At 41.4% G+C, this 288,358-nt stretch overlaps 6 protein-coding genes and 1 long non-coding RNA gene across 22 annotated transcripts; 4 read left to right on the plus strand and 3 right to left on the minus strand.

Annotated features, from left to right (window-relative positions):
* The first annotated feature begins 17,828 nt into the window (after nucleotides 1-17,828).
* Nucleotides 17,829-26,036, plus strand: NRSN1 (neurensin 1). The gene is made up of 3 exons (XM_064443706.1): nucleotides 17,829-18,096; nucleotides 23,266-23,463; nucleotides 24,482-26,036. Exons 2-3 carry the CDS (start codon nucleotides 23,275-23,277, stop codon nucleotides 24,878-24,880), a joined length of 588 nt encoding a protein of 195 aa, XP_064299776.1. The 5' UTR covers nucleotides 17,829-18,096; nucleotides 23,266-23,274; the 3' UTR covers nucleotides 24,881-26,036.
* Nucleotides 26,037-37,067: 11,031 nt separating this feature from the next.
* Nucleotides 37,068-110,675, minus strand: DCDC2 (doublecortin domain containing 2). The gene is made up of 11 exons (XM_064443708.1): nucleotides 109,543-110,675; nucleotides 104,788-104,839; nucleotides 84,862-84,938; nucleotides 84,611-84,742; nucleotides 80,406-80,552; nucleotides 79,216-79,270; nucleotides 76,595-76,796; nucleotides 54,072-54,172; nucleotides 41,469-41,786; nucleotides 40,477-40,509; nucleotides 37,068-40,199 (listed from the first exon to the last, which is right to left on the minus strand). The coding sequence occupies exons 1-11, from the start codon at nucleotides 109,833-109,835 to the stop codon at nucleotides 40,092-40,094; spliced, it is 1,518 nt and encodes a 505-aa protein (XP_064299778.1). The 5' UTR covers nucleotides 109,836-110,675; the 3' UTR covers nucleotides 37,068-40,091.
* A 50-nt stretch (nucleotides 110,676-110,725) lies between these two features.
* Nucleotides 110,726-115,843, plus strand: LOC135312010 (uncharacterized). Of its 2 annotated transcripts, none has more exons than XR_010371626.1 (3): nucleotides 110,726-111,122; nucleotides 111,675-111,786; nucleotides 115,587-115,843. It is a non-coding gene; the product is annotated as an uncharacterized LOC135312010 (long non-coding RNA). The 2 variants fall into 2 exon arrangements; XR_010371627.1 differs by lacking the exon at nucleotides 115,587-115,843 and adding an exon at nucleotides 112,705-113,131.
* A 2,479-nt stretch (nucleotides 115,844-118,322) lies between these two features.
* Nucleotides 118,323-131,147, plus strand: MRS2 (magnesium transporter MRS2). 2 transcript variants are annotated; one of them, XM_064443725.1, is made up of 11 exons: nucleotides 118,326-118,609; nucleotides 118,945-119,018; nucleotides 120,495-120,531; nucleotides 121,143-121,255; nucleotides 121,719-121,892; nucleotides 122,571-122,701; nucleotides 123,398-123,514; nucleotides 126,196-126,348; nucleotides 127,462-127,579; nucleotides 128,397-128,510; nucleotides 129,622-131,147. In XM_064443725.1, exons 1-11 carry the CDS (start codon nucleotides 118,384-118,386, stop codon nucleotides 129,730-129,732), a joined length of 1,368 nt encoding a protein of 455 aa, XP_064299795.1. In that variant the 5' UTR covers nucleotides 118,326-118,383; the 3' UTR covers nucleotides 129,733-131,147. The 2 variants fall into 2 exon arrangements, with proteins under 2 accessions (XP_064299796.1, XP_064299795.1); XM_064443726.1 differs by lacking the exon at nucleotides 123,398-123,514 and having other exon boundaries at nucleotides 118,323-118,609.
* On the minus strand, nucleotides 121,142-159,273 carry GPLD1 (glycosylphosphatidylinositol specific phospholipase D1). Of its 5 annotated transcripts, none has more exons than XM_009500798.2 (25): nucleotides 157,628-157,788; nucleotides 154,785-154,840; nucleotides 153,759-153,837; nucleotides 149,654-149,751; nucleotides 148,401-148,511; nucleotides 148,100-148,148; nucleotides 147,543-147,597; nucleotides 146,460-146,567; nucleotides 145,647-145,674; nucleotides 145,424-145,563; nucleotides 144,403-144,468; nucleotides 143,730-143,850; nucleotides 143,063-143,202; nucleotides 141,677-141,863; nucleotides 140,537-140,647; nucleotides 139,544-139,618; nucleotides 139,002-139,158; nucleotides 136,895-137,036; nucleotides 136,214-136,313; nucleotides 136,026-136,119; nucleotides 135,237-135,413; nucleotides 134,768-134,928; nucleotides 134,485-134,511; nucleotides 134,342-134,392; nucleotides 121,142-133,113 (listed from the first exon to the last, which is right to left on the minus strand). In XM_009500798.2, exons 1-25 carry the CDS (start codon nucleotides 157,722-157,724, stop codon nucleotides 133,036-133,038), a joined length of 2,508 nt encoding a protein of 835 aa, XP_009499093.2. In that variant the 5' UTR covers nucleotides 157,725-157,788; the 3' UTR covers nucleotides 121,142-133,035. The 5 variants fall into 5 exon arrangements, with proteins under 5 accessions (XP_009499093.2, XP_064299789.1, XP_064299791.1 ...); XM_064443719.1 differs by having other exon boundaries at nucleotides 143,730-143,853; nucleotides 157,628-157,787; XM_064443721.1 differs by lacking the exons at nucleotides 154,785-154,840; nucleotides 157,628-157,788 and adding an exon at nucleotides 158,931-159,273 and having other exon boundaries at nucleotides 143,730-143,853.
* A 77-nt stretch (nucleotides 159,274-159,350) lies between these two features.
* ALDH5A1 (aldehyde dehydrogenase 5 family member A1) lies at nucleotides 159,351-170,526 on the plus strand. Its single transcript, XM_064443724.1, has 10 exons — nucleotides 159,351-159,723; nucleotides 159,953-160,036; nucleotides 161,076-161,246; nucleotides 161,534-161,650; nucleotides 162,070-162,213; nucleotides 163,421-163,564; nucleotides 165,067-165,225; nucleotides 166,525-166,694; nucleotides 167,437-167,495; nucleotides 167,656-170,526. Exons 1-10 carry the CDS (start codon nucleotides 159,418-159,420, stop codon nucleotides 167,859-167,861), a joined length of 1,560 nt encoding a protein of 519 aa, XP_064299794.1. The 5' UTR covers nucleotides 159,351-159,417; the 3' UTR covers nucleotides 167,862-170,526.
* A 2,203-nt stretch (nucleotides 170,527-172,729) lies between these two features.
* Nucleotides 172,730-234,328, minus strand: KIAA0319 (KIAA0319 ortholog). 10 transcript variants are annotated; one of them, XM_064443711.1, is made up of 21 exons: nucleotides 234,148-234,328; nucleotides 219,427-219,589; nucleotides 209,349-210,121; nucleotides 200,809-200,992; nucleotides 198,481-198,579; nucleotides 197,750-197,847; nucleotides 197,280-197,367; nucleotides 196,601-196,693; nucleotides 195,862-195,994; nucleotides 193,754-193,982; nucleotides 191,791-191,914; nucleotides 190,270-190,402; nucleotides 189,231-189,379; nucleotides 187,523-187,674; nucleotides 186,192-186,330; nucleotides 184,758-184,917; nucleotides 183,315-183,457; nucleotides 181,839-181,961; nucleotides 180,331-180,421; nucleotides 178,178-178,266; nucleotides 172,730-177,369 (listed from the first exon to the last, which is right to left on the minus strand). In XM_064443711.1, exons 2-21 carry the CDS (start codon nucleotides 219,473-219,475, stop codon nucleotides 177,191-177,193), a joined length of 3,228 nt encoding a protein of 1,075 aa, XP_064299781.1. In that variant the 5' UTR covers nucleotides 219,476-219,589; nucleotides 234,148-234,328; the 3' UTR covers nucleotides 172,730-177,190. The 10 variants fall into 10 exon arrangements, with proteins under 10 accessions (XP_064299781.1, XP_064299779.1, XP_064299780.1 ...); XM_064443709.1 differs by having other exon boundaries at nucleotides 178,178-178,269; XM_064443710.1 differs by having other exon boundaries at nucleotides 178,178-178,269; nucleotides 234,134-234,328.
* Nucleotides 234,329-288,358: the final 54,030 nt, after the last annotated feature.

A 288,358-nucleotide genomic window follows, 5' to 3' on the forward strand; every position in this document is an offset into this window, starting at 1 on the left:
TGTTCTGTATCCACTTGCACTTACTAAAATTCCTGTCCTACCTCTATCATCTGTTTGAGGAGTGGGAAGCTAGTTGCTTATAGCATATAAAGCAGGCAAGCAAGCATGGCTTTTAAGGCGACTGGTGGAATACAGCATTCTGTCAGTGGATTTGTTCAAGGCTTGCTTCCAAATTTAATTTATGTTGTTCTAGACATCTTGCAGATAAGGACTGAAGTGAACTACAGATCCCTGCTTCAGAGGCTTAGTGTGGAAGAAGTCATGGAGTGCTCTCAGGACATCACCCATACTTCTTCAGGTCCAGTGAGCACCAAAAGCCTCATACATTATACAGTGAAGGCGTGTGAAACTTTATTTCTTACATTAGAGGTTTCTCAGCTGAAAATCAGAATCCTGCAGATTTTTAAGTTTCCTTCCTGCATCACAAAGCCTACCCAACCTCACTGGAAGGTCATGAACAAAGAAAGACATTGCGGGGAATGGGGAACAGAGACATTTGGAAGAAACCCTTCCCCCAAATAGAATATGCACTTGTAAGAAATCAGAGCAAGGAAGGAATCTAGTTCAACCTCTCTCACATGTGAAGATCTGAGAGGAAAAAAAAAAAAAAAAACAAAACCAAAAAAACCACAGAAACCTTCCTAGCTAGCTTCAAGCTCTTTCCCCACAGCAAGCAGTTTGCAGAACTGGAAACCATTCACTCTACTGGAAATAAGTAATCTTCTGATGCAGAGGGGCTGGGAGGATTGGCAAGCTTTACATAAAAGTGCTGAGCAGGTTGTATGCATGTACTGAAATGCAGAGGGTATGTGGTATTAGGAAGGCATTGGTGATCTTGGTTTTAGCTGTCAATGAGGCAATGGGAAAACAAGAGAAGCAAAGATCACAAGCTTTAAATATTAACATGTTTGAATAGCAGTCAGCTCAAGAAAATCTTTGCAGTGATCAGCTCTCATTGCAAGAGAGATGTTTCTAAAAGCTGACTAACCAGCAGAGCAGGATGATCATCTTACAGCAAATGGGATATTTTCAAAACCAGCCCAGTTTGAACAGGAGCTGTAGTGTCCTTGACATATCTTTTAACATCCACTGTGAGAAGCACATGCGAAAATATTTTCATAAGGCACCTATGAGGTGTAAGAATCAATGCATGTTAACTTTTATACATGCAGTGGTTCATATGTCAGTTTATGCTAGCACATGGGACTGAGAACCTCAGATCGGACATATTTAGGCACCTGTAGCACAAGAAGGGCAGTGTTGGAGGAGGCAGAGGTGGATCTCAAGGTGCTAGAGCAGTGTGTGGAGATATTCAGTACTTTATGAACTCGATTTTCAGAAAACATAGGAACTATTTATGCTCAAATTCAGGGTTCTAAAACCTTGGAAGGCCTCATACTCAGACTCTGTGGTATTTTAAAGTATTTAAACCCCATTATCATGTAGGGGCTTTCACAGATCAGCACCTTAGCATGTAATTCAGGGGATTTTCAAGCATGCCTTTCTCCCATTGGCTCCTGTGGGAGTTAGTCATAAAAAAAAAAGTAGGACAGGACTAATGATAGAATAAAATCTGACAGAGGTGGTCTATCTTGAGGAATTTCTTTGGAATAACAATTTTAAGACTATATTTAGCTGTATAGCTGAATTCAGAGTTAAAAAAATAGTCCCTATTATTCAAGACAAATTTTTGCGGTGCAGTATGTCTTATTCTCTGCAGTGTTAGTGGGAGCTGATTATCCCCATTTTTGAAGCAGTCTTGAAATCTTTTGACCCAACTTCTGTTACTTTTTTAAACAGAAAAAGAAATCCTGCATATTTCCTTTGAAAAGCATATTTCTGAAAGCTTTAGTTTTACTACTTCTGAATCTCCAACACATTCTTTCTGGACATTTCAGGACTAAACACAAGAATTTAGCAATGCCTCAACATTGCCAAGAGGAATGTTTCCTTGTACATAACTGTCCTGTTTAGAAGCTTTGGAATGGTGTCTCCTCCACACAAGAGCCCATATTGATGATTAGTATCTTTATAGTCTCTGTTAGTTCTTTTCCAGGTCCTCTATTTCTGTTTCCCCTTCAGCTTTTTTCAACCATTTTATAATTAGGCCTCGCACTTACCCTTTCCCCATACTTCAAGATAACACCCATCCTCTAATAGTCCTTATGACGTAGTTGCTAATGGTACCAGACCTGCTTTGGCTCAGTCTTTGACCACCCCCAGAATTAACAAATAACAGTTTGAAGGAACTAGACTTAGCCTTTTGAAAAACACCCTTATAAAAATCACTGCTTAGAAGAGAGTTATTCAACGGTAGGTACCCCACTACAATCCCAAGATGTGACTGCAGCTCATACAGATGTGCTCAAGCCAGACTTAACCCTGGTTATCTGGCTCAGTTACTATGTTCTTACCAAGCCACCATGTTGTTACCAAGGTTCATTGGCACCTACTCCATGGCTCTGAAACTGGGTCCTAAGTGACCATGGCTACACATTCTTCCTGTTGTACAAACACTACTATATCTAGCTCCCAGATTGTCCAGCAGGTATCTCCTGAGCCACTGGAAATTGGATCTTCCATGTTAGCCCAGGTGAGATCTGTAGTAATGTCTGAACACCACAAAGCATGAATAGGAGGGGCTCTAGTCCACAGTGTTTATATATTCTTCCTTCACATGCCTAGGGGAGAAAAAAGTTAACGCAACACAGTATGTGTGTTTTCAAAAGAACCCCACGTTTATCACATGTCATTATAAGATTTATAAATGGTTATGCCTGTAAATATATTTGCCCAGATCACTGAAAATTCAGTCATGCAGAATCTAAGGACAGAGACCAAAGACAGAGGAAAGCAATGAGAAATGCTGTGTTGTAACCCTATCACCTGAGGAAGGTGTTAAGTCTAATGGAAGACATCACTGTGGTAATCCAGTTAGCTCTTAAAATGCAATTATGACTTCGCAGCAGCCTGGACCAGATAATTTACAACCTCGATACTTCCAGGATTCAGGCAGAATCTTGGTGCAATTAAGCAATTTAATTCTCAGTTAGCAATGAATTCAACAACCACAGGTGACATGGGAGAAAATATGAAAGCATAGGCTTTTGACAAGTGAGTCAATTAAGGAGTTAATTATTTTATTAATTTCTGTAGTGAGTTTGCTCAACTCTACTGAGTCAGACCAGGAACCCTTGCAAGTATCTTAAGGAGGGAAAGGTGACCCCCTCTGTACAGCTGGTAAAGAAGTCGAACATGCAACAGCCTCAAGTGACAAATCAACCTCTGGCTATATATAGCCAACATTACATCAAACACAAAATGGGGTTGGAGCCCTTCAAGGCTTCTTCCAATACACCCTGACCACAAGGGCTATTTTCTCTACCCACAGCTGATTGATAAGTTGTTCTAGGCTCAGAGCTGTGAGAAAGTCAAGTTCCTTCCAATTCAGACAGAAGATCTGGATGTTAACATGGGACCAGCAGAAGAGGAACATCACTGAACAATTACTCTAGAGCACGAACCTGGAATTTCTTTACTGTCCCCCATGGCCACATCTATACTAGTGAACCAGCCAGGGTGCAGGTATGAGCACTCTCTCGTGACACTGCTTGTTGTCACACTGCCTCACCGCATTTTGGCCCATGTCACCCAGACAATGCAAGGACACGGTCACAGAGCGTGCTTCTGATACAAAGCATGGATGGTGGGGAAATGTGGGGACACACATGCATGTAGACCTACAGACAGAAGCCATGCCAGGCCAAGTTGCCCTCAAGACCACAGTAAAGAACACGGCCTGGTTTAGTTACCGATAGACATGTACCTTATAGAAGTACTGGGAATTGCAGAAACAACTGTTCTTGTATCTAAGAGTCGCCAAGTACTATAAAAATTATACCCACTTCCTTGGTCTAAAAAAAGCCTAACATTCTTTTTATTTTTGACACGGATGAGTCAGCAGATAGGAAAGGCATCTCCCAAATATAGCACCTTACGCCAGAGGACACAGCAAGAAGAAAATTTCATCAGGCCTCCTCCCTCGCACAGATCACAGCACTACACTGCTTGTGATGAGCCCCATTGGCCAAACAGCATTGCCCACGCCAGCCCTTCCTTAAAAGGTCCCTGAAGTATTCCAACAGTGAGCAAAAGAAAACAGTATTTTGCTTGATATGAGATGAGATGACAACTTCCATAACAGGCAGTTGGGAAACTTTCTAACACTCTTAAGACTACCTGGGATACCCATTTGGAACAAGAACAAACAGTGACCAAATAGGTAGCTATATGTATTGTCACACTCTACCTGATTTTAGGTAGGCCTCTTCCTAAAAGCATCTTCTAAAAGCATCTTACTAAAAGATCATTTTGATCTTTCCCTGGCAAAGGCTTCTTGGACAGGCACTCCAAGACACTCTCTCCCACAGCATTCTCCTGGAGAAGCTGGCTGCTCAAGGCTTGGGCAAGTGCACTCTGCGCTGGGTTAAAAACTGGCCGGATGGCCAAGCCCAGAGAGTGGTGGTGAATGGAGTCAAATGGAGTGAATGGAGTCAAATCCGCTTGGCGGCCAGTCACGAGTGGTGTTCCCCAGGGCTTAGTGTTGGGGCCGGTCCTGTTCAATATCTTCACTGATGATCTGGATGAAGGGACTGAGTGCACCCTCAGTAAGTTTGAAGATGACACCAACCTGGGTGGAGGTGTCGATCTGCTGGAGGGCAGGAAGGCCCTACAGAGGGATCTGGACAGGCTGGATCATTGGGCCGGAGCCAACAGTATGAGATTCAACAAGGCCAAGAGCCGGGTCCTGCACTTGTGTCACAACAACCCCATGCAATGCTAGAGGCTTGGGGAGGAGTGGCTGGAGAGCTGTCTGGAGGAAAAGGACCAGGGGGTGTTGGCTGACAGCCGGCTGAACATGAGCCGGCAGTGTGCCGAGGTGGCCAAGAAGGCCAACGGCACCCTGGCTTGTATCAGGAATAGTGTGGAGCAGGGAGATGATTGTGCCCTGTACTCGGCACTGGTGAGGCTGCACCTCGAGTCCTGTGTTCAGTTTTGGGCCCCTCACTACAACGAGGACATTGAGGTGCTGGAGCCTGTCCAAAGAAGGGCAACGATGTTGGTGAAGGGTCTAGAGAACAAGTCTTATGAGAAGCGGCTGAGGGAGCTGGGGTTGTTTAGTCTGGAGAAGAGGAGGCTGAGGGGAGACCTTATCACTCTCTACAACTACCTGAAAGGAGGTTGTAGCGAGGCAGGGGTTGGTCTCTTCTCCCTAGGAACAAGCAATAGGACGAGAGGAAATGGCCTCAAGCTGCACCAGGGGAAGTTTGGATTGGATATTGGGAAAAAATTCTTCACCGAAAGGGTTGTCAGGCATTGGAATGGGCTGCCCAGGGCGGTGGTTGAGTCTCCATCCCTGGAGGTATTTAAAAGAAGGGTAGATGTGGTGCTTGAGGATATGGTTTAGTGGTGGACTTGGCAGTGATAGATTAGTGGTTGGACTCTATTATCTTAAGGGTCTTTTCCAACCTTAACAATTCTATGATTCCAGACAAGATACTTATTATATACACTGCTAAGCATCACCATGTGCTGAAAACTTTGTTAAACTACAGGTCTGTTCTAACTGTTGGCTGCATTTCAGCGTTGTGAGACATAATCCCATAGCAGCCCAACAGCCAGTCCCTGGCTTACCACCTTTCTCTGAAGCAATATTCAGAAAATCCAGTCACCTAGGAATGTGAGCCTCTCTGCAAGATGAGGAATACTGCTATCTGATTCAGATTTCAGAGCATTTCTGAATTTATGGCCACAGGTCCCAGAAAAACAAAATACATCACAATTTTACCAACTTCAAGCAGAGCTATATCAATTAACTCCACAGAGGAATATGATTCAAACTAGTACTTTTGGAGTCCTCCCTGATGAAAGTCCATGAAAAAAAAGATGTTTGTAAGAGTTAGCTACAAAGATTCTGGAACAATATTTTTTTCTTTCATTTGCCCAGAAATAACATCTTATAAAGATAATGATGTCTCAAAAGCTCTGTAACTTGTTTGGTATTCTTACATATTACTCATGAAAAACACAAAGATCAAATTACCCTCACTAATATTTGAGAGCAATTTTTGTGTAAGGAGTTATACAACGTAGGCAGTTTGCTTTTGCAAGGTGTCTGCAAGACCAGGAATGGGAATATTCTTATGAATATGAAAATTCAACCACCACCTAAAACACATATTTAGAACTGCTTTTCGAACATAAATACTGGATAAATTGTGTAAGTCATGGTGTAAAGTGAACCGCATTTCTAAGTGCACCCCAAATACTCTGTAAACTGCTGTGTCTCTCTGGAATGCAGCCACAAGTTTGAATAGGAATGTGGTTACCAAAATTTGCTGTAACATTTAGTGTTGCTATGAAGCAGTAAAGAACTAGATTTTAGGAATAGAATTTAATAAGCCTACACAACACTGAACATAAATCATGCCAGCTACAATAACCACCACCTCAGATAACCTTGAGGAAGCTGTCAGCCATATTCCACTCCCTAACTCATTGCCTGGTCTAAGAACATAAAATTCTTGAAATGTTTCCATTAATTTCAAAAGGATTTGAGCCTTCAATATTGGCAATTGTTTCTTATACTTTCAGGATAAAGTTTATACCTTTCCGTGAAGCTGTACACTTGCTATTATGTAATGATAAATCACTATAGTATACAAAGGCAAACAACCAGATAATTTAGCAAATTATAGGTTGATTCAGGCCTCCATATCCATGGGTATCAAACCATTTAGCCCTATGCCTATCACTGCCTCTCTGTTCACTTCCAGTCTTATCTCACTAAAATATACCAGACACTGAGCATATTTATATGCCCAATGATTGTGCTGCACAAGGATGGAATTGGTTTTTGAGAGATGTGTGCTAAGACACCCAAAAAGCCTCATAGCTGCATCTTTTTCCAGTTTGCACTCCCAAGTCACTGTGAACATTATCTGTAGCTATTTGTTGAGCTAATTGTCTACTGTGAGGTATGAATGCATTGTTGGCAGGACATCTTCCTTCCTAGGAAGTACATTAATTACCTCAATGCCTCCCAGTGTTCAGGATGTTCTCAAGTGAAAAAATAGTGGGTATAAGAACATGCTACCTCAGAAACACGCCCTTTAATGAAGTGATCAAAACAGTCATCAGACCAAAAACACAACAACGAAAGGCTCTTTTTTCTCCCACAGCTACAGAGCACAGCACCCAATATCTCTCACAAAATGTATCTAAGAATTATTAAGTGAAAGATAAAAACCAGCCGGTAACATGTTCTAGAGACAGAAGACACCAGAAGTCTATAAAATATCTAGTCCAATTAAACAATAACTAATGGCAAAATCCAACTTGTCTTGGTACTAGTGGATTTCATTACAGTTTTTTCCTAATTTACCTCACAGTTTCCAAGATCAGGATCACAGCGAAACACACTGCCATTGTTTAATCCCAGCTGGCAACTAAGCACCACAGAGCTGCTCGTTCACCCACCCCATGGTGGGCCAGGGGAGAGAATCAGGGAAAAAAATGTAAGATCCATGGATAAAGATAAAGACAGTTTAATAGGACAACACCAGAAGATAAAATAATTAATAATATTATAATAATAATAATAAACAAAACAAGTGATGCACAATGCATTTGCCCACCACCCACTAACCAATGCCCAGCCTGTCTCCAAGCAGCAATCATCGTCCCCCACCCAACTTGCTTGTTGTTGCAAAGATGCTAGCAAGACCCAGTTGTCTCTCCTAGCATTTCTGAGAAAATATTTATTCAGAGTTAAGCATACATACATAATGGTCAACTTACAACGCAAGCATTGTCTCTTGAGGGGTACCATTGTCAAGTGCACAAACTTGGTGTAGAAGTACCTGAAATTATAGCCAACCCATACAACTAGTGGATGAGCTTCCTTCCATCCAGCACTCTCATGGGCAAAGCTCGTGCTTGAAAGTAACTTTACATTTCTTTTGAAACTTGCAATTTAAACCAAGGCTTGAAAAACTAATTAGTAGCCGTTACACACACCAAAGAATGGAAAAAGATGGTATCAACTGTTTCAGACTCACCACTTTGCAGGTCTACAGCCCTCCTATTGACTTTACCAGAGAAGAAGGTGAGGTTCCCACCCCCTTATAGCCCAGGCAACATGAGTGAGTGAACCTCATTATAATGCACTCCTGAAGATGGGTTTAAACAGGGTAATAGGTTAAATACCTATTAACTGGAAGTCAAAGGGTACAAGAGTGTTAATCATGCATTTAGAAGGCCCTTGAGCCATTGTAGCAGCAGATTTTAATTGGGTTTTCTGTTGAGGCAATTCCTCCTTTGTGATTTATCATGAAGAAACAAAATAGTGTTATTCTGAAATGCTAATTCATTATCTAGCATAAGGTTAATTAAAAAAAAAAAAAAAAAAAGCCCAGCACAACCACCAAAACCCTACCCTGGGTAAGACAAAAGGTCTGAAGAAACTACCTAACCTCTGGCAAAGTCTGGAAGACCTCCTCACACCACTTTATCTCTTTGTAGCAATTCTAAATGCTTTATGGTAACCTGCCTTGGCACACTAGGTGCTAGAGGCATTTGAAATTGTCCCTGGCCTAAGGCTTGAAGGGATCTGAGACTGAGGAGTGTTACAAGGCTATTCTTCCACATAACTGCATTGAAATTGCATTTGGATGCCATTGCTACAACAGTCAGGCAGGCAGGAAGTCAAACACCTTGGCAAAACACTTCTATCACCCCAACCCATACTATTAAGGTTCAGACAAAGGGAGCCTCAGGTTTTATTCCACAGAGCCACCTAAACTGAGGAAGCACTTACTGCTGAGTTAGTGGTGAAATGTGAACTCTATTGACATTATGGGGAATTTTTGCCGTTGACTTCAATGGAGCTACCCTATTGCCCAGTAGATAATAAGAGGTGTTAATTTCTTTTAAGATAATACTGAAAAGCACAAAAGTGTCTTGTCATCTTCTCCGTAATTCCGTCTATACAATTTCAGACAACTTCTGAATGAAGCCTGTTATTTCCTGTGGACTAAGTCATCTTCCAAAAAGACTGCCAATCTTGACAGAAAAATAGAATGGAGAAGAATCCAGCAAACTCCTAGTCAAATTGTTAAAACAATTAGTTAGCCTTACAGTTAGAATAATGTTCCTCATTTCTAGCCTGCATTAGCACTGCATTAGTTATGAATGCCTTTATCACAATACCTTATTTTCTCTTAGATTACAGTCATTAACTACCAGAAATTGTCTCTACTACAATAGCCACAGTGTTGATTACAGCAATGAAAATGCTATAAATCAACTAAAAAGCCTTCCCTATAAAAGCCATAGTCTAGTTCAATGTCATTAAACAGATTATGACCAAGATGCAGCTTTACAACAGCAAGACCACCACTGGAACAAGTAACCAAGAAAGTCATTATCCCCACTATAGCTGAAGAAACAAAGGGCTGGTTTGTTTGGCTGCAAAACACATTTATTTTGGACTGACACAAAATGAGAGGTTTTGTTTCCTTTTGGGACTCCTCCATTTCTTTGTTTTACCTTTTCTCTCTCTGTCTCAGACCATTTATTAAACAAAGCCAAACCACTATTTTAAATTGAAGTGTCAAAAGATTAAGTTTCAAACTAGAAATATTTTGACATTCCAGACGTCACTTGAAATATTTCCTTTTGAATAGTGCTTTATCAAAATGATTTTTTCAGAATCTTTCCTTTCTTCCTCCAGTTTTTGTTTTCTCCACTGAACCAAACAAAAAATGTTTCCTTTTCCCAACCCTCCTGAAACTTTTCCAGTGAATTTACAATCTGTCAAAACAAAATTATGCGCACATTTATGTAATAGGTAAAAATAATTCCAAAAGTTGGAGAACAGAGTTATTGCCCTTGGTTATAAGAGATGTTGAATAGAAAAGTATAATGGTGTATAATGGTATCTTTCAGCCTTGAAATTGATAACATAACAAAAAGAAATAGAGATTTTTCTTTGAATGCCAGGTATACCAGTCATGAATGGAAGATGCTAGTTTTTCCGCTTCTAACTGTAGAGCATTTGGATTGCATTCAAAACCCCCGAAGCTAGCTAACTAAAAAGGTGACCCAGTGAAAATTCCAAGCTATGTCAGAACCCACCAAACCATGTACAGTGACATCATGATCACCTTATCACCAAGCAAAAAATGATTGAGACATTAATGCACTGTAGAGTGTGCATTACACGTATTAAAATACACCTTTAAAAAAATACACGTATTAATTTCCTCAGATAAGAAAAAAAAAAAAAGGGCACTCAAATGTATTATTTAGGCAACTACATCTCATTGGTTTCAAAGGGCTTAGTTCTCTTCAATGAGATATGATTGCCTGAATAAGCAGATCCCAAAGCACCTTTGAAGATCTGGGCCTTAGTCTTCAATCTTTTCTGCACAAAACACCTGGAGCGACCAGCTGTCCTGAGCATGCTATTAAACAAGGACATAGAATAAAAAAGTGACTTACTTCTCAGTCAAAAATTCATTCTGCAAAGACCTCTAGAACGTGGTTCCCTTTCACAATGAATTAAGACCACAACCCACTGCAGCAGTTGCCAAAAGCAAAAGTGGATTCAAAAAAGCAGTGAGACTCCTAAATTTACAAGGGAAGGTTGATTAACGGCTATTAAACACAAAGAGGTAGCTACGACTTCCTCTAGTCCATAAGTCGCTGGACTGCGTGCTGAGAGCTTACAGAACCTGATGTTATTGCTTTGTTTTTATAATCTTTCCACATGCAACTGCAACCGGCCACCACCTGGCTAGAGGGACACAAGACTGCCCAGTGCTCTTAACTGATCCCTGACTTCAAAGGAATTACTCCTCTTTCAACACTTAGGCAGCTAGCATACAATAGCATATAACACCAAGCAAGCACACAGCAGGAAGGAGACAGTGAAATAGATTTTGTTAGGGACCACATGTGCTATTTCCTCATGAAGTCTGCACACAACTGTTATTTTACTCTGTTCAAATAAAGGACTGATTATTACACTCTCTTTGTAAGCGAAACAATATTAGTCAAGATAAGTGCAGGTAATTCATCCTTGGGGAGCAAGAAAAACCAGTGAAATTCTTTTGGTGGCAATGCAAATGACAACTTTAGAAAAGGTCCTCTGGTGAATTCTCTACCAAGTGCAGAGCAGCACACTCCTAGTGAAATATGGTTATAGAAACTAAAAGGGTTTCAAAACTCTGTAGGCACAAGCAAAAGATTTACATCAACCAATTTGTCCTTCTCACATCTTCACAAAGGCAGCAATGTTTTAAATGTTCCATATGCAAGTCTGAAGATAACATCAAAAGTACAATATTTGCACCGGAACCTTGCTGGTTTACACATCAAAGAGCACACCGTTACTCTTCTCACTCTCAGGTGTCCAGGAGAGTGGAATTGGGCTGCCTATGATTGCTGCCTATTTACATTTGAACTTCATTAATTAATTAAGGTGGACAATGTCACCACAGAATTTCAACTATTTTTTAATTCAGAAATAATAGATTGTGTTCTGCTCTCTCGAAGGTACCTGTCTGTAATCCCACCAGTTCCATGCCCTCCAAAAGTGCACCAGGGTCAAAGGCGGAACAGAAATTTACTGGCTAAAAAGAAGATAACGTTTCCCTCATGACTCTATTCAATCACCTTGGACAGACTTGACCATTTATTTTGTTATAATATCTATAAATCATGTGAGCAATCAGTGCATGCTCTCCTCAGTTTGGAGTTTTACCTTCTAAATAGACGTTAAAAGTTCCAGAGGGCCTCATAGCAACGCAGGCACTGTCTCTGGGTTGCAGCTGAACACAGGTTCTCTTGAAAGTAAATATAGGGTTGGTTGCAAAAGCTGAGATGGTGTTCACCTAATCCTTCTCACCACTCTCAGAGAAATAATTGTTTGGAGAGAGATTTTCATTGCTAAAATCCAGCAGTGTTTTGTGAACAAGAAATATAGATTAACAGACAATCAATGACACCCTGGCAATTGGCACTTGATATAGTGGCTAATTACATTAAAAATACAGTGTGATTACACTGTTTTAGACAACAAAAACAAAGAACTCCTTGAACCAGAAAATGCCTTTGCACAGCATCGTCCAGACAATGCAGTTCCTGCCTGGTAACAGCCACTTGCAGACACTGCCCGTATACATGGGCCATAACAACATCACAGTGTTATCTTTCCCATCTTTGGCCTTATAATCAAAATATGCCTTTTAAAACTCTGTTAACATTAATTACGCTGTATTTGTGTACTACCTTCCCTCTGCCATGTTGTTAACATTCTGATTATACATAAAGGTATATGAGAGACCAACCACAGAGTAATTGCATTATGAACTGACAATGGCTGCTTTATAAAAGCCATACAGTTTATCATAAGCTGATAGGAAGCAGTATAATGACTTTTGGGATAGTGATCAGCCAAACAAAAGACTCCAGGGCATTTTGAGAGCAGTTATTAATGTTACCCTCACTACCCTCAGCATTGGTCAGGCATTAGAGCAGGCTGCCCAGAGAGGTGGTGGAGTCGCCATCCCTGGAGGTATTTAAAAAGACATGTAGACATGGCACTTCAGGGCATGGTGGTGTTGGGTTGACAGTTGGATCTGATGATCCTAGTGGTCTTTTCCAACCTTAATGATTCTATGATTCACAGTAGAGGTCAAGTTTTCAGATGCTCCCATTTTCATGTGGGCACCAAACACAGAAGAACTTGGCAGGTGGCATGTTGAGCATCTTTAGCAACCTCACCTATGGGAACAGAAAGCATAGGCAGGCAAGGGTTACCAAAAGATGCTTTGGTTCACACATTTTTCCTCACAGGCGCAGGAGGCAGGAATACAGCAGAGAGAGAAACTCATCTGACGTGGCCTAACCCACTCAAGGACAGTAACTCATGCACATGGCAGGCAGAGCTCAGCACACCTGGAAACTCGGCCCATGGCTGGCTGTCCCACTGGGAGCTGAGCACTCTTGAAAGTCTGCTTTTGACAGGGGTGCTCAGCACTCAAATGTACCTTACAGCACGTCTCCTCTCGAGAAAACTGAATTTCTTAGACTGATTCTGAAGAGTTTCTCCCCACCTGCCCTTGACTTTGAATTATGCTTCCCTTGAGAAACCAAATTTTATAAATTAACCCAAGCTCCTAGGCATTGATCTTCATAGGCAGTGTATTTTAAAACAACACAGCCGTCTAGCGGTAGCAGTAGCTGCTGCAAATAAAATACCCACTATTGCACACATTTGCTGTCCAACACTTGACACTTCTAGGAGATGGTGGTTTTGACATTTTGCCATTTCATTTGGATCTAAATGAAGGCTTTTTGCCTCTACACCCTGCAGACACACTGCATCTGCAAAGCTTATTTGGAAACAACCAGGCGTAAGAGCCAGCAAGTTTCTTACTGAACTCTGGAAACGCAAACATGACGAATGGAGGCAGTCTCTGAGTAAAGACGGGTCACTGGAGTACTTCTAACTCCTCCTGGCTATCCCTTTTTGCCCAGTATCCCCACACAGGCAAATGTTCGCTCCCTCATATGACCTCCCTGTTGTTGCCACGTCTTCAATCACTTATCTCTATGTGTTTTGGATTAGACAGCTCCTAAATATTCCCTGGTATCGTAATATTCAAATTCACCAGCACAAACAAGAATAAAAAAGAATTAACAATTCCTAACCCATATATTTTCAGGGTAAGATAGAAAAAAGCACCTAGATTTATTATTTCAACTGTCAAGAAAGCATCTTTTGTATTTCTGGCTCAGGGGACAAGGACAAATCTATATAAAGATGGTGATGGCAGAATATGACAAATTATCTGAATTAATCATTTTTGCCAGCTAGAACATTCTGAAGAAAGCATTGGGAAACACAGCAATATTTGAAAAACAAGTAGCCAAGCACAGATTCCTAGACAATATCAACAGGCAAATCACCTCAGATAAAACAGGAATGGAACAGCTGGCAGTATCTGTCTAGAGTCTGAAAAAAACACCCTTCCATTCATAAACCTCCATCTGCATAAGAAGTTTTGAAAAATAAAATATTCTTTATAACATATCCTCTCTGGCTACTTGACTCACATTAGTATGCGGAGCGAATGGCAATGGCTGCCTCCCCCAGAACCAGACTGTCTCACCAGATACCTCCCCAAAAGCAGCTGGGAGCGGACACCAATCTCATTTCAGGCAGGAGAAAGGCAGGCAAGAACCCAACATGTTTGCAGATGTATTAATGGCTTTTAAGCTGGCATGTTGAATCCGCACTTGTGACAGCTATGGATTTGTCCTCCAGGTTCTGCTGTCAGAAAACAGCGTGGATACCCGCCATCCTAAGAGGAGCAGCTGCTCTGAATGTCACATGGGAGGGGATGAGAAACTGCCACCTTTCCCCTCACAGCCTCCTCTAGTCATTTTGAACTGCCACAGTGGCAGCAGAAAGAGCACCAGAAAAGCACTGCAGACCTGAACTGATCTCTGCCTTTTTGCCCCATTCCTCCCCGGTATTTCCGCCCACTTAGAGGCACCACCTGAACGGCAGCAACACTTCCCGGAGGAGACTCGAAGCCAGAAGCAGGGCAGATGACAACTATTAGCTCCTGCTCATTACGGCCCCCTTCAGCTGCTTCTGCAGTGGAAGGAGCTCTCCCAGCTCTCTCCTGCTGCAGTATAAAGTGTGAAAGATGGGTGGGATCACCTTTAGATGTCCGAGCTGCTCCTTGTGGTTCTGTGCCAACTGATGGTTTTTCCAGGAGGTGGGAGCATTATGGGCCTTGCTCTCCAGGTAAAGGTGAGCCAGGCACTAGGAAGGGAAGGAGAGGCAACGGTGTCAATAACGACACTACAGCATAAGTATTCAGGCTGTGGTTTTCTGCAACACGTGAAACAGGAGAAGAGCCTCTGGAGGCTTGCCATTGCCGATAAGCAAATAGGGACAGACGTCTGCAGCTCAGTGGACACAAGTCTCATACCAATTGCCGCATTTTGCTACAAGAGAACCGTGTTCCCCAGAAGCTGTAATTTCTTCTATTCAGCACAGGCTCCCAGAAGCTAACTAAGCTGACTGATAGAATCACTTCACCTCTCAGTAGGAGAGAAGCCTGTAAACTCTATGGCAACCAACACCACCATCTACAGAAGTTCCTGACAATACAGGATTTTTTTCCTCGGCATGCTCACTTCTGTCCATCACAAACCTTTAGCACAGCAGGTGGAAGATAAGGCAAGCACTAGGCTTGGGTTCCCTTCCCACAAGGGGGAAAAAAAAATCAAGTTAACAACACCTGCGGCTTGAGGTAGAATATTAAAACTTGCTCTCCATGCCACTCTGAGCAGAAGCCTTCAGGATAAACACAGTCTAAATTTTGTAAAAGCTGAGAACTGAGGAAAAACTCAAATTTGGAAATTCCTTCATATAACAGCAGCTCACATCATCCTGAGTCACACCATGACCTGGTATTCTAAAACACCTTTGCCTTGATGTTACAGATATCAAGGCTAACAGGACATTTACACTCTTCTTGAGCTAGACACCTCTCATAACCAAGCTCAGCTAAACTTCCAAGAACAGCTCTGATCTCAGTCTGAGTCTGCAGTTCTCCTAATGCAGTAGGGGTGCACTAAAAGCAACTTCCAAGATTATCAATGGTTAACCTTCAAGGCTGTAAATTTGCAGTTCACAGATAATTTTTACCATTACCGCAAACATCCCCATCGCTACAGGACTAATTTGCCTTTGTTCACTGAGCATATCACGTCTGTGTCAGGAAAAAAAATTGTACTGGGCCAACACAGGTATTTCATATTCCCTGTATTTATTCCCTTTGTCAGTAGGTAAGTAATCAAAAGAAACCAGCTCTGTGAACAGAGAGAGGACAGTTCATGTGGATTAATTGTTTTTTCTACAGAAGACATTTTCTTGTTCTGGGATAAAGCAGCATTCAGTCCTATGATACTACATGTAAATCTGGTGTTAGTCTTACAGGACAATCAATCAGGAAATCTCTTTTAAAACTGATGCCCCAACCTGCTTTTCACACATTTAACACTTCACTATATTTTCCTGGTTTTTCACAAATAATTGTCTGTTTATTGCCATGTTAATTGCCTTGGGCTGGGGTATGCCAAGGCTACTCCCTGAATAGCATACAGCTGTGGAAGTAGCTCTGCTAGGGTCACGGGGAACCACTTTTGGCGTTACTCATTACTTGAAACAAGAAAGGCATAACAGATTCGGAAGGACAGGATGAAATCCAGAAACCAGCATTTCTTCCTCCAGATTAGTTCTGATAGAGCTAGAACTGTTATGACTAAAACTTGTTGCTTTGGGGGAGTCAGGAAGGCTTCTAGACAAGAAGCGCCTAAACAAATTTACAATGATGACATTTGACCTTAGAAGAAGCAGATGTATAGAACCATGAAGGTAAGGAACTGCAGAGCAAACACTAAACCAGAACAGACTGTCCCTCAAGGACAGTATATACGTGATCTCAGAACTGAGTTTACGCGAAAGCAAAAGTTAACGGCTGGACACAGTGAGGAAGAGTATATCCTTCATGCAGAGACCCCTGACGACCACCCAGAGCCACCAACAGGCATGCGCAAAGGACATTTGCGTATGATAATAAGTTCTTGGAAAATAATGAATATGCATATATTTTATTGGAAAACAAATGAATATGTATGTAAAGCTTGCATAAATTATGCAACTAAACCCGTCCAGGCATGTATATTAGGAAGACTGGTCCTCTGTGCGTCCAGTGCTGTAATAAAGAATACCTGCTTAATAGTCATTCAGAATATTGAGTCCTGATTTCGGCTTTTCACGGCATCAGTCCTTTACTTGCTCTTTTTTAATAGCTGTTTTTATGATTCTGAGTTTGCAATTGCCCAAACTTACTGTTGTCATCAAATGCAGGGTTTTTTCAAAGGAGCTTGGGCATTGCTGTTGAAGAAACAACCATCAATCTCACGTTCTTCTTCATGCACTACAGTGATTTATTCAAGCACTTTTAAAAAAACTTGGTTTTTGTTTGGCTACTACTACCCCATTGTGCTCTAACACACTTGGTTTTTCTGCATGCAACGATACTCTCCTTTTGTGTGCATTTCAGTACAGAGCATTGAAATGACTCTTCAGCATTCTTGCCCTTTGCGTTCTCATTACTTTTTCAGAGGAATTACGTATTGCCTCTTTGTGGGACACACTTGAGCATCTCCAGCTCTTAATGCCTCGCCATGCTCTCCAACTCTTCCCTCACTAGCTTCCCAAATTCCCCAAACTTGCTTACTTGAAATCTTGTCCCACTGAACAACCAACCTGTTGTTACCAGGCAGGCCCAAGGAACTATGTTTGGCCCTCAGCCTCGCTCAGTTTCCCTCAGGAGTCCAGCTGGGTCTCCTGCCGACCGACTGATTTCCCCAACCCCCAGATCTCAGCTGATCTTTGTAGCTCATATACCACTTTTCGTGATGTTTATCCGCTCGGCGGGACAAATTGCACTGGGACTCGGCATTTTTCGACGCTGGCTATGCGGGGGGAGGGCGGGGGCGGCTATAGGAGACCTGGCCCCAAGGGCCCTCCAGCCCGGAGGGGGGGGGGGGGGAGACGACGACGGGACACACCCCGCTGACCTTGGGGGGCACCTGGCCCGGGGAGGGCCCCGCCGGAGGGACCTTCCTCCCCGCAGCCGGCTGCGGGGGACACCCCGGCCCGGCGTGTTTGCGTGTGTGTGTGTCCCGTCCCCGCCACCGCCCCGGGGACCCGCGGTCCGGGCGGGCCCAGCGCGGCCCGGCGCCCCTCCGCGCCCGGCGGCGGCGGCGGCGGCGGCTCAGTGCGCAGGCACGGAGCGGGAGCGAGCGGCGCTCCGGGCCGTACATAATACGTGGTGCCTGGGGCCGGCGCGGCGCAGAGCGGAGATGGGACCGGGGCGGGAGGGCCGCAGCTAGCGCCGCCGCGCTCGCTCCGCCGGCCGAGGGGAGCGGCGGGAGGGACAGGTAACCCCGCGGCCGCCGCTCCCGGGGCCCCGGCAAACTTGGGCTCTGCAGTTTGGGGGGGTTCCTGTGGCCGTCGGTGCCCTCACGGCGGGGGGGGTGGGGTGGTGGTGCGGGGCTTTCCGCGGGGAGGCGGCGGTGGGCCACCAGCTGCCCGGGGCGGGGAGGGGGATACGGCGGGGCTTCGCCTCCCGGCCCGGGGAGAGGGCGGCCCTCCCGGGGGAGGCGGGGGTCGCGCTGCCCCGCCGCCGGCCGCCGCGCCCTGGGGGGGGAGGCGGGCCGGGCTGGGCTCCCCGCTCCCCTGGTGCCCCGGTACGCGGGGGCGACCGGGCCGGGAGGGGTGAGGGCCGCCAGTCGGTCGCAGGGGCCGAGGTCGCCGCCGGGGTGCGGGAGCTGCGGAGTTCTTCCGCTTCGCCTGGGAAACGGGCGATGGAGAGCGCGTCCTGCCCGGCCGGCGGGGCATCCCCTGCGGGGCCCTTGGTGGGGGGCAGCGACCCGGCGGCTGGGAAGCGGGGGGGGGTAACGGTCTGTGCACCACACACACCCCCCCCCCCCCCCCCCAGCACCGGAGACAGCCCTGCTCGGTCCCCCGTGCTCGGCGGGGGCGCGGGGGGCGCGGGGGTCGCCCCGGGAAGCAGCCCAGGGTACCCCAGGGTTTCCGGGGAGGGGGGGAGCAGCTGCCCGTCCCGCTCCCCAGGCCCCGCCGGGCGGAGCCGCGGCTCCGTGGGGGCTCCCCGAGGGCTCCCCTCGGCTGCGGCGGCCGGGGTCAGCCGAGCGCGGCTTGGTCCGGCCTCTGGCCCGGGAAGGCGCTGGGCACCGGCATGAGGAGGAGCCGAGGCGTCAGAAGGGCCGGCTCGGAGACTGCCGTCCAGGACGGGTTGTTTATTCCAGTGCTTGCTCTTCATAAGGCGTCTTGCTTTGCGTAGGTAAACACGGCCCTCTGAACAGAAGGGTCAAACTGTGTAAATCTGGGGAAGGAAGAGGGGACCTCACCCATGCGAGCCCATCAGCGTTTGTGGCTTATAGTTGGTGGCTGTGTGGTGTCACGGAGCCATGGTGCATCCTTTTTTGCTTTGTCCTGCCTTTCCAAAGCCAATTCCTTACATATTTTTTTTTTTTTTCAATGGGTCAAACCCTTCAATAAAAAAGCGAAGTAGTTGGAAATCTTGTTGGGTGATTTTTTCTTGGAGACTGCTCACCTTTTTCACCTGCCTTTTCACCAGTCCAGTCACATCTCCCCAGATCAGTGGAGAATAGTAAAGCTCAAAGTAAACAGGACCGCTTTTGCCATGGAAACAAAAGTTGCTAGGGGATGGATTACCACCACGCAGTGGTGTGCTCTGAAGCTGTGAGCATACATCCCGTGTGTTCCTAGGCACCTCGGGTTTAGGTGCTGAAAAACTTTTAATGATTAAACCATTTCTTGCGGCCTGGATGCATGTTCTAAGCTTGTGCATAACACAGATTTGGGTAACAGTGACTCTCTCCTTTTACGAAAAAGTTTCCCAACGCTTCAGCATTTTGTTTCTCAGCCATGAAGGTGAGACATGCAAATGAGACATGCAAATGCACATCAACGCTCCAGAGATTATAGCTACTGCGGTATTTATTAATCCAATGTAAATTGATGCTGTGACACGCGTTTCCTACTTATTTATGGAGAACTGTTTTCGCCCACCATACTCTGACTGTTTTAGTTCCTCTGCCCCATCTGTAAGTAGCAAGAACAACAACGATATGTTTACATTGCAGCTGAGAAAAGAGACCATCTTAGGACAAATTACCAGGCTGCTTCAATGAGTCATATAGGGCCAGGAAGCCTTCTTCTCTTCTTCTCTCTCTAAGAGACAAGATATTTTGCAAAAGATAGGAGATTACTTATAAGTGGAAGAGTCTGAGCATAAAGAAAATGTTCTGTAGGACTAATATTATGCAGTGCTTGGAAAGAATTAATGATGCTGGCAGTCTTTTTTTTGTTCCATTTTTAAAAGGTCATACTATTTGATGATATCACAACTCTTTCTAGCAGAAGATCATTCTTTTGTTTTCTATTCCACCTCCCAGCTTATTTATCATTTTGGTCATATGCCTGACCAAACCCACCTATTGGCATTTTAGATTGCCAAAGAAAAAGAATCTATGTGTAATATAAGTGATACCAGGCTGTGTGGTTCTTGTAGGTAATTCTTCATCAAGCTGTTAGAAACGCTACACCTTCCTTGCTCTCTCTTGACTAAACCTACAGACAGTGCAGCAAGCGCAAGACAGTGTTCATACAGCTTTCTGTCACATTGCATTGAGGTTTTTTTTATTTTAATTAATTGTAGTAACTACAGCTGCTGGTTCAGACTCAGCAATGTACTTCACCTGCTTTCTGAATTCCAGAGAAACCAACAATGCTCTAGAATTGTCTCCTGGTGGCAGCCAGAGTAATACAAGTGAGCTTTGGCAGGCTACATTTTCTGCTCCTGTTAGGTCTGGTCCTTCCCTGTGTTGCCCTTACGGAGTCACTTACACCTGGGGGGGGAAATACCTCCCTTTCTGCTCATTACCTAATGCTCAGTATGCTTACCTGAATGACTTAAGTTGAAAAGGAGTTAAGCATGATGGATTTAAGGAGGTAGGGTTGATGTGAGAATAAAGATCTAAGTAAGGACCCAAGAGAATGAGTCTGCAGAGCTTTGGTCGGCCTCTTTATTTTCTTCTCTTCCTGACATGGGAGATGGAGTGCTTGCTTACTCGTAACCAAAAGACATGTTGATGGATATGGACATAAACAGTTCTTATCTTTGAGGTATAGGCTGTGTGACCCTGTGTGTGAGAGCTGGGGCAGCTGTGGTAAACTACACCATTGCTTCACCCTCTGCTTTCACCCTAAGGTATTTTTGAGGTGAGCAGAACTCTGGTTTTATGAGAAATCTTCAGTGTTTGCCCTCTGGAAGATGGCAGGTAACTGTTGAAGAAACGGTGGCAGTGAGAAAGAGGACTTCTTTTCCTCTCTCTTCGGGTAGGGAATAAACAACAGAAGGAGGGATTCCCAAGGGAAACAAAAAGAGCTCTTCTGCAAAAGAACAAACAGGCTCCAAAAGTAGAATAACTTTCGGCATTTCCCCACAAGAGTTCAGATTATATACTTATATCCATGCCACTATTTTTATTTCTGTACCTCAAAAAGTAATAAGGCTGAAAAGCTCATAGCATTGTAAAAGAGCACCACAGACTAATTTTTTTTTCAACATATTAACTGCAGTGGGAAACATCAGTATTGGTGACATACAACTTGGCACGGGTTGGCTGAGGTGCCAGGCTCTCCCTGCTCACGTGGTGAGCAGCTGTTTCTGCCCAGGAGTTTCCTGCTGTCTCAAGGTCTCTGTCCACCCTGCCTCTTTCTCTACCTTGCCTGGGAAGGCCAAGGCCTCAAGCACCTTGAGAACACTCTGGAGGGCACTGCTTGTACCACCAGCAGAGAGCAAGAGTCAGAGAGCACTTCTTTGATTTCCTAACACTGTATGGTGGCTGAAGTGGAAAAGGGAAACCTGCAGGAGATGCAAAGGTAGCTCTGGGTTCAGAGAAGGTACTCCTGCCAGAAGCTGTGCCTGGCGCTACCCCTGCTGCTCTGCAAAGCTCAGCCACCACCACTATCCCCCCCTCTCCTGGAGGGAGCTCTGGCCCTTGCTAGGGCCCCCAGCAGCCTCCTCCACTCAGTCATGACTTCTGTGAGAGCCTTGAAACCTCATCATGAGTTGCAAGAGAGATATTTGCAATTATAAGGTGTTGAACTAATAAAATCCCAAACTAAATACGTATTAGATATACAAAATAAGTAAAAAACCCCAAGATTACTGTTTTTACAAAGAGGAAAAAGTAAACCCCTCTTTATCCATGAGCCAAGAACACAACCAGATTCCAAAAGGCTGGAAGATCAGCAGTGATTTCAGAGCCAGCCAAGAGCTTCATTCAGGCTGTTGCCATTCCCCATCGATACTTTCTGGCTTCTACTTAATTAAATGCAGCAGCGTTTGTTTTTCTTGCACGCTAGGGTTTTTCATACCCAGCAAGATCTCCCATTCCTGAGGGGCAATGGGTTGTAGGGCTGCAAAATTGGAGGTCCGAGCTGCTATGAGCATGTCAAACCTTCCTTCCTTACCTCTAAGTAAAATTGCTATGGCAATCGGGTAAACTGCTTGAAGCTGATATAAATTCAGCTGTGACATGCAGATGCAAGTACTGATTAACAGTTCCCTTTGGACTAAGACTTTCTGAATTTTTTAAAAAAGAAATCAGTCAGCTTAAGTAACATCGACCTGTTGTTCAAGTTTTTTAGGGGCTATTATTACTTCAATGAATTCACTAGTGTTGCCCCTATGCAAGAAAGTTCAGGCCTGGGACCTGCATAGTTAAGTACAAATTTTGTGTGTAGGAGAACTTCCATGAAGTGGAAAGAGTAGGGAACATTGTTGGTAGTTTTCATAGCAGGCAAAATTCTGATTTTTACTGAAGTCAGCAGGAGTGGTTTGCCACAAGTTTAGTATTTTTATTTCACTCTCTTAAGTGACCAGATTGGTGCTGTTATGGCATTCTGTCTTTTTCATTTTTAGTTATCCATATTTAAGGGCAGGATAAATACAGTTTCAATCTGTCTAGGACTTATTTTACCTCTGTTTCTCATGGTTATGAATGTTATATCAATGCGTAGTCCTGTACTTCCAAAGCCCAGGCAAAAGCATTTAAAAAAAGCTTAACCAGCAGTTTGGAAAGTTCCTAAGGTTGCAAACTCTAGCTAATGTATAGAAGCAGTCTGGATGAGAGGGAACATGAGTCCTTGAGGGATGCTAGCTTTTGTTACCTGACATATTCTGCTTTTTTTCAATCTCCACAGAAATGCAGTAGCATGCTAGCGCGAAAGATAGGGAGCGGGCACCCTGCATATCGCAGGGAATGTTTCCTGCAGAGCCTTTAGGCTGTGCTGCGCCAAGACGCTGAGTGCCTTGGGTTTGCTTGAGCTGAGTCACTGCATGCAGCTCTACCAGGCTCATTTTTTGGTCTGGAAAAAAGTGAAGGAAAGGTCTCTCCTGGGCTGCTTTTGTTCATGTCATCTGGAGAGTTTGTAGCCAACTTTCCTCTCCTGCCACATTGATAACGATCTGCTTTGCATGAAACCTCTCATTGCAGGTAGGAAGGATGAGCTCCTATGCTGACATCTGCGGGTCCAAGCATGCGCAGGGCAGCACTGAGGGAGGGTACCAACGGTACGGAGTTCGGTCCTACCTGCATCAGTTTTATGAGGACTGCACAGCATCAATTTGGGAGTATGATGATGATTTTCAGATCCAGAGATCGCCTAGCAGGTGGAGCTCTACGTTCTGGAAGGTACTGCCCGTTGGTGTTTACTGGAGAGAGAAACTCCCATTTCAGGACTTTCCCATGTAACTAGTGGTTTTAGGTATTCATCCAGAAAGGTCTTCTGTTGCTCAGTTTTCCCTGACAAGGCTGAATAACCATCTGTCTGAAAGCAGGGTGCTCTTACCAAGATACGTCAGCTTCCAAGGGAATTCTAGGGTCTTTGGATCCTCTAGTTTCTCTGTCACAAGGAGCCATGTCACTGAAACATCAGTCTAGCTTGGGAAACCCCACCTGTAGCTTGAAAGCATAGTTTACTTCTGCTCTGCACCCACAGTAGCCCTGCCAGATTGTTGGGAAAAGGACTGGTAGGTTAAAAGCAGTAACTCTGGGACCGTGTGACCTTGGGATCAAGAAAACTGCAAGATCTCCTCCATTAAGGTCAGGGAACTTGACAGAAATGGAGAATGCCAGGGGTTGAAGGGGCCTGTGAGGCCATCGAATCCAACCCCTCTGCTTTGGTGGTAGGGCCATTCTGTGTGAACCAAATTTTGCATTTACACTTGAAATGTGCTAGAAACATTCTGTGATCTGTTCATGGCAATAGCAACTTCCTTCTAATCCCTGCAAAGGAATGACATTTCATAGAGTAAAAGCAGACTATCAACAGGGACTGAACTGTTGGTGCTAACCACCACCTAAAGCTAATGAAATAATCAGTCACACAGCACTGGGGTTAAATCATGATCCTCTCTGTGATGGGGCCTTTGGACGTGAAATGCCATTTAGATGTATAGGTGCATATTCCATTGTTCCCAGAAATAATACTCAATTATATAAATAGGAGTTGTAAAAAGACAGTTTCTCCATATATTCTAGTTCTAGTAGGGCCACATATGACCTAAAAGAAAAATATCAGCCATCTCCTAGAAGAGACAACTGTATTTGCAGGACACCATGAAAGCTAAATGCCTCCTAGGACCACTTACCAAGTGAAAACTGGAAAGGTATATTAATTGAGTTTCTTGTTTCTTTGTTTGTTTTCCAGGTCGGACTCATCTCTGGGACGGCTTTTATGCTGATAGGTTTAACGGTTCTTGTAGTAGGTTTTCTTGTACCACCAAAAATCGAAGCTCTTGGGAAGGATGATTTTGTTGTGGTGGATACTCGTGCCATTCAGTTTAATGGGTCCCTTGATATATGCAAGCTGGCAGGAGCAATCTTGTTTTGCGTTGGAGGGTCTGCTGTGGCAGCATGTCTGCTGATGTCTGCTTTTGCTAAAAGTTACTCCAAAGAAGAGAAGTACCTCCAGCAAAGATTTAAAGAGAGAATAGCTGATACAAAAGCCCATGCAAACCCAGTCACAAAAGCGCCAGCACCAGGAGAATCAAAGATACCTGTCACTTTGTCCAAAGTTCAAAATGTCCAACCTTTATCTGAAACCTGACCCTTTCCTTAGGTTTTTGTTTCTCACTTGTAGATCACTTTAACTGGAAAATATCAGCTGTTGTTGGCATATGTGCTAGTCAATTACATCGAGTGCTCTGCTATACAAACACACAGCTGATGGGGAAGCTGCTCCAATACAAATTTAGGATCGGGAAAAGGGAAATTATGTGATTAGACCTGTGACCAATATATTCAGTGTATTTGAACATTTTGATCTGTGTTGAACCAGTAAGTCCTTGCAACAACGATTAGGTGTTTAGCTTACCAGATTGCATCCCTGGAAAACGAAGGGTGCGTTTATGACAGCTGTACCAGGAACACCCTACATCCCACTGTTCAGATGAGTTGGCTTTTTGTTCCATTTTCTTCTTGCCTTTGAAATATTGTTTAGTCTTAACACCTGGTTCTACTGTCTGGGAAGCCAAGATTCTGCCCTTGTAATTTGCACTTGTCCTCCTGTCCCATGCTACAGTCTGCGTCAAAGTAATACTGCACAGGTAAAATGTACAGGACAGTGAGTGCCTTTAATTTCATCCTGGCACACACTGCTTCCCAGCAATGTTAACTTCCTGGGAAAGGCAAGTTATTCTTGACCCCAAGTTACAACTAACCTGTGCAAAACTGCCACTTTTGTCTTAGCTGTTGCCATGTTAACAAAAAATACAAAATAAAGAATTCATATGGGAGGAGGAACATCATACTTGTGATTTTTGGTTTGATATGGTTTTTCATTATATTGTATTACGTTTGAAACTTATACAAAATGTTTTGGTTTGGCTGGGTATGGATTACTAAAGGTGGTTTGATGTGCCCGGGCCCCATATTCTGTCAGTACATTAACGCCATGTTAGATGACCTTGATCTATTTAAAGACATTTTGAAATGCTGTTTATATTTTTATAGAGGATAGAAAAAGTTATGCTTAACCAGATACATTTGTGTAAATGCTTACCTGAAGACTTGTCCTTTCATGGAAGACCCCTAATTATTTTCCCACCCAGGGCAATTATTTCACTGTCTTAATCTATGGATTTAAATTAAACGGTATAAAGAAAGATGTGACATTTGTACTCTCTGACAATATGTGCCACCTTATAGTTCTGTCTATTTTTTGAATGGTTTGAATAAAATTCTAGGCGTGAGCCAACCATGGATTTAATGAAAAGTCTCTTTCTAGTCCAGCATGTTTCTCTATAGATCTAGTATTTCATTTTGAAAGGAGAAATCAGCAGTTGAAATTCACCAGGCTCTTAATGCAGTCTGGGTTTTCAGCTTTCACAGGTGAGGAAGTCACTTTGGTGCTGAATAAAAAAAGATTCCAGCACACTAACAGGTACGTGGTGACAGCTGTGCTCTTGTCCTTGCTGATAAAACATTTTGTGGTCTGTGACCATTTGTACTTCCACAGCTTAAATAACCAGAACATACGTGTTCAGAAGTTTCAGCTGAATCTGCAATAATTATCGTGGCTGACAACAGCGCTGGAAGGAAACCTTTTTTTTCTGAAAAGAAAGTGCTTGTTTTAGCAATGCAATTGCAGTGTCCAAACACTAGCCCTGGAAAGATGGACGATCAAGAGCTCATCACATGCAGTTACAGAGAATGTAACAAAGTCGGTTTTGGTGCACGTGACAACTCACTGGCAGCCATATGTGCAAAAGCACATTGCACCCAATGCTTAAAAATAAGATTGTAATCTTGGGGGAGAAGCAGATGAAGCAGTGCTAAAGAGGAAAAGATGGGAAGACTGGTGAGGTGAGGAGCTGTGTATTATTTATAAAGAAAGCCAGCAAGAAGAGGGGCGATGGCTAGCAATTCCTCACAAGGCATGTGGTAGGACTGGGACATGGGGACAGGCCGTCACTGCTGCCGTTCGTTAGTTATTCCAGGTGGAGGGGGTCCTCAGCATTTTCTTCGCAGGTTGGAAGGAATTTTGTTTACTGCTATTAGCTTTCACTGCTGTCAGGCTGTTGGTGCATGGACAGCAGAGAGTCAAGCTGTCCTGACCTTTTCAGTGGACAGTTTTTAATTAAAAATTGTGCACAGAGGAAATGTGACATTTTCAGTTTTACAGTGAAGTTCACTGAAGGAGATGAAAGTGAGGGCTCCTGTAGCTATTACTGAGTCTCTTCTCCTGACCTACCTTTTCTTAATATTATACTGCAAGTTTGGCTGAAAATCCAGCTGGAAATGAAAGCACAGGTTAGGCTTGTTTACCCAAAGTGTCTATATGGGCATACAGTTCTCTTTAACACAGCCCACGTGTGCAAGGGTTGCTAAATTTTTGTCCAGAGGACAGCTGACCTGCCAGGTAATGAACAGAGCCGATACAAGCACCAGGCGTTCGGTCACATTGTGCGTCGCTGCTGCAAAACTGAACATGCTTTGACAGTATGAGAGGATGAGTCATGCATGGCGTTACCCAGGTGTTAGGGGAAAAAAAAAAAAAAACTCCTGAGGATCTTCCTGAAGCTTGCTGGGGTAGGAAATGCGTTTGGGATTTATCAGCAGCAGTAACGCTGTCATGGCTAATGTTGCCACACACATTTCACCTCATTAAACCCTTAATTCAGCTGCTTAGAGCTTTTCCAGAATTGAGACGCCTGGAAGCTGCAATCCTTCACAGCAGAGATTCAGTGCCACGTAGGGCTTTTGTAGAAATACTGAGCAGAAAATTACTCTGCTACTATTAAGAAGCTACATACTGGAAAGTTTAAGACATGTGAGAAACATTTTCAAGATCCATTTCCTTGTAGTGTTTTAACACCTTCATCCTTTGGTGCAGGAACTGAAGCATCAGCAAAGGAACAGTGGAGATGTGATTTTTGCTGTTCTCATAGAAAATGCCTACAATACGGCCTCCAGCTGGGGAGCAGTGAGGGGCAGCCCAGCCCTCTGGGAACTTGCCAGTGAGGCTGAGGGCAATCTGTCCCTGCACCTATCATTTCCCTACCATACAGCTTTTTCCCTTTTCTCACCCCCACCAAATTGCAGCACATGCTCTGCTCCAGGACTGCCAGGGGCTTCCCCTCCCAGCACTGGCTGCCATCACCTTTCCAAAGAGCACATTAATGGACTCTCTGGTGCAAATAAAATATGGCTTGAGCGGCTAAGCTCTTTTTTCCAACCCTCTGACCTCCCCACTCAAGTGGTTTCTTTCAGTTTCTCCATGCTCACCTGATTTCTTGCCTTTCTCCTAGCCTCATTTGGCTTAAAAATTACAATGCAACCATAGCCCGATGCCATTTTCTCTGCAATTGTGGTGAAAGAAATAAGATTTTTTTTTCAGTTTGTGCAGTAATCACTGACTTCCTTTTTGTTAATACATGCTTTCCTGAAGGTTAGGTCTGCTTCCCCTACCACGTTGTGCAGGAAAGGCTTCTCTTTAGCATCTGTTTTATCCTCCCCCCTCCAGGCTGTCTTGACATCTTCCATTTGTTCAGAGTGCACAGTGAATCACAGGCAAAGGCAGACACACAGAAACGTCCCCTCCTCCCAAGCTGACTGTAAGCAAATTTAATTCCCGGTTTCTGCTACAGCTTCAGCCTGCCATGTCCAAGTATGCGATTTTTAATCACATGGAAATGCAAGCAAACAGCTCTTCACGGAAGCAGCAGCAGCAGAGCTGGGAGGCTGCAGCATCCTGACCAGCGGCCAGTAGAGCGGTTTGGCAGGGGGAGGGCAGCAGCAGAACCTGCACAACAGGGAAGCTGTTCAGCCCCCAAGAATGTGAAATCCAAGTGCGACAGCAAAAGACTGCAAGTTGGATGCACTTTGCCAGCAGCTTTCTATCAAAGGGCTAATGGCAGAGCAACAATTTGATAAAATAAAGGAATTAGCACTTGAGCTCCTTCAGCACTGACTGGTCATCCTGCCATTACACAGCAGGCTGCCCTGTCAGCTCACTGCACATCGGGTAGTGAGACAGTATGATGCCCCCTGAGCAGGCTCTGGAGGCACAGCCTCACCCCCTCCTCATCCCACCACTTACGCTGCCGAGAGAAGCATCATCTCTACGGAGCATTACCTTGTGCTGGCTGTTTGGGGTTAATGCCCACGCACCACTTACAGAGGCAATGTTTGGTTTTTGCCAGGTATTCCCCATGGCACAGTTTGTCCCCAAGGAATATAATTGTAAATGGGGAGACCCACATAGCCTCCTCCTATTTCTGGTATTTAGAGACCGCACATGCTCCTTCTGGAGCCTTCTGATCTCTGGGCAAAAAATCCACCCACACCCTGATTTTCTTCACCTCTTATCTGGATGCATGACAGACCACACAGTGCGTTTCCTGCATTAGTTCACTGGATATACATTAAAGAGGGCAAAGCTCAGTTTTGCTATCAGACAATTTATAGAGGGGCTGTTACGAAAATAACCTCTGCGTATTAACAGTAAGTCAGGCCAGTACTTCTAACAGCCCCACAAACAGAAGAGACAGCATGCAAGTAACTGGTTTCACTGTTTTGATTAATCATTTGCAGCTGTTTTTTTACAGGCTCACTTTTTCCATAATTTACCATTCATGGGTTTTTGTGAGTAAAGATGGTAGATCGTTTTTAAACACTGCTAATAAGCTAGTCAATTTGAACAACATACAAGATATGCTGCTCCAGCAATTTCAGTCTCAAGCTCACAGCTTCAAGCCGTTGCCTAGCTAAAGGCACCCCCCAGTCTGAGGCTGGGAGGATGCTTGTGTGGCTCACAAGAGGCCTTTCTGGAATGTCATTATTTCCCTGCATCTACTCACCTGATGACTTCAGCATCTGCTGCCCTTTCTCTCCCTGCCGCCTTCACGAGCCTCACGCCCTGATATTTCCTTCCTCAGCCTCCGCATCTATTTTCAACACAGCAGCAGGGGTGAGGCAAGAGGGACCCCTTGCCCCACGCATGTCTTGTAGGGGCTGCAAAACAAGCCTGCCTGAAACAGCGGCATGGGGGAGGCAGGTCTGCAGCACAGGCAGGAGGGAGATAAGGGGGAGAGAGGTGAGCGGGAAGGAGTCCCTGGGGGAGATCTGGCAAAATGCAGTATTTCAAGCATCAGTATTGGTCATCTGTCATTGAAGATCAGAGAAAATAATCAGTGATTACTGAAAGCACAGAAAAACTTGCTGCAGGTCTAAAACCTGTGACCAGAACAACATAAATATAGTGACTAAAATCTTCATGCAAGTAGACATTTAATAAAAACTTCAAACATCAATATTCTGTTCACCACAGATGGCTAGATGAGCAATAGGGCCTTATTCTTGGACAAGTGTGAGAACACATTTTTCCCTTTAATATACTACAATAAAGAAATCTCTTCTGATAGATCTTTCTCAGACTGGGTTCAGCTCTCACCTGACCCCTTGCAAAGGGATTTCTCTTGAAACTGGAGCAAGTTTGTGCTAAGAAATAAACACTTAATTCAAAGACTGCTGAACACTTTGTCACTACATCTGAGAAACACAGGTTGTCAGAGTTCCCCAGTATCCATCACACAGACACTCGTTGGCTCCCTGGCTCACTGCTTCGTAAGGCCACAACCAAGTGTGCTCATCTGCATCTCCACCTGCACCTCTCCTTGCAAAGCAGAGGTGACTGAGCTGGCCCAGAGCAAGGCGCTCCATCAATGCAAAGCAGAGCAGAGGCAGTTGCTGAGACCCTGTACAGTCACACAGGCCAGTGCCAGCTCCTTGCAGCTCTGGGGGTAGGTGCAGCTCCAGCATTTTTCCAAAACCACCACAGGAGCCACATGAACTTCCATATGCCATGAGAGCCAAGGTCTCAGATTTCCCCAGGCTAAGACATCACCATGTTTTGGCATCCTTATGACATGGGCTGTGGTAGGAGCTGGTGGAGGGAACAGCCATTAAACTGAGATGATAGCAGTACATGCAACCAGCCCTGTGTAGCTCAAAATCACAAAAGAATGGACTGCAAGTAGCTTGCGCTGACCTTCAGGTGATCATGTAACTTTGGAAAGCGGTAAGTTAATTGATTTAAATGTGTCTTGTGTTTAACCATACAGCTACATTAGCTGCCATCAAATCTCTGCCCTGACATGGAGCATTCTCTGGGTCCTCTGCCCTACCACTGTCCATCCAGCAGTGGGGAATTCCCTCTGAGGAATGCCCCAGCATTGCCCTCTGAACCAAACTACTCTTTCTTCAGACACCACATATGCTCAGCCTAAGGTGTGACAGGAAAGCATCCTCCAGATCACACAGAAGTTCACCTGCCTGAACCAATGGCATAAACCTCAGCTCAAAAGTAGCTCCAGATCCGATAGCCAAATCATTTTCTCTCTGCAGGTGCACACGTGCATCCATGTTGAGAGAGCTCTGGTCCCTGTCTGGTATGCTGCCAAGTCTATTCATACAGGCTGTCTGCAGGCAACCCAGCAGGCAGGCACACAGAAGGCAGTTCCTAAACCACTCTCCAAGAGCAGTGTAGACCAGGCCGCTGAGCCTTCACCTTCAAAACACTCAGCTGTGGATCACACAGATGTTGGTTTAGAAAAGCCCCAAAGCATTTCCTTATGGAAGCAAGAGAATTCCAGAGAAGTAGGCATTTGCCTGAAAGCAGTGGCAAATGTTACTAGGTCAGTCAGCTCGCCACAATCTTCTTCCCTTGCCCACCAGCTGGGCGCCTGCCTACCCACCCCCGCCGCAGGCAAGGTCAGGGGCCCTTCGCAGCACGGTGGCTCTCCCTGCTGCGCAGCTGCAGCACTGTGTCTGAGTGTCGATAGGTGTTAGTGAGTAAAAAAAGCCTAACACTGTAAGAGAACAACCCCACCACCGCCTCCAACATGGAAAGAAGTTTAGTTAGCGTGAATCTAGACTCCTTTCTTTTTGATCAAGCATTGTTTCATGTTTTAATATTTAACCTAAGCTTAGGGGCAGGACGGCTTGTCCATCAGCTTGCTCATTTAATCAAGTACAAACATTCCTTTTAGAAGAAAAATTAAGGGGAGCTGGCAAGAGAAAATAGCTTTAAGTTGTCCCTGCTTAACATGTAACCATATATGGTTAACAAGGATTAGGGTTGTTCATCTGTAAAGAGCACCAAAGACCCCCGAAGAGAGGAAGGCACGCGTGGAAGAATCTGAAGCGGAGCCAAGAAGAATGACTTAATGCCATTATGTATTAGATAGGCAGAATATAGGCTTATTGTATAAATATAATGAGGTAGCTGGCTTCGCTGTGCTTGATTTGTGGAAAACCACAGAGCACCCAGGCTTGTGCAACCCTGAAATAAATTAGCACGTCTCTCCTGAGTGTGTGATTATTGGCTCATTGCACACCAGGCGAGGAATCTGCTTTTTGGACAAAAGCACTAAGCTTCAGACCTTTGAGATTATCCACCCCTCCCCCCAAAAAACCCGCCCTTTTTATGCAAAAGCCCCTCTGCTTCAGTTTGCCCACAAAAACTCTCAGCTGAGAAGGCTCTGCCAGGGAAAGGCTCTAATCCCCATGAGTGGGCGTGATGCTACCACAGCAGACAGCTGTCTCTCTTTGCAAGCATCAGATGTGCTTGAGGGCACGGTCCCCACTTGGAAGCACCCAAGAGGTTTAGCTACCCTACTTTCCTTGTCCTGGGATAAGCCACCTACAACGACATGGTCAGGATGTTTTGAATGACCTCTTTGGTCATCTTGAGCTAGGCCTTGTGTTGCCCAAAAAAAGAGAAATAGCCTTTATCCACTTATCTTTCTCTGCAGCAAGAGACTACTTTTGACTAGTTTTGACAGTGGATGCAAATTCTAGCTCTTGGCTTACCAAGTTAATTCCTGTTTGGCTCCTAACCATGGAGCAGTGACAGCATTAAAAGAATGGCAGGGGAAGGTGTAAAGCTGAGGCTTCTCTGAGGACGCCAGCTTTGCACCAACAAACTTTGACCAAGAAATAACATGGAGCACAGGCGTTATTTTTAGAAACATAATTTCTCACAACCAAGCTGGGAGAAGCAAATTGCAGCAAAGAAACAGAAGGATGCAGAGACAGTGTGCAGTAATGAAACCACGGCCTGTGGCAGTAGAGGAAACAAGGGCAACTTCTACATGAGGATACCGAGCTGGGTATCCAAAGTGCAGCAGCAGCATGACGCTGATCTCTGTATGATATGATCTCTGACACCACCACTTCATCACTGAAGCAGAGGAGTTTAAATCAGTCAAATCTCTAGTCAAATCAAAATTACTTCCCAACTAAAACAAGCAGATCACTGAGATCTGAAGATATTGTCTTCCCTCAAGAGCAAGAAAAATCCACTCACCTATGTGAGCACAAAGACAAAGGGGTGGTACCCATTCCCTAAGTACTCACAAATAAAGCTGCTATTCCATCCTACCTCAAGCATTGACTTTGTGGTCTAATTCCCAGCTCCCTGATTCTGCAACGCTCAACTGGTTCTTCCACAAAACTGCTTCAGCTGAAGGCTGGGGTACTTATCCCTCCCCTGGCAGGGCTGACTGTTCCCAGCCTCTCAAGCAGGAGTCCCAGAGACTCCCAACCAGCTTATCTCCTCCCAGGCAGCCGTGGTTCGCAGGCTGCAGCTGTGAGAAACAGGGTGTCTGAGCCTTGCTCACACAATTCACCTGTGCTGGGAAAGCGAGCCAAGGCCAGGAGAAAGGGACACAGCCAGCCAGCACAGCTCCCCAAGAGGTACACCCAAGGCTATGGCTATGTTGAATCCTGCAGGGTGGAGGCCGCTTCTTCCCAGGAGGGGAGAGGGGACAAGCAGGGCAGACAATAGCCAGCGGTACTGGCCACGCTGCCAGAGCCAATCCTGACCACGAGAGCCAGAGTCGCCATGTCGCAAGTTTCACCTGGGAAGCAGCTGGATCAGCCACTGGCATGCAACAAGCACACGCACAGTGTTGGCAAGTCTTGTTCAGCTACAGGAGAAAAGGGGGGGCTGGGAGCAGTTTTCTTAATGACTAATTTCAGTAAGGTTACCTTTTTTTAAAAAGTCTTGCTTAAAAATAAATGAGGTAATCTTAATGTTTTTCAGCATCTTCACAGGATCTATCCTACCAGATAACGCATTGGATTTGGAGTATGAGCTTCTAGCAGTGCTGTTTCATTCTGTGGAAGAAACTCAAATGTTTTCATATTTGAAAGCTGACAAATATTTTTTTTGTTGTCGTTGTTTCTGATATAGATAGTATGAGAAAGAAGAAAGAATGAAAGGCCCTAAAAAGACTTGAAAGCAATGCAGTGAGTCTCAAGAAATGTAGTTTCCCTTTGACTCCTCTTATAAAACCTTCTGTTCAATGTCTCAACACAGTCTCCCACTATGGGGAAAATGTGATTTTGCTCCAAATGGTTTAGACTTGGGCAAAAGCCACTCTCATTGTCAGTTTACAGCGATTTGATCTGTAACACCCACGTTGACTCTGCCTCCCTTCCTGCATGCAGCCTGCCAGAGGGTGCTCCTCGCACCTCTGCAGCCCTGACACCCAAAGGCCAATCCACTGAATGTAGAAAAGTTTGGGTTGGTGGTGCTAGGGCTCTCCTCTGTGTTTTGGCTCCTTCCCCTTTATTTGAGCTGACCCAATCCAATTACCTCCCAGTCCCTTTCTAACTTCTCCCCACACCCCTCAGGGGGCCTCACAAGTCCAATGTTCCTCAGGAAACAGGCTGAAGGAGAAGAAAACCCTAAAGCACAAGTAGCACAGTAAAAAGACCACACAACTCTCTCTATAGATATGTGCTTTTTGTTAACAAAGCCATCCTGCCACTTCACAGTAAAGGTTTTGATATATGTACCACCTCTGCAGCTATACTTTTTTTCACGTTTGTTTAAAAAAAAAATGCCTAATTTTGTAGCAAGGGCAGCTACAGAGTAGCTCTCCGTGTTCCTTTTCTTCCTCTCTGAACAGACAGGAGGAAACCAGACCGTGCTGAAGAGGGAAGGAGAGAAGGACATTTTGGACACAGCCCACCGTTCATCCAACACCACTGGAAGGTGTTACAGGGTCAACAGTGCTTTGGTATTACATTATTTATGCTTTATTGCATGCCATTATTGCCTTTTGCAAGTGCCAGCCAAAGTTTCTCCTTCCTGTGAAGGTCAGCTTCTTCAAAGTAGGTGAGGAAGGGGAAGGATTTTGAAGTGGATCCCAAGTGGACATTATCCTTCCACATACCCAATTTTAGGCTCCTTCTTAAACTGCCTCTTTCATTAAGGGTGACTGAGTCCAGAACTCAGATATTTTATATTGTCCTCTGGAGGGCAATTTTCCTCCGGTCACAAACTGGAGAGCCTAGAGGACTGAAGCCAGTATAACCACCGAGGCCAAATGTGCTAAGTGCGGTGTTTGAAGACCTGGCTGGTGCTTTTTTGCATACCTGGAAGCCTGGAACAGGCCAGGACCTGACATTGGTTTTTACACTGAAATGCATGGACGCTAATCAGACTGTTCACAGTATAAATAGTATGCATAAATCCTCTGCCTTTGAAAGTCTGTTAATTACAATCACGGATCTACATGTTCTCAATATACAGAACTGTGAATCATTTTATAGAGAATTAGATTCCTTCTAGTTTATATCAAATGAGATTTTCGAAACCTTTTAGGATCAGAGAGTAGAAGCTCTCAACTAATAAAACCTGTATTTTGCATTAAATTTCCGTCCCACTGAGGACAAGGGAAAAGTATAACTGAAATAGGGACTCATTTATAAAATTGCAAATATTAGAGCCAAGTATCATCACAGCTGTAGGTGACTGCAAGAAAAATATGAACATTTAAAGGCATTCCTAGTAACCGCATAGGTTGTTGGAAGTCTGCCTACTGTTTCAAAATACCGTTTTGCTTAAATCAGATGTTTCCTGCACTGTAGCTAGTACTAAAGACCTTTGAAAGTTCAGGTATCACATGTTGTAGTCAAGACTTGTACTTAACTTTCTTGAATTTTCCAAATCCTGTCCACTTCCATATGACCCACGTAGCCCTCAGTCTGTTTTAGGCTGCTATTTCCGTTTTACTTCAGGGCTTCAAGCATTCTGAGCTTGGCTCAGCAAAGCACAAAAGTACACACATAACTTAAAAAGATGTGGTTTTATGAGGTTAGTTATTACTAGATTTAGCTATATTTTCTTGTATAATTATAGTAAATTTCAGCTACAATCAATAGTATTTTTTCCTATCACTAACACAATACAATGAGATTAGATTATTATATATGCCCATTATTTACGTGTGCAGTATGTGTGAACACACAGAAAATGCATGCAGTTACAGTGTTCACACACATGCCTGTAAGTTAAGGCATACAAATATGCACATGCACAATAAACTAAGGATAGCAGACGGCTATACTGTCTATTGCCATGTCTAAGGCACTTCTTTTGATTAAAATTTAGATTGAAGACTATCAGCCACCCAAAGCAACACATTTTTGAGCTGCACCCCATTAAATCATTCTGATTGATACTACTTAATAATTATACCCTTCCTCGAGATACTTCATTTTGTACTTACATTTATTATCTAATGGCTATTTTAATGTGCCTTTGGGACAGTCCATCAAAATATCCAAGCAACAATCCTTTCCCCATATTTTCAAGTAATCAGAGTACACACACTTACTCTTTTTTCCTTCTGCATGCAGGTTTATTTCGCTTTACTTTAGACGAGGCTGAGCAGGGATTATATTTTCCCTATTTTCACCCATTTCTCTCTGGAAACTAACTTTATTTTGGCTCTGATATGTCAAAGCACCGAAGCATTAGATAAAATTTAATGAAAACTGCAGCCCTATGGGATTTAAGCATATGTTTTAATGCTTTCCTGAAATTAGGAATTTCAGCAGGGAGAGATCTAGAATTTTTGGTAGTTTTCTCAAGCATTGCCAGTGAACAGATAAAACTCGTATGTTATTTGCCGAGTACCAGCTGAACAGTATATACATACCGATAATCCTGTCCTAACCTGAATGATGACATTAAAAACTAGTGGCCAGTTTAACTGTGCTGTTATTCTTAGATTTATAACTACATAGCAGCTAAATTGACGGCATATTTTCTTTCACAGTTGCAATACCAAAACTATCAAATATCTTTTTTTTTCTTTAAGATCTAGATATGGAAGAATCCCATCAGCTGCAAAATCAACAGATTTATAAAAATCAGTCACCCAAAGATAGACTTAACATCCAACGGGCCTTGATACAAGACAAAACACAGTAACACCTGTATGCCAGTTCTCTTTAATAGCAAATTACATTTAAAAATAAAACCAAAATAAGAAAACAAGTCTTAAAAAAAAACACCTCAGAACTGTTGCATATAAGCTTAATAAAATAACATGATATAAGCTTAACAAAACAATGTATTTCTCATGTAAAACTGAGTTAGGCCATCACACACAGCAAATCCAGACACAAAAGCTATTAGCAAGACCACTTGAATGCTTCTGGCTTAATTTCTACTTTAACATCAGAATTATTTGTTATGCATAAACTAATTTCTCTATATAAAAGAACCTGATACAAAATTCATTATGTCAGTGGTGTAAGGTGAATGATAAAATAGTTATGCCTCTATTTCCAAAAAGTCCGATTTGCTATTCTGAAGAAATATATGCTGTCTTTCTTACAGGAAAGCAGAGGGGAAAACATTTTAAAGGCTGAATAACACTCATAGGGATTTAATGTTCCCACGAAAGAAAATGATCATATTACACTTCCCTAGAATTTAGTTTAAGCTTTTAAATGACTCTTATTGAGATCTGTAAGTCTTTTAAACATGGAGGACACCAAACATTTGGGGAGGAGGGAAAAAATGGCAGAAACTGCAGACAGAGCTATAAATAGAAACCAAAGGGAGAAAAAGTATGACCACAAAAATCCCTCAGTTTCTTCTAAATATTGTTTCTAGGTACAACATTTTGAGGCAAACATTCTCCAAGTTAAGTATCTCCATCAGATATCTTTGGGTGTCGATTTAAATTCAAACTTTTGAGGATGAAGAACATCTCAGAGGTTATTCTAGTCATAATCTGCAATAAGATGACAGCAAGTAGAGTCCTGTATTTGGTACACCATTAGCTTCTAGCAAAGGGCCCATTCATAGCAATGTCAATACAAGATCACTGTCATTTGTCTTGATCCAGCAACGCATTTAAGCCCGTGCTTACTGGTAAGCATATGAGCTATTCAGCTCTAAGAAAGCAAAGACGCAGCACTAGTCTTTTTCCCTGGTTGGCTTTGCACAGAAGGTTCAGTGAGTAAATTCCCCTAAGCTCCCCAAGGAGACAGAGCTGCCCTCTCTGCTGGCTAAGTATTGTTTGAGGGCTTTTAATGCTACTGCATATATTATTCCAGCGCAGGATTAACTATAAAGGTACCTAGAGGATTTCTGTGTGTCATTTTTCCTCACTAGCATGTACAGTTATTTTATTCATTCTTTTTTTTGGGGGGGAGGGTTGGTTGCTTTTTACTTCTGCGTAACTTTAAATGTCTTCTTAAATCCCAGTGAAATCAAAGATATTTGGGCATAGGCTTAATTGCTGTATCAAATAAAAGAAGCATACATACTTGCTTAAGAGCTTGGCTAAATTAGGAGCTTATTTTGAACTGATTACAAATGTAATATTCCCTCAGATCTTTGTCTGTTCAACGAAGGACACACAAATTATAGACAACTTAGAGATGCTACATGGCATACTGTTCTAACCCCGTTCCTATGGGTTTTAACGTTCTGGTTTTTATACTAACATTGCCAATACTCAGAAACGTGCTGAAGGATCTCTACATATTTCTACTCCACTGGAAAAACATATTTAATAGTTAGTAGAAAAAGTGAAGATGTTTGTATGAGTTTCAGCCATGACAAGTGGTTCTTCACAGTCCTCAAAGTACTTCAAGTTCAATTTGTTCATAAATGTAATTTTGGTCTTAATGGCATGAAATCAACAAAAATTACATTTAGTTTCTCATAGTAATAATTTACCATCATTAACAATAAGGAAACCCACTATTTCTTTTGTGTAATTAATGAAATTATGTGCAGGGCTGTATTTCTATGAACTACAAAATTATGCCCATTACTAACAGAGAAACAGTAAGAGCAATAGAACTGGTGTCATTAAAAGAACTAATACTGTGGATCAATGCCTTATTTACTAATGCAAATTAAGCCACAGCCTACCAGGAGCCAGCTTGCTCAAAAAGATGATGATACACTTCCAACTGTAAAGGCTATGTAAAGGATTCATAAATGCAGCAATTGTTGCCAACTTCTACAGAAAACCAACGGCCTCATCCTAACGTGTTTCATATTAAAATGGCTCCATTGACACCACTGGTTTCATGGCAATTTTGGTCTGAATCCAGGTCTATTGATTTTTTTTTCATTAATAAATTAAATTTCACATAGACTGAATTACAAATCCATCCAAACTCAGCTTTTGAAGCTAACCTGCTATATACTCTTCCTTTACTTTTTTTTTCACTATGATAACAACTCACCGTTTAGTGAATCGGTGCAGGATAATCAACAAAACTTCTTGCTGTAAACAGGAACAAGCTGCAGTATTGTAGGCTGTCCACATATATTCATAGTGCTAAATAAATGTTATTTATGAATGTACAAACTAACAATTCTAATTAATATATTGAAAATCCACTATTTAGTAACATTAGGACTGACACCTCATTATAGTACACTATTTTTTGTGGGCATAAGTCCATTAAGTGAGGAACATATTCTAATCGTATCTTAATAGTATGCCTGGAAACCATATATATCATGTGGAATTTTAACGGAAAAATTACTTATGTCCTCATTAAAAGTAAAAATAGTTTTTCTTTTCTGAACAACTCAGCAAAGAAGTTCTGACATTGAATTTGGGTGAGGTGTGGGTTTTCTTCTCCTTTTTCTGGAACAGTGTCATTTTTGTGGTTATTCTATTACTGCTAACCAACTTACACCACAGAACAGTTGATTTATTTCAGACACTACTGTACAGTGCTCTTGTATTTCCCCCATCAAATTCTATCAGAAAATCTCACCTTGTAAAAATAATTCAGTGTTCTTCTAGTAGCTATTAATGTTTGTTTTCTGTATCAATCCATATGGCATTATCATCTCAGAACTCAATATGTGGGTACTCAACCTATTTTCCCATTATAAGTTATCAATCACAAAAAACTCCCATGCTTTATATTTAAAGTATTATGATCTTTCATTTTCTCCTCATTACATTTTTTTCTATCTATGCAACTGCAGCATAGTCATTGCTCTGGTCATTTTTTTCACTTTCCTGTGGGCTCGTGATTGTCACCCTTGGATTTGTGGATGTTTTTTCAAGATGGGAATCAACCTAGAGGAAAAAGGACAGGCAGTGTTAACTTCATTGGGTAACAATAGCTTCAGTTCATTTCAATATAGCGTTAGCACTTCATACTAAAATTTCCACAAGGTATTCTTAACGTGAAAAAATGTTTTACGAGAGTGATCACATTAACATTTTTATTTACCTTATACTTATATACCTTCCAAAGGAGAAAGTACTCAAATTACAGGTTCCCCCGCCTGCCAAGTTCTTTCATCAAACACCCAGTTACCCACATATCTATTTAAAGTGAATGCTCACTCACCTTCTCCAATTCCATAAATAACTTCAAGCGTTTCTAAAAACAAACAAAAAATCAATACATCAAGCACAGAATAAATTCAGGGCCCAAGAAAATGTCACGTTACTCAGCTCTCTTAATTGAAAAATGTTCTTGTGTGTCATGCAGAAACAGAAGAAAGCCTAGTTGCAAGGTGCACGAAACCATTCCCAGTGTCACAAGAAGCAGAGGAAGAGTCTGGTTTTCAGCAGCCTATAGGCAGGGAATATGCAACAAGTTGTTCTGCTTCTGATGCTCAAGAATCCCGCTCTTCCCAGATCTGGATTCTCCCCATCAAACAAAACGCTTCATTTCCCACGTTCTGTTTGCTGCTTAGTTCATCTGACCATCTGTGTAGTCCACTTTATTTTTCTGGGCTGCATACCTCCATGCGAGCCAACAGCATGTTACCGCATCTCCTAAATTAATGGGATATTTGCTTTTAAACCAACTAAGGCCCCTTGCTTTGAGAATCTTGTTTATCTTCACTGTCTTTTCCAATTTCTAAGAAAAGGATAAGAAAATTCCACAAAGCAATGGCAAGAGCCCTCTGTGAAATGCAACTTCTGTGAAAGTCAACTCATCAAAATAATGAGGCACTGTGGTTTCACGAACACACCCTTCTGCTCTACCCTAAAGGACAATATAGTGTGGAAATATACAATGATTATGCATTTTTGGAAATTGCAAGAATTTTTTTATTACTTTTTAAAAATTCAGCATACTCGGGAAAGCAGGAGATGCAGATTCATCAAATAGCAAGAAACATCTTCTTTCTCAGTTGGCTGGTATATAATGTAATTACTGAAGTAACTGATCTATACAGACAGAAAACAGCTTTTCCCACAAAATGAAGTTCTTGTAAATGCTCTCTAGACCTTCTCAGGAGTGAGTTACTTACAGAGTAGCTGAGAATTCTAAGGCTGAGATGAATGAGGAGAACTTACGAACAACAAACTGAAAGAATAAACACTCACCTGGTTCTGACTGTCAGACTCCTCCTCTTTTATCTCTTCTTCAGGCTGAGGATCACCTTGGTAGTTCAAGTGCTCCATTCCCTCACCATTTCTGTCATTTTTCTTGCCATTTAAATGGATAAATTCCTCTTCCTTTGCTTGGTCAATGTTCTCTGTTTCTTCTGCTTCATATTTGTAATTCTCATTTAATTTCTTCTTGTTTCCTTCCACTTCACTTCTCTCCCCAATTTCCTTTCCAGTCACCGCTGGATATTCTTCCTCTCCCCTGTCATTTTCCTCTTCTGCATTTTCTTCTTCATCAACAGTTTCTGCTGGTCTCTGGTGAAAGGAAAAGCAGCAGCATTATGACGCATTTTAAATCAGAATGTTCCACACAATTCTGAAATGTGACAGACATAAAAATCACAATTACATCATTACTGGGGAGGAAGTATGCTCATTTGAGGTGTGTCTACATGGACAGGAGATTATGATCCTCTACTAACACCCCATAATAAACTCCTACTCTATACAAAAAAATGTGTGAGACTTAAATATGTTATACTGTGTTAATCCATTTGACCATACTCAAAAAAACCCCTGGAATGCACTAGATTTAATTAATATAGCAACAGCTACTTTGTTCCAGCTAGTCCAGGTTCTCCGACATTCTAGCATTTATTACGTACTTTTTAATAAAATCCCTTCACAATAAAATATCATACATCACTAGCCCACAAACTGTTCCCTAGGAAGCATTTTACCTACGGACCAGGCCACGCCATGCCAATCTGTCCTGTTGTGCAGCCTGTCATCTTTGCATCCACAGAAAAGTAGCAATAGAGATGAGGCAGACCTACTGGTCACTTCCATAACATCATTCCCCTTCCCAAAGAACCTTATGTAGGCTGAAATGGTTTGGATTTGACATTTAGCAATCAATTTTTCCCACACAGGGCCAGCAGAAAAGAGGAACAGGATCTCATGATCTTGTCCCATATTGAAGAACAGTAAGCAGAAACTCTCTACAGGTAAAGCTGAGAGCAGCATCATTTCATGACAACCTGGAAGACCGATGCACCTACTATCTAGTTTTTGTCACGTCTTCCAGTTTCAGTCTTGAAGATTCACCTTACTATTCAGTGAACCAATGCCTCTGCTGCCAAGATGACTTATGTACTTGTGCTAAGGTTTGCATGAAAATAAAGAGAAAAAAAATCCCACAGGAGTGACAGGGTGTTTACCTCCCACACAGCCTCATCAGACTCTAAATCTAAGCAAACAAGCTAAGAGCAACAGATTACTTCTTAATCAAAAGTGTTTGGAATTTTACTGTCATTAGCAGCTCCTTTATGCAGGCAGCTATCCGTTCCAGACCTCTAAGCTATGTCTTCTAAAAATCTCTTTCCCTCACTAAAACTAACATTTCAAAAGAACTCTCTCATCACCTTCATCATATGCCAGTTCAGCAATGCCAACAACTGATTGAAGCCTCTTGATGAAACACCTTGCTTTTACTTTGACATCTAAGTAGCCACATAAGACAACTTTATTACTCCAGTGCACAACACCACATTGACACAGCTTCAAAAAGGACAAGTCATTGTGTTGTAATAATCCATAGAATGACAAATAACTAGAAATATTACATAGTTACCTGACCAGGTAAATAATGGCTCCATAAGTATTCTTTGAAGTACAGTAGTCTCTGTGTGTTTTTTATTCAAGCCTTCCTGACCCGCTTTCATCTGGTAACATCAAACTGGCCTTATTACCACTACAATAAAAATTAAACAAGCCAAGTCTTTACAGACACCTTCAAAGAAGGCACCATCCAAAGCAACCTTGAGCCAACTTTGGTAACCTCCAGCACATAAAGATAGCAAAGAATCTGTAGATCCGTAAGTTCTCAGAAGTTACCAGCTAGTCTTACGTATGCGACCTACTAATTTGTTTTCAGTCTGCTAAGGAAACTAGCAGCTCTGGATTCTGACCAGAAACAGAGGAGGATGGGACAAATTAAATGCACTAGACACCACTAGTTAGGAGTCAGAGGTTTTGGTTTTGCTTGATGACACCTGATGGCTATTACATTACAAACACCAAATGAAAGAAAACAAGAAAAGTAAACCCAGGCTTTCTCAGTTAACCATTGTAGTCATCCAAGATACTATTATTTGCAGCTTTTTTTACTGCCTGATAATAGGTACAATCAGAAGATAATATCTGCCCTTGCCTAAACTGCTCTAGTACAGCGGCTCATTTTGGAATTCAGAAGAAGGTGTGCAGACTTTACGCCATGGTGTAAACATACATATCCTAATACATACGTTTTTATTGCTATGAAAGCATAGAAGCACAATGGACATTTGAGGGGCAGTAACTTCCTAAGGTGCTACACTAGCTAGACTCATTGGACCTTATCTGTCCAAAATAGGTGTGGATGCAAATTTTTTAAGAGTTAAAACTGAATAACATAGAAGATAAACACATCCTTATTGAACCATACCCAGAAACTCACTGGAAGTTCACAGGGAACTGGCATGAAATAGCATTCAAATTTCAACTAATTTAACTTCACCAGTCAAGCTAAATTGCTTGAAAAATAATAGTACTAAACAAGATCAGTAAAACAAATCCCATTAGTGCAAGTATGTTTTGATAGAAACTGAAAATGTCAAGATAGCTGAGCATATTACTACAACAATTACTACTACTACAGACAAAAATGAAAAGTCATGTTTACAGCTAATAATTGGAAAACAAAATGCATTCTTCATTTAATCTCCTTTCAAGCTGCACTACATTAGAATGGACATTTCAAACAACTTAAAGTCATCATTGATCCAGAGGAAAAGACCTTCTGCAAGGTAATCTAAAATGCAGTATGGTTCCCACTGCATGCAGAGTCACAGGTAGGCTTTGAAATGTGAATATGACCACAGACAATTCATTTCAGAATGCACAGCAGACCTAAGACAGGGCTGTAGGGAGGGAACTGAAGGCCACAAATCACCTGCAAATCATATATTGCTCTTTACATAAAAAGTGTGATATTTTCTACTAAGATCTTATTGATCTACTAGCTATGCATAAATTAGCATCCTCTATTTTAAGTACTCCTTCTTCACTGAGAAAGATATACTTAGCAAAAGTTATATTTTTCATATTTAGGGAAGAAGAATGTTTATGTGCATATATTCATGCCGGGAGGAAAACAGAAAAATGGAGAAAACCAGAGGTTTTTATGGTCCAAAGCCTGAAAATGCTGTACATGCTTTACTTTACCTTCTTGAACAGTTCCAGTGATTTCAGTGAACCTGAAATAGTGAGCTAAAGCCTACATTAAAGTGATTGCTGGGTCAAGGTATAATTCAAAGTCCCCTGGAGTCAATGGGAACCTTTCCATTGAATTCAATACATTCCAGCTATCCCTCCACCTACAACTGTACAAAATGCCTATTATATATACATCAAAGTTATGGCAAACTCTATTCGCTCAGTCAGAATAAATCAGGATGGCTGTATTGAAAGCAAAACAGGTATGCTGTTTCAGACCTACATGTCCCTGCAGAAATTATCAGACTCATTTCTAGAAGTCAGCAATGATCTCGCATACTTAAGGAAACGCAGCAACATTTCACATCTTAGTTTTTAGCTTTTCCTTCCTCCACCTTCTTTTAAATAGCCAGAATATTCCCAGTAAGAGCTTCCTATATGGAATGCATTGGCCAGATAGCCAAGACAGACGTGGGACTCTGCTGCTCCTCATTGCATCTGAGAAGTCAAGAGTTTGGCTTTCAGCTAGTGTGTTGGCTCACAGGAAGTCATACATTACATCTGGGATTCCGGTAAAAGCTCAGGGCATCTCAAATCCAGAGATCCAACTATATCTCCAGTCCTGAGTGACTGAGGCCTCTCACCACTTTAACACAACTAAACTAAACATGAGCATCAAATATTAATATCAACACGTTGACACAAGAGATTCTAGGATCATAACACTTCAAAAATTCATGTTGGAAGCACCCAGCCAGTTGTAGCCCAGGGTAATTAAACATGTATGCTGTAACAAATTACAGAATAAGCGTTGCTGTGCTACTTTAGTCCTGCGTCCACATCACAAAAAACAGCAGCACAGCTTGAGCCTGACAGCAATAAACCTAGGACTGGAGAAGCATGAGTGATTACACTCCTATTCTCTGAGGTAATTTTCATGGAGAAGTAGGCGACTTCTAGGACAGGGGACTTTTCTTGTGGCTGTAATGGATTACTCTCATTCCTCCTATAGTCAGAACTACTCATAGTAAGGTTTGTAGTTTTGCGTTTTGTATGGTTGCAAGAAAATAGGAAGTAACCTTCTTTCTGGTATTGCTTGCCGCATTTTTTAAGTGAAGATGATGAAAAAGCTTTTGCTTTTTCCCACTTGAAAGTACAGTAGTTAGAATAACTAGTCTTCAAACTGTTCCCTGTGAGCACAATTCTTTGCTTGTCATGGACTAGCAATAAAAAGACTCACTGACAAAAGACTTGTACATGTATATTGAGAGGCATATTCCACCAAAGGCACGTAGAACAACTGAAGTCATTCTCAACTTCGTGCTGGAAACACAGACCCTGCTTGCCTTCTGGAAACCTCCTGACTTATCAGCAGGTTGATAAGGAACGGAGTGAATTTCATTTTGCATTCAAGAAGTACGATTGCTTGATGGTATTTTTAATCTCAGCAAAAACAGAGCGTTTAAAAAAGAAAGATGTATTCTAATTACACTCATCATGCTATCATACATTAAGAGCTACATTACCAAATGCCATCATCATTCAAAAGCAATAAGTCAGGAAATCTTCAGACATTGAAGCATTTGGCTTCCTTTCCTCTAGGGATGCTAATGTAACCTCTCAGGTTTGTACATGAGTGATACTAGAATACTGAAAAGTGCAGTATCACAAATAATTTCAGGCAGAAATTATTTTGTACCATTAATGTAAAACATAATTTTGCTTTATTGAAGGCATTTGGAAATGTTTACTTGGCTAACGGTCACAACAGACAAACAATGAGGTAGACAACAAAAATCTTAATGCTCACAAATACTGGCATGAATACATCTCACAAATGCAGCATCAGGAACACTCAACTTGGATTGCACCAAACCTCTCCAGAACAGAGATGCCCCTTCTCCAACCCAGTCAGGAATGCTTTGTAGCCGCACTGCACAGATTCCAACAGCAAAACATTTTGTTCCTGAACCAGATAGGGTTGCTAAGTGACAGCAGCCCTCTTCTCTTCCACATCATTTACAAAACCCAGGCTCTTAAAAACAAGCAAATGAATAGTTAAGAGTTCATCAGTCTTACACATCCCACATAGTAAATGCGCTGCTGTTCCTGAAGGCAAAAAAAGTCTTCATCTCCACAACATTTAAACTCCAACCTTTTTATGCGTTGGATGCATTATTTATTTATCTATTTTTACAACAAATGCAGCACCTGAGACCAGAGTCTAATTTTTCATAAGATCAGAGCACCCAGAAATCTAACTGGAATGAAGGGAAACTGTAACCTGAAGTATTGATAAAACAGCTCTTCAAACTCTATTCCTCAGTTTCATCACGTGGTAACTGGAAGCGTGCATAATTCCTTAATCACAAGACAGATATGGCAGAGGAGAAAACATCTAATTAGATCCTTACTTTTTTAAGATGTACCAAAGTCAACAATGTTTTTCTCCATCTATTCCACCGACAATCATGTCTAGTTTCTCCATAACATTTTCCATTTGTACATTAAAATTTACCTAAAATTTAGACCGTATTTAGTGTGTTTGTAAATCTGTATATTCAAATACATACAGTATGATCTGTTCAGAATCCCTGTAGCCAATGAGAAAATTAATAAGCATGTAAAAAGAAGCCCTACTGAAGTTGCAAAAATACAGGAATGCTGGTTTGTTTTTTTTCCAGAAACAGTGTCTTCTACAGTGAATGAAAAATGCCCTGAAAGTTAAGCAATTTGAGTGACTCTCTGCTCTAGGATTGTTAGATTTTTTTCTAAGGCAGGTGGACACAGAGAAAGGTAACTTTTTTCAAAGTGGTATCAACACTAGTTTTACAACAGAACTGCATTTGCAGACTTCACCCAGAAGAAGTGAAAGCCACACAGGGCTTTAAATAAAAGATCAGACCTTGCTGCTATAGCTTCAGAAATCACAGTCATCCAATGCAGAAACTGAGGGAAGATCTCTGTTCTCATGCTGAGCTGCAAGGAACCAACCAGAGTAAGTCTTCCTATCTCACAAAGACAAACAATAAAAAAATTAAGCGTAAATCAGTGGAGCTGAAAGAAGAACATGCAGGGAAAAATCTTATCTGCTTGTCAGCACTCAAAATCCAGAAGGCTTAAATTACAGCTGCATCATTTGTAGCGAAATTTGAGCATAAAAAAGTTTTGCACGTATTCTTTCCAAATGCCATTTTGAAATCCTTACTGATGTAGTGCAAAATGTTTTCTCATGAAAAGTTCTAGACTTTTTAATCAACAAATGTCTCTCTGAGCAGTCAGTCTGTTTTAATGTTGAATCAATGCAAACTTTAATATTTTGCCTTCAGCAATAGGAAAGATAAACATTTTGTTCTGTTCACCGAGGTGAATCTTGGGTCTCTAAAGCAAAATGTATAAACAATAATGAAAACTGCAAATGAAAGGTGCAAATTTTCTGCTACTGATGGCAAATTCTCTGCTACTTATGATACACTCCAGCTGCAGAGGGAGCACCTAGGGGATCTACACAATCTCACATCACAGCCCAGGAAATAGGGAATAATGAGTGGCATCAGGACTGCATTAATCAGTGGGCATGTCTGTAATAATGAAAAGCAAATGGCAAGTGAAAGAACCAAGATTGCGAGCATCTACAAAAAAACCCAAACAAGTGCCCATTAGACAAATTTATCATCCAGTGATTTTTACAACTAAACACATAAGGAGAGAGGGAAATAGGGATGATGTATCTGGAAGGAAAAAAAAAACCCAACAGATTCATTCTACATTGCTTACATCTTAATAGCCAGTATCATATACCCCACAGTAAAGTAGGCTGGCACAACAACATGTCTGAATTCCTTGTAGGGACCGTGTACTGGACAACTTGGTATCTCGTAACTCTCATGCCTACCCGACCTCCCAAGGGCTCAGTGTGGGAGAACAACTGTGCTTACAGAAATGGATAAACCAATGCATACTTGCAGTGTTATTTCAGTACTATTACTACCAACTGCTGCTTTTGTATTTCACAACTTATATGAAATTAAAGAAAAAGCTGTAGTTTTTTCTGAAAGCTTTACAGGTTAGAAAATCTTCTATCTTAGAATGACTTTGAATGTATTTATATTATCAGCAAACTCAAAGTAACACATTTAATTACCATTTCAAATAACAAACTTGTATGGTTTTGCTGCCTTTCTATGATGAACTGCAATAAAACCACCTTGTTCCCTTGTTATTTGCACAACTGATCTCATAGTCTGTCATCAGTTCCCATGGTTGTTATCACAGTGATGTAAACAACCAACCTGGAGTAGGTCTGCATGTCAAAAGAAACCATCCATTTTGTATTTGGAAGCTGAAGTCTCGGTACAGAATATAGAACAGAAGGGTCTGCTTTGGTTTTAGGCAAAACACTGATTTTTTCCCTCCTTGATGTTCAGTTACAACTGTCAGCTAGTCTGGAGTAAAGCAAATGCTGTTCTTTTAATGTGTTCTCAGCTGGCAGACAGCATTTTACAGAAAAGGGCATAAGCGGGTGTCTAGCCAGTATTACACTAAGTTTAGTTAATGGCTAATCTGGCATTTGTTCAACCACGTACTTCAAATAGTAAGACAGAGAAGGTGCATAAAAAGAAAAGAGACTAATCTCTATCTTCAACACCTCATTCATGTGGCTGATGGAAATGATAGCATATCAGAAGTGTCAGCATTCTAGTGAAAGCTGGCATGTAAATATTTATGCATTATGCAAGATATTCAAACCCTGGCTGGCTGTCCTTTTCCATATTTCTAGCAATAACAGAAAGTGCAGTTCAGATAAGAAAAAGCTATAAAGCTTTACAACACAGAATTTAAAATAATTTTAAATGGTCATTAATAAGAACCTGAACATGTAAAATGCTAAATGCTTCCAAGGTCTGGGTAACCTCAGTTATCTGGGAATAAAAAGTATTCAGTGCTACTCAGAAAGACCTGGCTTCTTGCCAGATTACCTAGGAAACTATACATGAAGTTTTAAAATAAGAAATAAACCATGGCTTGAGTTGCAATAAATTTTGGTGCTTTGTTTGGCTTTTCTGAAAATATGAAAATCAGGTAATTAATAGTGTGCATTACTGATTCCCGCCTCCCCCCAGACACACCTGCTTTTGGTCCCTTGTCCAGGTAGCAAAATCGGCTGGTAGCAACTGAAAAATATTGCCATCTGAGGATGGTGCATGGGCCTTAGTACATGTGCTTAGAGGAATCAAGCAAGCTCCTAGTGTTGCAAGCTTGCCAGCCGATGCTCACTGGCAACTGTATCAACAACCACAGTGACCACTGTCAAGTACAGAAGTGGCAGTGGAGAGATGGCTATTGCCCCCTCCCTAGTGAAGGTCACCCTCTTCTGGCTGAGGCCAATTGGTGAGACCCACTGGCAGAGCTGTTGCCTGTAGCATCCCCATGGAGGAGTAAGGCTGCCATCTCCAGGGCTCTTGGGTTTCATATGAATTGCAGTCAACCTAAAAAACTAAGACCTGACAACCCAATTTACACTGTCAAATGCTTTACGCTACCCAGAGGAATTCTTTATGCACCTTCAGAGGCCAATAAACAGGCTAATCATTTCTCAATTTGATTATTATGCTGTCAAGACCAGGGCAGGATATACTTCAGGATATCATAAGAAACAAAGATTAAGATGACAGGCAGCATGTTCTTCCCCAATGTCAGTACCACCAGTACAACCCAACACATCCTAATTATCACAAAACCTCAAAAGGACTACCGCAATTAACAGGGCTGATGATCCCAGTGGTGTTTAGCACATAGGTCTCTGAGACCGGGGCAGGTTTTTGCTGTGAAAAGGCACAGCTGCAGTATTCTGTACATCAGGGACCAGGAAAGTCATGTTCTTGCCCCTTCCAATCACCTGATTCATGCGTCTTCAAGAACAATGCCTACGAAATAGCTGAACAACACTCCTTCCCATTAAAGTGAATAAATCACTGAGAATGATCCTTCCAGCAGCCTAAAATAGAGATCCAGATTTTTTTTTTCAGATGGGTATTGTGCCATTCTTCAAAACTGCCACAGCAGCAACTTCATATGTGGCTTTTGTTAAGGTAAAGGATGGTATCACAGGCAATAATTAAAAGAAAGTGTAAGCTCATAAACTTCTGTTTTCTCCTCAGGCATTTTTTAAAGGAAGAAGACAAGAAAAATGTATAGGTCTACTATTCTTTTACCCAATTCAAATAAATTGAAAAAAAAAATCAGCCAGCTAAATATTAAGCACAAAAAACCAAAGCTTACTTAAAAAAAAGTTGATTATAGGATGGAAATAATCAAGGATGAACAAATACAGAATCACAGAACACTTAGGATGGAAGAGACCTCTAGAGCTGTGGTCTCCAAACTCTTTTGATTGCACACCCCTAGAAGTAAAAATTTTTTTGAGCACGTACCCCAAGTATATGTGTATTTACTTATTTATATATTATACACATGTACCACTGAAATCCTAACATTTTCTTCCTATACCCCAATGAACTGTTTTTCATAGCCCCTGGGCTATGCACACTCTACTTTGGAGACAACTGCTCTAGAGATCATCAAGGCCAGTGCCCTGCTGGACCAACTTCAAGTAAAAATAGGTTGTTTGAGGCCCTGTCCAGTTTAGTTTTAAAAATCACTGAAGACAAAGATTCCCCACTCTCTCTGGACAGGAAAGTGCTTACAGTTCTCACTGATGAAAATGTTTTTCTTATGCCCAATTAGCATTTTCCTTGCTGCAAATTCTGACCATTGCCTCATCCTTTCATGTGCGACACAGTGAAAAGTCTGGCTCCGTCTTCTCTCTAACTCCACCTGTAGCTGAAGAGAGAAATTTGTCTGCCTCCTCTGGCTTAGCCTTTAAGGGGAATCAAACCCAGTTCCCTAAGCTTCTCCTTACATCATAGGCTCTAGCCTCCTAAATGTTTTAGTGTGTTGCTTGCTGGACTCTCCTCTGTTTGTAAATACCTCTCTTGTACTAGGAAGGACTTGAAACTGGACAAAATATTCTAGACGCAACCTCAGATGTGCCAAGTGAAGGGACACAATCCATTCTCTTGATGTGCTGGCTGTGCTCTTGAAATGTAGCCCAGCCTGCAGTCAACCTCCATCACCAAAAGGGAGCACTGCTGACTCATTGCCAACTTGCCAGCCACAAGAGCTGCATGGCCCCTCCTGCAAAGCTGCTCCTTAGCCTACTCATGCCGACTGTACCAAGGCACAGTTACCCTGTCCCAGGCACCTCACTTCATGTTTCAGTTTGTTGAACTTCACGAGGCTCGAGTCAACTCATTCCTTCAATCTGTTGAGATAGCTCTGAAAGGCAGCCCTGCATATCACCCAATAATGACAGTTTGACTTTACTCCTGAGTCTGGATGAGGCTGCATCCTGTGCCATCACCCATGTTACTGACGAACATGTTAAAAAGTATCAGACCCAGTATCAAACCCACTATGCATAAATAGGTGCCAGTTAAATTTTGACCAACTGACCTTTTAAGCCCCATCAAACCAGCCCATTTTTCATCCACCTTGTAGCCCACAAATCCAGTCCCTACCTTCCTTAATGATACCTTCTTCCCTATACCTACCACACTTCTTTCTCCTACAAATATGGAAGTCTACACTGAAAGCAAGATAAATGACAATAACTGGTCCCCCTTTATCCACAGAGCCAGTTATTTTATCACTGAGGCAAAGAGGTTAGTTAAATATGATTTGCCCATAGGAAATCCATGTTGGCTATTCCCAATTACAAGCATCAGTATCCATTCCTCAGCAAGCTTTGGCTTTCCAAATTTCATCCCTGCATGCCCAGGCAATGTCTCTCTACTGCTCCTTAGCAGTCCATCCCCTCTTCTACCTACTACTCTCTACCTCTTTTACTATGAGGTCTGGAGTCTTGTTGAAACCGCCTGCTTGTTTTCTTGCTTATGGGGATATTTTTTATGCTTTGACCATGATGCCCTCGGAGATCAACCACATCTCCTGTGTTCTTGTGCACTTCAGGGCAACCTCGCACCGGATCCTGCCTGCCAGTTTCCCAAACAAGCCAAAGTCCACTCTTCTGAATTCCAGGATTTTTATTTTGTTATTTGCCATCCCCACTTCCTTCAGGGTCTTAAACCCTACCATCTCATGGCCACTGCAACTAATGCTGCCACTGAGTACCACATCCCCAACCAATTTCTCCTTATTCATGAGTAGCAAATCCATCAGAATTCCTCTCCTAATCATGTATCCCACTGCCTACATCAAAAAAATTGTCTCCAATGCAGTCCAGAAATCTCCCAGATTGTTTGTGCCCATGGTAGTTAAAGCGTGTCTACAAACAATTATTTTTAACACCCCCCCTCCCATTTGTTTACAATCTCACATTAACAATTGTTCATCAGCACTGAGCTGAACACCAGGAAATCAGAAAAATGCTCAAGAATCCCTTATGTTGTTGGGATGACTTTTAGCCTGAGAAATCTATTGGGTAAACTGTGATTCCTTATGCTGCAGCATGGATTGGAAATATTATCTTGAGGCCTATGTGGCTGGCCCCAACCCATTATCAACAGACACCAAAAGCACAGTGCAACATTTTGTGAACCGGAGACAAAGTTGAACAATTGGCAAATTCCTACAAACATGTAAGATGAAAGAGAGGGCTGTCTGAGGAAAAAAAAAACAAAAAGGTAAGTTTTCAGCAAATAATTTAAGCGGTTCTACTCTTCACTTCATTGGAATAAACTTCAACTTACCTATCTCCTGTATTATCTCAGTTCACAGTTTCTTTTAAAAACAAATCAAACAAAGAGGATATACTCCTATGTTTAGTTATCAAGACCCATTTATTGCACATAAGTCCTATGGTGAAAAAATTGGCCAAATAAGTACCCTGTTGTTCCAACAGAAGAAAGTGCTGGCAGCTTTAATAAAAATCAGATAAATCCACACCTGTTTGTGGTTCAGGACTGCCGGAATTCTGACCTTGATTCTGTGCCATAGTCCCTTTATGTTACTGCACCAGTATAAAGGGACTGTGATCCAGGTGGATCTATTTGGTAGGCAGGGAGCCCTGATTCTCTGAGGCCCTGTAAGGGCTCTCAGAGCAGTTCTCAAGGTGGTGTATGTTGAAAAGGTAACTGATACTTGACACATTAACGGAGAAAGGAAGATTTGCTAAAGCTCCCATAAAAAAAGCTATATTGTTGAGCTGTTACAATCATCCCCACAGAATTATGCTGTACACCTGAAAGAAACTGGGGAAAGAAAAACAACACACAACCTGTGATCCTAAAAAAAAACCCCATTTATTTACAGCTTGATCAATACCTGGTCCAGTGGAACTTCTACACGAGTATCTTCATCTTCCTGCACTTCAGCTGCCCCCCACATTTCAGACTGCTCTTCGCTAGCTTTGTAAATATCTTCACCTACAATGGGAAAGATACAGAGTGGAAGGAAGTGAAGCCCAATCGTGACACTGTGTGGCATAACTACTGAACTGCATTTAATTTTGTTTCCGAGAGCAGGTTTCTGAGCTGACCAACCATTCCCTCTACAGTTCTTCTAATGAAGTTTTCAGTCTCCCATTATTGTCAATTTGTTTTCCTTTCCTTTTTAATAACAAATACTTACAAGCTACACCATTTGGGGAAAGGAAACGAAAGCAAACAGAGACTGAACAAAGCCCTGAAGTTTCTTCACTTCTGCCAAAGGTCAGGAGTCAATCTGAACTTAATACATTACAACAACATATTACTTCTATTTCTACAGTACCCTCTAGTAAGTAGCATTGTAACACACATCTAGCAAAAGTCTCAGGCTCTGAATCAACAACAAACATGGTGAACCAGGAAAGAAGTAAAAGATTAACAGAAACAGTGGGATTAATGCTGCTCCCCACCTTTGGGCACATGCAAGTGGAATTATAGCTATGGTATAGAAACTTCACATCCACATTAAAAAAGCACATACTCCTAGTTAACAAGGTTAATGTTTACAATGATGTTCAATTTTGCAAAGATTTTACACCATTTAGTTTGAGTAATTTTTTTTTTTACCCCCAAGGGAAGTAATAACTCGGGGTCTTTGAGGTTTCTAACATGGGTTTTTCAGTACCAGCTAACTAGAAAAGTGAAGACAGGTACATACAGAAAACAAACAATTTTCAAGTGACACACATTCCTCTCTCCCTTCCCCCCAAACTGAAAACAGCCCAGAAATTAAAAGCATAGGTTACTCCCAATCATCTCCCTCTCTCTCCATCTAGGCAAAACAGATGGTTTTATGTTGACATGTTCATATCCAACATAATAAGTAACTACAATAAGAAGGAGGAAAAAATACTTGTGCTGTCTTGGATTGCCTCTTAATTCTTCATAAAAGGATGTGAACTTGATAATATCAACTTACCATGCATATTGATTTACATACCTGGACATAGCCCTAGTGGAGCACTGAACCATTGAGAAACAGGAAAAAGAATAGATAAAAGCCCAAGACTTAGAGAAATCTGGAGTCCACCTGCACTGACTACTTTCTCTTCACTATGAGAGCCAAGGAAAGAGTTTACCCTGGGAACAAAATTCTGAGGCATACCATACCACTGCAAATGGCTAAGTAGAGGGGAGGTGCCTGCTCATTCAGATGGCCTTAGATATCTGCTGCAGGCCACTCACAGTTTGAAATGAGAAGACAGAAATGGGGAAGTCTATGGAACATCACAATGATATTCCAGGGTGGTACTGCTGGCTGCATCTTAGGAGAGAGATTTTCTGATGGACATAGTGACTTATGTACCTGAGCATCAGTCCTGCTGGAACCTCCCCACCCCACCACAAGATCTATATTACTTGTCCTCTGAAACTACCAGTGCTGGAAATACCACAGGGTTCTTATCATTGGTTGGATTCCTATCCTAAACATCTCACATATCTTGCAAAAGGTCCCATCATCATACTTAGCATGGAAATAATTTTCTTAGTTCTCCTTTTTTGTGGATTATTAAATATAATGCATCTGTTGCAGTATGTTCCATTGAAACCAATTAAGGACACCCAATGTTTGTTGGCAGTATGGTAAATCTTGGACGATCTATGTGTACATATCTCATTACCTACTTTACCAAGGGTTTTTTTTGACAAATTCAGCAGTAAGAACATGGAGTGGTTAAGAGTAGCAACAAAATGCATCTGAATGCATGCAGTTTTTAAAATAATCAATGCACTTAACGTTTCCCATTTTTCTGAGCTCTCTAAGGGACAGAAGGTTCTGTTTCTCTTACCTAATATTACCATTGTTGCCTCTCATCATAGACATTTGATTGAGATATAGATCACCACCATATTCTGAAAGGAAAATGTAATGTGTTCCTTAAAAGCCATTGTGATGACTCTCCTAACTCAAGGCCATCCCTTAAACACCTTAAGAAAATAACCTTGTCCTAGATTCCTTGGCTCACTGAACTATAAAAAGTCAAATCAGTGCCTGAGACAACTACATTTAATATCACTACCATTCCATTTACACTCTGTAATAACATCCTTGCCTTCAAGATCTGCAAGTCTTTCAACCAAAATGGGGATTGTCCGGCCTTTAGAGATAAAAGGACTCTTGCAGAGGTAATTTTCATCAGGTTTTTCTCTGGCAGGGCAAAAAAGGAGGTACAAGGGAGAGGGACATGTGTTGGCCCTAGAGGTCAAATCCACAAAATTCATCTCAAGAGTTGAGGATTTTCAATTTTAAAGCACCTCTCCTTAGAAGAATAGATCAGCCTCAGGGCTATGCTGAATAACCCAGGAACTAAACTCCACACAAGGAGACAGAGATGCAGTATTTTCAAAAACCTTAATTGTGAAACCAGAAGGGAGTGAGGGAGAGGGAAGACAACAATAAATTTCTGCCTGGGTCATGCAACCAACTGTCCTATTCAAAAGAATGTATCCAAAAAGCTAGTAACAGGGATTTCAATAAGGAAAAACTGAAATCCCCATGGGATTTCCTCCAAGCACTTTCTAACAGACGATTGCTCAGAAAGTTGGTCATAAATTAAGAGAGTGGTTGAAAAGAGCTCTACACAACATTTCAGCATCTCTCAAGGATAACACTGTTCATTGTCTTGCGTGGAAAGCACTCTGAAGTGAAATAGCATTCCTGTTCTTCCACAGAGTAGAAGGTGCCAAAACTACATGGCAGGCTGCAATGGGAAAGAATAGCAATCACAGAAGTTACAAAAAAAACTTCAAGGACAGTGTTTTCAGCCAAAATGTGAAATTATCCTATTTTCAGAACAGCTGCAGTCTTTGAAGAAAACAAATAGTTAAAGAACAGCATATTGCAAATGCATACAACACAAAAGATCATTAGTTGGTTTCTGAAAGGATGGCAGAAAAAGATTTGTTGTCAGAAAAGGAAAAGAAAAAAGTTATTCAAGGAAATAAGAAAATTGACATCAAAAGGGAAATTAATTATTTACCTCTGTGCAAACCTGAGAGTACAGAAGACAAATGTCCAAAACACATGTACCATTAACAGTCAGGGAAGGAAATAAAACACTTAAGTCTGAAATGTGCCAAAACAGGTGAAGAAAAAAATGACACTAACTGAAAAATGGGAAAGTTGTAACACTTGAACAAATAAAAAATTCCAAAGAAAATGGCAAGGAATGAAATTAGTCTTATATTAGGACACATATCCTTCCTGTCTTTTGGTACCAAAAGTGCAAAGAAATACAAAAATTGTAAAATAATTTTTAAAACATTAACTTGACTAAATAGAGAATTAAAAAAAATAGCTTAACACATAAACATTATTTGTGTTGCTACTCTACTTCAGTCCGAAGTATTTACACTTTTTGCATGTGAATTTACAAATATCTGGAGGAAGGCAGCTGAGTAGAATGCCAATATATTCCTTATTTATGTAACTCTGTGTCAAGATCTTGTCAGCAGGAGTTTGCAGACCACATTAATCACTATTATCAGTGCTGTGAATTACTCAGCACCTCCCAAGCAAATGCGTTAGTGTGGGTAATATTGTCTCATATTTTATAGGTAATGTTTCAGAAATGCTTTTTGACGCAGTGTTTCACATCTCTGTCTCTGAATGATTAGTCAGTTTCTACACACATCTCTAAGGGAGGAAAAAACAAGAAGACATTTTAGAAAACGCTATAAATTAAATGAAAAAAACATTTTTATAAGTTTTCATTCTGTATTGTTATGAGTTTATATTGCAATCTCTACTGAAGTTAGAAATAAGTAGTGTATCTTAATGTAAAGAGAATTCCCAGCACTTCCATTAGACGTAACATTTATGCCTACCCCAAATGGTTCATAAAACACTGTAGATTAAACATGCTAGTTCTGACTTTCTGTGCCTCAAACTGATTGAGAATTGGCCACAGTCAGGGTCATGGTAATGCTGGGGCAGAGGAGCTCTAAAAGGGGGTAAGAAAGGAAGGTAGGTCCAAATCTTACAGTCAAGCTGTGGCATTCTCTACCCATTTGCTCCAAGTTGAGTAGATGATGATGGCAGCAAAGCATTCAAGGGCACTTTGAGCTCCAAAATGTCTCCCTACAGCTTTGCTGACAAGTATAAATCAGAGGATTTATTTCATCCAAGTTCTCAGTTCTCCATGCCACAGTGAGTGCTACTTTGGTCAACAGGCCAAGCAAAGTATTATTGACAGTCTCCTGATCTTCCATGAGAATATTTTTCCATGGTATCCAGACAACCAGAAGAGACAATAATTTTTCAGATTTCACCAGTCACTGTGTGAAAACAGACTGTCTTGAGCTAAAAATCACCACTACTTTTATACCCTATACAGAGAGAAGTGAGGTAACCTAAGCAAACATCTCCCATTATTTCTGATTATTTTAAAGCAGGGGCATGTTCAGTAATTTTGGCAAGATGGAGAAGGAAGAATCTGTAGAAGGGCAAAGGACAGATCACAAGAGGGAACAGACATTCAGGAGGAGCAGCCAACTGGAGAGAGAGGATATGCAGATGCTGGAGGATATGGACAGAGGGAGCTGATGAAGGCACAGTAATGTTGGAAGGAAAGTGTGGAATGAGGAACTGTACAACAGCAAATAGGAAGATGAGGAAACACTGCTGGAAATAAGGGCAGAAATGGGGTCCAGCTCCCTGGCAGGAAAGCAAAAATATGGGTCACATGCAGCAGAAGAGTAGAAGCTTGAAGGAACAAGAGGGGAAGAAGGAACAAGCCAGCAGATACCCATGCCAATTTAAGCTTCTTAAAGGAATCTTCCTTCAGGAAAGCCTGAAAAGAGGAACATGGTTTTACTAGTATCTATCTGCAATCGAATTTCTGTGTTCAGATGCTCCCACACATATTTGTTTGTGACAGAGGTGCAGCAAAAACCAACAATGAAAAAATGTTCATTGTTATCAGGCAAGTATTTTTCTTGATTTATTTATTCTTATTTCTTGATTTTTCTTTCTTTCATTATTTATTCTTATTTATTCCTACAACAAACTAATTAGCGAGACTCTGGAGTGTGGTTCTACAACCTGGGGAAAGAATTCTTACAGCATTTTTTTTGCTTCAGGCTGAAGGGATGAATGAAAACTGTAACTGCAAGTGCTTTCCTATGGAGCTTCTTCGAGAGTTATGCTCTATCTCACCTCTTCTCCAGCTCCGTAATCCCACAGAGAGAAAGACTGATGAAATCTCAAAAGGATCCAGACTGCTTCAAGTTTTGAGTTCTCCAAAGCCTTGTGAGGGTTACCAGGAAAGGGAACACCTGGAGCCTGGTAACAGCCCTGCTGAAGGGAGGTAGCTAGCGTCTCAAAAAAGCAGTGAACCAGCTCAACCTCCCCTAAGCAAAGTCAAATGATACGCATGTTGAAACACTGGCACCTACTTTATGGTTAACTCTACAGCTAGCAGCAGTGGAGCCACACAAACAGTAAGAACAAGAGAACATTTTTCAGCAGAAAAAGGTGGTGAAATTACATGAGGGAGGATGTTCTCAGAAGGCTTAGCTCTTTGGAGATCAGGTCGAGAGGCTATGGGTAGAAGGAAGGCAGAGTGGTCAGGCTTGGATCAGAATGTTAGAGAGAATGATGACCGATAGATAGGATGTGGGGTTTCTGATTTTGTACTTGGCCAACGTCTATCTCATTAAGTGAGCAGATTGGTCCTCAGCTGGTTTCACCAAAGATAAGAAAAGGTGGTACTGCATTCCTACAGCACTATTTTACCTCTGTAACTTTGTTGGAGATGGACAAATAAAACCAATACAACTTAAGACAATGTTAAGACTGCTGTAAATTTTGCTTCTTGCGTAATGGATCTTAATAGCCAAGCATCTTCATCACCAGAGTTACCTACTCTGTCCTGTCCCCTTACCCATGCCAGCAATGCTGGCTTTGCAGACCCTGAGAATTCATTTGTGTGAGAGGGAGTCCACTGACCATTCAGAGGAATTTTCTAGGGATTTTATACTTCTGGCTAATCTCCTGATAGGTACAGAGAAGATTAATTATCAGCAAAAGAAAGTTTATAAATGTCTAAAATATTTTCACTAACAACATTTCACCTGAAACATGCTACCAGTTGTCTCAATACACAGACGTTCAGTGTATTGTGCAGTCACTCAGTTCAGTATGCACAGAATGAAGCAATGAATTGGTGCATGTATAACTGAGCAAACTTTGGCTAAAGTACAAAGATGATCTTCTGTCTGATGCCATTCAGTATTTCAGCCGGAATCCTTTTGTACACTTTGATAAACAAGAAAGGTATATGACTTTATTAAATAGTAATTAAGTTATACATTGAACTATCTCATAAGAAATCTATATATTTTAAATAGTTAAGCATAGCAATTAATGACTTTTGTGTAAGCTCCTTTCCTAACCAGCATTAACTGTAAAACATTTATTGTAACACAAATGACAACTTTATACATTATATATAAAGTCATTAATGCATTTCAAATTTTAAACTCATTGAAGTAGGGGTAAAAAAAAAAGTCATTGTAATAATAGCATGCCCTGAATATTTTATGGAAAGCAAAGGCATTTACTAACTACAAGTCTGTATGTAAGCAAGGAAGCTAATGTGACTATGAAAAAAAAAAAAATTAATGTGACTTACCACAGAGGCTGCCTCATAAAAATGTAAAGTCAAATTAAAAGCAAAACATAAAAAATCTGTGGCTCATTAAATTGAATAGATTGCTATGAGGAATAGGGAGGACACGGGCATTTATGCCTTTCTAGAACATAATTCTCTTTTCTGGTTTTTTTTTTTGTGGTTGTTTTTTCTTTTTTTTTAATTGCAAAGTACCAATGTCGCACAAGGTCCATTTCCAACAAAAAGCCACTGCCTTGGTGATAGGTTTGCATGTGTGTACGTGCCCATGACTTCTGTCATCAAAAAGTAATGGAATTAAAGAGAAAATGGTAGCAATATACATATGATACTATTTGGAATACTAAAATATGTATTTTTCTTCACCTGATACTATTGCTGCCTCAAGCTTCTAAGCAATTGGTTCCTCTCTTCAGAAAATATTGAATTTCTAATAAGATTTCACATGATTATAGATTACTGACATCTGACTGCCTCAACAGAAACTGCAAAAGATGCTTCTAGAGGTTGACCTTGTATGCAGCTGTCTCCTTTACTGATGGGAAATGTGGTAATGGTAGAGCAAAGGAAAAGCTGCCTTAGTCAGCTGCAATAGCTGACTACTACATAAACAGCTACAAAAATAAAGGCTGCATGTCATAATATGAGGCGCTTTTTTCCTTCTCCCTACTTTGGTTGTTCACTTCATTTATTCGCTGTTTCTAAGCATCTAATTTATTCATTTATTTAAATGACAGATCATTAAGACAATTTGCATGTTGAAAATTAATAAAGCAGCTCCCGTTCAGTCACATCTTTTTTAATTCCATGCCTGTTCCAAAACTCACCCTTCTCTTGTGTACAGCTGGGTCCTAAGGGCTAAACTGTCACAAAGCAAATGCAAAAGCCCTGAAACGTCTGTCCAGATCCAGTCATTCCAAACTAAGCATCAGTACACCTACACTCCATCCTGCAGTGAGTTAAGCAACATGGCTTTCCTGCTGCCAAGTACATTTGCCCGCTTTATGTGTTGCAACGTATTCGTTTTACTAAAAGCAAACCCAAAGAAACTCACCATGTGCTCAAAGAGAGAGGACACAAGGTTTACTATCATCTTAGCTCCCCACTGGCATTAGTATATTCTGGCTATTGTGATTCAGCACTGTAACAATACACACTAACAGCAACAGAGATTCTCATTTCTTACTAGAGATCATGATTTCATCTCCTATCATGCAAGGAGTAAACCTACAGGTCCTGTAAAATCTTTGCAAATAAGAAACAAGATGATCTCTCTTCAACACGGTCTTTACCTGCTTTGACAATACAGCAGTGACATGGTCTGTGTCTATGTTTTGAATAAATAAAGTCTTTTAATCCCAAAAGTTGCCAGCAGGAAAACATGGAAAACAGTTTTAGCTCACAGAGCACAGCTGATATTCAGCACTCCAGGTTTACGCTCTGTGTCAAGTTCATAATTTTATTGAAAGTAATTCAGAGCATGATTGCAGGAGCAGTTGCCATACCTGATGTTCTCTGCAGCTTTCCCTTTAATTAAGGGTCAGCCTTTTTCTCCCTTTCTTTAGCCAACTGCAAAACCAGGAAATTTAAATGATTGCTAACTTCTAAGACCTCATAATACTCAAAACTAGATCTGAAAAACCGTGGAGTTGCTCAGTTCATCTCCAGTATAGTACTTTTCCAAACAATAGCAAGAACTCAAACTTCACATTCTATTACATCTAGAACTTGTTTTATAGTTTGGGGTGGGGTGGGTTACTATGGAAGCCATGTGACCACAATTAAACTCCCATATTTGAATGAAATAGGCTTTAAAGTGAGGGTGCTCCCTTACATGAATTTTCTACTATGGTTCTGAATTTGCTGCTTTCCTGTTCAACTACCTAGAGTATACTATTTACAGAACGTTGTGCAAACCAAAAAATAAGTAGGTTTGGTTTTGGCTTTTTGTTTGTTGGTTTTTGGGGTTTGTTTGGGTTTTTTTAAATCTTAAATCAAGATACTGATAATTAAATGTTCCTTTGGTGTCACTTTCATAAGCTCAAATTCTGCTGAACCAGCTACGCTAGTCTAAGCTCCAAACCTCACATTTCCAGTTGCAATTACTGTTACATATAATACCTTCAGAATTATTTAGGTTTCTACCAGTGCAATGAGAGCCCAATCACAACTTTAATAGCATGCCTTATAGGTTACAAAAACCAGAGCACCAGTTCACAGTCTACTGGATTTGCTCTAAGAAGTGGTGAATATAAATCTTGCACAAAGAGCTTTCAACACTAAGAAATTCTTTAATCACCTTGATTTGGGAGGATTATGACATGGATCAGTTGTAATATGAATGGCATGCTGGTGAAATTCTCAGTGTATTAAAAGAAAACATTCAAAGTAAATACATGGCTAGCCCAACTAAACTCTGTTGGAGGATTAGGTTAAGCTTTAAATACGCTATGAGCATAATTCTTCACATGTTAAGTCCCAGGAAATACTCACTTTCAAACAGTCTGGCACTCAAAAAACAGAAGATTCCATGTAACTGCTAAATTGGCTGCAATAAGGACAGCAAAGAATATGGGATACATTTTCTACTATGAATATTTTCTTTTTGGCTATTTCAGTACACTCCAAAATGTGCATGTGTAAACTCACTGTGTAGTTTATTGGTTTCAGATTTAAATAAATTAATCACACATCAGTGACAGCCAAATACAGCCAACTAAGACGCCAAGAGTCTTTTTCACTGTCCATCAGGAAAAAATAAAATAAAAATTGTAAAACAGTTTTAAGTCCTTCCTTTACCCAATCCAAAGCCTTCAAATTTGAAGGAAGTTTTTTGAATACACCTGCAAAGCCAACTGAGGAACTGCAATGAGCCTTCCGAGTAGACAGCAGAGCTATACTGATCAAAACAGTACTTGGGAACAATCATTATCACCATGTTCCTAGTGTTGGCTTCTAGCTCTCCATCAAAACTGCATCTCCATTTCAGAATAAGACAACTCATTCTAAAATGAAACTCAAAATGTCATAATTCAAGACAGGAATTAAATACATGATACATCCAATACTTCAGCAGCTGGTCTAAGCTAGATTTCTAATTTCACTGTCAACTGAGAGAATGGGCATCTCCAGACACACTTGTCTCTCCTTGATGGATGGAGCCTAGAAGCCCAGCTTGAATCAGTCCTCTAACACTTGTACAGTGGGAGGTAGGCAAGATGCATCTTGCCCTGAGAAAGTTTCCAAGCAGAGCTGGGATCTGAAAGCGCACCACTACCAAGAAACCTTTAGGATTTACGGCATCTTTCTTGTTGTCATGGGGAAACAGACTGAAACGGTCTCTCCAAATAAACAGCCTTTTCTGAACTTCTGTTCATGCCTTCTGAATGGACAAGGCAAAGGTGAGGCCAACTAGACTACAGCTGGAGTCTTTGCAAGCCATCCTCTTTTAGTTCTTGCTATGCAGTTTGAATGCTATTAGCCTGAGCAGCACTTTGGCTAACAGCCAGTAATGCAGAAGGACAATGGATGTGCTGAGAAGTCTGGTGTGCTCATGCCTGCTCTTACTTTTGCTCTTCACCCCACGAGGGCAGAACTTACAGCTTACATTTGTGGGCAAGGGCAGGTAGAGAACAAAAGCACCACTTGCACACTTCTCTCTCAATTTCTGTTCCTCAAACATACATTTGAGGCATCTTCAAAAGGCACAGGAAACTGGGAAGAAAGCTGCAATGTGCCTTTCCATTACTCAAATCTACCTGAAATACTACAGGTAATCGACTATATGGTACTAGCTGCTGCCTAAGAGGGAAGCTGCATCTCACACAGTCATCTCCAGGCGAAACAGAAGGGCCTTAATATAGAATAAACCAGCCCCATTACCAGCTTTGAAAGCCCTTTTATCATCCACTTCAGTATCACTAGTCATACAACTGCTGCAGGAGTCCATCTCACCCAGAGACAAGGGGACAAACCAGGACAGGGTGAGGGAAAGATCCTAGAGACAGGGAGACATTTCAGAGTACTAAAAACGTACACATTAGGAGAAGGGGAAGAGCTTGCACTAATACACAGAACAACAGCCTATACTCCACCCTTTGAAGTTGGACTGGATGTTAATGCAGGTCTTCCGTATATGAAGAAGTACTGAAAACAACAGGTGAAGAACAGCAGCACCATTAGAAACATACTGTCCCAACTGCCCAAAGGGGAGCATGATGGGTCCTCAGCATGCATGGAAATAAAGCAAATAAGCACAGGATAAGTACAAATATGCACATAGCACATCTGAGTGTCAGTGTAAGCCATGGTCACTTATTTGTATTCTGAAACCCAGAGGCTTAGTATTTTAAACATTAACTTCAACAAATGAGGACAGGCTGAAAGACCTCGGTTTGTTCAGCCGGGAGAAGACTGAGGGGGGGAATCTCATCAATACTTATAAATATCTAAAGGGTGGGTGTCAGGAGGATGGGACTGGACTCTTCAGTGGTGCACAACAACAGGAGAAGGGGCAATGGGTGCATGTTGGAACACAGGGAGTTCCACCTAAACATCAGAAAAAACTTCTTTCCTGTGAGGGTGACAGAGCAGTGGCACAGGCTGCCCAGAGAGGCTGTGAAGTCTCCTTCCCGGGAGACGTTCAAACCCCTGTGCCCCCTGCTCTGGATGTCCCTGCTCAAGCAGAGGGTTGGACGAGATGATCTCCAGAGCTCCCTTCCAACCCCTACCATTCTGTGATTCTGTGAAGCTTTTTTTTAAAACTGAACAATGATTCTTTAGTTTTTAAACAAAATTTGTGCAGGGTTTGCCTGTTGGTTTTCTTTTCTTTTAATTGAATTAAGGTTCTTGTTCTACAGTTGTAGCACATTCACATTAACTTGTAATGAATACTTAAAATGCAAAAAAAATTAATATTCTTTGCTCTGTTGAGTTCTCATCACACTTCCATTATCTTAATACAAAGTACACTGAAATTGCTCAGAAAAATACTTTCACTTTAAAAAGTCATAGCCCATAAATCAACCATCAGAAATACACACAAGAACTTCTTAAAGATCATCAGGATGTATATTTAATGGATACATTCAAAATAATATTTTTGTATTAGTCAGAAAAAAGTTATGTTTTACACTTACATAATGACTTGGAGCTATAAATCACTCCAAAAGAGAGCTACAAAGTTATGAATTACTACTTGAATAAAGTCTAAAGAAAACTTCTCAAGCTATGAAGTTACTTTATAGAGATGGCCGTTACACAGCTGATGCAGCCTCTTGACAAGTCTACTCTTCAAAACCACAGCACGTGTCACCACCTGTTGCAAAGCTACACGACGCTGAGTACAAAAGGAGGAGAAAAACCGTCAGCCGAGAATGGCACATCCTCTCCACTCCAAACTGACTGAAGGAAAAGGCGTGTGATAACCAATGGAGAGGGAAACTAGAAGAGCTTGTGTCTTCCCATTCACCACCTCTGACCTTATGCAGCGACTGCACAAGAGCCTTAGCAAACCAAGCATTTCCACAGCTGCTCTCTGAGATACCCTTTAGCCACATGGAGGAAGTTTCAGAAAGGTGGTGGGAACTACTTAGGAGGGCTGAACTGCCACCCATTACACACGTTTCTCTTCATGTAGGTGCTTCACTGGCTGCAGAATGTATCCAAGCAATTGCCCAAAGTTGAACAGGAAGGCTAAGACAGAAATGGGACTTGAACACAGACCTCCAGACCCTGGTGAATCAGTGCCAGACAGAAAGGATTACTTGAAGAAAGACCAACAAATGGCATGGAAAGAAAACAGACAAAGATAAAATGAATGCAGTGCTGTGTGGACCCAAGTAAAAGCATCAGAGTATAACTGGAAAAGAGAGTAGTGCAAAGAGCAGAGGGAAGAACAGTCAAAGGTGGGGAAGGGTGGGAGGGGGAGAAGAAGGGAGCAAAGCAAAGGAGGTGGAGAGTGTGCAGGGAGGCCAGACTGATAAACAGTGAAAGTTGTTAGGGCAAGCTCACCCCAGGTGCTATGGGTGTCACAGGATAAATTAAAACAAACAGAAACAAAGTTTCACAGACACATAAAGCCTTCTTCCATAATAGTACTAGGAACAGGAGAAAATTGCAGGTATGAAATGCATCTGTCAAAGCTTGAGGTCACCTGATAGTATTTTCCAAGTGCAGCAAAACTGATAGTCCTGTTAAGGAGTAAATCGACCTCTACCTGCTTGGCTGCATTCCTCACTTTGGTTATAGAAGTATGCTACAAGCACTGCTAATTACTAGTGCACATTATACGGGGTTTTTTGTTCCACAAAAAGCAGGATCCTGGCTCTGCACTAATCTGATCCTCTCTATTAAGTCTGATTCAGCTTGAGAGTCTTCAAATGTTAGCTAGGAACTCTTTAAATGCCAGGGTTTTAAGCATACGTCCTTTAAAAATACTCCTATAAAAAGAAAAAAAATGCAGTAAGCCTCCTAGTGAACTAATGGAACACTCACTTCACTTCATTGTAAAGACAGGATATTCATATTTTTCTGCAGATGTTTCATCCAAGCTGTGTGTACATTTTATATTTTAAACTGTGCAGTTTACGATGGACAGCATCATCCTTAACAACATTGTTACTTCATAAATGAAGAAGGTAAACCACAAAGGTGTAATGGGTATATGTTTACACTCGACCATTGTAGAGATGACAGGCTTTTATAAGGCTTGGTTTACATATTATTTTTAAAATCCCTTTTATCAATATCACTGACATTAATAGATTATTTCACTTAATATAGTACTGCAGATACACTCATATGATCACATATATGCTGAATAATATTTTTTGTCCAGAATGGACTAATAATTCATACAGTTAGGAATTATATACTACTTTGAGATTTTATCATTAGCTTTTAGTTCTACTCCTGCCACAGAGACTATAAATTGTGTCATGAAATATGAACTAGTTTACCCACATTGTTTAATGATGCTGCTGAGAACACCATGTGTGTGAAAACTGTTATTAAATATTAAATAATAGCACTGAACAAATTCCTATGTTTTCCCAGTGATTTGTGTGGTGATTTATATATTTTAGGTTTAGGATAATAGCCCCTTCTTCAAAGAGTAAATATGTGTAAAGCCTTAAGCTTCCAAATTCACATGCCCATGCTTGAATTTAAGCACATGAGTGAGTCTAACAAAGACACAGTTAAGTGCATATGTGACTGACAGACTTGGTCCCTTCATGAACACTCTCTTACTTTTAAGCAAACAGGTGCCAGAGTCTCAGTAAAAGAAATGAAACCTAGACTGTATGCTTAAAAAGGTTAAGCATGCATGTTAGAGCAACTTGGTGAAAAAAATATATAAATAAATGCTTAAGCACATTCTGAAATTTGGCTATTTTGATAGTGGTTCATCTTGACTTCAGACTCCATGCCATCTCCTGCAGAACCCCACATCTCTTCTTGCAACAGCCTTTCATATGGAGCACCCTTCACCACTAAGATCTCAAAATTCAAACCTGATGATGGTTACAAATCCTTTATCTAGGCCATGAGTTAACAGACGAAAGCCATGCTGTGGGACTCAGGGATTAATTCAAAACACAAGCCAAAAATGTGAGACAGAGGAACTGAGGTCTTGATGCACTGACTCACATCACAGTATCATCCACCTCTTTAGATACACTTGCAGAAGAAATTGACTCAACTTATTTGGAAATTTAGAGAGCTAAGTGTCTTATGAGGTAAATAAATATATTCACATTTGTGCCCAGATTAACCAAAAATTATAAAACTTATATTCCTTAATATATTCAGACAGCAGCATATTTAGACCCTGGCAGCAAAAATTATAGAGACTAGCACTATTAAAATAATTGACCTGAAAGAAATCAAGGGGGTAAGAAAAAAAAAAAAAAATAATATCTTCTACTTCATATCTCTACTCTGCCTTAGAAAGCCTATTGATTTACCAATATTCTTCATTACTAAATGCACGGTACACTTAATGTCAGTCTTCCTAATTTATTGCCAAAATACCTTAATTTCCTATGATTTTACCCATCATAAGAACACTTATAAGCTGCTGTAAGGATAAAACAACATCAGAGATCTGAAAGGGCATTAAGAAAATCTTTCTGTGGGAAACCAAAGTACCACTGCATTCATATGGAAACAGAAAGTTGTTTTATGGTAGACACTAAAAGCCTCATTTCAGAGAGCTAGAAGGATGGAGGGGAAAGGAAGAAAAGACAATTCATTCCCGTCTGTGCATTTCTGCAAACTGTCACTGAATGCTCTAACCACCATGTGTTTCTAGCCAGTTTTATGCCTCCACTGATGACTATTTAAAAGAAAGGTCCGATTTTTCTGAGAAACAGAATGTAGCACTGTAGAAACTGTTGTACCAGATCAGATCTGTGGTTCATCCACACCAGTACCCTACATCTGACAACGCCAACACAGGATGCTTGCGGGGATCAGGGTTGGGGGAATTACAGAAAACAAATGCCTAACAGTAGCCAGACAATGGCTAATCTATGCTTTGATTTGAAATACTCCTAATCAGCAACTGGTTAAGAAATTGATATGTGAATTTTTACATCACATCCACAGTTTGTTAGGAATATCTATCATAATGCTGGGTATTATTCTTATCCACATAGTATTTTTAAATAAAAAGACTTCTTCCCTTCTGATGCAATAAAAAATCCCAGGTTCTTTTGCTTCATGTGTATTTTTTCAGATCCCTAACCTTTTTTTTTTCTTTCCGTGAGGCTTTCCTAAATCTACAGTGCCCCTTCCTGAGACGTGATTTCAAAGAATCACAGATGAGCTCAAACCATTGGTTTTATATACCATGTGATATCCACTATTCATCATCTCTACATATCACATCTTACTGACTTTTTAATGACCTCTGCTGTAGTGTCAGAAGAGATTTGCACAAAACTGTCTTCTTCAATGTTTTTCTAAACCTTTATCACTAAAGTAGCACCCTGTAAAGTATTTCATTTCACCATTTACCTACTCTTCTGCATTGCTTTCGCTTTACCAACGTTAACTTGGTATTGCGTCATCTAGATGGTTACTTAGCTTTCTGCATAGAAACTTCAACTTTTTTCTAGAAACTATGAATATACAATGAATTCTTCATGAGTAAATTTTGCAACCCCACCGAGCACCCTTTTATTTAGCACTTTGTTATTATTTATGTTTGCTATATTGATACAAACAATTCTAGCCATGAGGAAAAAAAAATAATTATTTCCTTAGAAATAGGCTTATTTCCTTAGAAAGAAGTTAGATGCTTTCACCTATTAACCCCCTCAGTCTTAATTAAACCTACAATAATAAGAGAATCTGAAAGGCTCCAAAAATGATTATTCACTAGGAAATTCCTTTAAAAAAAAAAAAGAGATAAAAAAATGTACCCATACACTATTAACAGCTTCTGCTTCACAAATGAGCAATTGGCAATGCCACATATATGAAAGTGTCACAGCACCCTACAATATAAACTAAAAAGCTGCTGAAGGATGACTGGTTCAGTCATCAGCAAGAAGCCTCTCCCTAATGCACCACCTCAACAGTATGGAAAGCATAGCAGACAGCAGTGCCTCCCTACAAGATGTCTGCTACAGATAAAGACAAGTAGAAGTGGAGTTGGGAACTTCTGAAGATCATCATCTCCTCTAGGAGCTTTCCATTGGGTTAATCAGAACAAAGGTTGTCAAAGACAGTCTGGCTTGGGTGAGAAAGCTTTCCTTGCAGCAGGAGCATGACCACTGCAGGACACAGGTACAAGAAGTGGGCTTAGCTTATGGCTTTGCTCGAAGACCCACCCATTCAAGATACTGATTTCTGCAAAGTGCAGAAATTAAGTTTATAACAGCAGACTGAAATCCAAGTTCAGTAACAGCTATGCTTGGGAACACTTAGACAAGAACACTGACAACACTGTTGCTTGACATACAGAAAGTTGGAAATAGCACCAGACGGGCTGCCTGGTGAATCTGGTACTTCGGATGATGTACCAGAACACGTTTTCCAAAGTACACTGCAAATGATGATCCTTACACTTTCTGTTCTTATCTCAAGAAGGAGGTAAGTACATTCAGATGTACTCCATGGGAACAAGAGATGGGCAGGCAGGTCAAACCCAAGCAGCCTACTGAGCCATGAAAAACAAGCTGTAGGATAAAGACATGTTAGGTCATCTGGGTATGAGAATATTTTCAGTGTTTCCATATTTCTAACATTTCTTTCCTGCCTTATTGGTATGCTAAAGGTCACTTTAGTATGTCAAAAGAAGCAGGTGGAGAAGCCAGCCACAACCTCGTCTGCTTGAAAGAGGCAAACTGGTTTGTTTCTGTGGTTAGTAATGAAACATGGTAGTGCAACTTCCCCACAGTGAGCTTTTTTTCCTGGTAGAGAAAGGACTGCACAGGTCAAAACTGAGCCAGGTGACTATCCTATGATGTGCCATAAAAACAATGCCAATGCTGATAAGGGCAGAATGTTTCAGGCTTTGCTTTTGTTTCTCAGATCCCCCACTGACAGAGCTGTAGTCGGTGGGCTCATAAAGCTGATTTGACTGATAAGGCTCTCTAGGGAAAGCTTTTCATGGGGACTACTCCGCTGCCTACCCCTGTTCAAAAATGTATGCCAATGAACTAAGAACTTCCACTTCCCATCTGCAGGTAGGTAATTTGGTGGAAACACTTAATCAAGCTCCTGTGCTATATTTAACTCAATAGACAGTCCCACATGCAAAAAATATTCAGTTAATGAGAAATAAAGAAACAAACTTGATAGCAAAACAGGCTATCAGTCAAAATAATATGCCTTTAGCAGTAAGTTTAACATCATCACAAATCACACAGCCATTCAGTCCCTTCAAATAATAAAGGACAGAAATACGGTCTAATGCTGACCTCTGCAACCCTATATTTTTATGGTCCAGCTGGGTTTCTGTCAAGGGCAGTCTCTGACCCAGATGGTTAGCTGGGCAGGAGGATACTGAAGCTTCAGCACTCCACACCAACAGCTCACAGCTCCTACAGCCTGCCTGCTGGTGCTTCAGGTCACTCCACCTTGAGGTGCAACCAGAAAAAACACTAGGGAGGCAACAACTGCATAGAAGATGACCCTTTGGGGTCAGTATAGTACATTCTCATTGAACTACTTTCACTACAAGCTATGAATGTTCTGACTATAGCAGAGCTCCTAAGAGCCAGACCTAAGTGAAAAGGCCTTTGCTTTGATTTTTCAAGAGTTGCCCTCTTCCCCCAGATTTTGCCTGCAGGTGCTGCAGTCTCTCACAAGCAAATATGGGCAAAAAAAAAAAATACAAGAGCAATTTAAGAATCCTTCACATCCCACAGGGACATGTTTATTTCCTAGTGCTTTTGACTCTCCAGAAAGAAGCCTGCTGTTCATTTACACAGGAAAGAACAATGGAAACAAACATACAGCTATAGACTTCGGTTACCAAACATGGCATAATGTGTTAACTCCTCTTACATTCCTAAGATTCAATAGAAAAAAGATATTTATATCTGTCTGCATGCATAAAACCTAGAAAAGTTGTTATCTGAGTAACACACAATCTCCTATTAGTATATGGGTCAAGAATATAAAGCTATAAAACTACCATCACACTAATAATTAAAAAAAAATATAAAAGAAATGCTGCCTCCAGAGATTCTCAAAGATAAGGGTAAATTTAAACAATTTTAGCTACAAACCTAGACATTTCCTATCTCTCTGAAAGGCATTATTGCATCCTAGGGAAATATGTATACTAAGTACATTGAAGCACTCAATTTCAAAGCAACTGTGTGCTGTTAGGTACCACTAACAATGTTATAGGTAAATTTTAGTGCTTAATGTTAATCATGAAATACATTAATTTTGGGGGTCATATTAATTATTTCAGTATGAAATAGTTTCCTATATTTTTGAGCCATATTCACAACAACGTCACATTAAAACGTTCTTGTGTACAGTTATCACTGGATTAAACATTGTGAATTTTTAGATTTTACCACTATATGGCTAAGTTACCCAATTCACCATGCTTCAGAACAAAACAAAAAGAAACTGCACTCAGTGTAGAGTGTTCATTTTGGCTGGGTTTACACGGTAATTATGAAATAACATATCATTCGATACAAATGTCTTGCCTGCTTCCTGTAGCAGAAGCAGCAACCTCTACTGGCGCTCTTCCTTAGTCCTGTCTCAGCCTCCTCTGCAACACTGCATCTCAAATGCCATCGACTTCCAGAAAGACATTTCTGTTTCTCTTTAAATGGTGACACACACGACTTGCCTCAGTGTGTCAAAAGAAACCTCAGATGTTTTGGCAACAGCATCAGCTCTTGTCAAAAGGTTGGGTACCTCTACCAGTCTCTTAGACCTGAGACAGTTCAGAAAATAAACCGGGTACAGAGGCTGAATTACCCTCTCTTATGATGAGACAGACATATTTCAGAATGTGGTGCAGATATATTGCTTGGCTACTATGACAAAAACTATTGCAGCAAGCACAGCTGTACCTTTTGCGGAGAGGGGAAAAATGCAACACAAACAAAAAACCTCTGTGGATTTTAAGGGACATGGAGCACTCCCTTACAAATTTGCAGCCAAAATGACGAAAGGGAAAAAACAGGGACAAGTGGGATCTCTCGCCAGTGTTGTGTCATGAAAATGATATGTCTTATATCATGATACATGTATGATGTATGAATGATACATGTCTCCACATGTTTTCCATGCAATGATAAGCCATTTATTTAAAAATAAAAAATGCCACAGCAAAAAAGAGTTCCGCTAAGAACAGGCTCAGAACAACTGCACAGGGCTTCCCATCTGAAATGGTGAATATAGGATAGTGGCTATACTGTCCTAGCTATTGAAGGCTTGTCAGGCAAAATGCACAAAATGGGACATCGCACTTTTGCTCTTGATAACAGAAAAAATTTTGTCATAGTTACTGCAAAATACCAGAAAGAAAAATGGAACCAGGAAGGGAAAAAGACAATAAATAAATACAACATTTACTTTGAATCATGTGGCAAAGAAATACATTTAAGCAGAACTGGAATAATGTAATAATAAGGATGCATCTCTTGTTAAACTACAAGCAGGGCTGAAAATCACTTTGAATAGTAGCCTTGTGATGAGAAGCTTAAGGAAACTGCTCCCTGGAATATTTTCCACTTGATCTGTCTGAACAAATATTGGGGAATTTAACTGGGGAAAGATAAGTCTGTAGATGTTTGCAAGCCTGCAGTTGTCACTGTGATTGGCCTAAAGACTTAAAGGAGTATGAGATGGTTTGTTTTTTGTGCTTGGCAAAAGAAAACAGTTTTCGCTGGCTCAGTATACATCTCCTTATTGACAGAGATCCACTGAGAGCAGGGAGCGCACCCCAACAGAAATCCATTACATGGCCCTGGATTTCTCATCCCATACTGTTTGAATTCAACCTACAGATTTCATCTCCCTCAGCAACTGTGTGCATGACCAGCTAGGTCTATTGGGACTTGCAGAACAGCACACACATCAAATCACCTGTTCCCACTTCTGCTAGCAGGTCTTCACACACAGAGGATAGAGGAGCACAGAAGAAAGCGAGAGCTTATCCCAACATATGTTTTAGATCAAAACAGAGAATCAGCTGCCTTGAATAGCTTCTCTTAGTTACACAAGACCCACAAAGCATGGAAACGATGAAGTGAGAAGCAGTCAGTTCCTCAATGAACATAGTGGATTTCCAACCATTTCTGTCAGCAGGTGGAGCAGCAATAGTGCTAAATATAGAGAGGAAAATCTCTCTCTATATTTGTCTGCTATCTACCAAAGTAAGATTTATCTCTTAGTCACTGCCTGCTGAAAGCACAGAGAAGCTATTGGTGCTTCTAGTACTCTTCCCTCCACTGGGAAATGAAAGAAAGCTAACAGAAACCTCTGATAACCTAATGCAAGACAGACAAAGGCAAAGAACAAATATCTCTCACCTTGGCAAGAGGGGTCCAGGAAACATCTGTAGAAACTTAAAAAAATCCTCAGGCCAGAAAAAACAGCATATAGAAAATCACAATAATGGCACTATACCTATCAGAAAAAGTTATGTGGCGTGGCTGTTCTTAATGTAAGAGGTCTGACTGAGATCTGCCTAGTCATAAGTAGAGGTTCAGAGCAGTTCAGTACTCTGAACAGAAGACTAGATCAGAACATGTGGATTTTGAGCTCTGTATAAAGAATTCTGTACCAGCATTTCCCAACAGAAGTCAATGCATCTGTTTCAAAAAAAAAGAAAAAAAAAAGAAAAAAAAATATGTCAATGACTGAAGATATCCAGTGTAGACAACTGCCTAAATGTAAAAGCCTTTCCCTGCATTCTTTGTGACTTACATAATGATTCTGAGCCTTTAAAAACGGCAAGCCAAGCATAAAGGCCCCCTCTGAGAGGTCAGGTCTGGTAGTGTCTCCCTCATGTGTTTTTAGCATGCACTACTCAATCTGTAAAAAGCATGGATGCACCGTGAAGATTTCAAGGAGAATATAATCAGTCATTTCATGAGTTATGAACGACAAATTATTCCAGTCACTTTCATTCTAATATAATCATTATTCTACAGTAAGAAAAAAAACTTGACCAAAAAAGAGTTGACTAAAATTATGTCCAGTTACCAGCAAAAGGAGAGAATGGTATTTGAATCAAGACTAAAACAAACCTGAAATTCAACAAGCTTACTCTTGAAAAGACAATTCTATTACGGAAGACTATATTTCATTGACCTTTTAAAACTCAAATTCACAAACCTGCTCCTGACTCAAAGTAAATTTACAGCTCATGATTCTAGACAGAGGTACAAAACTGCGCTGTTGTATGACATACATTGAAGTTTTAGACCACGATTTCTTATTGCACACTTAACTATTAACACTTAAACAGCTGTGAAAAGAAATGTCCAGTGCTATGAGAAGTATAATTTATTTCTCCTAATAGATATAAATTGGCCAGTATTAATGACTTTTGGAACTACTACTAACGAGGGAAAATAGCCATCCCAGCATGTCAGCAATATCTGTAGTGAGGGGACAGTCTTCTAACCATTAAAAAAAAATGAGGGGGGAATATCACACCATAAGATAAGCAGTTTCTTGAAGAGGATGTTTATGACTAAATTTTTAAAGTGCTGCCACAGCACAGTGGGGGAGAAAATCTGAAAGTGCCTCCAGCAGCTCTGCTGTACCATTAGTCTCAGCAGCTATCGGCTAACTGGAGTTCATGTTTGTGTTATTCCCCCAGGGTCTAGTCATTTTGTTACAGAGAATCAGGCAGCTAACCAGGGATCCTCATGGAGAGCGAGGTGTCCTTTGAGCAGACCAACTCCTTTTCTTCACTTTTTTGCAGGGCAGAACAGTGGGGAAAATGGTCAAAATGTTTTTATTATACTTTTATCAAAAGCATAAAGATAAGATGATATTAGTTTAACTTGCAAGATATACCAAATATCATATACAGTCTCCTGTGGTATGTAAATGAAGCCAGGAATGTAGCAGTTATGCACAGGTACATTTCCCTAGCAGAAAGAACTTTTGTAAATTCAGTTAGCCAGAGTAAACGGACAATTCAAGAACTATAGAAGCATATTATTCCACTATTTCAAGTGAAGATCAAAAGCTACTCTGCTACAATAGTGTTTATCTCAGTACTGACCATTGTCTTGAAGGACTCCTGTGGAAGCTGTTGCTCTTCCTGTCTGTTTTACTTTCGTAGAGTTGATAGAGAAGTGTCGTCTGGACCCAGAATCCTCTGGATTCTGGCTTTTTTTGTCCTTCCCTTTGGGAGGCTGAGGTGAGGAACTGTTTTCTCCCAGGTCACTGGATCCAATGGTAGATTTAGATTGCCTATCATTGCCCTGAAAAGAAGAGTACATAATTATCACTGGTGAAAAATGACAAAGTCTATTTTTTTATTTTCAATATTATTTCAACCTTTTAATACTAAGGATTGGTATCAGGTGTTAAAGCAGCATATTAATTTACAATCAGTACAGTTAAGCAATATTTTAAATTATCCAGAAAACTCTATCTCATCAACTTACTATATGATCCAACCAATTACATGCTCCTCAACAACTCCTAGAGGAAAATAACACATTTATTATAAGGAAATAGTGCTTCATTTGATGAAAAGAATGGCTAGGTGAATCTATACACGCATGCATATGATACACAGCTATATCTCATCCATGCATATGTGCGGAAAGCCTGTGTAAATGAGACATGGACATTCATCTGCTAAGTGTCAAAAGAAGCTGGAAGATGACAGTCTTCATGTGGCAGTAACACTGACTGCCAAGTGGACACTAAGAAAGGGGTCTGCCAACACATCACCTCTGAATCACCTCCAAGGACATCAGCCAGCTCCTCTGCTTGCTTTGTGGTGTATTTAGAAACAGAACCAGAAACCTGGTTCTTATTTTTACAGCTTTGATGTATGTATGATCCTGGGTGTACTAGCAGAGAATTTCTTCAGTCTAAATCTGTTCACAGTCAACATCGTAAAATCCTGAACTGTACATAGCAGCCTTTTAGGGTGCTGTTTATATCGTTCTAGGCTGTGTAAAGACTTACCAACTCAACACCCTCATTGTTGCCTCTAATTAGGGGCTGTCAGCCTCCTACTTTTGCCAGTCTAACAGAACACGTAGTTCCTTCCTAATCCAGTTCTGTCAAAACACTCCATATAACAACAAAACACTCAAGCAGATAGGGCAGAAAACCTTATTAGTATCTGGAACTGTTCACCTTATCACAGACTTGGCTAAATCACAGAAGACTTCATTGTTTCACTTAGTGTGCCTACATGAACAATTCATGCCAGTTTAGAACTTGCCCACCAGAAAGGCCTTTCATTCTGCAACGATCATAGACAATTCTTTTCACCTCACTGCTAAAGTTAAAAGGTAATGCTATATAAAATTAAAATCTTTCAGAAGAACAAGTCCTGAGCAAAATCCTGCATTTCTTTAAAAAATCCTGCATACATTTTCATATTCTTATATGAGTCTTCTAGTTTTCACATAATCAGTATAAAACAGTTTTGGTTAAAATATCTTACTTAAATACCATCTAGCTTTTGCCATCTAATCTACCATTTATCTACCAATCTACCACTTATTCTTTCTCTATAAAGAGAAGTGAGGGCATGACAATATTTCAGCCTCTTCCAATTCAAACTGGAGACTGCTACTCCCAAGCAATAATAGTAAAAAATGTAGATACCAAATTGAAGCAAACAATTGCATGATTTATATCAGTTGAAGTATTGCATTAAATATTTAACAGCAGTAGCACATATTCCTGCCTCCTTAAGTTTTGACACTTGTTATTAGTATGTATTGCAATCCCAATGGAATAAAAAACAAATAATTTGCTGTTAAGTAATGGTAGAACAGGCAAGAAGTTAAAAACAAAAAACCTGTTAATGAGTTATATTTACAAATGCTAGAATTGCAAAACTCACATTTCTAAAAACAAACACCACTTGAAAGTATGTTCTTTACTGAGGTTTTACCTTCTGCATTTCAACAGACTGGAACACAGACAGGTATTTTATTGCTTATTTAGTTTAGTGGCTCCAGGCTTTTTGTTTTGTAAACAGTGAATGGACATGATCAACTACCACAGTTATAATGACAGACTGTGAGTCTGACTCTCCACTGTCTTGTACTTGTACAGCAAACTGCACTTGTACAGAATCCATGCAAACAGATACTTACATTCTGTTTTGCCATTGTTTTAAATCCACAGCGGACTCATTTTGTACACATATAAATAGCTATATGGGATACAAAGCAGTAGAGGCTCAAGCTCTGTATTTAATGGTTAGGCTAGGGCAAAACACATCAGAGAGGAAACTGGTTTAGGGCCTTACTGAGACTCAGCATGCAGAAACGCCATTTACTGCAAGACATTTTGTAAAAGTTTCTGTGTTTTTCCTTTAGGTGTATAATTTGAATAAATAATTTAACAAATAAACAAAGATAGCTGACAAGGTTTATGGGAAAGACCTCAAAGCAGCAGTTGATCTTTGTTATGGAAGGTTTTATAAAAAATAAAGCAGCCATTATTGCAATAATATTTTCTCAGATTTCTTTTGTCTAATTGACACTGCAGATAGCTACGGATTCATCAAGCTTTAATAAGCATACCACCAGGTGGCTGCAGATTTTTTCTCTTCAGATTTAATTAAAACCCAAAGGACATGGACTTTCCATCTGCCAGAATTAAGTGAAATCAGAAACAAACTTTATTATGGCACTTGATACTTACACTGCCTTTAGACTTTCGAGATCCCGCAATCGGAGGTAGTACAAAGGCTTTGGAACTGCAGAAATAAGCCATATCTTAGAACTGTGTACACTGTCACTATCATAGTCACTATCTATAGCCAAGTCAGATAACACGACGTAAGCTATGGCAACAGCATTAATTGTTTTCTTCATTGCACATTTTTACTAAGAATCACTCATTTCTGTTCACTAGACTATATGTAAACACATAATCATTAACTTATTCAAACAAATTTAATACATTTCCCCACAACACATGCTTTATATATATTGAAAATCTACAGAGTAGTATTCAATGAATTACTATGTGAAAGATCCTTACAACTACTCTAACGGAAAAGTTCCAGCAATTTCAGTAAAACTCTGTTTACACCAATTGATCAACATAGCTTTTCATTGTCCTTAAATTAATTTGTTGAAAATGCTGTTTCCTAAAATACTTTCAAGTTACTCATATTGTCTACAGTTGCTCACTAAAAAAAAAAAAAAACAAAACCAACCAAACAAACAAATAAAAAACCAAAAACAGACCCAAAATGAATTACGCTCCAGTTTATATGCAGAACATGGGACAAATTCTCTAGATTACACCAATTTGTGGGACAAATTTCCATTTCTTTCTATTTATTTCAGTGAAATGGCTCCAAGTTTTCATATTTTCCAAAGATACTAAAAGCCCAAGTTTCTCCTTACAGAAACCTGGTTTAGGACTCTGTTATGTGATAATTCCAGCCTACAAAAAATAGACTCAAACATAAAGTATTCATAAGGGAGTACGTATTCCACAAAACATTACCAAGCAAGAGTAGATTTAGGATGGTGTAGCTGCACTTAATCTCATCCAGCTGTACACATTTGTATCCCAGGAAAAAAAATAAATTAAGCCAAGTAAAAAATAATCCTTTCTCTGACATTAATTTTGGATACATTATCAATAGCATGTTTATGAGGTGAAATAGTCTTCTGAATTTCCGTTTTCTCTTTTGCTTTTGTTATCTCAACTTTCTCAGAAGTTGTCAATAAAGTTTTGCATCCATACTAACCCATCCATCCATCCTTCCCTCCCTCACTCTTGGAATGATGATTTTGTAGAGTTTACTGCTGGTATTTTGTAAACAAAATGACACACACAAGCACATGAGAAATATATCGCACACCTATAGAACTTACCCCTGTGGCCTTCTTATTGTAGATTTGCTAAACAGCAGATCACCATACGGCAACTTCTTAAACTTTTCTCTACCCACTGCAACATAAATTTGCCCATTCTCCAAGTCTGACCCATTCTGAACAAGTTTTCCATCTAAAGTGTAAAGTCTGAAAAATATGAAAATGCTTGATATAATAAATCTTAACATTCAGTTAGGTATATTAAGAGCATTGTAAGCTACATTAATCTAAACTCACTAAATCATGTTGAATTTCCAGATATGAAACCCAATAAAGTACAGTGGGTGTCATACAATGATCAGTCACTACATAAAAAAAGACAGAGCAAAACAATTACCTAAATCACAGTTTATATAAAACAGATTAAATACTATTATAATTTCTAAAATGAAATAAACTACTTTGTACTTAGGCGGTCTTTAATGCCTTTCCCCTGATACCTTGGAAGGGATCTATTCCATGGGTTCCTGAACCCTTGCACACCAAGTTCCACCTCCCATCTGTGCTCTGGGCACTATGCAGTAATCTGGGAAGAACAGGGCATTCATGGCCCTGTGACTGAAAACCCAGTACCTGTCCACCTAACACAGACCAAGCTATAATATTGTACTTGTATTGCATAGAACAGAGGGTTATATTGTATAGAACAGAGGGTTGGAACATGGCTGTACCTGGTAGGGTAAGGCTGGAAGGAGCAGGAAATACAGTAATACATTATAGCAAGAAACTGTGTATCTACAATACACAGGCACCTACAACACCACGAGTTAATGTCTATTATACCAGGTAGATTTTTACCACAGTAATTTCTGTTTGTACACTTTACCAAGAAGAAATGCATTAGGGGCTGGGGGGAGGGGATGGCGGTCAACACATTCTTTCTATGCTATCTCAATTACTCCATTGTCGAGTCTGTGATTATATTTAAGTATGGTCAAAACAATGAGGAAGGAGGAAACATTCAATAATAAATAAGCTCTTTCCTATGAAGCTTATTCCAAAACTCAATAATATTCATATTTCATTAAAAAGTCAACATAAAGTTTTGCCTTTAAGTGTTAAATGCAGGGATGCCGAATGGCCATCTTAATTACCTTTCCAGAAGCCTCCTACAGGAGCTACTACATATGTTATTCATAAATTTTAACACAATGCAAGGAGATATAAAATGATCCATACACCTATACAATGAACCTTTTAGGAAGAATATAAAGAGCCTGCCTTCAGAACACCCCTGACTTATAAAGTGCAAAAATTTTCAGTTTAATAGAGAAAAATAGACAAAAACCTGCTTCTTAAGTTCATACACAGGGTGGCACAACCTTGAAGAAACACAGGGAAAAAAGATGAAGCTTATAGAACCAGGAATCACAGAATAGCTGAGGCTAGGCATGATCTTTGGAGACTCCCTATTCCAACTGCTCCATGCAGAGCAAGAACAACTACAGCAGGTTGCTTGGGGCTGTGTCCAGACTCTACAACCTCTCCCGGTAGCCTGATCTGGTGTTTGTGCAAACATTTCACAGGCATGCCAGCGATTCGAAGAGCAATTTATGTTTCACTATCACGCAGACGACATCACAGCAATGAAAATAAAACAAGCAATCTAAAAATCAGAAATAAGCCTATTCCTGAATTAATCTCACTGTGTTTTGCTAGCTTATGTTTTGCTTTGGGGAACTCAGGGGAAAAAACAGCAAATCAGTGTACCACAGTTTAAGAACTGTCTTACATATTTTATGGTGCTTCAGGTATATAGGGGTACATACAAACATGGCTGTGGGTTTTTGTTCCTGATCTTTCACTTCGCTTGTGGTGTAATATTATCTTTAATTCTTAAAAGCTGTTGGCTCCCAAAAATGTTATGGACAAATATCTGGTAGTCTCTAGTTGTATTTTTCACCCTGAAAATAGTAACCATAGAAACTGAACCAAACATATTCAGTCACTGAAGACGAAAGTGAAATTAAAAACGCATTTAAAAAACACATAACTTCAAACAAATAAATTACTATTGACTTAAGTATCACACAGATTTTGTGACACTTACTTTTGAAGCCTTCTACCCACCCACCTGGCCACAACCATTCAAAGACCAGCTGGGTCCTCTCTGGCTAGTATTATGCAACAAAGATGTTCTTGTGGTCACTTCTTCTGGGGATGACCTAGGGCTTGTCCTGAGGGATGTCAGTGGACTTCCATTGTCCCTCCTGAAGCCAAGCCAAAAAGCGGCAGCCAAAACACAGCAAGCATACAGGCTGACAAAGGAGACAGCAAAGACACAACTTGCAGGACCAGTATTCCCGAACTCCCAGTTGCCCATGGACCAGGCACCTGCCCATCAGGTTGCTGTACCCCATCCCCATGCACTATCTGGCAAGCAGAAAAGCTACTTGCTCATTGTGCCAGAGAAGCTACTTGCTCATTGTTTCCTCTCTCATATTTCTTACTTACATCCCTGTCCTGACAGAGATGTTCAATATTTATTTTTAAAGCCACATGTGAAACTGCGTAAGACTTGGCAGCTTTGTATGTCTTTTAATAACACAGAAAAGAAAAACTGCCATATACATAATGCAGGTTCTCGTAATTCCACTTATCCTTCTTTAATGAGAAATTATATCTTCCCAGCATCAGTGGTCTTACAGGACCTAATGCTAACACAGTTTCAGTAAACCCCAGCAATTAATGTGTAACTTATTAAAGAACAACGATCACTTTACTAACGTATTTAATATGTACTCCTAGCATTTTAAGGAAAAGAAAATGAAAACTGGGTTAATAGAAAACCAGAAAAAGGAAAACATTAAATAATTCAAAATGTCAGGTACATTATCTTATTTTTTAAAGGATTAAAACTCAGCACTGAAGGGAATGTCTCAAAAGCAATCCTAGCTATGAACAGAATGATCTATGCTTTCATGTACATCATTCAGTTTCACCAAGGAGTGACACCAAGTAATAAGAATAAAACTTGAAAGGTTTTTTAAATTGCTAAACAACCTGAGAGCAGAAAGAACTGGTATGTTGTAAACAGCTGTTACTTTGCTCACTTCTGAGTTGCACTAGCTGAGAATCAGATCCAGAAAGCTTCAACGTGTGTAGGTTTACTTTACCACAAGGAAAAGTGCTAAGTAGCCAGAAAATAGGAAAAGAGAAATGCAAGGATGAGAGGAAAAATTGGATGAGTGCTAATAGTCAACATATAGCATTACCTTAATCTTTTATTGTCTGTATCAGCTTTGGGAAAGAAATCAGAAGAACTGAAAGACTATTTTACCTTCAGTAATTTGAGAAATATTTTGCAAGCTTAGCCTTAGACGTTGCGTAAGCTGTGAAGAATTATTTTCCAGAAAAGGCCCTCTCCCATTCGAGGAATGGATTTCTGTAATGTCCTCTGCAGGGGGCAACACTGGAATGTCAGTAATTTGCCAGTACACACCTTGGCAGGCTGCTTACAATGCAATGTTTCTCATAGAAACTGCATATATCATTTTGCTCTAAAAATTGCAACAACTACTAAATCCTATTTGAGAGAGCTTATTTTACATTGTAAAGGCCTTAAGGGACTGAAACTTACTTATCAAAGAGGTCACATCCTATTCCTGGGATACCACAACTCAGACCAGCTGAGATACTGGAACTGGCAAACCCCCAACTACAACTTTGGCCTTGGCTCTTGTTAGGAGGCTGAGCTGGCTGAGTGTAAAGCACATCCTAGTCACAGCACGAGTCTTCAAAAACCAAAGAATCTATAATATTTTACTTGAAATTGTTTGCCCCAATGAATTTAAAGAACTGTCAAAATAAAAGGAACATGGAGCACATCTATTATTGCACATTCCTAACTTTTTCACCAACTTTACCCTGCTCATTTATCTTATTCTGACATGTAACTTAATTATTAATACTAAATAGACTGCATTATTATTGTATTATTACATGCCTGCTAACTAAATATTTAATCAAGAAATAAGAGCTGAAACAAACTGAGGGTTTTCTTTTATTTAAATAGCAGCTGAAATGAAACCTGAAGGTTACTTGGAGTCAGTGTATTTCCATTTTGTGTCTTTTTAATGTCTTTCAGTTTTCCTATAGTGGAATTTCCCATGAAGCAGGAATGAACCATTTCATCTACCTATAGAGTTATAAAAACATATCTAGGCATACCAAATGTATCTTGCAAATATTCAGCTTCCTAATACCTGTGAACAGCTCCACTTCTGAGGGTTACTTTTCCTGTAACCATTTCAAGAATATGATCCCAGTGATTCAGTGTTTTCCTGGGAATGAGGAGGCGCACTACAGGGCTAATAAGGTCTCCGTTAGCAATCAGGCTGAAATAAAGCAAAGTAAAATAATTTGGAGGAGTATTTTAAGCAAAACTCATCTGAGGTTAAGACACCACACCCCGCCCCCCCAAAACGGCAGTTCACTAACTGAAAATTCTACTTACAAAATAGTATAGGGCTCCTGGAGTGGTTTTCGAAACCGTGCTGACACAGTGATTCTACTGTGAGTGACCGGCTTGACCTGCAAGGACAAAAAGACTTAGAAATTACTCCATCTTCACATATGGAAAGGGTTTGCCCTGACCACCACCAGTAAGGGGGGCAGCATATCTGCAGAAAGAAGTTTCTGTTTTTAAAGCATGCATTTTATACCATACCAGCATCATCTTCTACAGAGCATACATAATTACTCTTGCAGGTTCATATACAGGTTGAATAACAATCACAGCATAGTGAACCACAGTGCAGCATGGGACAACGTACATTTTCCACTGAGACATCAGAACTGTATCAACATATTTGGTGACTTCTCAGCTGTCGTTCCTAGAGACATAAAGCAATGCTTCCAAATGCTGTTCTTGCTTTTCTAGTCCTTACAGCTCATATCCAAGGCCCAGGCAATTAAACCATCTTCTCTCTTTAACAATAAATACCGTCTCTAGGTCTCTCTGCTATTATGTAATAAGTACTTTTGCCTTGTACACATCTTTACAATCAAATCCATCAGTGATTTATAAAGGTTGCTGAATATTATCCTCATTTTAGGGCAATGATTCACAAGTGAAGTGAACCACAGATTTTTAACTCTCAGAATAAATCATAGACTACTTAATTCCCAGCATTACGATGATCTTAGAGATCTTTCCCAACCTTAATGATTCTGTGATCCTATGATTATACCCTGTACTCTTTTGAACAGACACTGCATTGAGATAAATCAGGTGGCTCAACATTAGTGCCATTATACTGAATGCAAGTTATGCAATACTGCCTAGCTAGGATGCCCTATTGCATTTATAAACACACTTTCAAACTAAAAAAAAAAAAGGAATTAAACAAAACTCCAAAATCATTAGGAAGATTTTTTTTTTAATTCTCCATAATTAGAAAATCAAAATAAGGTGTCAAACCCAAACAAACATTTGAAAAGCACAGTATATGCATTAACAGGTTGGCTACACTTCTGAAAAACACTATAAAAGGATTAAATAGCCGGCATGGACAGACATATGCTTTCAAATAGATGCACAAAGTTTATTTAAACTGGCAATGTTCCAGTCACTATGTAAAGAAGTCTAATGACGTGATGTGTTGCAGTATTATCACACTCTCTGCTAACGTTACCAATACTTCTCATTTAATTTATGGAAAATGATCTGGGCTACAGTGCTTTAAGTCTTTGCATGGATTTTCACACAAATTCATTTAGTACTGACAGGACTGCTCCCAGATCTTTCTCTTGTACATAATGAAAAAAGCAAGAGAGGCACTCAACCTACTAGATGTTTGAAACTAAACAAGAATTATTATTAAAATAACCAAATCTGACTTCCCACATAACCCAAAGAACCTCACACAGCAAATTCTGCACCAAGCACATAAATTTTAGAGCTAAAATAGCCCTCTTGGAAAAAAAAGCAACCAACAAAACAAAAGCAAAACTGGCATTCCTTGATGTACAATCAGTCCAAGTTAAAGACAGCAATGGGTAAATCATTTTAACAAAATCCGTTCTCAATGTCTGCTAAAAAAGAAGCATGTCTATTCTGAATTCAACTCACTTCAACTTCTCACCTTTCTCAAAGGCCCTTATGAGCAGTGTAACCTTCCCAATCTTTCATTTTCTGTGAGCCTCCACTGGTCGTGGATGGATGAAGGCAGAATTAGCCTTTGCACAGCAGAGTGACTGAACAGAAGCAACCAGCAGCAGTAGGGGCACAATTATCTGAAGCTCAGTGCAAAGGAATATTTTGGCCAGAGACTTCTGCAAGAGGAGAGACAGCAAGAAAGATGCTACTGCTGCATTGTGACAGCAGCATTTGTGGACCAGGCAAGGAAACAGGCTCCTGGAATGGCTGCTGACCTTCCTTTTACGCAAGCAATTTACTAGGCAGTGTATTTGCTCCGTAAGATCTACTTTGTAGACACATGTTTGTCTTGGCCCCATAAAATAAGAAATTTTGTACTAGATTGTATATAAACTATTTCTTAATGCCTAAGGTAACTGCAATTCACAGACTTGCTGTTAATTCCAGTGTGCTCTGAATCATGTGGAAGATTCACAAATACTACTACAGGCTTGGAAAGAGAGTAAGACGTTGTTATCATACAGCTCGTTAGGGGAGGCAAAGATATTTTTAGAGAGTGCCAAATAATTTAGGACCTCAGCTGCTCTTGCAGAAACATTAAAGCACATTTTTCAGAGCATAACTGGTCATTTACGTCACCAAAATTTGAGATCAAAATTTATTGAGTCTTTAGGAAGAAAAGAAAACACACCTTAAACTGCAACATCTGAAAACATTGCTATTTCTGCTGTTAGTCATTAAGGGTTATTTGCACAATATAGGCAATCTAATAGAGAACTTCAGAATACAGAAAAAAATAAGGTAACTTTCTAAAGAGTATGCTACTGAAGGCTGAGGCAATACTGATGTATTTCAATAGCATCAGGTCCTAATATTTAGGTTCCAAACACAGGTTGCATCCAAAACAGGAAAAACTTAACTTAGGCTTCCCATAGACCTTTCTGCCTGGCTGTTAGGTTGCCAGGCTAATCCCCATGAAGTATTCAATATATAACTAGTAACGCTTTATAACACTTTTTCTAAAAGTCAATGCCTTATCCATTCCTGATACTCACTTATATTGTTGATACCTATATTCAAGCTCTCACACACTCCAAACAGTCCATCAAACTAAGTTCTTTGATCCAGTCTGCAACACTCAAGTTTCAATGATCCACACTTTACTGCAACTAGTTAGAAAGTGTTTGCTAAGCATAAAGGAGCCCTTTAGGATAGTCCCAGGTGTACCCAATTACTTGGTTGTTCCTGCAAGCAGATGAAACCATTAATTTTGATGTAGGCTCCTCAGAAGGCCATCATGTTATTGCATACAGCCCAATCACTGGGCCCCTGAGAAAACAAGCAACCTGACAAATGTTAAGAGCTCATTTATTAGTTGAAGGATTGTATTTCTGCCAATAATAGATACTGTGGCATCAGCTTGCAAGCCTGTCTTTTGGGTTACCCTCTCAAAGAGTCATAAATATTTCTGGCAGCCAGCCCTGTTCTTAAACAAGCAAACTGCAGGGGACTGTAGGATGGGACCAGCATGGGCACAGACTTAGTATTTGTCTTTTCTACCTAAACATAGCCTAAACCAGAAGAAAATACAATATTGCACTGTTTTGCTAAGCACGTTTAAATCAAATGTACCTCCTATATTAAAAGAACATGTTAGTGCAATATTACATTTGTTAATGTAACACCACAAAAATCAGTGCATGGAAACACTAAGATGACTGTGACACTATTAAAACACCCACAGGTACTTAGCACACTGCATAGACAAGACCTCAGTTTCTGGGAGATTGGAACTGAGTAGCCCAGACTAGATTAAGCAGATGCTGGACCACAGTGGCACAGAACTCTCTGAAGAGTCTTTTGCCACACCTGACATGAACAGCAGGGGCAAGTGTACTGCATCTTCTCTTGGGGTCCCACATGCTCTTAGGCAGATGTTTAGGCTATCATTGTTGTCTGGAAGAGGAAGGATGACTAACACCTTTGGGACTCCCTGCCTCCTGCAGGCATGTTTTACACCTGATCTGCTTCAGGTGCCAAAAGAAAGATAAACTCTATATTAATCCAGGACACAGGGTCTCTCTGATGCTGCAAATGAGAGAGAGGAAAGGAGAAAATAAATATATGAATTATAAGAAAAATTTAAAAAAAAGCAATCAGGGGGAAGTGCCTGCACAAGGGTGCTACAAATGAGCCGTGTACAAGACCTTTAATTTTGAAGCTGGCAAGCATGCAGACATGCAAGCAACTACAATACAGTATAACATAATATTATAATATTCCACAACACACACAAGATAACTGTTACAGATGCCCAGTGTATGTTCTGACTACAGCATAATATATCAAGCTCTCCAAGTACAGCAGTGCAAAAACTCAGCACAAGCTACCCTAGCCTGCTCCACTGAAGCGATTCTTTTAAAAAAGTTTGGCTAGATTTATACTGCAGTGATTTAAAAAAAAAAAGTCAAGCAAACAAACGAACAAAACACCCTATACACCATTCTTCTAATTAACTTGACTTTCCTGTTCATTTATTTTTTTGGCACAGTCTTCAGTTTACTACCTCACCGAATTTAGAACAACTTCTGTCTGAACAATGTTGAACTACTAACAGTTATGAAAAGCAAGCCACATAAGTTCAATATACAGAAGTATGGATTAATAAAAAACCAAGTGCTCAGCCACTGAAAATCAATTTAGATCCTTTGAAGTACATGGAGTTATGCCAAACCACCCCAGTGGAAGACCTGGCCCAGGATCTAATTAAAGAATCATGGTTCTGCTCTTATTTGGTTTGTAGGAGGTACCAGTGTTGCAGTGTCTGGAATAGCCTGACCCCTCTGGCACTGCAAAGTTACATATTAACAACGATGTAGTCTTGGGTGAAAGTTTGTGCTTATATTAAGAGACCCGCATCATGAGCCCCCTAAAAGCTTTATTTTCTTTTAATTTTACCAGCCCCATTCTCAGCTGATATAAATCAGCACTTTCCCATTTACGTCAGCTATTGTAAGCAGATTTACATTAATCAATGGTCTGGCCCCATTATGATTTTATCTTTAAATTTAATACATTTTCAGTTTGTTTGAAAAGACCCATTCAAGGGCAGCTTCCATATCCTACTGACAAACATTGCCAAAATTTCATAATTTGCGATGAGATACCCATCTGACGTATTACACGACAACATACACCAGCAACACAAAGCATTTAGGGGAGGAAGGAGAAAGCATTATGTCAGTTGAAACTCAGAGGGAACTTTAAGTAAGCTGGAGGCAATCAATCAAATGAAATTTGCAAGGCAACAAGAGCTAAACACAGCTGGAAATACACCATGGGATCACAGACACTCAAAACCACCATAATTTTAACCTTTGTATTCTACAAAGAATTTGTTATTTCCCACAGTGCTCCTTATACCAACAGCAGTGAGGATCTTTCTTGTTTCAGAGAGGAGTTACCACCCGTGACACAACTTTGCAAAGCACCTTGCAGAGTCTAGGAAAAACAAAGCAGCTAAACTCAACGCAGGCTAGGTTCTGGGAGTGGGGATGGATCGGCAGTGTTTGAGATCTCTGTAAACACTCAAATTCAGAACACATTCTACAGAGAGTCTCTTAGAGCCCAGCTTTCATCCTCAGTCGTAATCCACTGTGGTTGAATTTGTGCTGCTGAACGTTAGCTGCAGCTGAGTGCCTCCTAACATCGCTTTGAAAATACAAGGCCAAGACGCAAACCAGCATCTGACTGAAACAGTAAAAAAACCACACCCTCACAGCTGCTTTATAACAACACTCTATACATTTTTCCCTTATACTAGAAAATATGTTAAATATTAACAAAATTTAACAAACACAGACAAAACACTTAGCAAACACATACAACATATTGCACAACCTAGTTTAGGTACTTACATCTTCCACTGTTGGCTGTTGGCAAAAAAAAAAAACCAAAACAAAATGATCAGCAGTCAAACCATTACCTCAGGTATACTATCACATGTACACACATGAAAAATAGCTTTTGTAAGAAAACCATTTTGAATTAGTGTGTGCATATCCACAATCCACGTGTGTACATGTTTATAATACATGTGTATGCATACATATATACACCAATTTAATAAAATTTTCATACAAAAAATTCTATTATGTTTATGTTCAGCTGACCACATGAAAGACTGAAGATCAATTAAAAACACGTTACTGCTTTTTTAGAACACCATGGATGAGCTTGCTCATGCAATGCTTCTAACTCAAGGGAGTGTTACATTGGGAAGAGAACGTTACATATACGGCATTACAGGAAAATCGTCATTGAGAATAGCTATTCATGTAAGGACTCTGAGCAACCCACACATTGGTTTGAAATACACAGATAAAAAAGAATGGTTTTCATTTCTTTCTTCAGAAATGCGTTAATTACTAAAAGGTAAAAAATAAAATTCCTAAAACGGAGATGCAGCAAAACGATGCGTATTTGTTTTCGTTGGTGGGAACCTATTTGCTGATCCCTATGCACAAAGTTTTTGCTTCTACAAATGCTACATTATACTTTTCATAATTATTATTCAAATATAGACTGGAAGGTGGGACAGACCCAGCAAATTACCCAACCTCCCATTGGCTACTCAGGACTAGCAAGAGGCATGTGACACTTCAGAGGATCAATCCTTGTATATCAGAAAAGGATACCATTCATTAAATAGTATTTTAATTGCCTTCTGAACTTACCATGCTGCATATTTAGTTTCTAAAGAGGAGATTTTTATGCAGTTGAGAATAGTTTCAAACAGAAATGTGCCATTCTTAGCTTTTCTTTTCCTTCCAGTGTATATAAAATAATTGGAGACAAGCTAAATACAGAGGTCTCGCAGCACTTTCACAGGCTGCCATGAAGACACAGGCTAGTTATCCATAGCTAAGAAACGGCATGATTATCTGATTTATTTCATTTTCCTACCAGAAGTGCCCCCCATCAAAAGGAAGCAACTGAACTGCAGGATTTACAGGTTTACACGTATTTTTAAAGCCACACTGGATGGCAGCAAAACAACAGTCAAAAAAGAGTAACCTCCCTGAACCAGATGCTCTGTGCTGGTTTGATTTATAGATGTTTAAGAGCTTCCTGTCTTGCTGCTGTATTAATATAGTCTTGGGTGCTATGAACATCTAGCTCATTACTCATGTCACTTTATAACTAACCTTTTGAAGTTTTAAATATTTCAACACAATGCCACATTCCAAATTTATCAGCTCATGCAATGAGCCATGGCTTTGCCAGTTTGTTACAATGGCTTGTTTGTTAATCAATGTGCCCAGGAAAATTGAGAACAAATATTTGCATTCCCCTAGGGTGAAACTGGGGTCAAAAGAACCAAAACCCCATTTATACACACCATCAGCACCCTGTGATGTGAAAGAAAGGAATGTTCAAGGTTCAGTGATCAAAAGCAAATTAGAACAATAAGTTTTCTAAAGCTATAACAGCATAGGAAACATCTTATCTTACCTATTTCATAGAAGCACAACTTTTTTTAAATAGGCATTTTCATACACTTTGGCAAAAGGCACAGAATCAACTCACTCAGGTGTTCAGTCAGTACAAAACCATTTCAGTTATCCTATACAGTAATTAACTTTGATAATCTACATTTCCCTGGCTACTTTGCATTGCTAGATGGTACACTGGATAGTACAAAACAGCCTTGAGCAAGAGACTACTAGCCTTTCTACTGGTGTGGATACAAAGCACCACTCAAACTGCTATTAACTGACCGGATTTCCAAGCTTACATAAATAGGTCACACCATGGCAGTACGCAAGCTTCTCAGCCCACATAAAGCACAGAGGAGCCAGAAATGAACTATGCCAGAACAAATGGTCATATACTGATTATGGGAGCCTTCTAGACTGCAAAGCTCCTACAGAGCTCCCAAAGTATTTAAAGCCACTCTGCCTCCAAGGTAAGACATCCTCCTTTTCAGCTACGAGAAGTGACATGGAGTTCATATCCTCTGTGTGTCTGGGGGTAAGTCTCACCCCATCTAGCTCAACCCTAGAAAGAAAAATGTTTTACCTGGGGTCTGTCATAGTTTTGGGGCATTGGATTAGGGACTAGATCTTCAGCTGGGGATAAATCAGACAGTGGCATGGCCTTATCTGCCCAGGCACTTAACCTGTGCAGTGCTCCAAAATATACCACACCTGTGTTGCTTCTGGATCCCAAGACCAGCTCCCATTTCTTCTCCAAGCTGTATGATGCTATACGCTACACTGCTTACAACACACACAATGATGGGATCAATAATGTAGGTTTTATTTAAGCAAAATAGATCCTGATGCTTCTTTCTATCACTGACATAATACTGCCAATCCTGAATATTTTTGCCTCTCATAATTTGTGTATTTTCCCCAAATTCCATACACTCATTCAAACCAAAAGAAAATCTCTGGCCTTTGTGGCTGATCAGAAGGGCCTGAAGAGTGACAGCTGAAGAACAAAAAGCAACCCCCAAATAATCTTTTTTTTTTTTTCCTTCATCATTTTTAGTCAAAGGTAAAAGTTGTTGATGTTTCCAGTAAGTCAATTCAGTGTGCAGCAACAAGTTTTTAATAAGACTAACATGCCTCATTAAAAGTTTCAGTACTGGCATCTCTTCCCTTTCTCCCAGCCTCCCCACAGACCAGAAGAGCAGTTACCCTACAGAACAAGGCAGGCATGTTAATCAAGGAAGAGACCAACTTTCAAGTTTCATATCGGACTCAGTACAGACCATGAAATCTCCAGTGGCATGAACCAAAGCCTCTACAAGTCTTTCTGTTGCTCCAAAATCCAGTAAATCCATCTGTAAGCAAGCTGTTAATTAAAATACTCAGAATTACACAATTAACGTATACAGAACTACATAAAGAGAAATATTATTAATTCACAGACCCAGCTAGAAAAAAGGACACAGTTTATGTTTTAACTGGATATCTGAACAGTTGTTCTCTGATTCCTCCTGGTGTCAGATTACAAACACTCAGGAAGAGTATCTGTTTTGTATGTCTTGTTGTGCTAATTATGTTACCTGGATACTAAATACCAAACAATGACATATAAAATTTAACTATTAAAGATGTTGCTCAGGAGATTGAAGATGTATATCACATTTTATTAGTCTTTGCATTTTGTAGTTTTATTCTCTAAACTACACCTACAGTAGAATTCCTAATTAATTTGGCATCAAAAAATGAGAAATTCCTTACTCAGTCTGTGACACCAGCAGCAGAAGAAATCGAACTGGTTAGATATGGAGTAGCAAAAGGGTTTAGCTTTGCATACTGGCACAGGAATATCAAGTGGACCTTCATACACAATTTGTTTCCAGACACAAAAATATTTTCTATACAGTAATTTTACAAGAGCACAAAAGCATGTTTCTTTCTAATTCTTAAGAAAGACTTAGGAAAGAATATCTTCTGAAAATAGATTGTTTTGACATCAAATAGCTGTAATTTGCATATGCTGGCATAATTTCTAATACCTATTCAGGCACCCTCTTACCCTCAGAAAATTATCGCCTGTACAGAGAAAATATCAATGAACCATTTCTAATTGACAGTTAAAAGTTAAAGTGAATCAACAGCCCACTCATTGATAAACAAGTTTTTTCTTATGACTAGACATGAACATTATTTGTCAGATATGATAAATGCTAGGTTTGAAATAAACAATAATTATAAATACTGGGATTTTTTATTAGGATGTACTTGGAAAAAATATGCAGGTATGTTAGGGACAAGGTATATCCAGCATAAACATACCAAAATAATTTGTGAAATCAAGACAATATTATAAACTTCCAAAATTCAATTTTTACAAATTAATCCAATCCTATTACTGCTGACAGATGAGCGGTGACTCCACTGTCTGACAACAGAGATGCACTTAAAAGATGCAGAAGAAATAATTGCCATAAATGATACTAAATGAACCGAATTTTAAAATATGGAGGAACAGAGGGAAACAGAGAAATGGTAGGTCCTCAAAATACTGTTATAGCAACATCTCAGATGCTTTTTTGATAAATTCTGAGTTCAGATCTCCCAAGTCTCAAACATTGTATTTTCCACCTCACATCCCCCTGTCTTGGTGCCTGCCACTTCTGTGAGCACTGGACAACTAGGGGACCTTTCCTGGCCCAGGATCTCACCAAGAACACTGTGGCCAACTGACCTAGGCTGTGATCTGCGATTAACTATTTCTGGCCCACAAAACCTCACAGCAGGAGTGGTATTAAGCTGGCGTGTTGCAGCTGGAGATCACCAGTAGAAGGCATGTTCTGCCAGTCACAATTTCATTCAGCAGACACACTTCATCACAGGAATGGACACACTCTGAGAAGTTCCCTAGCAAGCAAATGCACTCTACCCCATGTCCTAGGACATGTCTGTGTCATCCAGTGTGTGATCAATGTAAGGACTGACAGGCACTGGATCAGAAAAAGAAGTTAAAAGTTTCAAAATATTCAAGCACTCATTCAAATCCTTGTAATTATCAAGCGTTTTCACTAGAGAGGTGTTTTGGGGTTGCATGCAGATACAAACATTCAGGTCATACATGTATGAAAGCTTTGAGGAATCTTTACTAATCCTCTGAAGAATCATTAGTAAAAATATTGATTATTCCGGTCTACAAATACTCCTTCAAATATGATCACACCTAAACCCCCTGATAAAAGAAGAAGCTGCAATTGAAATAGAGTTATGGAACAATAAAATAAGTTTATGTAAAACAGTGAAGAAAAAGTGATGAATCACTGGAAAAAGGTGACAGGGACACAACTACTACGTGAGGCAACAGAACTGCAGAGGGGTACCCAGGCTGAACATGGGAGGATCGTGGAGCTGGAAAGGTAGGGCAAGACCTGGTGGGTGGTGGGCAGAGCATTCCTAGTGCATCCCTCACACCAGGGCCCCTGACATGCACCACTGAATCCAACAGTCCAAGAGCCATACATATGCAGCCACTAGTAATCCTGAATGACAGCACTCCAGAATGAACCTACCACTCAAAGACATTGGGTAGAGTGACCCTTCCTCAACCAACCACACACTTGCTCCAACCAGCTCTTACAACATCTATTTTCATACTTACTGCCCTACAGCAGATCCCAATTGATGGGTAATATGTTATAAACACACCATAAGCAGGCAAATGTCATAAAATGGGGACCAGGATGTTTTCATTGCTTAAACATCATAGAAAACAGTGGTGAACCTAAGGAAAGGGGTCTACATCATCCTTATCTCTCTATAGCATAGAGCTAACTCTTGATGTGCCTTACGTAGAGTAAGACAGATAAGTAGAGTTTTCTTAAATAACTTTATAAATGCTTTTCTGGAATATAAGTCTGTAAAAAAAATCCAAGTGGAACACATATGACAATGAATCTTGAGCAGCACAAAAAATACTTGTGTCAGAACTCGCCACACAATCAGTTTGTCCTAGAAGCCCAGGAGAAAAAGTGAAGGGGAGACAAAAAAAAACCCTCAGTGTTTTTACTACCTAAGAAAATCTGTCTGCTATCAACCAAGGGCAAATCTACCCATATGGTCAGTAAAGCAGTTTAGTGCAGGCCGACTATGAACTTTTGACAACAGATGCTGTTTCATACAGACATTAAAACTTTCCTTTTTTCTTTCAGTTGCAAGATACTGATTCCTCAATCAAAGATGTTAAAATACATCTGCTTTTCTTAGGTGCCTGTAATTCTTTGCTTTTACAATAACACATTGCAAAGTCCGTTTACCTCAGTGTGTTTAAAAAACTGTTGGTCATAAGAAGTCAAAAAAGAAAGGAGGTTTCAGCTGACCATGTTTTTGTGAAACAAAGAGAATTTAAAACAAACAGTTGCCCACAGGATTTGCACATACAAAAGCTCAGTTAATTCTTCAGCAGCTTACCCAGCCGCAATGGCAAATAAAATTCATGGTTTTAAGCGCACAGGGAGAGACCATCTAGATCAGAGATAGTGTCTAGAGAAATATAAGTGTCCATACTTTACACATTATAATTGGAAAATAATGTTCAGTACCTTTTACAAACAATTAAGCGTATAATAAACAAATGGTAACTGTTGGTCCATACTTCCTCAAGAGATTAATTGTTAAATTCCTCAAGCACATCATTTAAAATGTATTTGTACTTGCAGATCACCTTCAGTACAAAAGGGATCTCTCTCGCAAAACAAGAAGCTCAGTTGCCAAAAGAAGTGATGGATGGAAACGTACCTGAGGAATAGTTTGTATCAATGCTTTAGCTTGGGTGAGGATGAAATCTTATTACTGCTTTCCCTACCAGTAACATAACTGTAAAAAGTTTTGAGGCATATTACAGCATGAGCGCTCTGCCAGAGAACTTAAAACAGCCAAGAACCTGGCTGCCATCTGCTCAGACTGGGACAAAATTTTCCCACATGTCTGGGACAAATGTCCTCTTTTACCCCTACTGCTGTCCTTGGCCGAAAGAGAGAGAAGGCAGAAATCTAAGCTTAGTCTCTGCTCTCGCTCTCTCCCCAAAAAGCCTAAGCTAAGATGGGATGCGACAATTCTGGTGGATTAGCTTGTTGCAGAGGACATCAAACGGGAATTGAAAAGTCAGACTTTTCCTAGGAAACTTGCTCCAGCCTTCCATGCAGAACAACTACCACAATGCTACAGTGCAAGAGGCATGTCATCACTTACCTCCTGAGATAAACAGCAAAACAGAAGGGAAAGAATACTGCTGTGTCAGTAAAACACTTGAGCCAGATACAAATTTGCTAATACAGGCAGCGTCTCTCTCTCCACCACTGCTGCTCACTGCCCTTAGCTCTGATTTGATCCTTTCTTTCTCCCTCTTCATAACCCACAGCTTGCCTTCTGACCATTGTGCAAACTCCCAGTCAAATGAACTTGGGGCACTGACCTGGTGTTACAGCACCATGAGAACTAAGGGGCTTTTCCTGAACTGCTGCGCTGCCCCTATTGCTGAGGATAGCAAAGGACAAACAGGCAAGGAAGTGCCCAATACACATAGCAGTGGATGAAGTGAGAAAAGGCAGAAGCTGGTAGGCTTTCAAATCCCACCTGCTCTAGCAGCATGCAGCAGAAGATAACTTATGAGGATGTACTTGATAATTGCTCAAACATCACTGTATCAAGACTGTCTCAGAAACCAGGGAACTGAAGTCAGGTGTTAATAACAAACTAAACAAGTTGCAAACTGATGTTCTGAAGTGAAAAGGATCTTGCAGGCCTTTCCCATTCTAAACTCCTTCCTTTCTTCCGCACAGTTATCAGTTTTCTCTTGAACTATTCCCTTCATCACATGCATATGTCCAACAGTGTAAGGAAGATTTGCAAAAGCAAAAACGGTATCAAGGCCTCTAACTACCTTTGAAATGCGGTGACTGTTAAAGTATCACAACTACCATTGGTATTTCTGCAAAACCAACAGCAACCCATCTGCTTCCTGGCTCTGGGCATGGCTTAAAGTTTACTGAAGTCAATGACCATTGAACTACAGACATCACTTCAAGTGACACTACTGGAACTCCTCCTGCTTAAAACATTTAATACACGTTCAGTATAATTTTCATGCACTTTGCTTCTATCATAAATTATATCATCTTGCAATAAGATACCAGAGTGGCTCTCCCTCATTCACCATCCTGTACTGACACTGGTCTTTACACAAAACTTCACCCAGAAGAACAGAGCTTGAAATTCAAGTCCATATCTGGGGTAGATGGATCAATAAAAATACCTATTTTCTATCAGCTGAGCATTTGTCCCATTTATTTCAGTTGTTTGGAGGCATTAGACTAGATTTTAAGAAACTAGACACTGGATTAAAGAAGTCTATCATTGATATCAGAAATACTAACTGATAATGAACTAATAATTAATAACTAATAAGGAAGATCAAGCTTGACCACCTGATAGCCTTCTGTGATGGCGTGACTGGCTGGGTAGATGAAGGGACAGCAGTGGATGTTGTTTACCTTGACTTTAGCAAGGCTTTTGACACTGTCTCCCATAGCATCCTCACAGGTAAGCTTAGGAAGTGTGGGTTAGATGAGAGGACAGTGACATGGATTGAGAACTGGCTGAACAGCAGAGCTCAGAGGGTCATGATCAACAGCGCAGAGTCTGGTTGGAGGCCTGTAACTAGTGGTGTTCCCCAGGGGTCTGTGCAGGGTCCAGCCCTGTTCAACATATTCATCAATGACCTGGACAGACTGTACTCTCAGCAAGTTTGCTGATGATACCCAGCTGGGAGGAGTGGCTGATATGCCGGAAGTCTGTGCTGCCATCCAACGAGACCTGGACAGGCTGGAGGGCTGGGCTGAGGGGAACCTCATGAAATTCAACATGAGCAGCGTAAGGTTCTGCACCTGGGGAGGAACAACCCCATGCACCAGCACATGTTGGGGTCTGACCTGCTGGAGAGCAGCTCTGCTGAGAAGGACCTGGGAGTGTTGGTGGACAGCAGGCTGATCATGAGCCAGCAATGGACCCTTCTGGCCAAGAAGGCCAACGGTATCCTGGGAACATTAAAAGGAGTGTGGCCAGCAGGTTGAGGGAGGTTATCCTCCCCCTCTACTCTGGCCTAGTGAGGCCACACCTGGAGTACTGCATCCAGTTCTGGGCTCCCCAGTTCAAGAAAGACAGGGAACTACTGGAGAGAGTTCAGCAGAGACCTATGAAGATGATCAGGGGACTGGAGCATCTCCCGTATGAGGAAAGGCTGAGAGGTCTGGGTTTGTTCAGCCTGGAGAAGACTGAGGAGGGATCTTATCAGTGCTTATAAATATCTGAAGGATGGGTGTCAGGAGGATGGGACCGGACTCTTTTCAGTGGTGCACAACAACAGGACAAGGGGCAATGGGCACAAGTTGGAACACAGGAAGTTCCACCTAAAAATGAGAAGAAACTTCTTTCCTGTGAGGGTGACAGAGCAGTGGCTCAGGCTGCCCATGGAGGCTGTGGAGTCTCCTTCCCTGGAGACATTCAAAACCTGCCTGGACACATTCCTGTGCCCCCTGCTCTAGGTGTGCCTGCTCAAGCAGGGGGTTGGATGAGATGATCTCCCGAGGTCCCTTCCTACCTCTATCATTCTGTGGTAACGAGAAGATTTCATTGAAGACCACCTTGAAACCTGATATATATCAGTAGTAGAATGACTAAGGGCTTTTAAAATAATATTTTTTTAAAAGACCCAACTCTGACCGTTGGGACTCACAGACCAAGAATACAATTATTTTGCATGCTTTTAAGAGCATTGTTATCACCGTCATACTTCAACTATTTTTAAAACAAAGCTTATTTTTAAAAGAAAAGCCCTAGAAATTAAATTGCTATATGCAGTTGATACACTAGAAAAAAAAAAAAAAGAAGTACAAGCTTTCTTGCATTGCTCTGCTTATGTGCTTCTGGATGCTGACACTACTGACAGGGTACATGCAATACACTCTTTCTACCTCATCCATCTTTCAGCAAAGACTGCCTGTGGTGAAATCGGCTACTGATACTGTAACAAGGTATTTGATGGTATAGACCCTCATCTATAAACCCAGCTGTTTAGACAGAAAAAAAACTGTGTCCTCCTGAACTATCCCAACCAATGTTACAGACAAGCACATCTATTGGCATGTTCCATTTCTCACATTAAATAGATGGATAGTGTTTAATGAATTACACAGCATTACATAATTGGTTCATTGCTGTGTAGTAACAGCACATCTACATTAAGACCTTTTTGATGAAACCTTCTCCAGAGCTCCTGTTGCCAGTTGTAGAGGATGCACAGAGAACACAGGTGTTTACTAGCTGTAAACCCTTGTTAGATCCAAACATGTCAGGCAAGGCAAGGTGCACCTTAAAAGGCCAACAGGATCGTGGTATTTGAGAAGCTCCAGATAATATTGAAAAAGGGCAAGCAGAGAGAAATAATATTGCTCTTGTCAGGGACAGAACCTGTTCCCAAATGTTAAATCTCAGCAACTTACAGGAATGGACAGTAAAGGATTTCATTAGTTGAGTTCCCAGAACACATGAGATGGAGAATTTTCCTTAATTTCCAACCCCTTCCCCCTCCACTTCTGCAGCCTGGAACACCTTCCTTACAAAACCGGATTCACAGATTTCAGTGAAGCAGAGAAATCTGTTTCTGATGGACTACTTATTCTGTCTTGTCACTCCATGAAAAAAGTAAGAATAGAGTTTAGTAAGATATTAATGCTTTATACTTTCCATCTATTCTTGTTTCTGAATGTAGGTCACCATATTTACACTGTATCTTGAGCATGATTTTTTTCTGGTTTAATTCTAGTTTGACACACTTTTTCTAGTTTTATGCAAATTTAAAGTAATTGAGACGCTGCCTTCAAAGCATAACACTAAAGTACTCCCAAAAGCAAATGTCAAACACTTGGCATCTTAACTTACACAAAGGAAAACCTACAGCTGCATACAAATACCAAATGTACAGCTGCCGCATAAGATTTTCTTCCTTTTGCCTCCCTCCTCACTAACCAGAACCAGAAGTAGATACTTGTAATTGTTTTACTGGAGAAAAACCTGCACCGGGAAACACTCGTCAGGTAGGAAATGCCAAATTAAGTGTGCTTCATACAACCAGAATTGATACCCTTGTACCTAAGCATGATTATACCCTTAATCACTGAAATTTAATTTCTCAAATACTGTTTCTGTGCTACCTTGTTCAAGTTTTCAGATCCTTGATAAATGGAATTATGCAGGTACAGTAAAACTGTCATCACCACCGGGCTAGCATCAATGTGCTTCCAAAACTTGGTCTAGGGCAAGCCAGATCTAATAGCTCCAAGACCATCTCCTCCTGTAGGCAAGAAAAAGTCCTGCATTAATTCTGGGTGCACATTCAGCACTCAGGAGTCCTGTGGCCCAAGGCCATTTATTGCTGTAACAGCTCACCCTCGAGGCCACAGCCAGAGCAAGACCAGCAGCCAGGTGAGAAAATTGGAAGGCAATCCCCCAGGAGCATGCTTGAAGAACAGTCTTTGCTCTCTCCAGGCTCTAACTAACAGCAGCACTACTGAGGTCAAGAGAATGGGCTGGCATCCAGAGCGCTGATGTGGGAGCCCTGACAAATTATATCGTGTTCTAAAAACATTTGGGGGCTGGGGGGGAGAAGAAGGAAAGAAAGGGAAGAAAAGAAAGAAAACAGAGGTGGAGCTAATGGAGGTTAATACTTCAGCACCAGCGCAAAGAGAGCAAGAATTACCCTGGCAAAGATCAGTTTGTAAACGCACCCTGAAGTTAGCCTGGAATTGTCCGTGAGGCCATCAGTCAGCTTTTTATTCAATACCTAGCACACTGGTCCTTGATCTGGGAGGAGCCCACAAAGCTGCAGTGAGCCAAATAAAAAAAAAACCAAATAATTTTATTAATTTATTTCCTTCTGCCCCCACCCCAGCCCATCAGCACACTAGAAACTCAGACCTGATCCACAAATTTCTCTGTACATGCATAACTCCATGGTATTCTTCCTACTGAAGTCTTTGAAACAATTCACAACCTACACTTGCTGTGCTTGCAGGACTGAGCCATAAATTTCTTTCTTTAGCAATGTTGTCATTCACACATGCACTGATTTCTTTTTCTTCTTCTAATGAAACAAACAGGGAGGATTTTATTTCTGAAATTCAATTTAAAATAATGCCTTATGAAAGCAAAACATCTTTGTGGGCTAGCATCAAAGACTGCGAGAAGGCTCCATGGAAAAGCATGATTTATTTTGTTTGCTGATGCAAATCCAGAAGAATCAAAGAGAATAAAAACATAGCAATACTGCCGCCCTCCTGATACTAAAACACATATAGGTTTTTGATTTCTAAGTGAATACTTGAAAAAAAGTAAAACCAGAACTTGCTTCCTCAAATCGTTTTAACAAATATATTTATGCATTGAAATTTCTGTTACTAGCCCCTTGAAAGTTCATTCCTAGGACTAAATGATTAGGGCATGAAAACAATTGTGTTATTCATAAGCCCAGACAAAAATCCGTAGACTATTACTAGGTTTCATCTCATTTTTATGACTCCTCAAATAAATCAATCACATAAAGTTAAACTCAGCATTAGGAGTTAAACTCTCCACAGAAGCCATGGAGACTGCAAACATAAGTCAAATAGGAAGAAAGCAAGCTGAGATAATGGATGGTTTATATTGGTTTACTTCAAAACACTGAGAGATGGCTGAAAGTGTTAATATACAGTAAGCACTGATGCCAGAAGAAATAACAGAAGCTTCTCTTACCAAATATGCAACTGTAAGTGAAAAACCCACAACTTCTACAACTACTTCTCCAACTGCACAGAATTTCTATCATATTGAGAATCTTCTAAGGATTTACAGCAAAATCACGAGCCTTAAAACTAGCCTTAAAGTAGCAAGCCTATGGTTGTTCTGGTAACTGGCAGTATTGGGAGATTTGGTTAAGAGTCTTCCATGAAGACAACCACCTTCTCAGCAAAGGGCACATCAAATTAGTCACACTGCACACTATTAATGGGAGTCACACATAACAGTGAATGCAAACCACCGCCTTTTCAGAGACAATTAGAAGCAATTTCCTTAAGTTCTCTTTTTCGCATCCTGGATATGTAAGAATCCTTCTCTTTTTCACCCAGACACTTTTTTAGCATAAAATATGATGCTATCCACACATTCAGGTGGTCAGAAAAAAAGAGTAAAGAATGATTGTACATCCAAAGGTGGTTTATTTTGGTTCAGAACTATGTTTTATGTGTTGAAGATTCAGGTAAGTGCAATACTGCTATTGTACAAACATTTTACCTCCCCCAAAATTATAATCTCTTAGCTAAATCACAATTAGAAGTGAGATTAATTACTCGATTCTCTGCCCATGCATCTTGCAACACCACAAGTAACTCGTTTTGGCAAGATTCACAAAGTTTGATCAGAGGAAACTCAAAACTGGGATAAGAAAATGCTGGAGGTCAAAAATGGTATTTATAAATAGGAGTCATAGGAAAGCTTAGCTAGTGGATACATGAAGGTATTTCTCAGTTTTATATACATGTCTGCAACACAGTATAACCCTGATGCTGCATCAGTGTTTAATTAATTTTTCCTATTTTTTGAAATTGTTCTTTCCTTTGTAAAAAAGACCCAAACACAGGGAGGCATCAAAGGCTACACAAAAACACAAAACTATCTCTAGAATGTTCTGCTCCATTGCATAAAAAAAAACCAGAAAAAAATCCAGTTTAGAGTAAATTTATATGGCACTTGTAGTAGTAAATCAAATCTCTGACTTTAATTTGATTTTCCTGTTGATTGTGTCCATTTGAATGAAAAAGGATTACAAAGTCATGATCATTTATGAAATGCAGGTGTTGTGTTTCATAGCCTCTGAAGAAGAAGTGTCCAAGTATCCCAGCAAATGTCATTAGCGCACTAAGGCCTCACTTTTGGGGGTCTTTTAGTACAAGGTGTCCTACTGTCTGGAAACACCTGCTACACAAAACATTAAATTGCTGGAAACCTGGCATAAGGGGACAATGCAAAAGAAATTGAAACAACAGTGAGCTGATGCTTATTGTCAGGCAGAAGCTGTAATTTGAATGTTTGTTGGAAATCACTGCTATCTCCATTCAGAATAAAACAGTATAAATAATGGAAAGTCATGTGTCTCACAAAACTACACACACAATGTCTTTTGAAGCCTGCAGTTATCTCCTCAGGCGATGGTGAGGCACTGTTCAAGAGAAACAGGTAACTTTGGAGAATTACAGTCAAGATCTAGTTAGAAGTTTACAGCTGACACCGGCAGTGACTGGGCAAACATTTCAACTAAGTGTGATTTGTTCAAGCAAAAATGTCCCTTCTCCAGAGAAAATACCAATTTTTAAAGAAACTCCCAAAAGTCTCATTCCCACCATCTTTTTCTGCATAAAAAAAAGTTCCCTTAGGTTTATGACCAGATCCAATGATGAGAACATGAGATTTTCTTTACTGAAAGTTTTTAACTGGATGGGGCAATTCAGCAAGCTGAGTCGAAGACAATCAGTACATTATGCTCAGAAAAATCAGAGTAATAATCATGGAAATAATATGTTCAGAATTCTAGATAATTTTGTTATTATTAAATATAATAAATACATATTCAAAAATCAGGTGCAAATGGAGGCATATCACTAACATAAGCTGCAGGTTTAGTTCCTAAATATTTCAGGCATCCTACCTCGTTATTGACTTCGGCAGGTTTTTTCTTTGTTTCTCCGATGTCCAAATAGCTGTGGGAAGAAAACATTGTTGATTATTTACAGAAGCATCTAACTTACACAATACATATATTACTACATTTTTCTCATAAGTAAAGCTTTCAAAATTTATCATACCTCAAAATAACATAAAAAAGAACTAATTCAATATTTTAATGAAGCAGTGTTAATATAAATCTCCAAGCTAGCCCTTTGGGCTGGTACAAAACACAGGGGAGAACCAACCATGCACCTTCAAGTCACTGGTGATTAGAACAGACCATCAATATCCCCCTTGTCAGAAAGAAGCTCACATATTACTGTGAGGTGGATCAATAAATCTCAGCACAATATCAACTTGCCAGAGTTTTCAAAGTCACCACCTTGCCTCTTAGCTTCTCACAGTAAGCCCCTGATAGATTTAAAGCTCTCCTCCACTCCCAAATTTAATCCAGGGCATCAGATAAAGTTTAAAAGGATCTACACCACTTGTGTTTCAACAGGATGTGGACACATCTGAACACTGTATATCCTGGTTTCTTGTGGTTGTGATGGACCAATAGCATCTTCACAGTTATCTTGTGAAGAGACAAAACACAAACCTCAGCTGGACAAGAAAACAAAATACATCTATTTGAACAACACTGCTCTTCATCAGAGTACATATTCCCAAAAGAACATTGCATTAACACAAAACTATTAGTTAAAACACACAGTGAGGGATTAGCTGTATGTTGCCTTCCCAAAGAAAGGGAATTCAATAAGCCTTCAAGCATGAGTAACCCACAGACTGGCAAACAGGCAACTGTCCGGGTACCTGGACTACTCTAACTCCTTTCCCTTGTCAGCGCTCTGAGAGCCAGAAGAGTGGTTCTTCTCATGAATGCAGCTCTCAGTAGCTGCTGGTACTGCAAGATGTTTCTAGGTCTCAGTGCTGTAAGAAGAGACACCTTTGTGGGCAGTTATAACTTACTACAGCAGCACCTTTTGGCACCTTCTGCCAAGAGCTAAACATGAGAACAAAATGGGCTGGGGCATCTGTTCTACACTGGAAGCATCTAATCCAACATTAGGGATTCAGCATTTGTTCCAGATTCTCCCTATTCCTACTTTCAGTGGGAAACCACAAGTGCTGTAGCAGGCTTTTAAGACTAGAAGACCCTATCTGAGAATATCAGTTACACCTGATGGCAAGCATCAGTGCAAGCTCACCAAAAGAGCTAAGCCCACAACACATTTGCAGCCCTCCAGTAACACCATGCTTTGTAGTTAATGACGGGGATAAGATTTGTTTTGCCAGAGGAAATTTTTCTGCCTGGCCAAAGTTGAGAATTCATGAGAATGAAGGTGTAGAAGCAAGAAAGGGAAGGAAAAAAAAAGAAAAAAAAAACCTAAAAGCATCATTCATTCTTCAAAGGAATGCCAATTGTTTATCAAGGTACCACAGAATGGTCACAAGGATTTCAAGGCTTCAGTAAGACACAGCAAGACTTCCAGGCAATACTTGAAAGTGCATGCCAATGCTTTGGAAAAGGTAAATGTAGCAATGTAGGACAATGATTAAAAACAAAAGTGTCCACGCCTCATGTGTAAAAACAAACAAAAACAACTGTTGCAAGCTTCTCCATGTACAAAGGAACAAGTTCTCCTGAGACCAAAAAAAAAAAAAAGAAGTCTTAAAGCCTACATCACTGAAAAGAAATAAATGCCTCAGACAGAACAGTTCCAATAGCTTACAACCACAGTTGCTGGACTGCGGTTCTTGTTTTCTAGGCATCTGTAAATTACTTTGAGGAGAACTAAAAGAAGTGACAAAGAAAAGCAAATACAGAGTCAAAGACTTAAATTCACTATGGAGAGGTCAGGGCATTCAGTTATCAAATTTCAGGGATCTAAAAGTCAGAAAAGGTCTAAATAGGGCCAAAGGCTTTTCTTGGGATAAGGACACCCAAAAAAATCCCAGACCAAAAACTTTACAAAAGTATTTCCACTGCTAAGAAAGCAGAAATACTTGCACCCAATGACTATCCAAGCCAGTGATGAAACTACATTGTTGTTTAAAGAGACACTGCTGGAAAGAGGACAATCTGCCATTAATTAATAAGCACAGGTACAAGTAAATGGGCAAAGGAAGGAGGAGGGTAGAATAGCACTCTGCAAAAAATTGGAACCAGCTCCAATGTAGAGAGTTTTCTTTCAGGAAGCTGAGAGTCAGGGAAGAAGTCCACAGGGGGGCAGGCCTGAAAGTGCATTCTCACTCACAACTGCAACAACTACAATATACCAAGACACCTTCACAGCATATACACCAAAAAAAGCTTGTACTCACTTAGCACACCCGTAAAAGACAAAACAAACCGGGAAACTTGATATATTTTATGGAAATTCCCAACATTGGCTGAAAATTCTTCCTTTAAAAAAAATTTCTACATATTTTTCTAAAAACATAATTTTTAAATGCTGGTTACTTTATTTTTGTTTTAAAAAATGAAACATATCAGCAGTTTGTATTGACGATATACCCTCAGAAGTATCTATCTGAAGATGTTAAGATTCAGGGCTTGGAGTGACAGAGGTTCACATGCCAAAGGTGAGGACAGTTTAGTCTAGAACTCCCTGCAGGCAGGGAAGAAAAAGATTCAGTTCTCAGTATAAGACATCTGAGAAGAAACTAATGCACTGCTTGAAGTGGAGTGATGACACTTTCTGCTTCTCCTTGGATACACTCCTTTACATCACGCTCCCACACGTCAATGCCCCAAGCTTCCATTTCAAAATTCAGCCCTGCATAGTCTATCATAGCAATGAATGTGTCCAACATGCATCACTGCAAAAAAAAATTGTAATAAAAAGTACAAGTTTCTTGCTGCTATCAGACCAGACTCAGATCTTTTAGGGCAGATGCTTTGGTCTCCCACAGCTGCAACTGCTTTATCTTTGCCTGTGACAAATATGCAAATGTATGCTCTTTTCTTTAATCCCTTCAATTCCTTCCAGAAAACTGTCCCTTTCAATTAACCCCTCCTCTCTGACCTCTCTGGCTAAGATGCCTCCCTAATTATCATTCTATCTACAATCCAGTTAAGAACAAGATCAACATTAAGCCCTTCAGCCCGCCTTAAATAATGCCAACATTTACAGCACTATATAAATAAATACTAATAGCGAAGAACTCCAACTCGGAATGCAGAAATGGAAAAGATCTTAAGTCATCCTGTCAGCAGAGGACTGGCATACTATGAAGGGATATATAAAAACCATCCTGCTTTTACTGAGTCCTCTAGGCTAGCTTTTCTTAAAGTGTTCTCTTCATTGACCTTAAATACTTAGGTATCTTGTTGTCTGTTGCCACCATAAAAGTCTGAAAAGCTCTCACCATAAAACTCTGACCATAAAACATGAAATGACAAAAAGAAACACTTTTTTTCCCCCACCCAAAATAAATCCAGAGTGCCCACCTTCTCTATACAGTGCATGCTAATGCCCAACACTTACTTTTAGCCTGTCTATTGAACGTAAACATATCTGGGGAGGTGAAACATGATGTGCTGACAACTTTAAGTCATGCAGAGAATCACAGGATTTAAAACCAAAAAGATACAGTAGATCTTTCTTGAGAGCTGAGCACTGTATTTAACATGGAAGACAGTACAGAGGGAAAGGTGCTTATATTTAGCCTGTCATACATCTTTAACTTTGCTGCTGAAGCACAAGAAGCTTCAATAAATCTTCAGAAGCAGTGACACAAACTCTAAGAGTGCTGATAGAGATTCTGTTCATTACACTGAGAGTTTCATCCTGAAACATAATGAGCTCTCTCAAAAAATGTAGTGTCCTCAACTCTACACAGCCAAGATGAGTGAGGTCCTGTAAAGGTGGCAGTTTAGCATACAAATTCCCAACAGTTTAATTTTTTTTAATTAAACTGTAGAAAAAATGCCTACAAAGACTGAACAAAAATATAATTAGGAAACTGAGACCATGAAATTCACCACCAGAATTAAGAACCATTATTGATCAAATGCAGAGGCACTTGGGAAACACACCTAAAATCCCAGACCTCCTGTACAATATTTTCCGAGTCTCACTAGGAAAGAGAGAAACTGTCAGCTTAATTCTTAGTGTCTAGGCAGGGAAAAGAAAGTAAACAGTCATATTTTACATAAAAGGAGGACTCAGCTATTCTAGTCCTAAAAGGCTATATACCTACCCAAAATTAACAGAAGTGACGGAGAGGTGGATAGCTGGGTAGAATATTTTAGACTCTTTAAAAATAAGCAAGAAAGAAAGCACAGGAATTAAATGCCCAGGCTCATCGACTTCACAGCAGGACTGTCAACACTCCACCTTTCTACAGCTTTCTCCCTGCAACCACTGAACATGAATACTGACACTCGCCCCTCAGTTAAGCACACACATCACAACATGCCACTCCTGCATGTCCTTTGGGTTAAAAGGCTGTTTCTCCTTTTCTACTGTCATGTCAAGAAGATGGCACTGTATAACTGATGGTAACAGCAGCATTTCTGTGGCTCAGCCTCTAAAGCTCTTTTGCAGTTTTATCTGTTAAAAGCACCTTTCTTTTTGCTTTGGGTCATAGCCTTTATGTCCTCTTTGTGCAATGCCTAATAAAAGGGGTGGGGTGGGGTGTCCTCTGAAGTATTGCCGTAGTGCCAAACCTCAAACGCCGATATTCAAGTTCCATATAAATCTTACGTTACTTTTCAGCCACTCACTTGAGTTTTTTGAAGGCTTCCCTGCCACCAGCCACATATTGCTCTCCACTCTGAAGCTCCTCCAGCTGCCGGACACGATGCCCACCCCGGGGGGTATAGATGTTACGCACAGCTCCGAAGGGTGCCTTCACCCTGCCTGTAACCTCTTTCAGAAATACCTCGAAGTTGGACACTTTCTTCTCATTGATGACAATACGGCGCCCCGGGAAGAAAGGGTCCCCGTTGCGATACACCAGCACGTTCTTCACCATCGGCTGCGAGAGCCACGACCCCTTCGTGCCAGGACTAGTCATGTTGGGTGCCTTCAGCCCTCCTGCGCAGCCCAAGCCACCCGGACACGCCGCCTGCACCTGCTAACCCAGGGAGCGGGTGCCTGCGTGACCAGCCCTCTCACCTCCACCCTGACAACTCCCTGCCAGGGGTGAAGCGCCCACACCCACGCCGCGGCCTGGGCACCAGGGCCCACCTCCAGGGAGGCAGAGGAGGGAGCCCAGCGCCGCGGGGAGGGACTACAGCCTCCCCGGGGCTTGCGGCACAGCTCTGCTCGGGCTGCCAAGAGCGGCTCCTCCCAGGCAGCCGGCTCTCGCGGCTCCCTGGCGCCCGGGGAGGTTAGCGCCGATTGCACCAACCCAGGCGAACAAACCCCTCGCATGGGAGTAGGTCCGACACAGCAGGAGAACGGACTGCAGGGGACCACGGCCTCCCGGGGTCTTTATCCTCCGGCTTTGCCATCACGGAAAGTGGCTTGCCCCTGCCACCCTTGTTTCCTTGGGAAACTTTATCCCGCGTGTGCTCGTCCTCCCCCCTGCCCAGCCAGGCGAGAGGCTGCCAGACCCCTGCGGAACCCCCGGCCACGGCAGGGGCAAGACAGCGCGGGGGCCAGCACAAATCACGGCTGAATTATTCACCAGGCGACGTTGGGGGGGAAGGAGGAGGAGGAGGAGGAGGAGGCGGCGGCGTGCCCAGAGGCAGGGAGAGGGACACGGGGGCAGAGGGAAGCGGCCCAAGGCGCCCCGCACCAGAGGGAGGGAGAGAGAGAAGTTCCCGCTCTGCCTCCTCCTGCCCCTCCACCCCGGCGGCCGGGGCGCTGCCTGCCGCCGGGGTTCCCCGCCACAAGGGAAGCGTCAGCGGGGAAAGCACTGAGCCGGCTCCGCGCTCCCAGGGCGAGCAGGGGCGGCGGGGCGGGGAGAAGACGAGGGCGGGCAGGGCGAGGCGGAGCTGCCGCGACATGGCGGTTCCGCGCGAGGCGGATTGCCGGCCAGAGGCCGTTACCCGCCGGTAATGGTGCCTCGCACAGAGGCCGCCCTTCACAGGGGTGTGACAGGCATTAACCGCCCCCAAGACCGTCTCCTGGCGGGCTCCGGTCCCGGCGTGAAGGGCGGGAGTTGGCGGCGGCGGCGGCCCCCTGGCGCCTGTCCCGTCGCTGTGCTGCGTTTGGCCCCGCCGGGGTGGAGACGGGTGGCTGAAAACATGTATTTCGTTCACATGTGGCCAGTTCTTCTTGGGATTTCTTACTAAAGGGGTCAGCTTTTCCCACTCTCAAGAATAAAACAGACTTTCACTAGACCTCCCAGATCAAGGTCACGAAAACGCTAGGCAGCTGGCCTGGCGTGGAGGCAAGGACAAGCCACAGCTGCCACCAAAAGGCAGTTTCTACAGCATGAGTGACTGCCCCAGGCTCTCTGCCCTGGCTTCTTCTCTGTATTCTTTTGCTGATTACGATAAATGCTTTCTCCACTGGAGATTTAGTAATTTGGTGCCTGATTTTGCCTTTGATTCATTATTAACATCAACAACTACCACTTGTGTGTAGGATGGTCCACGGACAAAGCCTAGGAACCACTAAAAAATCATTCCTACCGTTATTCATTCCATTCTTATTTTTTTTCTTGCCGGTTATTAAAAATCCCACCTGAAAACTGTACCTTCGCTCCAGGTCACCTGTTGCCATTTGCTGTTTACGTTTGCCACAATTCAGAAATAAAGCTGGGCTGTGATGTTGCAGGGAAAACAACTTACCAGTGGGGTTGAAATTAGGCTCTTGGACTCCACAAATTAATAGTGTATATGTATGGGCAAGTGATTTTTTTAATGCGCTTACTAAAATGATGCCCTCTGAATGTCTTTTTCAGATGATATGTAAATGTTATAGATGCTGTTCGGGTGCTTTTCCCCCATCCTACCATCTGAATGGGCACAATTCCCTAGTAACACAAAACTAACCTGCACTCCCCCAGTATTTGGGTAAGTTTATTTAGTTATTTGCATTCCTGAAATATTTAAAAGCTTTTCAGTACTCCTGTCATTCTGGGGTTGAGTGAGTCTGTTATAATTTGTTCTCTTAAGGATCTGGGATCTATCACAAGAGCTAATATCAATTCTGCTGAGCTGGCACAAACCTGCAATTCTGTCTGAATAATTTCAGTTAATCAAACTCGGGGTGACTTGCCCCACTAAACCAAGCTCAGATTCGAAATACACCATGACAGTAGCCTAACAAATCAGGAGGATATTCTCGGGAACAATTTCTTTTTAACAAAAATACATCAACAGAAGGAAACAGAAAAACAGTAGACAAAAATGTAAAATAACACATTTGTGGTTCAAAGACCATAACGTAAGGTCAAATTGGGTTAATGTTGCACTCTTTCCTAAGTCAATTTATATAACTCTACATAGAAGATAAAATACAGGATATATTAAAAATGTAATAATATACATATTAAGAATGGACCCAACCTATACCATCATCAAAAGACTCCCTTAGATTTCACAGATGAATATATCAGATCATGAAATCATCCTGACACCATTTTTAATTTAAACTATTCAAAAAACTTTGTAAACAATCCACTTGAAGCTGCATTTTCCTTGATAATTCTGATCCAAACACCTCCAGACTGTCCAATGTTTGGGAAGTAACTTTGGATTTTGCATTATCACACTCGTAGATTTTTTTTAAATCTCCTCAGATTATTAAAAATTGTAAAAAATCAATCACACATGCATTTTATGGGCTTATTCAATGATCAGAGTAGAGTCTGATGTGTCCAAACAAATTCTGACTACAGATAAGTTTTCTTTTCTTGAAAACAGTTCAGACGTGCTTGGGACATGACTTTTGGCTATGCTTTTTGATGCTATCTGCTTTGCTTTTTCCAGGAAGCTGCATAATAACATACAGAAACTTTGATTCCACTGGATTTTTGCTACACCTTGGAGAGAAAATAAACAGAAAATTCCTTAAGTTCAAACTGAATTCCTTTAGCAGTCCCTTTTCCCCACTGATTGGCACAAGACAAAAACTGTTCTAGACCTCCCTACCTGGAATTGTTTAGTGTACGGTAGTGATTGTTCTTCCAAATGGATTTCAGCACATGTGATGGAAGGAATTTTTCTTTCCTTTTATCTTACCTCCTTTGATGTGAAAACTACCCCCCTGCTGTGAGTTACAACAGGGCAGTTAACCATTACAAAAAGAGCAATTTCAGGGTGAGGGAAGTCAAATACGCTACTGTTATTGGTTAACGGTTAAATTTCTCTGCTTGCTGCTGGTTTTCTTCTAACTAATAAAGGGGAGATCCAAGCATTTACCGTCCTCGAATTAATAGTGTTTAACATTGATCTATTGCAAACTGAAAAGAAAATTTGTGATAAAAATATGCATATGTGTAAAAACCAAAAATGCTGGTGACCTTCACGCTGTTCTGCAGTCAAGTAGTGATACATCAACTATATGCAATTTTGTGCTAGATTCTACCACTTCTGGTGACCTTAGGCCTAGTCTGCAATCGCACATCTGTGGCTTAGGAATAAGCCACTGAATATTTGCCTCGTGCACCCATTTTGACACTTGTGCTATTCCAAAATACTGTTGGGCTTTACCTATGGCCATGCTAGTTACAGTCACTTTTGTGGACTGCAATAAAATACCCCTTACAGCTGCCTAGAACTGGTGGGCAAAATCTTTGTCCAAAACTGGAAGTATGTTCTGAATGCTTTGAAGAATTGCTGTGTGGAATTTTACCCGTAGTTTAACCTTTACGTAGCTAATAGCTATGCATCTGAAGACTTCATCTTTCAAAATCTGCTGATTCCATTTCTGCCCTCTATCCCTTTACTTGTGCTGCAGTGGAATCTCACCGTTTTCTTACTCTTAAGTCAACACTTCCAAATTCAGCCACTGAAAAGCACTCAACCATCCAGCCCACCACATACTACGGAGCTCACCATTTCACACCAACCTTTTCAGAACAATACCTTTTATTTTCTTCAGTAATAGCAACAAAGCAAAACAAAACCAGAGTGTTTCCAATGCAGTATAAAGTCAGCATGTGCCTAAGTACGACCACTGCTCGAAAGCTAAGAAAAGCTCAAACACTGCAGCCTGTGGTAGCAGAGCCTTCATCCACAAGAATCTGCTCCTTCTAGCCTTCCCAGGGCCTGACCTCTCATCCCCGCTATTGTTTCAGTCTCTAAGCTATCTCCTATCACATTCTCAACAGTAACAAGACAAGCTGCTGAACCCCCTGACACAGTTAAGATAAATGTAGAGACACATAATCTTTTTATGAGAGAGTAATGTCAGACCTCTCGTCTTACTTGAGGCTGATGGACAAGACCATATCAGTCAGGTCGTGTGTCATGATCATGATGGAGCTGAGGTCAGGTAACAGGCACACATTGGAGGACGTGATGAGAACAGAGCCATGGCATACCGACACAGCATCAAACAGGGTCACTTTTTCTGCAGTAAAATGCTGTTAGGTCTCTGCCATTTCTGGACCAGGAAAGATTGCAGCTTGTTGCAGGTCCCTGACAAGGCTCAGTGATCGCAAAACATGAGGACAGGAACATGTCCCAGTGCTGAAGAAAGACTGATAGAATATACAGAAAGGTTAAGGCTAACATTTGTCAACACAGAGAACAAAATTCAGCTGCTTGTATTGCACACAGTGCTGAGAATCACACTTAATAACTACACCTCTGTGCAGCTTATCTAAAATCAGACTAAGCAATAGCAGACACTTTATTCCCATTTGTAATTCTGGGGTAATCAGACTGTTGCACTGACAGTTTAAGGTATATAAATTATGGTTCAACTCCCATGCATACACACTAACTGGAAGAAACAAAATACTGATGTACTGATGCAGCTGTAAATTTTAAACCCTATGTCATAGCAATTTCACCTACTTATACAATTGCCAGATCAAAAACTCCTTAGAATATCAGGATCCATAATTTTTGCTTAAGAAAAAGCATTAGACAATCACAGTTTAAGCAACAGCTTTTGATGACACAGGTGTTTTCTGACAGTATTCTTGGGACAGCTGAGATGATAAAGGGTTACATGTGGAAAAGGCTTTGGCAAACCCTTAGAGGCACATGAGGAAACACTCTCCATGGAGAAACAAATTCCAGGTGGTTAGCTCCAGTAGGGAAAAAGTTGAAATATATCTTTCATGTGGTCTTGTAATGAAAGCGCAGCCATCCTTTCTAGGCAAAGATTTCTCAGTGTGTTACTGTAGCTACCTTTCATCAAGGCACCTGAGATCATCAGCTGAGTATTCCTGATTCATTCACATAAGAGGAATTATTCTAAATGTTAATATTATGTATTTTAAGTTTTCCATGGAGTCTTTCCTTTTCTCACTCTCTCTTCTTACTCAGCTGCACTCAGCATCCACTAGACACTCACCTGCTGTCTGGAAGCAAACATGTTTTTTGGTTAATCTGTTGTTTGGGTTTTGATTGGGGGTTTCTTTTGTTCTTTTTTTTCCCCCTCAACATGAATAAAATGGGGCTCCTGCAAGCATTTGGTTTAGGAGAAGAAACAGGTAATAGGTTCAAGCACATATTTGTATATAAATGGGATTGATTAAATGTACAAATCATACACTAGAAAGTAATTTCTCTGTAGACAGACATCGGCTTGCCCTTCTACTATAATTTTACCAAAAATTTCTCAGAGCTTTTCTTTAGTTGAGGTTTATAAGGACTCTTCTGATGATATCTATGATTTTCTTTGTGTTTTTGTTCAGTGTTTCTGCTCGATCTCCACCCCAACTGCAATCAGACCAGTCCCTCGTGTCTGACTTTCAGCTGACAGTGGAACTAGTTGCTCACATAATTCAACCTCACAAATGGCTTCTGATTTGGATGGCAATTTCATGGCTAAGCAAGCCTGCGCAGGAGCTAACCTCTCATTTTGGCTGAATGCAGAACAGCCCTCATGCCCGTTCGTGTCGTCTCCAACACACAGCAGATGAGTGTGACCCTTTTTTTTCTTTTTATGAAATAGAGCAAACTGCCCCCAAAGGTTGGCACTGCAGGACAGACAGGATACCTGCCACACGCATGCAGCAGAAGCAACAAGCAGCTCATTGGTGTTTAGAGCTGCAGTGAATAGATGGCAGTTCTAGATCTCCAGTTATCTTTTGTCAGCAGCAGTATAAAATACATTCTGTCTGTGCCTCATGACTTATCCATGGCTGCCAGTTCACACTAATGTGTTGCCTTCACCTCCGAAGACAGAGGTGATATTTGGTTACTGCCTTCCCTTCCAGACACGTACGATGATGACTGATGATGCAGCTATCATGAGATACAACACCAATACTTACTGGTATACTGGTCTATTATATTGTACATATCAAAGTTCGTATCAATATATATTCAGTGTGAAGTTATGTCATCTTATTTCCAACACTTCTGTTGCGTGAGCTGCCAAAGTAACAGACGGACAAAGGAAAACAAATAGATCAATCCAGTCTTTTCCCTTTTTTATTGAAGGGTGTGAAATGTCAGCTGTGTGAGACTTACTGTAAATTCATTAAATGTAAATTTCTGGCAGATATTCTTCAGACGTTTCCCTCGCTTTTGCATTCCAAACATGGAGAGTCAACATAAGCTGCTGTTAGTTGCCAGCAACGGTGCGTGTTTGTTTCCTGCTCTCCTGTGGTACTTTTTGTGCTGTCTGTCTGGTATTTCCAAATTTTCTTTAAGTACCTCTGACAGCCAAGAGTATTAAATTAGTCTTGTACATACTGCCACCTGCTGTGATTAACCAAAACTAGAGATACAGTACTCCCTTTAAGTAGATTTCAGCTTTTTATCAAAGATAAAGGGGGGCAACATTTGCATTCAGGCACACTTACCCTAAAACTGAAAACCTTTGATGGCTTCAGTCTAGACATACATGCTGTATATAGCTACTAAGGAACTTTTTAAATTACTTCCTTGTGAAGTCATTTATCTTTGTGCAGAATGTGTGTAAACCATCGTTCTGATTCTGTACATGTGAATCTGCTTTGAACAAATGCTCATCTATGTACATACTGATGTATGTACGTACAGACACCCACACAAATGCACGGGTGATGTGGCGTAGGAAAGGAGAGGACAGTGTCTGCCTGCAGGTGACTCCCCTTTAACTTGCAGCCCAGCCGAGAGCAGAATTTGGCCCCGACCCCCTTGTCTTCAAAACTCAGACCCGTGTTCAGGACAGCGCTTAGATTTCTGTGCTCCTGTTGGGGCAGCCACTTCTTCTTTTCTTTCCTCACTAAGTAGCAACAAGCACTGAAAGTACATTTTGATAACACGTCCTGCTGCAGGGCTTTGGACACGGGCTTTGCCTTCACGCTGATTTATACTGTTCAGCAGAACCAACCAAGCAAAGGATGTCCCCGCTATCTGCATGAGCCTTTTTCACAGGAAAAATGCAGAGTAAAGATAATATAGAAGCTGGTATTTTATTAATTAATGGTATGTTACTAATTGACCGCTGAACATGAGCCAGCAGTGTGCCCAGGTGGCCAAGAAGGCCAACAGCATCCTGGCTTGTATCAGGAATAGTGTGGCCAGTGGGAGTAGGGAAGCAATCGTGCCCCTGTACTCAGCACTGGTGAGGCCGCACCTCGAATGCTGTGTTCAGTTTTGGGCCCCTCAGTACAAGAAGGACATTGAGGTGCTGGAGCGTGTCCAGAGAAGGGCAATGAAGCTGGTGAAGGGTCTGGAGAGCAGGTCTTATGAGGAGAGGTTGAGGGAGCTGGGGTTGTTCAGTCTGGAGGAGGCTGAGGGGAGGCCTTATTGCTCTCTACAACTACCTGAAAGGAGGTTATAGTGAGGTGGGTGGTGGTCTCTTCTCCCAAATTACCAGTGACAGGACAGGAAGAAACAGCTTCAAGCTGCGTCAGGGGAGGTTTAGACTGGTTATTAGGAAGAATTTCTTTACTGAAAGAGCGGTCAGGCATTGGAACAGGCTGTCCAGAGAGGTGGTGGAATCACCATCCCTGGAAGCATTCAAGAAATGTGTAGACATGTCACTTCAGGACGCAGTTTAGGAGGCATGGTGGTGTTGGGTTGATGGTTGGACTTGATGATCCTAGACGTCTTTCCCAACCTTAATGGTTCTGTGATTCTACGATTCTAATTACACTTGGAAGTCTCAACCAAGCAGCTTTAGGTACACAAGTAGGGCAAAGAACTGTCATTGCAAGACCTTTCGTGGGGGCAGATTTGTTCTACAGTTAGAAAAACCCCACATCTTTAGAAATAAAATCCCAGCCACCAGCACGTTACGCGCGTTACAGCGCGCTCTCGCCGGCCGGCGCAGGGCCGGGGCTGCCCGGGCCTTACGGAGGCCCCTCGGGGCCCCTTACCGGCGGCAAGGCCTGAGCATTTCCCGCCCGGCTGCCAGAGGCGGGCTGTAGCCGCGCCCGGTAGCCTGGCCTAGCCCGGCCCGGCCCGGCCCCCAGCCGCCCTCAGGGCTCCTCCCTCGCCGCGGCTGCGCGCCGGGAGCCGGGCCGGGCCGGGCCGCTGCGCGGGGCCTGCGCGCCGATGCTGCGTCCTGGGCTGCTTCCCCGCGGCCTGGGCCTCCCCCGCGGGGCCCCGCCGGGCCGCGGCGCCTCCGGTTACTGCTGCTGCTGCTCCTGCTGGGCGCCTCGCGGCTGGGCGGGCGGCGGCGGCCGCCTGCGGGCCGCCCTGGGGCTGCCGCCGGGCCGCGGCCGGGCCGCGGGGCTGGCGGTGCCGCCGCCGTTGTGCGCACGGGGGCTGCGCTGGGCGGGTAAGCGGCGGCGATGGGATGGCGCGGGCCGGGCCCCGGTGCCGGGCGGGGGAGGCTGGAGTGGCCCCCTCTGCAGGCCTCGCTGTGCGGCCGCGGGCGGGAGGTGACCCCTCGGCAGGGGAGGGGAAAGCCGAGCCGGCGGTAGCCGCGCTTGGTGCGGTACCTGCCCGCCATCCGCGGGGCGTGGGATGGGCTTGTAGGGGCCTTCTCACCATCAGTGCTGCTTCGTCTGTGTGCCAGTGCCTTATGTGGACAGCTTACAGCCGGGCACCGCGTAATTAAAGGAAAAGCGCAGTGTGCTGGAAGTACAAACGTCTTGTCTTGTCTTTCTTCAGGTAAATTTTATCAGCGTGCCACAACAGAGGCCTCCCAAGCCACTTTAGCCAGCGTGTCTCCTGTTTTTGCAGTGGTAAGTACGTGCAGGCGTTCCCACCAACGAGGGAAGCTTCTGCAAGATGATGGTGCTCGCACTTTTTTTTTCATAAAGCATCATAAGAGCAGATTGATTAGTCTCTCAGAGAACACCCCTAGTTCTAAATTGTTGGTTTAAGGAATTCTGATTTGAGGAACAGTTACGGTATACAGTGTTCATCACGATGTTTTTCTAAGATCCAGCAACTGCTGAAAGTACTCTTGCTTTAACTGTGAAGGCAGGTCAACTTTTAGACATACTTCAGTCAGAAGGTTTCTTGTTAAACTTGTCATGCCTTTTGGAAATAATATTCCTGTGTCTTGGTAGCTCCCTATATATTCTTTTTTAATATGAGTCTGAAAGCCATTTGGAAACTGCTTAATTGACATTGTTAGTGCATGTGAGGGAAGGTAAGGCCTCCTTGTGGAGAACAAAAAGCAGCCATTCTGCAACAAGGTGCATGCAGCTAGGTCCTTGTGGCAGTGCAACCCCTGTTGCAGCTCTACTGGAATGTATGCTTAGGTATGTTTAATTCACAGAAAGTTAGTTTTAAAGCCAGTAATATGTAATCCAGCTGCACGGTTTATGAGCAAAACAGCAAACTTTCTGATTAAACCAGACCCAGACATTGCTGTTTTTCCAATAAAATACTTTTGCTAGGTGATACAAGTGTTAAATGAATAATCTGAATGACAAGTGCTAAACCAAGAAGGATTTAGATGCAGGTTACTAGCTGAAGAGCATATTAATGCAGTACTTGACACAGGCACAAGGCCTAAGTAACCAATTTGTGGTACTCTTTAAATTTTATTTTTAAACTTTTTAGATTGCTACAGAGGAAATACCATCATTTGTAATCCAAAATGTAAGATTTCCTGCTGATCCCTGGTATCCAGTGCCAGGATGCACGGAAGGGCTAAAAGCTGTGCCAGGGGAGGTTTAGACTTGACATGAGGAGGTGGTGCATTACTGAGTGGGTGCTCAAACCCTGGACCAGGCTTCCTAGAGAGGTGGTTGATGCCCCATGGCTGGTCAATGTTGAAGAGGCGTTTGGAGAATGTCCTTAACAACATGCTTTAACTTTTGGTCAGCTCTGAAGTGGTCAGGCAGTTGGATTTGGTGACCATTGTAGGTCCCTGCCAACTGAAATAGACTAGTCTAGTTAATTCTATTCTACTCTGTTCTAAGTCTGATCCTCTGTAAATCACCTCCTTCTTGAGGTTTATGTAGGAACATGGGCGGGCAGAGGACACTGGTTTTGTTTGGTGTGTATACAAACACAGTGAAATATAGAAACACAGTGAAAGCAATTCGGTGCAATATTTTTCTTAATTGGATGAGAGGGCATAAAAAGTTGCTTTTTCTTCATAACATTTACCATTTGATTTCTAGGCAAGGGCAAACAATTTAAGAAATTGATTTCGTGTTTTATAGTAGTTCTGTGAAAAAAATATTTTTTTTCTACTCCTTTAGATGAAGCTTGACAAAGAGGGTAATACTACCTATTTTGGTGAGTCTTCATTGTACTTTTGTTTGTTTGGTTTTTGTTTGCCTTGTTTCCTTGTCCAATGCAGAAAAGCTCAACTGGGAATCTACGTGGGGTAGAAAATTATGTTTGGGATACTTCACTGTGTTTATTTGGGATGTTGCAATGTTTCCTCTGTTTTGCTGCCTTCTGTTGGCCTTCATAGCACCTTTATTTTTACAATTTTTGTATATTTTTAAGTAATATTTTGAAAATAATGTATACAGTCTCTCACAGGAAGGTCATTTTTACTTTGTCTTTTCTTTGTCTTTTTCCTTTTTGACCAGCATGCTACTCTCCTTGTCTTGTATTTCCCTTCCTGTAGCATTGCATGTGCTTTCTCAAATGAGTCGCTTGGTTTCTGATATTAAATGAATTGTCACAGCCAACTTTTTCACTTATATCTAGAATTTTTCTCTTTCCTCTCAAGATACAGTCATCTAAACTTCAGAAAAAGTAAATTACACTGAGGAATCAATGGGAGGAAAACTATTTTAAAGATAGCAGAGCTTTTTTTTATTTTGCAGGACTTAGTTACACACTAAAATGTACGCTTGTCCCCTAAATGTCTTAATCTAAAACTATTTTTATGATAGAAAAGAAGAAAACAGAATTGTACCAGGAACTGGGTCTTCAAGCTCGAGATCTAAGATTTCAGCACCTAATGAGCATCGCTACTAGGAACAACAGGATCATCCTGAGAATGGAGGTAACGGGTTTCCCTATAGCTGAGTGTAAACGTGAACCATGTCTTATCCTTGCACTTGCGTTTTCTTGCGCAGTTCTTCTAATACCAGTTCTCTGTGATGTGCAGTCCAGCAGTAAATGTGTCTTTGGAGCTGTACCTAGCAATCAGAGGTATGGGTTTACCAGTACTATGTGTTAATGACCATTTTCCTAGTTGACCACAGGAGAAACATTACTAACATAGTCCTAGAAGTAAAGGCTTACGAGGAGCCTCTTCTCAGTCACACCACCGCTGGGACAGTGTTGTGTCTGAACCATGGGGAATCCACTAGTTAGCAGTTAGCATGAGATTCTGTTATTTTCCTGCCTGAAAATACATTTGAAGAGTGGCTTTATCAAAGCCTAAATTATCAAATATACTACAGAGTTATGACAAATCTTCAGAGAGGTTTTTTTCAGACTCCTACATGTACTGTCTTTTTCAGTTCTTGAAGGCTGTCATAACACCAGAGTTTCTTCTGATACTAGATTATCGTAATTTAAATCTGGAACACTGGCTCTTCAATGAACTAGCATCTCAGCTGGCTGGGGAAGGTCAACTAGTTACATATTCCCTGCCCTTTGAATTCCGAGCCATAGAAGCAATCCTGCAGTACCGGGTGAGCTATCTCATGTTTACTTAAATTGTTTTGGAGGTTGTTTCTTCATAGAAAGGACAGTATTAATTTATTCTTGTGTTAATATTTATACATATGCATTTGTCTATGTATTACGCACTTACTCTAGGAGTTCTGTTTTGGTTTCGGCTTTTGTTGCTTTAGTTTTTATGGTTTTCTATGTATGTGTGTTTCCATTCCGTTCCCAAGAAAGCACTAGTTGGATGCAATGGCTTCACTATCATTTGAACAATTAAAAAAGCAATCAGAGTACCTTTCTGGAGACATGCCGTAGCTGAAATGGAAGTCACACAAAAGTGCTGAGGTTTTTGGCCTCTTGGGCAGGAGTCAGATAATGATTTCTAGCTATCCTTAAAAGCCTGTGCTTGCTAATGCTAATATGATATTCCTCGACAACCAGTGTGTTAGCTTTATCAGCCTTGTTGGTGTGCTTGTCACTGGGTTTCAGTTCAGTGCAAATCACTTCTATAAAATACTGTATTTTGCACCGGCTTTATCTTGTAAGGGGTATCCCTATAGCAAGTATTTCTGGGGCATTAGAAAGCAGATTGTCTTAACTGCGTGTTACTGTGAATTTTGTGTTCAGAGACAGGAGTCAGTTGCCCAAGTCATTCTAAAGGGATTGCTTTAATTCTTATGAAGGATCGTGTTGTTATCTAGATCAGCAAACTGCAGGGGAGACTTAACACTTTGCAGCCTCAGATCCTTGAGACACTGGAAGCTCTAGTGGACCCCAAGCTTTTGTCTGTGGATAGGAGTAAACTACACATTCTCCTGCAAAATGGCAAGAGGTAAATAAGAGTAAGCTGTGAAGAGACTAGAAGATGACCATAGAAAATTATATGCAATGAAATGTTAGAAAAATGGTATCTAATTTAATTTCCTAGATTACTGTAATGCTGGGTCGTGCATCTTATTTGTAAATGTAAAAATTGGTAGATGGAGTTCCTAGTGATGCGGGGAGAACCGGAAAAAGGGAAATCTATTCCGAGTTGTCAGAAATACAGTCGAGCTTCTTAAATAGCATCTGACAGAACAAAATAATACGTAAGAGAACAAAACAACATAATGAAAATGTTCCCCGTAATGTAAAACAAGATTAGCCTTTGGATCTGTGCTTTAAGGTTATTAGTACTAATGCACTGGTACCTTCATGCATTAGCCTCTCTGGTACAACAGCGCAAATATGCACTCGCTACATACTCACGGAGCGCTGTTTTTTTTCTGACTTACAAATATATCCAGAAAACACATGGGAATCCCTTTTGGTGTGGGTCTGTAGCTCGCTGGTCCCCAGGCAGATCACCACCACTGCTAAGTATGTGGTCTGTAGAGAATTTTTTGAAGGAGCTCTTAGAACCCTGCAAGGAAGTCTTTCCTGGCTGCTCCATCTGGCGAGGGTGCTGGCTGGCAACCCCATTTAGAGATTACCTTTGTGCACTGGTGCCAGTGGGGATTACTTGACCTTTTGCCTGTTCTTTCTTCAGCTTGTCAGAACTGGAAACAGATCTTAAAGTTTTCAAAGAAACAATTCTGGAGATCTTAGATGAAGAAGAATTAATAGAAGAGCTCTGTCTATCTAAATGGACTGATCCACAAGTATTGTATGTATATTTTGAAACCACATACTTTTTTAACAGTGTGTTTTGTTTGAGGAGAACTTGAACACTAAGCTGGGTGCTCCCTGCCAAAAAGCAGAAAGAAAAAGACTTTCTAATTTTTTAAAGCCCTAACGCTTGCCGCTTCAGAAATGGTTGTATTCACCATTTTGGAGAGAGACTCCATTAGCACTAGTCATTATGCAGTTTCAAATAGTTCTTGGCATAATAGGCCAGCTCATCTAGTACGTAATGGGATGGGAGCAGGATGGCAGGAGGAGAAGCAGCAAGTATTATCTTTCAATACAAATTAACACTTTCTGGGAGAATTTTCTTCAGTTTCACTAAAAAAACAGGCAGGTTTTAAAGCTTGTCTTGAATAGGTCAGATACCACACTTCCTTTGTTAGAAGTGTTCTGAGCACCTTGCTTCTAGCTTTTTGCTCACCAGGAGAACCTGAAGGAAAGAGGCTCTGGAACAATCTTGTGCACCTTGAAGAGCAGCATTTCAGGGAAAATGTACATGCAGAAATAGTCCTGTTGCACTTTCTCAAATCATGGTGAAAGACAACACACAGCAGCACCACCACTAGTCGCTGTGAAAACTAAAGAGCAAAAAGATGATGTTTTGGGCTGAACTGTATTTAAATCTTGGGCATACAGACATGTTCTGTGTTTAAGCAGATAACAGAAACTACCTTTCAGGGTCCTGTGTGAAGTTGCTGAATAATACTTTCGCCTAACCATGTTGCATGTGGATATTAATACTGTTCACCCAGCAGCATGGGTTTGAAATCAGGAGATAAGTTTCTTGCCCTGCAAAGCATAGTCTAAACGTGCAGCAGAAACTCAGTATTCCGGAAGTGGTTTGCAGTTGGCATTTCTAATGCATCTGCTGGAGCAGTATTGGGAGGGCTCTGAATTCCAGGCAGCTCCTGAGCCATCGGCTGGTCTTCATCCTGGTTTTGCTTACAGCCTTCCTTTGGGCTTAACGCAAGCTGCTGGCAAATCTTCTCTTGCCTCGTCGTAGACAATGTGTAGGGAACATCTAGGAAAGATACCAAGGTCACCTTACACTCTCACATCTGGAGAAACCTGAAGTCATGACTTCTTTCAGACACCATTGCACGGTGGGGGGAGGCTGTGTGAAGAATGCAGGAGCCGTGCTGCAGGGCGCGGTGAGGCAGTCCGTCGATGAGGCACTCCAGGAAACAGTAGCCACGACAGCACATTTGCAGGCAGGCTGGCAGTGTGTGGGCAGCTCTTTTGGCTCCAGGATTGATGCGGGTGATGTGTGGTATTTTATGAACTCAGAAAGCCTGAGGAGGTGTGGTCGAACCCAGCTAGGCACATAGGTGCCATCAGAGATCGTTTGCAGCAGGAATGGTGAGCTGAGCCCGGAAAGATGAGGCAGACTTCGTATCTGTGTGAAGGGGTGGCAGACTGTCAAAGACTCATGAGACAAATGGAGGCTAGTTAATGAAAGCAAACCAGGTGTCAGTTATTTTGAAGGCCATATGCCTGTTGTTTCCCTTTGTATATCCACAGAGGAGCCAGTGTAAAGATACTCATCGAATAAGACCTTGAGCTGAATCTATAACACAGGAGATAGTACTCTAAGGCTTTCAAGTCTGCAACTCCTCTCATCTGCATGCAATAAAAACCTCAAGTTCTGAAGGGCTTTAAAATCAGCCCATTCAGTTTCTGCCCCATCAGAGAGAAACTAGGGGCTCTCTTAAAGGTTCTCAGGGAGCTTACATCGGTTGATTCTGAAAACATATCACTTATTTTCTTGGAAAACCATTTCAGAGAGCTTCCTTTAACAGTCAGCAATGCCAGGAGGAGATCCTTTAAAAAGTTTAGTCTCTCTGGAGAAATGAGGTCATATTACAAAAGAAAAAATGACGAAGAATATTCCTGGCTTTGCTATTTCCAAGCTCTTGTGGATCTCAGGTGCCTGGGCTTTCATCTACATGATGAACAATCCAGGACACTGCCAGAAACATACATACCTGTTCCAGAGAAAGCTGCTGCGCCACTTAGAGAGTAGCATCTTCCATTTGATGCTCACTCTTCAGCTGCTTCATGCTCCCAAAAACGTTTTGCAGTAATTACCGTGTACAGCTGAAACACCCTACAACTAAACTATTTGAATATACATGTAAAACATCTCCCTTGCCATGTAATTGTTTGTGTGTTGACTTTTGGTTATGTTTCATTCTTGGAGTTTTTGACTGCACCGTTACCAGCTTCCACCACTTGAGGGCACCAAGAAGTTAAACATCTCCTTTCAAAATTGTCAGCACCTTATAATAACTTAAAAATAATAAAAACGTCTATAGTAATATAAACTTTATAAATAATATAGAATTTATAACTTCTTAATATCTGAAAAAGTAAGATTTGTGGTGCTGTGCATGCCTCGAGCACATCAAATGCTAACTGCTCTACTCAGAATAATTGACTGCCTTTGCTGATCAGCTGATAGATATAAAAATATGCCTTTTATTTTAAGCTGATGGTATGGTTGGAAGTTCCTCACTGAAAAGACTGTATTTTGATATCTAGTGTCTAACAGCACTCTTGTTTGCTGTTCCCCACAACTCTTGTGTGCTTGTCTTAACACATCACTAACACGCTTCTGTACAACATGGAGCTAACCAGAAAAATACACATTTTTGCTCACAGTGAGGAGAGTACGTCTGGGATTGACCATGCAGAGGAAATGGAGCTGCTGCTGGAGAACTACTACAGACAAGCAGAAGATCTTGCAAATGAAGCTCGCGAACTCAGAGTACTGATTGACGACTCAGAAAGCATAATCTTTATCAACCTGGACAGGTTAGCTACCCTACCTGTAGTACTGCCCAAAGCTGAGCAGCATTTAATGCTGCCTGGTCTTTCCCAAATCTGCCTGCAAGGGAAATTGGGGAATTCCGTCTTCAAGAGGGTTTGAATGGACTTGCAGTCACAGCACAAGAAGCTACGTTGCACTTTTCTTATTAGTGAACTGGATAAAGCAAAGCAACAAGACACCCTAATTGGTATGTGTAAAAACCTTTCTAGCTAGGCATCAGTTCTCCCTAGCAGGAGAAACTGAGCTTCTAGATCCTTCTGGGGAGCTACTCACTAAAGGTAAATGTCTGCAAATTTGGGGGCAAAATAGAATTCTACTCAGGAAAGTTTACTCTTAAATCAGCAAAAGTGAATTATTTAAGAGTCTGGCTAGGCTGCTCGGGTGTTCAGGTGTACATTCCATAGAGCGAGTGCTACATGAGAGAATAACTTTGGAGGGAATATTTTCTCTCTGTATGCTACAGTTCTCACTACGAGTCAGCTTTCTTAGTGAAAAATAATTGTAGCTTGCATTTGCAGGCACGTGCCACTCTGTCTTTGAGGCCGGTGTTTAATATTCGTTCTCCTCTTTACTGGGGAGTTACCTGTAGAAGCAGTTGGTGGGTGCTGCATCAGGAAACCACAAAAATCCTTTTGGGAAGACTTGAATATGGAATTCTCCAAAACAGGCTCAAGTTTATAGTCTGCAGCATTTACCGACTCTGCTTCTTTGTAAGTATATTCATTTGCAAGGTAACAGTAAAGTTTTGCTTCCTGTGGATACAGACATATAAATTCCAGCCTGTTAGTAGTGAGAGAACACAAATTTCTGTGGAAATTTACTGTTACCCTGTGTATATACACCTCTAAGAAGTGAGCGAGGCTAGAAAGTCTGCTGATGATTAAGCAGAACCTGCTGTCTTAGAGGTATCCTGATGCAGCAATTTCAAAACGATAGCCGCTCTATTCTGTTGTTTCATGAGCTTTGTCACTGGGCTGCCTAACTCCAGCATGATTTCCTCTCACTATTTAGTTTTAGTGCATGCTGTGTGGAATTTGAGAATTCAGGCAGCAAATCAATTTTTGGGTTCCCCTTACAGATGTTTCTCCCTTCTCTAGCCACCGTAATGTCATGATGAGACTGAACTTGCAGCTGACTATGGGGACTTTCTCGCTCTCTCTGTTTGGACTCATAGGAGTTGCATTTGGTATGAACTTGGAGTCATCTCTTGAAGAGGTAAGGAATCAGTGCTGCTTTATCAGTGACATAAAACATGGGCCCTACTCTTATATTGCATTTTATATTGAGTACAGCTTCATTCTTTCCATAGGTCAAGGTCCAGATTTGAAGTAATATGTGAACATAATTTAGTCCAAATTTAGTCCAGTGATTCATGTGTTCATGTGGTCACTTTCTTGTAAGCAAATGATATATGGCTAACAGCACAGTGTTGCAGCCTTTTTTCTGTGTAGTGTCCGTGGAAAAGAAATGGGAAGACAAATTTATGGTTGTATAAGGACTGAATATAAAGCAGTATGAAGGTTTCTTTGATGATTGTCTAGTCTACTGAAAAGACTAGCTTTGTCTTCCAGATGGCAAGGGTATCTGGCAGGCAGCCAGGGCATTGCCAGCACACCAGAGGAAATCCTCCACTGTCAGTTATGTGTTTATACCTTGACTGGGTGGGGTTAGACCGGGGGGTACAAATTTACAATTGTACATGCTATCTTTAAAACAAGAAACACCCCAAAACTAAGCAAAGGCTTCTTCCTTGCCAAATCCATTGAATATAGGAGGGTTTAATTTCGAGACTTCCCAATGAAGGAAGGAAAACTGCATGGGACGGTAACAGTACACTGGGATGATTCCTAAATTAAATGCTTTGCTGTGAAACAGCCCTTTTCCCAAGGTGGGGCTTGGCTGTTGATGGTGGAGAGTTTACTACTTCCTCCCATAAAGGAGGGGAACACTGGTGGGGAGTGAGAGATTATCTTTGGATAATCCCTTTCCTGAAGCGACAGCTGCATGACTAATGGGAACGTTCTGTTGGTAGGACCCCAGAATATTTTGGTTGGTGACGGGGATTATGTTTCTGGGAAGTGGTCTGATATGGCGACGCTTGCTTTCCTTCCTTGGGCGGCACCTAGAACCTCCACTACCTCCTCACGTATGTATGGTTGGCTAGGGTTTCTGCGTCAGACCCTGCATGTACAGTCCATTTCTAAAGCAGGAAATAAGCCATTGTAGAGGAGTGGGCCACCGAGCACAGGGGAATTCAGCTCCATTTCTGCTCCTTGACAAAGGCAAAGGTTCTCCCTAGCTGGATTGAATGAGGTGGGAAGCCCCAGCACTGGCAATGAGATGCTTGAGCAGTAAGATACTGCTCACTGTTGCCAGAAGTGAGGCTGCAGTCTGTTCCTCACTGTATTTACTTTCACGGGGCAGCCCAAGGGAAGCTGAGGCTGGTGGTAGAAGCAGCCCTCATTTGCGTTCTCAGCTGCTGCAGCACTCTGTTCATCATGAGGGATGTAACAGAGGCTGCCCTCCTCCTCCCACCCACACACTAACTCTGGATCTGTAGTTCCTGTCTTGTAAAGGAGAAGGTAAAGATAAAAGGACAGTGAGGACAGGTACTAGCGGAAGCATCTCTCTGGGGAATGGTGCCATGGTTGTGATGTCCTGACTCCCCGTCTGAGGTTTGTAATAGCTCCTCACATGCACAGCAGCTATCTTTGCTATTGGTGCTGATGGCATCGTAGAGCCCTGTTGTACCAAGCTGCATGAAGATTTCCAAGGAGATCGCCTTCAGGTTAGCAAGATTTCATGTGGGTCATTTTCACTGTTTTTTGGCACTTACCTGCCAAAGCTTGTGCGACTGTGTTATCTACTTCTGTTCTGTGCTGTAATATTCATAACAGGGAAGCATCAGTGGATTCAAAAGTAAGTTGCTACAAGTAAAGAAAGAAATGAAGGGCCACCCAATCAACTCCCCTTCTTCCCTCCCTCCCTCGCCTCTAAGAGGCAGATGGAAGTAGTTTGTTTACCGTGGCTAAAACTAACTGGACTATCCTCAAGTGTTGCTCAAAACCGATGCCAGCACATACTGACCTGGCTCGGAGAAATGTACTGAAAGGGATTAGGGAGGGAGAAGACAGAGACAGTGTTCTGAAAATAAGAGGAGAATAATCAGGATTTGGGCCTCTCTGAAGATGTATTTCCTTCTGCTGCATATACAGCAGCTTCTCATGTAATCACAGGCTATTTTGTATCTTGCCTAGGTTCCTGCAGTTTTGAAAAAATCACAGCCAGCGTTTGGAAGAGTGGAGATAAAGAACAACCTCAAAGCAGAAACATTTGGGCTGAGCAGAAGCACATTAACAAACCAATAGGAGCAGCAGGAATGAAGAGACTTTTATTGTTACAGGGTGGACTTTGGACGCTTTCTTTGCATTTGTTCTTCCCTACTGAAAACGGCAAGAATTTCTAAGCTTGCTAATTTAATATATACTTTGTGCCAAAACCCTGTGGTGAGATTTTAACACTCGCACACAAAAGGAAAGAAACACAAGGGAAAGCAGCAACATGCTTTCCACAGTAGTCTCACCTCCACCCCACAAATGTTTTATTAGTTTTCTGTATCATGTACATGTACTTATTTTTGGGCATTCTAATTTCAGGTGTTTCTGTCAAATACCTCTTCGTGTAATGGCCTTTCTTAAAGAGAACAGTATTTTCAGCTTAAAGGATGTCAGGAGTCAGCATTCATTAATAACTCTGGTTCTAAGCTCCAGATTTAGGAATCTGACTTCAAATGTAAAACTAAAATCCACCCCAAAAGTGGCCTTTTTAATGGATTTTTTTTTTTTAAGTCCCTGTTGTAATTTCAAGAATAGATTTTCCGCAGCAAAAATCATACCTGCATCTCTTGTAAAGCATCACCTCTAAATTGGCAGTAACCAGAAATAATAGTTTCCCTTATTTTAAGTGAGCAATAACAGGTTTTATAATGTAGCTACTTATCTTGGGTATTCCTTAACAATTAATTTAGGCCCAAAACATACACAGTTTTAGTAACAGGAAAAGCGGGCCTGTTGATCATGCACACTTGTGCTTGCCGTCTGCCACTAGTTCAACGTGCACTGATACAGCTGCGGGTTAACTACTCCTCATGTTGTCATAAGGACCGACTCAAAGGCTGGTAAAAATCAACAGACCGGTTGTTAAGTTTCTCTTAAGCTGGGCTCCGCGTTCCCTCTTTCCTCTCCAAGAAGACAAGACGAAGCATGGACTAGCCTGCGCCACAGTAAGGGTTAGTAAAGGGTGTGGAAGCCTGGTGTCCTGTGATGGACTGAAGGAAGGAGTAAAATTATTATGCCCAGTATCTCTGTTTTTTCTTAGAATTTATCTCTGAGGGCGTAGTTCTCCACTGGTCTGTCTCAGTCTGTAGAGGAGGGAGCATGGAATCCTCCTACATCAGGTCACAAACTGTCTGTTTCTCATCAGGAGTTTTTTAACCTCTCTGTAACATACAGTGAGCAGCTCCTTAGGTGCCACCAGGTAACTCGCTGTACTGGCAGGGATGAAAGGACAGTGACTGTAGCTGTGAACGTTTTTTACTCAGGACTAACAAGTCAAAAATGGAAATAAAAGGGTACATAAATTACAGTTATACGCAGGCCTGTGATCCTAGTTTGGTAAAAATCAGCTGTACATAATTATTTTCAAATGGTTGTTCTGTATGTGACTTCAACTGCAGATATAAAAGGCATGAGAATTTGAGAAAATAAATGGGGTTTGTAATGTTCTTTGAGGTTTTTAGCTGAATTTTTTGCAGCCTTTTTGCTTAGGAGGTAGAGCTGTAAAAAACTTCTAAACTGAGCATTTCAGTGGAAAAAAATGGCTCGCTTATTTTGGCTGATAAACCCCAGTGTGTGAAGGGATATGGATGCTGATGTTTTCAACGGAGTTGTAGTTGCATTAGGCCAGGACTGAAACGTGTTGGTGCGGCTGTTCGGGAAGCTTTTGTATAAGCTTTCCAAGCTCTGTTTTCTGCGCAGAGAGGCCTCTGTGAACCGTATTGACTCCTTTTCCTGTACGTAACTGACTTAAAGCACAATAAAAGCACCGAGAGGAAGACACATCTTTTACAAGACTGCCTTTCTCTACAGACATATGCAAATGTTTAACAGTTTTCTTAAAATTCAAGTAATCAAAATGCATTCATGTGCAATGAAATTACTCTGAGCTCATACGCAGAAAAAAAACCAAAGCCAGTGGAGGCTGTATGTGCAGAATGGAATTGCTACGCAGCATACTGGTTTCATCAACTTTCATGTAAAAAGGACAACTTTTTCTTCTGCCCTTAAATACACAGCTCATTTTGCCTCGCGCCACAGTGCAGAGATTTGTAAGGCAAGTACTGTGCACCCAGTTTGTCCAGTTGCTTCCTTCATAAAGTTCAAAATTTTGTGGGTTTTTTTTTTAAGTCTTCTGCTATTTGGGCAGGTAAAGTCCCCAGAATAGATGTCAGAATGGATTTACACATCAAGCTAATGTTCTCTTTGCCTTTTTTTTTTTTTTTAAAAAAACCAGCATGAGAGAATTCCTAAGAAGGTAAGTTGAGGTCTGTCATCTTGGAGTATGACCTTTAGAACTCTGTGGTATTCTACTGACTTGTGTTATTTAAAATAAAAATAATGCTTTACATTTGTGAAGGGGGCAAGAGAGAGGAAATACGTATGTATACGTATGTGTCTACAGACTAGTGTTGGGAAGAGAGCATCACATCTTGCTGCTCAAGTTGTTTAATAGGTAATTGATGCACACTCTTAAACCTGCGTCATACAAAATTAGTGTTAATTAGTTGAAGACAATACTGTTAACAATAAAAGCTGTTAACGATTCTACATTACCATGGTCATGGAATTTTACATGAAGATACAAAGAAAGGGTGTCAGAGTAGTCTCAGCCACGAGTGCGAAAGCAAAAGCATTTCCTAAAACTTAATCAGCCTGCTTGCGCTCTTCTCCCTGGGAGCCCCAGCTGTTCTACACCCGGAATGGAGGCTTCAAGACTTGCTCAGAGACAGAGGCAGTCTTTTTGATTGGCACCCACCTTTCTGTCTGGCTTAGAGCTGCCCCTCCTCCGTGCTTATTATTTTGACAGCAACTTTTGATATCTTAGAACCCCCGTCTGTATCACAGTATGCAAGGAATTGTGAACGAGGTGCTACTCTTTCCTGGTTTTGTCAAGAAAATACTCAAATCTGACCAGTAAAGGCGGCGACCACTGAACACTGAACTTAGGTAGCCAAATAGGACTACCAAAATCTAGCTGCCTGCTCGTTTCAGCTTCTAAAAGGTTTTCTGACCAGCTTGCTTGTTCTAGATTAAGTGATGCTACTGCTCACAACAGAATTAATTTGTGCTTTTACATGACTGACAGTTTTGGTTGGTTTGTAAGCCAAACCACCATGAATGCTCATAATCCCCTTCAATTAAAAAACAGTGCCCATCCTCCCTCCCTCAGCACTGCCTAGGACCCCATCTAGCTATCTGGGACATCTTTATAGCAAAAGTTTGCTGTCGTGTGGTCTAGTGATTTGTGTGGCTTGAGGAAAGTATCACAGACAGTATGGAGATTCTTCACTAAAAGACCAGCTGTGCCCTGGGCGTAAAGGCTACCATGACCTTTTAGAGCGAGTAGACGAAAATCCTTCCACCAAGGCGAGCTTTTGCCGAACTTCTCTCTGCTGCCACTACAACTTCTTTCTGCAGAGACACAGAACAAAGGTTAGCAAAATGCAGCTGCAGGCGTACGATTGCCTTAAGCTTCCCTAATGGAAGCCAGGTTTCGTCCATGCCATTAGTGTCACACAGAAATGTGATGAGGAGAAAACGAGAGAGCGCAACCCACTTCATCAGAATAGTGGTGAACGAACCGATTTGGCAAACAGACTTTATTTCATTTGGGGAACTGGACGAAGCTGCAGTCAAATCTCTTGCCAATATAAGCTATTTCTCAGGGGTAAGATCAATACAGAGGAAGCTGGAGTGTGGACTGGATTGGTGCCATAGCGAAGGAATGCAACTGCTTGGGGAACAGCCTCGCTTGCGCCCGTGCAGAAACCGTCAGCAATGCCTTTGTCTCAGGTGTTGGATTTTGCACCCTAACCTAGTTTAGAAGCATTCACATTTTCAGGTGTTTCTGCACTGCATGTTTTAACAGCAAGAAGTCAGCCGCTGTTTGTTGAAGACCAGTTGCGCGCCTCCTCAGCCTAGTACTGAGGCTTTCTCGGTGCTTGCACAGAGAACCTCAGTTCTCATAAAGGTTATGTCAGAGTAAGCAGAGCACTGGATTCCCCGCAGCCGAACAAGCACTAAGTAACTTTCAAGCTGACAAAAGGGTCCCTCAGCACATCATACAAACATAGGGATTGACTTCTGGTAGAAGTAACAAGCATCTGAGGGAAACAAAGAAAAACAGGTACACAAAACCAGCCAAAATCATTCAGGTAAGAACTGGGCCTCTCTATGCTTGAAAGTACTTGACATACGAACAGCATTCCCTGCCAGTGACAGCAAGGACAGCGAGCCTGTAAATATTAAATGAGAGGGGTGGCTCAGTGCCTGATTCACCCCATAGCTGAGCACCCACTTCGCATACAGGTCAGCAGGAACGGTAAAGCCAGCTGGCACCTACACCTCATTTACCATGTAACCCTTCAGCAAACTCCTAAGCCGATTTTGGGCGGTATCAGAGTGATCTCTTTCAATTCAGGTGTCAGGTGCCAAAATTTTGACAACTCCATAGTTCATCCACCTATAAAATGGTTTTAATTATCAGTTCAGAGTGTGACTTAAATGAAAACTTAGTTAACTAGGTAAAGCACTTAAGACTTCTGCAAATGAGTAAGATTTGTATGTGAGGTGTTGGTTATTATATGCAAGTGAGGTAAAAAGATGTTACGAAGCAACCAACCACAGGAATTTTTCTCACCTTTCTTTCAGATTTCACAGTGATAACAGAACTCCCAAATCTTGATAGTTCCTGTAAAATAGCATCACTTGTTAAAATGTTGGTTTTTGTTTTGAAGTGGGACTTCTTAGTTTCTCTTAGTAGTTGATTTTCTAGTTACTTACCTCAGAAGAAATCAGGACATACTGTGCCTGAAGAAAAAAAAAACCCACAATAAGAAGTCAGAGGCGAGAACCACACTAGGAGAGTAGAAGACTAGTGCAATAACCCTGGCTCCTCAACAGCAAAGTAATTCAAGAACAGGAGGAGCCAAATCACACAGATTCAGAAACATAAGTAATCTGTTTTCTGAAACCAAGGCAGAATGCACCAGTTACTTGTACTGGAGGTAATTAATTAGCTGTCATTATGACCTCATGTCCTGATTTCACTTGTATGTTTTCTTACCCAGTCCTCAGGACAGGGAGATATCCATGATTTGCAGTGGCCTGTCACATTCCCTGAGGATGCCTGCTTTCCATTGTAAATGTAAACACGGCCAGCTGCCCCACCAACCAGTATTGTGGTGATACTGTTAGTTCGCAGTGGGGATGTCACAATCATTTCATCTGCAAATATTACAAGGATGACATAACACATCAGAAGTGAAACGATGCTAAACCAAAACACGAGAAGAGTTGGCATTTACATTCCTCTGGGTGCCACAATTCCTGTTAATGGTGACAGACAAAATGTTTCAATGACTAAGTTGCTTGGGGTTTTAGAGCTCCCTCCCCACAAGGCACGATGGAATACGTGTACAAGCCAGTTGAGGGAGCACGCTGTGTTTAGCACTTGTATGAATATGGAGGTGACCAGTCTTCCCACTGGCAAAAGTAAAACATTTCACCTCTGATCTAGATCCGTCAAGCTTTACCTAGTCCATCATTATCCAGGTCACTTAAATATACATCTCCTCCGAAGCGAGAAAACCTCCTGTCCCCGCTGAATGTGCTGAGCAAAGTAGGCTTGGTGCTGTCTGTCAGGTCATATACCAGAGCCAGTCCAGCTTGGTGCAGCACTGAGGATATAAATGAAATCCTAGACAGGCTATCTGGAAAAAGAAGAAGTAAGAGAAGTTGAGCATGAGGCACAGGAACGTGGGTTTAGTACTTGCAATACACCGACAGCAGACAATACCGGCATTACATAACACGGACAAAATTAATATAATTTATGAATAAGATGAAACTTTATACAGCATTCATGCTAATTAGCATAGAAACAATCTCTTAGCAATAGCATCAGGGGAAAATGCATTCAAGTTAAAGACAAGAGTTCTACGTTTTGACTTTCCTAATTCCTTACTACCTACCTACTGCCAGCGTAAGGACAAAATACTGTGGTGTTTTAATTCCAAGAAATATACTAGCAAATATACTAGCAAATCACTGCCACATAAATAATGCAAGGTAATAATGCTGCTAAACCAATTTTAAGGAAGGAAAAACCCCACTGAAGTTGAGGCATAGTACAGAAGACTCTACAGGTAAGGCACTTGTAGGTGATTACAGTGATTCTTTTTTTTTTTTTTTTAAATTATGTGGAAATTAAGAGGTCCCTTAGAATTCTAACTTTTAATTTTGTATCCATCCTCTGGCCTTGTAGAAACAACCGTCGCAAAACAGAAAAACAAAAATGGTTTCCAGTTTTCAGAAGGACATACCTGCAGTAGGTGCGCCTACCGCCAAAACTGTCCTTGTGATCCCAGCCACAGACATCACACCACTGGCCAGAGACAAACCCATTCTGCCCATCGCCTGTCAGATTTTTAGAAGACCTATGTCATCTCTACAGCATGCCACTTTTATTTCAAATTATTCATAAGGTCCCATACTATAGAAGAAGCCCTACCTTGTCTCCAGTTACTGCAAACCAGTGTTTTGTGCTCGGTGGGTTATACCCATACACCTTCCCAACACTTTGTCTGACATCCGATGAGAAGGGATTGCCGCTTGAATTACAATGCAAAATATATTTGTATGTAAAAACATATTTTTGTACATTCAGCTAGGATTGGTCCTCTTAAATTATTTCCCCCTTTTTGTTGGGAATAACTTTGGCTGCCAAATTCTAGAAATCTATATTTTTGTAATTCCCATGCTTGTTCTAACCAGTTACAAGACATTTAGGGCACAGACTTGGTCTGTCTATCAACATCTTTATCACCCAATACATTCTGGTGTTCGGATTGCCTTTAAAATGCTATCTTAAAGTAAGCACTTTCTACAAGATTATTTTAGGCATGTGTACCTGTTAGCATTTTTATGCCCCCTTCTCCCCCAAAGAAAACCCAACAAATTCTTAAGTGTCTCTAAATAACAAAGACCCTCTCTATAAAGGTTCTAAAGACACTCCCCGCCTCCCCTTCATGAGGAAGGATGAAGGCATAAAAATATGAATTTAATAGAAATATTCTAAGCAGGACAAAGAGGAAACTTCCAGAAAAGCTGAAAGTCTAATCTATTACAAATCTTAACTGTTGTAGAAGTAGGGAAAAATGGAGGAGAGAGCAAGCTGTCACATGCAACACACCCAGCATAACTCTTCCACATTGGGCTACCAATCAGCAGCAACGTTACGTTCTCCAGCTGGCAGCTGTCAAGTGAAAATCCAAACCAAGCATAGTTTTCTTCCCCCTTCACCATCCAGTTGGCATCCTCTACTGACAGAAGTCCTGACAGACCGGAAAAATAGGAATGAAATTTTGGTGTACCCTGGCATAGAAAATCTGTTAGCAATCAATCCTCCCCTGATCCGTCCTACAACAGCAAGTGTCTATAAGCAAGTTTACATGGTCCATGGCTATGGTACCAGTTATTGCTAACTTCACTTGCTCAGACTGCAGCTGTACTGGCCGGTGAAAGCCTTTATTTGACACAGCCTCCTTCTAAATCCTTGCAATAGCCTACACAAAGTACGTGAAAGCTATCAGTCAAGCCTGCCCTAAACCAGCGACTCCGTCTCAGGGATAGTACAACAGTGAAACTGTTTTCAAGGATTGTGAGCATGGGGCCTTCAAATAATTCTGGTTTTAATTCAAATAATTCATTCTGTGTTTTGATTTTGAAAAAATGTCAATCAGCAGTGTTTTGAAAACCCGTTTTCCTTGTGGTTTCTAATTTTACATGAAGTAGAATAAGCTACAAAAATTAAGTGTTATTGAAAATCTCAATTACATGATTCTGACAAAACTCTGAATACCTGTGTATCCTGCCCAACCCCTATTAACTTTCTTTAGCTCCATATGTGGCCTTTCCTCCCTCATTCACAACAATCCTCATCACCTGTACTCATTAGCTGTATTCACTTGCAGCATTCCTCTTTAGCCACACGAAGGAGCATACAGAATGATAAAAATTCCCCTTTTGAGGTACATTTGCAAATTTCCAAGGCAGACCAGTGAGTCTGCCCTGGTATCACTAATACGCACGTGGATCCATTGGTTTAGCAAGGTTTCAATGCTGTCTCCCACAACATTCTTGTATCCAAGCTTGGACACTGCAGTCTGGGTGGACAACCAGATAGGAAAAACCTGGTTGAGACGACCACCCTCACAGGGCAGCGGTTGGTGGGTCACACTCTGAATGCCTGTGACAAGTGGAGTGCCTTCAGGGGTCTATCTTTGGACTCATCCTGTTAAACACTTTTACAAATGATCTGCAGAAGGCAACAACGTGCCCTTTCGTGAAGCTGGCAGAAGACAGGAGCCTGGGGGGCGGCTATCACTTGAGGGCGGTGCTACCATTCAGAGGGACCCAGACAGGCTGGAGGAACAGGCTGACAGGAACCTCACAAAATTCAGTGAGGACAAAAGCAAAGCCCTGCCCCTAGGGAAGAAGATACCCTTGCAGCGATACAGGCTGGGGACAGACTGGCTGGGGAGCAGCCATGTGGAAAAGGTCCTGGGCATCCTGGTGGGCAGAGAGCTGAAAGTGAGGCTCTGACAGCAGAGGTGGTCAACAGCATCCCAGGCTATGTAAGCAGAAGCACGGCAGAGAGACTGAGAGAAGTGATTATTCCCCCTTTACTCCTCCCTAGACCACTCCCATAATACATTGTTCTGTTTTGGACCCCACAAAACAGGAAAGATATTGATAAACTGGAACAAATTTGGTAGAGGGCCCCCAAGATAGTTGGGGGCTGGTGCACTTGTACTTTGAGCAGGGACTGGGACTTATTCAGCCTGGAGAAGAGGTGGTTTTGAGTGGCCCTAACAGCTGCCTTCCAGTACCTATGAGGAGGTTAACAAGGAGATAGAGCCAGGCTCTTCCCAATGTACTTAATCCCTTCTGTGCCTCTGGCTTCACTACGCATGGAAGTGGGAGGACAACAGACAATGAGCGTAAGCTGAAACAAGAGAGGGTCATACTGGCTGTAACACGAGATTTTTATCCCTATGAGGATGGCCAAGAAGTGGAACAGCTGCCCAGAGTGGCTGAGCAATCTCTGTCGTTGGAAGTTTTTAAGACTTGACTGGATAAAGCCCTGAGCAGTCTGGTCTGACTTCATAGCTGTCCCCTTATTGAGGAGGAGGCTGGACTATACACCTCCTGAGACACCTTTGAACCTGAATTATCCCATGATTAATTAGGAACAAATGAACAGTCACATAAAATATGGGAGGATTAATAAATATTACCTTCATCACTCCTGTTGAAATAAGAGTAAAATGCAACAACAAATCCTCTCTGCTGCCCACCACCAGGAGCATATGGAGAGCCCACAACCAGATCAGCTTTTCCATCCTCATCCACATCAGCTGCCAGGATGGACCAGCCAAGATTACAGTAGGAATACTGCAATAAACAGTTTAAGCCTGAAATGGAACTGAAACCACCAGTTCTGTAACAAAATAGAGCAATTTACTTCTGAAGAGCTACCTTTGTCTGCTTCTGACCAAATTACCCTCCCACTCCCTGACTTCAGTTTTGTTTTCTTGGGGTTTTTTTGGAGGGCTATGCATCCTTCTGTTCACCCTGCTGCCTCCCCTGCACTAGAGTACAAATGTGTTTCCCACATACAACCAACCCAGACAAGCACCTGCTTGTACTGTCCCCATCAGTCTAAATTCCCTTGCAATTAGATGTTTGATTTTAACGTTCTTTTTTTTAAGCCCACAGGCCCCTTTCCCCTTTACCTCACCTCCGGCTTGTGTAGCCCCGCATACCCTGATCAATATACCTGACAAGTTATGGTCACATTTGGTTGAGATGCCAAGCCTCTTCCCTCAGCGCCAAAATAGACATACACAGCACCCTAAACAGCAGGAAAAGCAAATACAGGATGAGAGCGTCTGCATGTCAGCACCAGGTATGAAATTCAAGACAAAGCACAGGGAGTGAAACAGTTCTGCAAGGGCTATTAATACAGCTGCATTTTTCCTATCAGAGCCTTCTCATAATACTGTCTTTTCCACCCCAAACCTAAGAGTACCCATGCTGTAACATGTACTGCTATAACCAGGGAACAAACTAGAGAAGTACCGAGAACACATTCAGGTGGCTCATATTTTGTTAATTATTATTTAATGCAGTGGCACACAGTGCCAGGCACAACAGATGCATGCAATTTTCCAAGCTAGTGGGTCTGCATAAAAGCATTTAAATTCCTATTTAGGCATCTAAGTTAGTATCTGAAATTCTGAAGAGTTTTAAGCTTAATGGATGTTGTTTAAACCAAAACATTTTGCCTCTCAATTTGCGTGGGCTGAAAATACTCAGGGACCATTACATGGACTTATCTGGTAGGCTGCAAGTCATTAAGCCTCTGTAAACTGATTATTTTAGCAAGTGTGTCCATGTTCATATCACATTTTAGATATCATCTGTTGGCCTGTGACAGCAGGTGACAAGGCTCTGTTCCAGACTCTCTGTTCCTAAATAAAAAGGGTACACCTGTATTTCATGAATGGCTCCTTCTTACATTTCCAGCACACCAGTGCTGCAAAGCTGCAATCTGATTTGGATTTCTAATGTGCAAAAAGGCCCCTGAGAGAAATGCAGCTAGCTGTCACTGTTCTGGTCAAAGTACTCACAAACCTTTGTGTTTAAATTACAATGTCACTTTGAGCAACAACAGAAATTCTCTCATTTCACTGTTCAAAAAACATGTATCGACAAAAATGTTCTGTTTGGAGAGAAAAAAAAAGCCAACAAACCCATGTGTGTCACTTACTTTGTAAGTTAGAAACTGAGATCCCACAGAAGGTGCTCCAATTGCCAGATCTGGTACCCCGTCCTCATTGAAGTCCAGGACTGCCAAGGCAGAACCAAATCTTCCTGAAGGCTAAAAGAAGAGGGATTGCTCTCATGAAAATAACAGACATTTTCAAGACAAAACCATCAAAACCTAATGCACGTTTGCAATCACAGCACAGGGAAGAAACGGACACAGAGATGACAAAAATCTATCCCAACAAATCTTAAGGTTTTCTTAGCGTCACTGTTCTCCCAAGTAATAACTATTACACTAATGCACTAACCCAGAGCCAACCGTTCTGCTTGAGGATGTGGAGGTGCTAAAGTATACGACAACTGAACGCAATATGGTGCTGCTTTGCTGTTTCCCCTTCTGAGCCTAGTGCACCGTTGCTGTTAAGCTTATCTCCCGTTAACAGCATTATAGCTGTGAAGCACTAAAACACTCTGTAAGGAGACAGCAGCTGTTACTCCACAGTTTATAACCACAGGAACAGATTAAAAGGAAATTTATCTCATCTCTCTATTCTCTTCTTTGTGAATAAAGGCATTTCCTACAGAGGATCGTCTTTATTACCCAAAAAGATTATCTGATCCTGCTTCTCAGTTACAAGACAGTCACCATCATGCCAAATCATAGTTTTCTCTTTTTTTTTAAATAATGTGTACTCTTAGTAAAGACAAACAATGTTTTTCTGAGAAGTTATCAATTAACGAAAAAACGTAGCTTCAAGAGAATTGAAACTTACGTTGAATTAATAATTTTAGATGAAAAAGGAAGAAAAAATCAGAATATTTTCCTAAATACAGGGACCTGAATGAGCTATACTGTGACTTACAGAGACATTACCTCAGTTTTATTCAAGGGCAACTTATGTTCTAATACCCACTTATCTGGCACAGTAATAAAAGTGAACCTACAGATCACCATTGCTGTAATTGTTCTCGTGACTTAAGTAACAGTTATTTTTCTTGAAAAGCATATGACATCCTTTTACCAGAAGGGGCATTTCAGGAATAATCCTCGTATGTATTAATGATACTGTTGCTCAGTCAAAATTTACCACATTTGCAGGCAAAAAAATATAAGTGACAAACATCCGACTTGACCCCTCACCTGATGACCCTGTAGTACTTGGTCAGCTTTCCCATCTAGATCCATGTCCTCTGGCGGCAAACCTGACTGGTTGCCATAGACCACGTACACCCGTCCTATCTGAACGTGGCCCAGTGTGCTGTACCCCGGTGCTCCGACCACCAGATCTTCATATCCATCCTGGTTTAGGTCAGCTGAGACCATTGCCCTGTACAGCAAGGGGGTCAACAAAATAGTAGCATTAGCTTCCAGACTACCACAGCAACAGCAGAAAATGAATACTTTTACTTCTTTCAGGTAAACCAAGACCTGCCTTTCCCTACCTATTTTTCTGAAAATCTACACAGCATTTTTCACACTATATAACTGATTTTCGTTTTCTTGAGTTAAATAAAAACAGAGCCTTGAAGATTCACCTTCCATGAATGCAGCTGAAATCTGTAAGAACTGCTTTTTACTTACTGACACGAGGCACCTGAGAGCAATCAGAGCAAGGAGCATGAAAAAGGGCTGCTTGCACATGACACAGAATACAAATGATGAAATTAAATATCTTTCTAACCGAACCTCTGATTTAATCAATGGACTTAACAGTAGATAAGCAAAGGGATCACAGGTCTCAGTAACATGTTGGAGTTTAGAGAGGGAATGTGGAGAGAAAAAAACTAACTACTGTTCATCTGGCTGGTGTGAAGTAAACTCCAAGAACTGAATCTTCAAATTTTGAGTCAGAAGCAATAAAGCAAGATGAACAGCAATGCAAATTTATTTCATGACTCTTCCCTGTCACAGGTAAAGCTAGGATCTCTCTGGCAAGGAGAGAGAATATGCCTCTTTTTCTGTCCTGAATATATCTTTGAACTCCCTACTAGTGTTGTAGTGTTTCCAGGAACACTCAAGACATCAGTGATCAATTCAAGACAGACAATTAATTCTGCACAAACACCAACCAATAACAAAAAAAGGGTAACAACGTTCCTATACTGTTCAGAACTAGAGCCGATGTTGATCCTACTTTTGGTTCCTTCCATTCTGAGCTTGATCACACAGAGAGCATTGAGCTCTTTCACTAAGGACAGAATGTAAAAAAACGACAAGACAACCCTTCTGAAGAAAGAGGTTGTCTGAGTAGAATTCACATCTGAATGGAAATTTTGCTCTTGATACTCTTGATAATCTTGCTTTTGTACTGACACAAAGAAGCTTATGCTAACATCTGAAAGAAAGGTCTTACGGATTAACTTGTTGTTCTGGCCACTCAATATGAGCCATTCAGCCAGATTTGCATCAGTAATTGATTTGGACTGTCACCTTTTAAGAGCACCCAAAGAATAAACACAAATATTTTGGTGGCTACTCAAAATTTTCAGAAATTAAGAGGAAGGTGGGAAGAAAAATATTACCAACCATCCAAGTCTAGCATAGGGTGAAGTCAGAAAATATGAAGCTGCTGGCTTGGAGATGTACTTAGAAGACTTTTGATGTGTAGCTGCTAATGGTCTCCAGACACTGGTTGCAAAAGCACGGTTTATCAGGTCAAGGGAATTCTGAAATAAAAATAATACAGAGACAAAAGAACGGTTAAAACACAGGCTGAAACTCTAGAACAGTATGGAGCACCTCAAAACCAAGTCACCAACAGTGGCAATCACCACGTTGATCTAAGTGGACTCTGACTCATGTCATAAGCACCATTCTAGAAAGAGACAAAAATCTGTATGCTCTAAACGGAGCACTGCTAATTGTTCGCTGCCATGCTCTGTTGGGACTTCTTAACCCCAAAAAGCGATCATATGATTCTGTAAAGTGTAAGTATTAAAGACGTATTTTGTAATTTTTGGCACTGCAAGATGTGTTCTAACTTCGCTATACAATGAGCAAAGTGTAAAAATTGAATATTTACTATGTACATATGAATATGTAGATTAACAGTGGCTGCTGGAATCTCTGTGAAGTCACAGGATATTGTTAACATCCAGAGATCCTGCTCCACTGTGCAGCATCTCAGACAGAAATGAAAACAATTTTATACAGAGCTGAATTTTACCTGACATGTCTGTCACTTCTCACTTACTGTTGCCCAAGGTTGTATGTTGAAGTGAACTCCCCTCTCTGTATAATTTATATTCTTTTCAAGAGTTTTTGAAAGTAAAGAAGTCGTGTTCTTGTGACGTTCATTTTTTGATTGTTTATTTCTGCTAAAATAAAGAAGGCAGTAATAACAATTAATATAACTGAATTAATGACTTGAGTATTTTACGACAAAGCTAGGAGAAGCAATCATATTGCATGCAATCGGGTGGCTACGTCTCCTATATAAAGGGAGTTCTCAAGAATACCAATTAAGCTGTTTTCTCTTGAGATGTTTGCTAGAGGAATACACAGACTTGTGCTCTGAACAGCTGAGTTCCATATTTCTGTACATAAACCAGGAGAGAATTTAGCTATGGTAAGGATAAACACGAATCAGTAGTTTCATGATTAGTGGAACAAAAAGCGACAACCAAATAATGCGTGAACACTTAACACTTCAAGAGCTAGGTAAGTATTCTTGTCCTTGGGCTGGAAGGTAAAAGCCTCTCTTGTGCACAGTGCCCCTGTGCAAAGCTTCTTTACTGATGTTAAGAGAATCTCAAATTCACACACAAAAAGATAAACCAGATGATCTCTAGTTTTCAACAGCTCACTGTCCACATTATTGGAGGACTCTCATCAGTAAATCTTTGAACCTTCAGAGCTATACTTACACATAGCTGTCCTTGTGCTCCCTTGTGCAGTTTATAAACAGAGGGTTCTCAGGCAGGAAGCAGCCACTAAAGAAATATGCAGAATGCATTTCAAACATTTTCCCACAATGGAAGTGAAACTAAAAATACAACTCTCATCCTTACTGATTTGTCTGTTAGAAGTCATCAGTCTTCTCAAGAAACCCTCCTTATTCAAAACAGAAACATCATTATAATCCTGAGAAACCCCTTTGATATTTATTTCAATGACCTTGATTAGGTTCTATATGAATCTCACATGTCCTTACATAACTCTTAAAGGAAAATTATTGTAACATGTCCTGCTAATTTTAATAATCTAATCTTTTAATGAAAGTGCCATTCTGGAACAAAGAACACAACAGATTACGCCATATTGTATTTCAGACATCATTTCCCAAAATAGTTGCAGTGATATTTTCCATATAAATGGATGGATTAATTGCCACTGTTAGTCTTATAAAGTTATTTACCGTAAGGTTACACTTGTAACAGAGCAGTACAGGGCCAGAACTTCCATTAAAAATACAATATTCTGAGCACAAGCCTAAACTTCCAACACCAGAATTTATACTTTTACTCTTTCTAATCCTATCTGTCTTCAGTGTCTGAAGGCAATATCTGCCCTCCTCTAGGAAGGGACATCTTTGCTGGCTGATGACAGCAGCCAGAAGGTGACACCACAGCTCAGACTGCCAGGCCAGGCAGAACCTCAGGGCATGGCTACACAACATTTAAGCATGCCCTTGGGTATGTCTTTAAGAATGTCCAAAATTTTCCCAGCCTTGCCTGGGGAAAGGAGTGTGAACATGTAACAAATACAAACTCAAGGCCTGTGTAATCCTGTGCACCTGGGTAAAAGACAGCCACAGAAATCCCCTTCTCCAAGTGAGGATTTAAAGCTCAGCACCTCTTCCAGGAAAGCACCTGTCTTCAGAAGAACAATTAAATGGGTGTCAGACATTGACTACAGCATTTCATATCGCAGGTAACGTAGCTATACCTGGTTCCATTCTCTAGCATGTGGCTCGTCGCATCAAAAATATTGTTTGTCCAGAAAGCCATGTCATCCACTCCTCCGAGGAAATACTCATGGAACTTCTCCACCAGGAATGGAGATTTGCTAGCATATGTTGGAAAAAGCTAAGAGACAAGCAACGTACTTAGGGGGATTACATTGTTTTCAAACTATATATTAATTTTTATAAAGAAAACAGAAAACTAACCTTGGCAATTGCAAGCCTTTCTCCATGCCTGGAAAAAAAAAAATCTTCAGAAACAAATTTGCTTCATTTAATAATATTTAATTATTTAAACAGCTCTTTTCAAGGCTTCTGTATGGTAAATACTATGCAAGTCATTACATTTCCTTGTTGGCTGTTAATCTATATTTTTAGAAGCTGTAATGTGAGGAGTAATGATCTTAACTTAAAGCTGCCCTTAATTTGGAGGGATTCACAGTGTTTGTAAATGCTGCATGACTATTAGTAATTAACTGAAATAAAGGATACAGCTAGGTTTTTCAGGACACTCAAAAGCAGACATTGCCAGATATCAAAAGCCTCTTTTGAATTATTCTTGGACTTCAAAGGTTCTACACAAAGTGTAGGTAAGCCATCTGCTTAGGTATGTACCCTACCCCTTCAGTACATGAAACTTGCACTGCTAGCATGCCGCAATGCGATGGTGCTAGAAGAGACAGCTGTTCTCACATAAATATGCATAAATACATTAAATGCATAAATGTATTATGTAGCTAAGATGCTGCATCTGTGGTGTAATAATGAATTTAGCAGTTATGAAACAGTCCAAATTTGTATTCTAGCCATTTAAAAAATTCAGGTGTTAAAACACCTGGTTTTGGGGTCTAGTAGGGAGTCTGTATTGCTGGCCTCAATTCATACATTTCTGAGCCAGCATTTCAAATAGGATTATCATAGTTTTCCTACATATGTAGGAATTTCGTAATATCATAAAGAATTTAGTAAAATTTCGTAAATTTTCACTTACGAAAACCCAGGCAAAGCTATTCAACTTACAGTTCGAGAAACAGCAGGTAAGTACAGTCAGTAATTGTGCTTTCAGTTATGATCTCTCTTCCATAAAACTCCCTATAGATAGCTGCTAGGTCTTTGACGGGTACATACCTAAAAGCGAGAGAAAAGTATTATAACAAGAGTTTTTCCACATCACCTGATGAAAGATTACAGTTTCTGTAATAACAACATCCTGCTTTAAAATATTCTAAATTTCAGAAGACTACAGAAGGTCAGGAAGATTTACAAATGCCAGAAAGACCAGGATTGCAGGTGCAGTTACTCTCTGCACAGCACCCCTCCTGTTCAGGTTCAAACTCAGTAACCTGCAGAACCATTCCCCTACGGCTACTGCTCGTGGAGTTTCCACACTCCCTACGCTGGTTCCCTGGCTTGGTGGTCACATAATCTTGGAGGAGGATGTCCTCAAACTCTCCGCTGTGCCAAATCTACTCCTAGCCACACAGACGTTTCCCACCGCTGTGCCAGAGTTTTATTAATGAACTGTGCCTTCTACACCTAGATAAACTACATGCTACTTCAACAAAACAACTCAAATGCCCTACTTTATCAGCAGAGAAAAAAAGGCATGTGAGTTTTTTCAGTTAAAAACTGTGAGAAAAAAACTGTGTATATCTAAAACTGCTGCTTCTTTTTATTCTTTTAAAAGCTGTCTGAATTCCACAGCATCTATAACCATAAACATCCTCAACTACCAAAATTTTAAATGGAAATCTAAGTGAGATTTACTTAACTGAGTTATTTTACTAATTGCTAGGATATTCTAGCAAACCTTTTTCACTGATTATTTGATATATAATTAAATCCTTTCAGAGATAAATAATTTAGTCTTTCTTGCTGTATTCCTATATGTAAACCTTTTTTCTTCTGTCCTTCCAGTTTTTCAAGGCAGGGAATGGGGAACAGTAAATATATATATAAGGAATACCAAACTCAGAAAAATTCCAATAGCCGCACGGGTTTCTTCTGAGAGAAAGATAAAGGAGGACAGCATTTTGTTAAAACACAGTGAGTATAAAGAGTAGGCAGAAATAATTATTAAAGAAGGTAACCTCATTATCTTACCAATTTGATGCCAGATAACTGAAGTCCAGCTCAAACTGACTCAGCACATCTCCTCCTGCAGATGGAAGAATGAAAAAAACCCACAAAGCCCAACATACCAAACTCATTAAGTATTTACCATGGGTAACAGCAAGGATGAAGCTATGTATGGCTATGCTAGCTACATTTATACAGTAGATCCTCCAGCTGTATATTTAGAATACATAAATGGTTCACCTGAAAGTATGCTGCGTATTTTATACTTCGAGAGAATAAGAATCATCTAAAATTAAAATCACGGTAGTGACTCCATTTAAACTTTAGCATCCTTCAGCCTGTGTTTTGGCTTTATTACAAGTATCCATAAACTCTATCACATCTGCTGAAACATGGAACATGAGGACAGGGATAGCAGGGCTTTGCAAGCTAAGGGGGAAGAGTGAGAATAGAGTGTTGTCCATATGACTCATTCTTGGCTCCTGCATTGCACAGGGTAGGAGCCAGAATCACCCACTGTGATTTTGAAGGGGAATAGTTATTCTAGCAGAAGGATCTATATCAGCAAACAGCAACATTACCAAAATCGCCAACATTGTGAGCGTCTGAGTATGAACCATGAAAATCAATCTGGAGAAAGAGAAAAAGAGAACTGTCTGTACTCTCATCCTTCCATACAAACAATTGTCCAAGCAGCCCTGAACTTCACAGGTCCCAAACCTGACCAACTTCGTTCTTGTGGAGTTTGTGATATTAGGTCTCCATGAAAATCTTCCTGAAACAGGGCTACAGTTTTTCTCTTCCCTCCCCACTGGAGTCCAAAGCAAGCTATCAATTCCAACAAATCCAATTATATCAATAAATATAAAAATGCAGGCTTACTTCTCCCATGGTCTTCAGAAATCCTTGGTTGATGCCCAGGCTATGCCAGCTGACATCTGCCACCATATGTGAGGCAATTCCAAACAGGAAAGCCACCAGCTTCTCTGTAGCCTACACAACAACAATCCACTTGTCGTAGTCAGTAATTTTACTCCTGCCTTTAAGAAGAGGTGAGCATTTTACATTGGTTCATTAGACAAGGTGAAAACTCTTACAACCCAGGAACTTAGCATGGTGAAGTGTTGACCACTCATCCCTTGATGCTGGAGTTTTGTGACTTGAGAAGCTTTAAGCACTTCATACAACCAAGGGCCACAGAATTATATGGTTAATGTCAGGACAACTTGTGTACTTCAAGTTAGATGTGTACTAAAGTGTTTTTCTGGCCTGAGGACAAACACTTCCACTTCAAAGGAGTGAACCCCCTCTGCCACCATGGGTGTTGTGCAGACATACAGAGGAGAGAAAACATTCCTGTGCAAGTGCTGTTCACTGTAAAAGTACCTGATAAAAGCCCAGGTATGAAAATACTCATTCTGACAAACAGAAAAGTTATTTGGAATAATTTTTTTAGCAACAGAAATTTAATTTCTCCAGAAAAGACTTATCTGCATTGAATCTTTCTTTTAAAAATCTGTAATTGAATCACAGTTTTTGACTAATTTATACTTCCCAAGGGTTAATAGGTCACAAGATCAATATCACCAATGGCCAGTCAAAAGGCTGGCAGACTTGTTTAGGTTTTAAAGAGCTCATGCGCTCTCAAATGCTGCTCCACTCTCCTGAGCAGAAAAAGAATGGCAAATTCTCCACTAAGGAAAAGAAAACAATATCACATTTTAAATCATTCTCAATTTGACAGTTTGTTTTTCCTCTCCTCCTGTGTAGCTGATATACCATAAACAAGAGCAAATCAGGCCTAAGTCCAACATTTCATAAGTCAGAATTCTAAAAGACACCTGGGTTTCAAGCATTAAACACTGAACCAGATCTGACAATAATGCAAGACCACCAATCACATTTGAAAGTGAAATGTATCATAAGCATCAGACCACATTGGAGATAATTGATATGGAAACCATAACTTTTTTGTCTGGTAAAGATGAAAATAGGATTTCAAATTTTCCTATATCAGTGGAGACTTTAATTTAAAAATGTGTATTTTTCTACACTTCCCAAAGGATGAAATTGCAACAAGTGAAGGTGTAGAAAACAGTAGAGAGCAAAGTCAAAAGTTAAAGAAATTTTCTTACCTCTTCCCAAGGCTGAGGATAATTCCTTCTGATGTAACGAATACTTGTACTGAGAAATGGTGACCAGTGAGTGTCTTCAGACACATCATGGAATATTCCTATTGCAGTAAAATTATGTCAGTATTTGTTTTTCGCTTTGGGGAAAGAAAAAGTAAGATTAAAAAAAGAGAAACAGAAAGGAAACTGGGGAAAAGAAAAGAAGGAAAAAAGGAACAGCAAAAAAAAGGAAAAGAAAAAAGGAAAAGAAAAAAGGAAAAGAAAAAAGGAAAAGAAAAAAGGAAAAGAAAAAAGAAAAAGAAAAAAAAGGAAAAAGGAAAAAGGAAAAAGGAAAAGGAAAAAGGAAAAGGAAAAAGGAAAAGGAAAAAGGAAAAGGAAAAAGGAAAAGGAAAAAGGAAAAGGAAAAAGGAAAAAGGAAAAAAGGAAAAGGAAAAAGGAAAAGGAAAAAGGAAAAGGAAAAAGGAAAAGGAAAAAGGAAAAGAAAAAAGGAAAAGAAAAAAGGAAAAGAAAAAAGGAAAAGAAAAAAGGAAAAGAAAAAAGGAAAAGAAAAAAGGAAAAGGAAAAAGGAAAAGGAAAAAGGAAAAGGAAAAAGGAAAAGGAAAAAGGAAAAAGGAAAAGGGAAAAGGAAAAAGGAAAAGGAAAAAGGAAAAAGGAAAAGGAAAAGGAAAAAGGAAAAGGAAAAAGGAAAAGGAAAAAGGAAAAGGAAAAAGGAAAAGGAAAAAGGAAAAGGAAAAAGGAAAAGGAAAAAGGAAAAGGAAAAAGGAAAAGGAAAAAGGAAAAGGAAAAAGGAAAAGGAAAAAGGAAAAGGAAAAAGGAAAAGAAAAAAGGAAAAGAAAAAAGGAAAAGAAGAGAGGAAAAGAAGAGAGGAAAAGAAGAGAGGAAAAGAAGAGAGGAAAAGAAGAGAGGAAAAGAAGAGAGGAAAAGAAGAGAGGAAAAGAAGAGAGGAAAAGAAGAGAGGAAAAGAAGAGAGGAAAAGAAGAGAGGAAAAGAAGAGAGGAAAAGAAAAGAGGAAAAGAAAAGAGGAAAAGAAAAAATGCTGTCTCCATGAAAAAATGATAGACTTTTGTTCAATTTCATATCATACAGGTGATACATTTTGCAATCCACTTACATAAGAAGAGCCAAATAAGATGTATTTTTATATGATTTATACTGTTAAAAGAGACTAGATTCACCTTCCACAATTTTGGTTTGAAGCATCTGCAAATTTTGTGCCTGCGAGTAGGAACAATACAATGAAAAAACTGCCTCCCAAGTGGAGAGGATAAAGACAGATGACAGAGAAGCTGTTGGCTAAATCAGTGCATCAAATTGTATGGCAGAAAAGCTGATGGGCATAGCAGCCAACTCAAAATATCATGCTTTGGGACAGGTATCAGTTTCTACAGAGCGGAGGAGGGCTATGTTGTCATCATCATTTTCAACAGAATGGCAAACTTGCCAAGATACAGTCAGTGCAGGAGCAGAAGGGCAGAGGAAAGCAGGAAAAATCAGGTTTTCCTTTGAAGCATCAATTTGTGCTCTCACTTGGATTTATGCAGAAGAGATTATGCAGGATCTAACTGGGACCTTGCCTAAAAATTTCTCTGTACCTACATAAAGCCAAGGGCAAAGTGATGCTGACGTGACGAGACTAAGCAGCACAATATTAAATCCTCTAAGGAAGAACCTGGTAGGCAGGAGATAGATTGTTGAGATCATCAATGCACTTGGGGGAAGAGTATGTGTTTGTTCAGACAGAACTGCGAAACAGCAAAAGATTAAGGAATGCTAAATGCTGAAACTGAGAGAGCAGACCTTGTGGGTGATTCAGTCACCTCCTGGCCTTTTGACATTTTACAGTGCAGATGAACTAGATAACATAATGATGGGATTTGTTAGTCCTAAATTAGACATTCACAGAGTAGACTTTTACATCCAGGTTTGTCTCCTGTGTAGCTGTACGCTTCTGCGGGAGAACTTATCTTGGGCCGCATACCTCCGGGACACAGGGCTCTACCCGCCCTGGGGACAGTGATGCACAGACATCAACATGATGGATACAAAATGTCCGTTTATTTGGCTGCGTCACACGCTTATATAGCTCTTGCGGTTCCTGTTCCTGCCACTCCTATGGGGAGGAGTCTATCTTTCCGTCACATCCCGTAATCTTCCGGTCGCCGATCCCTGTCTATTCCCCTACATTCCTGCCTGGAAAGGCAGTCTGGATGGCCTTGTTCTTGATCTAGAGGCACACAGTTAAAACAGCTCAGATCTGTAGAGGTACCTATTTCTTCCACATTGACTGCTGACAAGTGGCCTAAGTACAAAGCAAGGCAAGATGGACCCCAACTTTAGTGAAGGGATCTGGGCTGGAGGCTGCAGACAGAGAGCCTCCGATCACTTGCCTGGTATAAGGGAGAAGTCAAAACTGTTAGAAGGGAAAAACGAGGTAGATAGAAATAACCAAGTTAAGGCAGCAACTGAAGAAATCCCAGAACATCAGTCCTGAAACAAAGACAAGCGAGACTGAAGTTTGGGACAAGACATTGGCAAAGCTGGACAGAAGACCAGGAACAGTGACAGGAGCCAAAACCAGTATTAAATGGCAGAGCAGAGGAGCAATCTGGATGTGAACTGAGCACCACAACGTAACAACAGAGAACACCCTCCGTTAGGCAACCTGGATGGGGCAACCTGCCTATCAGGATATAAACCAAGCAGCCTGTATTTGGCATAAACAACAGTCAGCATCAACAGCCTATGACTAAGAAACAATGAGAAGCGTAGCTGCCACTGTGTGATTTAAGACTTTAAGTAGAGTAGGCAATGAGAAAAGATGGGGAAAGCATCCTTGGAAAGACAAACAAGGACTTTGCAGTTTGAGGCAGTAAAAACAAATCCTGAGCTAAGTGAAGGCACTGGCACTCAGCTGAAAAACTTGTAAAAGATGAGGCAAGCCAAACAAAGATCCTAAGAACACTTTTAATTTAATAGATCTGAATTTGCATGATCCACTAAAATAAGCCACCTCCCATACTTTAGATTTTCAGTAAGATCTCAAACATCAAATGGCCAAATATCCTCACACAAACTGCATATCACTGCCTTGTCTCTGGCATCTGCCTGAATATCCTAATAGCTTGTTTGTTGGAGGACAGAGTGTCTTTGTCCCATCTGCTAACTGCTCACTATCTAGATTTACCACTTCAATAGCAAATATCCTGGACCAAGCTCTAGCTGGCTGTTTTATAGCACCGGTGGTGTTGGGGAAGCTGACTGGAACACGATGCCCAGGGAAGTGGTTGAGCCACCATCCCCGGAGGTATTTAGAAGACAAGCAGACATGGCACTCAGGGACATGGTTTAGGGGTGGACCTGGCAATGCTAGGTGTACAGTTGGACACAATGATCTGAAGGGTCTTTTCCAACCTAAATGATTCTATGATTCTAAGAGCTGACCTACCAAAGTTAAAAAATCAGGGACCAGCTGCAAGTCAAGACATACTTTTTACAGCCACTGCAACAGGGTGCAAATTTTGTTGTGCAGCCTTTAGATCTGCAAGCACCAAAACTAAGACTGACATTAATTTCAAACAGAAAAAGGCAAAAGACAGCAGTCTAGCAAAGAAAGAAAGGCTTTAACCTGCGATGTTACACTTCTTCCCCCATGCCCTGACTCCCAGCAAGTCCTAAAATATTTTAGTTTTGTGAGCTTTTAATATTCTCCTATCATCTTTATGACTAATCTGTGAGAAACTAATACTTAATATAGAAATTAGCTCTAGACTTTCCCTAAGACTTAGAAGAAAGACCATTTTGCCCTCTCAGTTTCTCCCCAAGACAGTACTTGGTCATCTGACCTAATTTAGCCAAACAGCATCCTTCTATCAACTTGCCCTACACATTAAGTTACTTTCTTAAAACATTTTAAAATGTATTATTTTCTTACATAGTTCTACAAAAAGGCTCAAAATACTAACAAAAATGGTCGACGTTTTTGTGGGAAGGTATTTTTGGCCATACTTCATTTCTTGTCACATAACTATTTTCAACCCTCCTAAATTCTGTAGGGTTTTCACCTAAAAGTACAGCTGTTACAATATTGGACTCATAAAGCTTTTCTTACCACTTTTGCAGATTGAAGGATAAAATGCGTCAGGATAAATGCTTCCAGCCTGAAATGCATCTTGGTGGTTTAGTAATAACTGGGAAAAGGATGGGGAAAAAAGGAATCAGAATGCTATTGCACAGCACAAAACCACAGTTCGCTGCCAATACCGAAGATAAAATTTAAATCTCCATCAAGATACCACCATTACCTTGGTAAAATATGTTAGTTCAGTGTCGTCACCATCCCCCATTACCCTGTCCCGCTCCCCGCTTTGCCAAAATACTTGTAAGCGAAACTAAACGAAGCAGTATACACTCCTTTGAAAGGACATTGAGGAAAGTATTCCTGGGATCTAACTTGATACTGGTGAAGTCACCTTCTGAGGGTGCCCTTGGGCTAGACAAAAAGCCTTGTCTGCTACCTTCCATCCTCTGAATCACAGCATAGCTGCCTACAGTGGACAATGTGAATACTTCCCTTGAGTGATTTCCTACTTCGACAAAAGATCAAGCTATATGAAACGGTCTTCTTTACATTGTGCTAAACGATATTAAATTTTTTTAAAAAACAAAACACATATTTGTTCATGTGTTTATGAAAACTGTCCACATGCTTACAGTGCTCTGCTGGGTACAGCCCATGAAAGGAAAAGCTATTTGCACCAATTAGAAATAGGTTAAATGATATATGTGGTGGACTAAGTTCAAAACCTTGCTGACATTTTGCTATCCTTATGTTTACTAAATCCTCCTTCTAAAAGTCCTCTACTGATTCTTCTAATACAACGACCCATGGAGGGTATGACTTAAGATGAGGGGACAAAATGCAAGAAACCACACACAGTATATACGCATTATTATAGCTACTACATATTTGAAGTAGTATTCAGAAGGAGTCAAATTATTTTCAACAAAACAAGGTAAAAATACAGTCTAGGCACACAGTTACACACATATTACTGAGAAAAATAATAAAAGCCAAGAAGACAGAAAAACACTCAGAAGTAAGGCATACACAATTAAGCAATAATATGCTTCCTACCTGTCTATAATTAACGTTCCCTTCACGCTTAATGAAAAACTCCAGAGCTCTATGTGCTGAAAAACAACATATTGAAGTATTGAATTTATAGATACTGTGGCAAGGCCCACGTTTTGGTTGAAGCATTATTAAAACCAGAATACATCGCATCGTCTTACCTAAGCCAAGTGGCGCAGGTGCATGAAACATGATTTCTCAGAAAATGCTGCATGTGCGAGAGGGTGTGTTTTCTCACCTAGGGAACTAATAAGGAAGTGCTGTTTCTGCGGCAAACCTGCACACTGAGGTCTCATCAGTCTCTCTCCAGTCCCCCGCTCCCAAGCTGACCGACAAAGGTGAAAGTGCTTAATCGCAGGGAAAAGGCACTCCCCACGTCCAGAATTAAGCTACAGCAGTGAACTGACATGGATCGCACCCAGCATGTATAGAGTACAGATCATAAAATTCTAGCTATAAAGGACCCATGTGCACTGTATTTCAGTTTCACTGTTGCCCTTAACATTGGAAAAGGTACCTCAGGAATCAACGTGGATGTTTCACAGTTTGATTAATTTTTAACATGTATGGAAACCAACAAAAATCTCAAGTCAGCAATGTAAATAATACTATTTATTCACTGAATAGGGAGACATTCTTGCTGCCAAAATATTTTTTGAGCGAGCGCAACAAGAGAATGAAACAAACTGACATCACTTTTCTTTAATGAAGTCTCCTTTTAAGTGATGTTAGATCCCAGAGCTAATCTGTTAACACTATTCTAAAAATACCCAACATTGCCTCTAAAATTATTCGTTTGAAACTGCATGCATGGGTTATCATCTTGCCCACATGAAGCTTTACTCCTTACTTAAAGCTATTTACAAACTAAGACTGATCAAGATAACCCAGAATATGCTGAATTTAATTTGACACTTACCAAATAAATCACATCACAAAAAAACCCCACTCTCACTCTGAAATAAGATCTGGGCAAAACTGCGTGGGTTTCAATGATCTTTCATGCTAAATTTTACCCACTTATCTAAACCATCCTTATATGCTAAGGTACCTTAAGGACCAATCTTGCACCAGAACAGGAAAAACTTTAAAATAATAATAATTAAAAGTCTATCATTTTAAGGCTCAGCCATTCCAACACCACCACCACCCCCCCCGACATTTCCAGTGTGGGAGACTCTCAGTTTGGCAGGTCACTTTTCCTGTCTCCTGTTCCCCCTGACTCCCCTCATTACTCCTGCGGGCCCAGGCCCTAGAAGTTCACCTTTACAATGAATTTCGTGATGGATCCCCACAGCTCCACAGAGTACTATGGGTCTGACGGGAGCCCCTGGTGGGGAAGAGCTTCCTCATGCAGACCTGCCTCCAGCTACGAGGCCATGGCAAGTAGGACACCGCACAGCTCCGCCAAGCACACCGAACATGATCAACATTTTGAACAGGCAGAGCTTTTCACTGTTTTAAAAGTACTTTCAGAAGTCTGTCCAGGATAGACTTTGGTGCTGGTTTTGAGTTGGAGAAGCTCCTTTCTACAGTTCACTTGGGTTTTTTTTTTTTTCCTGGAATACTCAGTGTTTGGATTTCAGTATCTTATTATTTGCACATTAACAAAAGCACTGATTTCAGCAATATTGGAGCTGAACCCAACTTAATGTAATTTTCCGACAAATGGACAAATTTTTTTGTAAACTATGACCCAAGAGTTCAGCATACACACTACTCCTCAGACAACCAAGAACTTTAAATAGATGTTTTCTGCAATATGCTTCCTTGATTAGCATAAAATGGCTGTTTTGGGACAGATCCGTAAGCTCCTGTTTCTCTTCATAAATTTCTTGCAAAAACACTGTTCTGCCAAATCTGTTATTTCAGGTTTTCAGAACCTGTACTGATTACTGTGGGTTTCTTGACGTATCGTTAGGAAAAGCGAACGGTTGCAGGATCCTGACCAAGGGTACAACACCCATTAAGGGAATATACTCTCAGTCTCGAATGCCATGAATAATCCCAGCTTCTAACTTGTTCAAAGCTGCATATATTCAGTACTTAAAGACTAATACTATTACCTGTATAGAGGCATCATCCATTTTACTATCTCTTTGAGCAATGGATTTATAATCAGAAACAGAAGACTAAAAAATTAAAACTGTCAATTTATTATGAGTAAATGTTTCAGAATAACCTCGCACTGCTCATGAGTGTTCTTGCAAGAGTGGCAGCAGAAACCAGATTTTAAAAATAACGCAAGCAAACAAGCAACGAAAACCAGAAATATTTCCCCACTTTGAAATTCACTCTGCTCTCTCCTTCATTCTCTACAAATCTAGGCTGTTCAGGCTACCTACCAGAAAGACACAGAACAAAATTTTCATGATGTTTGTCACAGATACAAACACATTACAGCATTTTATCTATTTTATGTAGATATGGCAAAATTAATACATGGTGATCTGAAAACAGAGCTACCACAAATGACCTGTGTTATTCTCTAGCTTAAATATAACAATCCTGTAACTGTGTAAAGTATTCCTCTTCTTTCTCCAAAGCAAACCCTGCCTGCGTAAGAGACACAGACACAGACACAAACATTCCAGTTACATAATGCCTGTGTTTTAGGCACGGAAAAATACGCCATCAAATCGATTCAAGCATTTTGCTTATAAAAAAGCCAGTAAAGTTTCAAACTCCAGAACCAAACTACTCATCCATCATATTTGTTATTTTTTTTAAATTATGTAGAATGCTCATTACTTTATTCCCCCCCTTTGCTTTCCAGCTGAATCTCAGTTTACTTCTTTTCCCAAGCAACTCAAAAGACACGAAAATTCATTCTGAACATGTCTTACCTATTTCAACATGTGTTGAAATTCCACATGGGACACATCTTTGGCAGAAATGGAATAGTATAACCAGCAAAACAGAGCAAATCTTCAAACCTGCCATGATGTTGGCTTGAACTGTGACTTTCAGAAGCCTGGAGCAGTAGCACTGTGACCTTTGAAATGTAGGTTACGGAGCATGCCTTTTCTTTCAGGCATATTGCTGACTCAGCCAGTAAAAAACTGCTGTATTTGAAAGGCTATTTTATACCAATGCTTTTCTTTGCCTCAAATAAAGTAATTTATAAATAAGACGAAATAACCTAGTGTTCCCCCACTTGAATTTTGTAATATCTCTGGGGTTTGGGCAGTGTAACTGCCACTGCTGCACAGCAGCAGCCAGGTCTGTTAACATACAAAAGCACTGCACATACGAGCATCCTCCCACAGTTCGTCCAGCTCATGGTGCTCTTGCCTTACAACAGCCTCGTCAGGTTTCACAAAAAAGATTAATGCCAACTGCCAAAGCAGTATTAGTAGAAGCGTAGCAGCTCCCGCATCGTAGGCAATACAAATTCACAAGCTTTGGTGAGCTGACAGGACATTGCACACATATATTTGGGCCTTATGATCCAGACTGAAAGCCCAGTTGATATACTGGGGAAAATCGCAGTAGTCCTGCCATACACATGGCTACCAACTTCTGACCGCGGAAGCCAGGCGTGCCGCAGCTCCCAGCCATCCTCCGTGCCAGCCTGGCCCGGCCGCCATGCCAGGCCGCTGCTGCTCAGCCTGCGGGCAAGGCTGGCATGTGCAGCACAGCCACGCCAGTCCCCGGCGAGACGGCGGCACTGGGCAGAGCCTTGGCACAGCCCTCAAGCCAGACACCGATGGCAGCCGCCACGGGCCCTTGGGAGTAAGACCGCGGGCCGGTGCTCCTCGGAGCCAGGCCATCAAGCTCAGGTCCCCATTTTCCCAAAAAGGAGGTTTGTTTCCCAAAGTACACACAGAGCGGAGATATTTTATTCATTACATTTTTGCACAAAGATGGGTGCTAGGCAGTACCCCCACAAAGCTCGCACACTGCACCAAGGAACTACACAGCATTTATACAGTTCAATGCATCAGTAACAGCTAATATTCACATCCCCCAGCTAATAACCAGTTAGTTTCTCATTTCACCGTAAAGGTACAGCTCCCTTCAAATTTACCACACATGCTCAGAGAGCGAGGGCCTTATTTAAATAGAGGGTTTCCTGGCCTATGGCCATGATTTTTAGTATTATAGTAAGGGTAGTTCACCTAAAGGACACTTGGTTTTAGTTCTTACCAACATCCCAATTAGTTGTCCTCCTTGACTATATACTTGACTACCACCCAGCTTTTGGCATCTTCTGAGGCGGGATGCTCCTTTTCATCAGTCTCTCAGTTCTTCTTCAAGGATATAGTCTCAAAACAAATGCTTCCCTATTTTTCGGCTCCCTTCTCTGGCTACCAAATTCTCTTTTGCCCAGCTCACACGGTTCACTGTTATTGCTTAGCGGAAAATTCAATTTTCTTTGGAATATCACCCCCTCTCCCTCTGGACAGGGGTCTCAATGGGGTTGGCGAAACGGGGCTCCAGGAACCAGCAGCCCCCGGCCGAGCTGCCCGGACCCGTTAGCGCAGACCCAGCGCCCCTCTCCGCCCGTCCTCCCGCCGCCGCGCCCCGGCGAGAGGCCGCTTCTGGGCCGGCCCCTCCGCAGCTCCTCCTCCGGGGCGGCGCGGACGGGCTCGGCCCGAGCCCGGGCCCCGTAGCCTGTCTCCGGTGCGCAGCCATGGCGAGCCTCCTGCCTCGGCGGGCCCCCGCCACCGCCGCTGCCCGCCGTCTCCTCCTCCTCCCCCCGCCGCCCCCGGGCGCGGCGGCGGCGCGGCGCGGCAACAGGGCGCTCCCCGCCGCCCTGGTGCGCCGGGCCGGCCTGGTGGGCGGCCGCTGGGTGGAGACGCCCGCCGCTTTCCCCGTGTGGGACCCGGCCAGCGGCGAGGAGCTGGGCCGGGTGGCGGACTGCGGGGCGGCCGAGGCGCGGGCGGCCGTGCGGGCTGCCCACGAGGCCGGCGCCTCCTGGGGCCGCCTCCCCGCCAAGGTGAGGGGCCGCAGAAGATGGCGGCGGGGGAGCCCCGGGCGGAGCGCAGCTCCCGGCGCCGCCGGGGGCGGGAAGCGGCCGGGGCGGGGAGGGCCGGCCGGGGCCGTCAGTCCGTCCGTCCCCCGGCGGGCTGCGGGTCCGCCCCGGGGGTCTCCGGGGTCGTGGTTTGGCTTCCCCCGCGGAGAAGGTGGTCCCGAGCGGCGGCCACGGCTGCCTTCTCTCTCCCCAGGAGAGGAGCGCGGGCCTCCGCAGGTGGTACGAGCTGATGGTGGAGAACAAGGACGAGCTGGCCAGGATCATCACGGCCGAGAACGTGAGTACGGCGTGGGGGAGGCCGCCCCTCAGCGCGGGGTCTGGCCCCGGCCGGAACGGGGTGAACTCTGTCCGTCATCGTCACCGTGACCATGTTCATCAATGAAAGAATGAATAATAAAAATGCAGCCTTTTTAGAAGTGTAACATTGAAATAAACTAACACTGACAGCCCTTAAAACACCCTGTATGCATTCCACCACTTTGCCACCATATCTTTTTTCCCATTACTTACAAAACAATGCTTAGTGGACGCATTTACATCACCCTATTAGGTCAATGGGTAATGTTTCAAACTTTGCTTTTTCTGGCATACATACAATGCATCATCTTGATGTCAATAGTACCTAACAATCCAGCGGAAATCGGACCTGCATTGTGCTTCATGGTGTGCAAAAGCACAGATCAACCTAAACCCTGGTCTTCACGGCAAAAATGTTTGTGTCCTACCAGTTGCGTTGACTCAGAAAAAATCGCAGTACTCTTAAGTCTCCCAAGTTGGATTCACTCAGTGTACATTGGTTTGCATCGCAGAGCAGTCCGGGAGCTCACAGTCTGGTACCCTTTTGGATAAAACCATGCTAGAAGATACTCTGGCAGCTCCTCTGTGGTGCCCCAATGGTCATCCAGTCCACAGGATCAGACCTGGAGGTAATCCAAAGTAATACTCCCCAAAACAAAAGTCCCTAGCATAAACCTGTAACTAACTGTTTCGCCATGATTTGCATCTTCTTCAGAATAATAGCAGCAAACTGCAGAGTTTGTAAATAAACACATGCTATATTTCCTATTCCAGCTCCTTGTCGTGGGCAGGTCTGAATCCAGTCACAACATACAAAATGTTGACTATACAATGATGGTATATGGAGGCCACAAAACTATTGCTGCTGTAATCATATAATCATTTTTGGAGACTGCAGTGTACATCATAGGGGATTATAAAGTACTCTGAAAAGAACAGAAACTCCAAAATTACTTGAATTTGTTTTTATCACTCCAGTCTGCCGCTTACAGTGTATCTTCAATCTGATTTAATCATAGGGGAAGCCTCTGAAAGAAGCACAGGGTGAAATCCTATATTCTGCCTCATTTCTGGAGTGGTTTGCGGAGGAAGCTCGTCGGGTTTATGGAGATGTCATTCCAGCGTCTGCAAAAGACAGAAGAATCCTAGTGCTGAAGCAGCCAGTAGGAGTGGCAGCCATTATAACCCCGGTAAGCATAGCTGAATTTTTCAAATCATACAAAAGTTTTCAGCCCAGCCCACAGCACGGGGCCTTATGGCTCTTCCTGCCCAGGAGATACACAGTAAAGTTTAGTTCCTACCTCGTACTCACTTCTTCCTGGATTGGCAGTGCTTCTTTGTAATGTTCACTTAGGACAAACCACATCATGCAGGTCTGTTTAGGTTATCGCATAACTACAGAAAATGTCAGCTATTTCTGCAAAAACAGGAGGCAAAATTTTCACAAGTTTGATTGTGTTTTTCTCTCTTATCCTAGTGGAATTTCCCCAGTGCTATGATTACCCGGAAGGTTGGTGCAGCTCTGGCAGCTGGCTGTACGGTGGTAGTGAAACCTGCAGAGGACACACCGTTATCAGCACTAGCTCTTGGGGAGGTGAGCTTTCATGCCAAGCTTTACCTTAGCAGTGGACTGAAACTGTAAATGGGGAGTCACGAGGGCTTCGAAGATAACTTTGGCCAAGTTCATACATGAAGGAAAGATAAGTTGGCTGAATTGATCCAGAGGTTGTAGTTTCATAAGAATCTTTGAAAGTTGTCTCTAATATGGTCTAGAGCCTCAAAGAAGACCTGGCCATTTAACTATACAAAACGTTATATCTTTCCTTTGACTTTGATGGACAGCCAGCTTAAACTGGAACAAAGCTGTTCTCTTGACACAGTGGCATCTGCTACTAGTTGCGCTGTGCAGCTTCAGCTTCCATTGACTTACAAACTGGTTTCTTCAAAACAATAAACATTAAGTGACTATTCCTCATACAAAATGCACTGATAATGCAAATTCTTCTGTTGCAGCTTGCAAACCAGGCTGGAATTCCAGCAGGAGTGTATAATGTTGTTCCTTGTTCCAGACAACAGACACCAGCTGTTGGGGAAGTTCTGTGCACTGATCCATTGGTAGCCAAAATATCTTTTACTGGCTCCACAGCAACAGGAAAGGTACGTAAGTGCACAGAATATCCTTGAAAATTATTACTGTGGTTATACTGGAAAGGTAGGGGGAAAGTGTGTGCTTTTATACAGAACCTTCATTTCTGGCTGCTGTACACAGATTGTCCAAATAACTGTGTACGTCTTGAGATACTGTTTACTTCAATATCAGTACTTTATGGATAATTGCCCTTTATTACATTATAATGTGAACAGTTCTGTACAGGATGTTCTTTTTTCATATCGTAGGGTGATATGATAGCCTTGAGAAAAGGAGGCTTAGAGGGGATCTCATCACCATGTACCAGTACTTAAGGGGCAGCTACAAAGAAGATGGAGACTCCCTTTTTACAAGGAGTCACATGGAGAGGACAAGGGGGAATGGACACAAGTTGCTCTTGGGGAGATTCTGATTCGACATGAGAGGGAAATTTTTCACACTGAGGACAGTCACCCATTGGAATAATCTCCCCAGGGAAGTGGTTGACTCGGCCACGTTGGACACCTTTAAGAGTTGTCTGGACAGGGTGCTGGGCCGTCTTGTCTAGGCTGTGCTCTTCCTAGAAAGGTTGGACTAGATGATCCCTGAGGTCCCTTCCAACCTGGGATTCTGTGATAATATATTAATAAGAACACTGAAATTCAGTTTCAAAGGACTGTTCAGGAATGGCTTCTGCAGTTGAGAGAAAGTGTTAGAGAAGTGAGGCCCTTGCACCTCTCCTATCAACCTTAGTCAACAAGCAATCTTACCTGTCACCATCTCTAATGAAATCAATAAAACTGCAGAACATGGCTGGAAGATGGCAGAATTCTATGGGATGGCCATATGCAGAATTGAAGAAAAAGTCTGATATCAAGGCAAACCTTAATCCCAAATTCTGTCAGATCTTGGAAAAAATTTATAATAGTCAAGATTTTTATTACCAAAAAAGAACAAGCAAACGAGTGACAATATTAGTATATAACAGCCTGACCTGAACTGAAGTGGATGAAAATGCTTCTCTTCATTATTAGCCATAATATCATCTTTAAAGGTTTTAAAGATTAAGGAAATTAGTCCTTGTTTTTGTCATAGGAGAAAACAGATGGTCTAGCATCAAAGAGAAGATGCAATTAGTTCCCTGCCAGAGTTAGTTTTTCACTGCGTTCCATCTGTGGTTCCATAGTTCACATCTGGTAGAGGTACAAATTTCTGTGTCTCCTCTGTTGCCTACAGATATTGCTGAAACATGCAGCTGGCACTGTGAAGCGAGTTTCCATGGAGCTTGGAGGACACGCTCCTTTTATAGTTTTTGATAGCGCCAATGTGGACCGTGCTGTTGCAGGCGCCCTTGCTTCCAAGTATAGAAACTCAGGGCAGGTAAGAGCAACCATTTTGTCCTTGTTTCTGGAAAGTGAAGAGCTGTATCGTTTAAACTGTAAATAAGCTGTTTTATGTAAAAGGAAAGTACAGAACACTTCATTGTGAAGAGAAAGATGCTGGAGTCACACGTGGCTGTGGGTACCCAAGCCCGTTACCAGCATGTCTGAATAACAACACCGTCAGATCCCATATACTTTCACAACGTTCATGGCAGTCAGTAATAACACTGAGAAGAAAGATGTTCACTAGGACCCCTCGCAAGAGTGTGAGAAGCGATAAGGGATTTTGTCATGTGCTTTGTTAGCATTTAAATTCATTGGAGAACTAGAGCTGTGAAGACACCATCCTGCCTCAGTTCTCAGGACTGTATTTTATAATGTGCCTAGTCAGTTCTTAAAATAATGGCTTCAAGTCTCATGATAAATGTTTGTATCTGTAAGGTTGTGTGTTCAATTCAGGTCTATTTTTTTTTGTGTGTTCTGAAAGCATCCAGCAGGAGTTAGATCATGGCTAGATATTTCCACAAGGAGGAGCTTAGAAAGAAGGTGATAGACAGGATTGAAGCATACATTGGTTCGAATGTCTTTTACTTAAGAGTCAAAACATTTTTAAGAGCATCACTTTCCAGCACAGTCACCTGAGCAGGGCTGTGTGGAGACTGTTACGGCCTTAGGAGTATTGCCTCTACGTGTGAACATGAAGTGGATGAACTTTGGAGAAGCAGAAAGTTTTCGGTGGGATTGGGAGGTCATTTGGTTGGGAAAATGTTGATTGAGTAACACAACAAAAAAATGTAAGACTAATCTTGGGAAGAAGGAAAAGAAACAAAATAGAACGGAACGTGGACAAGGACCACTGAGTGGTCAGGCAGAGATGGGACAAGATCTAACATAGAAGACACGTCTGCTGCTGCATAAAAGGATAAAATAGCTGTTCCTTTGGAGAGACTGTACCAACTGAAATAGGACACATTGCTCCTGTAAAAAATGTGCCTTCAGTAGCACAAATAACTCAGCCACTGAAAGCACTTAAAAGCAAATTCCAGCAAGAAAGCAAACTCAAATTCCATTATTAATTGGATGGAGGTTGAAAAAAAGACCCCACACCTCCAGGTGTGATCTGAGGTTCTGCTGCTCGGTCCAGCATGCCACAGTCTAATTAGAAGGTACTTCTTGCAGGTTCTGGACCTTGGTTGATCCATATATCAGAGCCCACAGAACTCACAAAACCTTTTCCCAGTGTAAGTGACTTAAATTTAGCAGTGTGGCATATTTCACACACATACCGGCAGCTTGTGGAAGTTGCATTTCTAAAGTGAGAGGGGTGATGAAAGAAATGGCAAAGCTAGGTAGCAGCTTCGGATGATGGAGAAGAGGCAGAGGACAGATCACTGGAGTAACGTGATACTGTGGCACGACAGCCAGAATGAATTAATGGATAGATTAAATACAGTATAAACTACCATTTCGGGTTTTTTTCCTTTTCATATTTATTTTCAGACCTGTGTTTGCACAAACCGTTTCCTGGTGCAAAAGGGAATCCATGACAGATTTGTGGAAAAGTTTGCTAAAGCTATAGAGAGAGAACTACATGTCGGAAGTGGATTTGATGCAAAAACTACCCAAGGGCCGCTAATTAATGAGAAAGCAGTGGAGAAGGTATAAAGAAAAGATCTAATTTTTGAAATCCTAATTTCCTTTTTATGATCCATAAAGTAACTTTAGATTTGTATTTCACTTTTTTCATGCTTGTTTTGTTATAATGTATTTGCAGCGTGGCTGGAAGTGTGGTCTGTCCTGCACGTGCATGTAAACGTACAGATGAACAGATGTGGCCAGTTAATGTATCATTCCCTCCTTTCCATTAAGGGAAAACAAGATTCCTCCTTTAGGAGAAACTGATTCCTCCTGACTACTTCCTAGCTGTTCTTGAGAACATTTACTGAAATTGGATATGCTGTGAGAGTTGTGTGGTGATCCTGCGATTCTGAAGCACTGTGAATGACACCTGATTTGAAGAATAGTGCCTCTGTTTGGCAAAAGCTAAGCAGAATAATACATTGAGGTTAAAAATACCAGAGGCCTGGATGTTGTAATCCCTTTAAAAAGGTTTCATGGTTTGGGTCTTCTGTTTTGAGTGACTCGTGACTCCAAGAAATTATTTTTTTTTAAATTGCAGTAAGTCACATTTTCTATAATATTTCACCCTTCCTAAGGTTAAAGATTATCAAATTATGTGGTTCATACTTTCAAAGATACTATGGCTCAGTTATATGCAGGCTTGGTTTGAATCCCTTAATACTTGAATACTGCCAGTTTCTTTCTGTTTATAAAGTAATAGAATATGAAGATATTCAGAGTTATTTGGGAGACAAAGGATACAGTACTTTGATTTCTTTCCTTTGTGCATCACAGAAAGGGCATGTGTGTATGATATACAATAAGCAAGCACTGTATATAGTCACTTTACTGCCTTCCTGAAATATCAAAGGACAGTATTCTAGGTGGAGACTGCTACTTTAGTTTTCTCGTTACTTTCTTCTTGTCTTTGGATGAATTGTAGATGTGTGGTGGGGGAAATGTTTTTGCCAGTACCATCTTGAAAGTTGTCTGTTTCTCTTTAAATGACAGTCATGTACTTCTGTTTTCTTAGTGCTCGATCACCGATATCAGGTGTACTTCTCAGTCCTCCAAAGACTTTTTCTCATGTTAGATGTAATCTTTTCATTTCAACAGAAGAGCTGAATTGTCAGTATCGGTGAGAGTGGGGCCGTACTCATAATCTATCCCTCTGAAATAAGAGACATTTTAAATAATATTGCAAATGGTCTTCTGCAAAGTATAAACCTCTCTTCAAAATCTTCTGTTTAGTAGTGGAGAGTATTATTTCTTCAGTGGAAAATATACTATTGTTCATTCCTAAATGCTGAATTTGAGATTTTGTTTTGCATACCTCAGGTAGAGAGACACATTAATGATGCAGTTTCTCAAGGAGCATCTATTGTGACTGGAGGGAGGCGACACAGCTTGGGGAAGAATTTCTTTGAGCCAACATTACTTAGTAATGTTACAACAAAAATGCTTTGCACCCAAGAGGAGACTTTTGGCCCTTTAGCACCTGTTATCAAGTAAGATTATTCATTTTCCAGATTAAAAACAGCAATTAAAACAACAATGAAAGATTATTTTGAATAAATGAGAATGACAGTTTGCCAAAAGGTATTTTTGTATGATCACAAAAGTCTTGTAATAAGACTGGGGTACACATTTGAAAACTTACTTTGGATATGTGGTCCATTTGTCTCTCTGTCAACCCGTTTTAGCATTTCTGCAACTTTTTAAAGAATTTTTTTTCCTTTAAATTGTATCAGCAGTTAAGCAAGGGTAGATAGCAGCAAAACCATCATCTTCATCATTTGAGGTATGAAGTAGGAGGCAAGACTTTGCATTTTGTCATGTAATTTGTTAGTCCTAAGTTTTTCTGACAATAGAGGACTTAGCTCTTTTTTCTCCTTAAAACCTTCCCTGCCTCTGTCCAGAGCAACTGGGTGTGAAGGAAGAGCATATTGTTATCTCCCATAGTCGAGAGTGCTTGTGCAGTTTAGGAAATGGTGGGCTAACCCATGTGAAGTAAATGTTTTAACTGCCAGTATCTAGGGAGGATAAAAGCAATCTTACCTACTTAACTGCAGTTTAAATTAAGAGAAGTGGTAGAAACTCCTCCATTGATTCAAACTGAAAATTAAATTAGATGTTGAAAAACACATCTTGACTTTTTTATTTCTGATAAGGCTGCTTCTTGTCACTGAGTCAGCAAGACGGTAGATGAACTGCAGACCTCATTTGTATTTTTTCTTTTTATATTGGCAGATTTGAGACTGAAGCAGAAGCTATTGCTATAGCAAACGCAGCTGATGTGGGTTTAGCAGGTATGCCTCTCTGTCAGATAAATTTATTTCTGTGGTATTATGAGCTTTACCGCTATGAGGTGATGATTTTTTATGTCAGTAAGTCCCTTTTTCACAGTCTTCTGCCATTGTTCTTCCTGATTTTAATTTTCATTCCTGTGTCTCTGTGTCTGCACGGCAGGATATTTCTATTCCCAAGATCCGGCTCAGATCTGGAGAGTTGCAGAACAGCTGGAAGTTGGCATGGTTGGTGTTAATGAAGGCATAGTCTCCTCAGTGGAGAGTCCTTTTGGTGGGGTGAAACAGTCTGGCTTAGGGCGAGAAGGTTCAAAATACGGCATTGATGAATACTTAGAAATAAAATATGTCTGCTTTGGAGGCTTATAAAAATCTTCAAAAAGCACAATCCCCACAGCTTGGAGAAGAGTGCTGTAGTTTTAATAAACTTCTTGAACCAGAGATAAGTATGAATGCAACTTCTACCGTCTTTAAAACTAAGCAACCCTGTTCTGTATGTGTAGAATTTACAGTATTCTGTGCTGCCATATGTTTTTACAGGTTCTTTATACATTCAGTTTTTCAGTAATGTGATACCATGTCCATCATTTTTTGTAACAAGTAGGGAAGAATGCACATTTATTATTCTTGGATTACCCCTGTGTAACTGGGAGGACTTGGAGTCTCGTGCATAATGAAAATAGACCATAACCTACAGCAAGGGGAAACTAGACCACCATTTTCTGCTGCCTCTAATGTTTCAGTGTGGATGTGGGAGGCTTTGGGGACAGCAGTCTCCTTTTAGAATTTTGTGTAAATACCCACATTTTCTAATGTGGTTATGTGACCTTCTTTTAGAAGCAGGCGTGTCTTTTTTTTTTTTTGTAATTGTGGGAAAATCTGATGCTTATGAAAGGTGAGGAGTTGCTTCTAACTACAGCTTGGCGTCCGTGCAGGCAAACGGACAGCTTTTTCAATGCATGTTAATGTTGGCTGCACAGCTGCCACCTGTTCAGCTTTGGGCTTCTGAGCAAAGAGCTGTAATTTGTGCCTAACAGCTTATATGCCTGGGATCAAATACGGCCCTTGTTTGATGTCCGTGAGCCCTAGCAGTCCTGGGAACAGCACAGCCCACGACAAGGAGCTGCTGGCTTAGTGAGCAGCAGGAGGAAGATGGGATGCTTACCTGCAGGAGTAACTTGCAGAATTGTAAGGGGACATTGTAAGAGCCGAGTGAAAGCAGCACAATATAGATAAACTCCCTTCCATTAAAGAACATGACTATCCTTGGGTAGAAGTACAGTCACTGATGCAAAAGTTGCTCAGTGTCTAAAGGAACATTACTCACCACCGCCAACAAACATGAGTAGATAGATGGTTCCATTCCTGTGGGCTTTGTGCCTTGAATTGGACTTGTGGTTACACAGGTGAATGTCCATTAGGGAGGAAGGTTTACAAACCTTTGCACTTGACTAACCTGTGACCTAATAAAGATGTAAATAGAAGTGATTAGAGGTGAGACGTCAACACATCACCTCACTATTTTGTCATCTTCAAAAGATGATGTAAAACTTCCTTAATGCAAATAAACAATGCTGTTTAAACGTTATTTTAATGGCAGTCAAAAAAAGCACTTTAAAAAATGTGCAATGTTAATTTGGCAAATAAATTAGCACCACAGAGGCTAAGGGGAATAAGTTTTGTTTCTTTTGTTGGTTAACTTTATTTGGTGGGGCTTTACTCATTAACTATTAAATAAAAGAAGGCAACAGAGCTCTTCTTCCTATACACTAATGAATGTACTCTTTGAAATGGGATATTTTATCCAACCACGCGAAGAGGTACCAGGCAACACAAGACTTGGGAGGGGGCACAGGGGGACACAGGGCAAGTCAGAACTGAGTTTCACAGTTTTGTGTTTTTTTAAAGCGCACATAAGGTAGCATTGACTGCTACTTATTATTTCTAAGTATTTTTTAATGGTTATATTTGTGTAACACTTGAGACCAGTTGGGTCTGGAGCACGTTATTCTGGCAGCAGAGCGTGTGCACATCAGGCCAACCAAAGGGCAGTTAAAGTCTGCGTAACTGCCCTGCCAGTAATTTCCATTGCACCAGAAACGCACATTTAAGATAGTGAGGACTTCATACTGCTATCAGTTGCAACATGTGTGCTTGTTGTCAAGAACAAAAAAAGGATGGCCTATTTCTACAGTAGTTGCAAGAAACTTTCTTGTCGCCAACGTGTCAGCTTGCGCTATTGAGCGCACAGGGTGCCTCAGTTGGGGGAATACAGTGCTGTGGAAGAGGAAGCTGTTTGCCAGCCTTGGCTGCTGATACGTGCTTATTTCTTATTGGAAAGAGTAACTAGGCAGGAGGAGGTCGTAACTTGGTGCTTGGGTACCACAACACAGTGATGCAGGCACACTTACAGGTATTGTACACAGGTAGAGTACCTGCCACTGAAATTGCACAGACTTCAAATGTACCTGCCTGAGTACTGCAGTATAAAGTCAGAATTGCAGTTCTCATTTACTGCTGTATAACAGTGCAGTCTTGAATGTGGGTGTACTGCCTGGGACCGTGCAGCTGGAACATAAATTCTTTAATCCACTGCTCCATTCATTGCAAAGTTATTAATCCGATACATTGGTGCATTAAAAATCTTTGTCTTTCCTGAGAATAGCACTTAAAATTCATGAGTAAATGTTTACTTTTTTTCTAGCAAATAATACCTTTTGCTATGCCTGATAACAAGCACAAACCATAATTAAAGATAAGGTATGTAATAAACTTTAAAAATACCTTTGTCTAGATTGGATTGTGGTTGGATTCCAGCATAGTGTCCTTGTGTCAGTATGGTCTACATCAGTTAAGCACAGAATAACCTTAAAGTTGTCTTCATAGCAAAAGCTGTGATTCTTCAACAAAAAAATATACTTGAATCCTCACACCTCAGTTATATTGATTACACTTGTGATAGTTTAGCAATTTCTGGATATTAAAACTGTGATGGAAAAATGTTTTCAGTAAATAAATAACTTCTGTGAAAGCACTGGATGTTGTGGTTTATTACCTTATTCAATGTTGAACTGACAGAGAACAGCCACATTCAGTCTCTCAGATTTGCACAAATTTTGTGTTCTGCCAGCTTTAGCACTAGAAAAAAAAGACACTTCACATCCACATGTTCACAAGGTGTAGGATTTTGGTCATCCCAATTACAGTCCCTTGAATCTAAAACAGTTGAGGCTCCTTTGACATACTAATACACCATCAGTCATTTTGTGTGCAAGTGTTCTATGCCGAGTCAAACGTTTTACTACAAGATACAGGCTTTGTAGACGAGTGCCTTTCCCTGCTTTCAGGATATGATTACTTGAGTAATTTCTTACTCCATTTAAGGAGATTTAAAATAGATTTTTGGAAGCTTTTTAATTTCCATTTAGTTAATACCATTTTGAAGCCTCAGAAACTGTCCTCTAATTTCCAACCTGACTTAGTCATGGCCAACTTCCATTTTATTTTCTTATGTTACCCTTTGAACAGCTGTTGTTTGACCCCTGGTGCCTGGTCTCTTTGTGTAATAAACTTAAGAAATTATGTTTACCTGTTTTACTAGCTATTAGCATTTTTAGCTTAGATAGGCAGAAATTATCTCCAACCACAGCGCACAAGCTTTTGGTGAAGTTTTTTTGTGGCAAGTCACTCTGTCACTCTACGTAACGCTTGCCCATTGGTATGCTAGGCTGGCAGTTACCTTGGGTGCTCAGAGTAAGTGAAGGAGGCTTTTGATGCTGTTAACACTGATCCAACACCAGTGAAGACAGACAATCAGTCTTACTGAGAAGTATGTCAAGCCTGAGCAATATCTAGTATTTAGTAGTGTTTACCGTAGCTGGAAGACAGCACTTCGTTACCTCTTGTCACCAAGATCAAGGAAACATTTCAGCAGGCTAGTGTTCTGCAGCCTATCTGCTTCCCAGAGACCGGTGTTTTTAGACACATTTTAGGCTTTTGTGATTACTTATGCTTTCATGATTAAGTCACAGAACACAAACTGCAGTTTAAATGGTTTGCACAGAGTAAAATAGTTGTTACTGTTCTAAAATGATCAGACAGATGTTGGTCTGTAAGTAAAAGAAGTTCCATACTTCGACTTGGCATTGAGTATCTGTCTCATAAGTGTAACTGGCTGTCATGCCATTTGTCCTAGCCCTATTGCTTATGGAAGAGTTGAGGTATCTTAAAGGAGAAGGTTGAAGTATGGCGTTCAGAAGCACTAAGTTAAATTTTAGCATGTGTTTGAAGTGTTCTCAGTGTCAAAACTCTCTGCCTAGGACCTTCCAAGACACAAGAAGGTGGTGGTTTATTCACTTTAGCAGCGAATGCTGATGCTACTCAGCACAACTGGCTTAAGCTGCTCAGGAATCACTACGATTTACCTTCTGTTGCACAAGTCTAGAGGCTTGCATCAGCCTACTCACAAGGGAGGCGGGAGGCTACTGCCGTTACCAAAACGTACAGTACTGTAACAAAGAGGCAGATTCCGTTCTTCAATAAAGACACTATGCATCTCATGGGCTCATTCAGCAGCCAGTATTCCCTTGTCGGAGTCAAGTACCAGTCTAAGAGGTACCATGTAGACTGTGGCACCATGTACACCATGTATCCAAATACACCATAAAAGCAGCTTTAAGTGTATGTTTTTTTCCTTACAGAAAGGCACTTGTATCTCATAGTACCTTTTATAATGATTTAGCACAAAACTTCACACACACTGATGCATGGATTTTTCTTTTCCAGTTCAGAAACAGGCAGCATAATCTACCCCTAGGTGACACTGCACACTAGCATCTCTGATTTCTGCAAAGCAACCATTGCACTTACAAAGACTCAAGTACTGGATTTGCGCTAGAATAAGCCACAAGACTTGTGAAATCACCACACTTGGCGTGACAGCTGGCGAGTATTTACACACACCCAATTAAACCAAGTAAGGACAAGCACCACATGAAAACCTTACTGTGAACTGCAGTAATTTTTTTCTCTGCTCTCTGATGTACTGAATTACATTATTTCTGTGAAAAAATATACTGTTTTGTTTTTGTCAGTAGGAAGGGAAGGATCAGATATTGCACTACTTTTATGTTTGAGTACAGACATAAGCCATAGTATGCAACATAACACTCAGGTCAGGCTAACAGAGGTGAGTCCAATACAGAATACCATGTCTAAAACAGCACCTGACAAATTCCTAGAAGGAAAGACAAAACTTTATTAGTAGTTACATAAATGTAGTAATTTCAGATCAGAAATGGTTCCAGTTACAATACATTATCATTTGCAATAAATATCATTTTCTAGAAACAGATTCCTAATACAAATTCTGTAACAGCTCACCCATCCACCCAGAGGGAGAAGCGGTTCCATGCAGAGACAAAGTACTGATGTGTGGCTCATCTGTACTTGATTCGTAGCCTGTGCAATGATTTGGTTTTTCTCCCTCCTTTTTAAAACTCTAATTCTAAGCTTTAAGGCTCCCTCCCTTGCCTTGGGGAGTTCAGGACCTAAAAGGTATGTGAAATGGGTTCTCCTTTGCTGCAGAAGTATGGGATTAGTATTCTCATTAGGGATTAATGATAAGCAATAGCTGATGTTAAGAAACTCCAATTCACCTCTATCCCATTTCCTGTTGCCTGGAGGAATGTTTACCTCTCTCTAAAACCTCACATAAATGGCTCAGAAGACTAAAGTATGTGTCATTTTCTTACCACCACCCCAAAGCTCCAGCTGACTACAGCCCATTATCAGTATATTGAGGGACAAAACTAATTTCACTTGAGGCTTAAAACAGGAATTTGCCTATGAACTCAATCGTTTCAAGAACACCAGGACTGTCTAAGGAAAGTTTAAATTCAGCATAGAAAACACACGCATGCGCTCATTCCCTCTGTTAAGTTCACACACCGTTAAGTTCCTTGCATGTGTGCACGCTTCTGTTTGCCCACAAGAGACCAAGACAGAAAAGGAAAATCAGCATCATAAGCAAACACAGCTGACAGCACAAAACAGACTCCTGAACAGCACCTGTATCTGATGCATCTGACAGAGGGAGACTGCTAAGACTGTTTACCTAAAAGGATGCAGTTGAACATGTATTCTTACACATGATACAAGAATAACCTTCTCCCCCTCCGCAAATAAAAAAATCCTCTGCAATTAGACCGTTCACATTTTGCTTGAATTTCTCAGCAATCTACTCAGCTAATATGAAAGGTTGAACCACAGGACAGAGAATCTGGATGTGCATCTCAGCAGATTTGCCAAGGCAAATTTTGTCTTGTACTGCAGTAGTGTTTTGGTTAAGAAAACTAAAAACACAAGCCGACGACCTGTTTGCAACACGGCAGTTTTGTGCTGCATATACACTGCACTGAGTACTGAAGTTGAGTATTGAACCTATTTAATGGTTCAGGCAGTAATGGTAAAGAAGTGGGTTTTTTTCAAAAAATATACTCCTCACTTAAAATGCAAAAGGCAGCAGTCCTTTTACATAGCTGGACAATCTCTGCTTGTGCATGCATCAGCATTTATAAATGTAAAACCAAAATGCAAATGAAAATCCACTGCTTACATGAAGGCTATGAGGCACTGTAACTATCAGCACACTGTCTGTCTTCAAAGAGAGGCAGTATCTTATCAGTATCTTCTGACCCTTTCATTCCAGGTATGACCTGACATTCTGCAGGAAAGCAACAGTTCTACAAATAAAAGTTATACTGAATCAAGATACAAGGCTTGCTCTACGTCTCTCCTGAATTCCTGACAAAATCATGCTTGGCCAAGTAACACACGCATGTGATGTCACAAATTCACAGAGCCAGAAACTACTACTTTCAACTTCTGTGCAAGTTTCATAATAAGAGCAAGCCTGATCTTATGTAAGAGGGCTGACTTCTCTTTCCAATGAGGTGAAAGAATCAAACTAGTATTATTAGAAGCAGCTCAAAAATTTAAACTACATTCAAAACATAACTAAAATACTGTTAGCAACAAAGATGTCAAAGCATCTCTAGAGAACAAAATTTAGTAAGCAATTTCGACTTGCTGGGGCCTTATGCAATAAGAGATTGGTCCAATGGTTCTTACTTGACGGACGGAGTGAGAAATACTTAGCCAAATCATGCATACATTCTCATGGCAGATGAACTTACCACTGATCAAAGATCTGAGCCCACAGCGTGTGTGGGAGGGGGAGTAGCCCTGGGAATTCTGCAGCATTGAGGAAATGAGGTTCATGATTCCTGTAGTTGTTTTACTAGAGAATCAGTCTTCACTTGTTTTGAAAAACAAGATGTCTGCATTTTAATTTCTTGACAGAACAACCTCCTAGGCTTCAGCACCAGCTTTAAAAAGGTAAAATAAACCCAAAACACACAAGTGACTGACTTCACAAAACTGAAGGATGCTGCTGACTGCACTGACACGTCCTGAAAGACACATTTATAGATAAAGGCACACTGGATACAGTATTTAGCAGAAGCATTAATGGCAGCCTGGCCACAAAGTTGTGGTTGCTTACGCAACGTGTTTTGGCTTTTTTTTCTTTTTAAAAATGCATGTTTCAAAGAGCGTAAGTCCTGCTACACCATTTTGGGAATTTGTGCAGAATGCCCAACATTTTGATTTAAAAAGTTTAAAAAAAAATTTTGAGTTGGCCTTAACTTTCTTCAGGTATGCTTTAAAGTGAGCATTGTGTTATGATGTTCACACATCTGGAGCAGAAATTGAAAGACATCAAAAGCTGACCTTGCTTTTATTGACCAAGTTATTTAAAAATATATACATACACACAGATGCGCAAGAAGGGGGAGGGTGAGATAAAGTAGATTTGTTTCAATAAATAGCCTAAAACCCCTACACACATAGAATTAAAACTTGGCTTCTGAACAAAGCAAATCAAACCATTTGCCCTGCATCTTGTTAGTGGGTATGGGGAAAACATGGAAAACACTTGGCATTAGCCCTTTTCAGCTCTTCACAGTCTCTCCTACCACTATGACTCCTGCGGCCACACTCAGCTCTCCAGAGAAATGCAGGGCTGGTCCCAGGATAAATGCTCCTCAGTGCAGCGTTAGTAGCCTTAGGGACTGTTGCTGGCTGCATTTGAGAATCAAAGGTATGAAACCATGCCACGTTGCTGCTACTTTTGACTGCTGATTCCTTCCAGCCTAGACAGTTCTTCCTACTGTTGCCCAACTCCATTAACAAGAGAAGCACAGAAGCTCCCAGAGGAATGTTTTCTCTGTCAGAACACACTATTCCTCCAGCTCAGCCCAAGATTCCAGCATGTCAGTAAAGGACCCCCAAGAAAGGCTGACATCATGGCCAGATGGTACCACTGACACAGATGACTCCACAAGTGAGGCTTACGTACAAAAGCCACATATTCAGTTGGGGATTTCAAGAACAGTATTGGGGGCATGGCTTTGAAGCCTAACAAGCACGCTGTAAAGAAAATATCCAGATTCCAAACAAAAACATCAGAACTCCAACACACCTACCCCTTCCAAACATCTAAAGGGATCTTTTTAGACCAACACATCCAGTCACTGAATAGCCACAGAGGAAAAAGTAAACCAAACTAAGTGTTCAAGCTAAAACCTTCCTTTGTATCAATTGCCACGACATTGAAGGTGGGGTTTGAAACTCCTGCTCCACATAGGGTGTTTTGCCACAAGCATTTCACTACACAAATGCCCGGCCCTTTCTTTAATTGAGCAGATGAAAACTCATCTCAGCTGAGGGTTCAGTCTTAGAAGGTTCAGAGCTCCTTAATAGTGCTCTCTAAGGAAAAAGTTGTTTGGGATTCTCCAAACACTTCTGAAGACACATTGCACTGAGTCCCTCCTGCCTTTCTGCTACTGTTCCCTGGCTGGATGTGGCAGACTCCAAAGAGCCAAAGCACCTTCATCATTACAGAAGCAACCTAAGGCTGGACTTCCCTGCAGGCACCATACTTTATGTAAAAACAGGGAACGTTGCATCCCACAGGACACATATGTATCACGTTACTTTACGGCTGATTAAGTACAAATGCTAATTTTAAACTTCCTTTGAAAACAAAGACATTTCCACCTGATGAGCACTACCCCAGAAAAGGAAGTCTCAAACCACAGTCAGAGATAAATACAATGCACTAAAAAGGCTCTCTCTTTGTGTTCCCAACCTAAACTCAAAACGAAGATGGAGCCTGTGGTCACATATTGCTCTTTACAGCTGTAAGGGAATTTATCCATATTGGCTTTTGCTGCTTTAGGCCAGCATCATAATCACACTGCTTCTCTGAGAGAGAGACAGGAGCACAGGACACGAATCTGTATGCATCTCAGTTACCATTGTTAGTAGTGTAACAGCCCTGGCTGGTTTTGTAGCAGTGATACAGGATAAAAGGGCTCCTGAAGTTCAGACAAATATTCAGCATGGAACATGCAAGAAATAAGATGTGCTTTTCCTCGTTCCTATAATGGTGACAACAGGAGTTAGGCGACCATCTAATCCTTCCACCTTCCTTCCCCTAACTGTGCTAGAAATGTACCCTTTCATCTGCAAATAGTTGATATTTTAGTAAGCTTTCGGTTCTGGAAAAACAGAGGTGGGCCAACGTGTTTCAGATGTGTCAGACCAACGTGTTCTGTGCTTTTACCCTCATTCAGTTATCGGTCTTTGGAGCTGTAGCTGAAGGAAACTCCATTTCTGATGGATCCATTTATGAGGGGTTTAGGATTCTCTCTTTCAATCTTTTCTCTGCTGAAGATAGTGTCCTGATCACTGTCAAACTCTGACTCAGAGACCATCAGACTGGAGTTGTGTTCTGTACTTCTGTGTTTTATACCTGACAATAAAAAAGCAAAACAATCTCATTAGAAAGGTTTAACTTGCTAGTAACAACTAACCAGCCTCTCCTCTGCCGCGATGTGAAAGATAAGTGAAAACATTCTCTGCAATCCAGCATAACAACATGCACCACCGCCACCACCAATGTAAAAACTGGCCTAGGAGGTATCATATACAGTTGGGGCAGATACCCTTCTGACTTCACTGCAGGCCCATCAGGTTATGGCTCCAAAATGTGTATATATGCATTTGAAACAGTTAGATGATCTTAGTACATAGCTAATGTATTTTTAATAGCTTGAACCTGCAAATTAGTCTGTCCACTCTGATTAACATGAGTGGCAATGAAAGATCACGGTTTCTAGAGAAATGTTATGTCTGTCTTTCTAGGACAGCAGCTTCTCAGGATGGTTTTATTTCTTTGGATTCCAATACTTCCCTTGCTAAAAACTGAAACACAGATAAATCAAAATATATGTGAACAGAGGGTAGCAGCTGAAGTCTACTCATGTTTAACATGACACTTACAGGCCAGGAGAGCAGGAGGGGTTACATGGAGAAAGTCTGTGGGGCCATTAGATGTTCTAAATTAAGATTAATGAAGAAGCTCAGAGCAGTGTCTGAGGCCAATGCCTCATGAAAGAAATGAAGTGATTCTCCCCCAACCATTTCATTTCTATGCTTGCTTCTGCCATCCCCAAACTTGTAGGCCAGCTTCTGGGCTCCTCCTGACTGCAGGTATCAATTCAAACACATTGACTCTAAGTTTGGTGGATGAGTTCCCAACCAAAACAGATAGCACTTACCATATTTGGGTCGTAGCTCCATTCTCTCCTGTTCATCTATGTTATCTAGGATGGTGTATTTTGTTTTCTTCCTTATCTTTGTCCTCTTTCTGCTAAAAAGAGTTACCACAAAGACATTTAGTTCTCACATACACACATAAACCCACTCCCTCTTCCTTTTCATACACATAGCTACATACCCCAATATACAGAACCTCACTGTACTTTCTCGCCTCCACTTAAAATGAGTTGTTCCAGTTTATACCTGTATAAAGCAGCTGTACAATCTGGATCAGAGGGTATAATTTATGTTGTCTCTGATATACAAAGATGAAGAAAGCAAGGAAGACTGACTTGCTTTCCTAGGCCACAGGAGTTCAGTTTGTTCAAATTCAACATAGTAACTAGACACAAGGTAGACATATATTCGTTTCCAAATAAAAATTCTGTAAGAATTGGTTAGTCCTCCCCCTTGTTTTCTTTAACTGAGAGAATTTAAGTGGTGCTTGGCTGGTTATGCTTACAGAGAAGACCAGACAAAAACAGAGATAGGCTCTCTCATATATATGCAAGGACAAAGCCCTGCTAGTCTCTAGGCAAATTCCCACCTGTTCTTTCTTCATTTAAATCCTTCCCCAGCATCTGCTTCCACAATGCTGCATACAACATTACCTCTATGTTAAGTTTCAGCTATTTGCAGGAGTCGCTCACCTGCTCATTAATACAGAAGGAAAAGTCCTGGAGCTAGAGGAACAGACACATAACTGTTTGTTGCATTGGATCAAGAGGGAACAACGAAAGGATTTCAGGGTAGAAATAAGGGAATTTGTGCATGAAACCAAGGGGGCACCTCCTAGAAGATGCTGTCACACCTCAGGCATTTTTCTGGCCCTCTTTCTCATAACTTTGGAGGGGGGTGGATGGGTAAGACATGCTCTTTGTCAAGGCAAGGTCTGGAGAAGCACTCTCACCCAGATTGCACAGTTGACAGTGAAGCAGCTACCTACCACTCAGCTGATATTACAGCAGCAGCCAGCCACTCGGCCTCTCCCCTCTACAGTCTTCTAAAAAATGGAGTTCATTTGACAACTCAACAAAGCCTTTAAAGCCTCCAAAATTCCATCCAAATCTGGGCTACAGTGTACCTTTTTTCTGTAGTTTCCACAAGGCAAAGGGCATCTCTTGCCACGTGTCTGTATCAACCAGCCCTTGCTCTCTGGTACAAGCCACATGAGGACAAAGGACATAAGGAGCTGAACTCCATCAACAATTCCTTTCTCATCAAATCCAAACAAGCCTGTGAGGCTCCAGCCCACACTGTGGGGATGAAGTGGAACACGCTTCTATTTAAACCTTTCTACTAACAGCACTCTTCCTTCAACCATAAAAAGGAAATCAGTATCAACTCCTGCACATGTCAAACAGCATCCTTTACATGCTGCAAAGACACCCTAGAAAAAGTTTAAAATCCAGGAAGATTTTGATGGCATTTCATTTTTGCTAACACTTGAGCAAGCTAGCTATTTGCTATGTTTTTTGAGCAGCAGCAAAAATACTTGCTCTAGTGACAGCACTAGCAAGGGCTTGTCACTTGAAAGAGAATTTCTTATCGGCTCATTAGGAAAGACTGGAGGTGGGGGCAGAGAGGGAAATGACATACAGTAGTAGGCAAAATTGTTTAAGGAAAGAGGAAGCAAGAAGTTTGCATGACTGAGATCACTGAGTATTCCTTGCCCATCAGCCAGATGCAGCCCAAATGTCCACCCTTCACGTCCAAGGGAGATACCAGGTTGGGAAAAGCTCCCTTCCCATGGTCTAAAACACTCCTACGTCAGTGACCTTCAGTGCATGCCTCTTTTTTCTTAGCGTGGAGTACCTGGAGGACTCAGAGGGAGACCATGAAGATCTGCAGTCTATTCTCAACATTTTAAAATAAATTATCTCTTAATATGAAGGACACTCCAATATTGGCTTTTTGTTTTTCAAAATGCAGAAGAGCATAGAGCCACAAATGCATATTCCTTTTCTCAACAAAAGTGTGTACAGAAATAGCTACAGGAAGCTCCTCACAGGTCTGAAAAGAGTTCAGTGGTTTAGTGCTAAGGACTGGAATAAAACCTGGCAGTTGTGTGCAGTTTTTGCATATACCCCCAAAATAAACACAAATCATGTACCTTTTGCAGCAGCAGATGCAGAACCAGGCAAGCCCTACCATGACCACAATCAAAATAAAAACAGATACAGTCACATAGAGTATACTCCACTCTGAAAAAAGAAACACAACAGTGCTTTGTAAGATACTATGAATAGGACAGTTCCTAATACAACTCTATTAAAATAACCAATTCTCAAAAATGGGGAACGGCAACAGGAACTCAGGAAAACCTAGCACCTTCACATTCTCAGAAGAACCTCTAAAAATTCTTAAGCTTTCAGATCGAAAGTGCACCTTTGAAAGTTTTTTTCCACTCCAATACCTTTTACCATCCGAGATACCTGAAGTCTACGTGGAAACTAAAAGTCAAGAGGTCATGATTACCACTTCAGCTGTCATTCTCTAACTGAAATAAAAATAAGTGTACTCTGTGCCTGGCATTTTAGTAGTGCTTCAAAGGAGCACCGATTAGAGACAGGTCGTTCTACCTGCACGGTTACATTTGTAAATCCAGGAAAAGATGAGAAGGATACAGAGAGATGTGCAGTAATGTGCACTCGAACATGTGCATACTCACTACTCCAGTGTTATTATTACACTATGGAATGACACAGCATGAGGGCAGGGCTGCAGGAGGTCCCAGCCTCGGGCTTAAAACCTACTGTCGCATTTCGGTTGGTCAGTTAGCCTTCGCTCGCTAACAGACACATGGCCCATAGTTACTTAATGGCTCGTAGCAAGCTCCTTATAAACTTCTGTACATTTGTTTGAAGGCTAGTGCATTGCTCAGCAAATGTCTCCAAGCTTGCACAGTATTAAGAGCTGAGCTTTATTTCAACTTAAGTAGAAGACCAATTTAGTTAAATTAAAACTGTTAAATATTTGAAATAGAGAGGCTTAGCTGATATGTTTAGGTATGCCACAGAATATAGACATGATTAAGCTAGTGAAATTAAATTGCATTTCCCAGGTGCAACAGGCAAACTGAAAGAAACAGTGAAATTAATAATGCTACAAAGCCGAGGTTTTAAAGGTGACTATATTGGTTAGTCCAGAATACTGATGTTTTTCCTTAAGTCAGACCGTACTTCTGGCACAGAAGCATCAACCACCCACTCAGAGCATCTAAGTTGTTGCCTCTTTTTCTGCTTTGCAACAATCAGATGAATACTACTCGAAAGCTTTGCCCACACTACTTCAACAACCCTTCCAACTGGCCCCAAATTGTTGCAAGATCTGTCTCCCAATTTTTCATGGGTTTTCCTCAAATAGTGAAAATTTTTTTAAATTTAAACTTTTAAAATATTGTAAATATAGGCTGTTACTGTCAAGACATTATCATTACAAGACATTATTCAAATATCTTTCTATAGAAAAATATCACTGGACTAGAAAACAAGAGAGAGCATTTTAGTCTTCCCTCAGAATCTACCTCCTAAGTACTCCCTATTCTGACAGCAAATAATCAACAGTCTCACAGGATGAGGAGTTATTCTTGAAATGATGACCCACAACACCCAAACTCACCACAGTTACTCTCTCCATCATTTAGGTAACGATGAATCAAGTTTTCCATCCACAGCTGGTAGCAAATGCAGCGCTTTGTTATGGGGTCACAGTGTCCATGTCCAGAGCATTTTAAAAGACAGGCTAAGAACAAAACCAAACAAAGGGTCAGTTGTGTAAATGGACAACTTGTCACACATCCTTTTACTGCTAGACTAGATCGGTGGTAAAGCATCTAGTTCATAACATTCTGATGTTTTTAAAGTCTTCCGTTCCTTTGGTGTTATGTGTGATAAATAGATTTACAGTTCAGAATACTGCTGGCTGTGAAGAGAAGAATATGTCTTATGCATACAATATTGAGATTGTATGCAAGTTAAGAACAGCTTATTCTAACCAGAAATAAAGATGAGTTGAAGTTGTGGAATTCAGACCTGCTCCCTTCTTTATGACATATTTGTAAGAACTTGTAAAGTACCTGAGAGATGAGGAATTTCAGCGTTCTCAGGTACTAGAAGAAAAGGATCATACCAATAAACTAGAGCGTATTTCAGTATTTCAAAACTGAATTACATCATCTGAGGCCAGAACGTTTACACACCTCATATGCTTACAGTAGTAGCTGCTGCTAGATCAATGCATCATATCAGACTAAAATAAAAACTTATTCCCCTTAAAACATGGAGTAGCAGATTTGCTGTGTTAAGAAAAATTATAATTAATATTTTTCAAGTGACACCTACTCATTTAAGTAATCCAAGTACATTTACAACAGAACAACAGCCCTTTTTCAACAGAAATATGAAGACAGAGTTAACTACAGAATCAATCACTACTTTATTGCCAGAGTTTGCTCACTTTGTTTGCATTTGGATCATTATGTACTGATTTTAAATTATGGAGAAGTCATATCTGTAATATCTGAGTATCATAAAAGGTTCACATTCCTAGTGAAGCTTAAAATACGCTTAGAAGTTCAAGTATCTTTTTTGGGGAAAAAAAAGGTTAATTATAAGAAATCCCAGCAGCCTGTCTACCTTGCAAGAATTAGAAGTCTAGGTTATAACACGGAGACCACATGACCATTTTGCCTGATACAGACAGACAAAACCAAGTTATATTACAAGCCTATTACTGAATTCTAACAGCCTTGAAGGAACCAGAGACATCAAACATTCTATACTATGGCTATATTAAGTTTGCCCATCTTCCAACAAATCCTCATTCCCCAGGCCCTCCTGATGCAGACCAGACTAAGATATGCTTTTGCCTGCTGTTACAGATGACGCCTTTTAAAAGAACACAAGTAACTGGCACCAGCCTACCAAAAGTGAATACGCACTGTAAGTATTGCCTCCAACATCATCTTTTGGAAAGCCACATCCAAGCCCATACACCACATGGCAGACAGAGGGCCTTCATGCACTGCTTCCACATACTCTGCTAGCCAAATTCATGCAAAGTTCCAAGATGAGCAAGCATGATCCAAAAACATACCAGCCGTGTCAACCCGTAGGACTTTAAAAAGCAGAAAGTCAGCCTTCTCTTTCAAAAGCTGCACGTGCAGAGTTCGCGAGACATCTGATGCCTTGATCACCTTGGAAGGGTGCCCGTTCTGCACGTAGAACACAACCGCAGTGCTGCAGAAAGAACAGCTAAGGTCACGACTGCTGTCAAAGACCACTTTTGTCAGGGATTCAGTTTACAGCCTTTGGTTTTGTTTGTTTCTGGAAAGCAAACGTCACCACTTATAAAGATTAGGGAACTCTGTCCATGGATCAGTCAACTCCATCGAAATGCCATGGACTTCATTCTGAGCTGGGAGCACCAGCAGTCCTCTGGCTTCTCAGTTTCACACAAGGAAGGTGAGGACAGCAGCAAATATAATTCCCTCCTTGGTCTTCTCGACTGTTGTTTTAAGAGATTATGTATACAATTGCTCTCCTCACTCTCATCTAGAACCTGTCACAAAGCACTCTGAAGCAGTCTGAGTAACTTTAGGAAACCAAATTTAATAGGAGGTAAAGCTCAGAAGCCAGGGAGCCAGAGAACTTCATGTGGGAGCCCTCTTCCCCCTTTCCTTCCTCCTTTTTAAGTTAGGTTGGTATTGAACTCATATTGTAACAGATGCTTCAGTGAACATCTTTATCAGAGAGGCAGTTACTGGCAGCTGTGATTAAAATTATCATAGCTGTAAATGCTAATTTCCAAACTGTTTGTTTTAAAATTTTAAGAGGTTCCCCGAAAGCTAAATAGAGACCAAAATGGGTTTTAAATTATGAAGTAGTTAACAAGAAGTAATTTGAAAAAAACTTATGTCAACAGGTTCCACTAATCATGCTGAGAAGTTTCTCTTGGTACACACAGCCATCTCTAGCCCTTTTGTACAAAGCAGAAGGGGTATTTCTACTTCAGAGTAAGATACCACACATAGGAGTATCCACTGTGTAGCTTTCTCTGCAAAAGGTGGATTTTTGACACCAGTTACATGGGAAAAATGTTTATAAAATACTTAGAATATCAAAACCTTAGAGAGGAAGTAGAAGAAAAGAAGATTAGATACAGCTGGAACTTATTTTGAAATGCAATACTTGCTTAAGTCTGTCTGTCTCACTTCATCTAGCATGGGAAAAACAATAGCACTGTGTGGAATAAAGACTGAAATATATTCACACGCCTTCTTTAAAAGAATAAAAAAATATAGAGAGAATTTATAATAATTATTTTTTTAAAACAAAACAGCTCAGTTCTGAGCCTCCAGAGAGCTTACTTCATCAATTTTTTACCACAGCAGAAGAAATTCACCTTTTAAAGTACATACTCTTGAGAGCTATAACATATTTTTGTCATTTTGGAAAAGATTACTTTGCAACTAATTATGAGCTGTGAAAAAGTCAATGAAAATCACCATCTTCCTGGCACAGCAGGATATCGTTGTACCTTATATCCGAGTAGGCTTGTATCTTCTGAACTTTGATATCTGAATCCAAAACATTCAGCAATACAGCCAGCTGTCTCACCAGGGTGTCCTTCTGCTGTTCACTCAGCTGTCCCACTCCAACTTGCAGAATCAGCTCCACCAGACCACTCTTTTTGGGATCTGACAGAAGAACATGCTATGCTTTCAGAGCCTGGCAGATATTTCAGTACCAACTGAAGACAATATCCAGTACTCAAAAGTATTTATTAATACTATATTTTCCTGCATAAGATTCAAATCCCTTATAACCCAACCCTTTTGTGTTCTTAGAAAAACACTTAGCCTACATTTTCACATTCCCTCCAAAACAAACCTGGTGGGTCCTAAGATAGCAACCCAGGTTATCAGTTGAAAGAAAGCGTTTCAGTGTGTACTTCAGTTCAGCGTTAACATATTTCTGTGCAGAATAGCAACTTCTGTTCTCCTACAGGCTGCCATCTTAAGGTCAGAGGTAGAACTAGGTGAGTCTAATTCTTAAGATGCCTGCTAGTACTACTGGCTACCGCCCAGGAAAAGGGAGTCAAAGACGGACTCATATGGTAGCATGCACGACTGTATGAGCAAGTCTAAATGAGGATGGTCAAATTTGAGAAACACCAAATATGTTTACCTTCACAAACTGAGGGTTCTGTTAAATAATACTTGAATTTGTAGAATGCCTTGCAAACAAAACAAGCTTCAGAGATATCCAGTAAGAAACCTGAGCCAATTATTATGACTACATTCAACAATAAAGTGAGAAACAGAAATAAAATCATCACCCAGGAACCAGACAAAAAAGAAATCTCTGAAAGACACAAGACTTCAGACTCAATTCCTGAAACCTCAATTTGTGCTTCCATCACATAGCCATTTATCCTGCATTTGAAAATAAGTCTCTATCCAAGCAATATGAAACCATGAAAAGACAATTTTAAAAACCCTGAAATTCTTTGAGGTTTGTTTTTGTCCTTCAGGATGAAAGAAGGAAAACAAGCATAAAAACACCCTTTCAACCATCAAACACATAACTGCAGCATTTGTACCTAAACCTAATGCTCAGCTCCTACCTCTTTCCATTGGCCAAACTGGTTAACAACCAGAAAAAAAAAGAAACAAATCCTACAGTGAATGAAAAGAAACAAAACCCAAATGAAATGTTAACTAGGAAGTATAATTTTTATTTAGTTATGCTTCCAGTAAGGCAATGGTGTAATTGGTAGTTAAGAATCCTGACATGTCATCTTCTAACACACTCAGTCCTATTGAGAGAACAGTAAGAAGGTCGGAAGAGAGAGACCTGTTTGCTTTGTGTTTTAACTTGAGAGAATCTTGTCAACATTGAAATAAATAAGTGAAAAGGAGAACAAAGATGAGGTATTCGCAACGTATCGATGACCTTTTAATTGTCATACCAGGCCGCACTTCAACAGTTGCTGAATCAATATCTGAGTCTCCTTTAGCATCCGTCACTTTCAAGTGAAAAGTATAGGTTCCTTCCACCAGATTAGTTAGCTGCAGTACTGCCTCGTGGTCTGAGCCATGGATGACATCCTGCAAAAAAAGGTACTGGGATGATTATACCCTCAGAGAAAGTTGCAGGTGTGACTAGCAAGTCAGGTATCTGCTATCACAGTGTGAGTTCTTGTTTTGGCTTTTGGGACAAATGTGGCCTACCCACAGTTTATAGCAGTGTAATACAAATTTGGAAGTAGCAATTAATGAGGATGTCTGCACAGTATGGGTATTTTCATTACAAAAAACCCCACCACATTAAAAAAACCCAACACAAAAAAAACCCCAACAACAAAAAAACCCAACTAGACAGAACAGCTGACATTCTCAAGTGCTCATCTGCTTGAATATCTGATACAGTTACATTATTATTTCTCAGTTTTACTCCAGTATCCTTAGTTCTGCCTTCTTAACTCCCGAATTATTTCCTTTCCTTTGAGTTCATTTACTTCCAGATATCAACTCTGCGAGCTATATTTAAACTAAACCTCTTCAATTTTTCTCATACCCTCAGTGTGAACTGCTTCCAAAAGCTTTGTTATAATTTTGCTGTTTCTACTCTCCCAGTTCTTGCTGATTTGCCACCATCTCAGTGTGAAGAGCTGTCCACAACACTTTGTGTGGATAATCAAAATAAGTTATCACAGTTTTAATAGCTGACATAAAATTCAGTTTATCATGAGGTACTTCTGCTGTCTGCCCCCACTTGGAGGGCAGACTCCACTGCCCTAATAACCTGGGCTATTCACCAAGGTCTGCCAGGCAAGGTATCTGTGCATCTAGCACCAAACACCATTTTTACCTTAAACTGCAAGTTTCGCCTCATCTGGTACCAGACATGATTCCTTAGTCTTTATCACTACTTCTTGCGCTCTCAGACTCTTCCTCCTTTGGAATATCTGGATTTCAGATTATTTTTCTCTCAAACACATTAGCTTGCTACAATCACCAATTACTCCTTAAGAGACAAAACTTTATTCTTCTGTCTCAGGATTTCTCAACTCAGTCCACGCTGCTGCAGTCCTCTTATTTAGCTACCATATTCTACAGCTGTGCTGCAAAAATCACAAGCCCCTTGAACCAAAGCATTAAAGAGAACAGGGGAGATAAACCAGAAACTGACACCATGCCTCATAGCACCTTACAAGGCATACTTGCTTGCCCTGCTGCAGTGATGTTACATGCATAACAAAAGCTGAATTTGACTTGTTACAACCTCCAAGAAACTTACCCCAGCTGCTGGGCTTTGACCATCCCGAATCCACAAATACGACACAATCCCCTGGTCATCAGCAGACCTTGAGCCGTCCAAGGTCACAGAGTTATTTGGAAGCACTAGAACATGCCTCCCACCAGCATGTGCCCGGGGTGGACTGTTGTTTTCTAGCCATAAAAATAGTGGAGGAGAAGGATTTCCTTTCAAAACATGTGAAATGTGACATGCCATTGCCAATACACCCACACTGCAATTCTTCACCTGATGATTACAAGCAGTAACAACAGAATCTCGTGTCAAAGGTACAGGGAAAGGATGAGTGGGTATACAGAATTTGGCTCCGGGATTCTTACAGCCTGACACAAGCAGAGCTGGACCATGAGAAGAATACCAGTAAGAGGTTCCATCCAAAAAGATCTTTTTTAAAAAGCATTGTGGGGTAGTCTATTTACAGTCTCACAATAACTTGACCATCAGATCTTCTCAGTCAAGCAAAAAGACTTTCTGCCTACTTAGAAACACAGCTCAGCATGAGATCACCACGGTGGGCTCTTCTCATCTTGAGAATCACTTATTACCTAACAGAAGCTCGTATTTAGGCAAAGTGTAATCATGAAACTTAGAGTAAACCCAGTTCCTGAATGCTTTTTGCATACAGCTAGCAATGAAATTAAGACATGCGTTGGGAGTACAGCCAAAAACACCAAAGAAACATGAACACATTCTCTTCCCAGAAACCAGACATCATTGACTTTTGTTTAGAACACAACTGATAAGACAGAGCTCTAGGAAGCTGTGAGACCGAGTGACATACCTTGCTGGTCTGAATATTATGTTGGACATAAATAATTCAGTTTTGGGCAGGTCTCCAGGGCATTGACTGAAACTCTATTCTTTAGAACAGCAGAGAGTTCTCTGTGATACAAGTGATCTTCTTGTCTCTTCCAAATAAACCAGTGGATTGAACTTGGCTATCGGAGCACAGAATGTTTTGAATATTGAACCTGTGACTGTAGTGGGCACATACTGTGGCTACACTTCACAGCATGAATGAGACCATGAGACACATTTGGGTAGAGCTGTTGCCATGTGTTTCTGATTAAACACCTAACAAACTCTGAAACAGTTCAACCCATGATACACACAGGTAAAACTAAGTCCAGCTGCTTCTCCAGTATTAATTCATTCTGCAGTAATACCAAGTGAAAAAGAAACAAGGCTGCACTCTTTTCAAGTCAGCAGCATGCGTGTTGGGGAAAAAAAAAAAATTACAAACTACCACAGCAACTGTTCCTCTGTATCAACAAAATAAATACAGGTCTTAAGTTTTTAAGTGGAAATTGGTATACTCTGAGACCTCACTTCTTGGATATTACTTAAAACCCACAGTAAAATTGCTTTTCTCCTCAAAGCTTAACTTTGAGAATAAAATAAAAACATATCCTCTTAATGAAGTAGACACATCATGGTCAAAAATAGTATTTTGCATCATTTGTATTACACCCAATTCTGCATATATTTAAAGCAGCTTGCAAAGTTAATTCTACCAGTCACTCGCAATACTACTTTATCACAAAATAGCAGTAACTCTTCTTGAATACCCTTGAACTATGATAACAAGTACATTATCCCTTTCTGTTCTGATTTCCTTTACATTCCGTCAGTGATTGAATTAACTGGCAAGTTGCCTACCACAACCCTAAGAAGCAGCAACTAGGCTTACCTTCCTTCACAGTAATAGAGAGCACAGATGCACTGCTTAAGCCCTGTTGGTCTTTCACGGTCAGCCTGAAGCGATAGGTACCAACCTGAAGACCAGTCACAGTTGCTATTGCTTTGTCACCATTTTCCATCCGTACAGAGCTTGGTCCACTGAAACAAAACATCTCAGAAAAATAATCCTGCACAGCCAGGCAAACTGTTCTTTCAGCAGTGCTGTCCATGCCATTTTCTTTCATGCATATTGTAGTTCTACCACCACTATAAGCAGTGATGGTTAAAGAACTATGTAAGACATGAGTTTAGTTCAGAGAATTCATTGATGCAGTTTTTCAAGACAGTCAAAGCACCCAAGCACCACATATCCAGTTATTAGAAGAGTAGGAAAATGCACTCGAGAAGTTTAACCTCCTCGCTGTACGATTTCATGGGAGAACACAAACGCTGTTGCTCTAAGAGCCGCTCACAACCAGGACAGGTTGCCAGCAAACCTCTGCCTGTACCACAGATGACAGTTGGACGAGCTAATACCCTGTCCTTCTATTAAGGATCAATTAGTTTTGCACATAAACATACAATTATAACTTCTGTAAAACTTTTTCAATCATCATTCAAGAGTGCTTTAGTCACTTACTATTGAAAGCTCAGGCTAAACAGATTGTCAATTTACTTTACTAGGCAACAAACACGTGACTGAGAAATCCTAGTTCTAAGCACTGATGGGAAAACTGTACATTACAGGAGGGTACCAAAGCCTGTTACTCACTTTTTAACAGGAGACATGGAATTTCCCAGAATTTTCTCTTAACTTTATAACAGTAGGCCTCAAAATGACACATTGCAAAACACAGGCAGAGATTGCCTAAGCTTTCCAAGTTGAACTTAAAACTCCTGTCTCTTACCGTTACTACCTGAGTGGGAAGACCCTCACAGCAGTTGTCAAAACAGTGCATCAGCCAACGCAATTTCATAAGAGGCTCTAGCACCCTATCACTTTCACTTTGTTGCCTATTTTACTGGAGATTAGTAAAATCTATAGGTACCTGATATTTTCCCAATGATAGAAGACAATGCCTTGGTCATCTTGGCTTTTGCTTCCATCCAGTGTAGTGCTTTCTACTGGGAAGGTCAGTTCCTTGTCAGGGCCAGCGACTGCTACTGGAGGACTGTTATTTTCTGTAAAAATAATATTTAGTGTATGACATTTTCTAGGTAGTCACTGGCAAGGATTGCCCATCAGAGGGAAGATTTTACACAGAATTATTATGTTACAGATTTCATATATTGGCTTAAAGGTACAAATCACAATCATAACATGCACAAGCCAGCAGAAACCTGAGACACCAGTTCTGCAACAAGCCAAATCCCACAAGTACTTCACTTTGTCACAGTCATATCTGAAGGCACAGTCATACTCACAACATTTTGCAGCATGCTCAATGCATTGTATGAAATGTTTTATAATAAGAGTGGTTGGGTATTCTCCTGGTTCCACTACTGCATCCCTTTCAAAACCACCCACACGAATATGGTTCTTTGCCATTGAAGAAGATACTGTCCCAGGTTTTCTGCTGCTCAAGGTCAGCACAACACCACTAAGTTAATGCCAGTATAGCGCCTTCGAGAATTTAATGCAGAAACATATAACCCATTATTCTGTTTTCAACATGTGCTTTTGTGGCATGGTAAAACTGACAGTGCTACCATTTTCATGGATATTTATTTACCCTTAGACCTGACTTCATCAATAGCATCTTTCTAGTTCCACACTATAGCGGGTCTGAAATGCACCACCACACGCTGTACTTCCAATACTTGTTCTTGATTTCTGCAGTAAATGCCTCCTGCAAAGTTTTCCCAGAAGGGCTCATCTACAAAAAGATGTGTAATAAGAAACACCAGGAAGATAAAATGTTGCCCCATGGTGGAATGCGAGATCTTCAGGTGTGCAGGAGAGGGCACTTTGGATGTAATAGGCAAACACATTACAAAAAAAAAAGTGCATAAAAAATGTCTCGTGAGGCCTGGATCATTTGGGCACATTCGTCACTCTGCTCCCAAAACTGAACGAACTTGTGAAAGATGCAGGTTTTGAAAATTCCTTGCTTGACACTTTGCCTTAGAACGTGCAATGCAGTTCTAATGAGAATTCAAATCCCACAGGATTCTTGAAGGAGAACTGCAAAACAGTAATAAAACTGAGCAAAGCATTGACTGATACTCTGAACAGCTTTGTACAACAGACTTTGTAGGATATTAAGCTCAAGAGCTACATTTTAGCTCTTAGAAGTACACGCAAGCACATCTCTGTGCAGGTTACCTTACGTGATCAAGCCAGTGTGAGCCCTCAGGATCACCACCTGGACTTTCTATGATTCTACATTTGTTTTAACTGTTTTCTTTGACACAAAATGGAGGTGGAGGTGTCCTTGATGCAGAGTTACTAAACATCCAGGCTGCCACCTCAGTGGTGCAGTGCGGGGAGATGAGGCATTCGACAACAGTGCTAAGGCATCAGGCTGGCCCACCCCTGAGGGACCCAGGCATGCCTGCAGCTGACTTACCAGGCTGTACGATCAGAGTGACCTCAGCTGTGGACTGCTGCCTCGCAGAGTCTGTGACAGTCAGCTGAAACGTATAATCTCCTTCCTGCATTGCAGATAACTGGAGGTACGGCGTCCGCACTCCCTACACAGCATTTATGAAGACAGAGAGCGCAAGATAAAACAAATGCTGACGGATTATGAACGGTCTTACAGAGCAAATGTGAAAAAAAAAATTGTTTTAATTCATAAACACTGTGTTTGCGCAAGCAGTTTAAGCACCTTGTAGACAAAGAGAAGACTTAAAATTTGATGCACAGACAGATGTAACGTATTCACTATCACAACTGTCCCTACCAACCCAGAGAAATAGCTATAGACTATAAACCTTGATTTCTTATGTTGGTATAATTGCCGCATTATTTCTGAACAATAATGCCGAAACACCTGGGACATTAACTTTCTCAATTAGGAAGTTAAACACTGATGGAAATCACGACAGCTTATCCCATCTCCTTAGAGATATTTAAAAAACAAACATCGTGATATTCTTTAATATTTATAAGAATTGTTAAAGGCAAAACCAAGCTTGACTTGACCCCAGCCAGATAGGCTTATGGAAAAAACCATATTAAACAAGACAACTCTGTCCAGAGTATACTCTAGCAGCAGTATGAGTTGATATCTATATAAGCTCATAAAATGACCGGGCGCAGCTATATGTCCTTTAGCTACAAAAGAGAACATTTGTAGCATCTCTCATATGAGGAATAACAAATCACAATGTAATTAAGGTGGGCTTTTAAAAAAATTTTTTTATTATTATTTTTTATAAAGATGATAATGAGAACTAAGGGACTTGAACAATTAACTAACCAGCAGAGGTACTTCTTACATTGCACTCTAACTTTGGATACCATGTAACACAGCTGAGACCAGCATCCTCAGCTTTGGGGACCGGAAAAGATTACTACACTCTTGAAAAGAAACTGTAAAATGCTCTTGCATTTCTGTATTAAATACCCAATTAATCCATTAGGTGTCTCAAGCAGTCATTCTCTTCTTTCACGAAGGTTGCTTTAAGACTGAACGGCTTTTAAAATCTGCAAGTGCAGGTTGCATGGATGCTTTTGGAAAGCGTTTGCCTTGGTAAATGAACAGAAGTAAGCCATTATGCTATAAGCTCTTCCATAGTTTTGTAATTGCCTCTACAGTATATGCTTGCATCAATATTACTGCTTTTCTAAACAGATCTACAAAGTGATTTATTTCCAGTTCTGAAGGTCTAAAGCATTTGCAACATAGCAGAAATCATGTCTCATAAAAAATGGCTTCTGAGTTTCAGCTGGCTGAAACTTACCAATTACCTCAACTGCTACAAGAATCTCCAACTTACTGAGTGCAAATCCATGGAAAGTTATTAACTTCTCTTAGATTTGAAAAAAAAATATACAGCCATGAAAATAAGAGAATAAATTCAGTTAGCCTTCATAGGAAACCCATGTTTTTGTGAGCATAAAAACCCACCACAGAGCGCAGCTGCATAATTGTTTCTGTTTGAGTCCTACTTTCACCAGGAGAATGTGTTACAAGAAAACCTTGACTACCCCCCCGCTTTCCCAAAAACAGTTGTCAGCATGTCCAACATCTCAGAAGATGGAAACCTGTGGAACAGGCTCTAGCATCCAAGGACAGACACTGTGAACTCGAAGCCTTTCCAAACCACCAGGGAACAGACAACAGCAGGAATCAGAAACAGCCACAAGGAACAAAAAAAAATTATGAGAAGGAATTAAAAGTAATATCCAAAATAAGAGCTGAATACATCAGAGAGGAAGGAAAGAAAAACAAACAAACAAAAAAGACAGTAACAGTACTCTAGATATTTCAGTGCTTCTAGGCAGTTACTTAGGTATGTGCTTGCTCATGTTAGACACAAAAATAAAAGAGCTTTCCAATCCTATGCAAGGAGAAATAGACATACCTGCATTGCTACAACCTTGCCTTTGCTTTTGGGGCTGAGTGACCACTCATAGTTGACAATTTCATGGTCATCGCTGCTCTGATTTCCATTCAGCGTGATGAAGTTCTGGGGCAAGGTGACTGCCTGATTAGGTCCCGCATTGGCAATAGGTGGGTAATCCACTGGTTTGTTGACAGTCAGAGATGCAATGGTGGAGTTGGCTGCTCCATCTGAATCAATCACTGTGAGTCTACAACAGCAAAAACAATATTGGAAATCTGTTAAGATGGACTTCTGCGAAGTCCTAAGTTCAAATGTTAACTTTTTTCTGGCACTTTTCCAAACACCACCTAAAACGGAGCCACTGGTCAGATTATATGAACTTCTGCTTTAGAAACATGTATCCCTCAACTACGGTAGAAAAGAAATTCAGAAGACTGTTTTCAAATACAGCTTTCAACCTTTAAGAAGGAAAAAAAAACCCTAGCTATTCTGGATCCCAGATAAAACCCTTTCCCTGCAGTCAACAGCAATTTCATCAATTTCAAACAGATCTCACTGCAAATTCTTTAAAACATTTACTCAGTAAAAAAACAGGGATTTCATTCATCAGCCACAGCAGAACAGTCCCTGTTAACACCTATATCCAAAACTACTCTGAATGTTCAGAAGCTCTGTTTTGCATAGTAGCAGTTCCTAACTTCTTATTTCTTTGTGGCACACTATTACTAATTTTAATGGAGCTTAATATCAGCTCAGATTTTTTAAGATGTCAAGCTACAAAACTAAAAAAAAGTAGAGGGTTTTAAAAAACCCAAATAAACAACAAAAAACTCTATTGCTTCTCCGAAACACAATGACAAATCATCTTGAAACTGCTGCAGACACTTGAAAGTGATGAAAGACTGCCTTCCACAGTGTGGTAACCGACTACATCTCTAATTCACCTCTGTAATGAAAACTGCATTCAGCTGACCACATGGAAGGGAACCACCCTTCAAGCCTTCTCTGAGTGGGAACAAAAGTAGTGCTCATTAATTCTGCCATTAGGGAACACATAATTCTGCAGTGGGTGCACATTCATGCCTATCAGCAGCACTACATTTTGTTGACAAGCTAATTTCCTGTAAGCTTGAACACACTGCTCTATTGTTCAAGTACCTCAGCCACCCCTAAAGGTGCACAGATATACAAGCGATTTCTTAATTCCCCAGAGTTTGGAACACACTTAGAGCATTGCTTGTAAGCAAGCTCTGCCCTTTTTAATACAGGAAAAAGTCCTACGCTCATTCTGCTACTGTACAATCTGGAACAACATGTTCCAGTAAAGAACACAGAATGAAAGTTGAAGCTATGCATTTTTGGTGAAGCTTATGCAAAGGACCATGTTTAACTGTATACGTACACTGGCATCAACGTCCTCCTGATGCTACACTAATACATAATATATTGACTGGTAGGCTGTTACCCGCTGGCAGCCAAATACCCCAGGCTGGGTCAGTGGGAAGTCCGCCTCTGTGCAGACTAGGCTTTAAGTTTAGAAGTTCAGAAAATTAACTCTGATTTTAATTAAAGCACCCAGAACCACAAACATTGCTTCCCTGTCTGGACAAAATCCAGCTTCAGCAATGCATAAATGGAGGAAAACAGTACCAAGGCAAAGGCTTTTATGAAGAACAGAATGACTCATTAAAATCAGCACACAACAGTGCCTTGTGACGATAGTCTCCCGACATTGTACTGTCTGCCACCACCCTTCAGGGGATGACTTTCATAGCCTGACTGCAGAGTTTCATCTCAGGACACTTGCCAACTTCTAAGATGCGGGGGGAAGTGTTCTCTCACAGCTGTTATTGCTGGGAGCGGGAGATATTTCATTTCTGATACCTTGTTTTGCATAACTTTGTGCTGTAAAGTATCACTACACCAGTCTAATAAATCACTGCAAGCACTTTTTATTAGAATTTTTCCCTATGTCTCTCCACTGTGCAAAATGAAGGGTAACAGCATGCAGAAGAAAAATGACGGTTTTTGTTTGAGGAGGTACATGTGAGCACAAAGAGAAACAGCCATTTAGCTGACATCACAGAAATAGTTAAAACCCCAAAGGAAAGCATCTGTGCAGGTACCTGAAAGTGTAGTTTCCAGGAACAAGGTTAGACAAGTGCAAGACAGGTGTGTCAGCAGATGCCTTCTGCTCTCGCAAAGGACCTTTAACTTCCTCCCAGTGGTAACTCACTATCTTCATATCATCTATACTTTCTACATTCATTAAAGAAAAACATATCAGTTTCTTGTAGCAATTGCTGGAATGAATACTAAAGTCTTTCAGGTACTGACCCCTAACTGTTTTTCTACAATTATCCTTTCAAGCATATTTGAACACGGTTTATGTACCATAGCGGCTAAACCAAAGGTTCCAAGTTACATTTGGTATGGTTTATCTTAAGAAAAAAAATTCTTCACACATACAAATAAAAATCCATCTCAGACTCTGCACATTCCAACTTGTCTGATCTCAGTAATTATCAACATAATTACAACATCTCATCATACCCAACATGACAGCTCTCTACCATGACCCCAGCTGTACTGGCACAGGGGCTTTCTGGGCAGGACAGGAAGAAGCCTCCAACACACTGCATCTCAAGCCCCAAGTGGAAGGTTGCATATTATCACTTTTTTAATCTATCAAAATAGTTTATAACTGGACTCAAATCCCTAAAATAAATCATGATTCAGGGGACTTCTGAGTAGAAGAAGGAATGTCACTTGTAACTGACAAGCAATAATGTTGTAACTGTTTAATTAATTAATTTAAATTAATTAAAAATACAGGATATAAGCACAGGATGGTCCAGTACATACGACTGCCATCAATGAAGGTAGAAGCTGTAGGCAAAGAAACTTCTTGTACTTTGGGTGAAGCAATGGCGACAGGCGGCTGGTTAACTCTGAGTGCTGTGAGAAAGATTGGGAGGGGGGTGGGGGGGAGAGGAGAAAAAAAAAAGTAGTGAAAGCCCAGGCAAAACTAATCTGTCAGCTCTACAGATCAACAGTCCCCAGTGATTTAAATCTAGGATTGACAGCTTTGCAGCGTCTACTGTCCTTTTCAGACAAGGGAGGGAAAAGTTTACTAAGAGCCGTGCACGGACGCAGCAGTTGTCTGCTGCAGCCACTTGTAACTGGTATAATTTAGATCAGGCCTGTGCACTGTTACTTGCAGCTAGAGCCAGTTTAGCGCCTAATTGCTGCTCCCAGCTGTACTGGAGAAGGGCACCATAAAAGGTGGCACGATGCTATCTCAGGCCTTGCCTCAGAAGGGTTCAAGACCAGAGAGCACTTAAACACAGTGAGCAAGATCCCAAGATCCTTAACTCTACTTCCTTTAAAATGCTTTACAGACACCAAAATATAAAACATCTCTGCATGACTGCGACTACAAGATGTCCTTGATGGACAGTAACTGCCAGACTATTAGATAAGCATGTTGTACAACTACTTGTAATGACATAAATTTCTTCAACATTTTAGCCAACTGATTTACCTGGTTCGACTGTGACATTTACAAAACCTTCACCAAAGGCATTTTCACCAGAAACTGTCACTTTGAAGGCGTAAAGTCCCACCGATAACTGAGACAAACAGAACAAATCAGGTTACATGTTGAATTATACAAAAGCAGCATGCACAAATCTGCCGATCATATTGTAAACAGAGAATAATCTGCATATCTGAAACCTAGAGCTCCTTCTATAAATATACACACAAAAGGCCACTAGTCACTTCCCAGAAGTGGGGAATACAAAGCAAACACTTAGGAATTTTTTACTCTTAGAAAATTATTAGAGCACTCTAAAAGAGGTACTTCTAATCTGGCAAAGACTCGGTGACACACGCAAGTGAAGAGACTCTGGCAGTCATTCAAACTCCTTGAATCAAGGTGCCCTTCCCCGCAGGTTAGATTCCGTGAAAGGTCCGCACTATATGATGAGCCTGAGATTACAGCTCACTTACATGAGAGAGCTTCAAGGTCTGGCTGTGCCTGCGCTCCATTTCACCACCATAGTCAGGAGGGTGACTGATTAAGCTCCACTCATAGGTGTAGGTTGTTTCTAAGAGCAATAACACAGCATAAGTTACCAGCTTTGCCTTCAAGTTAAGCCCAAGAAATAAAGAAATCAAGGTCACCATCCGTCAGATAAAATGCTACAGTAGGAAATCACAACTGCCACTGTTTAAGCCTGCATAATGAAGCAGTACAAATACACATTCAACTTCCACAGTGTGTTGTAACTTGGCAAAGCAGCAAGGATGTAACTGACTTCACAAAAACCAGCTTCACGTGAAGTGAACATGTTTTACATAGCTACCTATGAAATGTGTATTCTTTGCTGCTGAAGTTTGGAAGCTGGTAGTTTTATGGTAAATGTTGCAATCAGAACCTATTTTTCCCCTCCTTAACTTTAAATCTTTTCGTAGAAACTACCAGCTTTCTGTTGAACCATCTGGCTAATGAGTTCAGGTTCTGAAGATAAAAGCTACTTAAAAACACCCAAAACCACCAACAACTCTAAAATCCAAAGGAGGAAATCCTCTCTGCATTTGGAGCCACAAAAAAGTAGTAGTAGGACATGAGAAAGCCAGTTTTATCCTGAGGTGTGGATGTCCACATAACTCAGGACTTGCCTGCATTTACAGCTTGGTAGTGTGTGCACCTCCTCGTATGCCAAGACCGTTCAACTCACCTGTAGGCGGTGGCGGGACAACAAAGGCATTCAGTTCAACCTCATTTTTGGGTAGCATCACCTGTATGTTATCTCCAGCAGACACAATAAGTTCTTTTACTGTATTTAAGACAGAATGAGTACGTTATATTTTAACAGATGGGATGGGTATAAATTTAGTATCTTCAAATATTATTTGTAATGGCTTAAGTAAAATTTTACATTCTACAGTGCATAGGCAAGGATAAGTAAAAAAAATTCCTCAATACATAAACAAATAATAATTTATCATAATCATGACTATGGCTCCTTCACCTTTTACCAAACCAAAATTTTCTTCTTCCCCAAATATGAAGTGTCATTTCCCCTACTTTTGTTTTAGACAAAAGCATTCTGATTATTCCTGTATATCACAGGTAACACTGCTCTGCATATGCATTTTTCTTAGTAATTGGATGGAAGTGCAGGAATTAAAAAATACACAATTATAGAAACAAAAAATCCATCTGCACCAGAACAAACCTCATTAAGTAAAGTAACATGGTCCATTCTAGTACTCTAATATCACACCTTCTTGCACCAAGAAACACTACTATGTTTGTGTGGCACTTGTGAAGCACGCCTCAATGTGCAGCTCAGTGACCCTTTTAAAATTCCACTAGTATAGCAGGGCAAAGGTGTTATTTCATAGCTGAACTGCACATTCAATCTATTTGCCATCCAGAAACACCCTCCTAGTTCTCATCTGTGAAAACTCTTTCTTCTTCCAAAAACGCCCAAGTTCACAAATCCAGTCCCCAACAGAAACATACCAAAGCACCACCTCAAGAAAGGTTCCAATAGATCTATATTTCAAAGGTTTTAAATGCCTGTCTTTCAATATTGGGAACCCATGGAACAAAGGCTCTCCAAAGGCAACATTCACTAGTGTCTAAACGTCCAACTTACAAACTCTGAATAGATGAGGAAGAGGCTACCTAGCAATGGCAGCTGACAGGTTAAAAATGAATGAAGTGAAGAGGCCACACTGACTACACACTTTCTGTCACTGCTACTTAAATGCACCCAAGGCTCCATAATTGCTCATGGGAGTTGCCCTAGACACCAGTGGAGTGGAGGTTTGTACTTTGACCTCCACATGAGATGACAATAAAATGGCTAGAGATGAGGGTGATGACCAAAGGAGTGAAGGAGGGACTGTCTTCAAGACTTCCAAAACAGTAGGGCTGAGAACACACAAACTTGAGGCAATCCTTGCACAAAGCAGTACTTACAGTGAGATTCATCACAACCTTCCCTTCAGCTTCTTCTTCCAAGCTCCTTTTTGAGTCCTCTTCAACCTCCTCCTGTGAAGGAGGAGGAGGAGCTGCCTAGTCAACACTCAATGGTAATGATGATCCATTGCCTTGGAGAGGGATCTCTTGTAGCTCATCTCTTCCTGTTACCTCCTACCGTTATCCTGGCTGGCAGGCTGCAGTTTGGCAAAGGGTGCCAAGAATGTCCCAAAACAGACTTGTTCTACCAGGAAGCAAAGGGCTTAGCTCTCCATATCCCTCAGTACACCAGGAGTGCAGAAGAACACACATCTGTGCTTCTCTGCTTCTTGTGGCCCTTCTAACCCTTTGTCAGGGTGCACGGGGAGGCAGGAAACCCAGCAAGAGAAAGCAGATGCTCTAACATACACACAGAATTTAACACAACTACAGAGCACATAGCGGTTAAACACATTCTTTTCAAAATAAAAACTTTTGCTCTGCATCTGGAAGTCTGATAAGCTTGATCACAGCTTTGAAATTAGAGCAAAACTGTTTTTTTTTTCTACAGGAGGAGGAGGTCATGTTCTCCCCTGCTAAGGGCTGGGCCTTTCCCCTGTTAAGGGCTGAGCTTCCTCAGTTCCCACCTATGTTGCTGCGTATCTGACAACTAAATCTAGCAGGAACCCTACTGAAGAGTTTCTGAGAGGGAACAATGTTATGAAGCATCACACAAAAACAGTATGGCTAGAAGAGACTATTCTGAAACTCCAGAAAGCCTCAGACATTTCTCACCAAGTATAAAAATTAACCCATTTTAAAAAGGCTCTTAATCTCTGCTTTTTACTTTGCTGTATTCCTTGAGTTATAGTTCCCCATTAATGACGGGCTCAGTCAGAGTTTTGCCTCGGAAGTAACTGGCTGAGGGGTCTGGAGTTTGCAGTGTTACAGGCTTAAAGTGGGATGATGTTACATTTAGATAAGGAGTGACCTCATAACTAACAATAGGCTGGAAGCCTGCCAGTAGGAAAGCCATACCCGCCCACTGTCCAACCTGCAGGTACCCCGCAGATCTCCAGCTATGATGAAACATTACCTGATTTAGCAGGAGTAGCAGGTGGTGTGAATTGCTGCATGGGCTCAGATGGCACAGTATTAGTGGGAAGTAGCATGATCCCACCTTCAGTGACATTCACTGGGGCCTCTGTGGGAGTCTGGGTTTTCTCTGACACACCTGGGGAGAAATCCAGTTTGTCTGAAGAAAGGGAAGGTGTAGCAGCCTGAAAAATTTATCATAGGGAAAGAGCTGTCATAAGTGAGCCATTTTTCACATTTCTAGATTTAGAGGTACGCTGGTTTTCTTATTAGCATGTAAGTTGAGCCTACTGATTTACATTACTAGGAGGTTTTATTCATACACATAATATCTATCAAAGGAAGACTGGTTGGTTTGGGTTTTCCCTGTCAGGCTTTCTAAGAAATGCTAATCATTTTCCAAGTTTCAGATGCAGAACAGTGTAGGCTATGGTCATCAAAATGAGGCAACTTGGAATACAACTAAGACTATCAGTTCTCGAAGTCATAAAGAACAGTAGGACAGGCCTAAATATAGTCTTAAACCTCTAAAAGGCAATGACAGAAAGTCTGTGTGGTGAGTATTATTGTCTTCATGCCATACACACATAAACATAACAGAATCCTTGCCTCTTACCACATCTGCTCAGACCAGAACTTGCTCACGGCTTTTTTCCTCACCACTAACAAAATGCCCTAGAGGTCTCTACTTCAGTCACCGAGCAGTAGTGTTATTCTCACTGCTCCACCTTGTTAATAAATCAGAACTGCAGCAAAGGACATTTTGCAGGAATAACTCAGCACTGTGTAAGCCTTCCCCATCACCTTGCCCCTCTCTCTCAGGCCCCATCACCTTTCAGCAACACATTAGTCTCAACAGGCCAATAGTTTTTCCTTACATTCTCAAGACTTATTTCTGACCTAACATTTAGAGAAAAGCATTTTGCCAATTATGGCTACCGTGTGGGTCACGTGAAGGCATGACATACTGCTATTATTTGTACATAAACTATTAACTGAAGAATAGGATTATAGAGGTTGGTAAAATGCATACTCATATCACAGAATGGCTGAAGGAGGAAGGGACCTCGAGACAGCCTAGTCCAACCCCCCTCCTCAGAGCAGGGTCAGCTACAGCAGGCTGCTCAGGACCATGTCCAGTCAGGCTTTGAATATCTCTAAGGACAGATAATCCACAACCTCTCTGGAAAACTTTTTCCAGTGCTTGACCATCCTAATAGGAAGAAAGAAGATGGTTTTTAGTGTTTAAATATAATTCCTTGTGTTTCAGATTGTGTCCATTGCCTCTTGTCCTGTCACTCGACAGCACTGCAAAGAGCCTAGCTCCTCCTTCTTCACTCTGCCACCGTTATATTATACATTATATTATACATTGTTAAGATCCCTTGCAAACCCTCTCTGCTCAAGGCTGAACAGTCCCAGCTCACAACTTCTCTTTGTATTTCAAGTGCTCCACTTTCACTCTTCAGTCTGCTGCCTCCCTAGGAAATCAGAGCAGCTCTGCCTTGGATGGGGACAGGAGGAAAAGCTCCCTGTGCAGCTGGGAATGTGAAAGTAATGCCAGGGACTGTTGCTTCCCAGCCTACGAGGAAACAGAGACCATGCAAGTCATCTGCAACTCCATCTCTGCCTCCAACCAGGGCAGAGAGAAAAGATCCCTGTGCAGCTGGGACAGTGACAGCAATGTTGGGTCTGGCTGCCTACTCTGTGAGGATGCCGAGGACCATAGCAAAAGCTGCACCTCCAGATGGGTCCATAACACAGACAATGCAAGCATGTTTGTGGCCACACCTCCAACTCTGCCCAATATGCAGACAGAGAGAAAATCTTTCTGAGCAGTAGGGACCCTGACAGCAGGATCAGTGACTGCAGCTCCCCTAAGTTAGTGCCTTCAGCATGCCAATACTGGACCGTTGGCAGGAATCTTACCCTTGACAACATTATCATACACAGGGACACCATCAAGCCTGTCCTGCCTCATACCCTATCGAAAGGCCTTTCTTCCAGACAGCTCTTCTTTACATACTCACTCCATCCCACATCTTCCAAAAAGATCATCTTTACCACACTTTGGCAAACTAAAGTGTTTCTTTGCCTTCCAAATTTGAAGGAAATCTACTTTTCTGAGCTTCCTCTGGCTTTCCTCCTCTCCTGGCCCTCTGCCAATCTATCAGCTGAGAAGCAGCCATCCTGGCTTTGTAGGACATAGGGACAAAGTCACCTCAAACATACCTTTCCTAGGACACTCTCTTCTGCAATGGTGCCTAGGCGAGACTCTGCAGTCAAAAAAGGTGCCCTGTGGCACTGTCATGTTGGAAGTGGTGTCACAGCCAAAAAGATAGCTTAAACTAAGAATGCTAGCAGGCAGCAGATAGTTGGGGCAGGGGCAATATAAGAAATTGAGCTCTCAGGCAGAAACTGAGAGATATGCTGGAGTAGATGTGGAGGGCAAGATTAACCAAAGTTCCAGCTTGGAAGCTGAAAGGAAAAAGGAAAGAAAAGACAACTCTTTCTGGGAGTGAGTAGGGTAGGCAGTTCTGTTGGTATGGGCTATGTGGGATTTTTGTTGCTTTTACCCACCTCTACAGCCGCTACTCCTAGTTACAAAATAAATACACCAACTGTGAGGGCCCATGTCCTTCAGTTCTGGGGGTTTCACTTGAACACAAATGTCTTGAGAATTCCAACACAGAACAAGAGCACCCCCATAATCCAAAGGAAAAAAACTAGTCGTGCAGTTCCATGGGGAAGTTCAAAGTTACAGTGGAGGCAACAGCATCATGTCGGGGGGGATCCTTCCCCACTTTTGGTCCCTGGCTGACCCCACAGACTGGGTGCTTTGTTTTCTCCCTATGAATGGGAAGGACAAGCCCAACCATGTTGCCTTGTTCCATCCTGATCCTCCAGGTAACCCACCTTTTCCCCCTCAAGGAATCATCTTCTCCAAGTATTTCTAAAAACAATTGATCAGGACTCTGAGTCAAGGGCTGCTAGCATTGTGTTTTATACAACTGCTTCCCCAGCAGTGTTTCCTCCATGTCCCTCTGCACATAAGTTTACTACAGAACTGCAGTACCATTTGCTCTTTCTTATTTGTCTGGAAAAGCTTATGGAAGCTATGGCTCTGTCAGCAGTGCAACTCTGGTCTTTCGCTGATCTGCTTCTCCCTCCTCCTCTGCATTCAGTTATCTGTCTAATTATTTCAAGGAAGTATGACCTCTACTAATTGTGTAGTAGGGGAGCTGCAAAAGAGCAAACCATCATACTGTATGACACAAAGTGCAGACTTCAGGAAAGAAATAAACATTTTTGATAAGTAAATCTAAATATCAAAACATCTTTCAGGATCTTATACAACCCCCTAGGGATCAAGTCAATGCGTTTTTAACCAAACTGTACTGTTCAGTATTTGCAGGCCTCGAAACTGAAACCAAGCCAGAATGAGATATGAACATCTCTGATATCCCACTTCATTCTTAATCTTACGTATCAATTCTGAAGCTGTACCAATCAGATATTAAAAGGCTTTTTATCACATATATTCTGGCAGCCATCTTAAGCTTTCTCAGGTGGAGTTTTATGCATTTTGACTGCACCATTATTCCTGTAAATGCAATAAACTCAAGAATCAAGTCAGGCCTAACCTGTTCAATAGATGTTTGAAACATTGCATCATCAGCATTGCAGTAACTGGAATCTGACTAATACCTGTTAAGCAAGATGAGGTTGTTCAGATGTTAACTGGAAATTTTAAAGAGACAATTAGTACTTCCCAGGTATCTTACTTCAAGGATGGGCAGCACTGCAGATTTCTGTTTTGGCAGCTTGACAGCATTTACTTTGTACAGATTTCCATATGTATTCATGTTATTGAGCTGCTAGAAGGTTACAGACCATAAGATCACTCTGAACTCTGATGTAAACCCAAAAGCCAGGTTACTCAACTGACAAACCCCATATGCTCTATCCCAAGTCACATACAGAAACCCCTTACACCTGACTGCATTCATAACACGGATGCTTCTGGGGCACAGACTCTGGAGGCCTGTGTTTGGTTGGTCTCAGTTTAAAATCTTTCTCCAGGTCCTTGAACAAAGAGCACACAGCACCTGAGGACACTGCATCCTGGTGACTACTGTGAAGGGAGGGAACTGCATTTTTGCCACCCTGCTCTGTTTTGCTTGTCAAAACAGCTTTGTCTGGAAGCTGCAGAAGAGAGTACGTCAGCACAGACCTAGGAACAGAGCTATAGAATTGCTGTGGCAGAATTAAGGAGAGGACAGGAAAATATTGTATAACATGCAATAAGCAGAGGGTATTTCATTAAATTTATTAGCAAAAATTGTTTTAAGACCTTCACATCTTAATTACCTATACAAAATGGCACAGTTTGAAAGGCAGTTTGGATCATATACCAGTGAGAAAACTATTTGGAGACATCTCAGCATTTTTAATCCGGTATAAAAACCTAGGATTTTCTTAATAACAAAATTTGGTTTCCAAAGAAATATTTTTTTCAGAAAGAAACACAAGTATGTGCCTGAACAATCCATATGAGATTTGATTAAAATGTCTGCTTGCTGGAGAAAGAGACACATCAGAAGGAAATCCTATCACCAGATTTTATCAGAGGCAGCATCTTTTTCACTAGAGTCATGAGTGCCGTTCCCAAACCAGAAAAACTTGAAGTCAAGCTGGAATTTTGTGTTAGGCATAACTGGCCAGGTTTGGGTGGCAGGGGACTGGCTGCAGGGGTCACCCCTGTGGTCCCAGACACTTTGGCAGTAGATGGAAACAAGCCACTGTTTGCCGGCACTGCAACCACTTAAATATGGTTAAGAAAGGGCAATAGGCACTGGGGCAGGAGACACAGGAAGAGGTGGGGGGGATGCACAACAGGAGACAAGAGAGAGAATATGTGGAAGGGGTCATTACTGGGTACAGGGCTGGAGACACCCTCTTGGAAGGAAGCACTTCATGCCACCTTCCAGGGGACTGAGGCCCACAGAGAAGCCCACACTGGAGCAGAGGAAACAAGTAAGAAGGAAGGAACAGTGGCAGAAGAGAGTAAGAGGCAACAAGTGACAAAAAGAAAACAGCCATGCACTGACCCCAACCTCCTGTGCTGCCTGTCACCTCAAAGGGACTGAGCAAAATGTGCAGTGAAAAGAGGTGAAGCGGAGACTTGGAAGGGGAGAGGAGACATGACTGGACTGAAGCTGAACCTGGGGAAGGCCAGGGAAAGGTGTTCGCCAGAACCGCTCATCACCTTCATTTCTCTACAAATGTCTAAATTCAAAGGATTTCCACTTGAGAAACAAAGGCCACATAGGCTTTGGCAGTTTCTCAAAACCTTCTGCTTCTTCAGATTCTTAACCTTTCTCTACATTAACGGAGAGCCTTTACAGTAATTTCACAATACATTTCATGAACGGCTTTCAATGCTGTCCCATCAACCCTCTACAGCCCTGCTAGCAGCATTGCCAGATCACCTTCTAACTTATCAGCTCTTCAACATCACTACCAGCTGGGTCTAAAGACTGACCCAGTTTTGGAGCTTTGTCCCTTCCACACTGAAAGAAACAAGCTCACTCCTCAGCCTTTCCACAGGCATTTCAGTTAGCATAACAAAGACCACACAGGGATGCCTCCTCTGTGTCCCTGTGAGAAAGAGGTTTCTCTCCATTTCACTTTACTATAAACTCCCATCTACACAGGCAGGCAATTAAGAGAAAGCAAAATCTTTCTATTCTGGCTGGGGTGGCAAAAATCAAACTAGAGATTTACAAAGTAGGCTTGGCCATATATATCTTCACCACTGCCAAGATGAGAAATCTCAACTTTCAGAAAACTGTATTCACATGATCCCTTAGAGATTGGGAACAAATTTGCCCAGTTCCGTCTGCCACACACTTTAGGTGAACTCAAAGTTGTATGGCTTCTCTAAGACACAAAGCATAAGCAGTTCAGTCGCAGAGATCCTGATAATTGGCTAAAGCTTAGCACAGTGTTAACATGGCCTCCGTTTGCCAGCAAAACACAGTGAAGGCAAGCTTCAAGTCTTACTGCACGCCCAAAGTGCAAAAACAAGGTCGTGCATGGAGCTACTGCAGGTTCTTTTCATGGCTTAATTTCCAGCACACAGCACAGGCAGTAACTAAAAGATGCTTGTTAGCTTCCCCTAGCAGACGAAGGAAAAATGGGAGATGAGCTTAGTACAGCAGTGGCTGAGTTTCCTTAATTTTAGCTTTGTACAGGCAGCTCAGCTATTGCCCTTTGTTAGAACTAACTACAACTCTAATGCAGAATGTCAATCTAAATTTTATCACCAGGGACAGTATGCTTTGGTATCATACTTTTCATAGGTACATTTATATGTACTTTTTGCATACTAATAGAAAAAAAACAAATAGTATCTACCCACCTCGCCTAAACTTCCGTGTTAATTTATGCTCATTTCAAGGTCTGCATGGTAGATACTTTTTAAAACAAATCTTCTGTCATCAACTCTGCTTGCAGAAGCAGTACCCCATTTTCAACTTGCAACAGCACTTTATCTGTTATCAAACGTCCTTCCATACGCATGGAGACAACTTCTAATCTCTTCTTACTTGTGCCAATATGCTCCAGACCAACTTGGTCAATCATAAAAGCCACTGGCTATCCTGAGCCTGGAGGAGGTGATACTTGAAAGGCAACCTGCTCTCATAGTCCCCACTTATCTCCAGGACAAGTCTTCCTTGGGATTCTTCCAAGTAGATCCCACACAGGCTGCTCTCCTGAAACCCATGATTGTGACCCTGCTTTTTGACTTATTCCCGTTTGTTTCAGGAGCCTGAACACCACCGCACGGCCACATCCCTGACCAATCTCTCTTTGCCTGCAAGGGTGAGGTCAAGCAGAGTCTCTCTCCTTGTCAGCTCCACAATCACATCTCCGCATTAGTTACCAACACAGTCCAGAAACCTCCCGCATTGCTCGTGCCCTGCTCTCTTGCCCTCTCAATAGGTATTGGGGTGGCTTCAATACCCCATGAGGACCAGAGGCTGTGAATATGAAGCTCATCCCAGTTGCCCGAAGGCTTGATCTACTTCTTCCTGACCAGTCTGGAGTAGACGTGCACCCTAATATTGCCCACAACAGCTGTCCTGCCAGCCCTGACCCATATAAACTCTTGAGTAGCTCATTGCATCTCTAGGCAGAGCTCCCTAGCACCTGCTGAAAGGGTGTGTCACCCTCCATGATCTTGAGCTGGCTAGGGCAAAAGACCAAAGCATCCTTTGATCAAGAATCAGCTGACAGAGCTTATAAGAAGCTGCCAGAAGCCCCAGCTTCTGCTAGCTGTCCTCTCCCAGCTGCAGCAACCACTCATTTTGCTCACAGCACACCCAGAGGCCCACCAAGAATCCCAGTTCTCAGAATATCTAGAAGATCTCAAAGCAGAGCCCAGAAACTGCCACAACTCTAGGCTGCAATGATATCCAAGATAGACTGTATCTTAAGGCTTGCTGTTCTCCACACATACTGTTGCCATTTCAGTCATCCCCTCCAAGAATCTCAGTTGTCACAGATTTCATGCAACTTTCTTATTTACATGCATTTTTCTTCCCTACAGTAATGGCAATAAATTATCACTTTTACATCAAGAGACAGGCAGTTGCTTGTTACAAAATCTGGTGGAACTTAGAGCAATCCAGCTAACATTGCTAAGTTTCCTCTTCCCTCTAGCAGGGGTGTGTATCAAACCCAGTAAATGTTAACTTTACAGCCTGTTTCAACCTTCCAGCTGATTCCACCCTGTTCTTAAGGAACCAGAGCCTCTTTAGTCCCAACTGATCAAACTGATTTCCATAAATAGAAAACAGGTGCATCTTAAACATCTAAAGTAGGTTTTAAGTATTCAACTTATTTGCCAGACTCAAGAAAAGGATTCTGAGAACAAAAACACCTTATCTGCTTTATCCTGCTGTACATTGTGGTCCAAAACCACCACTGTTCCTCCTTATCTACCTTGCCTCTCTTTTTGTTTTAAAAGCATTATAAAAGGTATTTACTCAGCACCATTACATCTGTAACACCACTGTGCATTAGTAACATGAAACCCGTAAAACAGGCTTAATTTTATTGAAGGGGGAACTTATGTTTGCTGGTCTCGGCCTTTGGATACTAGAGGGTCCAATAGTATTGCTCAGCTAACTTCTTTTAATGAGTCACCAAGGGTCAAGAAGGGAAGAATACTGTAACACTATTACACCAGGTCCAGGCCTGCTCACCTGTACACTTCCAAGGAAACCCCACTGTGTCCCAAAAGGAGCTCTGCTCCTTATCATCTGATTTAAAAAAAGAGTCCTTTAGCAATTAATCTGCCTATTAAGATAACCCTCTCCCCTTCAGCCTTTTCTACACTGTAACAGGACTGTAAGTCATTCACACATTAGGGTTACATTACAAAGAAAGCAATAACCTGATTTGATTTGAAAAACAAAATAATGTCTAAGTGGCCTCACCATACTCTGCCTGCTTCCTGAGGGGCAAACATACCTCTTTTTGCAAAGCATCGTCAGGTTGCGCAAGAAGTTGAACAGCTGCTTCACTTTCAAATGTCTTTCCAGGGAATGGTGTAATCTCCAGGAGAGATGACAACCTCTCTGTGGAGTGTTCAGTGACAGAGTTCAGTTCAGAGCTGTTTTTATTCAGAAGGCTTTCCACCTTCCTAGCCTCCCCTTTCTTTTCCGCAAAGTCTTCCTGGTTATCTCCATCATCACCCACAGAAGAGTTGAAGCCGTTTTCACCTGCCACCATCACACCCCAGTCAGCATAATCCGTGCTCTCCTTCTGCTCATGTTTGATGCTCACCTGAAAGGGGTCCTGCTCCAACTCTTTATAATCATCAATGTACTCAGGGATCTCCTCAAGGCTGGGATCTTTACCAAGCAGAGACAGCTCTTTCAGGCTACTCACTTCCTCAGACGGCTCATTCTGGAGTCCCACAGAGTGGACCATGCTTGGGATCACTTGCCCAAATCCTAGCAGCGAGGCTGGCCTCTGAGCAGGCCTGAGCACAAAAGTAAGATATGACTTTACAGTTTCAATTTTTTTAGGTTCACAATTCTCTTTGTGTTGGCAGTTCACGATGTAACAGCGTCGTTCAAACATCCAGGACAAGTCACAACCAGAGAGGTCACAACATGCTGCGATGCAGTCAGACACTGACATAGCATGAGGAACTCGCATAATTTTAGTGGTCTCTAAGTTGGGAGATATTACTGCACCTGAGTACGTGGCTCCTTCTCTGCAGTGCTCACAAATGGAACCTGAAACAACACCACCAACATAAGGCACAACACTACAACCAATCCATAATATAGTTTACTGTGACCAAAAATGGCTTATCACAGGAGACAAGATAAAGACAGGCGGTACCCTGCTTAAATAAGCTCATTTCCTTTCATTAACATTACCACTACCTTTTTTTCAGCACGTCCCTTTGTAATAGTATTTGTCCTGTATAGGGTTTTTCAGTGTAGGATCTCGATATTATTTGCGAAGTACCTCTTACTCCCTTGCTATTAATATATAGAGATGAAAGTGAGTTGTCAATACTTAAAATAAGAACAGAGCATGGAACACAAAAAAAATATCATGGGGTACCTCCATTACCCCCATAGCATAGTGAGCAAAACATGTTTTGAAACGGAACTCAAACAAGATGCTGTAACATGCTATTGTTTCATTTGAGGGAGAAGGCAGCAAAAATCTACACAGGAGAAATACTTGCCATCTCACTTGACCTTCACACCAACATAATTGCTGGGCTTAATATAAAAGCCAGAACAAATTCTCAAACTTTTGCTGCTTTAGCCACTAGTTCATGTGAAATCCCAAAAGCTTGCCCCAGCAGGGAGCATCTTTCCTTCCTTTGCAGTGAAGACGTAATGATGTATGACATCAGAATTATTTTCACAGGACATCACAAACAGCGTGAAGTGTTCAAATCAAGCATGAATCAACATACAGTATATCTCAGTCAATTTTTAACATATGTTCCAGGTGTTTTTTTCTCTAGTTGTAACTGCTCTTCACAATTCCTCTCTCCAAAATGCAACCTGAAAATATCTGATCATGCTTAAAAAAACAGTTGAGTAAAACCAGGACATTTTTCTTACATTGGTTTTCAACTAGACTTGCTAACTCAACCAATGAAAACAAGATGTCACCCCTGGGAGCTCACAAAGTAATGGAAGATAAAGTTGACTCTGCCTCCTTTGCATATCATTAACAGTTGAGCTCTGGCAGCAGCTATCTCATTATTCACAATAGTATATGGCAGGAGAAAAAATAAAAGGCAGCTTGACTAATGGACTCCAGATCAAATCTGTTGACCACATAGGCAGGAAAAATTAAATCCAGTAGGAATAGGCTGGCAATAGGGGTTAGGTCTGACCATGACCTAGAGCCTTGGAGACAAAAGAGATTCTCCTATGCATGCAGTGTGTCCAGCCACTGCACTACAGTTCCTACCGCTTCTTCTGGGCTGAACTGCAGCACACTCCTTCACAATACATGATCTGAATACAGCTACTAAAACACCTGTGGGGCATCATACTGCCTGGGATGAACGTAAAAAATGTAGAACTCCCAAAACAAACAAAAAATTGCACCACACACTGAGGGATAGAGAATACAACACTTTATGACAGTTTTGCAGAGCTGGCTATTTGGGGTAAGGAAAAACATGAAACAAAACCAATTTTTAAAAAAGATCAATGACTTGCAAACAGGTATAGCTGAATGGGAAGCTGGCAAAAAGGATTAACAGCTTCAAGTACCTTTCTTCTGCCTCCAGCTACTCCTTCACACAGAGCTGGGATACTGTTTACTCTTCTACTTTACACTTTCAGTGAAAAAATCTATCCAGGGGCATATGAGTTTAAAACAACCTATCCTCTTCTAACATAGCCCAGATATTAAGTATCTTTATCTGTACCCAGGAGATACCCAGGATTTGTGCATTTTTCTCTTTCACATTGCATATAAATATTTCCTTTACATACAATAACATAAGACCCTGGGAGAGTCTCTGAATAGTCATTACAAGTCTTTCCTTTAAGTTGCCTGCACAAATTAGGACAGGGGAGCCAGCATAGCTCTGGGTCAAAATGAAGTTTAGGAGTCAGCCAATTTAACCATTCTGTCCTTTTTTCAATCCATATCAATTTAGTTAGTCCTGTAAGTCAGCACGGAGATGAGAAACTGGCCTTTAATAGGGTAAAACAGAAAACATGAATCTGTGTGGATGTGCAATATTAGGTCAGTAACAACTCATTACAATACTTCAGGAACAGCACTATTAAGGTGGGTCAAAAAACTCCTTTGAGGGCAGTTTTCATCCCTTCCCTTCTTTACCTCATCCCTGAAGGAGAACGTGACCAGCCTGTTAGAAGAAATTAAAAAGTTTCATTATTTGTTTGTTCAGAAAAGAATGACCAATAACTCTTGTCTCGAAGACAGACTTACACAATTGGATAGTCCAAAACTGTAACCTGAGGCCAGACTTCAAATCCTCACTCAGCCTGATGTCAAAGCTTCAAATCTCGCTCTGCCACTTTCAGTTTGATACATCAACTATCACACTCCAGAGTCAACCTCCCCATGAAATTAATGGTGTTTCATTAGCAATACAGAGAATCAAGTCCAGCATATTCCTAAAATAACACATGACTTTGAACCTCAATCTCCCAAGCAAGGATCCTAGCCACAGACCTTAGTTACCCCCACTTTCAAATGTCAGAAGGCCTTGGTTTCATCCCAATAGGGGATGGGAAAAATGTTACGCTTAGAATTTCTGTACAATGGGAAAATTATTTCCCTGCCAACTCTAAATTAAATCTAACAATGTAATCCAAATATCAAAGTAATCCGTTTCATCTCTTGCTTCAGCCAAGTTAAATTCTAGCAGTAGGTGGGCAAGAATGGCTGTTTCAGCCTGACACTAGGTGTGTGCCCATAGTCTTCAGATGGAAAACATGTAAGATCTGCTTAGAGTGAAATTAAACTGATCTCTCATTTCATATTCCCCTTAATCCCATCCACCCTCCAGTCTGCAACAGGCTCAAGTAAGAGATATTGAGGTCTCTTATTTACGGAAAATTTTCTAAAAGTATGCCAAATGAAAGGTCACATAGTAACATTTGTGCCTGCTACATCATTACCTGCTGTCTGAGGTCATAGCACAGCTGTTTTCCTTTAGTTAACTGAACTGAGAGATTAATGTACTGTTCTATTCTGACCAGTAATGGCAAAAAAAAAAACAAACAACCCATAATGCAATTCTGTTTATTGTTTCAGAAGTACTCATTCAGGTTATCAACAGAAAGACTGCTTCCCTTTATTACGAGCCCTCTGGTACCTGGGCCATCAATAGCCTAGAAGTTCTGCAAGCCAAGTGTTCCCCTTCCTTTTAGCTGTATCTTGTTACGTCAACAGTAGGACAACACTGACATATCCAGAGACCTAGTCAGGCAAGCAGGTTACCCTAAAAAAACCCCATACCCACCCCTCCCCAAAACCCTAACAAGCAGTCATACTGTAGAATACAGCTTCATTTTAAAGAGATTCCTTCCTTTAGTGAGGAAACATCCACACCCTTTGAGCTGCACGCTACCACTCTTTCACATCTTGGTGCATGAGTCCACTAATGCCAAGAGCCCAGAGGAACACAGCTGTTCTTCCATCACAGACCTTTCTGCAGACCTTTCCTCAACTGGACTGCGAGACTAACTCCAAAACGTAACAGATGCTCTCCCCCTTCTGTGGCAGGCTTACACACAGCCATGAGCACATGAATGACTGGGTGGCAAATATTCTTTAGTAAGTAAGCAGCAAATTGTGACAGCATAACACTGGGTTCATCACGGCTAATTACCCAAATATGAAACCCTGCAATGACACAACCATCCACTTGTGGGCTGGTCTATTTGTTTTCCGTAGCAGCAAGCAGCACAACAAGAAGCAGAAAGAAGGGGCAAGAGGGAACAGGCAATAGATGAGAAGAGCTCAGATTCAGACCTTGCACCAAGAAAAATCAGATATGACCAGTCACCTCCCGTTAACCTTCCTGTTGGGAGCACAGCACTGAGGGCTCACGTGGCACACTATTCTCACAGCCTGAAAGCCTCTGAACTAAATGAGCATGGAGTTTCCTACAGAAAGAGTAGGGCTGTCTCTGCTTGACATCTGCTCCCTCCACTCTCTAAGCAACAAACTAGTTCCATTCTATTTCTAGGGTTAATGATTTTTTTTTTTAATCTATCCAAGTAACTTTTACCTCATTTCAGTGAATTTTGAGAGGAAAGATGCTGTATCAGTAAGAAATAAGTTTTGTGTTTCCTACCACCATAATAACACATTGAAACAATTTTTATAAGGTTCTGGAAACAAAATTTTAAAAAGCTTTTTTTTTTCCCCCCAATTGCAGACACCTAAGAGGAGAACCTGAACTCCAATTTTCAAGCTAGAGCCAATTTCCACAGCAGAGTTATAAACCCCTAAAAAGCACGCTTTAGACCATAAATACTGAAAAATGCCTATACTCCAGCAGCTTTAATAAGGGCCTATAGAAAGTACTGCCCTGGAAACCAGAAAAGCCGTATTACCAAGAACTTCATCGACATCCGAAATGTCACTGCATCAGTTCCTCTTGCGACAGCTAACACCTCTGTACACCATGAATGTGTTTTCATTCTTTTTCTACAGGCTGCTTTAAGATTACCCGATGTTTCCCCTCCCTTTTGCTGAAATCTCACAGGTCTTTCAATGGCGATACATCTGGGATGCCAAAGAGTTCTTTTGGGCCTCAGTAAGGATGCTGACTGCAGATTAAGCACTGCAAAGGGAGGAGGAGAACAAATAAGACAAAAAATGCTCAGCTACATAAAAGCAAATCCTCAACACAGAGCTAAAGCCAATAGTATTCTAGTTACATCTACAATGAGCTACAAAGCTTTTGTGGCCATTACAGAAGCCTTCATGATGTTTATCATTCACTTCTCAGGTCCAGGGTCTGTCAAAGCTCCCTCATCAGTTCAATGAGCCTGATGGTCCTCTCCAAGTATTGTTTTCATTTCATGAATTGTTACCATCCCTGTTTGTCACTGATAAATCAACTAATCGCTATTTAAAGAGGGGAAAAAAACCCAAATCATAACAAAAAAAACCCGAACAAAAACTCCACACCTAAAGAACACTTCTCCCCTGCCCTTTTTTTTTTTAACCAGGCTGTGGTTATGTTCACAAGCCAAATGTGCCCAAACCACAGACCAGATCTAGCCTGTCAAAACGATTCATCCAACCCACAGCCCATTCTCCCCTTAATTTACACATGAGCATCTAAGCACACTATATACTCAACAGATGGCTCGTCTGTCCCATGAATGATACTGGATATTTGCCGTTGGAGACCAGAAAGGTAGATGCATGGGTGCAGCCATTACATCCCTCCACAAGGAAACACCAGACCGTTTCCAACAGAGACATGAAGAGTGTGAACTAACCCAGCATACTGCATAACTCACTATAATCTCAGAGATCAGAATCAGGCACTACACCGTCTTGTCTCTCCGGAAAGATCTGTGTGAATCAGAACACATTACTAGAACATCTACCCACAGCAGTACAAGAAAGAATGCACTGCAACCCCAAGCTAGCGGTCCCCCTGTAATTTCAAAGGTTTGAAGTGTCCTTTGACACTCCTGGCCTGTGTTTCATGTGTTAGATACATCGGAAGAAAAGGGTATTCATCTTATTCTTCAAAGTCCAAGAGGAGCTGTATGAAATGTGTTGAAAATTGATGGCTTGTAATGTATTTAGAAACACTCGCCCCTAGAGTAGACAGGAATACTGGTGATGTGTAGCAAAGACTCTGGGAGGGCATGTAATCTATGGCCGGGCTGCATGGAATTAAAAACAGGATACTAGACTGCACAACACCTGTGACTGCAGCTACCTGCCAATCCGTCTTTGCATTTTTCTTGGAGTGGCTGATCTCAGAACAAAGCACCACATATGAACACACAGTATGTGAAAACTGAGAGTCAGCCATGAGAATGCTGTTAGACTTGCAGAAATGCATTTCAATAGCAGTATTTGCAAGGTCTGCCTCAAGTGCCAGATTAGAATATGCCTGCTCAAGATAAGAGCTAGACTGAATTGATTCCAATGTGTTGGATTCCCAGTTGCAAAGTGAACTGTTATTTCTGTCGTGGAAAGCAATGCCTTCTCTCTCTCGTAGGAAAAAAAAATCATTTTTGGATGCATTAGCATTAAAACTACTGATTTTTATTAATGGCCAAATAATTTAAATCTATTTTAATATAAGCTGACTTCATCAATGAATGGATAAAAGCCAGGGAAATGAGACTCGCACTATAAGGAATGCCTATGTGGAGAAATTAGGAGCTGCATCCACAGGTTTGGGAACTGAATCATCCAAATTGCATGAGACGATGAGTGAGAGAGGCATGGTACATGGTATACATGGTACACACTACCTATTGCCACATCCAGCTCAAGCCTCCTGAGAGGCACAAACATTAGCCAGTGGTAGGTGTCTGTATCCATTAGGTGATCTGCCTACTGTCCCAGCTTTGTTTTTCATTGTATTGGGTTTAGGTGGCAAGGTTTTGGTAGCTGTGGCATGAGGAGAAATGGACTGCAGGTGTGGCTTCTGTGAGAAGACACCAGAAGCAGCCCCCATGTCAGACAGAGCCAATTCCAAGAGGAACCTGCTGCTGGCCAAGGCTGAGCCAATCAGTGACACTGGTAGCATCTCTATGATAACATATTTAAGAAATGGTAAAAATCACTGCGCAACAGCAGCAGCCAGGAGAGGACTGAGAACGTTTGAAAGAAACAACTCTGCAGACACCAAGGTCAGTGAAGAAGGAGGGGGAGGAGGTGCTCCAGGCACCAGAGCAGAGATTCCCCCACAGCCTGTGGTGAAGACCATGGTGAGGCAGGCCATGCCCCTGCAGTCCATGGAAGTTAAAGGTGCAGCAGATATCCACCTGCAGCCTGGAGGACCCCACATCAGAGCAGGCAGATGAGCCCTGAAAGAAGTTGCAGCCCATGGAGAGCCCACACTGGCGGATGCTCCTGTGGACCTATAGAGAGGAGACCATGCAGAAGCATGTTTTCTTGCAGGACTTGTGACCCCACAGGAGATCCATGCTGGAGCGTTCTGTTCCTAAAGGACTGCACCCCACGGAAAGGACCCATACTGGAGCAGTTCTTGAAGAACTGCAGCCCATGGGAAGGATGACACTGGAGAAGTTTGTGAAGGACTGTATCCTGCAGGAGTGACCCCACGCTGGAGCAGGGGAAGAGTGTGAAGAGGAAGGAGCAGCAGAGACAAAGCATTATGAACAGATTGCAGCCCTCATTCCCCATCCCCGTGAGCCACTTAGGGGAAGGAGTTAGAAGAATTGGGAGTGAAGCTGAGCCTGGGAAGAAGGGAGAGGTGGGGGGAAGGTGCTTTAGATTTGGTCTGACTTCTCATTAATTACTCTAATTGGCAATAAATTAACTTCCCTATGTCAAGTCTGGTTTGCTCTTGACTGTATGGTATGCGATCTCCCTGTCCTGATCTCGACCCACGAGCTTTTAATCATATTTTCCTCTCCTAGCTGGCTGAGAAGGGGAAGTGACAGAGCAACTTACTGGGCACCTGGTGGCCAGCCAAGGTCAACCCACCACATTCATGAAAAGCAGTCAAACATTATTAGCCAAAAGGCACCAAGCACAAAATAAAAAAAAACCATATGTGAACTGAAGAGGAAAGAGTATCCCACTTCAATTTCTTTTGCAAACCAGAGCATATTCTTCAATATTCTTCTGAAGATATTCACTAATGAGTCCATTTCTCTACTTCCGCAATGATGTAATGTCAAGCCTTTCTTGTATTAAGTCAGCCTTCTCATTATCATAAGTTAAAACAAGTGGTAACAAAATTTTTTTTTAAGAGAAAAACTAGCCTTTAGAAGCACAAGCTCATGAGCAGAGAAAAACTGCAGAATGAACATCTAATCTAAACTTCCCGACCCTGAGTCAATCACCTTAAAGCTTGCACAAAAAAGAAGTCCTTTTGACTTAACAAAGGTGTGCATTCACTGATGTCCTGCAGCAAATACATCCTGGAAATCAGCAAGTACCTTCCAGTTTAGTTAGAGTTAATATTAATTGGATGGAAAATACTGCAAATTATCAAGATGGAAATAAAAACTAAAATTTTTACTAAAATAACATGTGATACTAGCCCCTAAACACTGCATGCTGGTACCAGAGATACAGGGAGAGGTTTGGAATATCGCCAGCACTCCAAGTGCAATGGTCTTGTTCTCAGATAAATCAAGAGAATGCAGCAAAATTCCAACTCCAGAATGAAAACAAGACTTTCTATATGTGCATGGAGGATATTCTAGCCAGCTAACAGTTAACAGCATCATCAAAAGCGTGAAACTGTCATTCTCTACAGCCAACATTCAGTATTTACCACACATTATTGCCCTCTATTGAAGTTGCTGTGGCTTTTTTCTGAAGATACTGGCATGGCTCCTGCAGCAGGTACTCAGCATCTCATAGGAGAGCATTTTGTTTACAAAAGGCATACTTATTGTTTACAACAGCAACGAAAACCTCAGTTCCATGTTCTCCTCAAAAAGCTTGGCACTGAGATCCTCAGAGTGATCTTGAGGACTACTTCAAACCAGCTATGAGCACAGCTGTAGTTAACGCCTGTCTCCCTCACCCAACATTTCCAAATTCAGTAGTCAGTTTAAGCCTTAGCACATGAGCAAGGCTCTCCCTCATCAAACATCCAATCCTGTATACACTACAGGAGATGAAAGCCAGATAACTGAGTATTATTTTCTCAATTCCTGCTAATATAGATACTGCCACTATCTCCACACACAGAATTCAAACACTGGCTTTTAAAGAAATAAACCCCATGTCTGCCTATATTGTAGCTGCCATGTCAAAACTGCCTGCACCAGATTAAGTCTCCCTATGACACAGATGCAGTATTAAGAATTACTATCATTCTTCATCTGTCTGATTATGGAAATAATTTACCTATCTCTGTGGCTGAAGCAGAAACTTAGAGGACTTTCCTGCGGTCTTTGAAATGAAACGTATGTCTATAGAGCAGATGAGGTGCATTTATTCACAAAAGCATTTATGCTTCTCGTAAATCGACCAACCTACGATACTTCAGAAGAAAAAAAGGTAGCTTAGAACACAAGCAATGTGTCATTCTTAAATGCTGTCCTGCAGAGAAAGAGAAGAACTCTCTGTGCTCTCCCACTACCCTCTCCTGCCCCATGCATCTCCCCTGAAACAGCCCTATTGAAATTGGCTCCGAACAGCTACTCACAACTGCCTTCCTCCGTTGCAATCAACTGCCGGTTATGAAGCTGTACCTTACAAGAACTTTTTGCACTGAGGAGTCACAAGTTTCCCCCGCTCTTGCCTTATACATTTCATTCACACCTGCACACACACTCCAGGAACATTTGTTTCACTCGTTCCGTGTGACTCAGACACACATGAAGTAAACTCCTACCTGTTATTGCCCATAGTAACAGGCAGAGAACACCAAGTCCAAATGCCATGCTGCACCAGGAAGGCAACAACAACTGCTTTTCCAAGAAACTGTGTGGAAATTATATGTCTTAACGTTGGTTTCCTCCAATATTCTTTAGTAACCCTGCTGTGGCCGTGAAGCACTGCAACAGAGAGCACAGGAAAAAATAGGTCAGATGTGAGCATTACTTAAAATGTCACAGCAAAAACCAATACACAGGTTAAATGCAGGCTTTATTATTGCCTCCTGACTTCTTGAGAGATGACACAGTAGATCAGATATAGAACTGTTTACCTACCTGGAAATCTCATTCTCTGGAGATGCAGAAGTGTCCCAAAATATGTGCTTGCTTGGATTGCTGTATCTCAAAACACACAAATATCCTCTCTGCGGTTATCCAGACCCTGTTTTTGCTCTGACTTTAAACAGAAACTAGCAGGTGTCCTTAACTGAGGAATCACAGACAGTATTGCCTGTGCAAAAATCCATGTGGTGTTAAGTCAGCTCTTGAGGCAGCCCTCAAGCTATTCTCTCCCAACTATAAAGGTAATGCAAGCAGACACTCCTCCAGAACTTCTAGGGTGACGTTCCTTGCCAGGACACCAAATTCTCCAAATAAGGCATCCTAAGCAACAAATAGGTCTACTAAGGAACAGATAGTTGAAAACAACATTACTCATGCAAGGAAAAGAGTTAGTTTAGCCAAACTCACAACTCCCCCCTACATAAATTGATGCTTGACCAAAAACCACTTCTGTAAATGAAAACACAGGCAGTGCTTTTTTTTGAGAATAGCTCTTCTCAAGGCAGAGTATCCCAGTCAATTCCCTTTGACGTTCATTACGTGACTTGGTTAACGTAATGACTTTCACATCTCATCTGCCTATATCTACATATGAGAGAAATGCTGTTAACTGGCTGCTCTTGGCAGGTTCCTTACCACACATAATTTTATATTATGAAAGAACATCTTGCTTTTTTCCCCTGCAAAGGGAAGAAGGAAATTACTTAGACATGCCACACTTGCTAAGGCTGACTGAGCTAGAGTAGAAACCCTAGCAGCTCAGCAGCTGTACTTCTGCTCTCTGAGAAAGGGTCTTTTATAGTCGGCATGGCTGTAAAGCACAGGATCACCGCCTACAACTTACGCTTCTGTGACTGACCAATAAACCCCTCCAATGGAAGAAGGCTGGGAGGAGATGGGCACGGGCAATGTGCCTAGGGAGCTCAGGTCGGGTGTGACTAACCACAGCTTTTGCAAAGCAAGCCGTGTATCCATTTTATCTCAACACAAAGGGGACCAGAGGCTAGCCTTTGTTTTAGGTCAAAGGTGTTAACACCTAACAACAGCTGAGTGGATCAACTGAGGGTGTAAACGTTTCTCCCATTTAGTTCATTAAAGAGTGTGAATGCCTCCCTGAGCTAGCCAGACCAGCATGGGGGAAGCGAATATGTAGTTCAGCCCAACACAGAGTGTAAGAACTGAAAAACTAACAAAATTTTGAAGAGGGCAACCGGGCTTCAACCCACATGTTTCTACCCAGCGACAGAGGATGCCCAGCATTACAATGGTGAGTTTATTACAGAGACCAGTAACAGGAATCACACTGGTATTGCGATTGAACTGTATGCTGCCATTGTTATGTTTTGCCAAGTGTAATGTACATTTGCATTGTGATTTCAGTGTATTTTGCATTGGTCCACTAAATCAGAAATCCCGTGTCACATCAAATATCTCCAAGTAAATACATCTGATATTAAACATTACACCCTCCGTACACAGAATATCTACAAGAACCTGGTCAGAGAGTACTGGACTCTCACAACCTCTCCTCAAGTCTATGGTACAAATGCCAACTCTGCTCAAGACATAAGCAAAATGACCACAGAACATCACTAAAGCAAGAAAAAAAAAAAAGAAAATAATAAATTAGATTTCAAAACAAGTTCCAAGTACAAGCAAACGCAGGAAAGACTATTATTAACTTTCCAAAAGTCTGATACTTGATTTAAAATACAACTTGACTTTTGTCACCTTTGTTATATCCAATATCAACAAAAGCACCTGAAGAGCAGCACAAAGGAATTCCAGCTACTCTGGCCAGTAAATCAGCTTCATCTGGTCAGGCATAGGGTGGAGGCAGCTTAAATGCCTCTATGCAAACACCCACAGTATGGGGAATAAACAAGAGGAGTTAGACACATGCACATGCCTGCAGGGCTACAATCTTATTGGCATCATGGAGATGTGGTGCGATGGCTCCTATGACTGGAGTGTTGGAATGGAAGGATACAGGCTCTTTAGGAAGGATGGGGAGGAGAGACAAGGAGGGGGTGTCATCCTGTATGCCAATGACCAGCTGGAGTGCATGGAGCTCTGCCTGGGGATGGATGAGGAGCCGACCAAGAGCTTATGTGTCAGGATTAAAGGGAGGGCAGGGGCAGGTGACGTTATAGTAGGGGTCTACTACAGGACACCCAACCAGGAAGGCTCAGTGGATGAGGCCCTCTATAGACAGATAGGAGCAGCCTCACGTTCACAAGCCCTGCTCCTCATGGGGACTTCAACCACCCCGATATCTGTTGGAGGGACAACACAGCAGGGCATAAGCAATTCAAGAGGTTCCTTGTATGCACTGACAATAACTTCCTTCTCCAAGTGATAAAGGAGCCAACGAGGAGGGGTACTGTGCTGGACCTTGTACTCACAAACAAGGAGGGGCTGGTGGGGAACATGAAACTCAAGGGCAACCTTGGCTGCAGTGACCATGAAATGGTGGAGTTCAAGATCCTTAGGGCACCAAGGAGGGCACACAGCAAGCTCACCACCCTGGACTTCAGGAAAGCAGACTTTGGACTCTTCAGGGGTTTGCTTGGTAGAATACCATGGGACAAAGCCCTGGAGGGAAGAGGTGCCCCAGAAAGCTGGTTAATATTCAAGGATCTCCTCCTCCAAGCTCAGGAACAATGCATGCCAACAAAGAGAAAGTCAGGCAAAAATGCCAGGAGGCCTAAATGGATGAACAAGGAGCTCCTGGACAAGCTCAGACACAGAAAAGAAGCCTACGGAGTGGAAGCAAGGACAGGTAGTCTGGGAGGAATACAGAGAAATCATCTGAGCAGCCAGGGGTCAGGTTAGGAAAGCTAAAGCCCAAATGGAATTAAATCTGGCCAGGAATGTTAAGGGCAACAAGAAAAGCTTCTATAGGTATGTTGGTGGTAAAAGCAAGACTAGGGAAAATGTGGGCCCTCTCTGGAAGGAAACAGATCTGGTTACCTGGGATATGGAGAAGGCTAAAGTATTCAATGACTTTTTTGCCTCAGTCTTCATGAGCAAGTGCTCAAGCCCCACTGCCCAAGTTGCAGAAGGCAAAGGCAGGGACTGTGAGAATGAAGAACTGCCCACAGTAGGTGAAGATCAGGTTCAAGACCATCTGAGCAACCTGAATGTGCATGAGTCCATGGGACCTGATGAGATGCATCTGCAGGTCCCAAGGGAACTGGCAGATGAAGTTGCTAAGCCACTATCCACCATATTTGGTAAGTCGTGGCAGTCCGGTCAAGTTCCCACTGACCAGAAAAGGGGAAACATAACCACCATTTTTAAAAAGGGAAAAAACCAAGACAGAACTACAGGGCAGTCAGTCTCACCTCTGTGCCTGGCAAGATCGTGGAGCAGATCCTCCTGGAAACTATGCCAAGGCACATGGAAAATAAGTAGGCCATGGGTGACAGCCAACATGGCTTCACTAAGGGCAAATTGTGCCTGATAAATCTGGTAGCCTTCTACAACAGCACTACAGCGTTGGTGGATAAGGGAAGAGCAACTGACATCATCCACCTGGACCTGTGCAAAGCATTTGACACTGTCCCGCATGACATCCTTGTCTCTAAATTGGAAAGGCACAGATTTGACAGATGGACCACTTGGTATATAATGAATTGCCTGGATGGTCACATTGAAAGACTTGCGGTCCATGGCTCAATCTCCAAGTGGAGATCAGTGATGTGTGGTGTTCCTCAGGGACTGATATTGGGACACGTGCTGTTTAATATCTTTGTTGATGACATGGACAGTGGGATCAAGCACCCTCAGCAAGTTTGCTGATGACACCAAGCACAAAAGTTCTTTTTTTTAAAGCCAAGTCATTCCAAATGTCCTGCTTTGAATGCAGCCACTGAAATGGCTGAGGCCTAGGCAGTGTCAGGGTACAGTATTGTCAGCAACTGACTAGAACTGAGCACTTCAGCATAGGAGGGGAAAAGTGTTTGAGTCAGTCCTGAAGGTCCCACAACCCAGAGCATTGTCTCTTTATTTCACTGTAGAGGTGATACAAATGAAATTGATTCAGTTTGCACTGAAACAAACTATGCAGACTCACACAGTCAATCCACAGAATGAGGCTGGAAAGGACTTCTGGAGGTCACCTTGTTGCCCTGCTTCAGCAGGTGGGGTAGACCTGGAGCAGGCTGCCAAGGACCATGTCCAGACAGATCCAAGCATCTCCAAGGATGGAAACTCTACAACATCTCTGGGCAACCTGTGCCAGTGCTTGGTCACCCTCACAGTGGGAAGGCATTTCCTGATGTTCAGAGGGAACCTCCTGTGTTTCAGTTTGTGCCTGTTGCCCACTGGCCTGTCACTGGGCACCATGTGGCTCGACCTTCTTTACACCTTCCCTCCAGGTATTTGTAAACACTGAAGAGTCCACTCCAAGCCACTTTTCCTCATAGGAGAGATGGTCCAATGCCTTATCATCCCCAGCACACTCTCTCATAGCTCTGTATCTATCCTGTACTGAGGAGCCCAGAACTGGGCACAGTACCCAAGGTGCAGCCTCGCCAGTGCTGAGTAGAGGGGAAGGATCACCTCCCTTGACCAGGTAAGCAATGCTCCTCCTAATGCAGCTCAGGATACCATTCGCCTTCCTTCCAGCAAGGGCACAGTGCTCTTGGTCAACTTGGTCTTTACCAGGACCCCAAGGTCCTTTTGTGCCAGTCTGCTTTACAACTGGGTGGTCTTCCTGAAGCTGTTCTTCCCCATAGACACTTCCACTTGCTGAATTTCATGAGGTTCCTGTCAGTACTTTTCTCCAGCCTGTCAAGGTCCTTCTGGATGGCAGCACGACCCTCTGGCCTATCCACCACTCCTCCCAGTTTTGTCACCAGCTAACTTGCTGAGGGTACACTCTGCCCCATCATCCAGATTATTAATGAAGATATTAAACAGGACTGGACCCAGTACTGACCCCTGGGGTACACCTCTAGCTACTGGCCTCCAACTAGACTGTGCCACTGACCATCTCACTCTGGGCACAACCATTCAGCCAGTTTTCAATCCACCTCACTGTCTGCTTATCCCACCCGTACTTCAACAGTTTCTCTACACGGACATTATGGGAGACAGTGTCAAAAACCTTACTGAAGTCAAGGTAGGCAATATCCACTGTCTTCCCCTCATCTACCAAGCCAGAATTCTATAATAACATAACTAAGAGATTGGTCAGCCACGACCTCCCCTTGATGAATCTATCCTGGCTCTGAGCTATTCAGGCAGTGATCTCCAGTTGAAAAGAGATGATTTCTTAAGCCTTTCCGGCTGAACCCACTATCATACACTGCCCATGCCGATCATCTGCACATTTATTCTAACACATTACTCAAAGTTACTATTTTTATTTAGTATTTTATTTCAGAACACTCAAACTAAACCAGAGAGCCGTACAGAACATACAGTTTTGTATAATCTTCACCTTTCAACAGTTTTTGGAATGTTTCTGTTGCTTCTGAGAATGAGAACAGAGGAACATGGAAATATTTATTAGGTTGTCCATACTAACTTATTAATACATATACTCCAAATACCTCAGCAGACTGAGGGGGAGGGGATACTATGGAAAGACAATAATTTCACACACAGCCTCTCCTGTTCCTATGGAAATCTGTCTAGATTTGGAAAAGTTGTTAGCCACCAAAAATTGTGATTTGCAGAATAGCTTATTACTGAAACTCAAGGTTTCTGAGATATTGTGCATTTGCTGTAACCTTCACTCATTCCCAGAAGCAGCCAAATGGACCAGATGCCTAAAAAGAGACTTTCAGTACTTTAGCCTAAGGAAAAATGCATGAGGCTCTGTATCAGAACATCACGAGGTCAGAATTAACTCCAATCAGAAGGCAGAAAAATAATTTTGTTTATTATACAAGCCTTTTTCTTCTGCAAGGACAACTTTACTATCTCTCTGCCACTAAAAGGAGACAATTAGCAGCTTCCATATCCTACAGAAGAGTTGACTGAGGAGTCCACATGATTACTTCTAGCAACACTAAGAAAAACACTGAGAGACCATGCAAACGATCCAGATTTTTGCAGCATTACTTGTCCTGAGTTCAGAAGCAAAAGTACCTGTAGCAAACAGTTGAGGGTTGTTTTTTTAATTTATATTAAGAAAATACGAGTTACCAAGGATATAAAATGCCAGACTTTAGATTACATGCACAATCTTCATTGAATCCTTAAGGGACTTAGCATGTGAGGATACAGTAGATGCACAGAAGCAGCATTGTCCTCCTGTGCTTCTTTGTGGCTAGACATCTACTGATGTTACATTTCCACATAATAAAAGATCTTGCATTCACCGCAAAACTAGCTTGCATTTCCTAATATTAGGATCAAGCTCAGACACAAAGCAGACGTGATCACAATTCAGCGCACCGCTTGATTCACAGATGAGAACATAACCACCAGAAACTGAATGCTTTCTTAAACAGTTAAGACAGTAAACACTGCTGCAGTGTATGCATGCAATGCTCCTCTTATCTCCCCCATGATATTGTACTGATCCCCACACGTGCAAGTTTCATCACAGAAACACAAGACACATTAAAATTTAAGGTGGCAGCCAGCCATGAGATTCCAGCAATTAAAAACAACTAAGGCCACAAGACTAATTTTCTAGCTGAACCTCTCCTTCACTGATATCGCAAAGCTTGTTATTTTTGTAACAATGCAAGCAGACAGTACTGCTGGTAATGACTTTGGAATTTCTTAGCTCTTAGTTCAAGTCTGACTTGCACCCTTAGCTAGACAAGGTACGACAGCCTTGAGAAGTGTATAGGCAGGTATGGTAAAAAAAAAAATATATGCATTATACATACATTGCCTTCCTCTGAAAGCGATGTTCCAGCTGGCAGCTTTTGGCAGTGCTCTAGCCAACAGGAAAAGGCGGAATACTGAACTGATCCCTCAATACAAGCATTTCAACTTTATGATCTTTGAAATATATGCACTTGCTGATCAGGACTACAACATCTTTTGGTAGGTAACACATGAGGTATAACAGCTTTGTAAGGAAAAAGAATTGCCTGTATTGTCCCTCTCTACTCCACCCCAAATCTCACTCTGCATTTTGGTTCACCTGGACTTTAATGCAGATTCAAGTAATTTTCTCCCTTAGAGAGAGAAAGGAGTCAGCCAAGCAGAACTGTATTGCCACCTCCTACGCATAATTAGGCCAGGGCTATAACAGTAAGAATATGTACAGACTGAATCACCTGTATCTGGGAATACGCTCAAATCCTAGAGCTGCAGAACAGCAAATACAGCATAAGGGAGTACACTGGTGCCCTACAAAAGGTGTAGCAGAATCCCTCCATGCAAACAAAATCAGAGACAGGAAAAAGTAGTGTCGTGAAAGCGGCCAGAGAGCAACGCCAGCCCCCTAAAACCTCCAGGAGAGCAAGGGCCCTGATTGCCAGGCCCAGCCACACTAGTGTTGATAGTAAAGGCAAGTAGGGGTTTCTCACCTCGTTGCCCTTCTGGTCATTAGCACAGCTAGGCAACATGCCAAAACAAATACTGAAACAGCACCTGAAACTCAAGCCACAGCTAAAGCAAAACCCCTATTTTTGAATGGATAACATCTCTTATAAAAAGCAGGATGGCTAAGTAAATTAACACATTACTGATTTGGTGGTTCTACGCTTAATGAAAGTGTCTATATACATATATGCCCGCCCCCGCCCCCCATCATTTCTATTAAACATAATACAAGACAATCCTTCAGGAAATCTACCCCTCATGAAGAATTCAAATTAGTTATTTCATCAGCTATTGTACCTGCATTAATACCTGAGCCAGTTAGTTAATAGCTGAGTATTAACATTGTATTAATACATACATAAGAAATACATAAGAAAGAAAAATAGAACTTCACAACAGCAGCATTTGTTCCTAATAACACAGGGCAAAACTCAGAATTCCTAGTACCTGTACATGTCCTAATGTTAACAGGTACTGTATGAACACACACCAAAACAGCCACGGGTTATGCATCTAAATAAAGGGGATGATTTTCAAGCCCTTTGGCTGATGTGGAAGATATCACAGTCATCAATGCTTATGACCTGTGCAAAGTCACCTTCCCCTCTCACACAATTTTCTAACAATAGGTACTTATACTTGAAAACAAAACCATGACTACTGATGGAAAGTTATTGCAGCTACAGGATATAGCTATAATTGCTAACATCTCTACTTTATTCAGAGGGGCTCCCACAGGTCTTGTTGAAGGCTGACATTACATTGGCATTAAGTCTCAACTCTAAATCAATTTCCTCAGTCAAATTCAGGGCACGAACAGCAAGTTAATGGTGATAAAACAAAGTGTGTTATACTGGATGGACTACATGCTCCACTGGATCCACTGGCAACCACAGCTCTCTCAACAGCTAAGTGACACCAACTGGATAAATAAAAACAAAACACCAGTGCTTCATGGAAGGAGTAATTTTATTCTACCAGATTTAAGTAGCCTTTATTACAACTGCTGTGGTGAGAGCAAACAGTGGAAATCCTAAAGGACACTTAACAGAGGTATATGGTGTCAAGAATTATTTGCAGGGAAGAAAAAATAAATGTAAAGAAAACCAATGAATGGTGGAACTGCTCTGCTGAGAAATTAAAAAATTATTATTAGTGTCAGGATTTACATCACATTACGGCATACAACAGTAAGTGGAAAAAGGTCAGAATAACTCAGGTTTGTTACCACTTAGTTTGCAATACAGACATCTGTATAGCCCTCAGGTCAGTCCGACCAGCAGGGAGGGGGCACCCGCTAATCAAACACTAACCTCAGTAAGAGTTAGTAGCATTGAGTGAGATCGTTAGACATCCGAGAGCCCTGCATGTGCCGCTGACAGGCCAGAGATATTTTAATATCTCCCCTCAGAAGAGAGGCAACCTATTGGACAACATACTCTGGTTTCCATATGTTTTCCATTTTCACGAGAACATGGCCTCACTTACAATTCTCTCTGCTATCACAAAATATGTAGCCTGCAGTGAAAATGATGTGAGACCTGGAAAGGGAGAGCTTGAAGGTATCTTGTCCTTTCCACGGCCTAGAGGCAAGACAAATCATCCGTACATCCTCCTCTGCATTTTTATCTAACCTGTCCTAAGCATCCCATGAAGGGTATTTCAGAATTTCTCTACCTACCCTCTTCCAGTATTTAACTATTTTTACAACAGGAAAACAGACCACAGAAATGAACTATCCAATGGGTGTACATAATACCAGTTTTGACCTTTGGATGGAAAAGAGAGATTTAGCAGAATACCTGGAAAAAGGAGACATACACACGCAGAAAAGGTGGTACGAATCTGTTTCAAGCTTGCAGAGCTTAAAGTTGTTACTGTCTGACAGCTGACTGAAGGCCTGTGTGACAAAGTTGTGTGGTCTCAATCCACTCCCTAGTTCGAGTGTCATGACAGAAAGCAATGAACACAGCAGGCTGCACCGAACAGCAGGCTCCGACTAGATACCAAGACATCCTTTTGCAGCAGAAGTATAACTTGCAGGTGAGGGCTGATACTTCTGGAGAAACTTGAGTAAGTTCTAAGGAGAGTTAGAAGAAAGATACATAGCTAAAGCTGGATCACAAATTCTTGTGTTCTGTGCACTTGTTTATTGTGCACTTGTTCAAGGTCAAAGATGACTATACTAACACTACAACAAAAGCTTTGCTGTAACACTGGGTTGAAAGAGTATTTTTTTCTGCACTTAAACTATAAGCCCTCAAAAATAAAAAGGAACTATTAATGGATTCAAATCATCATTGTTGTACTGCAGTTCTTAGTATTTTGACAATTTTTCCTTAAGTACCATTTCCTGAACTATAGTAATTCTTGAAAAAGTCTCAACCATCAGTAGGAAAAAACATTCTCTCGTTGGTACAGAGAAAGCCCTACAATTTGAACCCATAAGATCCAGTCTTTCACAGACTGTCAAGACTTAAGTACTTGTTTTGTGGGTTTTTCTTCTTTTTCTTAATGGGACAAAGTAATGACCCCACTCAAGACAGTGTCAGGATTTGGGAGATCATCTTTATGATACTTGAACCCTTGCAATTGTTAATACTGCTATTTAATAAATAATACTTTAAAAAAAATAAACTCTTCTTGTAACTTGATCTCTACCTAAGCATCAAAGCTAATATTTGCACATCCAGAGGTCCCAAGTTTGCGAATATGCAGGAAGCCTGGACACTGATCTCAGGAGTGCTGAAAATAGACATGTTCACAGTTCAAAAGAAACTGCAGACACTCGCTATCTCCAAAACGTTGAGGCCAGCTGCCACATAAAATGTGAGGTTGTCTTGAAACAACAGAAGTTTACAACTTTAGGCAAAGCAATACCTGCTACAGAAAGGGCAGCAAAGGCTTTTATGTTATTTATTGTCCAGTGCAATTTGAATTCTTGCAATTAAATCAACTACTAGATTTTACTTTGACATTATAGCAGTAACAGTACCCACAATGCATACATTGTGGAGGAAGATGATGCAAAACTACAACATTAAAATTTAAGTTTTACTGCAAAAGTTCTCTGGAACACACTTGACTGAAAAGCAAGCTTTCTGTTTTATGGTCTTCGGGTGATTGATATTACCTTCATTAATTAATGATAGACCATAGAGTAGAAGAAACAACAGTCTGCCACTTGAAGTCAAATAGATGTGCTAAGATTTTAGGTAATATTTTTGTATTAAAAGACTATGGTATTATAAAACCAGACTTAGAAATTACATAAGTGCAACTAATTTATTGTAGCCTTCAAGGGCTGTTCACAGATTGATTGGCAGAGACTAGCTCAAGCAATGTAAGTACTAATGTCAACAAAGCTAATTGACCATTTTGAGATTAGAGTATTGAACACCCAGGCACTGCCTGAGATACAATCACAGGCACTGCAGGAAAAAAGCTTGCATAAGATGGTGTGGGTACGACAGTAGGTAGCCAGAAAAGCCAAAATCTTGCAAGCAAAGTACGTAAATACTCTCTCCATTTCTGTCTTGCTATTTATCACCTTCAAGAAGAGACTCTTAATGCAGTTGGATGCTATACATCCATTTCTCAACTTGAAGTCTTGTGTGCTGATATAAAAGCAGAGAAATGAGTAGATTTTCTTGGCTAAGAAGGGGGTGGGGGCAGCAGGGGGGAAGTCTTTTCACCCACATCACCATGCCAAGTTTTGCTTCCATTATTAGCCTGGTCTCCCGCAGAAAAAAAAGCTTACCTGACCACTATGTAAATAGATCCCTTTCTTTACTTACAGCACCCTTTAAGTCACTTACTGATTTCAATCAGGGAAGAACAGATTACCAGCAGTTAATTAAGTTCCTATAGCTTCTGTAAAAACAGCCAAGACAGCAAAGGCAAAACTGCAATTCGAACTTCTACAGGCCCACCCCCAAAAAATACAGAATCCAATTTCCGTAACTGAAAATGGTAGCCCACACATCACACCATTAGTGCAGTCTGTGGAAAATGGGGACTACATGGAAAAAAATGTAGACACACATGCAAAGACAATGGAAAAAATCTTTGTTTGACCTCAAGACACAAATTCACAGAAATCTTCATTAACTCTGCTGTTCAGAAAACTATTTGCTTATTATAAGCAGATAAAGCACACATGTACACACACACTCCCCTAAAATACAAACCTCTGGAGCCCCCCTTGGATGACTGAGCACATTTTATTTAAAATCCATCTATATTTAACCAGCGGAACTCCTTGTAACATGCAAGAGTTAAACTGTACAGAGGACAGATATATCAAGGACAGGAAACAACCACTAAACTGTCCCTTCCTTCATCAAGGTTAACTAGCTGAAAACTGGCGTCAGGCTAACCGCATTCATATTACCTCCAACTGGACTGACTGAATTCCTATCTGCTCAGTACAAAGTCCCACCACCCTGAAAAATACCCTGGCACCATTCAGAAAGAGATTAGGTACTTAAATGGAAAAGCAACTATATCTGCAGTTAAATTAGATTATAAATTTGTACACAAAGACACTTTGTGACAGAAATTGAAAGCTAACTGCCTGCAAGTAGGAAGAATTTCTCCCCATGGGTACAATAGCCATTACAGTGGTTCTGTTTCCTCTACAGCACTGAAACTGGAGACTGCTTGGATATACAGTACTGAATAACAATTCCTCCTTTAATTGCCAATTTCCTATTAAGGATATACATTTAGGCCACTATCAAAACTAGCAAACATAAAGCATCACCATATGCTTTCTTAAATGAAAGATCTAGAAGCAAATCCATACAACCAATATGTGAAGAAGCCCACAGCAAGCCTACTTTATTCAACATCACAGAAGGTACAGCTGGAAAGGGTCTGAAGGGGTCTACCTGAAAAGACACCATGTCTGTGCACATGGGGAGGGGAGGGAATCAACTGTTTTAAAGCATTCCTGATGGATATTTTACTAGCAGGTTCAGAACCTGCCCATGAAAACTCCCCCATCTTCACACCACTGAAATCAGCAGCCTGCTCAGACAGCATCCAAAACCAACACGGTGAGAGGTCAGCTGTATGCAAAGCTGAACTAAACTACAGCATCTCCAGGTCACAAAAGCTTCTTCGCTCCATGCAGCTCATTAGAATTGACAGAATTGCAGCTCACTGATGGGCAACTCGTGATGATGTAACAGATTCATACTTCCATGTGTTTTCTGTGGAACTTGAAGATCTCAGAAGTGTTACAGAAGTGCACCTCTATCCCTCCATCACAGTACTCCCCTGAAAGAAAACGTGGGGAAAGACTAAACTGGGCAAGCATCCCCAGAACACAGCCTCCTCCACAGACCACAACCATAACTCCAGTTACCTTCAATAATGTAAAAATCCAGGCTACACTACATTGTCCATTGCCTTGTGGCTTCAGGAAAAAGCATCGGTCCATGAAGCTTGCGCACATGCACTCTCACCTTACCTGCACCGTTCACTCACACAATTTGATGTGTAACATGCTGAGCAGCTCAACCCGCTACCAAAATGAGTATGGACAGTATCACCTCTTAACTTTGTATTGCACCAGGTTTTTAACCATTCAGATTTGGCTCAAGACAATACCTAATTGTGAAATATCAACTGCAACAGTCAACCTTGCCAAACACGAGGAGTGGATAATTAAACAAAACAAACATCTATTAGAGCTGCATGGCTGAGGTTCAGTCTCCTACTAAAAAAATATTGTAAAGGCAAAGGCAGATACAAAGCCTACCCCACAGAATTTAAATGCCAGTATGTCCTATATCAACTCCACTATCTTGTCATGCACTCAGCAGGAGGAACACGAGAGTATTCCTACAGCAAAAACAGATAGGGAGGAGCAGAGAACAAAACAGTTTGTGCTTCATTTTGTTCCCTCAACTATCTGACTATTCATAGGTTATCTGTGATATGCTCCTGAAGGGGATCAGGGGAAAGGTAGAACTGTCTTCTGTTTTTGTATAGCGCCCAAAACTGCTGCGATATGAAAGTCACACATTGCATTTTCTGCTAAGCTCTGCTCTACTGCTCAGAATGCAATCTGACAAAGCATTTCACACACTACACATTATATGTGACTGGTGAGTATGGTGCTAAATACATATTTAGGCTGTAACAAATATACACTTTGTTCTCCAGCCTTCTGACAACCTGGCAAAAGTAATATTATTACATTCTTCGGATATATAAATATCCAAGAGGGCATGCCAAGAGGACAGCACAGAGCTGCCTGATTTCTGAGTTCAGATCAGGTATAGTTAAATACACATGCACACTTAGGAAACATCCCATCAAAGCTGTTTGATTCTTCACGCATAAATGTATACATTTTATATATAAATATAAAAAATTTATTTATATATATTTATTATAAATATTATCTGCAAATTAAATACCAAAACATATACACATTCCCCCAAGGCAGCCCAGTGCTGTTTCTCCCCGCGCTCCCGGCCTAACAGGTTGCACACGCAGACAACACCCGTTTTGCCCCACACAGACGGGGGATGGAGGGAGGGGGGGATGGAGGGAAGAACCCCCCGAAGGCAGGCTCACCGCCACCGCTGTCCCGTTAGCGTTTCAGCACGACGCTCCCAGCCGCGCCGGAGCGCTCCTTCCCCGGGAGCCCCTCACGCCGGGAGCGCTCCCGCCTGCGGGGCGGCTCCGGGCGGCGCCTCCCCGCGGACCCCGGCGCCTCGCCGGGGAGCCGGGGGCAGCTGCCTGGCGCTCGGCTGGGGCAGTCAGTCACCGGCGCCCAAGCGGGGAGCTGGGCAGCGCCGGCTCCCTTTTCCACCCCTTCCCCACCCGCGCCGGCACCTGCGGCCGCACCTAGGCAAGCCTACCTGGCGGCGGCAGAGGGCAGGAGCCGGCGAGGCCCCCACGGCCCCTTTCTCCCGCCGGCGCTCGGCGCCGGCAGCCGGGGCGCTGCTGGGGAGCCGGGGCCGCTCGGCGGGGCCGGGCCGGGCGGCGAGGTGCCGCCCGCTTCCTCACCACTGCTGACTCAGTAGCAGGCGCCGTCCCTCCGCCCACCGCCCAGAGGCGGCCGCCGCCGTCCGCGCAGCATCACTGCCCGGAGACACCCCCTCCCCAAGACGCACCGCCCCGCGGCGAAACGGAGCCGCACCTGCGGGCACCGCCAGCGACCCTCTGGGAAGGGAGAAGAGGGGTGGGAAGCGGCCCCCAGGCGGGGACGCCGGGGTTCGTCCGACTCCATCCCAAGAGGGAACGCGGGGCGCTTCCCAGCGGCACGCGAGGCGAGGAGGCGCCGCGCCTCCATCTTGAGGAGGGGGCGCGGGAGAGAGGCCGGGCGCGGGGGGCAGCAAATGTCGCCGCCCCCCGGCAGGGCTGCGAGCACGAAGTGGCGACCCTGGCGCATCGGTCACGCTCCCGTTGCCGTCCGCCCCGCCGGCCACTGCCGCCCTACGCAGCGGGGTCCAGCTGCGGAGGAGCCGGGTTACCTTCCGCAGGGGATTTACCTTTCCGTTGACTCCACCTCGGTGCTGCTTGTGGAGATTAAGCAGCAAAGGGCTCCCAGGTCTTACCGATGTGGGCGTTGGTCTCTTCTCCCAAGTTACTAGTGATAGGATGAGAGGAAATGGCCTCAAGCCGCGTCAGGGGAGGTTTAGGTTGGATATTAGGAAAAAATGCTGTACTGAAAGAGTTGTCAGGCCTCGGAACAGGCTGCCCAGAGCAGTGGTGGAGGCGTTCAAAAACCATATAGACATGGTTTAAGAGGCATGGTGGTGTTGGGTTGACAGTTGGACTTCATGATTTTAGAGGTCTTTTCCAACCTTAATGATTCTGCGATTCTAAGATCTTCAGCAGAGTTCTTAAGATGTTGAACCAACAAGCTTTTCCTGAGAAGGTGGACAAACCCTCAGTGCCATGCAGTTTTGCACGGCTGTGCTCAAAAGGCAACTGCAGTATCCCTCTTGGCCTGTGACATATCCTTGAAGGTGGGATCCCACCACCTTTGTATCATCATGCTGCATGAAGGTCTCCAGACCTTTGCCACCTGTATGGCTTTGACTGCTCTGTGTCCACGTGTAACGTTCTGGGGGCACTCGCTCCCGGCAGGGACTTTCTGGAGTGACTGGCTGCACAGGGACTACAGCAGGAGGCCAGCACCTGTCTGGCACGAGCTGTGCTGGGGCAAGCCTCCCGGTCTACGTGTCCTTTTTCTGCCTTACTTCTGATTATTACCTTTCCAATTTTCTGAAAAACGTTGGGCCAGGGACCTGGTGCTGCTGAGCTGGCAAAGCCCCTCATCCTAATGACAAGTATCTCTGAAGCCTCTGTAAGAGTACCTATAGCTTATTCAACACAGCTTTTCAATAAAGTATTCTGTTTCTGTGTCTTTGATTTTGCTCTATCCTATTTCTTGCCTCATTCACATTTTCTGCTGAGAGACTCTGGCATGTTTGCAGTCAGAGCATGCAGAAATGGTTTTTTGGTTTCTTTGATTTTTACAATTGCACTGCAAAATAATTGGCCTGTTTCCATTTCGAAAGAGGCATTTTTCTACTTAACACCAAAGTCCATGTGCCATGGAGAAGTGGTTTTAAGTTTGTCCATCTCAGCAACATTTTAAGCAAGCAATTTCATTTTCAAGTGAAATAGAATACAAAGGGCTGCGAATTTCAAACTTTAATTACAAAGGTTTCATGCTGATTTGCACCAGCCTGTCAAGGTCCCAAATTCTGTGTTTCACCTGCTAGTGATGTTAGTGTATTGCCAAGTTCTGCTTAGTCTTTAATGAATTGCTAACGCTTGAGTTGGGGTAAATGGTATTTTGCAGGTGCTACAAGATGATCGAAACAAAAGTACTCTAAAGGTGTAAAAATGTAATCTCTTGAGCATACTACTGCGTTTACCTCCTCTTCCATTTCCCACCTTACCAACTGTTTTTAACAATAGTCTCTATGACATTTCCTGAAGCTACTCTAATCTTCCTTGGTATGAGGAGCTCGTAACTCATGCGCTTGCTCTCTAAAACACAGAATTAAATTTCTGAACTGTAATAGTAGATTGCTTGTGAGTATATATGAAGGAGCCTAAAGGAATTGTCTGTTGACATTTTTTAATTCTTTTTTTTTTTTTTCAATTTTGATTCCTCACTTTCTGTTATTCCCATGTGTTGGCCGTTTCGGCCAGCTTTTGGAGACTGAAATCTGCTTATTTGAAGTGAAAAGGATCATGCAAATTCCTAAGAATTATTCTAATAGCAACACAAAAGGATCAAGGAGAAAACTGCTGGATTTTTTCCAATGTTGACCAAGGCTACTTGACTTGGAAGAGAAAGTCTGTGCAGAGAGGGGAAGCCTGGCTATCTTTCCTTTGTGAGGCAGCCCCATTTCTCATGCCTTGCAGCCTTCCTGCCAGCACTGAAGGCTGATTTACCGACCCACTGGGGGAAGAGGATTGTCCTCCAATGCTTCGCATGGCTGTGTGATCCTAATTTTAGTGACCATAAAAGCACCAGATACAGTGGCACATTTTTTTTAATTTCTTCTGCAGGAAAGATTATTCACTTGTATACTCAATGCTAGCGCTTTTTCAATGATCTGTGCAAAAGGCTGCTTTGCACAGCACAGGCTTAGGGAGACAAGTCCTCTGCATGCCCTGTCAGGAGGTACCTCCCGCCATCTTGGTGAAAGCAGGGGGAAAAGGATGAGAGCAGTAGCTGGCCTTCTGTTTGCTTTCTCTGCACAGTAGCTGATCCAGTGCCCTTGACTTTTGTGCACACCGGTTGTCTCCTCCATTGAATGAACAAGACACAGCTAAGTCCAGTGCAAATGCAAGGGCATCAGAGCAAACCACTCCCATTCAAGAAACCCAGCAGGAGCACCTGGTGCCTATCCACAGTCTGCAAACACCAGAAACGCTCTGAAATGGCGGAACAGACTGAGAAAGCAGGTTTCCTGCAGGTGACTGAGATGAAGATGGCATTTTCTTGCTGAGCCAATTCTTGCCTTTCATATCACTGATGAACTAATAGGCTTAACCCTCATGAAATAATAGGCTCAGTGTGCTGTAATGCTATCTGAAAATCATGAAAACTACAAAATGCAGCCTTCTAGGTAAATGTTGATCTGGTTACCTCCAGCTGTCTTCCCACAGTAAGTGCATTCATTTGATCAGACAAAAGCCTTGTGAAGCTGTCATCACTCTGGACAACTAACTCACTGCCAGACATCCAGGGGCATTTTGGAGCCTGCCTCTGACACGCACTGCCCATCACCACCAAATGGCCTTCTGAGCAGCTTGGTGCCATGGCAGTGGCAGGGAAACCCTGACCTGAGGCATAACATTACTGCAGCATGTGAAAGGGGCTGGCAAAGCCCTCCCAGTCACTCCTTCCCCTTTCGCCTTGTTTGCTAAACCAGCTGCTTTGAAGTTTTCCATGTGACATCTATTCCAAAAGAAAGAGGTAGTAGATATGCTGCTTAGGTTACCAATACTTCACCTTTGTTAGATTGTATTGTGCTGTTCCAAAAATAGCCTTTCCCCACCTCCCATCTTAAATAGGTAAAAAAACTTGATCTGTTTCAGTTCAAGGGAGTGTCTACCAACGCTAAAAAAGATGTCATATTCACCTTCAAGGAATCTGAGATTTTTTTCTGATTCTTCAATAATTGTGAGAATTTTTGAAAGCCGCAATTGGGTGAGTTACCCTTCTTGGCCATATTGTCAGTTGTCCTTATATGTTATTTCTACTGCCAGTCCAGGTAAAGCTTCTGCCTTGACAAATGATGTCTAAGTAGGTTTTTATTAGCTTCTCTGTCCCACCAGTGACAGTATCAGGAAATCTAGTAAGAGTGCAAAAGGTTAGAGCGACGTGGTATAATCCTTTCCTTCTTTCTTTCGTTGAAGTATGACATCTTTCACTGAGGCAGATGTATACTTTTACCTTTAATCAAAACTGTAGTTTTACAATATTTCTTTATGGTAGTAGGTCCATTTCTTGTCATGAATGCATGAATCCATAAATAATGATACACTAGTGATTTTAGTGTGGGTTGTTGCAGATACACTATTACTTTAATTTCGCTTGTAATTTAGGAACGGTTCTGCCTACTGCATCTCCCGTTTAATCCTCCTGTTTTCTCAGCTGTTACTGAAATGGCAGCATTGCACTGATGGCTTCTCTGTCGCTGGGGTACGGTTTTCTCTGAGCTGTTTTTCCACAATATGCCTCGTATCCAAGAAATAAAAAGATGCTGTTTATGAATCTTTATTAATTAGTCTTTTTTGTACTCTTAGTGAACACAAAACCTGGAAACCTTTGCCCTAATGAAGTTAAGTGGAGTCACTCTGTAACCCCTGCTTGGGGTTTACCTGCAGTAAGTGTTTCAAGACAGCACCTGCATGCACTGTGTCTTCCGTAGGATTTTGTATTGGATTGCCTGCCACTGGGTAAAAACACACCAAAATACAAAGAAGTGATAACATGACCTTTATGGAGATTTTCAAATCCCATGGACCTGACAGAGCGGAAAATCATGCCACTTACTCATCAAAACTCGCAGCTGTTTCTGTGTAATTATGATCATCCTTATTCTCTCCTTGTTGACTGTTTCCACTCTGTAGTGTTTTAACTTCTCAGTTAAGATCTACAGGGCAAGGACTTTTACTTTGTACACCAACCATAACAATAGTTATATTTTTGCAGGTGTTGCCATAATACTGGTAATCATGTTTGTATTGTGATCTAGTAGTTTTGGATATGTCCTCTTTGTATCAAATTGACTTCCAAACCTTTATATGATATGTGATATTTATAGCTTTAATCTTACATGTACCTTCTCTTTGTAAAACAAATTTTTATTAGTCACGGTTTCAGATTACTCCCTATAGTTAAGAGCATAAATGCTCTTTAGGTGTATACTGTTAATCATGATAACATGATTTTCTGCTATTACTGTGATTTTGCCTCTTTTTTTTTTAATCCATGTATTTATTATTTACCTCTACAGACGTTTAACATTTCCTTATTTTGTTCTATGTATATCTCTTCTCTTTTAGTAATTTAAAGCTATTTTGATATAGAAGTGTTTAAAGCTTTGCCTGGGTCCTCAGAAGAAATTGCTTCTCTTGATATCTGAAATCAAGGTAGTAATAAAATAATGCTTCTGACAGTACAGGATTTCCTCAAGGTCCATTGTTGTAATTGATTATCAATAGGAGAGAATTGCTGCATTTTCTTACATTCCCATGTTTTTCCTTGGGATGTATAGATGCCATATTATCATATCACTGAATCAGGAAAAGAAAACAAATTGTAAATTGTAGCCCCAGAAGTGTTTTGCTTGGTTTTACTTTGCTGTTTCTATCCCTTTGAATATTTATGATGTTTTCCTACAAGCTTTAGTTGCCATATTCAGCAGCTATTTTACCTTTTACATCAGTGCAAGAGGCAAATTGATATAAGGGCTCTGACTTTTGACAGTCAGCAGTTTGGATAGTTACTAAGTGGTTTAAAGTGTATTTAATTAAAGATTTAGTGCTTGCTTAGCACTCAACAGTAAAACATTTAGCATTTATGCCCTCTTAATTTTTTTAAAATACTGTTTCTTTTACTGGATTTCAAGAAGAATTTTAAAAGCTGTACGCATGATTTCCTAATTTTGGACGAATGACTAACCACTAATTACACTGAATATAGTCTTTTCCTTGCCTGTTTTATAATTATAAAAATGAACTGGCCCTTACAAATTGTTATGACTTTGCTTGTTCCTAATAAAAGCATTATGTCCCCAGTCACTATTTCAAAGGTTAAAAAACACTGCTGATCAGAAGAGGAATCACTTAGACAATGCTAGAGATGGATCTGCAGTTTAGGCATTGTGATAAGTCACACAGAGGTATGAACCCTATTTTTTCTTTTCTTTCTTACCCAAATTAAAAACCTATCCTACAACATCAGCCATTAGTCTTTTTCATATCTTTCAAAATAGTTCAGAAGGTGCCACATAAACAAAAGTAGCCATGATGCAGGAGACCACATAAACTGGTGTTTCTTTGACAAAGCACAAGTTTATTATTCTTTCCCTTTCTCCAGGGTCCTTGGGAATGTTAAATTTCCATCTGTCTTCACCTTCCCCATGCATCCTTTGGCTGCAACTACTAGGGAAGGGAAGGCAATGTAAGTGGTAAAAGCAAACCTCATGACATTTCTTTCCTCTTAGCGAGGAAGAGAAGAGCATGCAGCAAATCAAAAAGTGTGAGCACAATATTTGCTTGTGCTGGCTGAGTGGCTTGTGCCAGCATGGTTGCTCACAGCCAGCTGCAGAAGGACAGGGAAGACTTGCTCAGCAAAGTTACTGATACAGAGAGATAACCTCTCTTGCAGTGTAAAGTCAACCGGTACAGAAGTAACTCCTTAAAAATGCCAGTAAATATGAACTGACATTGTGACTCGTAACTGGACTGTCTTTTTGCATCAGACGGCGCTAATGATTTGATATTAGACTCCCAAATTTCATACCACTGTTAGCATTTAAATCGCAGTCTCAGTTCTCATATCTGCGCAAGCTAGGGTTAGGATTAGACTTGAATATTAGTACAAGAAAATGTTCTTTCCACCAGGTTCAGTTTAATTCACTTAGCACCGAAATGTTCCCAGTCACTTAAACTGGGGGGAATAATTTAATTTAACTTAACATCAGATACATTCCTTATAAAAATGCACATAGGCCAAAGGAGTATAAAAGACACATATAAAAGACAACGTGGGAAACCGTGAGGGAGGTTAAACTCCACTTTCCTCTATCATCATAATTTCACTGAGAGTCTAAGCAAACAAAAAAACTTTTCAAAATGAAAAGAAAAAACCCACCCCAAGTACTCTTTCTCCTGCTGGTATGTTTCAGAGCTGTTTCGTAAAAAGCAATATGTATCTTTGGTTTTTATCAGCTTTTAGTTATTTGGGAACATAACTGAATAATTCTAGTGCTGAGTTTTCTGGCTTAGCTTTCATGAGACTTCACACTGATGTTTCTAAAGTGAGTGTTACTGCTGAGAAGCTTTTTGGGCATGTTGAGAACAGTTCCTTTGAAATATTATGGCAATATTATTGCAATTGTCATTTCATGGTTGCCCTTCAAGAAGCCAAAAATAATGAAGAGCTGTGTTTAGATGTGGCTTTTCTTTACGCTTGGGCAGCTTGTTGAGGCCAGGAGGTAAGTAGGGCTCCTGGTGTAAGAGGAAGGATTCCTTCACACTGACTAACCCTCTCCTCAATCCGGATGTTCTTGGCAATGTCACGTTTGTACTCACGCCTACACCTACTGCAGCAGAGAGGCATGCAGCCCCATGGCCATCGGGCATGGGCAATCTATTGCATGAGCACGATGAGCCCCCCTGCCCCAACTGACTGCCCCAATGCATTGCTCAGCAAGGCCAGGCTAGCACCCCCCGGGGCAGGCGTTCAGGCCCCAAGGCAGCTGAAGGGGTGTGCAGTGCCTGCAGGAGCTGGGACGGGGACTCTTTCCCTCCTGGTCCCTGCAGCAGTCTTTTCCTTATGTTTTGAAAATCTGTCGCTGTTGCCTGTAATAGTTGATTCCCATAGTATTAATCGGTCTTTAAAAACAAGTCCGCTGTGGAAACAGGAGTTAAACACATTGGCATAGTTTACACACATTTAATTAGAATAAAATGACTGGCCCTGCTGCCTTTCTGTTTTTTCACCTGGCTCCGTGACCTCCGGTCCATGCTGGGGAAGGTACTCAACCAGAAATGGCCCTGAGAGGCCACCCTTCCAAAAAGGAATAGCTGACTGGAATAGGTGTATTAAAGCAGATAGAGGTTTCTGAAAAAAAAGAAATGGTGTTATCACAGTCCATTTTTATAACCATACCACTGTACTGTTTATAGTTATAGGGAGTGATGGAGGGCCCGGAACAGAAAATTTGCAATTAGCCAGGCTGAGCTTCAAGTGTTTTTATATCTCACAGTGTAATTTTATCTTGAGCAGAATCTTTTATGTAACACTCATTCTTACTCTCTTTTATGTTGCAGAGCTGCTTGTTAAAAGTATGTGTCAAATACTTCTCGCAGAAGCACAGTCAAACCAAAGGTTCATCCAGTGCAGTACCCTGTCCCACATCATTGCCAAAAGTAGACTAGGAAAAAAATATACATGATAGCTTTAACATCTGCCCAGCATCTAGCCATATTTGTTTCAGTGTTTGCAAGCTGATTGTGGTATTTCTGTGTCTGTGTATTTCTAGTCCATGAGTACCCAAGTTCCTTTTGAACCTGTGTTAGCTCTTAGTTTCCATACCATCTGTTAGCAAGAAGATACAAAGCTCTAAAGCTTCAAACTCCCACAGCTTGGTAGCTACTAGAAAGCATAGGGAGGTTGAATTTTCAAAGAAGTGGCTCAGAAGAGGCATCAGAAAAGTCTGATTTCCTAAACACCCACACCATGCACTGTGCAGCATATTCTTGCTTTATACAATTTTTGTCAGTGTTTCTGAAATTTTGCAGTACATTTGCTCCGTTAACTAGATCGGCAGTATTGTCTATGCAGTTATTTCCTGATGCACAGAAGCATATTTCATGGATTAGAGTGCAATGCTTCTAGAAAGGTGGCTTCAGCCAGCTCTTGAATAACGATCACATCAAAATCCTGGACTCAAAAGCTCCCTAATATTGGAGCTGAACATCCAGATTTTATTTTTATGTTCAGGAGAAGCCTTTTAGGCTTAGCAAAGATTTAGCTCTATACTTTATATCAACACTTTTGACAGTGTTACTACAATATTTTCTGCTAGGTTCAGGGTGTTTTGGGGACAAACTTTCACATAAACTTTCACACTTGCAACTTCCTAATTAATTCCAGACATAATTTTAATGCCTTAGGTTTATAACACCGGTAGTTTAAGAAGTCATTCCCCAACTACAGTTAATTGAATTGAATTTGGTCCTAAATAAAGTATGATGGTTATAAATTTGCAGATCTCTTCATGAGGCATTCTTAATCAGCTAACAAACCAAAACTGCAGATTTTAAGGTAAGTCAGTAAAATCTATTTAAAAGAAGGAAAGTAGGCAATTTGACAGAAGAGAAATAAATACCTAATCGTATGAAAAAGAAACCCAAACAACCTTTCTTGTTTGGCAGATAATCAGACTCCCCTTGCAGATTCTGTAATGTCTTAGTGTAAGAATGGTCAACCATTTAAAATTGCAGTATAATATTTTAAAAGGCAAACTCTGGGTCTCGGGAAATTATTCTTATATTAAGTTCCTAAGCAGATGGTAAGACTGTCCATTAACTTTATCCAACTTCAGAAGGGTAGTGTATGTTTCAGAAATGAAAGCCATTTCTATTTTCTCCAATTATTGCATACATTTTATGCATGAAAATGTTAATGTCGATAATATGTTGTTAATAAAATGAAGAAGTGACTAAAAACAGTGCAGGAGATTATCTCTGTTGGTAAGGTAATATTGGCCTTAAACGTAGAAAACATTCTGTTCTGATTCAGTTTCCATTGGTCTGGGTTGGAATTGTATTTGAGAATAATATAGTTAGGATCAGGATATTCCTATCTTTGCCAGAAGGTACTCAAGTGCTTTATTTCAGGCAATGTAGTTATGCCGTATACATTTTATGTTTGATAGCTTTGGTGAGCACCCTCTCCTTCTATAACAGACTTATTAACTTGGTTAAGTCAAACAACACTTAGAATGCCTTCCAGATTCGAATGCTGTGTCAAGCAAGATTTATTATGTATAACTGCTGGAGGCAGAAGGACTATACGCCTGCAATCTTGACTTGTAGCTGCTGTGTTTTATAACAACTTGTATCCTTGGCAACCAATGGCGTGGAAGAAAAATGCCAGAATCACCTGAGTAACCATGGAGACCAAAACAATGTTCATGGGTAATTGGATAATCTAACCTACCTACGTGACATGGGAAATACTAGCTTGAAATCAATCTTTTGGAATGAGTTATGGCGTATCATTACAAAACATGAAGCAAAAAGCTACATACAAAACGCGATAAAGAAAAGTGAGATCCCTCTTCTCTGTAGCCTTTTCTTTTCTGATCACACTTAGCTCAAATAACTGAATTCTGTTGTTCTGCATGTGTATCCACTTAGAGCAGAGCGTTTGTGCATTCCTGCGCAAAGGCGTACATTCCTGTACCTCCCCACATAGATCAGCATCATACAAATGCTGTAGCAAACATTCTCCAGAAGCATATCTCTGAAGGAATAAAGCATCCTTGCACCGTGAGGATATTCTGTAGTCAGTATTTGGTTTAGATGCCATTGAGGGAATTACTGAATTCTAATCTGGCCTGGATTTGGATTTATTCTCCCGTGCCATGCAAGAAACAAGCTTCTGAAGGACTAAGAGTAGTCAAATCATATAAAGTACTTTCATACTGAAAAATGGTATCTGTTGCTGTTTTGAGTTTTATTCTCAGATCAAGACTTTTGCCTGAGAAATGGAGGAAGACAGTCTGAAAGAAGAAAGCTGAAAATCCTCTGATCCGTCTGGTCTCGACTGCTCTCTACAGCTGCAGTGGAAAACTGCAGCTGGCTCCAGCCGTACTCGGGGAACTGCTACGGGAAGCAAGTCAGTGAAGTCCCGTTAAGAAAAGACATTTAACTTAGTTTTTACAGGGTACTTTTATCTAGGAACAACGCAGCATCCTTTGAGAAGAAACTAAGATGCAGTGCAGGAGGCTTGATCCTTTCTTTCTTCACTTTTAATTCTCATTCTGCATCTTTTGTATGGGTCTGGAGTCCTTACTGCGAAACCTGGTGGGGGAACGTGGCAGGGACAAAGCAGAGGGAACTAAGGTTACTGCAGTGAGATAATTAAACTTGCAGCTGAAGGTTAATATACATAAAACTGTCTTTGCCTCATGGTGGCCAGCTATTGCATCCAAATGGGAAGTGTAAGGGCAACAGGAGGTGTATTCATGCTAGCCCACTGCCCCAGGCTCACCCCGGAGTGTTGGGAAGCAGCCCAGAGAGGGTATCTGACAAATTTATTTATTTCTTTTTAAATCAGGAAAATGGAAAGAATGCTGATGGCAGCTATTCACTGAGAGAACCCTGGAAAGTAATTGCAGGGAGAGGAGAAGGTGCTGGAATTGATGACAATTATACATCATGTCATTAAGCTTGCTGCAGGAAAAGTCACCAGCACTGATTTGGGGTACAGACAAAGCTGCTTTAAGTCAATGGATAGAAAGGTAATTACAGACAGAGGCTTTAACAACAAGAAGTCGGATACTGAGCGATGTAAAGTCAAATTAACTGCTAAAAAGAGGTTTAATGAAATGGGAGACATTTTGGAAAGCAGCAGTGAAGGTCACTAGCAAGGTGAAAGAACTGTGAAAAGTGAAATAGAGAAATATGGCTAGTTTGTCTAACACAGCAGACAAATAACAGTTTAATTATTGTTAGGATGAAGGTGAGCTTTTTTAGGCTACTGTTTCGTACTAGGAACTTACAGTGACATTTGAAAACTCCAAAAGCTTAGCCATACAAAAAGATGGCTCCTGAAAATGGGATTGACTGGCTAGAGAAACAAAATATGTCAGTACTGAAGGGAACAGAAGAAATAATGCCAGGACGGATGTCTAATAGAATTACCACATCATGAAAGATTGAAACCTGAGCTGCTAAGCTATTTAGGAGATATTTACTGAGGCTGATGTGAGTCAGAGTATAGTACGTAACCAAACTACTCATAGAAAAGTGCGACTATAAAGAGCTGCTCTGCAGTAATGGTTTGTATGTGACCTTGTAACTTGTGGAAAATATAAGCTACTTCACCTGTCCTTTCTTGGAGCCGTCTTTAATTTAGGTATATGATAATAAATTGCACCAATGGTTATTTTATGAAACATCCAACACTGATATTACTTTAGAAATGGTTTGAAAGATTTTCTAATTTAGTACTCCATGGCATTAAATACAACTTAAATTATATAAAAATACAATAAAACCTAAATATCTTCTAGAAAAGCAAAAAATCTAAAACAACTGCTAGATTTTACTTTTAGTTTCAAAAAAATCTGAAAAGAGTTTTTTAATACATTGGAGAAGCAGCTATGGATTTATGGAGTTTTTTTCTCTTCTGTAGCTTTTGTATCAGTACAGGTAGGCTGAAACACTTATTTTTAAAGCTGGCAATCACTCTCCACGGTAAGACTTTGATATTGGCAAACTTTGAACATTTGAGCTGCTCTTTCTTGAGCTCGTTCAGAGCTAATTTACTGTTTAAGAATATTTAAAAATGGGTCAAGCATTCCTAAGACTCTCTGGTCTTCCATACTTCTGAATGAAATTTTGTAGATGAACCTGACTACCCTCTGCCTTCACCTGCTCCAATTACCCTGCCCCCAAATGCAGCTAGCTGTAAATCTTTGGAAAAAAATTTCAGTGACATGGTGTTTAGCAGCCACTTTTTCTGGTGAGTTCATTTTCTGTACTTTCATGGACTTTTTCACTGTCTTTCCAGTGGCATCTCTGAACTGCAGGAGGCTGGACCATATCAAATACCTTATTTGAGAACAAAGAGTTTGATTTATTTGTGTTCAGTGTCCAGTGGACTCATTCTGGATTAAGGACACTGACCAATTCAAGACAGAGAAACAAGAGGCCATGAATGACTAGGAAACCTGGGATAAATGAATACTGCACATAAGTATTGGCCATTCGTGTGCCTGCCTGCGGTGCCTATGTAAAGGGCTTCATGCTCGGTCTGAACCTGTCTGTGTATGTAATGAGACTGTAAAAATGCTAACACAGTGTAACAAAAAAAAATTAAAAGTAGCTGAAGTAGCACCAGCTACTACTGAGCGATCCAGCTGTGGCGCAGTGAGCAGGTAAAGCCAGTGAATCCGTTAGAAAGGTGTATATGCGTAAAATTCCTGTGGTTTGCTGTGTTTGTGTGGTCACAGTTGTGACTGTCAAGCAGAACACTCTGAAGCACTGGTGAAAATATCTGCATGACTAAACCCAAGGGATTTAACATTGATGCTAATGCGGTTAGAAGAATGTTCTTCACTATTCCTTCAAAGTTATTCATTATTCTGCCTTTCTGTATATTTGACAAAGATCCTCCCTTCCTCCCTTTATTGGCTATAAAGAGATAATTCAAACAAATAATTTGCACAGTGCATAGAATACATTAACTTGTCCAAATGATTTGAGCGCTATGTGCAACCTAGTAATTTATTTGAAAATCAGGATCAAAACACTAGTTATTAACTAAATGAACATTGAAAATTAGTTATCTCATCCTAATCAATGTATCTAATTTTTGTGTGATTTACTCAAGTATTCCTTAAGGATCCGAAGATACAGAGATTCAGACACAGTATGTGAGGAAAATAGCATAGTTTGAATCAGTAACCTGTATTCATCAGTCATCAGCTTTGGGGGAAAAAAAAGAGTGGGAAGCATTCCTTTCCTGCAACTTCCCAGCTTTTAGTAACAAGCTCAGTAATAAACTTTTTGGGAATGTCCTGAAAACTATAGTAGAGGAGAAACAGTTATATTTCAAAGCCAGTCAAAACATAAACCTGATTCTGATCTGGATATCTCACTGCATTTAAAGCAGAGAATAGGCACATTTTTTTTCCCCAGCAACCTCCTGTCTTAGTCACAGATTCTTCATCATCCTGAGCATCCTTTGTCAGTCACACATTAATAGATCTGCTAGGACAAGAAACTTTAGCAGGGCAAGAGAAATGCTAAAGTAAAAATAGCAAATATCCAATCTCTGATGAACACAGGGTGAAAGAACCAGAAAATAATTATCTTATGTATGAATTGTGTACTACTATTTGCGTTTTTAATTGTTCATTTGTGCAATTTTTAATAGCAAAGATGGGGAATACTCTGGAAAGTTTCCATTTATGTGAAACCACTGAACATATAACCAATGTGCAAAGACACAAATGCCACATACGGGCATTTACATTTGCATTCAGAGCATGAAGATAACGAAAAATCTGCTTCTGAAAATCTTGCCCAGGATTACTTCAGTATCAATTATTCATGCAGTGGCTTTGCATTTTTTGCTACGTTTAGATAGACAAAAGAATGCGAAAAGGAAAAAGATGTTGTCCCTAAAATCCCCCTTTTATTTTCAAGAGCAAAGTTTGAAATTTGCATGTACTGCTACCTGAAAATTTTGCCATGGGTCTTCATTTGTCCAGTACTTGAAGAAGAAACAGAATATATTGTTTTATTTTACATATGCTATACAATAAATTTTTTAAAAGCCAAACCAAAAATTATATTTCTCTGTCACAATGTTTCTTAACTCACTAGTCACATGTTAAAATGTCATGCTGACATATTAAAAATTTGTCAGAGAATATACTTTTCTAGCAAATATGTGAGAGTAATGATCGCTCCCAAAATGCTGAAGGAAACAGCGCTGTGTTCAAAACAGCTGCCACTTTCTGAGTATGCTGTTTCAGTGAAAGAAAATCAGGTTTAAATATTTATTTATTTTCACCAGGTACTATGACGAACTGTACCTTGCATGACAGTGTATGATTAAGAAGTGTATCATACACTTCTGAATATAGCCCAAGGATGGAAATATTGATATTTTTATCAGAAATGTTCCAGATGATAGACATAATCCCAATATATGTTACCCTGAACTATGTTTTCCCCAGAAGTAGCAAATCTAAGCACATTTTGTTCTTCTCCCGTTAGACTGAAGTTTAAAAAAATACATCTGACTGATGTTTTGTGGCTGAAGAAAGCTCCCAGCACCGTTTCCAGATAGACTGACTCCACAAAATGTCCTTCTTGAGAAAGCATCGGGTAATTTTCTGGTGATGAATTTGTGTCCCTGGAAGGCAGTCTGCTCTTTTGGTTTTTTTCCAAAGGCGGTTGGGAAGTGTATGCTTAATTAAATGTGCCTGTCATTTCCATTGCCAGAATTATTCTACACCCTTTGTTACTGGATATGCTACAACTGACAGGAAGCTGCATGACCAGTAGACATGATCTATAAAACTATTTTGGGATATTTCAGTATGACAAGCTCTATACAAATGCAAGCTATTAATAGCAATCTTGACAATTCCAGGCAACTCAAATTTAAGGACAAAATCACATTAGAGTGAAAAATAAAATTCAAACCAAATCCCACATAATTCAACTAATTGATGTTTAAACTAAATAAAGCTGTATCTGTTGTCATGGGCAAAACATACTTGAATTGGGGAATTTAACTTTATTGCCAGTTAGAATAAATATATAATTACTGATTTGGGTATTGAGAAACAAAGAAGGCAGATATTTAAATGCTTTGGGAAAACACCTTCAGAGATGCCACCAGCTTCCCTCAGCTGTGCCCTGCAGCGGGTCCATTGGAACCAGCTGGAACTGGCTGGAACCAGCTGTGTCCCACACTGGGAACTCTGGCCTGTCCTCACAGAGGCCGCCCTGCAGCCCCTGCACCCAGGAATCCCAAACATCTATTTTGTCTGGTTTCCTGGTTTTAATTTGCTGAGTTTATTTTTTTAGGCCAGCACTAATCTTTTTTTCCTAGCATTGTTGATTTCCCAGCTTAACTACCGACCTCCAGGATTGCACACCTCAGACCTCTGAAGATCCCCTCCAAAGAGCTAATTTCCATGTGTGGTACTTTATATTATATAAAATTTAGTAGCATACTAAGTGGGGTGAAAGTTTCACCTAAAACATAATGAACGAGGTGGTGTTTTTTCCTGGCAGTTTATTTAAATCCATAAACTATTCGTTTTGAGCAGCGTTTGCAAAATTGAAGGGTCTTACCCTGTTCCTGGTCTCAGGTGGTTTTGCAGTAGTGGCAATGTGGCTGTAAAATCCACGCACCCCAGGAAGCCTCCAGCTCTTCTGTCTTCTGTTACCTATGGAAGGTCTCATATTTGTTTATTGTGACATTTCTTTTTATTTGATAAGTCAGAAGGGTTCCTAGTGTCACCTGTACTAGTAACATGAGGTGCATCTATGTAAATAATAGCCTGTCTCAGCCATCTCATTCGACACAAGCAGCATCTTTGGGTTCAATCATAGAGATTCACACACTTTATTTTAAGGATTCTTATTTAAACCTTGAGGAATTAGTGTCAAGAATTTTTTGCTTGAAGTTCAACCTATTTCAAACTTCTGATACCGGAGTGGGGTTCTTCTTTCCAAAGGATGTATATTACTATTTAGCAAGCATCTCATATTGTCCTCTGAGCCTTGCAACCTAATTCTATGTCCTACATTGTAGAGGATTTTGTTATTGCAAGTTCTGAGCAAAACATTGTGCATATGCTAATTTGGCATCTAAATATGTGCTTCCTAAGAATAAGATTGTGCCTACTTTGGATGTGCTCTTTGGTCTGGAATGATGAGTAATGTTCATTCAGCAAGAGAAAATTGTTGAACTCTTTTGGTGTAGAGCAATAGGAGATTGTTTCTTGTAGAATTATCTGGGTAACATATCAGTTTTAGTAGAGTGTGACTAATTTTTTATTATTGTAGGAGCAACAACTTGATAATTTTAATTCATAAATGGGGGTTAAATAGAGGCACCTCATGTTTTACTTAAAACATGCCAAGTCACTAGGAGCTTACTAAGTGATGAAAAAAAAATTAAGTGGGATTTGTTTTCTTTCCCTTTGGAACTGGCTGGCATTGGTAGTGGTGTCACATCCATGCAAAGGGAGCTGGTCAGGTTTCCAGTGGGATGTAGCCAAGTCCTCTCACCCAGTGAGTACCAGCCTTACCTCACAGATGCCTCAGAGTCTGAAGGATTTTGTAAAGGGTATTCTAAAATATGGTATGCTAATCTAAATAAAAGAAATTTAGTATTTGTAAGTATATTTTTTCCTCCCCCTTTCCCTTTTTCTTCCTTTCTTTTTCCCCATTTCTTTCCTCCTTTATTTCATTGTAAAATTCACTCTTAGCTTTCACCACTTAGTCCACTGCATAGCATGGGGAAATCTTACAGTCTGCATAAATGGAAAATTTCAGAACTTTTAGTCATGGATTTCTAAACAGAGTGAATCCAGTCTGTTTAAATCTGTGTATATAAACTAATTGTTTTCAGAGAAATTAAGTAATAAAAAGGAATGATGAACTTCCAGGCCACAAAATTAATTTAATGAGGTTGTATATTTTACTGTTGCAAGCTAGAAAATGCTTAATCACACTCTCACATTTCTCTTCCAGTGTATTTGGAAAGTGTCCCGTTTGATTTATGCATATATACTATGTGACATTCTGTAAGTGTCAGAACAGCTCTGTAATCATTTATATAGCTAATGGTGTTGTGTGTAAATGCAGACAACAGGCTGAAGATTTTTTTAGCTTAATTGTTCATTGTCATCTCTTTAGTTTCTCTCCTACTTTTTCCATCAGTCTGTAGTTTCAGATCTTCATATACTAGTACTCTGGGAAAAGTCAGCTTATAGCTTTCCATACAACTTTCTAAGCATTTTAATGTAAAATAAAAATACACCATTTTTTCTTGGACACTTCCTTGGGCTCTTCCATTTTGTCTCCATAGTATCTTTCAAAATATCTTTCTCAGTTCAGTTGTAGATATAAATCAACTGAAACAATAGAGCATTAATAACATCATAGCATTTTTTTCTTTAATACATTGTGAACATGGTGCAATTTGACTGCTTTCCAATAAAACAGCCTTACAGTGAGGCTGTCTGCTAATACTGATGCAGTTCTTTCCTAGGTCTGTATGGGTAGTTTGATGGCAGAGCTCAATGATACAGAGTAAAATGTCACGGATAGCCACTGCTGATTGGAATTGTGATCCTGAAGAGCAAGACTTAAGATCCTCAAACGCGAAATACCACAGCCAATTCAGTGGGTTTGCTGTAACTTCTAATTATCGCTATTCCTTTTTATTTGCCTTGTTATGTCTTTAAAATACCTGTAGGTATAATTTTTGGGAAACATCCCGGTGAGACACCTTGAAAATAAAGGGACATTGAGACATTGAAGTATCTGCATCTTAACTCCTTCAGCTGATGGCAGTAGTTATTAGGCAGCAACTAGGGGTGGTCGTCCTTCATTCTTCTGTCCAGACCCTCAGCTGGAGGGCCAGATTAGGCTAAAAAACTTGTCTGAAGAACCTCGGTGTGGTGGAAACTGCTGTATGAAGTGTTTCCCTTTTCCTCTCTTGCTGCTCAGGAGTATGGGAATTCCTTCTCCCTGCCTATGGGAGGTGTGGGGATAACCCCATCTGTCCCCACTCACACCTGGTCGTACCCCTATTTTCCCCCCAGCACCAGAAGAGGAGGAGTCCTGCTTTCAGAAAATGAGGGGTTGTGGATCACTTTCCACCCATCTTGTCACCGTGGAGAATAGCAGCAACTATCCAGGTGGTGTTGCTGGCCCTGCTGCCGGAAGAGAGAAGCGTGGAGGCACAACCAGGGTTGGTGCAATGCAGCAGTGTGCAGAACTACCTGTGATCAGGCAAAGGACTTACGTTGCCCTTATGGTGAGAACTTGGTAGCATAAGCACACCACAAGTTTGGTACTGTTTCCATGTAAAACTGTTATACTGCCATGGGTCAGTTGCTCATACTTATTGGGATAACGCATAAACAGTAAGAGGAGATGCAATATGTCTGCAAAGTCTTTTGCACAATGATTGCTTTTGGTAGCATATAACACTGATTTTTCATGCAATAGATATAACCAGAAAAATTAAATCAAAACATCAGAGAAAGGTCTGTGATTTACTCAAATTACTTGGGAACAATTCTATTTGATTCTTATTATACATATATCACCATGCCATTAAGTATAGCAATAACAATAACATTTTAGGGAAGGCATGAGTGGCATTTTGGAGAGCACTTTGAGGGGGGAGAGAAGCAGCTACTTTTATGTGTTGTTATCTGCTATTAATAATATACCACTTTTGAAAGAGGAATATTCATTGCCATAGCAATACGTGCATGACAATTTTCAGAAACACCCACTAGCGAAGAAGGTCACTGGGAACTGGCCAACTGCCACCTATGTGCCTTTAGAAATACACTTTTCCAAGCTAAATTAATATAATACCGCACATAGCAACCATGAGAGTAGCTTTTCAGTTCTGAAAGTACCTTGTCAGTGTGGCTTTATTTTGCTTTTATCACAGCGGCTCATGATGAGACAGGAAAAGAGGAGGAGAAAATTGTGTCAAAGGTGGAGAGTTGAAAGCTAACCAGAAGTGAAGTTTGAGGAGAGGGGAAAACGGAGAGGAGGTTGCTTGCTTCAAAGAAGGGTGCACCCAGACATAAAGGCAGCTGTGGATAAAAGGGAAGAAGGGGTCAGGAAGATGAGTGGTGCAGACACCTCCGAAAGCAAAGCTGAGCTGAGGAAATGAAGAGCCAAAACGCTGACAGTGCAGACAAGATTTATAAATTAGATATGGGGAAAAATAAAGGTACTTCTTTATCAAAAGTGGTTTTGTTCTTCAATTTGACAACATTGACAGTCTGCTCTGATGTCAAATTTGCACTAACAGCTGCTGTGCGAGCAGGTCTTGGATGCATCAAGTATATTATAAGTAGAACTCTTTTAAATGAAAAGAAGTTCCTAACAGCAGAAAGGCAGTTACTTCTGGCGGTCACTAACAGTGTGAGAGCTCTTTTACTCCTTCACACAAAATGCAGCTAATGATAAAACACCTGTGGAAGTGGCTTAGCTGTGTCACTTTGCACATTCTTTCCAGACTGTTGACCTAAAAAAAAATAATCAGTTTTTTATTGATACCAGTATCAGTAAGGCAGGTTATTAACAGGTAGTCATATAGCCTTTCCCCTTACCTGGACGGTCAGTACAATTTAAAAAAATATAGCAGCTCATATTGAGTTTTCTTTTTGCTCAGGTCCGGACTATGATCTGAAGTAGGCAGTGTAACTCCACACTGAAAATCCCGGGAAGCCCTTATAGTCTGAATGCATCACCTAGATGCATACCCAGGGGAGAGGAGGAAGTAACACATTTTACAAGGTGAAATCTTCTTTCTGACTTTTAATTCGCAGCTCCTGCTATTGTTAGTGAAATTTAAAGTTCTTCCCTAATATTTGGGGGGTCAATTCTATTTTACCCTGCTATTTTACCCTGCTTTGAACGCTGGTATCTTTCACGCTCAGTATCTTTCACTTAAGTGCTACCTGTTGAATCAGCAACAGTTAAACCAGTGAAACAGAACATATTTGCTGAATGCATCTGCATTTGTTCCCCTTCCCCTCAGGTTCACTGCAGACAATGGTCTTTCTTTCTCATCTGATAATTTCTCTTATTTGCGTGAAGGAAGTGCAGATTGCAATCTAGTTTGGCAAACTTGAAGTTGCATTAATGATGATTAATATAATGATATATATAATCACATATTATGATGTATCATAGCTTATTTGCACAAATCAGCTACAAATGATAACAAAAATTCTGTGCATCAGCCTGTCACCAAGAATATCTACAGTGAGGATTCTTAATTTATGCCACGGAGCCTTTCCCCACATGTGGATTTTCAATACCATAAAAAGCCCATAGTTGTCTCTGTTTTTTTCCAGAAATTCATATTGGATTTTCAGTTACTTTCAAGTCCCAGCAAATCTACTTCTTATTTCATGCACAGAAAAGTTTCTCAAGAGTCAAACTGTTATGCTGTCTGCTCTCAGGTTCCTCTTGTGAAACAGGTATTTTATGAACCAGGTTTAACATTGCTACAGGATATTAGGCTTTTTTCAGTCCGTCACTTCACCAAGGTAAAAAAAATGTGCTTTATACCCTTATTTTTATTATTAGACCAGAAGGAGCAAATGGAGATTGTCAACATTAGGGATTGTTACCAGTCACAATGGTGAGGATATAATCAAGGAACATATTTAATCTCAATAAAACTAAATCTATAGTCATGTACTGTGTGCTGGGGCATGATGGTTATATTTGATTGTTGGCTAAAATTTAGTGTTAGAGCAAAACCACTCAGAAAGAACTGAGTTTTGCCGTATTCATACACAATGTACAATTTTTACTTATTCTGAAAGTCTCCATAAAATATCTACATTAGACATACATAGGAAGCAAGAAAGTAAACCCAGTTCTGAAACTTTGCTGCAACAGAAATTATTTTGCATTGTTACCTTCCAGAACATCGGTTAAATTCAGATGTTACAGATGAGTTTCCAAGTAATTAGCACTGCAGTTTGGATGCTGCACAAGGCCATTAAGTCAGTAGGGTGGGAAATTAGTGTAAAACAAGTTTAGAAGTTCACATGAATAAAGATTATGAAAATAAATTTTATTTTCACTAACCTTCAATAATGACTCTGTGCTGTGAAATGTTACAATATTTACTGTCTTCACAGGCAAAATACTTCAAAACAAATTCAAAAATATTAAGCTTCCACAGATACGAAAAGGTGTACATCTTTTCTGTGAGATTTATGAATGGTCTCAACACTCTCTTTGTGTTCAGTCTCTTCTATTTCTCCTGTCAGTCTCTGCCCGTTGTCCTGTGTTTACTTACCTTCTATTTTTTTAGCCTAACATTTTTGTCTTACCACTCAGCTAATGCGTTATTACCTCTCTGCATCCTAATGTGATGGAAGCAAATTAAAATCTCACACCAACACTGCATTTTTTTCGTGGAAATGGTATGAATTGTGTCACTATCCCAGTGTGATCTGCCACCACCTGCCACTTCACTGCTGCCAGTTGTTGCATCCTGTTTATGAAAAGGGCTCAGACGCCCATTTATGAACAGTCCCTTCAACTACATTTTTTGTGTTAGATGGAGGAAAAAAGTAACAAGGGGAAAATCTTAAGGTACAAATAAGTGTAATCCAGAAACAATGAGAGAGAAAGTGTGTAGATGTGTATATGATTCTGCAAGATAGTCCATTTTTTCCTCATAAAAAACTGCTTCTTTATATCTTCTAATCAGACATATTTCTTCTATTTAACTGATCCTAAAAAAGCCCCCAACAACATGCCACCCAGATCTCCTAGAGTGCAGCCTATCCCATCAGCAGGCTGGCAGCAAAGCTGAATATAGATGTGTATGCTGCACTGCAGCTCCAGGATAAAAATTACATGTTTTTTTAAATGCACATAATAATAGATGTACATTTAGATCCTTTTTTAAATATGGAATTGTCCAATCTTACTACTTGGTGTTTGCATGCTTAGGCTGTTAAAGGATAAACATGCTGAATAAACTACAATTCCTTCTGCAGATACTCCCTACCTTTGAAAATCTCTAGGTAGGCAGCTACTGGTGTATCCTGTCTAGCTTAGATACCCAAACCCTCTGGTATTTTGGGTTCCATGAACAATTTGGTCTTAAATGGCTGAATCTGTTCCTTTCAACATCTGTGCTCTGGCAACCACCTCCCTATAACGCCTATGCAGCACTGTACCTCAGTCCTCTGAAGGCCTCAGGAGGGTGTGCATGATACTGTTGCTGCTCGTGTTGCTTGCCCAGTAACACTGACATTACATTCTTTTGATATTTTTGTGAAGGCTCTCCTATGAAGTATATTATGTTTTTCACAGTGCTTTTCAATCCAGTATATGCTGACAGTGTTCTGCAGTCTGCTCTGTCCCTGAGAGCCTTCTGGGTGTGTTCAGCAACATTTTGCAGCGTCCAGACGCACAGAGTTTTCTCCCTGGCAGCCTTTGCTTTATTCACTACCAGGTCGCTATGGGATCAGTGAAGCGCATATGATAACTCCTTAGAGCATCAGCAACCAATTGTTTTTAGCTGCACTAACAAGAAAAAGGCCTCAAAGGTTGTTTTATTTGTTTGTTTGGGGATATTTTGATTAAAAAGTAAAAACCATATGTATCAAGTACCAGTCACAGTTCTTTAGAACAAAGTACACAACCAGGTGGTAACTTACCTTTATCTGTCAACATAACCTGTGTGAGAGACTTTGGCAAAGGAGAAAATAAAATATTTAACCAGAGGAAAGCTCACTTTATTCAGACAAATTGTGTTCTGGGTTTTCGTGCACAGCTCTGACATGCCAGGAAGGGTATGCTTCAATCAAAAAGTTTGGCTTCCTGGGAATTGACCAGTAGCATCACTACACCCAGTTCAGTCACACCTTAGCATAGAAAGGGCTCTAACATTTAGTTTTAAAAAAATTAAAACCAAATCCCCTTCCAAATAATTGTGGATGTAATTTTTAATATTATTATTGTGGATACAGTTCACATTCCTTCAGTTAATTTGCATATTTTTTGCTTTCTTTTTTTTTTTTTCATTAGGACAGAAAATTAGCCAGTCAAGTTTTCTCTGGGCTGGAACATGGCTTACAGTTCACCATCCAGTGCCAGCTATATTTTTTTCCCTGCATCAATAATGAAAGCTTCTTTTTCTCCAGAGTATTGTGTTATGCGACTGGGGCATGTGCAGGTGACAGTTGTTTATTTTGCAGCAGATGCTGAAAGAAACAACCATTCTGGAATTTCCAGTTAGAGTGTTAACAGCGAAATAGTAAGCGAGCATGCTGGGACCGCACGCACGAGCCCTTCGAATAGTGAACCCACGCATCCTGAGTCACAATTGCTAATACTAGTGACAAAAAAGAAAGGTTTGCTACTTGTTTGCTCCAGTTAACAATTCGGCACCAGCACATGCAAAGGCACATCTGTAATTGGGAAAGACATAGCTTGGGTAGGGACCAGCTGCTTCACCTCTCTCTTGCTGAGAGATGAACCTTACTATATCTTTTCTTTATCAGCGAGAGTAAGCTTACCATTCATTCACTTAATAACTCATGCTACCTGTGCCTAACATCTTCTCCCCAATTCAATTTATTCTTCTTTTTTTTTCTTTACAGAAAGTCCACAAGTGCAAACATCACTAGTATGTTTTCACAGTGAAGAAAGATCAAAAACAGATGTCACACCAACTCAGATACAGCCGAAGTGTCAGTCAGCTGTGGTAGTTCAGCCTCTATGGAAGGAAAGCAAGAATAAGTTGTGTTTCTTCTGAATGCAAGGGAACTTTTGCAGGCTGCCAGCTAGTTTACTCATTGAAGGCACAGGTATTATCATTCCCTAAATTTAGCCTAACTGCATGGTATCCTGGGGTACTGAGAGGGCTGAAATATCCTCAGAGCATTGCTGCTTGTCACTCCCCCTGTGAGAGGTGCTAACGAGTTGGCAGTATTAATTTGTTTCATATAGTCAAAAGAAAAATACATGCAGTGCCGTGACATAAAATTGCACAACTGTCAAGTCCTTATGGCCATCTTGTACAAGCTATGATAAATTGAAAACAAGCTGATAAGGTTTGTACCGGAATAAATTGTATACTCTTCTGTTGAATCATTTTTTTAAAATCATTATCTTCCAAAGTGGTTTTCTCATTCTGCAACTAATGCTTATTTTCTCTCTCTGCCAAAGCCAACAGTTAGAACCTTTAAATGCCAAATATATTCTTTATACTGTAAAATAGATTTTATGTCTTGAAAATAAAGGATAATAATATGCATAAAATGCATGACCAATAACCTCTTTTAAGAGTATTCCATAGTTAGAGGCTTTCCAAAGAAAAGTGTTCAATTCACTGGAACTTTTTTGCTAGTCACTGTCCGTGATGCTTTCATTGCGAATGACATTTGTTTGGGATACAGAGACCTGTGTTACAGGATACCTATATTCTAATAAGCACTCAAGTGAATTTTCTAACAGAAACAAGAACTAACTTCCTTTGTGCTCCTAGGTGAACACTAGCCACCTTTTTGACAGTGTATTTCTGTGGGACTATAAGAAAGATTTAATGTGTTCAGGCTCACCTTCTAGTGCCTGAAGGAATGCTGTTAGGAGCTCAGAGAGGGGCAGCAGGACCACTCTTCAATGTAGCTCATGATGTCCATCAAACCATTAGGTTTACTCTCACTCTCTAAGGAAACAACCAGGATGAATAGCTTCAGAAGGCAAGCTGAGGACTTTTTTAAGGAGAGGAACTCTGATGTTCAAGCACTTATTGAAACTCTGTCATCACTAGCATGGTAATTTCACGTGAGAGGTGCTGGACTGAATTAATCTTTGTCATAAGTCCATTTGAATCAGCAAGGTAGCCTAGGATGAGTTTAGGCTGCTCATAAAGATACGAAACACCAGACAGGTTCAGAGTTAATTGAGCCAGTCTTAGTTAAAAGTCAACAAAACTGAAAATGCAGACAAAAATAGGCTATTTCCTTTAATGAACTCAGATTTTGCAATAGCCATGGTTCCAATTATATTAAAAAGTAAATTCTAAATAGGTGTCTTGTTTTTCTTTATTTTTAAAATTAGAATATATTACTGTTAGTTCTCAGTTTAATTTTGGCTGTATGTAGAGTCTTCATATTTCTGCAGCAAAAATTCTGACTTTTTAATTACAGGTTATTCAAAGAAATACCATTACTATAAGCTATTCTACTCCATCATAAATATCCAGCCTCCTGGGCAAGCTACCTAAAACTGCTTGTATTGCTGGAGTGCAACAGGAATCAAAGAAATGCATGGTGTAGTTGGCTTAATCGTCTCATGGAAGATGTTGATGGAGCTTGGGCATCTCACTAGTTGTAGTAATTGGCACAGCTCTGAATTTAGGTCAGAGCTGAAGCTGAGAAACAGTGACAGGTACTTGTTGAGCAGCTTGGTTGCATACAGAAGAGGGTGGAAGCTGTCAAACAAGGCTCCTCGGAAGCAAGGTGTGAGAGAAAATCAGCGTGGTGGACAACCTGAACCACCCACCCAGGCCCTGGGTGCTGCCGTCTGAAGACAAATTTGTGTGTTATGGCTGGGGCATCGCAGAGCATACCTCAGTGCTGCTGCCGTAGAGGCAGGGGGTACCATTGCAGAGTTTCTCAGGGATATGCAATTCCTTTTTGATGTCATCAGATCTACCTTAACTTCTGCTTCTTCTCTTCCTTTGTTGTTCATTCTTGTGCTAACATAAAGAAAAATCAAGACTCTGCTTACAGCAACAACAGTAACATGATGTAAACTGTCATTAGAAGAAAAGCATGGCTAAAATAGTCATATCTTCAAAGACAATTTATACTCAGCTGGTACAGGCAATTTCTAGTCAACTCGGTCTTGAGCAATATGACTGTCATCAATCTTACTATGCTTCTGGAGAAGCTGTCGGCTTTTGTTTGCTTACATGAGCAGATTGCCAGCCTGCTTCTTTGGGCCTCTTATTTACCGTGATACCAATGAGATGTTCAAAAAGCGCTGGCTGCTGTATCTCTTTGCCAAGGAGAAGAGGTAGTTACGGCAGAGTGCTCAGAGAATGGGAGGAGAAGCTTGGCTGGGAACTAGGTCTGCCTAGTATTTGACACGTTCTCAACAGGTTCCTCAAAGAAGGGAATGACAACTGGTGCAAAGCAGGCATTGTGGTGCGTTTCTTTGCTTTGTATGTACTGGCTGTCTTGTTATGGGAATCCTCCTCAGTGCGTAATTAAATAGCAGATGTCCTGAAATGGGCAGAGCTCATGGGTAGTATTATTTGACCATGATTTTCATTCGACCATGATTTTCGTTCATCTGAAACGAAATGCCAAACATAATTATTATTCCAGAAAAAATTGCTTTTTTTGATACCTGTTTGGTACTTATAAGAGGAGTGCCTCTTAGCAGTAGAGGAGCAAGGAATAGCAAACACAGCCCTTCATCACATGTTGCTCATACTCTTCCTCACTCATGTAAAACACACAGTTCTACAGGACACAAGGGAATTAAGACCTGTTATGGAAATTCCCATCCCTGGCTATTGTATTGATAAGATTTATAGTAGGAAAGTGTATTATCTTTGTTAATACATATTAGGTCACATTATACCCTGCAATGTAACGAGGTAGCGGAACTTTACTGGAGACCTTGGTATTGCTCATGCTGAAGTAAAGCAAACTAAAGGACAGCTCGGCTCTGGAAATACGGACTTGGCTTCCAAGAAGCTTAGAGCTGTCCATGAAGGATAAAAGACACCCCTGGGCAACCAAAATAATGCCAGCATCCTAGCCCCTCTAGCACATCTCTGAAGGGCTCCCAGCGGTGCCTGCCATCATAAGTAACTATCACAAGACTGACTCCAGGGATATCTGGATCAACAGACAGGCAGCAAGAATGCTGCAGAAATGTAGTTGCTTTGTGAAGTTTTACTAAGATTGGTAATCTGTAGTATGGGTGTTGGTGATTACTCAGATCATGTTGTACCTAAATACTCCAAAGCTCTGTCAAACCACATTTCATAGAATCATAGAATCATTAAGGTTGGAAAAAACCTCTGGGATCGTCAAGTCCAACCATCAACCCAGCACCACCATTCCTCCTAAACCATGCCCTGAAGTGCCATGTCTACACATCTTTTAAATACCTCCAGGGACGGCGACTCTACTACCTCACTGGGCAGCCTGTTCCAATGTCTGACCATGCTCTCAGTAAAGAAATTCTTCCTAATATCCAATCTAAACCTCCCCTGACGCAGCTTGAAGCTGTTTCCTCTTGTTCTATCACTAGTGACCTGGGAGAAGAGACCAACACCCACCTCACTACAACCTCCTTTCAGGTAGCTTGAGAGAGTGATAAGGCCTCCCCTCAGCCTCCTCTTCTTCAGAATGAACAACCCCAGTTCCCTCAACCTCTCATCATAAGACCTGCTCTCCAGAGCCTTCACCAGCTTCGTTGCTGTTCTCTGGACACGCTCCAGCAACCAAATGTCCCTCTTGTAGTGAGGGGCCCAAAACAGAACACAGTATTCAAGGTGTGGCCTCACCAGTGCCATGTACAGGGGCACAATCACTTCCCTACTCCCATTGGCCACACTATTCCTGATACAAGCCAGGATGCTGTTGGCCTTCTTGGCCACCTGGGCACACTGCTGGCTCATGTTCAGCTGGCTGTTGACCAGCATCCCCAGATCCTTCTCTGCCAGGCAGCTTTCCAGCCATTCTTCCTGAAGCCTGTAACGTTGCATGGGGTTGTTGTGACCAAAGTGCAGGAGCCAGCACTTGGCCTTGTTAAACCTCATACAATTGGCCTCAGCCCATCAATCCAACCTGTCCAGGTCCCTCTGTCGAGCCTTCCTACCCTCGAGCAGTTCAACACTCCCACCCAGCTTGGTGTTGTCTGCAAACTTACTAAGGGTGCACTTGATCCCCTCATCCAGATCATTGATAAAGATATTAAACAAGACTGGCCCTGTAACTGAGCCGTGGAGAACCCTACTCGTGACTGGCTGCCAACTGGATTTAGCTCCGTTCACCACAACTCTCTGGGCTCAGTCATCCAGCCAGTTTTTAACCCAGTGAAGAGTACACCCATCCAAGCCATGAGCCACCAGCTTCTCTAGGAGGATGCTGTGGGAGACAGTATCAAAGGCTTTACTAAAGTCTAGGTAGATAATATCCACAGCCTTTCCCTCATCCACCAGGCGGGTCACCCTGTCATGGAAGATCAGGTTGGTCAGACTGGACCTGCCTTTCATGAAACCATGCTGGCTGGGCCTGATACCCTCGTTGTCCTGCACATGCTTGGTGAGCTCACTCAAGATGAACCGCTCCATAACCTTCCCCAGTACCGAGGTCGGGCTGTATGTAGTTCCCTGGATGCTCCTTCTGGCCCTTCTTGTAGATGGGTGTCACATTGGCAAGCCTCCAGTCATCTGGGGCCTCCCCTGTTAACCAGGACTGCTGGTAAATAATGGAGAGTGGCTTGGCGAGCTCCTCTGCCAGCTTCCTCAGTACTCTCGGGTGGATCCCATCCGGCCCCATAAACTTGTGAGAGTCCAGGTGGAGCAGCAGGTGATAAACTGCTTCCTCCTGGATTATGGGGGGTTTATTCTGCGATCCATTCCTGCCTTCCAGCTCAGGGAGCTGAATACCCTAGGGAAAAACTGGTCTTACTATTAAAGACTGAGGCAAAGAAGGCATTTAGTACCTCAGCCTTTTCCTCATCCTCAGTTGTAATGTTCCCCTCTGCATCCAATAGAGGATGGAGATTCTCTTTGATTCTCTTTTTGCTGTTGATATATTTGTAAAAACATTTTTTGTTATCCCTTACAGCAGTGGCCAGGTTGAGTTCTAGCTGGGCTTTTGCTTGCCTCATTTTCTCCCTGAAAGACTAATGAGGTCTCTGTACTTTTCTTGCGTTACCTGCCCCTTCTTCTAAAAGCAGTAGACTCTCCTTTTTTCCCTGAGTGTCAGCAGAAGCTCCCTGTCCAGCCAGGCCAGTCGTCTTCCCCACCGGTTTGTCTTGCGGCACCTGGGGACAGCCTGCTCCTGTGCCTGCAAGACTTCCTTCTTGAAGAATGCCCATCCTTCCTGGACTCGTTTGGCCTTCAGGACTTCCTCCCAAGGGACTCTCCCAACCAGTGCCCTGAACAGGCCAAAGTCTGCCCTCCGGAAGCCTATGGCGGTGGTTCTGCTGACCCCTCTTCTTACTTTGCCAAGAATCAAGAACTCAGTCATACCATGGTCGTTGAGCCCATTAAGCCTCCGACCACCACATCTCCCACCAGTCCTTCTCTGTTTGTGAGCAGGAGGTCAAGTGAGGCACCTCCCCTGGTAGGTTCACTCACCAGCTGTGTGAGGAAGTTATCTTCCATACACTCCAGGAACCTCCTAGACTGTTTCTTCTCTGCTATGTTGTATTTCCAGCAGATATCTGGTAAATTGAAATCCCCCACTAGAACAAGGGCAACTGATTGTGATACTTCCTCCAACTGCTTGTAGGACACTTCATCCACCTCTTCATCCTGGTTGGGTGGTTTATAACAGACCCCAGCAGGATATCTGCCTTTTTGGCCTTCACCCTCATCCTTACCCATAAAGACTCGACCTTATCATCAAAGTCGCTAAGCTCTACACAATCGAAGCACTCCCTAACATACAGAGCCACCCCACCACCTCTCCTTCCTTGCCTATCCCTTCTGAAGAGCTTATAGCCATCCACTGCAGCACTCCAGTCATAAAAGTCACCCCACCATGTCTCTGTGATGGCAACTAAGTCATAGCTATCCTGCTGTATAATGTCTTCCAGCTCCTCCTGCCTGTTGCCCACACTGTGTGCATTGGTGTAGCTGGGCTATCTGCTTCACCCCCCAACCCTGGCATGCCACCCCTAGGCTCCTCTCTGGTAGGCCTGGCTACATCCCCCTCCCCATTTGAACCTAGTTTAAAGCCCTCTCGATGAGCCCCGCCAGCTCATTTGCAAGAATCCTTTTCCCCCTTTGAGTTAGGTGAACTCCATCTGCCACCAGCAGGCCCAGTACCAAGTAAACCTCCCCATGATCAAAATATCCAAAATTGCACCAATGGCACCAGCCTCTGAGCCATATGTTAATCAGGTAAGTCTTCCTGTTCCTTTCAGTATTGTTCTTCCCTGCCACTGATGGGATTGAGGAGAACACTACCTGCGCTCCAGATCCTTCGACCAGTCGCCCCGGTGCCCTGAAGTCCCTTTTGATTGCTCTTGGGCTCGTCTCCACAACTTCATCACTTCCCACCTGCACAGCTAAGAGCGGGCAGTAATCAGAGGGCTGTACCAGGGAGTTTCCTAGTGACATCTCTGACCCGAGCCCCAGGGAGGCAGCAGACTTCCCTGTGGGATGGGTCTGGTCAGCATATTGGGCCCTCTCTCCCTCTCAGAAGAGAATCGCATAAAACAATTACCCTCCTTTTCTTCTTAAGAGAGGCAGTCATAACGCATGGGGCTGACTGACTCTCCCTAGACAACCCCCCAGATGGACCTTCGCCTACATCCTCATTTGCCTGACCCTCAAGTTCCAGAGCCCCATACCTGTTGTGTAGGGGCAGCTGGGAAAGTGAGGGAGGCCAGGGTGGGTTTTGACTGCTGCCCCGAGCAGGGACCTGTTTTCCACTCCCCCCCATCTCTTAGGTTCCCTCCTTCTGCTTGGTGGCAAGAAGGCAGGGGATTCTCTGCTTCTTGTGGAGCCTCCATCCACTGACTTGACCCCGGGGATGATAAGGTGCGGCTCCACCGATCTATCTCCCTCTCACACTCCCTGATCCTCCTTATGTAACCAGGGTGATGGAATTAGCCAACTGTTGATGATGCTATACTCCTTATACAGCTCTATCCAAGTGGACATTAAGTCTGGGGACATGGAGCATACAAATCAGTGTACTTGTTGATCTGTATTTCAGTCTCTAGGTAATCATTAATGCGAATGAAACAATAGAAAATGTGTTTCTGTCAGAAGAGGATGACAAAATGTGGTTTCATGCAGTGGACTGAGAAAACTGGCCAGGACTACCAAGTAGGTAAAAGGTAATTCCAGCACGGGGAGATCGTGACCACTGACTCATGGACCACCAACCCAAGTAATATCACCTACTCAAAAGAGAACAATGGGAGAGGACAACTGAGTCTGTGCAATAATTTACATGTGACGTGAGCAATTTTGTGCCAATCACCGGAGAGAATAATATTAAACACGTATGGATAAAATCAATATATATATTTTTGGTCTATATAAATCACATGGAAAGGGTGTGTAAGGTATGCACATTAGGAGAGGAGCTATCCTGTGTGCATCTGGCACTGTGAATAAAGAATACCTGCCTTTTAACAGTACGTTGGTGTTACAAGGTTTATTCCTGATTTTGGTGACACTTAACCTTTCCACTTCCTCCCTCAGCTCTGCCACCATGCAGAGTAGATCATCCACCTGGTCACACGTAAGCAGCTGCTGTCTCTGCTGCCCTCAGATGCGAGTGCCAGGCTCAGGCGCTTCCTGCAGCTGGAGACCTGGACAGCTGCGTTTTTTTGTAGGGTCTCCGTCTGAGATGCCATGTTCCTTCTGGCAGTGGTTTTCAGGCGAGTGGAGACCGTGTCTGAGGCCTCTCCTGGAGGGGATGGTGGCCATTAACTGAGCTACTCGTCAGAGCCAGGAAAGGGACTGCGCCCTGCCCGCGCAAAGTGCCGCGCCACGCCCCCAGTCGCTCGCGCTCTCTGGGGGCTGCTTTGGTACGTGCGGGGTGTTGCCGCCTTCGCTCTTGTCCCCGCTCAGGCTGAGTCCGCTCCGCCTCACCTCAGGAGCTTGCTCCTTCCCGCTCTGGGGTGGCTGCTGCGGTACCTTCGCTCTCCCGGCGATTTTGCTTTCGTGGTTTTTTTTGCTGCTTTGGGAAGGTTCCTCTGGCACGACCCTCCGCGCCGGAACCCTTCGCCTCGGTGGCTTCCCCAAAATGGCGGGTACAATGGGTTTTAAACTGCCGCCTTCGCTCTTTGGGGTTTTCCATTTTGGCTGGGACACCTCTTGTGCATGAATAAATACTTACCCTTGTAATTCTATTCTTTGTGTCCCAGCTTCCCTCCGTCGGCACGGACCGCGCTTGCGAATTTTCAGAACAGCCCTATGGAGGAGAGTTTTGCTTGCCTGAAACAAATTCTGAGGTTGGGTTCACTGATCCCACACAAAAAAGTGCTAACCATAATTAGGTATTTCTTTTCTTCTTAGCGTTTTATGACTTTCTCTAGGATTAAAAAAAAAAAGAATGGGGGGAAGTGAGGCAATTATTTAAAAATTCAGTAAAGATGAACACTAAAAACATTGGTGCAAGTAAACAGTAAAATCCAGAGCCAGAAACTGTGAGATTAGTAAGAGCTGAGCAAAAAAAAAAAAGCTTATGGGCCTAATATGTCTGATTTTAGATTAAATTCTTCATTTGTTTTACATCATGTCATCCGTATCTTTATACTGTGTTGAGCTGTAATAGCTCTAGCCCACAAGAAAGTCCTACCTTTTAGACCTTCCAAAAGAGGGTTTGCTGCTAATGTGCACCTGGGGAGAAGTACTTCCAAGATATTATACTCCTAGCCTAACTGAGAAAGTCCTACATCCTTCTCTGATGAAAAAAATTGCTATAAATGGCCCAGGAAATTTGAGTTTGAACAGAGGGAAATGTGGGGAAATGATCTGAGTGTGAGAGAAATTCTTCAACTCAGTCATGAAAGAACTTGTGCGGAAATTGATACTAGAGAAGCCTTCCACAGAACTGGAAAAACGTGGGGAAAAGATGCTTATGTACGTGTAAGCCCTGGCTGGTTGCTGAGGAAGTAGACAGTCCCTTTACTACTGTACCACCTGACCTAGCACAAGAACAGCCATCTTCTCTTGGTGCTAGGAGGCTTCGAGGCTATTACATCTGGACTATATTTAATGATGCTAATCACGCACAAAAGCCTGTTAATATTTTACATTACGTACCTTCAAAGTGATCTGTCTTTAATCTGGGCTAACACCTTTATATCAGGGAAGTATGGTATATAAAAGCAGAGGAAAAGCAAGTAAACTGAAATAGTTTCATTACCTTTAAGAAAATCTCAAAGGAGAAATGAAGTAAAAGAAGAGACTGCACTAATTTCAAGTATCTACACATTGCTGTGAAAACTGCAAAAGTATAGTACTGATTCCATAGGCTTTATAAGTCTTATTGTTGACATATGCTGAAGAGGCAGGCAAATTCAGCTCTCACTTCCAGTGTGACCAATGGGATTATAAAGTCAGAGATCCCCCTCGTATTTCTGCAATACCTTCTCCTCCTTTATTCCCAATGATTCCAACCCAGTTTTGTATTCAGGAAGAAGTTAATGAAGAACCAAAGCTGATTCACTCAAATAGTAATTGGCCTGAGCGATTTATTAAATTGTAGCCATGAAAAGAAGAAATAATGAAATCTGATGAAAAAGGAAGGAGTATTATACCTCTATAATCTATCAGCTATATCAGGCTGATGGAGGCAGACACGCCCTTGATTTAATTGCCTCCAGAGAGTCACAGCTGCATCGGGCTAAGTATTCACAAGCATGGTCATATCAGAATATTTTCCAATAATGATAACTTGCCTATCAACTCAGGCCAAGGAAATGTCCTAGAGACAGTCTGCCTTCAGCCATTACTAGCTAAACCTATCTCATATTGTATTCCTGGTCATGCAGCATCATGGTAACACAAGTGTGTTATGAGTGTTGAAAAGGTATCCTGAGATCTCCATCATCTAGAATGGTTTTCATTACATGAAAATGACAGTGCTCATCAGCACCTCCTCCCCACCTGCACCATCTCTCTCTGTCATTTAAATGCTAGCAAAAATCTAACCCAAAGAAAAGACAAACAATCCTCTAAAGATGTGGTCTGCACAGTGGCCTTGACAAAAAGCACGAGCCAAAGGGAGAAATGAAACTGTTAAAGAGTGGAGAGATGACAACTTTCCCCATGACACCAGTGGATAGTTAAAAAGTTGGTATTGCCTTCTGTATCTACACAATGCCATGAAAGCAGAGGACTGGAACAACACAGGAAGAAGGGGCATGCTGGGATGTGCTGTCACTATGGCACACAGGCACAGCAAGCCGTCACCAGAAACACCTTGACAGCCAGCTTAGTTTTCCTTATTTCCACGGCAGTCAGCAAGATTTCTTTTGCAGACTGTCATTGAGTCACTGTGAAGGACAGAAAGCCACCTCCCTTTACTCCATAACTGATGTGCTCTCAACAGCTTTTACACTGCTTGTGTTACATGGGAATTGGCTGATGGGGGAGAAGTACCTACACCCCCTTCACCCTAAGCAGTCCTCTGAAGAGCCTGTAGACAAGATCAAATCAGTCCTGCGTGCTTGTCTAGAATCATGACTGATCTGCATCTGTTCTTTGTGCAATGCCAGGGTGGGCCTGGCTTCATCTTCAACCACCCATTCAGTAGCTGAGGCAAGAACTTGCCAGGGACAGCAATCCCCCTTGGGCCTTCTCGTCCTCAGACTGAAAACCCCAACACCAGGCCCAAGGACCCCTACAATGGACTTCTCCCATCACCCCTGTACAGCAGCCTGGAGGATGTGAGGCCCTCTCCTCCCCTCTCCTCCCCTCTGTCCCTCTCTGCTACTGTTGGGTGTGGGGACGATGCCACTTGCAGGAAGCCAAATGGTTGGAGAGTAATGGAGACTTGCCAGCCCTCCTGGTTGTGACCACTGTGACCACTGTCCTACTGAGGGGACCCAAGGCCTGCCATAAGGAGAGGGCTGGAGTCCAGGGCACATGAGGGGAGCTGGAGGGCAGTCCCAGTGCCCGAGGGGCAGTCTGTCTCTCTGGCAAGCAAAATGGCTGCCCCAGAAAGGGGCCTTCATGGCCTTACGGGCCACTGTTTAAGCCACAGCAAAGTCCGTTGGTGATGGCACCAGCCTTCTGTTATACAAGCAGGCACCCCTGCAGCTGGCCCACAGCTCACTGAGCTGCTAGAGATTGACACCAAGTGTGCTTGGTAAAGGAGGACCTGGTGAAGCAAGGCGAGTGCCCACATTGAGTGGGACGAGTGAGGAGAGATTCTTGGAACCACTGAGGATGCTTCTGTGTCCCCCAAAATGGAAGCAGTCTGATGGGAGGAATAGCACGTATGGCAGGTGAGCAGTGGCTGGCGCTCACCTAGCAGTGACATCAAGCCCATGGAGGTCGACTCACCACAGAATGGTGACGAGCCCATGGAGGTGGATCCACCTCAAGAGGAAGAAGAGCCAATAGAGGTGGATCCATCTCCCACACCATGGTGCCCAGAGCACCACAGGACAGCCGGGGGCTCTCAGGAACCCCCCCAGACAAGCAGCTCCCAGCAAGTGCTGCCACCCCTGCAGCTGACGCTAGCCATAAGTGGTCCATCCACACTGACATCCAACATCTGGCAGGCTTTTAAGGAAAATAAATCACCCAGCTCTCAAGCTGCAGATGAGCCCTGCTTTCCTATACCCCCATCCCCTCCACCCCCACCCCCCACCCCCATGAAGAGGGACCATTTCCTCTGTTGTTAGCCCTGCGGAAGAGGGGTGGAAAGGGGCTGCCATCTTCCGGCCAGCAGTGCCATATCAGCAGGGAGAGTCTGTTGGAGCCTGCTGGAGACCACTGGAGACTGCTAAAACCTGTTGGAGCCCCCTGGAGTGCCACCAAAGTTATTTGGGCTTGGAGGTGGCATTTTTTCGGTCTGAGGATGAGAAAGCCAGAGGGTGGTGGCTGTCCTCAGCTAGCTCTCACCTCCACTACCTAATAGGTGAGTGAAGAACAAGCCATGCCCTGGAAGTGCACAGAGAATAGCAACAGATCATCAAAGAAGATGGAGAGACAGCTCTTCCTTTGGAAAAGCAGAAGACTTCAGTTCTAACAAGAAGTTCTTGCAAGATTGGCCAATAAACAATTAAAAAAACAATAAAAACCCCAATAAAAACCCTTTAAAAACAAACCCAAATAAAAACCCAAGAAAACCCAATTTAAAAACCAAAAAATGCTCTCCTCTTGTATTTGGCACTTTTGAGACTGCATGTGGACTCCTGTGTCCCAATCTGGTCTCCCCAGGACAGGAAAGACACTGACATATGCGGTGCAGGCCCAGCCCAGTGCTGTTGAGATGGTGAGGGGCTGAGGCACATGGCACACAAGAGCAGGCTGAGGGAACTGCCACTGTGCGGCTGGGAGGAGGCTCAGGGTTGGGTCTGACTGATGATCTTCCAGAACACTGAAATTGTTTTCCTGACTGAATACCATGTAGAAAATCATCCTTTTTATCTCACACATGCACTTCTGTATTGCTAGTTTTGGTATCTGGGACAGAAAAGGCCTTGTATTTAAAAAAAAGAAAACAAAAACAGAGAGCTTGATTCCCCCCGCTTGCATCCCTACTCTCCTTGGTAGGATACAAGCCATGGTCTTACCTCTCCTACGTTTTTCCTGAGTCTTATTGATCAAAGAATTATGAGAGCATTCAAATGCGAGTGTTCTTTGCCAATGTGCACAGAAGCGGCATCACATATCTAGTTCATGAGACACATGAGAAAAAAGCTTCATCTTAATGGTAAGAATAAAACACGGAAGCGGAGCTTTGCTGTGAAAACTGGTTCTACAGCAAAAAATACCTCTGTGATCTGAGCAGCTCTGGCTTTAAGGTCTTTAACCCCACAGCCAGTAGGGAGTGTGCCATGGCATCAACTATTTTTCCACCTCAATATGAGACAAAACTTCTTTCCTTTGAGGGTGACAGAGCAGTGGCACAGGCTGCCCAGAGAGGCAGCCTGTGCCCAGAGAGGCCCAGAGAAGTCTCCTTCCCTGGAGACGTTCAAACCCTGCCTGGGCGTGTTCCTGTGCCCCTTGCTCTGGGTGTGCCTGCTCAAACAGGGGAGTTGGACAAGATGATCTCCAGAGGTCCCTTCCAGTCCCTACCATTCTGCGATTCTGTGATTTTTTTACACCTTGGTTTATAATCAACACCACTATTTGGTTTGCTCCCACATGGAGTCATCGAGCGGACTGGCAGGTATCCAGCAGAGGTTACTAGAGCCCAGGGCTTGCAGCAAACCAGAGAAAACACTGAACTCACAGTCTTGGTGCACCTCAGTCACTACATATCAAGTTTGCTCCGTATATAAGTAAAAACACTGGGGCTTTTTGGTTTGGTTTGGTGTATGGGGGTTTGTTTATTTATTTTTTCTGTTGTACCTGCTATATCACCCCTCTCCCTCTTAGAGCAAAAATATCCAAACGATTCTATCGCTTATCAATGTATTTTCATGTTCTTCCAGTTCTCTCTTTTTTAAAACTTCCCTAGCTTTATTGTGCTCAGAGATAGCATATGAAACACCATTCAGCACCATGGCAACATGGGCTAGAATGGAATAGCACTCATTTATTCACAGATGAGCTGCAGCTAAATTGCTAACAGACCCGAGAAGCAGGAAGGTGGAAAAAGGCCGTCCTGAACACACGCGGGAGGGCTGCTGCACTTGGGCAGCTGTTCCCATTCAGTCACTTTTGGGAGCAGAACAGCCCCAAGTGAAACGGTTTGAGGAGAAAAAGGGGATCCATTTGCTCACCATTATTATGCAATTTGTGTTACTCCACATTGTATTATTCTTACTGACTACAGCATTTCATTAACTAATGGCCCTAAAAGCAGCAGTGACCAGTTTAGGATCTCACTGGGAGGTTTTGAGTATGCAGAGTATTAGTTGCAAATTGGACCTAACTCCCATTTACTTCAGACACAATGAGGAGTAACTGACACAACTTCAGTCAGAATCAGGAAGACGGGATCATGTCTTGAGACAGATAGGGCCTGACTCCTTCCAAATACATCTTTAGTAAACATCGCAATTCACAGGTACAGTTCAACACAGGAGAGTCAGGACATGTTTACAGGAGGCACTGGAGCATGTTAATCCTCAGGGAAGAGCATCCCAGTCTGGCCTCAGAATTGAAAGCAACATTACTATGGCAATTAAGGGACTGCAGAAAGGCAGACCATATGTACAAACGGTGGTTCCTGAGCGTAAGCAGCTCTACAGTTGCTGAAATTGGTCTAAAAGACATAGCAGGAGCTGCGCTATGCCTTCCTAGCTTGCACCTCTCTGTCCCATGTTCCATCACATAGTACACGCTGGTGGCAGCATTTCTTCAGGTTTCTCACTGAACTGCACAGAAAAAGGCGTCATCAACATACAGGGGGAGACACAAGTATTACCATGAGAGATGTAGACTCCCGGCTTGTATGGTGATTTCTTACAGCCCATCTAAGATACTCAGGGGATCGGAAAGAGTGTTGGAGTTTGGTTCGGCTGAGTCACGTGAAACCATGGGTTTCCCTCATCCTTTTCTTCAGCAGTTCCCAGTTACAGAGCTTGGAATGATCAGGGAGTGTTCAAGAAGGCAGGACCTGCAGTAAGAGTCTCAGCCTCTGCTGATCCGGGTTCACACATGTGCTCTGCACTGCGAAGGCTCCCTGTACCTGGAAGTGCTTACTTGGCTGCTTCTGCAGTTGTTAGTGAAGGGACCTCAGTGAAATGAAGCACAATATAATAGAATTGCATGTATTCAAGTACCAGCCACAAAGAAAGCAACCAGTGAGTGCCCATGGTGTAGCAAGAGAGAACAGTGCAAAATGTTGAACAGGCGAATCTCCCTTTCACTGACGCCTTTGCCTCTATGCTTCTGCCAGTGCAAGGGCTAAGGGCAAATTAGGTGCTGCAAAAAGGTGACGCGAACAATAGGTGGAAAAGTAATTCCCAAAGCATCCACTCAGTCAGTTTTAAGTATTTACCTGTTTTTTGAGTGTTTTTATTTCATAATCACATATGTCAGTCAATGAAGCAAATTAATTTAATGCTGGCATGTATACAATAATTTACTTTTGAGCCCTATAACATTGAAAATAATGTCTCAACTATGCTGAAATGTAATTCACTGTAAGGCAATCTTATCTTGGAGAAATAAAAGGGTTTTTTTCCTTTATATATTTTTCCTGTAGTTAATGTCATACTCTTGGAGCAGATAAAATTTACCAAATTGTAAAACTGCAGAAATCCTTGCTTTTGTCAAGTCGACGGAAGTTTTGCTATTGACAATAATGACAGCAGCATTTTATTCTGAATAACTAGGGGGAAAAATCCTCCCAAGAGAAGCATTAAAAGTGTCACAGATGGCTTAGAGACTTGCAGGAACACAGGCTTTGGTACACAGATTAAAAAAATGGTTATAGACATGCTGGAGGAGACATCTGTGTGACTTGTGGTTCACTGTCTGATAGGCCCAGCCTCCTGCGCAGAGGGTGGTAGGCTGTCACGGTGATTCTGATGAACAGCGAAAGGCGCTCTGCTCTTCCCTTCCTGACTTGAATTTTGCTGCAGAGACCAGGGATGTGCTGTCTTTCATGCTGCCTAAGGTCTGCTGACAGTTTCAGATGTGCCAGCCTCCTTCTAGCGTGAGGAATGTCAGTGGAGAGTGGAGAGTGGTTACTCAATAAGAAAAGATTGGAAGTGAGTCCAAATTGAAATGACTAAATGTTTTAAAGTGTTCAGAAAGTGAAGTCTACTTTAGCAATAGGTTCTGATGCAAATCACAACAGAGAAGGCTGAGATGACTCAATGGGTTTTTTGAAATCCTCCCTGAGCTTCGAAGTTTTCACATCAGTCTTGGTCTGTAGTTCATTCCAGTAATACTATGATACAGGAATTTCTTCTGTTTCTTAGCAGTTCTTCATAAGAAACACTAGAGGCAAAGGAGGGCTTGGTCTGGGCTGACTGAATTTTAGAAGCTGTCACTCCTGACGTAGGGCTATGCAGAGGTGCATATTCTCTGTCAAAATTATTTCAATTTTGCTATTACATCTGTATCATGCTAAGAGCAGATCGGTATGTGCTGCTTCGGGTTGCAAGCTATTACTTAATTCCAGGTTTTGAGATGCTCTCCATATCTGTGTAGAAACATCATTAGAAGCATATTAAGGTATTCTTCATTCAGTACTACAGGTGCAATCTGCAGTACCTGAGCAGTTGCTAGAACAAAGTGATTACATGCTTCTTTACCTTTCCACAAATATGCCAGCTTGTACTGCATGGACAGTACTCCTGAACCAGGGTTTTCTCTCCATCCTTTTGAGCATCATCCCCATTTGCTGCGTGAAGGTAGAAGCCAACTAGACCTGGACCTCCAAGGTCACAGAGTCAGACTGGATGCCACTGAGCTCATCTTCTGTGTCCAGTAAATGCCTAGAAGGTGGAGGAAAAAGCTGGATAAACAGACTCCCTTGGAGAGCATTGCAACATTAACAAAAAAGAAACTCACGTATATTCTAATTGTCAGCCCTAGTGGAACACAATTGTACAAGTCTTCAACAGATTGTTTATTCTCTTGAATAGTTAAATGTCAGATTGTGAAGCCACTATTAGGCTGACAAACAAGAAATATCAGCCTTCTGAAGCACAAATATGTAATCAACCACTGAATTCTCATCTCCAGGTCATCAATATTCCTGACCTTTCTGCCCTTCAGACCTCATTTATGGTTATGCCTAACTTCTTAGTTAGTATCACACAGTTCTCTCTTTTCCCATTCTGGTCACCTGAAGTGAGTCTACAAGTTCATTTAGCACCGGGGAAATGGCATATTGCAACGAGGGGAATTCCTCTGCAACATCTTACTAGTCTATATCTATCATGACCTGGAGTAAAAATTTTTTTAATTTCAAAGACTTTATACAAGTGAAAAGATTTAACACTATTCAAAGGGAATAGAGGAGTAGGAATTTATAAACTTTCAGAAAAAGTGGCACAGAATTATTATTAAAACATTTCTCCAAGAGAATATATATTAAATTTATGGTTGCTTTTGATCTTCTCCCCTGCCCCAGGAAACTTAAAGAAGCTTTTAGACCAAGGATTGAAGATCTCTACACAGAATATAATATCTTAATGATTAAAACCATATTGTCTCTGAGTAATAAATCTTGGCTAAAACAACTTTCCCAACTGATGTGTAAATTACGATTTTGTGTCATTGGTACTGGATATAAGAAGAGTGCTGATGTCTGTAGTTAACTCACCTCGTTTCGTCAATGTATACTGACTAAAGAACAGTCGCAGCATGTTCCAAATTCTTCTTTAGGTCTACTGAAGCTGAAGCTTCCTCTCTCTCTAGCTGCTTTACCAAAGACCACAACCTAGGGAAAAGAAAACAGATATATGCTTAGTACCAAGAGAACTGGATCCAGCATGCGACCTAGCATACATGATTGCAGGTGAAAACTTTTGGAAGTCTACAAGGTTCTTTAAACTGTATACAAGAAATCCACAAAAATAACTTTTTCAAAGATCAGTCACAATGATGCCAGGCAAACATCAGATTATATTCATGCTCAAATAGGTCAGTGAGTTATGACTGTCCCCTACTCATACTGAAATAAGTTAAAATAGAAACCGCTTAGAATTTAACACAGGAGCTAAGAGAGGGCAATTTCATTCCAGCCGTAAGAAAGAAGGTAACTTCTTGAGTAGTATGTGTTGACAAATGTCAGCCATTTATGATGACTGGTGTACACGTATGCAAAATTGTATTACCATAAATTTAGAAATACTATTGTAGAAATACTATACAAGGTTAGGAAATGCTATGATTTTTATTAGATCAAGAGGTCACCCTTAGGCCATCCCATCTATATTAAACAGAATTCATGGAAGTTTTTTTTTATCAGGTTAGTATTATTATTATTGGTGGGTGACAGACTCTCTGAAAACAACAATTTGTACAAAAAATGTCTCCTGTGTCAAAGATAGATAGTTAATTTGTACAATTTTATTTTGTCTTTTCCTCTCCCTTACGCTAGTTTCTGTGGCAAATAAGAAAAACAGAAAAGGGAAAAAAGAGGAGAAGAAAATGCAAAAGTAAGAAGTAAAATCTAAATATTTTAAACAATCCAAGGATATACATGCTTACAATTAGAAGAAAATTATAATTCCTTTAAAAGGACAACGGGATAAAGATTTGACGTGTTAAAACGTTTTTGTGAATGTCTTAATCCTTGTTAAACAGCAGTTAAATAAACATTCAAATAAATAGACATTTAACAGTGTAGCAGAAATCACAAGTTATTAATTTGTCCTGGTCAAGATGCAAAAATGTAGGACTAGTCATGTCATCTAAAATTTCTCCTCTACTTAGGAGACTACGCTTCCTCAGCCTTTTCTATAGTCGATGGAGAAAAATAACCTTTCCACAAGATAATTCAGAGCTAGACCCCAATATCGGTTCCCCTGCTATCACAATACCCCTGTGGCACTGGTGCTTTCAGGAGAAATCAAGTCTCCATGAGGCTGTATTTCATGGCAGAGCTGAGGAGCAGTCAGTCTGCCTGTGTGCACTGCACCAACACCTCTTCTCAGTTGGGTTTCCTTCCCCCCTTTCCCTGGATAAACAGTGAGGCTGTAGAGAACAAAAATAATAAAAAATATTGATTGGTCCTCTGGCTAGGTCACATAAACGCCACTCCTACTGACAGTGGTACTGCTGGCACACAGCTACATACTTAGATTTACAAAGAATCTTGAGCAAAAGGTGGACCTTCTGTCTCCAGGAGGATTAACTCATCCAACTGGCGATGGTTGAAGAAGTATTGTTCAGTACTTCACTCCTGATGTGAGAATGGAGATCAGGAGGTCAGTGATGTACAAATACACTGAACAGAACTCATCTCTGTAAGCCAGGTGAAAACCATTCACCTATGCCAGCACGTTTCCCTCCAGTCCTGGAACCCAGCTCGGTGAATCCACAGAGCAACCTCAGCCCCATGCAAGAACATGGCTTGGTGCTCCCATACCCCTCTCCTGTGTAACTGCACAGCCAGATGTGTGCAGGAACACATTGTGTTTGATGAGCAGAGCTAGGAAAGGTTCTCCCCCACCTTTCAGGTTGATTCCAGCCTCGGGCAGCACATGTGGAAGGTTAATTCACCTCCTCCCTAGAGCCAAACCATTGATGCCTCCTACCCATTCCCAGCTTCTCTTGTCAATGAAGGAGCGGAGGAAGAGTTAAAAACAAAACAACTTGCATGTCCAAACAGTAAGCATTGTTTCAAATGCCTCCTCTTTCCTTCATCACATGTCCAGACATGTGACCTCTCAACTAGTTACCAGAAACACTGTTTGTACACAGTCACAGGAGTTAATATTGCAGGAGGAATATTATCTTTGGCTCTTCCTGACTTTAATTTCATTGACCGAAGTACCCGGCAGCTTTATGCCACAGGTCATTCAAAATTCATGTTTAGTAGTAGCACAGTGAGTAATGGCTGCTTCATAGCACCAACATTCATCATCAAAGAAGATTATGCAGAGTATTATGTGCATCAGTCATTTGGAAAAACAGAAGCAGAGCTGCTGGAATAAAACCTTGTCACATGATCAGCTGCTCTCATGTGAAAAAAATTACTTTGTCTTACCAGCCAGTACCTATAACTATTTCTGATTTATTAGGTCACAGCAGCTGCTGCTGGTTACCTTTACTAAATAAGAGCCCAGCGATAGTTTGCCTTTAATGCATTCCATGTATCTCTATTTTTTTTTAAATAGTCCTAAATGCAATAATAAAGTTAAGGCCAGGCTGTCCCACTGAAGGGCATCCAGGCAAATTTATTAGCTGAAAAATTCTGTTTCAGGGTGGCTGAAGTAATTCCAGAATTTAATCAAATTCATCAAACCATTTTGACCAAAATGAAAACATTACCACAAACTTTTAACATATTTTATTTTTAGGAGCTAGTATTAAAGCAATGGAAGCAGAGGGCAAGGTGCTCACTTCTTATCTTTACCCCATAGACTAGTCATTGCAGCAAGTGAATAGGGTTCAGTCACATGTACCTTTACACAAGAAAATGTTGAGTCTGTCAAGCTGCTGAGTCTTTCAGGCTACTGGCTAAAAGAAAAATGCTGATATAATTTTCATAATCATTTTAAGGTTCAGTTCATCATTTGTTTTGCTTTTATTGCAACTGTCCGTTTTGTATGAACAAAACCGCTTTTTTCAACCGAAGCATGTTTTGTTCTGTTCTGTTTTTAAAAGTTCATTATAGACTGGTCAAAACTTAAATTTTCATTGTTTCTCTTTTTTTTTTCTCCTTTCCTTTCAAGTTCAGAACTAAAAATTTCCACAGATCTACCAGATCTAGTTCCACTGAAGACCAGGGAGAAGCAGCCAATTCCAGACCATAAGGAGATCCGAGGCCAGAAGGGAGGTGTTAACCATGTCTAATATATCAGCTGTATTAAGATGAAGGCACACGCCACAAGTGAGCAAGACTGTAGCTCAGCCAAAAGTTTCTCAGATTACGATCATCTGTTACAAAGAACTGGTTGGTCACACTATTTTAGCTCTAAATCTAGTTGTCCAATTATATTAAGTTACAGCTAATGCCCTTCTTAGTGAGATTTCCAAGGGAAGCTTTTCCTCTCATCTGGAAATTCTCTGTGAACATGTGCCAAATATTATGGAAAAAGTCTGAGAACCTTTGTTCTACTCAGAGTTATTTCACATATTAGTCCTTGTAATAATCCCTTAACTGCCCAAAGGAAAAGCCTACTTCTGAGCAATGTTATGCATTTAAACTTCCTCTGACCCCACAGGGAGCACAGATAGGTGTAAAATCTTGGAAAAGGGGCTAGACCACTTCCAGAATATGGCTTCCCACACTGTCCTTCAAAGGGAAAGATCTGTATGCACCCACCAAAAAAACCCCTGAGGATATCTGCAAATAATCCCACTAAACTCAGCAGAGCAATACATTTGTGTACAGCAGGCGGGTTGGGTCCTCAGTGAAGGTGAGAGGTTATCCAAATCATAGTCTGCTCCACAGCCACACTGCCACTCTTTTTAATGTTTCCCGGAAGTACTGGCTATCATAAGATTCAGGGAGATAGAAAGCAAATTACTAGAAACTGGGCGACTGAACTCAGTCCATGAAAGTTACACAGCTCAAAGACCCAAAGACACTGTAGATCCAAACTGAATAACAAGAAAAAGTGAAGCTGTCTTCAGCATGTTCTTGAAATGTAAAATTTCTGAATAACCACTCCAAGCATTCTCCTCTCTGTCATAAATACAATATCTGTGTACAAGTATTTATCTCCTTAGCTAGACAGCTTGCATTTATGCTGTTATTTTTTTTTTTAAAACAGCATTACACATCACTGCAGAGAAGAATAACACCACTGCAGTCTGGATACCAGTCAGCTTCAATTAACATGCAAAACACAAGTATTGTCTGAATACTTGGGGCAAGTTCCTTCAACCGGTGTGAAGTCTGCAAAGCTGCGTGGATAGTGTCTGCATTTGTTTTCAAAGCTTTGTGACTGTGATTCACCACACCTTTTCAATGGTACCACTCAACCTTTTCCTCCGAGAATCATTCTCATACCATTGGGCCAGCGGAGGAAAAAAATACTTTGAATGCACAATCAAAATAAAAAAAAAAATAAAATATTCTAATATCATTACAGATTACCAAGGATGGAATATTTATCCCTGGTTTACCCTTGATATTAACAACTAAACACTTTGATATTGACAGCTGAACCTGAATAATATGTTGTTTCAGTCAGGATAGCCTACTGCCTGACAGGTGCGGTTGTAGAAAGCAGAGAGATTTTTTATTATAGCTGGGAAAAGAGAGCAAGTTATTGAACACAGCACTACTAGAGGTGGCTAAGTACTCTCTTGAGGCAATGTTCTTTCATTAATTATTACTAATTCTTTGAGATCAAAAGCTATTCACAGGCCTCTGCTAAGGCTGATACAAGTTTTGTCAAGAAAGCCTGCAGTAGAATTTCTGAATTTCAAAACTGAGCCCTTGTCCACATAGCGAAGGCCCACACCAGGGAGCAGAACCCTGGGCTGAAATGATTGCCGCTTGGTCCCTTTTAACACATATTGAACACACATTGAAATTGGAGAACCCAGACGGAGGGAATCATCTTTGATAGGTCAGTCCTAAAGAACAGTTCGGTGGGAGAAAGTGAAAATCTTCATAAGTGGATTATTTGCCTGTGTTGTGAGTTCAGAAGTTCACTACAGATATGGGTTGGAAGAAATTATTCAAAGTTTCCTGTCTCCCATCTGAGAAGGAAGAGGAGGAGCAGAAAGCAGATGTGGTTCACACCACACCAAAAAACCACTTTTGATTTCTCTTTCTGCAAAATACAAAAATGTTCTGAAAAACTTTTAAGAAATTTGAGCAACATGAGAACTTCTCCCAACCTTGCTAATAGTGACACAGCTTGCTGTGCTCATGGGCACAGAGTTTGAGTCAAAGATCAATTACACTTAAAATGCCTTGGTGTAGTCCCTTTCCCTCTCCTTTCCTGTAACCCTACCTCGTAATATTATTTTTTTAAGATGAAGAGAGGACAAAAGGAAGACAAGTGTTGATGTTGGTCTCCCAAATCAAAATGATCTTTAATACACATCAGTTCAGGGAGGCTGCAGAATTTTGCAGGATCAGGCACCCCAAGAGAATTCACATATTGGATTCAAATTTTCATTAGCTCAATCTCCAATCTCTTTGACCCCATGTTTCCAAACCTGGAAGCCTAATTCTCTCTGAGGGCCTAGACAGTGATGAGAGGTTCAAGATCACTTCCCTGCCAGGCAGGTGACTTGACAGAAATGCCACAGTCAAGATTTCTCTGCTTGCTTTCCATTCCAAGCCAATGAAATATGATACTTCACCCGGGGTGGATGATTTCATTTCCCAGAAGTGCCAATTCACAGTTAGGTCCTCAAATTCCTGCCTTTAAGTATCCCTGAAACTAGACAGAATAATTTGACTGGCAACTTTAGATTACAGGGTAAAAAGTGAAGTGCAGAACTCTCTGTTGGTTGACATAGCTGCAATAGTACAGCTTTGTCCAGCCTTGTTGCAAAAGATTACCATTTTCCTAAAGAGGTGGGTGAAATGTATAAACAATGCATTATGTTTCAAATCATGTGATAACAGACAACTTCACAGAATACACTGTAATGGTCTGGCTCCATAAACAAGCCTACTAAAAAACCAACATGCGCAATAATTCTGATTTAGATTGTATTTAAATATGAGAGACTTTCGCTCTCATCTTGTCTTTAAACTGTGTGAAAAATCTAAAATAAATCAATAGAACCCACTTATTATTGCCAAGTTTCTGAAACTGGGAGTGATTTGAGAGAAGATATGGCAAACTTTGTGCTCCACCCTCACAGATATACAATGCAATGAAGGAATCAACTTTCTTCCCAGTGACTCCACACAAGAATGAAGAGGAGGAAGAATCTTTCTGGTTACTTTTCATGGACAATTAATACAGTCTAATAGCCTCCAACAAAAACAAAAAAGCTTTGTTGTGAATGTACTTCATTAAACTAAAGTGATTAACATCATATAAACTCCATTTATAGATCCTTCAGAAAACAGAGAGCATTTTCACAAAACACGTGGGTGACCTTACACTTCTCACAATCTTTACGTCTTACATGAGTCGATCTAACACGGCTTACAATTGCTTATTAAGCAATTTTACATCATATTGGCAGTGTTGTAAACTTTCACTGTCTCAGATTCAATTCAAGGAATTAACAGCCCCTGGTAGCTTCCATTTTATCCACATTTCGTTCAACTTCTTTAGTCTCTGAGTTAGTAATTAGTAACCTGTCCAATAGCTCATGCTGCTTCTCACTATAATCTCCGAGATATCAAGAGTCTTGTATGTTCTTCTGAAATATCTGTGCTCATTACCACAGCATTCTGTCCCCTCTAGGGCTGGGGAAGAGGAAATGAAGGAACCGTAACTATGTTGTCAGTGTGAGTTCATGAGCAGAGGGTGGGATACCAAAAGCTTCTGGAAACAGATTGGGCGCACAGGAGAACTGGCGAACAATTCAGTTAAGGAATGGCAAACCAAATGTAATCAGCGGAAGCACTAAACAGTTAAGACCCAGAACTCCTGAAAAAAGCAGATTTGAACTATTCTTAAAGTGAGAGGGAAATAATAATAATAGTAATAATAAAAATGCCTAAAAGACTGATTGACAAGGTTCTTTTCTTCATTAGATCCCACTGACCTCAGTATGCACAGGCTCTTTTGGCATGTCCCAGGATCAGAGCCTAAACTTAATGTGATAAGAAAAACCAAGAAAACAGTATCTTGAATGTAAAATCACAGGTTGTTCTTGATACAGTGTCCGTATGTAGTTTGGTTAAACATTGTGGTACATCCCTTGTCTCTCTCCTCTTTATTAGCCCTATCATTATGTCTTCTTAAATTAGGGTCTGATCTTGAAACCTTCTGCTTAACGCAGCTGCACAACATTGCTCAGAAGTAAAACCAAGCATAAGCATAAACATTTGTAGGATCTGTTCAGGCTATTACAAAATAGTCCACTTCCTTCCCTTGGACTTGAAGAAAAAAAATATCACTTCGTGCTTTAAAATAATAAATGTACTAAAAAGTAAAACCAATATTCTTATGCTGCAGTACACAGCAGTATCATAACGTGTTATAAACAGGTAATTGAACTCCATTGTCATGAATTTGGTAATGTCTCTTACATGAAAATTATTTTAAAATTACTAATGTAGGGCATCACATATGCATCCAATAGTTATTAAAATAGTTACAGCTTGTCTCATGCTATTTAAGTCTAAGACACACTGACCATATTGTGATTACAGCTCTTATTCCCAACCATTTTCATATTTCTCCTCTCCAGGCAGTGTTTTGATTTCAAGCTCCTATTCTGCAAACGACAATTTAAAAGTCGTAACTTCAGTGAGATTCATGTGTGTTTCCTTAAAAACATATATAAACATGGGCCTATTACCATGACAGATAAAGCATTGATTTGATAGTTAGAAGCAAGGGATTCCACTATTTACCCTGGATAAGTGACACCATTCTGGAGTGTGTGCTACCCCATCTACACATGCCTGGAGGGGCCACAGGCCTCTCTGTCTGTATTACAATATGTTGTGTGCACGTCCTCAAGGAACCTGCACTATTTTGATTTGATAGGTTCATCACATTTCAATGTATCAGCAAACTAACAAAACCCCTTTCATATGTCTTCATTAAAATCCCCAACCCTGCCTTGTTCACTGAACATTTTTCAACCATGTTATTAACAGTGTGAAGCAGTGTGATATTGGAACAATTATGTGAAAAATTAATCGATCATGCAGTTACATTAGATAGTGTTATGTTTCATTAAAACATTTGAGACTTCAGCTAAGTGGCTAATTGCTTTGTATAATAAAAGTTATGATTTGAGGAATGAGAAAGCATAATTTGGGAATTGGCCAAAGGTGTGAAGGCACGCTGCCAGAGTGCTCAGAGCACCCGGCAAACCTGAGTGACATCACCCATGTGACAGCCTGAGTCTTAGTTCTGGCTTCCCCAAACAGGGACAAAATTTTTGCCATGCTCAGAGTTGGCCTAATTCTGCCTCCAGGGAAGACAAAGAACTTTTCTCTGACTTCAGGAAAACATAGATAGCCATCACTCAGCCGACACCCCTTGACATGAGATATTTGCAATTGCACTTTGTCTCCAGCCCCCTCTCCTGCTGACAAAGCCTGCAGGTTAAAACAGTAACCCACCCACAGCTAATAATTAACTTTCTCTGAACTAACGCTTGACTTTTTCCAGGGGACATAAATTTTCCTTTCTATTACATATCGAAACACTGATGACTTTGAGCTGAAAAAGACCCATTTTGTATAGGTTGAAGAAAACCTCATTTCAAGATATATTTCATTATCAGTGACTGAGAAAAAAGATTTCTTGTTTCCTCAAACAGAAAATACAAGAGCAAAATAAAAGAGAATTCAGAAAGTATTTTCCATAGTAAACTGACCAAACCAATATTTCTTCTAGGTAATCTTTCATTTATTTTCTCTAGCATATTTCCAGAGTCAGAGGTTCAGAAATAATAATACATTTTCCTACCCTGCCTGGTCAGATCTACCTGTCATGAAACTCTCCTGGTGACCAACTTGGTTGAACACACTTCTGCAGGTTTATAACTGCTTTAAAGTCTGTACAAAAAAGCATTATTCCTGGCCCCCACATTTAACCACTGCTACAATGCTGGTGTATTGTTGCCTTTGTATTAGATAAAATAGATGTCATTGTAATTCTGGTACAACCACTACTGCAACTTTTAAAACCATTAGTGATGTCATTTAATATGCTGCTGAAAAGCACGCATGTACTTTTGTGGAAGGCCTCTGTAAAAGCCTATAAAGACAAGAATATTTTCAGGAAGTGTCTAACTCAAGGGTTTCAAAGCCTCAGTTAAGTGACTTAATTTTCTAAAGTATTAGCACTTACTACGAAGTTTTAAATTCCCTGAGAACAGCTGAATCCTCAGTGCTTGGACAACTTGATTAGAAAGCCTAAGTTTATCTTCTAATTTTCAAGACATTTAATCTCTCGTTTTCCAAATTCTGCAACAAATCAAAGCACCTCTTCTGGTGAAGTGTATTCCCAACTAGTTAGTCATGTAAGTTTTTATTGTCACAGCACAAGTTTTACAGAATCATGCCAGTTTTGTCCCTGGTAAATTACATCTTGCCTCATGTTTCCAGAAGTGTTAATATGTGTGTGTGTGTCCACACCCCTGTGCACGTGTGGGCCTGTCCATGAACCACATGTGATTCCTCCTGGAGAACTTTCAATAGCTGAATGCTCCAGAATCAAAGCGTACTGCAGCTAAATCAAAAAGACCATTAAACCAAATCACTCTTATAAAAACTCAGTATACCATCTTAAAACCTGAAGGAAAAGAAAATGATTGGCAAATCAAGACAAGAAAAATTGTAAATAATATTACCTTAGCTTAATGTATTTCATTTGGCATATTTAGGCATTTCATTTGGAAGCTTACGCAATGACACTGTAAGCCTGTTGATGCATAAACTTTATGAAATTTGATTCATGTCTACCACAGGCACCAGGGCAAAATCTGGTGAGCCTGGGAACAGAAGTCACCACCCTGCTAAGCGTATTCCTTCACACCTTGGAAAACCCTCAAGAAGTCACTCAAGGAAGTGAGGTGAGGGCACGAGGCCATGCAAGGAGACATTTCAGCCAACAGGGAACCTGGCTCTAAATGCTTGCCAGTGGATGCGTGATGATAAACAGGGAAAGAAGAGATGGGATGCTTGGGGGAAACCTCAGGCTGTGTTGATTGGCCAAGTTCTTTCAATAAACTGATCAATCACCATGTACTGCATTTCTGAGAAGAAATTTACCACACTGCTAAAACAAGCTGCTAAAACAAGCAGCATTTTGAGATATGCTTGCCCCCCATCTCATAACATCCAAACTTTGGTACAATCCAATCAGACCTGCTGTGCAGGCTTGCCACAAAGGGATTTTATGGTCAGACCAGCCCAACTTCACCGCAGTTAGACAACTAAGCATAGAAGCTCCAGGTGAAAAGGTTGCAGGGAGTGAAACACTGCACCTTTGCTCTCTCCCTTTTCCAGAGCTACTACTTATGTCCCACCCTAACAAACCACATATTTGTCTGAGCACTCTAGCCTTCAGTCCCAAAATAAAACTGTTGGCTATTTTACCAGTTTATTTCTGGTATTTCTAGTTCATTTTAGCCTAGCAGGAATTATTTTTCTGGATCTGAAGACAAAGCAGCCTGCAGATGCAATGAAACAGTTTCAACAAGGCATCACTAAAACCCAGAACTTTGTTGTGACTATTGTATGGGATAATAGCCTGTCTCAGCTGGACCACTCATTAAAGATATACCACCACTGAAGATAATTAAAATTATGCTTCAGAGAAAGTATGCTTTTAATAATTCAGGTCAACAGCACAAATATACCATCTCCAAAGGCCTAATTGCATTGTTTTAAAAATAATCACAATGATTTCATGGAAAGTGAGAGGTTTTTTTTTTTAAAAAAAGAATGTATGAAGTCCTGATTGCTTCATGTGAGTGAGCACATCATTATGGTTATAGTAATGAACAGGTTTTTTTTTCTAAGCCTGACATATTTGTGTAAATAATCAAAACAATGTAGTGAATAGAATTTTTACTTATTATAAACTTATTATTCTTTAGATCAAGAAAGCACTTGAAGTTGTTTGGTTACTAATTTTGTCAAATGGGGTTGGAGTGGACTAGTAAATCTGCCTGTCACCACTGATGACAGTTCAAAACAAGAAGTTAGTTTCAGGCCAAGATGATAAAACAGGATTGCTGTCAGTCTAGTTTTCACCTGAACAGGCATTTGTGCCTTTGTTCATTTGTGTTTACTGTTTGGGTTGTCCTACAACATCAGAAATTGGTCTACATAAAAATGCTAGAAGCTGGTCCAATGGTGGGAGTGAGCATTTTTGTTTCTGGTGGAGCCAAGGTTCAGTCACACAGTGCTCTAGATTTGGTGTCTGGCAGCATTTATAGAAATTGGCAGTAACTCTCAACTTGGACTAACAATGAAAACATGTTGTTTACCAGAGCACAAGAAAAAATGACTGTTCAAGAAAGTCCACACATTATTTTTGGCAGACAAAACATCGTTTATCCACCTAAACATGATCCGCTGCACTGCATGAAAAGAATTTTCTAACTAAAATGCGTATGTGTCTAATCGAGGTGGGAGGAAGGAACAGTTAAACATATTTGGGTCCGTAGGTTTTCTGACACTGAAGTTATCCATACACATGGCATAAGTTCAAAAATCAGTGTTGACTGAAGAAGATGAAAAAGGATGTGTGCATCTTCTTCCAAAACTTTACTTTTGGAACTAATTCACTGAAACCAGTTGTGGGGCTGCTTATTTTTTCCAGTTTTCCAGGACTCCCTAAAAACTTACATACAGAAGCTTTAGTCCTTCTAAGCAAGTAGCCTACATTTTAAAAAAACCCAGTATATGAATCAAAAGATAGTCTCATTGTCAGGAAGGGATTAGGATTTTAAGCATCTCCATTTTTGGAGGGTTTAATCAACAAAGTGCTTGGGCTTTGAAAGGACAGGGTGCTGAACCTTCTAATTGGGAGATCCCTTTAAGTCTTCTGAAGATATGTGGCACAAACCCTGAGGCTAATCACTTTTAGAGGAAGAAATATTACTCCAGCTGGGCTAAGAAACACCACTCAGTTTCACCACTGCTGTAGCAGAGAGTCAACATTTCTGCAGTGCAGAAGTCCCATCAATGGGGCTGCTAAAGGACATGCTTACAGCAACCAAAGAAAATGCATTTCAGTTTGATTCTGCCTATCACTTTATCTGGTGCAATTTCCAGATACTTCTGGGCTGGATAATTGAGAGCAATATTTCACTGCAGGTGTGCAATATATCAGCATTTGCCAGAGGAAGCAAGGTAAGTACTTCTTTCAAGGAGGTGAGAAGGAAATTCCTGACTTAGAGCTATATGTGTTAAAAATGGTCAGGTGAGTGCCGTTATGCCCTTCGTGCTTTTGTTGGGTTTGAGTTTATATCTAGCCAAAGTTATCATGGAGGAAGCACTGGAAATTGGTAGTTTACGTTTATACGTAGAATGCATACAATATGAGCAGAAAGAATTAAACTGACTTGTGGGCAGCTAATATGGCACACACTAATAAAAGACTGTCTCTGGAAGGAAATTTGTGGTCCTTTCATGACATCACTCACTGAACTGCCAATTCATAGTGCATGGTAAGACTAACGGAAAAAGTGAAAACATTTTTATTGAAGACCCG

This window comes from Phalacrocorax carbo, chromosome 2 (assembly GCF_963921805.1).
Source record: "Phalacrocorax carbo chromosome 2, bPhaCar2.1, whole genome shotgun sequence".
Taxonomy (NCBI): Eukaryota; Metazoa; Chordata; class Aves; order Suliformes; family Phalacrocoracidae; genus Phalacrocorax; species Phalacrocorax carbo.

Excerpts from the sequence above, each read along its gene's own strand:
- MRS2 (XM_064443725.1), top strand. The coding sequence starts at position 118,384 with ATGCTGCGTCCTGGGCTGCTTCCCCGCGGCCTGGGCCTCCCCCGCGGG. Across the intron at positions 121,256-121,718 it reads GGATCATCCTGAGAATGGAG|TTCTTGAAGGCTGTCATAAC; the intron begins GTAACGGGTTTC and ends TGTCTTTTTCAG. Across the intron at positions 123,515-126,195 it reads TGGACTGATCCACAAGTATT|TGAGGAGAGTACGTCTGGGA; the intron begins GTATGTATATTT and ends TTTTGCTCACAG.
- NRSN1 (XM_064443706.1), top strand. The coding sequence starts at position 23,275 with ATGAGCTCCTATGCTGACATCTGCGGGTCCAAGCATGCGCAGGGCAGC. Across the intron at positions 23,464-24,481 it reads GGAGCTCTACGTTCTGGAAG|GTCGGACTCATCTCTGGGAC; the intron begins GTACTGCCCGTT and ends TTTGTTTTCCAG.
- ALDH5A1 (XM_064443724.1), top strand. The coding sequence starts at position 159,418 with ATGGCGAGCCTCCTGCCTCGGCGGGCCCCCGCCACCGCCGCTGCCCGC. Across the intron at positions 162,214-163,420 it reads GCTCCACAGCAACAGGAAAG|ATATTGCTGAAACATGCAGC; the intron begins GTACGTAAGTGC and ends TGTTGCCTACAG. Across the intron at positions 163,565-165,066 it reads AGTATAGAAACTCAGGGCAG|ACCTGTGTTTGCACAAACCG; the intron begins GTAAGAGCAACC and ends ATTTATTTTCAG.
- KIAA0319 (XM_064443709.1), bottom strand. The coding sequence starts at position 219,475 with ATGGCATTTGGACTTGGTGTTCTCTGCCTGTTACTATGGGCAATAACA. Across the intron at positions 197,368-197,749 it reads AGACCTTGAAGCTCTCTCAT|TTATCGGTGGGACTTTACGC; the intron begins GTAAGTGAGCTG and ends TGTTTGTCTCAG. Across the intron at positions 181,962-183,314 it reads CCTACGGGTTGACACGGCTG|CCTGTCTTTTAAAATGCTCT; the intron begins GTATGTTTTTGG and ends TTTTGTTCTTAG.
- GPLD1 (XM_064443719.1), bottom strand. The coding sequence starts at position 157,724 with ATGGCAGGTTTGAAGATTTGCTCTGTTTTGCTGGTTATACTATTCCAT. Across the intron at positions 140,648-141,676 it reads AAGTACTACAGGGTCATCAG|CCTTCAGGAAGATTTGGTTC; the intron begins GTGAGGGGTCAA and ends CTCTTCTTTTAG. Across the intron at positions 137,037-139,001 it reads TTTCAACAGGAGTGATGAAG|GACTTCTGTCAGTAGAGGAT; the intron begins GTAATATTTATT and ends CCGGTCTGTCAG.
- DCDC2 (XM_064443708.1), bottom strand. The coding sequence starts at position 109,835 with ATGACTAGTCCTGGCACGAAGGGGTCGTGGCTCTCGCAGCCGATGGTG. Across the intron at positions 104,840-109,542 it reads GAAGCCTTCAAAAAACTCAA|CTATTTGGACATCGGAGAAA; the intron begins GTGAGTGGCTGA and ends TTCTTCCCACAG. Across the intron at positions 41,787-54,071 it reads TAGAAGTTCCACTGGACCAG|AGACCAGCAGAAACTGTTGA; the intron begins GTATTGATCAAG and ends TCCTTTCACCAG.